The sequence below is a fragment of the Mya arenaria genome, chromosome 9, assembly GCF_026914265.1.
Source record: "Mya arenaria isolate MELC-2E11 chromosome 9, ASM2691426v1".
Lineage (NCBI taxonomy): Eukaryota > Metazoa > Mollusca > Bivalvia > Myida > Myidae > Mya > Mya arenaria.
Genome location: NC_069130.1, coordinates 40,717,313 through 40,979,270, shown reverse-complemented (window position 1 = coordinate 40,979,270; position 261,958 = coordinate 40,717,313). Strand labels below are relative to the sequence as shown.

Below are 261,958 nucleotides of genomic sequence, written 5' to 3'. Positions count from 1 at the left end.
ACTCGGCGGTAAGCCAGCCACTCGGAGGAACTCGGAGGGATTTTAGCGAGGGCAACAGTTTTACCCTCGGAGGAACCGCGATCATCGACTTTGTCCCTCGGAGTGAGCGAGGAAAGTGGGTCTAACTCGTTGAGTGTACTGTATGCATTATAGATGGTCTTGTCAAGGCTGACAAATTTGTCATACACAGTGGAATTTTAAAATAAATTGGCTCATGTGTTTGGTACATAAAGACACCCTGTTGTTTGCAAGACCCTTGACCCTACCTCCAAGTTCAAGGTCACATTTAATATGGAATGCTGTATATATGTACGACCCTATCTTAATCGTCATGGCCACTCTTACAGGTTTATTATCCCCGCCGAATCGATGATTTCGGGAGGGGGATATTGTTTTGGCGTTGTCCGTCCATCATTCCGTCCGTCCGGTACCATTTCTTGGTAGGCATTGATCAGAAAATGTTCAAACTTGGTCAGAATGTTCCCCTTGATCACATCTCGACCACTTTTAAAAGTGGGTCACATGGGGTCAAAAACAAGGTCACTAGATCAAATCTTAGAAAAATCTTTGGAACATACTAGAGGCATTATACATGGTCAAATATTCATGAAACTATGGCCGTAAATAGACTAGCTGGGTTCGACCGTTTCCGCCAATAAGTTTCAAACGGGAAAACCAATCGCTCCCAATCGGGAATGTTCGCGATCATCAAGACATTGCAGACGCTTTTTAAATTCCTAGGTAGCGGTGAATTACGATATAATACGACAATTCTGATTGGCTCGCTGTACGCTGTAGTCCAATAAAATAGCTGGTCTTTTGGCGGTTAGGTGATTCTTTCAAAAAACAACAACAATTTTCTTGTGATAAAAGATCGTTGCAAAAAATATTGAAAATGAAGTTTCTACCCTCAGCATACAACACTTAAGGACTTAGAAAGTAAACAAACTAACAAATGGAGATGGGCATGGCTATCTGAATGTGACACTAATGGTGAGAAATGGGGGATTTGGTTAAAAAAACAACAGACATGTGAATGTGTTCCAGTGTGTTTTTTTCTGAATGAAATTGTTGAACAATGTGCTAGACCTTGTGAAATTAAATTAAAATAGGTTACTAATCTTCCTACTCTTAACCTATGATCAATCGTGATATCATGCATTTTTTGCATGTGCATAATATATTATGTTGATATCAATTACATGGACACAAGAATAAAAATGTTGCTAATTTTGAAGGTTATGTTTCATTCTAAATCTACATCAAAGAGTAGGTTTAGGGTACATCTATGAGCAAGAGCTGTTTACAGAAAATCATGCATTTTCTGCATGATAATAAGTCAGTTTCTTTGGCAATCATATAATCCTGGAAAAGCGCTGTACAAGCACTCAAAACCACTAATTCCCAGGAGCTCCCAGGGGGCTTTGCCCCCCTGGGCCCCCTACCAGGGCTTTGCCCTGGACCCACCGGGGGCCCAGCCGGCCCCCAGGCCCCCAGCTAAATTTTAAGGATTCTCAAGATTTCCAACTTTCACCCATGAATCTCTACCACTTTTAAAAGTGGGTCACATGGGGTCAAAAACTGGATCACTAGATCAAATCTTAGAAAATTCTTTGGAACATGCTAGAGGCATTATAAATGGTCAAATATTCATCAAACTTGATCAGAATGTTTTCCTTGATGAACTCTTGGTCATAAATAAAACTGGGTAACATATGATCAAAAATTAGGTAACTAGGTCAAATCTTAGAAAAATCTTGTCCAGAACCATGTCATGGTAATTATTGGTCAAGTTATGTTCAAAATTGGTCATGTTGTACCCCTAGAAGAAATATTGTCATTTAAAAAGTGGGTCACATGGGGTCAAAAACTAGGTCACTTGGTCAAATCTTAGAAAAATCTTTCGAACATTCTAGAGGCATTATACATGGTAAAATATTCATGAAACTTAATCAGAATGTTTTCCTTGATGAACTCTTGGACATAAATAAAACTGGGTCACATACGACCAAAAATTAGGTAACTAGATCAGATCTTAGAAAAATCTTGTCCAGAACCATATCATGGTAATTATTGGTCAAGTTATGTTCAAAATTGGTCATGATGTACCCCTTGAAGAAATATGGATCACTTAAAAAGTGGGTCACATGGGGTCAAAAACTAGGTCACTTGGTCAAATCTTAGAAAAATCTTTTGGAACATACTAGAGGCATTATACATGGTCAAATATTCATCAAACTTGATCAGAATGTTTTCCTTGATGAAATCTTGGACTAGTTTGAAACTGGGTCACATATGATCGAAAATGAGGTCACTTGGTCAAATCTTTCAAAAATATTGTCCGAAACTATTTTATGGTGGTGATTGGTCTGATTAAGTTCAAACATGGTCAGAATGTTCTTTTGGGTTAAATTTCGACTGTGTTTTAAAAGTGTGTCATATGGGTAAAAAACTAGGTCACTAGGTCATATCTTACAGAAATCTTGGGATAACTCTAGAGGCAATACATCTGCTCTAATTTCCATGAACTTAAACAGAATGCCTCAATGAAATCTTGGAATAGTTTGAAACTAGTAGGTCATGTGGGGTCAAAGGGTTACTGAGTCAAATCATAAAAAAAAAACTTTTGGACACTCTAGAGGCTATATTTTTGCATATATCTGGACCAATCTTCATGAAACTTGATCAGAATGTTTGCCTTGATGAAATCTTAGATTAGTTTAGAACTGGGTAACATGGAGTCATAAACTAGGTTTCTTGGTCAATTCTAAATGTTACATTATATACAATATTTTTTTTATTTCAAACAGTTGCAAGCAAACTCAAACTCGTAAATATATATATATATATATATATATATATATATATATATATATATATATATATATTTCATCAACAATTGATTTCCATTCCTTGACTTAGCCCAATCAGGCGGGGGATATCAATTCAACGAATTTGCTTGTTGACTTGTTTTTTTGTATCTCATTTTCGGATATTGTTGCGAAACTTCCCACAGTTGTTTGATACCACAATATAAAGCGCCTAGACTAATGGTAAAAGGTTAACCCATATCGCATCGAACTATGGGCAACAGTGAAAATTGTTGTGCCCTAAAGCTAATATATATTGTATACTGAATATAAGGAGTGAGGTATAATATATATACTGTGAAATCATTAATGTTCGTGGGCATGAAATTTCGTGGTTTGCCGAAAAAAAACAATTTCGTGGGTACTTAAATTCGTGGATTTTCATTTTTGAAAAAAAAAATCGAAGATGCGATCGTCCTAGATCGTCTGCATAATATCCACGCGCTGGCCCGTGATTTCCGTCTTCTACGTCACTCGGTTTATGACACTTGCTAATGTGGTACGACATGCCAATTAGTGCATATACCCATGTCACTTATCGATTTAATTGGGAATAAAGTAATAAAAGAAGATGTACCCTGATCATAAATACAGATATGGGAAGCCATTGAATGCCAATTAAGAATTTTGCAAACTGTGAAAACACCGAAAAGGTGCGTATATTTTCACGTTCGGTGCTTAGTAACCTTCAATGTACTAGTAATCGATTAATTATTTCATTAAATAAAAAAATCGAGTATGGACACTCATCACTCATATCTTGTAAACTTGGAGATTTTCATTAACAGCACACGTTTAACCACGTGCTTATAACTGTCATTTGCTGCATAAAACACATTTAATTGATTTGGTTGATTATTTGTTAAAGGCAGTTATAATATATTAACAGAATAATGATCATAAGTTACACTGTATACTGCGACCTCTGTAAAGAATATACTAGAGTATGTACGTAACAAGGCAATTGAAAAGTGAATAAAGGGTTTATATTTCGTGGGATCTTGAATTCGTGGATCACCCAACCCACGAAAACCACGAACATTAATGCCACACGAACATTAATGATTTCACAGTATGTATTATATATGTATATTTTTATTTACTTGTTTACCTTGTATGTAAATAGATTGGACTGATGCATGATAATGACTGTTTAAACTATAAAACGATTTTGAGGCCACACCAAATTAATGTTAAGTTCCTCGGATTTTTGCCAAAAAAAATTGGAGCCAGCGAGCGAAAAAAAAAAAAAAAAAAAAAAAAAAATTGTCAGTTTTCATAAAAACCGAAGCGAGCGAAGAGCGAAAAATATATTTTTGCTTATATTCAATATAAATAAGAAAGATTATTAAAAATAATTGCCCTTAAACCCATTTTAATGCCATCTTGAACTGAACCTCTAATGGACATTGGGAAAATGTCGGAATACATACTATTTATTCATCCGTGTTTAGTACAAACACAAACGACTTATATAAATCTACCTGAATCAGTTTAACATCATATGCAACTGTATTTAGACATAACTTAGGATTGATTTTGGATTTGTAAAAAAAGATCACTTACACAGGCATCATCAAACATCAGACTCCATATAACATAGACTTAATTTTGTTTTTATTATCACAGGAAATGCAATGACATGTGCTTATTAAAACAAAAAGAACAACGGTATTTTTCAGAGTACTTTTTTTGGTTATTTAGATTTTTTATGCACCAGCCAATTATATATGCCCCTCCCCTCCAAGTCTGGAATAGCGGGAACTTTGACTTCCGGTCTCTCAAAACTCGGGTAAAATACCCGACCTGTAGGGACACACTGCTGGTAAAATCCCTGCCAAATGGCCCCGCAACCCCGAATACCTATGAGAGGCCCATTCCCGACTATTTTCAATATGAAGACAAAACCACATTCACTAGGCACTGCGGGGCCACCTGAAAGGTAAAAACACAGCCCATTGCCTCTGCTGTCCCCGGTATACCCCTGGAACAATGGCGACAAGTGCATTAAAATAAAAAAATATATAAGGTGATAAACTTAGGCTTACTTATGTTGAGGTATATCCAGATCAGTGTTTATATCGCTATTTGTGAAAAGATATTTGTTCAACACTGTTGTTTTGTCAGAATTTGATCAAAAATGAGCTTGATACATCAATTTGGACCAAACAATGACTCATGTTCCAGTTATGTTGACCTGTGACATCTTCAGCATCGTCGTAACGAGGTAAAATTTTGGTCCCTTGTATTATGACTTGAATAAAATAGTACTTAAAGTTGATCATTCCGATTTCCATTCAAAACGAGTCACTAATTACGCAAAATAATCGCTACCAGGTCTTAAGCCTCATAAGGGCCAGTGCGCAAAGGTGTTTCAATTTGCAACAACAAATTCTCATAATTGTTTGATGTTTCAGCCAATTGCAAAGGCGTTGATTAACTTACTTGTAGCTAGGAAAGCTTGAGCTATGCTTACATGTTTTAGGCTTATGTGATCCATGACGTTTTTGTGTAACTTGTTACCATGCTACATGTATGCACGTTTTGACTTTTGTAAATTAATGTTTGTTATGTACATAATAATTGTATATCTATGTTTTATATTATACTTGTAAATATGTTATGCTCTCCGTTACTGGAGGAATAAAACGTATCTATCTATGAGATGATCAACAATGACTTCAAGCATGCTCAAAACTTATTTATTGTCAAAAATAAGATTCAATTTCCAAACTTCGAGCCACATTGTTTATACCGGAAGTCGCCATTTTGATTGAATTTATTGAAACCCATGCTAAACCGATAGATATACAGTATAAAAACACTACGCATCGGTAACTTCCCTTCTACAAAAACACGAAAACTAGCGTAGAAAAATTATACTTGATTTTTAGCCTTTTAATAAATCATTAACTGAAAAAAATCTGTTTACGTTTTCAAAAAAATAGGAGCGGTAAATCCGCAGAACGAAATATCAATTTGGTGTGGCCTAAGGGGGAAAAAAAGGAATATTTACAAAAAAGAACAGTTAAAGCTATTTTCCCACAATTTTAAGAACATTTCGGTTCCATTTTCCGAAGTTGATAATTTCCTTGTAAAATTTTGTCTCATTTCCAACATTTGGGCCACAACAAATTGAACATTTGTTCTACGGATTTTGCCAAAAAAAAGTAGGAGCGAGTGAGCGAAAAAAATAAAAATACTTTTTTTTAATTTAAGGCAATTCAGAGGCAACGCAAAGCGAAAAAAAAAAAAAAAAAAAAAAAGTTTATTTCTTACCAAATTGATCATACAATTATGTCAAGAAATGCTTTTTAATTGCAAACATAGGTTCTCAGTCATAAATGAAAAGGTTTTGATTGTATCACATGAAAATCTGTCTCAATATTATACAAATAGCAATAAGATCCAGTCTTTACTATTAACTTCAATTTAAACGTGGCTATATTGTAAAGACAACATTCCTCATAGCAACGTACAATTATTCGAAGACCAAAAAGAAAACTATTGTATTCATTCAGTAACTTACTATCACAAAAAACATTTTGGACTAGTAAGAGTAGGTCATCATTTGAGCATTTCCAAATGTGGCACGGGTCATTATATTAGAGCAGGTGGTGGAATAAAGATGTTTCCCTTTCAAGACCTCGCCTTTACAACGAACCTATGGTTAATAGGTCTGTGCCTTGAAAAAGAATATCATGACGGCCTTCATAACTTATATTCCCGTAAGAAATAAGCCACTTTAATAACAGGCCACTTTACTACAAATCGATCAAAGAAAACAAGTGGACAAGAACATAGAATTGAGAAAATTAATACAGTCATTATACTTATAAAGGGTTTTATTTTCTGATGTTATTTTTATACTGTACATGTTTGTGTAATGCACTAGTCAATTGCAACCACAGCCCCCCAAGGTCCGGGGAATAGCTGGGACATTGACTTTTGGTCCAGCCAACCCCGGGTAAATCCACCGCATTCACCCGGCACTGGGGCCACCTGGAAGGTAAAAACACGGCCCATTTCCCCGGCTTTCCCCGATATAACCCGGACCGGGGGGGGTGGCGTGGTTACAATTGACTGGTGCAAATCTGACGAACAAATGATCAATTTGTTGTGGCCTGAGTGTGAATATATAATAAGTATCTTCCATGGCCAGGAGTGTAAGATAGGTTAATCCTATTACCCATGTGTAGGATAAACCTCATTTCCACAGGACATCCTGCTCAAGATTAATAATATCTGTCATGTGTTTCTGGTCCCGTTAGAAAAATCTGACCTGAGGGCATCTGCCTTGCCAGGTAATGAGGCTTGCAGAGTAACCGGTTACACAGCGGGCCCCAGGGTCGGATTTTTCTATCCAGACCAGACACACATGATTGATGTTTTTTCTAGCAAACCTTAAATTACTCTTTTGTAAAAAATACCCCCACTTTTTTGTACATATCACCTGAAAATGTGTGCGATGATGTTTACTGTACTAACTTCATGATGTGCAGTAATTTTCATTCACTACATACATCAAGAAGTTCCTTCAATATAACATCTTTTAAGAGTTACTTTGTTTTGTTTTGAAGCTTTATTTTTGTAAAGTAAATGTTTATGGAAATTATTGAAAGAAATATCACCCTAACTCATCTAGCAAGGGGGATGACAGATAGAGTTTTCCAGCACGGCTGAATTCACCAGAAATGCCTATCCAGTGTGCTAGACGGCTAAAACACGGTATTTGTCCATTTTATATTTTTGGGTTGTTATACATAGATTGAAGGAAAGTGTGTGATTTCAAACTTAATTCTTTGCAGCCAAAGCATGTAACCTAGTCCACTCCTGCTGGCCTCCAAATTTCAAGTGAAAATATCAATTTGTATTCGAGTAACGGCAAAAAACATATCACAAAAATGGCCATTTTCAAGCGTTATGCTGTCTCATTTGATTTTTTTATATATTCAAACTGTTATATATCTATTTTGCATGATGATTTGGAAAAAATGCATTACCTCAGCTTATAGAAAATTTCAAGTGCTAAATTTTGGTGGGTAAATCAAGAAAATAGACAAATTATTACAGAAAATATGACTTATTAACATAAAGTGGTGCTTTTGCCAATTTTTCAAAATCACAATAAGTATCCCTTGTTATATGCATGAAAAACATTGAAAATTCACCCATTTACAAGTGATAACTGTTTTGTAAGACTGATTATTAATCAAACTTCCAATTTTTTGTTGCTTTGGGCATTCATGATTCACATTCTTAAAAAGAAGGAGGTTCACCTGTAAGATTTTCAGGGTTAAAAAATCTGTAGAGTCTGTAACCATGGGTTTGTATCTACATATGTATTAATGACAGAAATGTGGCATTCCACAAATAAAAACCTCTGTATGAGTATGTTTAATGGCTGAAATATTTTTGGAATATTTTGATTTTAAGTTGCATTTTTTTACATATTTAATGTTACAGACACTACAAAATCTGCCTTCAAATTTTGATTTGAAATTTCCATTGTTTTCAATAGCATATTTCCTTATATTTTTTCATGGTAAAAGCAATTTTTTATTGTGCAATATTGCATCATCTTTTAACTATTGGAAAATACCAATAAAACGGCTGATGCAACAATATTTGTGATGAATTATTGCATCATCCAAAACAAACGCCTTTCTAAGAAATACAACAGTCCAGCTGTAATGATGGAATCAGCTAAGAAAATGGCTTATTTTGGGTAATAGTCGGTCAGATTCCAGCAAGAAGTCCTTTCAAATGGAAAACACTTAAGGTGTTGGTTCCAGTGATGCTCTAGGTATGTATTATCCTTATCTAAACATTCCATGCTATGTTACGTAGGGTCCGTAACCAAAACCATATGTCTGTACATGATGCCCTGAATTAATGCAATTGTCCACATGAAATGCACATGTTGTGATGCTTATTTGTTGAAATTGCCATGCCCAACATATAACAAACTAAAATGGTCTTAACAGGTTGTTTAATGGAAATCCTATGACAGTATGACACACAATTTCATTTTGTGTAGCCTATTACGGAGCCGAGATGAAATATTTTTACATAAAGATTGGCGTGTATGCCAATGAATACAATCAGTGTTATAATATACAGATCACAGACACAGTGGATACTTGTTAAATGTACAGAATTGAAGCTTAAGTAATATTTGATTTGTACTTGTACTCAGGTTACAGACTCTACAAAATACGGCCACTTGTTTCTAAGTCTACTGTAAGTATGTTCAAAAACATTTTTATGAACAGAAACAATACAATTGAACCATATAGGGACATTTATACCTTTTGAGGTTTTTCTTTTCACAAAACCTGTCTTTATATGAAGATTTATATACCATATATATTAATATTCTAAGGTATACATTGAACCCAACCGTTTAAGGTTAATTAATATTCAGAATGTCTTTTTACAGAAGAGAGCCGAAAATCATCACTGCGATCCCGGAAACTTGAAAAAAATGCTGAAATGAATGCTGAAAAGAATGAAGACATAGAAAAGAAGCAAAAGGAGAAAAACAGCCTGAAAGTCAAGGCATGGAGAATGCGTCAGAAAACAGAAAACTCCACAAAATATTCTGAAATCAAAAAGAAAGACACAGAAAGAAAGAAGGAAGCTCGAATGAAAGTGAAACGCATGGCCAATTCAGATCCTGAATTAAAAGCCTCCTTAAGAAAGAAAAAAGCTGAAGAAATGAAAAGATACAGACAGAGAAAAAAGATGAAAACAACATGTTCTTCTGAAGATCCTGGTGTTAAAAAGAGTAAGAAACCGGCTCTGGAAGAAAAAAAGAAAAAAGCTGTGAAGCGAACACAAGCCTGGAGAATGCGGATTAAACTTAAGTCTCCTACAATTCCAATTGTTAACACAGTTGATGAAAATGACAGTCATGGAGAAAGCAGACAGAACAAAAGTAACTTATCCCGTGCAACAGAATACAGACGAGCGCAAATGGTGAAAGGCATTCTGCCTAGGACACCAAAGAAGAAAGCCGCCATTTTAAAGAAGCTTATTGAGTCACCTTCAACATCCAAAGTACTTTCCGACCAAGGAGTAACAATGACACCAGCTTGTAAAAAGAAACTTGAAGTAGCAGATGCTATAGTGAATTCCTTGAAAGAAAGTATTTCCGAAGTAAACATTGGTGTTCGAAAAGACAGAGAAAAGAAACATGCATATGATGTAATACGTGAATCAGTACTAAGGAAATACAAAAAGATCACAGTTAGTAAATATTTCAATGTGTCTTACAAGACAAGGAAGATGAGAAATGAATGGTGGAAAAAGAAACAGAGAAAAACAAGATGTGATGTGATAAGTGATCATGTGAAACAATCAGTGAAAGAGTTCTACCTGAGTGCTGAAATTAGCAGAGAGGTGCCATCCAAACGTGATGTTGTTAGAATCAAAACTCAGACTGGTATGAAAGAAACACTACAGAAACATGTGATGACAATGACATTAGAAGAAGCACACAAGTTATACAAAACAAGAAACCCCAATCATAAAATAGGACTTACATCATTCAGCAAACTAAAACCAGTTAATGTAAAGAAAGTGTCCGAGACAAGCAGACGGTCATGCCTGTGCCAGACTTGTTGTAATGTAGCCCTGAAAGTAGAAGCACTTACAACATTGAAACGAGTTGTAAAAGAGACTGACATGACAGAAGACATTAAGATTGATAAGAAGAGTCTGAGTGATGCAACATTCTGCAGCTATGAACAAGAGCCATCTTTAAAATGTGTGTCAAGAAATTGTGAAAAATGTGGAGTACAAGGCCTTCAAAAGTATTTGGCGACTATGGAAGAAAAGAACAGAGATGGGATGGTGTCATGGTATCAATGGGAAAGCATTGAAATAAAGAAATATGACAAAGTAAAGCGCTGCGTTTCTTGTGTGCCCAAAGAAGCTGATTTCAAAGTGTTTTTGACAGCTTTAGAGAAAGACATGATGGTGTACCCAGAGCATGCATTTAGAGCATCCTGGCAACAGAAACAAATGGGTGTATGTGTAGAGATATTAACAAAGGGATCTGTAGCCATGGTAATGGATTTCAGTGAGAACTATGCATGTGTCTTCCAAAGTGAAGTGCAGTCAGGGTTCTTTGATAGAAACCAGGTAACTGTACATCCAATGATGTGCTACTATAAAGAAAGTCTTGATGACAAAGATGTTACAGTAAAACATGCCATCATTGGAATAAGTGAAGAAACCAAACATGATGCGGATTTAGCAATTGTCTTCGAGAATCAAGCCATTAAATTACTAGAAAGCAGAGGGGTGAAGATTGGTGAACTCCACGAGTGGACTGATGGGTGTGCAGCCCAGTACAAGGGGAAAAAGGCGTTTGCTGATATCAGTCTCAGAAAGCAGCCCAAAATGACTCGAAACTACTTTGAAACGTCTCATGGAAAGAATGTCTGTGATGGGTTGGGTGCAACTGTAAAGAATGCTTGTTATCGTGCTGTAATAAGTAACAGGAAAGTTCTTGGTAATGCTGAAGACGTTTACCAATTTTGTCAAGAAACTCTGAATATGGAAGTAGTGGACACTGTAAAAAGCACTCTGTCGAGAAGAGAATTTGTATTTGTTGAAAATGTGAATAGAAACCGACCAGAAACAAATGTACAAACATTAACTGGAACACGGAAGCTGCACTCTGTTAAGTCTGTTGGTAAAGACTATGAGCTGAACTCAAGGAAACTTAGTTGTTACTATGATGCTTGTGTGAATGGTGTAACATCAAAATGTGAGAATGTAGACATAGTTAATAAGTGGGAGAAAAGAAACCTTGATGTTATTAGTAAAGTCCAAGAAAAACTAAATGTAAAGAAGAAACAACCATCTAACAAGGAGCAGCCTAAAGCAACCTGCAAAGAACAAACAAAAGGACAGAAACAAATAACTTTGAAAAGAAAATCGGAGACCAAGCAACCAAAAGCCAAGAGGAGAAAAATAGAAGAGACAGCAGCAACAACATCCCAACAAGATACAGCTTTTCAACCTGGTGATTTTGTTACCGTTGGGCTCAAACCGAGAAAAGGACCCATAAGTGTTTACGTTGCTGAAATTACAAGTAAATCTGAAACAGAATATGGGCTTAAATATATGAAGAAAGCTGGAAACGCATATGTGTGGCCTAAGAAGTCAGACGTTTCTCAGGAGCCAACAGAACATATCATTTCAAAGCTAGAAGCTCCTGAACTTGTCAATGAAAGAGGTCATTTTAAATTCAATACACAGGAACTCAGCAAAGTTAAAGTTAATCTGTTGAAAATACACAAACATGTGTATTTCAAATAGAAAATGTTGAGCATTTGTTGGTTCTTACAATGTGTAGAGTCCGTAACCGTAGTGCAGTCTATTTCTATCTCATACAAAAAATATGTTCTATTGATATAAACAGCAGAAACTGACTATACTTGATAGGAAAAGTGTTTATTTTAGGAAAACAATGTGCTTGGGGCACTTGGTTCTACAAACTTTAAAAGTTACAGTTAAAGTTGTGTGATCATTTTTGTCAATTTTTAGAGTTCATCGCAACTGGGATGAAATATGGTTTTTTTTATGCTTATCTCAAGCAGAGATTTTATGCATTTGTTTGTTAACATTCTAATTGTTAGTTTTCTGTGTTAACCTGAATAATACAGACTTGTTTCCATTAAAATCTTTGTTGTTATATGCCTGTTGTAGTGTCTGTAACCTTACACTGACCTGTATGTAAAAGTCGCCAAAAAAATAAATTTATAAAAGCGACTGTAGGAAAACAAATATCATTTCCAATGACTGAAACTTTAAACTAAAAATGGACAAAATTTCATGGCCCTGCATGGAAGTTCATTTTTCCACCTTGGTGAGACACTTAGGTGGACAAATACCGTGTTTTAGCCGTAGAAGAAACTATCTTACACTAGCTGGATGCTTTTCCTCCCATCTTAGTTAAACAAAATAAAGTAAAAAATGTATTTTAATTTATTTTTTACATACATGAACTTTTTATGTTTGCCCATTGGCAACATTAGAATTCCATCATAGCCAAATATTTGGATCTACTTTATATATGGGGTGGGAGAATATAAGTATCTTCCATGGCCGAGAGTTCAAGATAGGTTCATTCAGACCTGAGTGAAGGGTGTATTGCGGAAACAAGGTTTACTGAGTTTTCACAAAACACCCTGTGCGAGGGTCAGGATGAACCTATCTTACACGAGCGGCTTAGTAGATGCTTTTTCTCCCACCTCAGTTGAACAAAATTAAGTAAAAATGTATTTTTTTGCTGGAACTCTTTTGTGCTTAGTGAAAATAATTGCGTATGGATATGCGATAATTCGTGGTTGCCATGGATATTCGCGCAGTGTATGTAAATTGTCTGATCTGTCTTTAAATAGTTTTAAGAAGAGTGAAGCATTATTTCTTGAATGGTGCGTGTAAACTGTTTTCTGGTGACATTTGAAGCGAGAAATACTGTGAAATCATTAATGTTCGTGGGCATGAAATTTCGTGGTTTGCCGAAAAAAAACAATTTCGTGGGTACTTAAATTCGTGGATTTTCATTTTTGAAAAAAAAAATCGAAGATGCGATCGTCCTAGATCGTCTGCATAATATCCACGCGCTGGCCCGTGATTTCCGTCTTCTACGTCACTCGGTTTATGACACTCGCTAATGTGGTACGACATGCCAATTAGTGCATATACCCATGTCACTTATCGATTTAATTGGGAATAAAGGTAATAAAAGAAGATGTACCCTGATCATAAATACAGTTAGGGGAAGCCATTTAATGCTAATTAAGAATTTTGCAAACTGTGAAAACACCGAAAAGGTGCGTATATTGTCACGTTCGGTGCTTAGTAACCTTCAATGTACTAGTAATCGATTAATTATTTCATTAAATAAAAAAATCGAGTACAGACACTCATCACGCACATCTTGTAAACTTGGAGATTTTCATTAACAGCACACGTGCTTATAACTGTCATTTGCTGCATAAAACACATTTAATTGATTTGGTTCATTATTTGTTAAAGGCAGTTATAATATATTAACAGAATAATGATCGTAAGTTATACAGTGAGACAGGTTTTAACACACTATACTGCGACCTCTGTAAATAATATACTAGAGTATGTACGTAACAAGGCAATTGAAAAAGTGAATAAAGGGTTTATATTTCGTGGGATCTTGAATTCGTGGATCACCTAACCCACGAAAACCACGAACATTAATGCCCCACGAACATTAATGATTTCACAGTAATTAACTAGCGTTCTAAATATTGCCACAAGACAAGGTTTCCATGATGCGCTTCAAACAGACGATACAGACAACAGTCTTCAACAATTATTACAATGTGGTGACCATTTAAAGGAGTTCCATACGGGCATTTTATCTAAGAATTTCTAGCATGGTTAAATTAATGGATCTATTTATCTAAGGTGGGAGAAAAGTCATTCCAGCATAGAAATTTATGGAGAGCAACTATTAACGGTTTAATATTATACAACTTGCACAAGTTGCATCCCTTTGTGTATGGATAAAAATCTAACACCATTGGAATGCCTAAGCCATCTCATTTATAAATATGATGAAATGCAATTAATTAAGAAACATGCAATTCTTTTGAGTCACTATGCAAAAAGTATGGTAAAACAACACAATTATTTGTAAAGTAAGTCATACTTCAGTGGTTTTTCTATCTTTCTATTTAAATCTACCTTGTAAGATGTAGAATTCTTTGAATGATTGAACCATATTTTACTTGAACCTCGTCTCGATTTTTGACTTCTCATTATTTGTAGAGCATGTAAAAATGTATGACTTATTTCATCCATGAAAACCCATTAAGATGCATTAGAAGATGAGACACTTTGTTTTATATCACAATTTGCATACCAAGTGTTTAAACACATGCAATTAAAAAACGGCACGTAGGCAAAATTGATACATTTTTTCAGTAGGGTTTTTATGCTTCTGAGTGGTGGCATACAGTAAATCTGACCGTCTGGCTGAGTCCCTGCAGTTTCCAATTAATAACTGAAAAAACTGAAAAAATGCTTAGGCCAAATGACCTCAAACTTGGCAGGTTAGTTGATCATGACCAGTAGACAAACCCTAAGGTCAATTGGTCAAAGGTCAAGTTCATAGAGACCTTCAGCTGAAAATAGGTTACCAATCAATAACTGAATAATGCTCAGGCCAACCTGGCCTCAATTTTGGACTTAACACCCTTTGTAGAGCAAGTATGTCTTGTTTCATCCATGAAAACTCATTTTGATGCATTAGAAGATGAGACACTTGGTTTTAATCACAATTTACATACACACATGCATATAAAAAAGGCACGTTTACAAGTCTTATTTGTTTTTTCACTAACCTATACTAGAGTTTTTATGCTCTAAAAAGGTCCAGACGTCCTGTATGTCCCTGCTTTTTCGGATCAATAACTGAAAAAGGCTTAGGCCCATTGACCTCAGACTTCGTAGGTTGTCTGATCACTACCAGCAGATGAACCTTATTGATTTTGAGGTCAGTTGGTCAAAGGTCAAGGTCATGATGACCTTAAGTTGAAAATATTTTTCTGATCAATATCTGTAGAACGCCCAGGCTAAGGGACCTCAAACTTGGTTGGCAGGTTGGTCATGACTCAGACCCTAACTATTTTCAGGTCAGTTGGTCAAGGTCATGGTGATCTTTATCTGAAAATATGTTTCTGATCAATATGTGAAGAACGCTCAGGCCCAGGGACTTCTTATTTGGTAATTGCTGGTTGGTCATAAACAGCTGTTGAACCATACTGATTTTGACATCAGTGGGGCTACAGGTATTCTTGAAAATATGTTAGATATTGAAGGTTATCTGTCCATACAGACCTTTTGTGGGCATTAGTAACATTCCTGTAACAGCTCTTGTTTTTTAATGTTGATGGTTGTCAACAATTTCATATAAAAAAATATGTAGACACTTTGAACACTATAAATACATAAAGCAGAATATTTCTGACATAAGCAGATTAAAAACATGGCATCCATTTACTTCACAGACACAATATAATGTAATAGTTATTGTTGATTGTTGCTTTACTGCACTGATAATTTGGCATAAGGCGGGCACAGCTTGGCTGCCGATTTAATGTATAGTACAGCATAAATAAATACTAACTTACCTAGGGTGACCATGAATGCTTTTTTACAAGCCAGCGAGCATGCACAAACTTCAAACAACCCACTTAATATCACCAATTAATAATTAAATGGATGTTAGGCAGTTGTTTTCTTCAGATGCTTTGTAAATGATTAAATGTGACTTGTTCTGGCAGAGGCATAAGTGTTAACACTAAGTTGATTGTCCTGGGCCTGTAGCCACTAATGTCCTGAATCTGAGACTCGGACTCAGAAAAGCAAAATTTATTTTTGTCGTCTTCAGTATCGTCTTCAGTGTCGTCTTCAGAGAAATCCTAAGTGTAGTCTTCAGTGTTGTCTTTAGTGTCGTCTTCAGTGTCATCTACAGAGTAATCCTCAGTGTAGTCTTCATTGTTGCCTTTAGTGTCATCTTCAGTGTCATCTTCAGAGTAATCCTAAGTGGGGTCTTCATGGTTGCCTTTAGTGTCGTCTTCAGTGTCATCTTCAGAGTAATCCTCAGTGTAGTCTTCAGTGCCGTCTTCAGTGTCATCTTCAGTGTTGTCTTCCATGTAGTTGTTGGCATTTAACATGTGGGAATTTAGACCATAACATAATTTTATCTCAAGGTATTCACATAAAATTTAGTTCATACATTGCCAGCAACAGTACTCAAATGTGTAACATAAAGGCCCTTTATTTATTGTAATGTTTGAGTTTTCCCCCCTTTCAGACAGAAAAAATAAAATAACAATGCAGTGGCATCTGGGCATGTTTGTTGTTGTTGAAGAGTTTATATTGGTGTGCCCACACATATTGACTGCAATGATAATGGAGTTGATTCAACTCAAAATGTGCTCCTTTCATAATTCACAGGTTTATAAAATTATGAAAGGGTCCATTTTCATACAGCAGCTTAGTCAAAAACAATAACTTAATCATTAGTCGGCGCCCAGAAGGGCGCCGACTATATTTGATATTACTTTAGAAATATTCCAACTTAGGGACTAGTTCATAAATTGCAGAACAATGCTTTCAATAGTTTCCACGTTGCATGATAACATATGAAGTTTAGTTTGTTTTATAAAACTTTACACTTTAATTGATAATGAAACCTTGAATTATAATAGCCCTGCTTATCGTTTTGATTTTAAATACCAACTCAGTCATAACAACTCGGCCATCTCCGAGATAGATACAAGCCGAGGTGTTCCGATTGATATAGATGAAGGTTATACGGTACTATTAAAACATCCTTTATGTCTGTAAACCTCCTACGTAGTAATCTCCCTTGGTGACAGCAAAAATGCCGAGTTTTGAAAAATTAACCTTGAGCTTATTTGTTTGTTTTGAAAATGTCATTCGAAAGAATGAACTCCAGATAATTCCCCTTTGATATATAGTATTTTTATCCCCATTCTATATACTCATATGAGTGAAATGTGTTACATAAACTTGTACAAAATATAAAGCAAGGAATTCACAGAACATGCCGGTACAAATAAAAGGTGATTTTCATGCTATTGAAATCTATGTATAAGACCATTGACTCTATTTCATCCGAAGAAACGTATGTATATTTTTGTTATAATTCAGTTTTAACCGGAGCTTGGGAAAAAATAACCATAATGTCCTTCGAGCATATGTACACCCAACATAAAACAAAATATTATCATTGAAATAATAACCATTTTTGGTTATCTGCATGCACGATTTTCTTCTAATTTCATTGCGCCGACTTGATGCTATGCATCAACTTTTTTCTTGTTCTTTTATTTGGTTCCCTTTTATATTATATTTTTTAATCATTTAAGTTCAGAGACTTAGAGACAAGAGAATGACTCATCAATTTTAATTATATCTTTTTAATGTGTAGAACATTTTTGATCTCCCTTCTACTTTCCATCAAATTTATTCATATCTGTTTATTATGTAAATAATTTTAAATTAGTTTTACTTTTCATCAAATTTATTCATCTTTTCAGTTTTAATATGTGAACCATTTTCTTGCTTATTTTTAGCTTGTCTGTATTTTAGCAAAAAAAGTTAGGTATTGTGACTGCTCTTATGTCATGTCTTCAGCTCTTTAACCATAAAAAAAACCCCATTCAAATGAAACTTGGTTTACATGTTGGCATTTAGGTATGAACATGTATAGCGAGGCATGTAATTCTGACTGAAATAATTGTTTAATGACGGCCCATTTTCGACCAAAACAATGCAAGCACTTCAACCATAAAAATAAAATAAAAATGAAACTTAGCCAGGCTCATGACCGACTTTCACCAAATGAACAACAAGACAAAAAAACGGGACTTATCAACCGTTCTTGTCTGATCAATATCTTGTGTCCAATCATCACCAAATTTGGTCAGAATGTGTATGGGAATAATTTCTTGGACATAACTAAATTGAAGCCATTTGTTTGAGCCACTCAAAAGGAATTGCCCTTTAATTTTATAAATCACCTTAAATCGGTCTTGTCCAATTAATTATACCCCCCAAAACAAAGTTTGGGGGGGTATACTGGAATCGGGTTGTCCGTCTGTCCGTCTGTCTGTCTGTCTGTCCGTCTGTCCGTCTGTCCGTCCGTTTTTTTGTCCGGGATTCATCTTTGTCATTATTGAACAAATCTTTTTCAAACTTTCAAATATTAATGACCATGATGTAAACCTGTGCCTCCGTGGATTTGGTCAGAGTCGCATGATCCTGAGTGGAGTTGTGGCCCCTTAATGAGTTAAATTGGGCAAAATTAGCTTTGTCCAGGATTCTTCTTTGAAGCTATTGAGCAAATCTTTTTCAAACTTTCAAATATTAATGGCCATGATGTAAACCTTTGCCTCCATGAATTTGGTGGGAGTCACATGATCCTGAGTGGAGTTGTGGCCCCTTAATGAGTTAAATTGGGTAAAATTAGTTTTGTTTGTCCTACTCCTTCGTCATTTTTGAATGAATCTTTTTCAAACTTTTAGCCATGGTGAGAACATTTGCCCCTGTGATTGTGGTTGGAATCACATGATCATGTCTCCAATTATGGCCCCTGAATAAGTTAAAATAGGCAAAAATTATACAGCTTTGTCTAGCCTAATCCTTGATCATTTTTTCTCATTTTTTCTATAAATCTTTTTCAAACTTTCAGATGTCAATGACCATGATATGAACTGTTGAATATGTGATTTGGTGCACCTGTATTAATCAGAATGTTTGCATGGCCTTAAAAAGACCTTTAATTGATTTTGTCCTTAAAAAGACCATCAAAAGTCCTGAAGTTAGGTGCATACAGGCCTTAAATTTGTTACAATATTCGCTTTGGTGGCCTACTCCTTTGTCATTTTTCAATATATTTTTCTCAAACTTTCAGCTATCCATGACCATGATGTGAACCTTTGTATATGTGATTTTGTGCACCTGTATTATTTCCTTGGTACTCATGTGTGGGGGGGAGGTGGTGGGGGTGGGTAAACAGAAATTGGGTTGGCAGACTGTCAAATTCACCCGTCCACCTTCATTTTGGAATATCCTGTCAGGAGTCATGACCCCTTTATGGTGAAAATGAGAGAAACAGGTTTGTTGTCTCCCCTGAGGTGGGTGGGAGTGGGGTAATATTCGCTTTGGTGGCCTACTCCTTTGTCATTTTTCATCATGACCCCTTTATGGTGAAAATGAGAGAAACAGGTTTGTTATCTCCCCTGAGGTGGGTGTGATCTCTGCTGCAGTGCCATGGCAGTCCCTGATTCAGTAATAGGTATTCTAAATAAACTAAATAAATGTATTGCCTTGTGCTTTCTAATGATACCATAACTAAGGCCAGGGCAAACAACCTAGACAGGGAAGGGTTGGGGGGTATTCGTTAGCCTTTGGCTTACAGTTCTAGTTAGTTCAGAAATCTTTTTTCCAATCATCACCAAATTTTCTCAGAATGTGTATGGGCAGAATATCTTGGTCAGGTTTGATAACCAGACATATGACCTCAATCACATTAGAGTTATGACCCTTATCTGTATTTACACTATCTGCTCTCTGAACTTGGCGTAACGTTCAACCACTTATCACCAAACTTGGTGTCCTAAAATAAGGAAGGGTGTTTTTAGTGACTTGATGATTTCTATGTATACAAACATAGGTAGTTTTCTTTAAACTTAAGTTTCATAAGGAATGCAGCCCCAGGTAAAAGATGTTTGAGTAGCCTTATTGTGTTGAAATATGTTATTAATAAGTTACCTTGCCTTTTTAACCATGCATGATACACATGCAGTCCTTACTCATACATCAAAATATTTACAATATTACATGGTTGCTATGGAAACAGTTCATGAATAATTGGATTTTTTTCCTCTTTTTCCTTGGCGAAACTTTTTCAATGGTTACTATGTCACAAGAACTGATGATGAATCATAATAGAACAAAACTAAGAAAAAAAAGTGAATTTAGATATATTTATAATTCATTTGAAATTGAAAGTATAAAACAACCTCATAAAATCGAAGGTTGAAATTTATAGGTTTCAAGTTATTGTCATGACTTGAACATTGATAATTCATGACAAATAATATACTGCATGCATTCTTATGAAATATGTATGAAGGAATTGAAACTTATAATGGCGTGTTTCGGTTGCAATTAGAGTTTCTGTGAAGTTTCATAATCGATGATAAGGTGTAACAAAACCGTGCTTGTTTCCGATTTCAAGGCCAAAACTTTCAGGTAGGTAAGTTGAGATATTTCAAGTAAAGTTGTGTCTTATATAAATTTTACACTAAAAACCAGTACTATTTGGTCTGAGTACAATGTCCAATCTTTCCTGTGTAAAAAAACTGAAATTTGTATCTCTAAAGGAGAAGAAAATAAACAAATATATTTTTTCTGTCTGCTGGAAAATAAAAGAACCATAGTCTGGTGTAAAAATAATATTAGATGTGAAACCTGAAACAAATATGATTCTGTTACACCTAATTAACTAAAACCGCATGATATCAAGACTAGTGGTATAGATGTCTACCCCTCACCAAAGAAGTTGTAGGTTCAATCTCCATTCGTTTGTGCCCTACCAGATTTGGACTAGTCTAGTAGTATAGATGTCAACATATAACCAATGAATGTCATAATTCATTCCAACAGGGCGTGAGTTGTCAAGCAATAAAGATGTAATAAGTCTGAGGTAGAGATGTCTGCCACACACTCGTAAGGTTTGTTTGAGTCCCACCAGGGCGAAACAAAGCTAGTGGTATGCATGTGTGCCTCTGACCCGTGAATGTCATGGTTTGATTCCAACGGGGCATGAGTTGTTCAGTGGTAAAGATGTAACAAGTTTTATGTACAGATGTCTGCCTCTCACCCATCAGTTTGTTTGAGCTCCACAATAGTGAGACTAGTCAAGTGGCTCTTGCTCAAGAAGTTTTTGGTTTGAGCCCAAACATGGTTATACATGTCTGGCTGACTTGATGTCCTCCTCTCACCAAGGCCTAAACAAAATACATTTGGTTCAGGTTACCCGACCCTACCTACAAAATAGGTGCCTTTTTTAAGTCTGTGTTTTAATATGCAGTTTAAAACCTTTAAAAGCTTTATTCCGAAAATTTATTTAACATTATTCTAAAAAGATGACAATTATGTTCTTATATAAAGCTTTATATTTTTTTTTTAAAAAGACTACGTACCCTGCCTGTTTTTTATTAAAAGGATGTAACCCTAACCAAACCATATGTTTTGGCCCAATGAGGTTGTTGGCTTGAGTCCCAGCTGGGTGAGACTGGTTAAGTTGTCTAGATATCTGCCTCTCACCCAAGGATTTGTTGGTTTGATCCTAACCACAGGAGACTGGTTTTTGTGGTCTAGCTGTCTGCCTCTCACCCAAGGATTTGTTGGTTTGATCCTAACCACAGGAGACTGGTTTTAGTGGTCTAGCTGTCTGCCTCTCACCCAAGGATTTGTTGGTTTGATCCTAACCACAGGAGACTGGTTTTAGTGGTCTAGCTGTCTGCCTCTCACCCAAGGATTTGTTGGTTTGATCCTAACCACAGGAGACTGGTTTTAGTGGTCTAGCTGTCTGCCTCTCACCCAAGGATTTGTTGGTTTGATCCTAACCACAGGAGACTGGTTTTAGTGGTCTAGCTGTCTGCCTCTCACCCAAGGATTTGTTGGTTTGATCCTAACCACCGGAGACTGGTTTAGTGGTCTAGATGTCTGCCTCTCACCCAATGATTTGTTGGTTTGATCCTAACCACAGGAGACTGGTTTTAGTGGTCTAGATGTCTGCCTCTCACCAATGAGGTTGTTGGTTTGTGCCCCACCAGGGTGAGACTGGTTAAGTGGTCTAGATGTCTGCCTCTCGTCCATGAGGTTGTTGGTTTGAGCCCCACCAGGGTGAGACTGGTTTAGTGGTCAAGATGTCTGCCTCTCACCCATGAGGTTGTTGGTTTGAGCCCCACCAGGGTGAGACTGGTTTAGTGGTCTAGATGTCTGCCTCTCACACATGAGGTTGTTGGTTTGAGCCCCACCAGGGTGAGACTGGTTTAGTGGTCTAGATATCTGCCTCTCACCCATGAGGTTGTTGGTTTGAGCCCCACCAGGGTGAGACTGGTTTAGTGGTCTAGATGTCTGCCTCTCACCCATGAGGTTGTTGGTTTGAGCCCCACCAGGGTGAGACTGGTTTAGTGGTCTAGATGTCTGCCTCTCACACATGAGGTTGTTGGTTTGAGCCCCACCAGGGTGAGACTGGTTTAGTGGTCAAGATGTCTGCCTCTCACCAATGAGGTTGTTGGCTTGAGCCCCACCAGGGTGAGACTGGTTTAGTGGTCAAGATGTCTGCCTCTCACCCATGAGGTTGTTGGTTTGATCACCACCAGGGTGAGACTGGTTTAGTGGTCTAGATGTCTGCCTCTCACCCATAAGGTTGTTGGTTTGAGCCCCACCAGGGTGAGACTGGTTTAGTGGTCTAGATGTCTGCCTCTCACACATGAGGTTGTTGGTTTGAGCCCCACCAGGGTGAGACTGGTTTAGTGGTCTAGATGTCTGCCTCTCGTCCATGAGGTTGTTGGTTTGTGCCCCACCAGGGTGAGACTGGTTTAGTGGTCTAGATGTCTGCCTCTCACCCATAAGGTTGTTGGTTTGAGCCCCACCAGGGTGAGACTGGTTTAGTGGTCAAGATGTCTGCCTCTCACCCAAGGATTTGTTGGTTTGATCCCCACCAGGGTGAGACTGGTTTAGTGGTCAAGATGTTTGCCTCTCACACATGAGGTTGTTGGTTTGAGCCCCACCAGGGTGAGACTGGTTTAGTGGTCAAGATGTCTGCCTCTCACCCATGAGGTTGTTGGTTTGTGCCCCACCAGGGTGAGACGGGTTTAGTGGTCAAGATGTTTGCCTCTCACACATGAGGTTGTTGGTTTGTGCCCCACCAGGGTGAGTCAGTGATTTAGTGGTATAGATGTCTGCCTCTCGTCCATGAGGTTGTTGGTTTGAGCCCCACCAGGGTGAGACTGGTTTAGTGGTCTAGATGTCTGCCTCTCGTCCATGAGGTTGTTGGTTTGAGCCCCACCAGGGTGAGACTGGTTTAGTGGTCTAGATGTCTCACCCATGAGGTTGTTGGTTTGATCCTCAAAAAGGTGAGACTGGTTTAGTGGTCTAGATATCTGCCTCTCACCCATGAGGTTGTTGGTTTGATCCTCAAAAGGGTGAGACTGGTTTAGTGGTCTAGATATCTGCCTCTCACCCATGAGGTTGTTGGTTTGATCCTCAAAAAGGTGGGACTGGTTTAATGGTCTCGATATCTGCCTCTCACCCATGAGGTTGTTGGTTTGATCCCAACCACAGGAGACTGGTTTAGTGGTCTAGATATCTGCCTCTCACCAATGAGGTTGTTGGTTTGAGCCCCACCAGGGTGAAACTGGTTTAGTGGTCTAGATATCTGTCTCTCACACATGAGGTTGTTGGTTTGAGCCCCACCAGGATGAGACTGGTTTAGTGGTCTAGCTGTCTGCCTCTCACCCAAGGATTTGTTGGTTTGATCCTAACCACAGGAGACTGGTTTTAGTGGTCTAGATGTCTGCCTCTCACCAATCAGGTTGTTGGTTTGATCCCCACCAGGGTGAGACTGGTTTAGTGGTCTAGATGTCTGCCTCTCACCAATGAGGTTGTTTGTTTGAGCCCCACCAGGATGAGACTGGTTTAGTGGTCAAGATGTCTGCCTCTCGTCCATAAGGTTGTTGGTTTGAGCCCCAACATGGTGAGACTGGTTTAGTGGTCAAGATGTCTGCCTCTCGTCCATGATGTTGTTGGTTTGTGCCCCACCAGGGTGAGACTGGTTTAGTGGTCAAGATGTCTGCCTCTCACCCATAAGGTTGTTGGTTTGAGCCCCACCAGGATGAGACTGGTTTAGTGGTCAAGATGTCTGCCTCTCACCAATGAGGTTGTTGGTTTGAGCCCCACCAAGGTGAGACTGGTTTAGTGGTCAAGATGTCTGCCTCTCACCAATGAGGTTGTTTGTTTGAGCCCCACCAGGATGAGACTGGTTTAGTGGTCTAGATGTCTGCCTCTCGTCCATGAGGTTGTTGGTTTGAGCCCCACCAGGGTGAGACTGGTTTAGTGGTCTAGATGTCTGCCTCTCACCAATGAGGTTGTTGGTTTGAGCCCCACCAGGATGAGACTGGTTTAGTGGTCAAGATGTCTGCCTCTCGTCCATGAGGTTGTTGGTTTGTGCCCCACCAGGGTGAGACTGGTTTAGTGGTCTAGATGTCTGCCTCTCGTCCATGAGGTTGTTGGTTTGTGCCCCACCAGGGTGAGACTGGTTTAGTGATCTAGATGTCTGCCTCTCACACATGAGGTTGTTGGTTTGATCCCCACCAGGGTGAGACTGGTTTAGTGGTCTAGATGTCTGCCTCTCACACATGAGGTTGTTGGTTTGAGCCCCACCAGGATGAGACTGGTTTAGTGGTCAAGATGTCTGCCTCTCGTCCATGAGGTTGTTGGTTTGAGCCCCACCAGGGTGAGACTGGTTTAGTGGTCTAGATGTCTGCCTCTCGTCCATGAGGTTGTTGGTTTGAGCCCCACCAGGGTGAGACTGGTTTAGTGGTCTAGATGTCTGCCTCTCGTCCATGAGGTTGTTGGTTTGAGCCCCACCAGGGTGAGACTGGTTTAGTGGTCAAGATGTCTGCCTCTCACACATGAGGTTGTTGGTTTGAGCCCCACCAGGGTGAGACTGGTTTAGTGGTCAAGATGTCTGCCTCTCACACATGAGGTTGTTGGTTTGAGCCCCACCAGGGTGAGACTGGTTTAGTGGTCAAGATGTCTGCCTCTCACACATGAGGTTGTTGGTTTGTGCCCCACCAGGGTGAGACTGGTTTAGTGGTCAAGATGTCTGCCTCTCACACATGAGGTTGTTGGTTTGAGCCCCACCAGGGTGAGACTGGTTTAGTGGTCTAGATGTCTGCCTCTCACCCATAAGGTTGTTGGTTTGAGTCCCACCAGGATGAGACTGGTTTAGTGGTCTAGATGTCTGCCTCTCACACATGAGGTTGTTGGTTTGATCCCCACCAGGGTGAGACTGGTTTAGTGGTCTAGATGTCTGCCTCTCACACATGAGGTTGTTGGTTTGAGCCCCACCAGGGTGAGACTGGTTGAGTGGTCTAGATGTCTGCCTCTCACACATGAGGTTGGTTTGAGCCCCACCAGGGTGAGACTGGTTTAGTGGTCTAGATATCTGCCTCTCACCCATGAAGTTGTTGGTTTGAGCCCCACCAGGGTGAGACTGGTTTAGTGGTCTAGATGTCTGCCTCTCACACATGAGGTTGTTGGTTTGAGCCCCACCAGGGTGAGACTGGTTTAGTGGTCTAGATGTCTGCCTCTCACCCATGAGGTTGTTGGTTTGATCCCCACCAGGGTGAGACTGGTTTAGTGGTCTAGATGTCTGCCTCTCACACATGAGGTTGTTGGTTTGAGCTCCACCAGGATGAGACTGGTTTAGTGGTCTAGATGTCTGCCTCTCACACATGAGGTTGTTGGTTTGAGCCCCACCAGGATGAGACTGGTTTAGTGGTCTAGAGGTCTGCCTCTCACACATGAGGTTGTTGGTTTGAGCCCCACCAGGGTGAGACTGGTTGAGTGGTCTAGATGTCTGCCTCTCACACATGAGGTTGGTTTGAGCCCCACCAGGGTGAGACTGGTTTAGTGGTCTAGATGTCTGCCTCTCACCCATGAGGTTGTTGGTTTGAGCCCCACCAGGGTGAGACTGGTTCAGTGGTCTAGATGTCTGCCTCTCACCCATAAGGTTGTTGGTTTGATCCTAACCACAGGAGACTGGTTTAGTGGTCTAGATGTCTGTCTCTAACCCAAGGATTTGTTGGTTTGATCCTAACCACAGGAGACTGGTTTTAGTGGTCTAGCTGTCTGCCTCTCACCCAAGGATTTGTTGGTTTGATCCTAACCACAGGAGACTGGTTTTAGTGGTCTAGCTGTCTGCCTCTCACCCAAGGATTTGTTGGTTTGATCCTAACCACAGGAGACTGGTTTTAGTGGTCTAGCTGTCTGCCTCTCACCCAAGGATTTGTTGGTTTGATCCTAACCACCGGAGACTGGTTTAGTGGTCTAGATGTCTGCCTCTCACCCAATGATTTGTTGGTTTGATCCTAACCACAGGAGACTGGTTTTAGTGGTCTAGATGTCTGCCTCTCACCAATGAGGTTGTTGGTTTGTGCCCCACCAGGGTGAGACTGGTTAAGTGGTCTAGATGTCTGCCTCTCGTCCATGAGGTTGTTGGTTTGAGCCCCACCAGGGTGAGACTGGTTTAGTGGTCAAGATGTCTGCCTCTCACCCATGAGGTTGTTGGTTTGAGCCCCACCAGGGTGAGACTGGTTTAGTGGTCTAGATGTCTGCCTCTCACCCATGAGGTTGTTGGTTTGAGCCCCACCAGGGTGAGACTGGTTTAGTGGTCTAGATATCTGCCTCTCACACATGAGGTTGTTGGTTTGAGCCCCACCAGGGTGAGACTGGTTTAGTGGTCTAGATATCTGCCTCTCACACATGAGGTTGTTGGTTTGAGCCCCACCAGGGTGAGACTGGTTTAGTGGTCTAGATGTCTGCCTCTCACACATGAGGTTGTTGGTTTGAGCCCCACCAGGGTGAGACTGGTTTAGTGGTCAAGATGTCTGCCTCTCACCAATGAGGTTGTTGGCTTGAGCCCCACCAGGGTGAGACTGGTTTAGTGGTCAAGATGTCTGCCTCTCACCCATGAGGTTGTTGGTTTGATCACCACCAGGGTGAGACTGGTTTAGTGGTCTAGATGTCTGCCTCTCACCCATAAGGTTGTTGGTTTGAGCCCCACCAGGGTGAGACTGGTTTAGTGGTCTAGATGTCTGCCTCTCACACATGAGGTTGTTGGTTTGAGCCCCACCAGGGTGAGACTGGTTTAGTGGTCTAGATGTCTGCCTCTCGTCCATGAGGTTGTTGGTTTGTGCCCCACCAGGGTGAGACTGGTTTAGTGGTCTAGATGTCTGCCTCTCACCCATAAGGTTGTTGGTTTGAGCCCCACCAGGGTGAGACTGGTTTAGTGGTCAAGATGTCTGCCTCTCACCCAAGGATTTGTTGGTTTGATCCCCACCAGGGTGAGACTGGTTTAGTGGTCAAGATGTTTGCCTCTCACACATGAGGTTGTTGGTTTGAGCCCCACCAGGGTGAGACTGGTTTAGTGGTCAAGATGTCTGCCTCTCACCCATGAGGTTGTTGGTTTGTGCCCCACCAGGGTGAGACGGGTTTAGTGGTCAAGATGTTTGCCTCTCACACATGAGGTTGTTGGTTTGTGCCCCACCAGGGTGAGTCAGTGATTTAGTGGTATAGATGTCTGCCTCTCGTCCATGAGGTTGTTGGTTTGAGCCCCACCAGGGTGAGACTGGTTTAGTGGTCTAGATGTCTGCCTCTCGTCCATGAGGTTGTTGGTTTGAGCCCCACCAGGGTGAGACTGGTTTAGTGGTCTAGATGTCTCACCCATGAGGTTGTTGGTTTGATCCTCAAAAAGGTGAGACTGGTTTAGTGGTCTAGATATCTGCCTCTCACCCATGAGGTTGTTGGTTTGATCCTCAAAAGGGTGAGACTGGTTTAGTGGTCTAGATATCTGCCTCTCACCCATGAGGTTGTTGGTTTGATCCTCAAAAAGGTGGGACTGGTTTAATGGTCTCGATATCTGCCTCTCACCCATGAGGTTGTTGGTTTGATCCCAACCACAGGAGACTGGTTTAGTGGTCTAGATATCTGCCTCTCACCAATGAGGTTGTTGGTTTGAGCCCCACCAGGGTGAAACTGGTTTAGTGGTCTAGATATCTGTCTCTCACACATGAGGTTGTTGGTTTGAGCCCCACCAGGATGAGACTGGTTTAGTGGTCTAGCTGTCTGCCTCTCACCCAAGGATTTGTTGGTTTGATCCTAACCACAGGAGACTGGTTTTAGTGGTCTAGATGTCTGCCTCTCACCAATCAGGTTGTTGGTTTGATCCCCACCAGGGTGAGACTGGTTTAGTGGTCTAGATGTCTGCCTCTCACCAATGAGGTTGTTTGTTTGAGCCCCACCAGGATGAGACTGGTTTAGTGGTCAAGATGTCTGCCTCTCGTCCATAAGGTTGTTGGTTTGAGCCCCAACATGGTGAGACTGGTTTAGTGGTCAAGATGTCTGCCTCTCGTCCATGAGGTTGTTGGTTTGTGCCCCACCAGGGTGAGACTGGTTTAGTGGTCAAGATGTCTGCCTCTCACCCATAAGGTTGTTGGTTTGAGCCCCACCAGGATGAGACTGGTTTAGTGGTCAAGATGTCTGCCTCTCACCAATGAGGTTGTTGGTTTGAGCCCCACCAAGGTGAGACTGGTTTAGTGGTCAAGATGTCTGCCTCTCACCAATGAGGTTGTTTGTTTGAGCCCCACCAGGATGAGACTGGTTTAGTGGTCAAGATGTCTGCCTCTCACCAATGAGGTTGTTTGTTTGAGCCCCACCAGGATGAGACTGGTTTAGTGGTCTAGATATCTGCCTCTCACCAATGAGGTTGTTTGTTTGAGCCCCACCAGGATGAGACTGGTTTAGTGGTCAAGATGTCTGCCTCTCACCAATGAGGTTGTTTGTTTGAGCCCCACCAGGATGAGACTGGTTTAGTGGTCTAGATGTCTGCCTCTCGTCCATGAGGTTGTTGGTTTGAGCCCCACCAGGGTGAGACTGGTTTAGTGGTCTAGATGTCTGCCTCTCACCAATGAGGTTGTTGGTTTGAGCCCCACCAGGATGAGACTGGTTTAGTGGTCAAGATGTCTGCCTCTCGTCCATGAGGTTGTTGGTTTGTGCCCCACCAGGGTGAGACTGGTTTAGTGGTCTAGATGTCTGCCTCTCGTCCATGAGGTTGTTGGTTTGTGCCCCACCAGGGTGAGACTGGTTTAGTGATCTAGATGTCTGCCTCTCACACATGAGGTTGTTGGTTTGATCCCCACCAGGGTGAGACTGGTTTAGTGGTCTAGATGTCTGCCTCTCACACATGAGGTTGTTGGTTTGAGCCCCACCAGGATGAGACTGGTTTAGTGGTCAAGATGTCTGCCTCTCGTCCATGAGGTTGTTGGTTTGAGCCCCACCAGGGTGAGACTGGTTTAGTGGTCTAGATGTCTGCCTCTCGTCCATGAGGTTGTTGGTTTGAGCCCCACCAGGGTGAGACTGGTTTAGTGGTCTAGATGTCTGCCTCTCGTCCATGAGGTTGTTGGTTTGAGCCCCACCAGGGTGAGACTGGTTTAGTGGTCAAGATGTCTGCCTCTCACACATGAGGTTGTTGGTTTGAGCCCCACCAGGGTGAGACTGGTTTAGTGGTCAAGATGTCTGCCTCTCACACATGAGGTTGTTGGTTTGAGCCCCACCAGGGTGAGACTGGTTTAGTGGTCAAGATGTCTGCCTCTCACACATGAGGTTGTTGGTTTGAGCCCCACCAGGGTGAGACTGGTTTAGTGGTCAAGATGTCTGCCTCTCACCCATGAGGTTGTTGGTTTGAGCCCCACCAGGGTGAGACTGGTTTAGTGGTCTAGATGTCTGCCTCTCACCCATAAGGTTGTTGGTTTGAGTCCCACCAGGATGAGACTGGTTTAGTGGTCTAGATGTCTGCCTCTCACACATGAGGTTGTTGGTTTGATCCCCACCAGGGTGAGACTGGTTTAGTGGTCTAGATGTCTGCCTCTCACACATGAGGTTGTTGGTTTGAGCCCCACCAGGGTGAGACTGGTTGAGTGGTCTAGATGTCTGCCTCTCACACATGAGGTTGGTTTGAGCCCCACCAGGGTGAGACTGGTTTAGTGGTCTAGATATCTGTCTCTCACACATGAGGTTGTTGGTTTGAGCCCCACCAGGGTGAGACTGGTTTAGTGGTCTAGATGTCTGCCTCTCACACATGAGGTTGTTGGTTTGAGCCCCACCAGGGTGAGACTGGTTTAGTGGTCTAGATGTCTGCCTCTCACCCATGAGGTTGTTGGTTTGAGCCCCACCAGGGTGAGACTGGTTTAGTGGTCTAGATGTCTGCCTCTCACCCATGAGGTTGTTGGTTTGAGCCCCACCAGGATGAGACTGGTTTAGTGGTCTAGATGTCTGCCTCTCACACATGAGGTTGTTGGTTTGAGCCCCACCAGGATGAGACTGGTTTAGTGGTCTAGATGTCTGCCTCTCACACATGAGGTTGTTGGTTTGAGCCCCACCAGGGTGAGACTGGTTGAGTGGTCTAGATGTCTGCCTCTCACACATGAGGTTGGTTTGAGCCCCACCAGGGTGAGACTGGTTTAGTGGTCTAGATGTCTGCCTCTCGTCCATGAGGTTGTTGGTTTGAGCCCCACCAGGGTGAGACTGGTTTAGTGGTCTAGATGTCTGCCTCTCACCCATGAGGTTGTTGGTTTGTGCCCCACCAGGGTGAGACTGGTTTAGTGGTCTAGATGTCTGCCTCTTGGCCATGAGGTTGTTGGTTTGAGCCCCACCAGGGTGAGACTGGTTTAGTGGTCAAGATGTCTGCCTCTCGTCCATGAGGTTGTTGGTTTGTGCCCCACCAGGGTGAGACTGGTTTAGTGGTCAAGATGTCTGCCTCCCACCCATGAGGTTGTTGGCTTGAGCCCCACCAGGGTGAGACTGGTTTAGTGGTCTAGATGTCTGCCTCTCACCCATGAGGTTGTTGGTTTGAGCCCCACCAGGGTGAGACTGGTTTAGTGGTCAAGATGTCTGCCTCTCACCCATGAGGTTGTTGGCTTGAGCCCCACCAGGGTGAGACTGGTTTAGTGGTCAAGATATCTGCCTCTCACCCATGAGGTTGTTGGCTTGAGCCCCACCAGGGTGAGACTGGTTAAGTGGTCTAGATATCTGCCTCTCACCAATGAGGTTGTTGGTTTGTGCCCCACCAGGGTGAGACTGGTTTAGTGGTCAAGATGTCTGCCTCTCACCAATGAGGTTGTTGGTTTGAGCCCCATCAGGATGAGACTGGTTTAGTGGTCAAGATATCTGCCTCTCACCCATAAGGTTGTTGGTTTGTGCCCCACCATGGTGAGACTGGTTTAGTGGTCAAGATGTCTGCCTCTCACCAATGAGGTTGTTGGTTTGAGCCCCACCAGGATGAGACTGGTTTAGTGGTCAAGATGTCTGCCTCTCATCAGTGAGGTTGTTGGTTTGAGCCCCACCAGGGTGAGACTGGTTTAGTGGTCTAGATGTCTGCCTCTCGTCCATGAGGTTGTTGGTTTGAGCCCCACCAGGGTGAGACTGGTTTAGTGGTCTAGATGTCTGCCTCTCGTTCAAGAGGTTGTTGGTTTGTGCCCCACCAGGGTGAGACTGGTTTAGTGGTCAAGATGTCTGCCTCTCGTCCATGAGGTTGTTGGTTTGAGCCCCACCAGGGTGAGACTGGTTTAGTGGTCTAGATGTCTGCCTCTCGTCCATGAGGTTGTTGGTTTGTGCCCCACCAGGGTGAGACTGGTTTAGTGGTCAAGATGTCTGCCTCTCACCCATGAGGTTGTTGGTTTGAGCCCCACCAGGATGAGACTGGTTTAGTGGTCAAGATGTCTGCCTCTCACCGATGAGTTTGTTGGTTTGAGCCCCACCAGGGTGAGACTGGTTTAGTGGTCAAGATATCTGCCTCTCACCCATGAGTTTGTTGGTTTGAGCCCCACCAGGGTGAGACTGGTTTAGTGGTCTAGATGTCTGCCTCTCACCCATGAGGTTGTTGGTTTGAGCCCCACCAGGGTGAGACTGGTTTAGTGGTCAAGATGTCTGCCTCTCACCAATGAGGTTGTTGGTTTGAGCCCCACCAGGATGAGACTGGTTTAGTGGTCAAGATGTCTGCCTCTCACCAATGAGGTTGTTGGTTTGAGCCCCACCAGGATGAGACTGGTTTAGTGGTCGAGATGTCTGCCTCTCACCAATGAGGTTGTTGGTTTTAGCCCCACCAGGATGAGACTGGTTTAGTGGTCAAGATGTCTGCCTCTCACCAATGAGGTTGTTGGTTTGAGCCCCACCAGGGTGAGACTGGTTTAGTGGTCTAGATGTCTGCCTCTCGTCCATGAGGTTGTTGGTTTGAGCCCCACCAGGGTGAGACTGGTTTAGTGGTCTAGATGTCTGCCTCTCACCCATGAGGTTGTTGGTTTGAGCCCCACCAGGGTGAGACTGGTTTAGTGGTCTAGATGTCTGCCTCTCGTCCATGAGGTTGTTGGTTTGAGCCCCACCAGGGTGAGACTGGTTTAGTGGTCTAGATGTCTGCCTCTCACCGATGAGGTTGTTGGTTTGAGCCCCACCAGGGTGAGACTGGTTTAGTGGTCTAGATGTCTGCCTCTCACCCATGAGGTTGTTGGTTTGAGCCCCACCAGGGTGAGACTGGTTTAGTGGTCAAGATGTCTGCCTCTCGTCCATGAGGTTGTTGGTTTGAGCCCCACCAGGATGAGACTGGTTTAGTGGTCTAGATGTCTGCCTCTCACCCATGAGGTTGTTGGTTTGAGCCCCACCAGGGTGAGACTGGTTTAGTGGTCTAGATGTCTGCCTCTCACCCATGAGGTTGTTGGTTTGAGCCCCACCAGGGTGAGACTGGTTTAGTGGTCTAGATGTCTGCCTCTCACCAAAGAAGTTGTTGGTTTGATCCCAAACAGGGTTGGTCTCAGGTCTTGTGATATAGATATCTATCCATCATGGCCCTCTTGTTTATATTCAGCTCCTTTTAAGGGGCTAGACACAAGGTGGTCCATAAATAGGCAAAAAACATTTTTTCTTCTAGAATTGTCAATATGAGCTTGTAGGAGGACTATAATACATCATTTTACATGATTAAAGTTATAAACACAAATATCATATTGCTGTCTCGTCTGTGTTTCCCTGCTTAAAAATAGGGAACAATGGTTTCCCAGTATAAATCATATCAGTTCATGTGTACAGATAAATATACCAACGCTATTTTTTAAGTTCCTGGAATTTATGTGGTAGACAACCCCAGTAAATTTTGAATCGGAAAAGCGCACAAAAAATGCAAAAGATGCATGTGTCGTAAGCAATGTGATACATCAGTAAGTAAGATTCAATTTGTTGTACGCAACAATGTCAATTTTATATAAGTTTTTGATAATTTTCTTTTTTTCTTGCATTTGTATCAACTGGTGTCTAGTCCCTTTAAGGAAAAAGGTTTAACGCATGATTGATTTTATATGAGCTACTAAATGATTATCTTGATTCGTAGACACAAGTTGTTTTATGATAACATAAAACTGTCTTTAATTAAAGGTGAAGTAAAAATATTTTGACATTTAGTTGCAAGATGTCAAGCAGGGTTAAATTCGGTTAAAGTCGGTTAATTCTACATTGACATTTTTTTCTTTGAAAGTTTTTTTGGAGCAGACATGGCTGTACAGTGCATCAATCACTTGCATTTAATTAAAGAATACCGTATATAACCATATAAACATGCCTTCCCTAATAGAATTGCATTTTGATCTTTTCAAGTCTTTTAATTACTATCATATTCCTGGACATTGCTTATCCTGGCTGATTTTTTTTTTATGTTAATGGTCAGGGTTTGGTTTTTGCGGATCTAATGGGTACAGGGATAAAAAATGTTTGTTATTTTATAGGATTTATTACACTATATGCTTTTGGTTGTTACTTCATTTATTTGTTGTAAGTATTAACACTTCAGTTTGCTTTAAATTTGGGGTAGGAGAGCCTTCAAAAGGGCTTCTAAAAAGCCAGTTTAACCCACATTGGGGGACTAAAGCGCCCCCAAAAACCCATTGCCAAAATGGTATCAGCCGTTCAGCTGCCAGGTCAATAACATCCCTGGAGGTGAATCCACTGCAGTTTTGAACACTGTGAGCTCACCTGCTGATGCCATAACCTGCTGATGTCATAGCCTGCTGACAGATTATTGGAAACCTGCTGACATCATAACATGCTGATGTCATAGCCTGCTGACAGATTATTGGAAACCTGCTGACATCATAACCTACAGATGTCATAAGCTACTGATGTCATAGCCTGCTGACAGATTATTGGCAACCTGCTGACATCATAACTTGCTGATGTCATAAGCTTCTGATGTCATAGCCTGCTGACAGGTTATTGGCAATCTGCAGACATCATAAGCTACTGATTTCATAGCCTGCTGACAGATTATTGGAAACCTGCTGACATCATAAGCTACAGATGTCATAGCCTGCTGACAGATTATTGGCAACCTGCTGACATCATAACTTGCTGATGTCATAAGCTACTGATGTCATAGCCTGCTGACAGGTTATTGGCAATCTGCTGACATCATAAGCTACTGATGTCATAAGCTAATGATGTCATAGCCTGCTGACAGATTATTGGCAACCTGCTGACATCATAACCTACAGATGTCATAAGCTACTGATGTCATAGCCTGCTGACAGGTTATTGGCAACCTGCTGACATCATAAGCTGCTGATGTCATAGCCTGCTGACAGGTTATTGGCAATCTGCTGACATCATAAGCTACTGATGTCATAGCCTGCTGACAGGTTATTGGCAACCTGCTGACGTTATAAGCTACTGATGTCATTGCCTGCAGACAGGTTATTGGCAACCTGCTGATATCATAAAATGCCAATGTCATATCCTGCTGATATCATAACCTGCTTATGTCATAATCTGCTGACATCCTAACCTGCTGATATCATTGCCTGCTGACAGGTTATTGGTAACCTGCTGACATCATAGCCTGCTTATGTCCTAACCTACTGATATCATATATAGCCTGTAATCATACTGGTAGGTCGCAGTAAACCAATATCATAAATAACAAGTTTTTGTTTCCTCTGTAAGGTTAGAATCCATCATCATTAATACCAGAAAAACTCAAATGGGTCAAATTTCATTAAGTTACAAAATATTTAGGTTTTAGTTATTTTGTTTGAATATTTGTTTACAGAGAGCTTTTTGATATAGGAATTATTTTATTTAAGTAACAAATTCATAAAAAAAATTTATCATAGTAAAATATTGTATTATAACCTCCCTTTAATATATCATATAATATAAGCGTCATAATCCTTATACAAGAAAATAAGATTAGCCCCCTGCAGTTTGATTTGTTAACTGAAAATGTATATAGGCTGTTCTGATTGTTTCAAATGCTTAGCTGTTGTTTGTTTCATTGTTTTAGATACTTTTTAGGAATAAAACAATGTGACAATAGAAAATCTCTGGACAAGAACATTTTCTCTAGGACACAAGCGAAAAAGAAAATCTTCTCTGGAGAAATAAATCTTAAGACTACTTCTCTGGACCCAAATCTACCTTTCTGGGCCCAAATTTACCTCTTTTGAGAAAAAAATCTGCCTCTCTGGAGAAACAAATCTACCTCTCTGGAGAAACAAGTCTTCCTCTCTGGAGAAACAAATCTACCTCTCCTTACCCAATTCTACCTCTCCTTACCCAATTCTACCTCTCTGGACCCAAATCTACCTCTCCCGAGAAACAAATCTACCTCTCTGAAGAAACAAATCTACCTCTCTGGACCCAAATCTACCTCTCTGGACCCAAATCTACCTCTCTGGAGAAACAAATCTACCTCTCTGAAGAAACAAATCTACCTCTCTGGACCCAAATCTACCTCTCTGGAGAAACAAATCTACCTCTCTGGACCCAAATCTACGCCTCTCGAAAAACAAATCTACCTCTCTGGACCCAAATCTACCTCTCTGGACCCTAATCTACGCCTCTCGAAAAACAAATCTACCTCTTTGGACCCAAATCTACCTCTCTGGACCCAAATCTACGCCTCTCAAAAAACAAATCTACCTCTTTGGACCCAAATCTACCACTCTGGAGAAACAAATCTACCTCTCTGGACCCAAATCTATCTCTCTGGAGGAAAAAATCTACCTCTCTTGACCCAAATCTACCTCTCTTGACTCAAATCTACCTCTCTGGACCAAAATCTACCTCTCTTGACCCAAATCTACCTCTCTGGTCCCAAATCTACCTTTCTGGTCCCAAATCTACCTTTCTGGACCCAAATCTACCTTTCTGGTCCCAAATCTACCTTTCTGGTCCCAAATCTACTTCACTGGAGAAACAAATCTACCTCTCTGGACCCAAATCTACCACTCTGGACCCAAATCTACCTCTCTGGACCCAAATTTACCTCTCTTGACTCAAATCTACCTCTCTGGACCCAAATCTACCTCTCTTGACTCAAATCTACCTCTCTGGACCCAAATCTACCTCTCTTGACTCAAATCTACCTCTCTGGACCCAAATCTACCTCTCTGGAGAAACAAATCTACCTCTCCTAACCCAAATCTACCTCTCTGGAGGAACAAATCTACCTCTCTGGACCCAAATCTACCTCTCTTGACTCAAATCTACCTCTCTGGACCCAAATCTACCTCTCTGGACCCAAATCTACCTCTCTTGACTCAAATCTACCTCTCTGGACCCAAATCTACCTCTCTGGAGAAACAAATCTACCTCACTTGACCCAAATCTACCTCTCAGGAGAAACAAATCTACCTATGTGGACCCAAATCTACCTCTCTGGAGAAACAAATCTACCTATGTGGACCCAAATCTACCTCTCTGGGGAAACAAATCTACCTCTCTGGCACAGTCAGAAGTTTACATGTCTGATTATGGTGTTAACCAAAAATGTATGGTAATCAATGCACAGATATATATTTTTTATCAATAAAGATTAAATTTAAAAAACAATCTAGATGTTATATTGTACAGTTATTAGTGTTCCGTGTGCGCTATTTTGGACAAACATGGTAGCACATCTTTATATGTAGGTCAATAACAATTGCCTTGTAAATTAAGTGAACTGCACTCCAACTTTTATATGACCTTTTTACTAATGTGCAAAAACATCTTAATGATATGTCTGCGCACGTTGTAAAACTAAATCATTTTTATGCAACTTTTGAGAAACTTTAGAATTTGATCCACAAATGCGTGAATTTTGGGTGATATGTGATCCCTCATTATTATGGATTCAATTGAAAGGATTTTGTGGGCAGAAAAAGAAAAAGTAAACATTTTACAGAAAATGAAATAATGAAATAAGTTTTTATGCCTTTAAAGAAGCAAATTCCTTACAAAGGATGCCAAATATGCATGTGTGTCACCTTGCGTAAAAAATCAGAATTAAGCTGTCAGATATTTTTATCTTTATTGAAAACATTGGTAACATCATGTGATAATGTAAATCAAACAATCATGTTACAGCCTTTTGTTGAATCACATAAGTAACACATTTCAAAATTTTTGACTTCAATGACAATATGTGAGTATATAATATCAATATTTGTTGAAGGGTAACGGTCATCAGTATCTTATTTTAAATCTCCTATAAAATTGCCAATTACTTTGTAATAAAAACCAGTAAAAAGTGTGTTTTCTAAAACATGAATGAGTCACATTAATTGTGGATCAGACTCCTTAAGAAACGGTTCAACATGTGATCAAAATGTAATTTATCCTGTAAAAAGTAATTGAACAATAAAATGTACAGAAAAATGTCCAGAGGGCAATTTAAAACTTAATGAAAGATCGGAGCTTTGGTAATATAAAATGAAAACTAGAAAATATGAGCTCTTAATATTGAAATGATAAGGTCACCAAACTTATTTTTTTGCTGTACACACATTTTTCTAAAACAAAATTATAAGTGAAATCATGTACTATTTACATCACGAAGGACAAATTTGTAGAATAATTTAATTAAAGATTCAAACTGGCCAATCAGGGCCAGGTATTTTATGCACTCCATTTTGGTTATTGGTGTATGTGACGGATAATTGGGCCATGGCATTATATTGAACTATCAACTTGTCTGAGTTTCAAACCATGAACAATAAAATTTAAGATTTGTGGGCGTGTGTAAATAACTTGTAAAATAGCAGGTGTTAAATCAGTGTTGCGCAAAAGTGACTATATATTAATTGCTTGAAGTTCATAAAGCAATTACATATATAAATTGCATGGTTACTTTTCATTGAAAAAAGTTAACATATCCACAAAGGTTTGAGAAAAGGTGAGCGATTAAGGCCTTTTTTTTTACTCTTGGGTATTTAAAATACAATTTTTCCAAGAGCACCATTAAGGCTCCAAAACGCTCACCTATCCACAAACAACTGTTGAAGCTTAGATGAAGACAGAATACTTTTAAGTAGGTACTATCCCTACTCCTAGCTTATATGACAAACAATTAACTTGAGTCCTTACAGGGCTTTTTCAGCAAAGATTTAGATCTTGGTCCCGTTGAAATAAAGATTGTGAAGGCTGAATTAAGTTAGTAAATTTCTAGGTGTAATGGCGATTTGGGCCTAAACTGACTGTTCCAATAAAAAAATGGTAAGAAAATTTATCTTGTAGACTCTGTCCGTAGCTTTGCCTTTGTCCTCGAACACTCTCATGCAGTGTAAGGTTTACAACTAAGATACAAAGTGAAACCTGGTTATTAGAATGATGAAAGTCGTTGTTTAGGCGGGCTGCCGGGCAGCGTCAAACTCACCTATGAAACTGAATCATTTCAGTAAGGGTTGACATATCTTGACCAAACTTGGTCTATAGGAAGAGTTTATGGATACCTTTCATGGAATTGCATTTGAGGTCCCTAGGGTTAAGGTCAAGGTCACTGTTGCTAAAAATATAAAAACAGTTGAAACTTAATAACTTCATATCTTGACCAAATGTGGTATAAAGGAAGAGTTTATGGAGACCTTTCATGGGATTGTGTTTGGGGTCCCTAGGGTCGAGGTCACTTTTACTAAAAATAGGAGAATGGTTGAAACTGAATAACTTGAGTCAAGGTTCACATATCTTGACCAAGCATGTAACATAGAAAGAGTTTATGGAGACCTTTCATGGGATTGCGATTAGGGCCCTAGGGTCAAGGTCACTGTTACTAAAAAGAGAAAAAAGGTTGAAACCGAATAACTTTAGTCACGGTTGACATATCTTGACAAATCAACTTAATTATAATTCTCACAAAACAGGCTGAAGTTCTAGTGTCAATCATTGAAAACCTGGTTTCATCGCATTGCTGCGTTTCTTGTTGATACATTACCTGGCCTCCTGCCTTTTTAATTTTTTGACATTTTTATATTTAAATGTTTTCTAATTGGAAAATTTCTTTGTAGAAGTTTCAAACTCATTTATTAAAAGTTGTGGAAGATTGCCATAAAATTAGAAACAAACACATCTTTTACAATTTTTGGAAAGAAACGTCTAAAAATTGGGGGAAAATATACGATGCCGAGAAGCCAAATTTCAGTCATAAAAGACGTAAAACAAAACAAAAAAATACATTCTTAAAGGTCAGTTGTTCTTCTGGTTTTAATGTCCATATCTCAATCAACCAGCTGATTGTCTTGCACATTTTTATAGTAAAAAACTGTTTAGCATGTAAATATTACAAAAAAAAATACCCAAACAAATAGTTTGATTAGCTTAATTCTGTTACAGGGGACTTAAGATGTTTTAAGAAATATTGGCCAGGTCTGCTGTCTACTATAATAAATTAATAAATGTAACTACCTATTGTCTGGAGACGATGCCACTTTCAATGAATCTCTGTGGGTAATATATATACTTAATGCCTTTACCAATATGGTACAGGTCTGCGTGCCCTAAGATCCAAGTTTACTTTTTATTTCAATATAAGAAATTACGACCAAAATACATCATTTTGAACTAGTAACTATAAACAAAAATATTTGTGGTGGGGGGAGGGGTGTGGGTCTCCCTAAGCTGCTTCCAATGATTGTCGGTGGGTAATTACTAGGCTTTGAACATATTGTACTGGTCTGAGATGAGGCTATTTTTACCGAGACAACTCAGGTATGCCCTGTCTGTGGTTAAGTACAATATATGAAACTTCCTGTCATCTGGAGACAGTACTGCTTTCAATGATTGTCTGTGGGTAGCACCAGGCTTTTGCAAAACCGTACAGGTCTGAGACAAGGCACTTTTTACTATGGAAATCTACTCATATTCCGATCTGTGGTCTAGTACAATATACGAAACCATCTCTTGTCTGGAGATGGTACTCCTCTCAAAATTCCTCTCTGGTTAATACCAGGCTATTAAAATATTATACCAGTCTGAGGCAAGGCACTTTTCACCAAGGCTACTCTGGTACCAGGTCTGCAATTTAGTACAGTCAGATTTACATCGTTCTTAATAAGCTTCCTTTTTGAAACAACAAGGGCATTGCCAATCGTCTGCTGCTAATACTTGGGCTTTACAATTGGAGAAAAGGCACTTTTTACTGTGCAAATCTACTAACATTCAAGATCTGTGATCTAGTACATCGTATGTTACTTTTGTCTGGGGACAATTCTGCTAACCATTATTACCAGCTCAGCTAATGCACCAGTCAATTGTAACCACGCCCCCCACCCCCTCACCCCAGGTCTGGGGAATAGCGGGGATTTTGGCTTACGGTCCAGCCAAGCCTGGGCAAAGTCCCCGCCCTGCAGGTATGAACTGTTCGTAACCCCCCCTCCAAATGCCCCCGCACCCAAGGGACTCTAGGTAAGGCTCATTCCCCACTATATTTGACTGGAAGACAAAACCACACAGCACTGCGGGGCCACCGGGAAGGTAAAAACAAGGCCCATTTCCCCTGCTATCCCCGGTTTACTCCCGGACCTGGTGGGTAAGGGCCGTGGTTACAATTGACTGGTGCATTATACTAGGGCTTTAACAATATTAAACAGGTCTGAGACAAGCCTTTTTTACCACAGCTACTCCTGTACCTCTGTGGTCTAGTACAATATATGTAACTACATGTAACTACCCATTGACTGGAGATGATTCTGCTATCCATTTATACCAGCTGCTATTATACTTAAGGGCTTGAAGAAAATTGTACTAGCCTGAGACAAGCCTTTTTTACCACAGCTACTCCTGTACCTACCTCTGTGGTCTAGTACAATATATGTAACTACCCATTGACTAGATATGATTCTGCTATCCATTAATACCAGCTGGTAATACTTAAGGGCTTTATTGTACTGGTCTGAGATATTTACCAAGGCTACTTGAGGACTGACAGGTCCTCGGTCCAGTACAATATAATAGGGTTATTAGTACAGCGTTTTGATCCGGGAGGTTGTATTCGACTGGAGTGGATTTTTGCAAATTTTGGTTTCACTCGGCTTGCGCCTCGTGAAATCCGAATCTGCAAACATCCACGAGAGTCGAATTCAACATTCCGGATCAAAAGGCAGTACTAATAACCCTTTATTATATATATTACTTATTAGATCACATGAAAGCCACATGCTTTCATCTTAAATATAATTTTAACGACGCACTATTTTGTTGGATGACGTCATTTTAACATCGCGCAACGATACTTGTTATGAAGTGACATCACAAGAGTGCAATACCCCAATTGGAATACAGACTACCGTATTTTGCGATATGTATTGCGTGTGGATTTATGATTGTTATATAATAAATGATACTTACTACCTTATGTCTTGAGATAAAGCCGCTTTCAATATTACTCTTTGGGTAATACTAAGGCTTATACAATATAGACCATGTCTGAGACATGACACGCCTTTTTACCAAGAAAACCTACTTCCATATAAAGTCTGTAGTCTAGTAACTACAGAAAAAACTTGCTATGTCAAACTCTGTTATCTCAATGTTCTGGTTATAATGTCCAACTTATCAAAAAAAAAGTTTAATTATACACTTTTTGGCATTTGGTTATATCGAATGTTCATTATTTTGATTTTCCCCCGAGGTCCCAGCGCCTTAGACATAGCAAGTTTTAACTGTACTTATATCACACCTCCAACATAAATGACGCAATGTCATATGTCCAGGACTGGTCACGAGATGACCCAATATATTTCCATATTGGGTCACCAAATTTTTTATACCCCCGACAATCAAAGTTTGAAGGGGGTATATTGGAGTCACCCTGTGGTCGGTCGGTCCTTCAGTCCGTTGGTTTGTCGGTCGGTCCGTTGCAATTTACAGAGTTATTGCCCTTTGTTACTTTTTTTGTCCGGAGTATAACTTGAAAAGTACTCGATGGAATTGATTGGAACTTCATACAATGGTAAAGAACAATGAGAGGAAGTGCAGTGTTCAAGAACCATAACTCTACTTTATCTAATTACTGAGTTATTGCCCTTTATTTGTTTTTTTTGCTGTCATTTTTTTTCCAGACATTAACTTGCAAACTACTTGATGGAATTTATTAAAACTTAATACAATGGTAAAGCACAATGAGTGGAAGTGCATTGCACAAGAACCATAACTCTATTTCAGCTAATTACAGAGTTACTGCCCTTTGTTACAATTTTCTTGTCCGAAGCATAACTTGAATACTATTGGATGGAATTTAATAAAACTTCATACAGTGATAGATCATAATGAGAGGGAGTGCAGTGTACAGGAACTGCAATTCTATTTCAGCTAATTACAGAGTTACTGCCCTTTGTTACTTTTTCTGGTCCGGAGCATAACTTGAAAACTATTGGATGGAATTTAATAAAACTTCATACAGTGATAGATCATAATGAGAGAAAGTGCAGTGTACAGGAACTGCAATTATATTTCAGCCAATTACAGAGTTACTGCCCTTTGTTACTTTTTCTTGTCCGGAGCATAACTTGAAAACTATTGGATGGAATTTAATAAAACTTCATACAGTGATAGATCATAATGAGAAGGAGTGCAGTGTACAGGAACTGCAATTCTATTTCAGCCAATTACAGAATTACTGCCCTTTGTTACTTTTCCTTGTCCTGAGCATAACTTGAAAATATTAGATGGAATTTAATAAAACGTCATACAGTGATAGATCATAATGAGAGGAAGTGCAGTGTACAGGAACTGCAATTTTATTTCAGCCAATTACAGAGTTACTGCCCTTTGTTACTTTTTCTTGTCCGGAGCATAACTTGAAAACTATTGGATGGAATTTAATAAAACTTCATACAGTGATAGATCATAATGAGAGAAAGTGCAGTGTACAGGAACTGCAATTCTTTTTCAGCCATTTACAGAGTTACTGCCCTTTGTTACTTTTTATTGTCTGGAGCATAACTTGAAAACTATTGGATGGAATTTAATAAAACTTCATACAGTGATAGATCATAATGAGAGGAGGTTTAATGTACAGGAACTGCAATTCTATTTCAGCTAATTACAGAGTTACTGCCCTTTGTTACTTATTTCTTGTCTGGAGCATAACTTGAAAACTATTGGATGGAATTTAATAAAACTTCATACAGTGATAGATCATAATGAGAGGAAGTTTAATGTACAGGAACTGCAATTCTATTTCAGCCAATTACAGAGTTACTGCCCTTTGTTACTTTTTATTGTCTGGAGCATAACTTGAAAACTATTGGATGGAATTTAATAAAACTTCATACAGTGATAGATCATAATGAGAGGGAGTGCAGTGTACAGGAACTGCAATTCTATTTCAGCTAATTACAGAGTTACTGCCCTTTGTTACTTTTTATTGTCTGGAGCATAACTTGAAAACTATTGGATGGAATTTAATAAAACTTCATACAGTGATAGATCATAATGAGAGGGAGTGCAGTGTACAGGAACTGCAATTCTATTTCAGCTAATTACAGAGTTACTGCCCTTTGTTACTTTTTCTGGTCCGGAGCATAACTTGAAAACTATTGGATGGAATTTAATAAAACTTCATACAGTGATAGATCATAATGAGAGAAAGTGCAGTGTACAGGAACTGCAATTCTATTTCAGCCAATTACAGAGTTACTGCCCTTTGTTACTTTTTCTTGTCCGGAGCATAACTTGAAAACTATTGGATGGAATTTAATAAAACTTCATACAGTGATAGATCATAATGAGAAGGAGTGCAGTGTACAGGAACTGCAATTCTATTTCAGCCAATTACAGAATTACTGCCCTTTGTTACTTTTCCTTGTCCTGAGCATAACTTGAAAATATTAGATGGAATTTAATAAAACGTCATACAGTGATAGATCATAATGAGAGGAAGTGCAGTGTACAGGAACTGCAATTTTATTTCAGCCAATTACAGAGTTACTGCCCTTTGTTACTTTTTCTTGTCCGGAGCATAACTTGAAAACTATTGGATGGAATTTAATAAAACTTCATACAGTGATAGATCATAATGAGAGAAAGTGCAGTGTACAGGAACTGCAATTCTATTTCAGCCAATTACAGAGTTACTGCCCTTTGTTACTTTTTCTTGTCTGGAGCATAACTTGAAAACTATTGGATGGAATTTAATAAAACTTCATACAGTGATAGATCATAATGAGAGGAAGTTTAATGTACAGGAACTGCAATTATATTTCAGCTAATTACAGAGTTACTGCCCTTTGTTACTTATTTCTTGTCCGGAGCATAACTTGAAAACTATTGGATGGAATGTAATAAAACTTTATACAATGGTACAGCACAATGAGAAGGAGTTCAGTGTACATGAATCATTACACTATTTTAGCAAATTACAGAGTTATTGCCTTTTTCTGTGTTTTTTTTGTCAAACTTTTGTCCGCACAGTAACTTGAAAACTACAAGATGGAATTTCATAAACTTTCATACAATGATAAATCATAATGAGAGGCGGCGTTCGGGGGTATTAATCACCTTCAGTGATAGCTCTAGTTTCATACTAAAATGGCGTCTATATTCCAATTCTGATGAATACTCCAATGAAAAAATGAAACATTTAAACATGTAAACAGGTTGACAACGTGATATATACGTTACTGGGTTAGTAGGTGACCTGATATGGGATAAATGGGGCGCAGGAAACCATATTCAGGTTCGCTCAAACCCGATATGGTTTCCTGCGCCCAGTATATCACATTTTGCGTCATCTACTAACCCCATATCTTTTAATATTGTCTGGAAAATATGCCACTTTCCATGAACGTCTGTGGTATATATGAGGCTTTTACAATATTGTACAGGTGTGAGACATGGCACTTTTTTACCATGAAAATCTACTCAGATACCAGGTGCGGTCTAGTAATATATACAAGTAACTTCCTGTTGTCTGAAGTTAATGTCAATTCAATGATTGTCTGCCGGAAAAACCACGCCTTAACAATATTGTACAGGTCTAGCTGAGACAAGCCACTTTTTTGGCCATGAAAATCTATTCAGGTACCAGATCTGTGGTCTAGTACAATAAATGTAATTTTTGTATTGTTTGGAGACAAAGTGACTTTCAATGATTGTCTGTGGGTAATCCATTATACAGGTCTGAGACAAGCGACTGCATCTGATGATGCTCTGTGGATACTACTAGGCTTTTACAATTTTGAACAAGTCTGAGGCAAGCCGCTTTTTACCATTTAGTTACTCTGGTACAGGCCTATATTTCCATACAATATATAAGCAACAACCTAGTGGTTAACTATTTTCTGATGTTCAACCATTGAATTGGGCGACAAAAATGATATATTGTGTGTTTGTAAGTTTATCTATACTCCCTGGCCCATTCAACGAGTGCTCCAATAAGATTGTTAGTCATTTTAGTTTTTATGGTTATATAGTGCACAGACAGAATGTAACCCTGGTTAGAGCTACCATGGTTCTTTAATATGCACTAACGTAAAGCACTGCCACACGGGATCCCGTTTAACATCCCTCCCAGAAGACGATTTTTTTTAGTTGTGCAGCAGGGAAACGAACCTGCGATCCCTGGATTGACAGTCAAGAAAATTACCACTAGACCACGGATTGGCCACATGCTCATAAAATTATAATGATCCAGGTCTGTGCGTTTTATACCTGGGGAATGGGTTTAACCATTTCAGAAACAGGTTTATTCCATTTCCATTACAAAGATTGACCATAGGGGTTACACCTTCATAAACTATTTCCTTTAAATACCATCTTTTCTTATTTAGATCAAATGTTATCTGTTTTACAAAAAATGTAAAGAAAGTGTTGATGTATTGTGGTGGAAATCGGAGAACTCAAAGAAAACCCACTTGTCTGGCTTGGTGACCACAAACCAAAGTCCTATTTCTTATTTGACTTCTATTAAATAAATATGTGCGAAAAGATTTCTATTACTCAACATTTTTTTTTTCATATTGTAATCCCTTAAAGGTGAAGAAGGCTACAGACAACTAAATTTTTGAAAAATCATTGTGGCAAACAATGTCGAAAAAAAAACCCACCTCAAATCTTGCATACTAAATACTTTCTATTTTTTACCTGAAACCTTTAATATTAATTTGCATTTATAATAATATTAAACTGTTGCAAGAGCCTCCGTACCAAAAAGTGCTTAATTTTAAATTTCTCCGTACCACAATATCCTTGGAGTATTTTTTTACCTTAAAGGGGCTTGACACCAGATGATCCATAAGGCCAGAGTTTTTTTATCTTTAGATTTACGGGAGATTTTTCAAAAAGTTGGGTAAGGAGGAGGAAATAAAAATAAAAATAAAATGCATAAAATGTCCCGAAGGAGAAATAAATAAAAATAAAACGGATTTTTCTCCGATTTTTTTTATTTTTTAAATCTTCTTATATCATGAAGACAAAACACACCATACTTGTGTCAGCTATTTCATAGGCTGAAAAAAGGGTGATAGATCACCATAAAGTTTCAAAAGCATAATTATAAGATCCTTTTAATGACTGAAAATATTGACCTCAACACTGTTGAGTTCAAGCGCTCATTAAAATTAATTGTATACATTTGTTCGAATGCATCTATGCATATGAGGTGCTTATATTATCAACCCATGGATTTTATGAAACATGTCAGTGTAATAAAGAAGTTTAAATGGCCATTTCTAACCTTTTGCCCACAGTATAAGCATAACCTTTCCATTGTGAAGTAATAAAACATTGAACCAAGTTTCAGACACGGTATAATAAGGAGGTCAAATGTGTTTTTAACGAAATAGTACCATGACAATTTACCGTGATGTGGTTTTGATATAGAAAAAATAACCAAAAAAAGTTGACGCCCTGATGGAAATTCCTCTTCACTTCAAAGTTTGACAGGGCTTACGGATACACAGACAGTCAAAATCTACATTTATGTACTTCACCAAAGAAAATTCGGGAGCATTATGATAAATTGACAAGTGTTATATGTTTCAAAAAACCAGGTCTAAGAACTGATTTTAGAAGCAGTCCTGATAAATATCCTAATTCCAGCTATGCCCGTTGGCAATAAGCAACGGATAAGTTTGACTTCTTGCACTGACTGCCAGATATCTTATGTTCAGATTTTTTCTGTTTTATCGGAAACACACACTATGTTATTATTACATCATTTTCAGTATTCTTTAGCGATTTAAATTCTAATTCATTATTAAACTAATTAACAACTACGAATATCACGATACCTTGTGTTTTTCTCTTCAAATATGTGATCGTGAAGTAGTGTGTTCAATGCTCCCCAGAGTCAAATTCAGAAAAAAATATCCATTTTGACTATGATGAACACGATATCATTTTGCAGTTTGTGTTTGTCAGAAGCTATACATTTTTGCACTGTAATCCAATTCATCCTTGTTAATATACGACGTGCGCCAACGACTTTTAATAGACAAAACAACCGAAGAATTTCTGTCTCCTTATTTTGACCGGAAGTTTCGCAATCATTTCACGAAACGCGAACAACATACTGAATCTATATAAAAAATTCACAATAAACACGCTTAAAGTTCTCCACGGTTTGATTTAAATAATGAAAAATAAACATCGGAACGTTTTTGTAGTAAAACATTTCTATATAGCTGCAGAAATTGCGAGAAATAAGGGGTATGACAAAAACTACTTTCACTTTTGACAGGACGTTGTTATGGTAACGGGTACCTGTTCTGTTTCCCCGCATATTTCCGACTGGTTTACGTGGTTTGTGCAGTAAAAAGACCTGTAATTAATGACAATTGGTACACCAGTTGGTTCTGGGATATGGGTTATAGAACACTAATTTTATTTTCTTCTTAACATTGGAGCAACGTTCGTCGGAAAAAATAAAAATAAAACTACGAAAATGAATTTTATTTTTATTTGGGTTTTGCAATATTTAGGTACGGCGCTCCCGTAAATCTAAAGATATAAAAACTCTGGCCTAAATTGGCAAAAACATTATTTCCTCAAAACAATTGTCAGAATTGTCATTGCAAGCTAGTAGGAGGCCTACAATACATTACATGGTTTAAGTAATGAATGCTCACCTGTGTTACCCTGATTAAAATAGCTCATAATGGATTCCCAGTTTAAATCATATCTGTTTTTGAGAACAGATAAATATACCGAACCTTTTTTTATACTTACTGGGGTTTACATATTAGACAACCCTATTCAATTTCGAATTGAAAAACATGCGTAAAAACTGTGAAAGATGCATGTGTTGTCAGTGATGTGATATATCAGTAAGTGATGTGATATATCAGTAAGTGATGTGATATATCAGTAAGTAAGATTCATTGCATTGTACACAATGATTTCAAATTTATGTAAGATTTTGACAAAAAACAACAACTTCCAATTGTATCATCTGGTGTCTAGCCCCTTTAAAAGAACCTGAATACCCCATACAAATGGGTGTGTGGGGGCAGGGGAGTTGTCACCCTTGTCATACCTCATTTTTAACAATAGTTTGTTCAAATGTCACTTTTCATTAGTGAGAACAAAATCATTAAACATTGCACTTGCATCGTAAAATGTAAATACTGCACATAATGGTAGATATTAATGAAGGATTTAATCACAATCTATAAAAAGCTTGTCAATAATTACTGAATGAATGATTATACTCCATTGTAAAGGTAATTCTGGTTGACGGAAATTTTTTATTGGTAATGATTATAAAGAATAGTTACATCTAAGGCCTAAAAGAAATAACCCTGACTGCCAAATTCGTTTTCAACTAGCACTTTTTATTCTCAAAATAAAAAAAATTAGTTTATTTCATGAGGAGAAAGTCAATTTATAAAAACATATTATGAGATAGTTCTCTCATGGAACTATTATTCCCATGATAAATACCCTTATAAATTTCATGCCATTTGATACAAATATAATCAGAGAACATGAATGATTATCGTTTGAAAAAAAAAAATGAAAACAAAGTACCCCGGTAATAAACGTTATATATATATATATATATATAAAATAAACGTTAGTTTATACAAATTCCTTTTAGCTCAATTAAGTGAAAAAGACGAAAAATCACGTGTTATAGAATCACCCTTGAGTCTGTTTTCTGGGTTACTAGACCCCAGTACTGGTGTCCATTTTGAGGGGCCATGAGAAAGTACCCCTGGTGGGGATCGAACCCACAACCTCTTGAGTGAGAGGCAGACACCTATACAACAAGACCACACTCACCCATAAAAATGAATAAAATAAAGATTCATGCTACAACCTCAGTGTTTAGAAAATGGGTCTAGAAACAGACCAAAAAATGTTCTTGGCCTTGGCAACAATTGTGTTTTTTAACTTAAGATAGATAATCCAACTGATCTCAATGATAATAAACAAAATGCGGAGATTTAATGATAGCTATCAATAACTGACTCTTAAATTATTCAATATATTCACATGAAACTTAATAAATATATTGCTACTGAGTTTCTCGATACAATGCCAACATATTAAATAAGGCCCATAACTCTGCCTTTAATATTATAATTATTCAATATATTCACATGAAACTTAGTAAATATGTTAATTGCTACTGATTGTCTGGAGAGAATGCCAACATATTAAATAAGGCCCACAACTCTGGCTTAAACAATATAACAATTTAATATATTCACATGAAACTTAGTAAGTATGTTGGTACTGATTGTCTGGAGAGAATGCCAACATATTAAATAAGGCCCACAACTCTGGCTTAAACAATATAACAATTTCATATATTCACATGAAACTTAGTAAATATGTTGCTACTGATTGTCTGGAGAGAATGCCAACATATTAAATAAGGCCCACAACTCTGGCTTAAACAATATAACAATTTAATATATTCACATGAAACTTAGTAAGTATGTTGCTACTGATTGTCTGGAGAGAATGCCAACATATTAAATAAGGCCCACAACTCTGGCTTAAACAATATAACAATTTCATATATTCACATGAAACTTAGTAAATATGTTGCTACTGATTGTCTGGAGAGAATGCCAACATATTAAATAAGGCCCACAACTCTGGCTTAAACAATATAACAATTTAATATATTCACATGAAACTTAGTAAGTATGTTGCTACTGATTGTCTGGAGAGAATGCCAACATATTAAATAAGGCCCATAACTCTGGCTAAAACAATATAACAATTTAATATATGCACATGAAACTTTGTAAATATGTTGCTACTGATTGTCTGGAGAGAATGCCAACATATTAAATAAGGCCCATAACTCTGGCTAAAACAATATAACAATTTAATATATGCACATGAAACTTTGTAAATATGTTGCTACTGATTGTCTGGAGAGAATGACAACATATTAAATAAGGCCCATAACTTTGGCTTAAACAATATAACAATTTAATATATTCACATGAAACTTAGTAAATATGTTGCTACCGATTGTCTGGAGAGAATGCCAACATATTAAATAAGGCCCATAACTCTGGCTTAAACAATATAACAATTTAATATATTCACACGAAACTTAGTAAATATGTTAATTGCTAGTGATTGTCTGGAGAGAATGCCAACATATTAAATAAGGCCCATAAATCTGGCTTAAATAATTTCATTGTTGACTTGTTGCCCATTTTCCACTGAAAAGCAGACATGTGGCAGTCTTCATGTTTGGTATGCAGTATTCAAGGGGTTTAAATTTTTATTTGGTACTCATGAGAGTCAGGTTACACGCTCATAGCAGTTAAAGAGTGATCCAAAACAGGTTATGGAAAAGCTCTGCTTTCACACTTAATGACCATTTTATAGAGACTAAAATGTAGAAATAGAGGCATAGTTTGGCTAAATATAATGTGAAGGCCCATTTTTGTCACAAACTTGTTTTGAGCTGGATTTTTAGAGTTGTATTTTGGTGAAGATTTCCTACTAGTAATTATATTTACAAGTACACAGATTTCCATACATTTTACTTTAGAACCTTAAAATGTATATGTCTGGCATTTTTTTATTTTCTCTTTTTGGAAAAGGAAGTGTAAGCCGCAGCCTACATGGCCTATAGGCCAGTTAATTATACTTGAAATTAGACAGTATATAAATATTTTTTTATAGCGATTACAAATAAATCAACCAATTAAATGTATGAAACATACAGAAATATGTTTAGAATAAATCATTTTGGCACGTTTTTGAATAAGCCGCAGGCGACAGGTTGTAACATTGAGTTTGGCGGTCTTTTCCTGTCTGCTTCGTTTATGCCACGCAGTGAATGTAACATGCCTTGACATGTGATTTTTGTGAAGATGCATACGGCCTAGTCAGTTGACATTTTGAAAGATGCACGGCTTTTTATTACATTTTTGTCTGTCTAAGTGAAGCATGTTTTTAAATCTGCATTAAGAATAACATTATTTATGCAAAAACCTGCCTTAAAAATTGCATGAGATGAGCACTTTCTTATAAATCAGTATTTTAATGCCAGACACATTTGCATAAAAATCCCACTAGGTGTGCATCTTAAACATTTTCACTTCTCAACTTCTTTTGTGCGAAAAATATCGTCTGTAAGTCGATATCGTTGCACAATGCATTTTATTATTCTCCATTGAAAAAACACATTTTGTCGTCTGCTGGAAAAATAGTCTGCCTCTCTTAGATGCTTGCACATGCAGGGTTTTGTTGGAGAAAAAAAAAAGTCGTCTGCTGCAACTAACTGTCGTCTGCTTATGCAGCAGATGCAGCTTTCTGCAGAAAAAAATAGAATTGGAACCACGCCAAATTATGTAATTTGTACAATGTAAAAAACCTTTCTTTTTCTGCAATATGCAATTTAACGCAGCCTGTGTTTTATTTGCGTTGTATTTACGACCAAGCTAAATTTATACCAAGCCATTTAGCTTGAAAGTAATGTGCATAAAAAACCTGATGCATAAAAAAAGTTATGCATGCATTAAAAATCGCATGCTATACCCTCCCTGTCTGCTTTTTAAATATTCAAGCCAGCTAGTATAGATGTTAAAAGCTGAAAATGCAGTCTCACAGATTACAGATCTATAAAAAAAATCGACATTATTTATTTATGCAGTGAATTTGCTGTGCACAAAAATGCTCAGGTGAAAGACAGTCAGAATTCATTTATAAAAAAACATTAAGTGGATTTATATGTGAAGACTTGATCCAGATTTTGTAAGTTTTAAACTATGATTTTTTTTAGGGGAGGAAGTTAATTTATCTTTTATAAAGGCATGTTCATTAAAAAATATATTAAAGTTCTTATGTTGATATATCTTATTTTAAAGCTGAGCTCAATCTATAGTCAGCATGGTGATATAAGTAATTATGTATGTACATATTATATTAATCTATAGATAATGTATAATTTAAGAGAAGATTATATTCTTTGTAATGTTTACATTTTCTTAAAACACTGATTGATTTAAAAGACACCTCAACACTAAGGTCAATAGAAAAAAGGTTCACATGAGTTTAGAATGTTTGATTTAAGTTTAAAGCTTAAATTTTGAACAGGGTTTAAATAACCCTGTGAAAAAAGCATTGAGCCATAATATGGCAAAGGGATTATTTAAAGATGATTTTAATGAGGTTTATTTGATGATGAGAGTGTAAATCATATTATACCCATCTTAAGTTTTTCAGATATTTAAGGAAATTGAAACACCGTAGCAGCCGCCCCCCCACACCCTCCCCCGCCCCCGCAGGACCCCTCTTCTCGACACCCCACCCGCCTGTCCCCTAAGACCCCCCTCCAGACACCCCACCCGCCTGCCCCCTAAGACACCCCTCCTGACACCCCACCCACCTGCCCCCTAAGACACCCCTCCTGACACCCCACCCACCACCCCACCCACCTTCCCCCAGGACCCCCCTCCAGACATCCCTGACTCCCACTCCAGACACCCCACCCACCTGCCTCCTAAGACCCCTCCTCCAGACACCCCCACCAATTAAGACCCCACCCACCTCGAGACACCCCGACCCCCACCCTTGCATATCTACTACTCCCTTCAATTTTTAAACAAATCCTACTTAATGAATAATATTTTTCTATTTTGAATAATGCCAAATTAAGTCTCTTCTACCACTCTCTTGAGTCTGTGGAAATTCTTCTTAAAAAGGCCCTGAATAACACATACCAGAAAGAGGCGGGGCGGAGTACGCCCCCAATTATAAACATTTTTATAATCTTCAAAGACAATTACCCCATATTCCTTGTTTAAATGAGTTTTGGGCAATGTCTAACAATTTTATAGATAAAACTTTTTTTCATTAAGCTTCACATCTAAAGAGTGAAATTAGTCCATGCAAATATACATGAGTTTGCAGCAGTAGTATAATTATAATCATCCATTATTTTCTTCTGGGTAAAAACATTTATAAAAAACCTAAATGAGAAAATCCACCTGTTTCATTTGTAATATCACATTCTTGAAAATGAAACTACAGCACAAGCAAAGCAAATACAGATCTATAATCAATAACCTAAAGTAAGGTTAACATTCAATATAGGTTTTGATACCTTATTGGCATGAACCCATTGCTATGATACAAGACTCAATTTTCTAAAGACCCTTGATTCCTTTACTCAATAACCTGTTAACCAATATTAAAACTGCACTCTCACAGATTGAACGTTTTGACAACTTTTTTACTTTTTGTCATGCTACGAGCCAATTTTTGCAAAAATCCATGAAAACCAGGTATATAAGACAGATGACAAAAACAGTTCAGATATGTATGTTTTAAGCATTTTTCTTAAACTGTTAGTTGCAGTTTAAGCCATAAAACATTAATTTTCGAATGTAAATATCAAAATCTACGATCTGATTTTTTGTCAGCAATCTTGTATCATTGGTTTGCAGATATTCATGCCACTTTCCCAGACAAAAAAATAAAGACGTTGTAAAAATGGTATATCTGTAAGAGTGCAGCTTTAAACAACTAATAACCCTATATACCTATACTCAATAACCTATCAACCCTAAATTCCTTCACTCTATTACCTATTAACCCTATATACATATATTAAATCACTTATATACCCTGTATACCTATACCCAACAACCTATTAACCTATACTAAATGACTTAAAAGCTTATCCAAAATAGCCGGTTAGCCTATACTACACTGTAAACCATTAGCCTATTCTAAATAACCTTTAGACCTAGATACTCTTCAACCTATTAGACTATATTCAATAGCCTATACCTAATGGCCTATTAGCATGAAATTATACGCAATGACCTACATGACTATTCTCAATGACCTATTCACCTATACCCAATGACCTATTAACCTATACTCAATGACCTATTGACCTATACTCAATGACCTATTAACCTATACTCAATGACCTATTCACCTGTACTCAATGACCTATTAACCTATACTCAATGACCTATTAACCTATACTCAATGACCTATTAGCCTATACTCCATTATCTATTAGCCTATACTCAATGACCTATTAACCTATCATCCATGACCTATTTATTTATATTCCATGACCTACTAGGCTATACTCGATTACCTATTGACCATACTCAATGAACTATTAGTCTAGACTCAATGATTTATTAGTCTATACTTATTGACCTATCAGCATTTACTTAATGACTTATTTAGCTACGCACAATGACCTTTAAGCCTATTCTCAATTACCTATTGACCTACACTCAATGACCTATTGGCCTATACTCAATAAACTATTAGCTTATACTCATTGACCTATTAGCCTATACTCAATGACCTATTAGCCTATACTCAATGACCTATTAGCCTATACTCAATGACCTATTAGCCTATTATCCATGGCCTATTAGCCTATACTCAATGACCCATTAGCCTTTACTCAATAACCTATTAGCCTTTACTCAATGACCTATTAGCCTATAATTAATGACCTTTTAGCCTATACTCAATGACCTATCAGCCTATACTCAATGACCTATTAGCCTATACTCAATGACCTATTAGCCTATACTCATTGACCTATTAGCCTATAATAAATGACCCATTAGCCTTTACTCAATAACCTAGTAACCTTTACTCAATGACCTATTAGCCTATAATTAATGACCTTTTAGCCTATACTCAATGACCTATCAGCCTATACTCAATGACCTATAAGCCTATACTCAATGACCTATTAGCCTATACTCATTGACCTATTAGCCTATAATAAATGACCTATTAGCCTATACTCAATGACCTATTAGCCTATACTCAATGACCTATTAGCCTATACTCAATGACATATCAACCTATACTCAATGACCTACTCATCTATACTCAATGACCTATTAGCCTATAATTAATGACCTATTAACCTTAACTCAATGACCTATCAGCCTTTACACAATGACCTATTAGCCTATACTCAATGATCTATTAACCTTTACTCAATGACCTATTAGCCTATACTCAATGACCTATTAACCTATACTCAATGACCTATTAGCCTATACTCAATGACCTATTAACCTATACTCAATGACCTATTAACATATACTCAATGACCTATAAATCTATACTCAATGACCTATTAGCCTTTACTCAAATACCTATTAGCCGATACTCAATGACCTATTAGCCTATACTCAATGACCTATTAACCTATACTCAATGACCTATTAGCCTATACTCAATGACCTATTAACCTATACTCAATGACCTATTAGCCTATTATCCATGGCCTATTAGCCTATACTCAATGACCTATAAATCTATACTCAATGACCTATAAGCCTATACTCAATGACCTATTAGCCTATACTCAATGACCTATTAGCCTATACTCAATGACATATCAACCTATACTCAATGACCTACTCATCTATACTCAATGACCTATTAGCCTATAATTAATGACCTATTAACCTTAACTCAATGACCTATCAGCCTTTACACAATGACCTATTAGCCTATACTCAATGATCTATTAACCTTTACTCAATGACCTATTAGCCTATACTCAATGACCTATTAACCTATACTCAATGACCTATTAGCCTATACTCAATGACCTATTAACCTATACTCAATGACCTATTAACATATACTCAATGACCTATAAATCTATACTCAATGACCTATTAGCCTTTACTCAAATACCTATTAGCCGATACTCAATGACCTATTAGCCTATACTCAATGACCTATTAGCCTATACTCAATGACCTATTAACCTATACTCAATGACCTATTAGCCTATTATCCATGGCCTATTAGCCTATACTCAATGACCTATAAATCTATACTCAATGACCTATTAGCCTTTACTCAAATACCTATTAACCTTTACTCAATGACCTATTAGCCTATACTCAATGACCTATTAACCTATACTCAATGACCTATTAGCCTATACTCAATGACCTATTAACCTATACTCAATGACCTATTAACATATACTCAATGACCTATAAATCTATACTCAATGACCTATTCACCTTAACTCAATGACCTATTAGCCTTAATACTCAAATACCTATTAGCCGATACTCAATGACCTATTAACCTATACTCAATGACCTATTAGCCTATACTCAATGACCTATTCACCTTAACTCAATGACCTATTAGCCTTAATACTCAAATACCTATTAGCCGATACTCAATGACCTATTAACCTATACTCAATGACCTATTAGCCTATACTTAATGACCTATTCACCTTAACTCAATGACCTATCAGCCTTTACACAATGACCTATTAGCCTATACTCAATGATCTATTAACCTTTACTCAATGACCTATTAGCCTATACTCAATGACCTATTAACCTATACTCAATGACCTATAAATCTATACTCAATGACCTATTAGCCTATACTCAATGACCTATAAATCTATACTCAATGACCTATTAACCTATACTCAATGACCTATTAGCCTATACTTAATGACCTATTCACCTTAACTCAATGACCTATCAGCCTTTACACAATGACCTATTAGCCTATACTCAATGATCTATTAACCTTTACTCAATGACCTATTAGCCTATACTCAATGACCTATTAACCTATACTCAATGACCTATTAGCCTATACTCAATGACCTATTAACCTATACTCAATGACCTATTAACATATACTCAATGACCTATTAATCTATACTCAATGACCTATTAGCCTTTACTCAATGACCTATTAGCCTTAATACTCAAATACCTATTAGCCGATACTCAATGACCTATTAGCCTATACTTAATGACCTATTCACCTTTACTCAATGACCTATTAGCCTTAATACTCAAATACCTATTAGCCTATACTCAATGACCTATTAGCCTATACTTAATGACCTATTCACCTTTACTCAATGACCTATTAGCCTTTACTCACTGACATATTAGCCTATACTCAATAACTTATTAGCCTTAATACTCAAATACCTATTAGCCTATACTCAATGACCTATTCACCTTTACTCAATGACCTATTAGCCTTTACTCACTGATCTAATGACCTAAACTCAATGACCTATTAGCCTTTACTCAATGACCTATTTACCTATACTCAATGACCTATTAGCCTTTACTCAATGACCTATAAGCATATACTCAATGACCTATTAACCTTAACTCAATAACCTATTGACCTACTCATCTAAACTGACAATGAACTACATTTTGGGGTCAAAAAATAAGACTACCCTTTTTGTGTTAAATTTGAGTGCTTAACCCACTACGTTGACTGAATTCCAGCTATTTTACTTTTGTTTTATTCAAAAGTGTGGTAAGGTCTGTTTAGTCTTGTTATCGCTTAGGGCTTTTCTGAGAAATATACTCCTGTTCTGTACAGTGTTAAAGCTCTTTTCATTAAATGTTCACACTGGGGATGTCAATAAATGGCAAAATATATTCATTATTTATTCCTTGAATATTCGATTACCAAAATGAATCTTTTAGAAGTTGTATTATTCGCGAAAGTAATAACCAGCGCCTTTTAACGCTTCTTTGTTGTGGCGGGTACCCAGCTACTTCTTCGAGCGACAAACGCTATTTCTTCCCCAAATTAGCCTCTGAAATTCCCCATTTTTAGAACAAATCCCATCAAAAAGCAAATACTTTAAAGAACCAACAAATATTCAATTTCACAGCATTCTTATTTGTAAACAAGGCGAAGATAGAGCGGATCGACATGGATTTGAATACCAATTTTGATATTCGAATACCAAATGTTCGATCGAATATTCTTATATCCGTTTGCATCTACACTTGTTCACACAACTTTAATTCTTAACTTCGAGGAAGCCAATACAGCCTATCAAAACATATTCCTGACCACTTCTCTTACACTCAGACATGCGAAAGGCTTTCAACTGTTTCCAGACAAAAACTTATTTTCCATATTTTTTGTTAAATATCTATTGTAAATTTGGCAATTTCCCAATTCAGTTTTACCAGACTTGTTTTGAGTTCTCTTGTAGCTCAGCTGGTTTTGAAAAAACATTTATTTATTTTTCACTCCCTAGTATCCAACACTATAAGTATCTATCATGTGTTTCCGGTACGGATAGAAAAATCCGACCCGAGAGCACGTGCGTAAGCTGGTAACGAGGCTTGCCGAGTTACCAGTCACGCAGCATGCCCGAGGGTCGGATTTTTCGATCCGGACTGGAAAAACATGATTGATATTTTATCTTGCATACCTAAAATTATGAATTTGTGGAAAAATTGACGTAGAAAACGCACTTTTGTACATTTCATAATTTGTACATTTTCAAAATGTGGGAGGACCCCCATGATTCCCGCCTACTTTTAACAATTATACAGCTACTTTCAAACCAATGGAAATCCCTGAACTTCAACTAAGGGAGACAGACACTAATTGAAAATTTAAACCTTTTGACTTACGTAGGTGATAGAATCCTGTAGGCAGAGTTACGGTTTGCAACATTATGCAATAGGCTCCTCAGAGGTGTATTTAACTATATGCTAAATGGTCTGTTGCCAAACCTTTTAAGCTCATCTGATAGTTGAGTATTGCCATAAAACTTTACTGCCAGCATTGTCAGCAAAAGCTATTTATACATTGCTGTTATCAAAAAATCACTTGAGATGTTCAAATGAAACTTGGTACACATGTTGCCAGAGACAATATACACATGTATAGCAAGGGCCATAACTCTGGCTTTAGAAATGAGTTAGGCCCCTTTTTAACTGTAAAACAATATAAGAGCATTATAAATTGTCTTCCCACTCGCCACTCTTGTTGTTTGTTTAAGGTGGTGTGTCAAGTATTTTAAAGTGAATGGATTGGATCATTCATCCATGTTCTATATTTTATTCATTAGTCACATACACAGCATTTATACACTACCAATCATGTGTTTTTGCAAAAAAAAAATGTTGCGGCTCGAGGGATTGCATCAGGGTGGTAAATCTTGCAGGGGAATTGTTCTGTGGTAGCCAACATAATGCTACCCCGTAAGGACATCCGATTTAATAATCCCACGGCGGAACGCCGCGACTAATGAGATAAGCAAGAAATAATTATTTCTTGTTTAGAAGTTATTCGTTTTAATGTTTATGTACGTTGTTAGTCACATTAAGTTTTTATGTGCGCTTAATTTGTATATGTGTGTGTAAACGCCAAATCAATATTGTCTTGACTTGTTAATAATAAACATTGAATCATTTTGATATATTGCCTCTGCATTTCATCATAACACAGCTGACATTTTACACCATTCTGAACCATGAACTCTGACGTCATGTGCATGATCAATATAATGAATTGTATTATTATATGTTATTTACTAAAGGTAGTTAAAAAATAGCTAATGATTTTTTGGGGAATTTTCCACAGAAAACGAGTCAAGAAAGCATTCAACCATGAGCTGTGAACGCATGTTTGACCCCAGTCACTTTCAGTCATGATTTTCCAAACATCTTTTAAAAGAGAAATAGCCTGTTTTGGGGTGTTAAGCATTTATCAATGTTTATGCTAAATCATTGTCAAGTATAAGTATATTGGGTAAGGGTATGCACATGTCAATTGTGACCATGCCCCCTCTCCCCAGGTCTGGGGGTATACCGGGGAAAATGGGGGGAAATGGGTCATGTTTTTCCTTCCAGGTGACCCCACAGTGCCAAGTGAATGTGGTGGTTTTGTTTTCGCACCAAAAAAAAAAGCGGGGAATGGGCGTTACCTTAGATGTCCTTGGGGAACTTGGCTTAATGGACTTTTCTTTTCCACCAGTTTGTCCCCGCAGGTCGGGGATTTTACCTGGGATTGGCTTGACCGTAAGTCAAAGTGCCCGCTATTCCCTGGACCTGGGGCGGGGCTCATGGTTACACTTGACTGGTGCATAAGTATATTGCAAAGAAAAAGCCTTCAGAAAATAGAAACAGGTACCTTAAATACCGTGAATTAACACTTCACAGAGCTGTGTGTAGCCTTGACTCAACGCGGGTGAATGTGGGCCAAATAATAGTAATGAACACGGCGTGCGATTTGCTTCTATCGCGGGGTATTGTGAAAATAGATTAAGCAGATAACATCCACCGTCAGGAAAAATGGCAGCGCATAGCAAAATCTGCAAAAATGACATGGTTGGAAGTGTATGCCGAACTCTTGCACTCTGGAATAATTTCGCTTAGAGTAATATTTGGGAGTTAAAAGTCATTTTTCAACGCATTTTTTGGGCAATCGAAAATGATAAATATTTTATGTAAAATACCTTGTTTGTGTTGCGTAATACGTTAAACATTATACTCATGACATAAACAAAGCCAAAATAGCTGATGTATAAAAGAAAGGTCTGTTAGGTAAATTAAAATGTTATTACAATTCGCTAAGTGGTATTGTGTTTTTAGTAATTTTAGGGCACTTGTGTGACACTCATGTAACCTCTTAAAATAAGTGTAAAACTGTCATAACTCGAAAACTGTATTTGTTCAAGTTTGTTTAACTGTTAAGAAAATGAAAAAACAAAATAAGAATCAAGTGTGATTTCAAGTGTGAAAGCTTTTTATTTTACTGTTTTTTGATAGTTTAAAAATTAGCACGTAATTTTTATAGTCATAGTTTCCGAGAAAGACTAAATTGCCAAAGGTTATTTCATTTTACATAAATCATATATAAACATGTTGTTGGAATCATTTCTGTCCTTTTTTAAAAACAACTCTCTGTCGAATTAAAAAAAAAAAATGTCAATGAAATAAATACTTATTTTTGTTTTATAATTTCTTTTCCATTTAAGAGGTGTTTTGTTGAATACCAACTAGAGGCAAATAATATTTTTCATTTATACGACATGAAGAAAAACCTATTAAATCAAATTTGCCCCACCTTCAGACATGAAACAAATCCCCCCCCCCCCAGGTATTTATGTCGATATGCACATATTTGCTTCTTGAGTAAGTTTGTCCCCGAAGGCAAATGTCCTCCATACAAACACAATTGTGGTTGATAACTGAGGCACCTGACTTTGAAGTCGAAATGATATTGAAAGTCGGATTCAACAATTATACAGCAATCAAAATTATCACCAAGGTGATATTTAATATATTTTAAAATGTAAAAACTAACATATAATTCAATACAACATGTAGATTTTAATTATATATGCTTTGACATTGAAAAGAGTACACCAAGGTGATATATAATATATTTCAAAATATAAAAACTTACATAAAATTCCAAAATAACATGCAGATTTTAATTATATATGCTTTGAAATTGAAAAGAGTACACCAAGGTGATATATAATATATTTCAAAATATAAAAACTTACATAAAATTCGAAAATAAGGAAGAAAATATATTTGTAATCATGCTAAGCAAAAAAAATAAAGCAACCGCTGATCATCAGTACAAAAAGTCCAAATGTACTTTCTGAAATTCTGATATAATGAAATCATACCTTAGCAGGATTCTCTTGACTGTCATACGCACATGCCTATATCTCAAAGTACAATCTTGCAAGATATCAGTACGCATGGGTCATACTTGTTGAGTGCTTCTGAGCGTAAATGTCATGTCTAAGTGGTGACAAAAAAGATTTAACACCCCTACCCCTGCCCAACTCCTCGACCTTCCAGGGATGGGGACTTTTAAATAGCCATTTTAAGACTGCTCACAGATGATGCTAAAACCTCTACCCCACTCCCCCCGCCCGCCCCCCCCCCCCCCCACACACACACCGAATTCCTCCGCATTCCAGGGATGGAGGCCATTTAAAGACTTCCTAGATGATGCTAAAAATAGAATAACTTTGTATACTAAAATGGGTCCTCTATTCCATAAAGCATATTAGTCATAGCTTCAATAACCTTAAATCTGTTTAGCTGCACAAATGTCAACAATAAACCATGATCACAATTTTAAACTAAGATCTCAATTTTTAACTACGATCTTAATTTTTAACTATGATCAACTATGATCTCCAGTTTCAACAAATATCACCAAAGTCCTCAATTCAAAGCTGAGATTAAATCTACTGTTTTACTCTGAAGCTTTATAAGTTTTTAATTGTTTTGATAATCTGTCTTAAGAAAAAGGTTAAGAATAGGGAACATTGACCATGTTTTTCTGGGTAGGTAGGTTAGCAATGGGAAACATTGAGCATATTATTCTGGGTTGGTAGATTAGGAATGGGGAAACATTAACCATGTTATTCTGGGTTGGTAGATTAGGAATGGGGAAACATTGACCATGTTATTCTGGGTTGGTAGATTAGGAATGGGGAAACATTGACCATGTTATTCTGGGTTGGTAGATTAGGAATGGGGAAACATTGAGCATGTTATTCTGGGTTGGTAGATTAGGAATGGGGAAACATTGACCATGTTATTCTGGGTTGGTAGATTAGGAATGGGGAAACATTAAGCATGTTATTCTGGGTTGGTAGGTTAGGAATGGGAAACATTGACCATGTTATTCTGGGTTGGTAGGTTAGCAATGGGAAACATTGACCATGTTATTTTGGGTTGGTAGATTAGGAATGGGAAACATTGACCATGTTATTCTGGGTTGGTAGATTAGGAATGGGGAAACATTGAGCATGTTATTCTGGGTTTGTGGGTTAGGAATGGGGAAACATTGAACATGTTATTCTGGGTTGGTAGATTAGGAATGGGGAAACTTTGACCATGTTATTCTGGGTTGGTAGATTAGGAATGGGGAAACATTGACCATGTTATTCTGGGTTTGTAGGTTAGGAATGGGAAACACTGACCATGTTATTCTTGGTTGGTAGGTTAGGAATGGGAAACACTGACCATGTTATTCTTGGTTGGTAGGTTAGGAATGGGGAAACATTGACCATGTTATTCTGGGTTGGTAGATTAGGAATGGGGAAACATTAAGCATGTTATTCTGGGTTGGTAGATTAGGAATGGGGAAACATTGACCATGTTATTCTGGGTTGGTAGGTTAGGAATGGGGAAACATTAAGCATGTTATTCAGGGTTGGTAGGTTAGGAATGGGAAACATTGACCATGGTATTCTTGGTTGGTAGATTAGGAATGGGAAACACTGACCATGTTATTCTTGGTTGGTAGATTAGGAATGGGAAACACTGACCATGTTATTCTTGGTTGGTAGGTTAGGAATGGGAAACACTGACCATGTTATTCTTGGTTGGTAGGTTAGGAATGGGAAACACTGACCATGTTATTCTTGGTTGGTAGATTAGGAATGGGAAACACTGACCATGTTATTCTGGGTTGGTAGGTTAAGAATGGGAAACACTGACCATGTTATTCTGGGTTGGTAGGTTAGGAATGGGAAACAGTGACCATGTTATTCTGGGTTGGTAGATTAGGAATGGGGAAACATTGACCATGTTATTCTGGGTTGGTAGGTTAGGAATGGGAAACAGTGACCATGTTATTCTGGGTTGGTAGGTTAGGAATGGGAAACATTGACCATGTTATTCTGGGTTGGTAGGTTAGGAATGGGAAACATTAACCATGTTATTTTGGGTTGGTAGGTTAGGAATGGGAAACATTGACCATGTTATTCTGGGTTGGTAGGTTAGGAATTTTCCATGTTATTCTGGGTTTGTAGGTTAGGAATGGGGAAACATTAAGCATGGTATTCTGGGTTGGTAGGTTAGGAATGGAGAACATGGACCATGTTATTCTGGGTTTAAAGGTAAGAAATGGGAAACATTGACCATGTTATTCTGGGTTGGTAGGTTAGCAATGGGAAACATTGACCATGTTATTCTGGGTTGGTATGTTAGGAATGGAGAACATGGACCATGTTATTCTGGGTTGGTAGGTTATGAATGAGGAAACATTGACCATGTTATTCTGGGTTGGTAGGTTAGGAATGGGGAAACATTGACCATGTTATTCAGGGTTGGTAGGTTAGAAATGGGAAACATTGACCATGTTATTCTGGGTTGGTATGTTAGGAATGGAGAACATGGACCATGATATTCTGGGTTTAAAGGTAAGAAATGGGAAACATTGACCACGTTATTCTAGGTTTGTAGGTTAGGAATGGGAAACATGGACCATGTTATTTTGGGTTGGTATGTAAGGAATGGGAAACACTGACCATGTTATTCTGGGTTGGTAGGTTAGGAATGGGGAAACTTTGACCATGTTATTCTGGGTTTGTAGGTTAGGAATGGGGAACAGTGACCATGTTATTCTTGGTTGGTAGGTTAGGAATGGGAAACATTTACCATGTTATTCTGGGTTGCTAGGTTAGAAAAAGGAAAACTTTGACCATGTTATTCTGAGTTTGTAGGTTAGGAATGTGGAACAGTGACCATGTTATTCTTGGTTGGTATGTAAGGAATGGGAAACACTGACCATGTTATTCTGGGTTGGTAGGTTAGGAATGGGGAAACTTTGACCATGTTATTCTGGGTTTGTAGGTTAGGAATGGGGAACAGTCACCATGTTATTCTGGGTTTGTAGGTTATGAATTGGAAACATGGACCATGTTATTTTTGGTTGGTATGTAAGGAATGGGAAACACTGACAATGTTATTCTGGGTTGGTAGGTTAGGAATGGGAAACATTGACCATGTTATTCTGGGTTTGTAGGTTAGGAATGGGAAACACTGACAATGTTATTCTGGGTTGGTAGGTTAGGAATGGGGAACAGTGACCATGTTATTCTGGGTTTGTAGGTTAGGAATGGGAAACATTGACCATGTTATTCTGGGTTGGTAGATTAGGAATGGGGAAACATTGACCATGTTATTCTGGGTTGGTAGGTTAGGAATGGGAAACAGTGACCATGTTATTCTTGGTTGGTAGATTAGGAATGGGAAACACTGACCATGTTATTCTGGGTTGGTAGGTTAGGAATGGGGAACAGTGACCATGTTATTCTGGGTTGGTAGGTTAGGAATGGGGAACAGTGACCATGTTATTCTTGGTTGGTAGGTTAGGAATGGGGAACCATTGACCATGTTATTCTGGGTTGGTAGGTTAGGAATGGGAAACACTGACCATGTTATTCTGGGTTGGTAGGTTAGGAATGGGGAACAGTGACCATGTTATTCTGGGTTGGTAGGTTAGGAATGGGGAACCATTGACCATGTTATTCTTGGTTGGTAGGCTAGGAATGGGAAACATTGACCATGCTATTCTTGGTTGGTAGATTAGGAATGGGAAACACTGACCATGTTATTCTGGGTTGGTAGGTTAGGAATGGGAAACACTGACCATGTTATTCTGGGTTGGTAGGTTAGGAATGGGAAACACTGACCATGTTATTCTGGGTTGGTAGGTTAGAAATGGGAAACACTGACCATGTTATTCTGGGTTGGTAGGTTAGGAATGGGGAACACTGACCATGTTATTCTGGGTTGGTAGGTTAGGAATTGGAAACACTGACCATGTTATTCTGGGTTGGTAGGTTAGGAATGGGGAACATTGACCATGTTATTCTGGGTTTGTAGGTTAGGAATAGGAAACACTGACCATGTTATTCTGGGTTTGTAGGTTAGGAATGGGAAACACTGACCATGTTATTCTGGGTTGGTAGGTTAGGAATGGGAAACACTGACCATGTTATTCTGGGTTGGTAGGTTAGGAATGGGAAACATTGACCATGTTATTCTGGGTTGGTAGGTTAGGAATGGGAAACACTGACCATGTTATTCTGGGTTGGTAGGTTAGAAATGGGGAACATTGACCATGTTATTCTGGGTTGGTAGGTTAGGAATGGGAAACATTGAGCATGTTATTCTGGGTTGGTAGGTTAGGAATTGGAAACACTGACCATGTTATTCTGGGTTGGTAGGTTAGGAATGGGAAACACTGACCATGTTATTCTGGGTTGGTAGGTTAGGAATGGGAAACACTGACCATGTTATTCTGGGTTGGTAGGTTAGGAATGGGAAACACTGACCATGTTATTCTGGGTTGGTAGGTTAGGAATGGGAAACATTGACCATGTTATTCTGGGTTGGTAGGTTAGGAATGGGAAACACTGACCATGTTATTCTGGGTTGGTAGGTTAGAAATGGGGAACAGTGACCATGTTATTCTGGGTTGGTAGGTTAGGAATGGGGAACCATTGACCATGTTATTCTGGGTTTGTAGGTTAGGAATGGGAAACATTGACCATGTTATTCTTGGTTGGTAGGTTAGAAATGGGGAACACTGACCATGTTATTCTGGGTTGGTAGGTTAGAAATGGGGAACAGTGACCATGTTATTCTGGGTTGGTAGGTTAGGAATGGGGAACCATTGACCATGTTATTCTTGGTTGGTAGGTTAGGAATGGGAAACATTGACCATGTTATTCTGGGTTGGTATGTTAGGAATGGGGAAACACTGACCATGTTATTCTGGGTTTGTAGGTTAGGAATGGGAAACACTGACCATGTTATTCTGGGTTGGTATGTTAGGAATGGGGAAACACTGACCATGTTATTCTGGGTTGGTAGGTTAGGAATGGGGAACAGTGACCATGTTATTCTTGGTTGGTAGGTTAGGAATGGGAAACATTAACCATGTTATTCTGGGTTGGTAGGTTAGAAATGGGAAACATTGACCATGTTATTCTGTGTTTGTAGGTTAGCAATGGGAAACATTGACCATGTTATTCTGGGTTGGTAGGTTAGGAATGGTGAAACATTGACCATGTTATTCTGGGTTGGTAGGTTAGGAATGGTGAAACACTGACCATGTTATTCTTGGTTGGTGGGTAAAGAATAGGAAAACATTGAGCATGTTATTCTGGGTTGGTAGGTTAGGAATGGGAAACATTGACCATGGTATTCGGGGTTGCTAGGTTAGAAAAAGGAAAACTTTGACAATGTTATTCTGGGTTGGTAGGTTAGGAATGGGAAACATTGACTCTATTATTCTGGGTTGGTAGGTTAGGGATGGGAAACATTGACAATGTTATTCTAGGTTGGTAGGTTAGAAAAAGGAAAACTTTGACAATGTTATTCTGGGTTGGTAGGTTAGGAATGGGAAACATTGACCATGTTATTCTGGGTTGGTAGGTTAGGAATGGGAAACATTGACCATGGTATTCTGGGTTGGTAGGTTAGGAATGGGAAACATTGACCATGCTATTCTGGGTTGGTAGGTTAGGAATGGGGACTTTGACCATGTTACTCTGGGTTGGTAGGTTAAGAATGGTAAAACATTGACCATGGTATTCAGGGTTGCTAGGTTAGGAATGGGAAACATTGACCATATTATTCTGGGTTGGTAGGTTAAGAATGGTAAAACATTGACCATGTTATTCTGGGTTGGTAGGTTAAGAATGGTAAAACATTGACCATGGTATTCGGGGTTTCTAGGTTAGGAATGGGAAACATCGACCATGTTATTCTGGGTTAGTAGGTTAGAAATGGGAAACATTGACCATATTATTCTGGGTTGGCAGGTTAGGAATGGGGCTATGCTATTCTAGGTTGGTAGGTTAGGAAAGGGAAAACATTGACCATGTTATTCCGGGTTAAGAATGGGAAACATTGACAATGTTAATCTAGGTTGGTAGGAGAGGAATGGGAAACATTGACAATGTTATTCTGGGTTAAGAATGGGAAACATTGACCATGTTATTCTGGGTTTGTAAGTTAGGAATGGGAAACATTGACAATGTTATTCTAGGTTGGTTGGTAGGTTAGGAAAAGGAAAACATTGACAATGTTATTCTTGGTTGGTTGGTAGGTTAGGAAAAGGAAAACATTGACAATGTTATTCTTGGTTGGTAGGTTAGGAAAAGGAAAACATTGACAATGTTATTCTGGGTAAGTAGGTTAGGAATGGGAAACAGTGACCATGTTATTCTTGGTTGGTAGGTTAGGAATGGGGAACATTGACAATGTTATTCTGGGTTGGTAGGTTATGAATGGGAAACATTGACCATGTTATTCTGGGTTGGTAGGTTAGGAATTGGGAAACATTGACCATGTTATTCTGGGTTAGTAGATTAGGAAAGGGGAACATTGACCATGTTACTCTTGGTTGGTAGGTAAAGAATGGTAAAACATTGACCATGGTATTCGGGGTTGCTAGGTTAGGAATGGGAAACATTGACCATGTTATTCTGGGTTTGTAAGTTAGGAATGGTAAAACATTGACCATGGTATTCGGGGTTGCTAGGTTAGGAATGGGAAACATTGACCGTGTTATTCTGGGTTGGTAGGTTAGGAATGGGACACATTGACCATGTTATTCTGGGTTAGTAGGTTAAGAATGGTAAAACATTGACCATGGTATTCGGGGTTGCTAGGTTAGGAATGGGAAACATTGACCATGTTATTCTTGGTTGGTAGATTAGGAATGGGAAACATTGACCATGTTATTCTGGGTTGGTAGATTAGGAATGGGAAACATTGACCATATTATTCTGGGTTGGTAGATTAAGAATGGGGAAACATTAAGCATGTTATTCTTGGTTGGTAGATTAGGAATGGGACACATTGACCATGTTATTCTGGGTTGGTAGATTAGGAATGGGGAAACATTAAGCATGTTATTCTTGGTTGGTAGATTAGGAATGGGACACATTGACCATGTTATTCTGGGTTAGTAGGTTAAGAATGGTAAAACATTGACCATGGTATTCGGGGTTGGTAGGTTAGGAATGGGAAACATTGACCATGTTATTCTGGGTTGGTAGGTTAGGAATGGGACACATTGACCATGTTATTCTGGGTTAGTAGGTTAAGAATGGTAAAACATTGACCATGGTATTCGGGGTTGCTAGGTTAGGAATGGGAAACATTGACCATGTTATTCTGGGTTGGTAGGTTAGGAATGGGACACATTGACCATGTTATTCTGGGTTAGTAGGTTAAGAATGGTAAAACATTGACCATGGTATTCGGGGTTGGTAGGTTAGGAATGGGGAAACATTGACCATGTTATTCTGGGTTGGTAGATTAGGAATGGGAAACATTGACCATGTTATTCTGGGTTGGTAGATTAGGAATGGGAAACATTGACCATATTATTCTGGGTTGGTAGATTAAGAATGGTAAAACATTGACCATGGTATTCGGGGTTGCTAGGTTAGGAATGGGAAACATTGACCATGTTATTCTGGGTTGGTAGATTAGGAATGGGAAACATTGACCATATTATTCTGGGTTGGTAGATTAAGAATGGTAAAACATTGACCATGGTATTCGGGGTTGCTAGGTTAGGAATGGGAAACATTGACCATGTTATTCTGGGTTGGTAGGTTAGGAATGGGGAAACATTGACCATGTTATTCTGGGTTAGTAGGTTAAGAATGGTAAAACATTGACCATGGTATTCGGGGTTGCTAGGTTAGGAATGGGAAACATTGACCATGTTATTCTGGGTTGGTAGGTTAGGAATGGGAAACATTGACCATATTATTCTGGGTTGGTAGATTAAGAATGGTAAAACATTGACCATGGTATTCGGGGTTGCTAGGTTAGGAATGGGAAACATTGACCATGTTATTCTGGGTTGGTAGGTTAGGAATGGGGAAACACTGACCATGTTATTCTGGGTTGGTAGGTTAGGAATGGGAAACATTGACCATGTTATTCTGGGTTGGTAGATTAGGAATGGGAAACATTGAGCATGTTATTCTGGGTTGGTAGGTTAGAAACCCTCAGAACATATGTACATGTACCCAAAGGATAATGATGTCCATATGAACTATGTAGACCAACAGGGGTAAATTTATGCTTGGTGTCAAATTTGCCCCATGGTTGGAGGTGTGGTCAACATTGGTCAAGCATGGTACAATACTTTGTTTTAAAATATCTTAAAAGTTTAACCAACATAGAACAGGTACAATTACAGTCTAGCAATAAATGTTTGACATAAATTATGACCTTTATATTAGTTTCCAGAATTTTCTACAACATGATATCTGCGCTAATTTAGCAAAAAAAAAGAATTAGTATCGAATATAGAAATAACTATCACACTTATAGTTTATGCATTTTTGCAATTCAAACTATTGGCTTTTTATTAAAATTTAATCGCCATATAAATGTGTCCAAAAATACCCCAGGGGCAGCATTCAGTATAATTTTCTAATGTTTTTCCTTAGATATGCCTCAGTTATTTAATTTCATCTATTGGCCAGTTATTTTTACAGTCCAATCAAAACACTCAGATTCTACTCTTAAACTTAAGTTTATCTAAGTTTGTATTGGATATGTCCACAGGGGCCAATTTTCTTTTTTGGATACATTTGCCCCAGGGGCAGTTGTTGGTCATGTTAATGCAGCAATAGCTAATGTGTTCAATCTTGTTGTCTGGATAAAATACACGTACCTCTATCATCTTGTTTCTTACAAATAGTACCCAGTCAATACTCGGTCCTAATAGTTCTGTTCAGGACAGTCGTCTTTGCCAAACAGTTATGGAACTTGGCAGGAATCGTTGCATTGATGTTTACATTCATGAAAAGTTTTCACATCATTCAATAGATTCTGCTAACTATCAATTTCTTCAACACCACGCTCTATCATAGCTGTTCAAATGTCTACATTACCACTTGTTCAGTATTGTTATTATACACCAATATGCGTGGATTTCCATTAAACTTGGCTACAAATGTTGAGTCAGAACATATTAGCTTGAAGGTTGACTGTAATTAATTCCCACTTTCTATGAACTCTGTTGTATATTGTTTTTTAGGATGTCTGCGAGAAATAGTATTATGCCCGTCACTTCATTTCAATGCGGCATTTCCTAATACGTGCATATTGAGACTTGGATTGTAAAGACACATGCAATATATTTCTGAGACAGTTCTCTTCTTTTACCTAAACATTAACATTCTCTTATATGCTATGGCATTTCATTAAGTGAATGGCAAAACGGGAACTGAATCCCCCCAACACCCTCATTATGATAGGTATTAATAATGTAAGGAACTTTTAAAGCTGCACTCTCACAGATTGACTGTTTTGTCATTTTTTTTTATTTTTTGTTTTGAAAGAAGCCAAATTTAGCGGAAGTGTCTGGGAACCGGTGATATAAAATCGCTGACAAATGATCCAATAGCACTTTTCACATTTTATATTCCAAAATTAATGTTTTATGGCTACAAGTGTTACTTAAACGCTTAAAAGAATTATTATTTTTCGGCATAAAACATCAGTTTTTGAACGTTAATATGAAAACTACAATCTGATCTTTTGTCAGTTGTCTTTTATTACCGGTGTTCAGACATTCACGCAAAAATTGGTTTGATCCCTGGTGATGATACAAGGTCCAAAAGGTCTATCTCTGAAAGTGCAGCTTTATGGGAGTAGCCTGTGTGTATCATCTATCGGTGTACTAAGACTTCCGTTGCTTACTGTTAAATCGAAGTTCATATAAATGTATAATTTTTAATACATATATTTTGAGGATTTAATTATCTTGCAAATTATGTGGCCATAAAAAGTATTTCTATAGTATATGTCTGACACCTGACCTATTTGTTGACGTAGGTGTTGGCCATTTTGTTTTTGTGACGTATGTACAATCAATCGGTGTATATGACATTTTCAGTAGATAACAATACCAAACATGGTACTCTGGGGCCGTATTCAATAAGCATCTTAGTGAATATTTTCAACTTAGTTAGAATTTCGTCATTTTTGACAATAATTATTTTAAATACCCGCTACTTTTCATCAGATTTATTCATATGCATATATTGTTTAGACCATTTTCTTGCTTATTGTCATATTTTTGGTGTTCAAACATTGTTTGTTTTCTTAAAATTCAAATTAGAAAAATGGCATTTTTTCACTTAGTTGAAAATTATTACTAAGATGCTTATTGAATACGGCCCCTGGACTCAAAGTATGGTACCTGTTACATAAGTAAGAAACTCATAATTTGGAATTATTTGACATGCAGACTTGCAAGATAGGAGGGGAAGAGGAGTGGGGGTGGGGGATTCTAAAAAAAGAGAGGAAAAAGCTGATATTTGGAGATGAAGAAAATAAAAGTTTCTTTCTCAAGCATGTTTTTTTCTCAAACCTGACCTTATACACTGCTTGATCAAGTCAGTATTTATGACAAAGCTATAATGTTAAATATTATTTATGGCTTATTATTTCTTCTTCTGGATGCATTTTAGGACACAAAACTCCAGAAAATGTAACAGTCATAATATTGTCATCTTTATTGGAACAGAATTCTTGTAATCAGTTCATGTACATTTGTGTATGTACTTAACAAAATTAGCTGTAATAAGCTATTGTGATGGTTTTGTGCATAAAAATAAAACAGGTTCCATTAATTTGCTCAGCTTATTATATGACATGTTGGATCTCACTATACAATCCTCATCCCATATTCAAAGAAGACTTAAATGACAATAAAACCAGAGCAGTATGTATTGCTGCAGGATTGTCAATATTTTCTTAGTTTGTTTTTTGTGCATTAAATTTCCATGTCTAGAAAATGAAACTTTTTTTCCTGCAATGGCTTCTGCATTCACGCACATTTATTTAGGCCATACCAAATTTAATATGAGTTAAGATTTATGTTCAAATTTAAAAAATTAACGTATACGTCACCCAGCAGGAAAAAAACAACAACATTAAGGCCTGATATATTGTATCTAAGAACGATGTAGCTAATCGGATTGCTTGTTATTTATAACTGACCAATAGAGTGAACAAAGTCAATGATGCATGACAATAAGATTAACATAAGTTAAATATTGAATACCACCCAAGAACTTTGTCTATCTGCTGTTGATAGTCGTCTATCAGCTGTCGATATGTGTATCAGCTGTTGATAGTCGTCTATCAGCTGTCGATATGTGTATCAGCTGTCGATACCAACACCCCTTCACAGTCAGAGCTGGATCCCCAACATGCTTAAATTGGTTCGACAATCCAAATCCAGGCATGCGACAATGTCATAAAAGATATGCAATAAACTGTTGGACTGATCAGGAAGGCTGTAAAGTCTGTACTTCAGTGTTTGGGATGTTTACCGAATTATTTAGCGGTGCTCCATTCAGTTGGGGTGTTAATCGATTAATAAGTGTGAACTGTTAAATATCTGAAAACTGGGATAACAATTCATTTGAAAATGTTGTAATAATTTAAATAATATAAAATAATGTAAATTTAATGAGTTTGACTATGACATGGCCGTGATGCGCTGAACACGAAGGGCGAATCAGTGACTTCCTGTGTAATTTGTGAAATTTAAAATGACGTGGTCACTTGTTTACTGATGTGATGGGGACTCATTGTGATTACTTGTTTAGATTTTGTTTCATCTGTATATCCATATCATGTAAGAATGAATTATTTATAAAAGTATTATCAGAAGTCATTAATATTTATTAACTTTGTACTTTTTTAAGATGGCTAAGATACTGATGGCTGGAACCTTCAATAAATGTTGATATATGCTCAAATATTGTCTTTTAAGTACACAATTTTGAATAGCATTAGTAACATGATTCAACAAGATTAAATGTCCTTTTTGATGTTTGTGTATGAGTCCTAAATGTGGGTGTGAGGTTTTGTTGTCAGCTTTCTAATTTTTCCTTGACTGTACCAGCATGGGTTCTCATCCAACTAAAAGCAGGATATCTTTTTTATTCTTTAGAAGAACTTTTTTCTTCAATTTTGGTATCAAAGTAAAAAAGTTATCAGTGTTATCAGGATCTTTACCGGGGGAAAAAAATTTGGCGCCAAATCTGATGAGCGAATCTCTTTAAAAAATAAGAACTAAATTGTGGGTTTTACCAAGAAGTTGACTGTTAAGAAATAATTACTGCATCCGTAACAAGAATTATTGAAATTATTGAGTCAATTTGAATCTGGAAGGGATTGGGTAATGAAAATGTTTTGTCAAGGACAACATTCATAACAATTGCGTAGTATTAGTGAATAGTTTTGTAATTTATCCCCACGATGGTAATTAAAGTTTTAAGCCTCATTTTAATTGTTCCCATTATGATATAAGAGTTAATAATACTAGACAAAAAACAAAGAAACCATACTCAAACATGGTACAACTTCATATACATTTGTAATATGACATTTGTATATTGTTTTTACTTTTGACAGTAAACAATAAAACTCTATTTTGATATTTGTAATTGTTGTTTTGAATACCATTTGAAATATGAAAACCTACCTGCTCAAGGACACTCAACATAGCATCGATTTGACATTGCCTATCTTGAAAAGTAAAGTTCTTTAAAACAACAAGATTTAATATGGACTCAATAGACGTCCTAAAAGGGCTGTAAGTAAATTGCAAAGAGGACTTAAAAGAAATGGAGAGAAAAAAATGAGGGAAATAGATGCAACACCAAGGCTTTCTTTTATTATACTCCTGAAGAGAGCACTTTTATTATCTAGCCATAAAGTTTGGAGGAGAAATGTCTAGTGCAGAAGAGATCTGTTTCAAAAATGTTGTCGTTGACTCCTTCCACAATTTCGAAGGGTTTTGAAACTGTTTAACAAATGTTGTGGTCAACTCCTTCCACAGTTAAGAAGGTGTTACTATGAAACTGTTTCAAAAATGTTGTGGTCGACTCCTTCCACAGTTAAGAAGGTATTACTTTGAAACTGTTTCTAAAATGTTGTGGTCAACTCCTTCCACAGTTAAAAAGGTATTGCTTTGAAACTGTTTCAAAAATATTGTGGTCAACTACTTCCACAGTTAAAAAGGTATTGCTTTGAAACTGTTTCAAAAATGTTGTGGTCAACTCCTTCCATGGTTAAGAAGGTATTACTTTGAAACTACAGTTTCAAAAATGTTGCGGTTTGTCTCCTTCCACAGTTTAGAAGGTATTGCTTTGAAACTGTTTCAAAAATGTTGTGGTCAACTCCTTCCACAGTTAAAAAGGTATTGCTTTGAAACTGTTTCTAAAATGTTGTGGTCAACTCCTTCCACAGTTAAGAAGGTATTGCTTTGAAACTGTTTCAAAAATGTTGTGGTCGACTCCTTCCACAGTTAAGAAGGTATTACTTTGAAACTGTTTCAAAAATGTTGTGGTCGACTCCTTCCACAGTTAAGATTATATTACTTTGAAACTGTTTCAAAAATGTTGTGGTCGACTCCTTCCACAGTTAAGAAGGTGTTACTTTGAAACTGTTTCTAAAATGTTGTGGTCGACTCCTTCCACAGTTAAGAAGGTATTACTTTGAAACTGTTTCAAAAATGTTGTGGTTGACTCCTTCCACAGTTAAGATTATATTACTTTGAAACTGTTTCAAAAATGTTGTGGTCGACTCCTTCCACAGTTAAGAAGGTGTTACTTTGAAACTGTTTCAGAAATGTTGCGGTCGACTCCTTCCACAGTTAAGAAGATATTACTTTGAAACTGTTTCAAAAATGTTGTGGTCAACTCCCTCCACAATTGCGTATTATTGCTAATTTGAAACTAGATACACATTTGATTATAATCTTCTAATGAAGCATAACTTTAGCAGGGGTGTAGAAATGGGCCGGAAGCCGGTAAAATAAACCGGTTACTTTAGCATCTTCACCCGGCTATTTTCCCCGCATCAACAAAAATAAAATCTGTTATATTTGTCATCTTTTAATATTTACATCCGTTTAAAACCCCGATTGTTGGTATGGTTTATTTTGGTTTCCGTGCGTCGGGCTACAATACAGCATAAGCTCGATACGTGACGTCATTAGTCACATCCCCTCCGGGATGTTTTCAAGTACTAGGTTTGGGTTTCCCAGCATTCCGAATACAATAACATTAACTCGATACATGACCTCATTAGTCGCATCCCCCTCTGGGGATGTTTTGAAATTAAATATTTGCGAAGCAATATAGGGTGAAAAAAGAATATACATTTTTTTCAAACACCAAAAAGCGTAGTAAGTTTGCAATATGAGCGTGTCTGGCCTTCTGTTAGTCCTATTACCATTTACGTAACAGTCATCAGTCCTTTTTGTGTATACGTGTGTAACACGGGTGTAAACAAATGAAACAAGCTTGCGGTGATGTCACTGCTAAATAATGAATTATATTTTGATGAATTTTACGGTTTGATGAATTTGTACGCTTTAAACGTCACAAAGTGTCCAGATATTTCTTTTGGTTGTTAAGACGGAATAAGTTAGCTGCAGGTGAAATATCTAGAACCACAGAAAATGAAGTTAGATGTTTAATTTTCAGAGGATCAGAGTGATTCAGTGGATGAAAGTGTATACTTGGTAGAGAAGAAATTACATATACTATTAGGAGGGAATTGCTAGCAAATGGCAATGCACGTGGTCTGGAATATTATAATATTATCCTGAATCTGAATTTGACAGTAAATTGGTTTAGTTAGCCCTCACTGGTGGGGGGATTGGGGTAGTACTCAGATTCAGTACCATGTCCAAGTACATTTATGTTAAGATTCCCTGTTACAAAATGAACTTGCACCAGAAGACAAGAAATTGTGGTTAAAAAAGGCTTAAATTCATCCTACATGGGGCGTTGCCCCCTTGACCCGTACTGGGGGGGGGGGGGGCACCCGGACCCCCCCCCCCCCCGCCTACTTTTGGGATATTCCCTGCTACTTAAATTAATTTCTACACCCCTGCTTTAGAGCTTGATGCATTTATGTTCCCCAAAGGGAGATCATATAGTAATGCTGCTTCTTCCGTTTCCACTGTCTGAATGGTCTTGCTTTGAAACTTGGTACACTGAGTTATCTCAGCCCTTGAACTTTAGGGCTTAATATATTTATAATGCCCTCAAAAGAAGCTGCTTTGTCGGTGTTAAACCCTTGTCCAGAGAATAGCTTTAAACTACTGATTTCAATGAAACTTGAAACATAGACAGAGGGCATTATACACAAGCGCAGTGCATAAGAATCATTATACATGCAAATCACCCATAGCAGTTACCTCCCACTTTTTACAGTATACTTTTTAAGGAAGTTGCTTGTCCAAATAAACCACTGTTGAACTAAAAAAGTACTGAAGGGATTTCAATGAAACTTAGAACATAGATAGATAGCAATAAGAGGAAGTGTGAAAATGCTTTAATACTGCCTTACTGAATTATTTCCCCTTTATGATACTTTTTCTTTGTCCACAGCATATCAGTAACTCCAAAAGCCTTCAAGGTATTGACTTTAAACTTAATACACTGATGTATCTAATTGAGGAAAAGTGTAGTGCATGGAAACCATAACTCTGTCTCGTAGTAGTTTTAGAGTTATTGCTTTAATAAATGCCTTATTTCTATGCTTATTTTTTGTCCAGAGCATACATCCAAAAGTGTTTAAGGTATTTAATTCAAGCTTCATATAGATATATTGAGAAAAAATGCATTGCACAAGAACCATAAATCTGTCTTCGATGTTTTAAGAATGATTGCCCGTTGTTTTGTTTTTTATTTTTAAATTTTATCCCAAGCAAAACTTCAAAATTCTGCGTTTGTCTAACATGCAATCCCTTCATCAATAACACATTATGTGCCATATCTCACTTATGGTAAAATAATTTGCCAAGTGTCCACATATACAACATTCAAGAAAGAATCCATCTGTTTACAAACAGCCTTTTAGGAAAATTTACTTTCATTTTCAACCTTCCCTTTTTTCCATTAATATAATAGACTGCCACACGATAGTAATTATTTACATTGATTCTATTTTTGAACTATTGACAACCAGTCCATTTTGTTTTCTACACACTTTGTCACATCTATTTGTACTCATTTTCATCTATTCAATTTCCATTAGACTGGATAACCTGTCTTGTTTTAGACACATGCTTTGTCCCGCCTCTCGACGACCTCATAATATCCTTGCATTACCAATTTGCGACACAATCTGATTAGATGACTGATTTTTTGCACTACCTATTATGCTTGTGACGCAATGTGTCAAAGTTTGTCAAGTAATATATAGTCATTATAAGTGGCCTGTCCCAGATCAAGGGGCAATAAATAAGATTAAAACAGCCTGTAAAGTTATGGGATTAGTGTGTGACAGTGTGTCATCGATTTAAATATGCCTCCAGTTAGACGACTGCAGTCACACTTTTACAAAATTATGGCCCCTTTTGGAATTTCAAGGTCAATTGTTTTTTGTTTTGTTTTTAAAGCAGTAAATTTTGTGGGAAAATCAGTCAAACAGAGTGGTATTTCTGTTCTACCATGGGTAGGGTTTACATGTCTACTTCAAATTTCATATAAAGGTAGATCATATTGAGGATAGATAAGTGCACAGAAACAATTAATCCAATGGTCTTCGAGGTATACAAAGACTTGGACCTTGGCCATTGGCCAGTTCTCGAAACGACCGCCTGTTTCCGTATGCTCACAGTTTTGCTGTAACTTTAATTAAAAATTCCTGATGTTTTTGCTTATTGAAATTTTCCTTTTTTAGGCCAAATTCCTCTTTGGAAGAACCATCATCCCATTCCTCTAAAGCTCAGTAAAACGCCCCATATAAAATACAATGACTTCGCTTTGGTCACATAAATTTTTAATTAGCAAAACATTTATCAGGGCAAAACTAAATTTTTCAATTAAATAAAAATCAATCAACTATGTTTTGTGTTTTAATTGTCTTCAAAACATGCCTCAAAAGTGACACCATTCATGTTAAACATTGGTTTTAATTAACCTTGCATCTCATTTTTTAGTGTTTGAAATTGTTTGCTTCATGTCCATTTGAAACTGTTGTTGCAATCATAATTATTTGCTCTTGTTGCGATCGTAAATGTTGGCTCTTGTTGTAATGTAACAATGATCAGCTCTTATATTGCAATTGTAAAGATTGGCTCTTGTTGCAATTGTAATGATCAGCTCTTGTTGCAATTGTAAATATTGGCTCTTGTTGCAATTGTAAAGATTGGCTCTTGTTGCAATTGTAATGATCAGCTCTTGTTGCAATTGTAAAGATTGGCTCTTGTTGCAATTGTAAAGATTGGCTCTTGTTGCAATTGTAATGATCAGCTCTTGTTGCAATTGTAAAGATTGGCTCTTGTTGCAATTTTAAAGATCAGCTCTTGTTGCAATTGTAAAGATTGGCTCTTGTTGCAATTGTAATGATCAGCTCTTGTTGCAATTGTAAAGATTGGCTCTTGTTGCAATTGTAAAGATTGGCTCTTGTTGCAATTGTAAAGATTGGCTCTTGTTGCAATTGTAAAGATTGGCTCTTGTTGCAATTGTAATGATTAGCTCTTGTTGCAATTGTAAAGATTGGCTCTTGTTGCAATTGTAAAGATTTGCTCTTGTTGCAATTGTAATGATCCGCTCTTGTTGCAATTGTAAAGATTGGCTCTTGTTGCAATTTTAAAGATCAGCTCTTGTTGCAATTGTAATGATCAGCTCTTGTTGCAATTGTAAAGATTGGCTCTTGTTGCAATTGTAAAGATTGGCTCTTGTTGCAATTTTAAAGATCAGCTCTTGTTGCAATTGTAATGATCAGCTCTTGTTGCAATTGTAAAGATTGGCTCTTGTTGCAATTGTAAAGATTGGCTCTTGTTGCAATTGTAAAGATTGGCTCTTGTTGCAATTGTAAAGATTGGCTCTTGTTGCAGTTGTAAAGATTGGCTCTTGTTGCAATTGTAAAGATTGGCTCTTGTTGCAATTGTAAAGATTGGCTCTTGTTGCAATTGATAACATTGGCTCTTGTTGCAATTGTAAAGATTGGCTTTTGTTGCAGTTGTAAAGATTGGCTCTTGTTGCAGTTGTAAAGATCAGCTCTTGTTGCAATTGTAAAGATTGGCTCTTGTTGCAGTTGTAAAGATTGGCTCTTGTTGCAATTGTAAAGATTGGCTCTTGTTGCAGTTGTAAAGATTGGCTCTTGTTGCAATTGATAACATTGGCTCTTGTTGCAATTGTAAAGATTGGCTCTTGTTGCAATTGTAAAGATTGGCTCTTGTTGCAGTTGTAAAGATTGGCTCTTGTTGCAGTTGTAAAGATTGGCTCTTGTTGCAATTGTAAAGATTGGCTCTTGTTGCAGTTGTAAAGATTGGCTCTTGTTGCAATTGTAAAGATTGGCTCTTGTTGCAATTGTAAAGATTGGCTCTTGTTGCAATTGTAAAGATTGGCTCTTGTTGCAGTTGTAAAGATTGGCTCTTGTTGCAGTTGTAAAGATTGGCTCTTGTTGCAGTTGTAAAGATTGGCTCTTGTTGCAGTTGTAAAGATTGGCTCTTGTTGCAATTGTAAAGATTGGCTCTTGTTGCAATTGTAAAGATTGGCTCTTGTTGCAATTGTAAAGATTGGCTCTTGTTGCAATTGTAAAGATTGGCTCTTGTTGCAATTGTAAAGATTGGCTCTTGTTGCAATTGATAACATTGGCTCTTGTTGCAATTGTAAAGATTGGCTCTTGTTGCAGTTGTAAAGATTGGCTCTTGTTGCAATTGTAAAGATTGGCTATTGTTGCAGTTGTAAAGATTGGCTCTTGTTGCAATTGTAAAGATTGGCTCTTGTTGCAGATGTAAAGATTGGCTTTTGTAATGCAAGCATAACGATTGGTTCTTGTTACAATCAAAACAGTTGGCATTACAATCACAACTCTTGTTACAACAACAATCATAACAGTTGGCTCTTGTTACAATCATAATGATTGGCTCTTGTTACAATCATAATGATTGGCTCTTGTTACAATCATAATGATTGGCTCTTGTTACAATCATAATGATGGGCTCTTGTTACAATCATAATGATGGGCTCTTGTTACAATCATATTGATTGGCTGTTGTTACAATCATAACGATTGGCTCTTGTTACAATCATATTGATTGGCTCTTGTTACAATCATAACAATTGGCTCTTGTTACAATCATAACGATGGGCTCTTGTTACAATCATAACAATGAGCTCTTGTTACAATCATAACAATGAGCTCTTGTTACAGTCATAACGATGGGCTCTTGTTACAGTCATAACGATGGGCTCTTGTAACAATCATAACGATGGGCTCTTGTTACAATCATAACAATGAGCTCTTGTTACAATCATAACAATGGGCTCTTGTAACAATCATAACGATGGGCTCTTGTTACAATCATAACAATGAGCTCTTGTTACAGTCATAACAATGGGCTCTTGTTACAATCATATCAATGGGCTCTTGTTACAGTCATAACAATGAGCTCTTGTTACAGTCATAACGTTGGGCTCTTGTAACAATCATAACAATGGGCTCTTGTTACAATCATAACAATGGGCTCTTGTTACAATCATAACAATGAGCTCTTGTTACAATCATAACGATGGGCTCTTGTAACAATCATAACAATGAGCTCTTGTTACAATCATAACAATGAGCTCTTGTTACAATCATAACGATGGGCTCTTGTAACAATCATAACAATGGGCTCTTGTTACAATCATAACAATGGGCTCTTGTTACAATCATAACAATGAGCTCTTGTTACAGTCATAACGATGGGCTCTTGTTACAGTCATAACTATGGGCTCTTGTAACAATCATAACGATGGGCTCTTGTTACAGTCATAACCATGAGCTCTTGTAACAATCATAATGATGGGCTCTTGTTACAGTCATAACCATGGGCTCTTGTTACAATCATAACAATGGGCTCTTGTTACAGTCATAACAATGGGCTCTTGTTACAATCATAACGATGGGCTCTTGTTACAATCATAACAATGGGCTCTTGTTACAATCATAACAATGAGCTCTTGTTACAGTCATAACGATGGGCTCTTGTAACAATCATAATGATGGGCTCTTGTTACAATCATAACAATGGGCTCTTGTTACAATCATAACAATGGGCTCTTGTAACAATCATAACGATGGGCTCTTGTAACAATCATAACGATGGGCTCTTGTAACAATCATAACGATGGGCTCTTGTAACAATCATAACGATGGGCTCTTGTTACAATCATAACGATGGGCTCTTGTAACAATCATAACAATGAGCTCTTGTTACAATCATAACGATGAGCTCTTGTTACAATCATAACGATGGGCTCTTGTAACAATCATAACAATGGGCTCTTGTTACAATCATAACAATGGGCTCTTGTTACAATCATAACAATGAGCTCTTGTTACAGTCATAACGATGGGCTCTTGTTACAGTCATAACGATGGGCTCTTGTAACAATCATAACGATGGGCTCTTGTTACAGTCATAACCATGAGCTCTTGTAACAATCATAATGATGGGCTCTTGTTACAGTCATAACAATGGGCTCTTGTTACAATCATAACAATGGGCTCTTGTTACAATCATAACGATGGGCTCTTGTTACAATCATAACAATGGGCTCTTGTTACAATCATAACAATGAGCTCTTGTTGCTACAACAAATCACTTTGGAGTTTCCATCTTTCTCACAATTCTTCTAATATTTGCACCTTATTGATGTATTATACAATTGAAACCAAGGGAAGTAAATCATAAGAAAGTATGATGACGAAGCCCAATAGATATTATCGGCTCACAAACTAATAACCGAAATAGAGTGCATAAAAAAAACATAACTTTGATTGGCCTTTTTGAAGTATCAAACTATTATATATTTTAAATCCCACAAAAACATACTTCCAGTAGTAATATGTTTGTTTCTCAATAATAATTATAAATACTGTTGTTTCCCTATAAGTAGTTTTGGGTCGAAAGGACAGAATTTGCTGCCACAAGCTCTTGTGCATCTAGATTTTGATGTTTTACTGCACATTTTATGTTGCCTCCAGAGATTAAGTATGCTTTATGATGTCTGATTTGCTGTTGAATCTGATTTAGAATGAGATTAAGAACAAATGTGAGGATTTCTTTTCTTGTTTAAAAATCGTGTGTCTGCTAAAAATCTGGTAACTGGAGCATTTTATGTATAAGAAAATATTAAAGGGACTCATGTTTTGACAATATTTTTTTCCCGGTAATGCATCTGATCATACTTATATTATGACTATTATACTCTTTGATACAAAAATTGCAGAAAAAAATACATTTATGAGAAAAATAAAATTATTCTGGTTTCAGTAAGGTGCCATCCCACATCAATCAGTACAGTTGAAGAAAAATTAGTAAACTGATAACTAAACCTCACGCCCACAAGGACTCATACACAAACTTAAGGATAACTTTACCTTTTAATGCCTTTTGTTGAATCACATTATTAATGGTAGGTAGGCATTTTATTTATTCATTTTTTTTGTTTGAGAACCAGGATTATGTACCTAACCTGACTATAAATATGGTTTATCCTGTTTTATAGATGGTTTTAAAGATAAAATGGTCAAATTTGAATTTTGGGGATTTTTATCTGCCACGTAAAAAAGGGACAAATTTCAGCTTTTGAACACTTTTGTACATATCCGGTAAAACATTTGAAATATTTGCCTAATAATATGCTTCAAGTGTTATTTTAATTAATATTAAAAAAAAATTAGGAGAAAGGCAATAGAAGCAATTTTTCAGGATATGAAGACTTGTTGAACATCTTTTTTTTGTTGAGTTTTTAAACATATCTGATAAGAACATCTTTTGTCAGTGTTTCTATTATATTAACATCCGAAATAACTTTAACATCACCAACATCTACCAACTTGGCTTGGTAACAATGTAAGCATCCCCGATATGGTGTGTTTCGTATATGTATATATATATAACCTTCAATATCTGTGGTGGTCTTATAATAAACAAGGTTTTCACATTTTTAAAACTTTTTTTTTTAAATATTCCTCTTATTTAGTATAACCACAGGTGGATAAATTACCTACTGAGGTGAACCACAAATGGATATATAGCCTCTTGAGTTTAACCACAGGTGTATTAATTACATGTGTGTATATATTATCTGCTGAGTTTAGCCAAATCTGTATTAATTACCTCCTGAGTTTAAACACTGATGGATAAATCTTCAATGAGTTCAATCACAAACTACTTCCTCCATTTAACAAAAATTGGATAAATTACCTCTTGAGATTAAACACATTTGGACAAACCACCTACTGAGTTCAATCTCTGTTGGACAAATCACCTACTGAGTTCAATCTCAATTGGAAGAATCGTCTCCTGAGTTCAATCTCAGTTGGACAAATCACCTACTGAGTTCAATCTCAGTTGGACAAACCACCTACTGAGTTCAATCTCAGTTGGACAAATCACCTACTGAGTTCAATCTCAGTTGGACAAATCACCTACTGAGTTCAATCTAAGTTGGACAAACCACCTACTGAGTTCAATCTCAGTTGGACAAATTACCTACTGAGTTCAATCTCAATTGGAAGAATCACCTCCTGAGTTCAATCTCAGTTGGACAAATCACCTCCTGAGTTCAATCTCAGTTGGACAAACCACCTACTGACTTCAATCTCTGTTGGACAAATCACCTCCTGAGTTCAATCTCAATTGGAAGAATCGTCTCCAGAGTTCAATCTCAGTTGGACAAACCACCTACTGAGTTCAACCTCAGTTGAACAAATCACCTACTGAGTTCAATCTCAATTGGAAGAATCGTCTCCTGAGTTCAATCTCAGTTGGACAAACCACCTACTGAGTTCAACCTCAGTTGGACAAATCACCTACTGAGTTCAATCTCAGTTGGACAAATCACCTCCTGAGTTCAATCTCAGTTGGACGAACCACCTACTGAGTTCAATCTCAGTTGGACGAACCACCTACTGAGTTCAATCTCAGTTGGACGAACCACCTACTGAGTTCAATCTCAGTTGGACAAACCACCTACTGAGTTCAGCCTCAGTTGGACAAATCACCTCCTGAGTTCAATCTCAGTTGGACGAACCACCTACTGAGTTCAATCTCAGTTGGACAAACCACCTACTGAGTTCAGCCTCAGTTGGACAAATCACCTACTGAATTCAATCTCAGTTGGAAGAATCAGACGAACCACCTACTGAGTTCAATCTCAGTTGGACAAACCACCTCCTGAGTTCAATCTCAGTTGGATGAACCACCTCCTGAGGTCAATCTCAGTTGGAGGAATCACCTCCTGAGTTCAATCTCAGTTGGACAAATCACCTCCTGAGTTCAATCTCAGTTGGACAAATCACCTCCTGAGTTCAATCTCAGTTGGATGAATCACCTAGTGAGTTCAATCTCAGTTGGACAAATCACCTCCTGAGTTCAATCTCAGTTGGACAAATCACCTACTGAGTTCAATCTCAGTTGGACGAACCACCTACTGAGTTCAATCTCAGTTGGACAAATCACCTCCTGAGTTCAATCTCAGTTGGACAAATCACCTCCTGAGTTCAATCTCAGTTGGATGAATCACCTAGTGAGTCCAATCTCAGTTGGACAAATCACCTCCTGAGTTCAATCTCAGTTGGACAAATCACCTAGTGAGTTCAATCTCAGTTGGACAAATCACCTCCTGAGTTCAATCTCAGTTGGAGGAATCACCTCCTGAGTTCAATCTCAGTTGGACGAATCACCTCCTGAGTTCAATCTCAGTTGGACGAACCACCTACTGAGTTCAATCTCAGTTGGACAAATCACCTACTGAGTTCAATCTCAATTGGAAGAATCACCTACTGAGTTCAATCTCAGTTGGACGAATTACCTCTTCAGTTCAATCTCAGTTGGACAAATACCCTCCTGAGTTTAAGCTCAGTTGGACGAATCACCTGAGTTTAATCTCAGTTGGACAAATCACCTTTTAAAATATATCTCAGTTTGACGAATCACCTACTGGATCAAACCACAGATGGACAAATTACCACCTGAGTTTAACAACAGGTGCATAAATATGAATAACCTCCTGAATGTCACCATTTCCTCAACTTATCTGCAGGTGGATGAATTACCTCCTGGGTTTGACTGCAGGTGGGAAAATTACCTTGCAAGTTTTACCACATGTGTACAAAACCGTTTCAATTGAAGCTCATATGGGCAAACACCAGAATAAATTATTGTGCAGTGACTGGGCTCAGCAAATGTCATTCAATATATGGAACAAAATTTGGTATATATTGACAAAAAAGTTGTAAATAATTGGGATGGCATACAGGTGTAATGTATAAGTCATCAAAGACTTCCATTTTGATAACTTCAAAGACGGGCATATGAAAAAGTACTGTCCGTCTTTCCATCTATTTGCTTTTGTCTTTGGGCTGTTTTTTAATATTCTGTATTTGCAATTATGAAATAACCTTGCTCATACATTAGACACATAAAGGCACCTTGTTGACAGCAAGACCCAAGTGCCTACTCCAACGGTCAAGGTCACACAGGAGGTTAAAATTATGGTAATCTGCACATGCACATTGAGAAAAGGCAGTTGTGTCCTTTTACATGAACTGTGCAATTTTGAAATAACCTGGCACAGTTGCATGACACACTTGAGCCCCATGTTGTATGCAACACTCATGTCCTTATTCCAAAGGTCAAGGTCAAACTTAGAGGTTGATAATTATGGAATTCTGCATATATATATACAAACAGAATATTGAGGGTGATTTTGAAATAACCCGGCACAGTTGCATGACACACAAAAACGCCATTTTGCATGCAAGACCCATGTCCTTATTTCAAAGGTCAAGGTGAAAATAAGGGGTTAATTATTATGGAATTCTGCATATATCCATATAGAGGATATTCAGCTTTGTTTAGGCTGTAACTTTTTCATGCACAGGGGGATTTTGAAATAACCTGGCACAGTTGCATGACACACAAAGGTTCCATGTGGCATGCAAGACCCATGTCCTTACCCCATAGGTCAAGGTCAAACTTTGAGGTTGATAATTATGGAATTCTGCATATAATTTGTACACAAACAGAATATTCAGGGGTGATTTTGAAATAACCCGGCACAAATTTATGGCACTTATTTAGACAACAAGCCAGGATGTGGTGTGTGTAAGTGTCGGGACCCTTCACCTTAGTTCGTTGCTCTCTGACACTTGAGTTAACAATGATGCAGCTCTTCCTGAATGTATAGGCATATCCCATTGGTTGGTCAAGCACTTCAGAAGCCGTTCTTCAGTTTTAGTGACAAAAACATTTTAAGGAAAAAGAGTGCCAAATATAAACATCACTTAGATAAATAGGACATTCTTTGTGATAGGTTAGATTGTCAAATGCACTTATAATTTTGATACTTTTTCCTTATTTTAAAGCAATCAGAAACAGCCTTTTGTATTTCTTTGTAAGCACCAAAACCAGGGAAAAAACAATAACAAACAAATAAGAACTTAACAGTAGGTATTTCTGCTAGTTCCTGCTACCATTTAAGATAACATAATTGAATTTGAAAGATATTCAGGAAATACTTACAACAGTTGAGTTTTTAAGATGCAGTATTTAAGTGTATTAGCAAAAAACCTCTTCTATTTAATTGGACTGTTATTAATATAGTATCTTTAATTACCCTGTTTCCTACTTCCTGGTTTTAGAAATACATCCTACTGTAAATGTCTTATTAGACGTGCCGGACGTGTGTCTTTTTAAGAACTCTGCTTGCTAAATACCGTAAGAACGATTTCCCCTCATACTTTATAAAATCTGCTAAATTTGATCATGGTTAGTTATAGATTCCAAATACTGACTTTACTTGCCACAATTATCATTTATCTAAATCATAAGGGGAATTGAAATTCTGCAATGGACCAATCAGCAACCAGTATCTGCTTTTCCCTATCAAATAGTCCTCTGAACATGTGGCTTCAATATATCCATAACTTTCAGCAAGAATGAGAAAAGTTTCACTCTTTTATTGACTTTGATAGATTGTAACCCTAACTATTAAACAGGTTATTAGTTTATATGCATAATGTAAAAAAAAACTGACCAAGTGAGTTATACACAAATGGCGCCAATGTTATGATTTTCATTGTAACAAATTGCATTATTTTAAGAGTTAAGTATAAAGCATTATTCAAGTCGCAGAATCTATAAATTAACCAATGAAAAGGCTCCTTGCACATCTAATTGAGCATGTGTGTCTTATGGGACATTTATGGTATATTATAATTGATTAAGACGTATTTCCAACCCTCATTAATCGCTGATTGACTTTGTGAAGGGTTAAAAATAAGCTATTTCTCAAGTTGAGTTGAGAAGAATTCATTTGTTTTACTATAAACCATTAGTATGAGTGTAAAAACATTAAAAAACTGTTCTATCAAAAGATTTTCAAGCATCAAACAAAGAAGGGGTTGATGACAGTTGAATAAATAAGAAGCTGTTGAAGAATTTTTGATGATTTTGAAGAGTTGTCGCTTGCACTTCTGGATGTCAAATAAGAGTGGCTTCCCTTCCCCACAATTCAATACAATGGGTCATGGCTTCAAACATCTGATGAAGATTTTTTTTTGCTAATTTAAACCAAAACTGGTGTAATATCTGGTGTTAATAATGCCTATTTCTCCTACCAAATTCTTAAAGTTCACTTACTTTCACCCACCCCCTCCTGTCCCATCCCCTTAGTGATTTTGACCAAAGTTTTTGAATATATATTTCCTTTGCAGCTAAAGGGAACATATTCAATTTTTGTACACTCACTCATACAACAGGATGTATTATGGTTTTACCTGTGTCATAGGGGCGGGCGGGAATCGGGTGTGTCACAGGGCGGCGGACAGTATGATGTTCAATGAATAATGTTTGAAGCATTTTTTCAATCATCACCGAATTTGGTCAGAATGTGTATTCCATTCATTTAAGAGTTATTACTTGAATCACTTGAAAGTTATAGCCCTTTGATTTTAAAGATGTCCTAAAGTTGGTTTTGTCCAATCAATAACTTTCGAAAACTTATATGGGGAATAATATCTTGGACAAGTTTGATAACCAGCCCTATCACTGGATTTACTTAAAAGTTATCACCCTTGAATTATAGAAATAATCAAAAATCAATCTTCTGTAATCAATAACATTAAAAGCATTTGTCAAATCATCACCAAATTTGGTAAGAAATGCTTACACCTGGAAAATTTTGGTCATGTTCGATAACCAGCCATGTCATTCCAGAGTTATGAGCCTTAAATTGACAAAAATTACAGGGACTGGTCCACTTTCTCAATTTGACTAACATACAACCAGTAATCAACAGACTTGGTGTCCTCAAAATAAGACGGCAAATTTTGCAGCCATTGGCACTCTTGTTCTTTGTATGAAACCTGTGAACATGCAGGAAAATGTGATCCTTATGTTAGCGGAAAAGTCAAAAGAACTGTTGAGATTTTCTAAGTCTGCATACCAAATTTTGAGTCCCTGCTTGTAGCATACACTGTTTTAAGTCCCGAATACTCCGTAAAAAAGCCCCTGAATTACTGTGTTACAAAAAGATTGATTTCAGACTCTTTTTTCTTGATGATAACAGATAACCGAAAAAAAAACAGACAAAAAAATAAATCGTTGCCTCAGGGCAAGAAATTGAAAGAGTCTTGGGCAAGAATAAAAGTAGTTAAAAGACAATAATAAATATGGACTATAATCCTTGTAAAGATCTCATAATACCCTTTAAACACTTCAAGAGTTGTATTTCTTTTTCTGTATAGCATTATAATAATCCTTCAGTGACATTCTAAAACCCCATGATCGAACAAGGGAAGCTGCGTTAAAAGTCTACTGCATCAAATTGTGCTAATCTCCCTTGCTTTAGTACGGTATTAAAGTGTCATGCGTTGTTTTAATTTCGTCAGAAATGTAAAAATGATTAATGTTTTATAAAAAGTCATTAGAAGTGGCTTTATTTAAGCTAGAAATATATGTTAGCACGTGAGGGTTTGCTGTGACATGTCAAATTCAAATATGAAATGTATGAATATTGTTTATGAATAGGATCTTGTGGTTAAAGTATAGAATTTAAGTTTTATACATAGAGCTAAAGATTAACTCGGCGGATTAGCTTGGGGGAACTAGTCCCAAGCCCCCTATATTTGGAAGGGAGGGGCACGAGAATAACATGACTGCAACTTCTTTCTCCCAGGGGTTTATTACCTGGTACTTTGAAGTGTTGGGAAAATTTTATGTTTTCAAACAAGTTTTCAGAGGGGAAGTTATATGTGTCAGATTCCAGTTTCAAAGCCTTCCTAAGGGTACCTGGCAGGCAAAAATTAACAAATGTTGATAGGAAAAAACAAACACAAGCAAAATATCATCTTTGAGAAGTATTATAAATTATGCAGACAGTGGGAAAAGCATTATGTGGTAATGTTTAAGCTTAAGTGAAGAACAAAACTATTGTTAAAAATTGCCGGTATTTACAATACTGAATGTAGAACTTCTTATTGGCTGCATTTATTTCATTATATTATTTAATAGCTTTAAAAAGCAGTTTTCTTTTTGATTTTTGGGTACTGTTGTTTTCTTGGTTTTAAGGAGCCTAAATTTACTCCACAAATGCCTCTAAACCTAAAATGAATTTTTCATTGCCTTATATGGAGTGAAAAGAGACACTGTCTATTATTGTATCAGATGCACAGATCAGACATAGTGAAAAGTCTATTATGTAAGACTATACAACTCATTACACATGTATTACTGAGGGGGATCTTTAGACTAAGATTTTTAAAACAAGAAACCACTTTCCAAGAAGTCTTACAGTGATATTTGTTTGTTGAACTACGAGGTATTTTGATCTACTTTTTATTTGCACTTTATAATGCATCCATTCTTAATCAATTATATTTTTTGTATCGTTATAAATTATGCAGTTTTATACAAATGCAATATCTCAGTTGATTTTGATTTTTTTCTCTCTCTACCTTTATAAATTAGAAGCTATAACCTCGTATTACCTCATACTTTTTATTCATTAACATACTTTAAACTACAGACACTACTGCACAACGAAAAGGATATAATTTCTATGTTATTGGAAAAGTTGTGCATCTGAGTTTGTGCATTTTTTCATCGCTGTCGAGTTGTGAGACAAATTCTCATCCTAGATGAACGAGATGCATAATGCATGCACAGTATATATATATAAAACATTTTTCTGCCGACTGACAAGTCGGAAAGTGTTTTTTTCACGATGCATTGCAGTTGAAATAAATTTCTTGTACGTGCTGCGCGCGTTCATTTTTCAACGCAATTTCTGCATTCTGGAGTCGGGATTATTTTTTGATTACCATTCGGATGGTATCAATTTAGTCGAGTGATATTAATTGGTATACATGAACATTGTGATAATTATTACAAACTGTGGATTCGTATTAACTGTGAGAAAATATTTATTTTAGTGTTTTGTATACATGTATCAAGAAAATTTAAGTTTATTTTTTTACATAGGAGATTAAAGAATTTAATAGGTGAGTACATTTTTTAAATGACTTAAAATTGTCATTTTTAACGGAATGTTGAGTAGATCGTTGATCAACTTGTTTAAGTAGGTTTTACTATGACTTACTATTAGTTGATCATTTATATTTCTGAATAGTATAACAATATATTGATATTTAACCTTTTATTGAAAACTTAGGGCTATGTTTCTTAAAGCCACACTCTCTGCAATGTTTAACACATCAAACTGGAGAAATTAAGTGGTTTGATAATTTTTTAAATATATATATATGTAAGTTGGAAAGGAAAAAAAGAACCACTATGGAATTTTTTTTTTATCAAAAAAAATTAGGAACTGCGAAAAACCTGATGTTGATAATGAATCATATTGGATGACATTGTCGGCAACCATGGTACATTTTTCGTCACACTTCATAATGATAGCCTAGTAGTGGATCCGGGGAATCAGACCATGATTGGATGACTGTAAGGTCACATTATCTCGTACCACAAAACCCAAGTGGTCGTGGGTTTGATCCCTCAGGTGACCAGCGTAACTTTCTCATGGCCTTTCAAAATGGACACCAGTACTGGTGTTTCTACGAAGGAAACAGATTCCCGCTTGATATTATCTACCGTCTGCTTTTGTTACATTACAAAGCCAAAATAAATTATGTAGTATAAACTATTAACTTATCATTTGCTTAAATATTTTTAATTCAGTTTGTTTTTTGCCAATTCAAATTGAGTTAATACGAGTTCTACATTGTATAAATGTTTTTATGAAAAATAACACAACGCTAGCTGTTTGTAAATCATCCATTCAAATGATGCATTTAAAGAGAGTATCAATTATAATTGTCAATAATTAATATCACTTTGTTTTAATGTCAATTGGATTGCTTTGACCACATCTGACAAACATCCTCAGACAAGCGATCAGGAGGAGTTAAGCTCTTTCACGTTTTTATAATTTATTAATTTAATTTAAATGTGTTTGTAAATGTCTAATAGCTTCAAATGTTGTAGGGATATATTACTGTGTTCAGAGCCAGATTCACAGTGATTTGATGGGAATGAACTCCTGCTTTGGTGTCATTTGACCTGTACAAAATTTGGTGACATTTAACCTAAAAAAAAAAAAATTTCTTCAGATTTATCAAAGGGGTCACTCCTACCAACTATCTAGCATAAAATAACCATGAATTACTGCAGTTTAACAATGTCAGAAAATCTCGAAATTAAGAGCGTTTGTTTTGTTTTTAATTTTGAAGTATTTACGATTCTATCCAAGCTTGTAGCTATGCTGGTCCTTTAATGAATATGTTTAATAAATACTGATGTACAGTATTTCAGGAGAACTAGGTTTCTAGTACAAGTTAAAGTTTCATTATTTAGTCTCATATTGCAGGCTTGATTTATAAAGCCTGTCCGGTATTCATTAAACATTAAGGCGTTTTCAAACATAAGTCATTTTCTTAAGTTAAGTGTCTGTCTTATCATATGATATAATAATTTCCAAATATCTTAAATACTTCATTTTCATTGATTTTATTCAAGGTACATATTTATTTGCTAAAAATACTTTTTCTTTTAGTTTGACTATGAAAAGTAAAGGAATTTGATTAAAGTTAAGAAGTGACTTAAGATGTTTTATGAATACTGCCCCAGAGCTCAGGGGCCACTATATATATATATAGATTGTTTGAATTGGACAGGCCTTGCCTCAGATGTGATTGCGAAACATTTTTTTAACCAATCCGATGGTCATAATTTAAAAAAACAACAACACGGAATTACACTCATTATAAAATTAATAGGTTAGGACTTCAACAAAAACACATTTCTGTAAGGCCAATCAAAGTATTTTTTATTTAAGTGATCTATTTATGGAAATTTTATAATTTATAACATGTCAAAATGCGTTAAAAAGGGTGTAAACGAAGGAATCTAGAATATATATTTTTTATGATGTCAGCGGTCCATATTATATTTTTAGCGAGATCCGGACCGGCCAATAACATGATATGGACTGCTGACGTCATAAAAACTGGATTTTTATTAAAATACATTCATATACGGACCGATCAACTTTATATACACAAAGAAGGGACACATTAATGTAAGGTATAATATATAAAAATATTAGCATTTGGTAAAAGGTTCCAAGATTTTATAAATGTATTTCTCAACATTATCGCCTGAGATTATAATAATTAAAACTCCATCTTCATAGACTTTTCACACAAAAAAATGATAGACCTGAACTTTGAATTCAATTATTTGTATGGCATCTATTTTTATATGAATATATTTTTTATATGAATATATATGAATAATAATTAAAGGTAAACCATCATATTGAAAATGACAATTTATTAAGTTTGACATAATAATACAAACTTTTCTTGGTTGAACCTTGTTTGACAGTATTATTTGTTTTTGTTTACACATTAACTCCCATATAGGCACGGTGACTTGGAGGCGGAGCCTAATCGTTCAGTAGCTACCTTGCGGATAAATAAAAGCAATATTCACTTTTAAAATAATTACCACATGCTTAATTTATTGAAAATTGACATTGAAAGCAAGCTACAAAACAGTATTGACACCCTTAGCTGTGCAGTAGTTAACTTGCGGATGAATTAAAGCAATATTCACTTTTACTGCATGCTTAATTTATTGAAAATTGACATTGACAACAAGCTACTAAACAGTATCGTCACCCACTAACCTCGTTATTCAAGTTATGCAATGACGTGACAAAGTGCTCGTTTATCATTACTATAACTCAGACTCTAAGTGTTGGTACATTAGTTACTATATCAAATTATACCTGGCAGCCACATCTTAAGAAATATTGAATGCAAGAACAGATAGTTTGTATGCAGGAGACAACAGCATTATTAAATTTCTTTGTACATTTACCAGAAGGGGAATAGATCTCGGACATCTTGGAAATTTTTTCCCTGATATTTGTTTCTGAACTGTGAAATTCAGCTCTTTTTCTGTTGGAAGCATAAAAAAATAGCAGAACTTAAAATACCTTTTAATGTTTTCTCTAGTTCTAGAATAGGTGTGCAAAGGAGTCAATTGATTTTTAAAAAGATAACTGGATAAATCAGCTTTGAGGGCCTCAAATATTGTTGTAGATGATGGTCGAAAATACAGCTTATCCTGGGCTGGTATTCAATATTGGTTTTAATTGGATTTAAGAACGATGTAGCTAATTGGATTTCTTGTTATTAATAACTGACCAATAGAATGAATGGAGTCAATGATGTATGACCATGAGATTGACTTAAGATGAATATTGAATACCAACCCAGGCCACGTTTCTCGACTGAACTCCTTAAGCTTAACAGGCTTAAGTAGCTTTTTTCAATTAGCCAAAATACATACTTAAAATCGATTTTGATAAAATGAAAAAAAAAAGTTTTTTTGTGATAATCATACAGATAACCTCTATATAACATTTAAAAGTTCTTAAAGAAATAAATTTAGCGTATACATATTATAAAAAAACAAAAATAGTCAGCTTAGCTTAATCCTGTTATAAGGAACTAATAAGAAGTTTGGAGTATTTGGGGCCTGGAGACTGTTTTTATTCCTTCAACAATATCCTTTAAGATAATTGATAGACTGTAACTTAAGTATTTGAGCGTAGGACATGGATGCATATAAATAATTAATAAATGTACATTTTTGTGCTGTATATGGCAGAAATGTACATCTTTGTACAAAAATGGCAGAAATGTACATTTGTGTACTGTAAATGGCAGAATTGGACATTTTTGTACTGTAAATGGCAGAAATGTACCTTTTTGTACTGTAAATGGCAGTAATGTACATTTTTGTACTGTAAATGGCTGAAATGTACATTTTTGTACTGTAAATGGCTGAAATGTACATTTTTGTACTGTAAATGGCAGTAATGTACATTTTTGTACTGTAAATGGCTGAAATGTACATTTTTGTACTGTAAATGGCTGAAATGTACATTTTTGTACTGTAAATGGCAGACTCTTCAGTTTGACTTACTTTTACATGTATTTCTCCCTAATCAATTTACTTGAATGTGTGCCTATCAACTGCTGCAGAATCTTTAGAAATATTGGATGCACATAACATAAAAAATGCTTCTCCAGACAGTTCGTCAGTTCCCTGGGGGAAAAAAGCTTTATCGATAAAGACTTTTCTTTGGACAGTTAAAGGGGCTCTTTCATATGGTATAGTCAGTTAGCAATCTAAAAAAACATTTTTTTGTGAAACGATGGGAATAAAATGATTGTTTTAGAGATAAAACATCACAAAAGCTCAAATACTAGCACTAATGTTATTTAGTGGTCAACATATTTGTTTGTCCAAAGAGATACTTAAATAATTGCTGATACAATTATTTTAGTAAATCCGCAGTAATCAGTTGTTGGTTTTAATCAGGTGAACTGTTAGATAGAAAAAGTGGCTGGCCCACTTAGTGGGTAGTTTACGCAATAGAATGTAAACCACTAAAAAGTTTAAAGATTGTTCGTAAGTACCTTTCACAAAATCACATCAAACCATTTATTTTTTTAAGCATACTAGGACAAAAATTACCTTCAACCATTACTTAAAGTACTTTATAATGTGACAGAAAAGCTTAAAATTGTAATGCTTTTGAAAATTACGCATTTTGGTGCATTCTATTATAAAACTTCTGCCATGAGTCATAAATGTTATCACCTAGGTCACTGTGTCAAGTTGAAATAGATTGGTTCAAATTTAATGAAATATATGGCTCAATAAGATAAAAAAAACAACACAACATTATTAAAAATATTTTATAGATTGGGAGGGGAGGGGGGTGAACACACACACTCTTAATAACAAAATAAATAAATTCACAATAGCTGTTATGTTATATTTCTCTAGCAGTCATAAAACGGAGAAAAGTTATTTCTTCAGATCAATTTAGATAAAAAAGGAAGAATTATTAATATTAAAATTGCTCTCATATAAGGCAAAAATAAAAAATATACTTTGCTTGTCTTTACTTGACCCACATTTTGAGGTTGGGTATACTAAGAAAGTACAGGGTGTTTTATGTTTTTTATTTGCCTACTGCTTAATTCCTTAATTCAAATATAAATCTACTCGAAAGGTCGCAGTAATTTATTTTTTAGTTGGTCAGTTATAAAGGCAAAACTTTTTATAAGTTGAGGCATAATATTATTTTTTATTTTGAAACTTTATTCAGTAATCCTGTCTGATATGTTTTGAGCTTACTGATTTTACTGTTATTTTTCATTTTAAATTATTTCACCCAAGTACTTTTATTTTGTATGTTGCAATTCTTCTTTATTTTTTTCTTCTTGTCTGATATGTTTTAATCTGATTGTTTTTTTTTGTTTTATTCATTTTAAATATATGCACCACATTATGAAGATAACAAATATAACATTAAAACACATATTTTCTGTTCTATAATCCATCTTAAAGACATCCGCCCTCAGAGGGTCCGTTTGCATTAAAGCTAAGCATTTCCTAACCTAATTTAATTTCCTAAAAAAATTATTAACAAATCTAAGAAATAATTATAAGAATTTTTCACACAAAATTATTTCCTTTTTTAATAAAAGTCAATTAGAATGTTGTATTTCAGAAATTATGACGTTTTTTTATATTATTTGACCAATGAAATATTGAGATGATATAAGAAAAGTGACTTATATATAGTCAGGAAATGATTTAAGATGCTTTATGAATACCATTAAAGACCTGAATATATGTTAATTCTTCTGTTTAAATACATATATAACACTTACCTTAACTATTGATATATATATGAAATGTAAAATACTAAATTTAACATGATGTTGGTGTTGTTTTTATAAGGATCAAAGACTGATTCATTTGAATTAAAAAATAATTCACTATTTTGACCTGAAAGATGTAACAAAAAGAGTTGTTTGTTAACAGTTTCATTTAAAATATAGACAGACAACATATCAAAAAACTGAATTTGTGATCACATAGATAAATTCACATGTCACAAAAAAGCATAATATAATATGTAAATGATGCTGATAAATCTCAACTGAACATTGACTTATATATAAAATGTAAAATTTTGCTGTATCTTAACTGACAATCAAATACTGTCAATTTTGTTTTATTGCAACAAAGTTGTCATGTAACATGTTTCAAAAGCACAGATACATTGAGAATATGATACATTAAGGGGATTTGCTTGTTTTAATGGAACGTCAAATTTATCACATACATATTGAAAACAGTTTATTCATATTTTTCACTTTTAGAGGCCCCGATAAAATTTCTGTATTTATTGCATTGATCCATTGACAAATAAAATAAATCTGAATAGGTTTCATGAATGTAATTGTGGCATACTTAAATGTGAGGCCCTAATGAATTTCTTTTATTTATTACATTGTACATTGATCCATTGACAAATTAAAGTAATCCACATAGGTTCAATGATTATAATTGTGTAGTTATCTTAAATTTGAGGCCCTAATGAAATGTCTGGATTTATTACATTGATTTAATAAATCCGCATAGGTTTCATGATAATAATTGTGGCATACTTAAATGTGAGGCCCTAATAAAAATTCTGGATTTATTACTTTGATAGATCAAATCTGCATAGATTTCATGGTTATAATTGTGGCATACGTAATTGTGAGGCCCTAATGAAATTTCTGGATTTATTTCATTGACAAAGAAGAGATAAAATATATTTGGACAAAACAATTCATCATAAAGGGCCTTAAATATGAAAGACTGTGAATTGGGAAATGCAGCTATGGTTTTGTGTATCATGTTCACTGCTGTTTGTTTAACCCTTTGCATGCTGGGTAAATTGTCGTCTGCTCAAAAATGTCGTCTGGTTTATTCTAAATTTCTTTCAATTTACTTAAAACTTTGGGGATATATTGACAGAGTGGCAAACAGCTTGGAACCTGACCAGGCGCCGAGTTACTCGGCGTCTGGTCTGGTTCCAAGCTGTTTGCAAAGCCTTTAAAATCGCCATCAGCAGCTTAAGGGTTAAATCACAAAGTAAAAAATGCTGGAATTCACATCCTACATCCTTAATTTGTATTTCATAACAAGGTTACCCCTGTTTTTAAATAGATTGGTCAGTGAAATAAAATTGATATTTTTCACTGTTATGAAATTTTAGCCACTCGATCTCTGTTCCAAGTTAAATACCAGCATGCACAGGGCTGGGACTCAATTTTAACAACCTAATTTCCAAAATGACTTTACATTTGCATACAAATTTGCGTGTTTTTCTAAAAAAGTATAATAAAATGACTTGAACTCCAATTTTTTGGCATATATATTAAAAAGATATATTGTTTGTTTCAGTGTAAGATTGCAATTTATTTCACCGCGTGAACACGAAAAGTGAATATTTCACTTGTAGCTACACTACTCAAGAAATATATAATTTGGTGCTCACTCGGTGAAATATATGATGATCTTACACTGTAACAAAAATCATCCTCTAATTTTTTTTTCAGTTTAAGTCCCATTTTCATTCTTTATTTTTACTATTTGTTTTTGTTTGCAAATTCTCTAATTAGGAGCTTGGGATGATTGCCAATAAACTCATAACAAAGCCTTCAAGTACCCCCACCCCGAATCCTATCTATATGTTTATTTATTTTTTAATTTATTTGATTTATTTTCTGTTTTTCATTTAATCATATTTTTTTTATTTAATTTTAGTTTATTTTTTTATTTTTTTGTCATAAATATTAACTGAAATCATTTCATGTCTTTTTTTGATACTAATGATCCTTTTCATGAATATTCATAAGTCCACACACTTTATTAACTCACAAAAAAATAAATCGTAATTTTGATCTTCAGACAGAGTCGTTAAATTCAAGTAATGCATCAATGAGTTTTTAATTTATTTTTCTCATGCTCAAATTCAAAGGCAGATCAATACACCCTGTTTCGTGTGAAATGAGGCCCATGTCTACAATCAGGGGCGTATCTTAAGAATTTTTAGCTGTACATCACCGTACACTTGAGCGGGTCTCGTCAAGTGAAGGTCTTTCATTAGTTTGGTCCCGAAATGTTATTTGGGGTGGGAATGGGAGGGTTATCCCCTCCCATAGGAAATTTGAATAATAAAGTGAGGCCAATATGAATTAATTTTTAGATTTTCATCCGAACTTATTTTGAAATGGGGGCAGAGGGTAACATTTTCTTTATTTTATTTTCTTAGCTGACTTTCACCATTAAATATGTGTTCATGCTCTTTTTTATTGCATAAGAGCCCAAGTTGATGAGTACGCCCAGGCGTACTGGAGTATGCCAAGGTATGCCCCTGCCCAGATAATTGATAATGACTCATGTCTGCTACCATAGTTATTGTTATACAATTTTACTTTCCCTTTGTCTAGCAAGGCCCATAAATCGGACTTAAATAATTATTGAGTTATGCCCTTTTTTGACTGAAAAAACAACAGCTAGACTCTTGTTAATAATTTATTGTTGTGTTTGTCTTTGGACTTGTGTGCCACTTGAGGTAAAGTGTAGAAAACATGGAAAATGAGAAAAAAAGGAGAAAACGTTATGTAACCGGAGTAGAGATAAGCAGAATATTAACTGATTTGTTTTTCCTATTATATCTAATAAAGGAACTCACTCATGGTTTGTAAAAGGCACTTTTTTTTAAAAATAATTAGGAGTGTTAAAACTAAAATAACTGACAGCTGGAACCCTTCAGCAAATGTTGATATTTGCTCAAACATCATCTTTGAAGTTCACAAATTTCAAAAGCATTACTAATGGCTTTGAGAGATTTGTTGTTGCGTGATTGGTTGATTGACATTATCACATGATGCTATCAATGTATTGTTAAAAGGTCAAAGTATCCAACACTGTTGTATATATAAAGTCTGTATGGCCTAGCGGTCACAGTGTCAGTATTTATAATTTTTTCTTGACTTAATATGGTTTCGCACCTCATTTAAACGAAATATTTTGTAAAACTTTAATTGTATTTTATTCTGCAATTTTAATATCATAGATTAAAATAAAGGTTAAAGAAGTGTTTTCAGCTGCAGTACTGGGGGGGCTTTAAAGGGCTTTATCTCTGAGATTGGAATGTACTTCAAATGATATTACTAGTGTATATAATAAAACATTCTTTGAAAATCTCAAAACAATTAATGTGCTGACTTGTGGCACACTGTGTGAGGCCCTTAATAAAATTCCTTCTATATTTAATTGATATAATGTTTTCTTTGCCATTGACCAATAACAGGAAAATGGATAAAACAACTCACAGGGTCTCAATTGGAAAAATTGAATTGCAAAAAAATACAGCTAATCCAGGTTGCCCTTGTCTCTTGCAACAGCAGGGATATTTCCTTGTAAAAACACTGCATCATAGTTTTTACTATGAGATGTTCTGATGGTAACTAGATGCAAAAGTTCAATGAAATTAAATTGTTGTGCATTTTCTGTCCCCCCCCCCCCCTCTCCCCCAGTGGAATGTAAGACTCTGTATAGGAACACTAGCTGTTATTGGCAGGCCCTGTAGTTATTGGCAATGTTGCAATGAGATAATGACAGAATGTAAGACACAGGAAATCCTTTGTTATTGGCAGGCCCTGTAGTTATTGGCAATGTTGCAATGTGATAATGACAGAATGTTAGACACAGAAAATCCTTTGTTATTGGCAGGCCCTGTAGTTATTGGCAATGTTGCAATGTGATAATGACAGAATGAAAGACTCAGGAAATCCTTTGTTATTGGCAGGCCCTGTAGTTATTGGCAATGTTGCAATGTGATAATGACAGAATGTTAGACTCAGGAAATCCTTTGTTATTGGCAGGCCCTGTAGTTATTGGCAATGTTGCAATGTGATAATGACAGAATGAAAGACTCAGGAAATCCTTTGTTATTGGCAGGCCCTGTAGTTATTGGCAATGTTGCAATGTGATAATGACAGAATGAAAGACTGTAGGAACACAGTTACTGGCAGGCCCTGTAGTTATTGGCAATGTTGCAATGTGATAATGACAGAATGTAAGACTGTAGGAACACAGTAACTGGCAGGCCCTGTAGTTATTGGCAATGTTGCAATGTGATAATGACAGAATGTTAGACTCAGGAAATCCTTTGTTATTGGCAGGCCCTGCAGTTATTGGCAATGTTGCAATGTGATAATGACAGAATGTAGGACACAGGAAATCCTTTGTTATTGGCAGGCCCTGTAGTTATTGGCAATGTTGCAATGAGATAATGACAGAATGTAAGACACAGGAAATCCTTTGTTATTGGCAGGCCCTGTAGTTATTGGCAATGTTGCAATGTGATAATGACAGAATGTTAGACTCAGGAAATCCTTTGTTATTGGCAGGCCCTGTAGTTATTGGCAATGTTGCAATGTGATAATGACAGAATGTAGGACACAGGAAATCCTTTGTTATTGGCAGGCCCTGTAGTTATTGGCAATGTTGCAATGTGATAATGACAGAATGTAAGACTGTAGGAACACAGTTACTGGCAGGCCCTGTAGTTATTGGCAATGTTGCAATGAGATAATGACAGAATGTTAGACTCAGGAAATCCTTTGTTATTGGCAGGCCCTGCAGTTATTGGCAATGTTGCAATGAGATAATGACAGAATGTTAGACTCAGGAAATCCTTTGTTATTGGCAGGCCCTGCAGTTATTGGCAATGTTGCAATGTGATAATGACAGAATGTTAGACACAGGAAATCCTTTGTTATTGGCAGGCCCTGTAGTTATTGGCAATGTTGCAATGTGATAATGACAGAATGTAAAACTGTAGGAACACAGTTACTGGCAGGCCCTGTAGTTATTGGCAATGTTGCAATGTGATAATGACAGAATGTAAGACTGTAGGAACACAGTTACTGGCAGGCCCTGTAGTTATTGGCAATGTTGCAATGAGATAATGACAGAATGTTAGACTCAGGAAATCCTTTGTTATTGGCAGGCCCTGTAGTTATTGGCAATGTTGCAATGTGATAATGACAGAATGTAAGACACAGGAAATCCTTTGTTATTGGCAGGCCCTGTAGTTATTGGCAATGTTGCAATGAGATAATGACAGAATGTAGGACACAGGAAATCCTTTGTTATTGGCAGGCCCTGTAGTTATTGGCAATGTTGCAATGTGATAATGACAGAATGTTAGACTCAGGAAATCCTTTGTTATTGGCAGGCCCTGTAGTTATTGGCAATGTTGCAATGTGATAATGACAGAATGTAGGACACAGGAAATCCTTTGTTATTGGCAGGCCCTGTAGTTATTGGCAATGTTGCAATGAGATAATGACAGAATGTAGGACACAGGAAATCCTTTGTTATTGGCAGGCCCTGTAGTTATTGGCAATGTTGCAATGTGATAATGACAGAATGTTAGACTCAGGAAATCCTTTGTTATTGGCAGGCCCTGTAGTTATTGGCAATGTTGCAATGTGATAATGACAGAATGTTAGACACAGGAAATCCTTTGTTATTGGCAGGCCCTGTAGTTATTGGCAATGTTGCAATGTGATAATGACAGAATGAAAGACTGTAGGAACACAGTTACTGGCAGGCCCTGTAGTTATTGGCAATGTTGCAATGAGATAATGACAGAATGTAAGACACAGGAAATCCTTTGTTATTGGCAGGCCCTGTAGTTATTGGCAATGTTGCAATGTGATAATGACAGAATGAAAGACACAGGAAATCCTTTGTTATTGGCAGGCCCTGTAGTTATTGGCAATGTTGCAATGTGATAATGACAGAATGTAAGACTGTAGGAACATAGTTACTGGTAGGCCCTGTAGTTATTGGCAATGTTGCAATGTGATAATGACAGAATGTAAGACTGTAGGAACACAGTTACTGGCAGGCCCTGTAGTCATTGGCAATGTTGCAATGTGATAATGACAGAATGTTAGACTCAGGAAATCCTTTGTTATTGGCAGGCCCTGTAGTTATTGGCAATGTTGCAATGTGATAATGACAGAATGTAGGACACAGGAAATCCTTTGTTATTGGCAGGCCCTGTAGTTATTGGCAATGTTGCAATGTGATAATGACAGAATGTAAGACTGTAGAACACAGTTACTGGCAGGCCCTGTAGTTATTGGCAATGTTGCAATGTGATAATGACAGAATGTAAGACTGTAGGAACACAGTAACTGGCAGGCCCTGTAGTTATTGGCAATGTTGCAATGTGATAATGACAGAATGTAAGACTGTAGGAACACAGTTACTGGCAGGCCCTGTAGTTATTGGCAATGTTGCAATGTGATAATGACAGAATGTAGGACACAGGAAATCCTTTGTTATTGGCAGGCCCTGTAGTTATTGGCAATGTTGCAATGTGATAATGACAGAATGTAAGACTGTAGGAACACAGTTACTGGCAGGCCCTGTAGTTATTGGCAATGTTGCAATGTGATAATGACAGAATGTTAGACACAGGAAATCCTTTGTTATTGGCAGGCCCTGTAGTTATTGGCAATGTTGCAATGTGATAATGACAGAATGTTAGACTCAGGAAATCCTTTGTTATTGGCAGGCCCTGTAGTTATTGGCAATGTTGCAATAAAATAATGACAGATTGAAGGACACTAAATGTATTTCATTTTCAAATATTTCAATAGAAATGGTTTGAAACCAATTTAATCATTCATTTCTGAAATTATTGGTTAAAACTATGGGAATTTAATCAGATTCTTTTTTTTATTAATCTTGTAGTTTAATGTTTTTCTTTTTCTTTTTACCACTTGTTTATAAATAGTGCATCTCCCAGACAGACGTGAGAAACTATATATAATAAGAATATAGCACTTTCAATATATAATTTCATTTGACAGACTCAAAAACATCATTAAGAACTAATAATCTGAAAAATCACCACCTGGTCTCAGATATTAAAAATTATATAACAAAACACTAAACACTTAACATTTGCAGTAGCAGACAGTTTCTACTGTAGTTTGATATAAATAAATATTGCCTCCTGGGCTTTATGAAAAGGAGACAGATTCTGCTGTAAAAGTATATTCCCTTTGTGAGGAAGAGACAGTGTCTGTTGTAAATGTGTATCCGCGTTCATGAGTAGGAGACAATTTATGTTGTAAATGTGTATCCCCCTTCATGAGTAGGAGACAGTGTTTGGTGTAAATGTGTATCCCCCTTCATGAGTAGGAGACAGTGTTTGGTGTAAATGTGTATCCCCCTTCATGAGTAGTAGACAGTGTTTGGTGTAAATGTGTATCCCCCTTCATGAGTAGGAGACAGTGTTTGGTGTAAATGTGTATCCCCCTTCATGAGTAGTAGACAGTGTTTGGTGTAAATGTGTATCCCCCTTCATGAGTAGTAGACAGTGTTTGGTGTAAATGTGTATCCCCCTTCATGAGTAGTAGACAGTGTTTGGTGTAAATGTGTATCCCCCTTCATGAGTAGGAGACAGTGTTTGGTGTAAATGTGTATCCCCCTTCATGAGTAGTAGACAGTGTTTGGTGTAAATGTGTATCCCCCTTCATGAGTAGTAGACAGTGTTTGGTGTAAATGTGTATCCCCCTTCATGAGTAGTAGACAGTGTTTGGTGTAAATGTGTATCATGAGTAGGGGGCAGATTCTGCTGTAAATGTGTATCCCCCTCTATGAGTAGGAGCCAGATTTTGTTGTAAATGTATATCCCCCTTCATGAGTAGGAGACAATTTCTGTTGTAAATGTGTATCCCCCTCAAATAAGTAGGTGGCAGTTTCTGCAATTAATGTGTATCCCCCTTCATGAGTAGGAGACAGATTCTGTTGTAAATGTATATCCCCCTTCATGAGTAGGAGACAGTTTCTGCAATTAATGTGTATCCCCCTTCAGCAGTAGGAGACAGATTCTGTTGTAAATGTGTATCCCCCTTCATGAGTAGTTGCCAGTGTGTGCTGTAAATGTGTATCCCCCTTTTATGAGTAGGAGACAGTTTCTGCTGGAAATGTGTACCCCCCTTTATGAGTAGGAGACAGTTTCTGCTGTAAATGTATATCCCCCCTTTATGAGTAGGAGACAGTTTCTGCTGTAAATGTGTATCCCCCGTTTATGAGTAGGAGACAGTTTCTGCTGTAAATGGGTATCCCCCCTTTATGAGTAGGAGACAGTGTCTGCTGTAAATGTGTATCCCCCCTTTATGAGTAGGAGACAGTTTCTGCTGTAAATGTGTATCCCCTCTTTATGAGTAGGAGACAGTGTCTGCTGTAAATGTGTATCCCCCTTCGTGAGTAGGAGACAGTGTTTGCTGTAAATGTGTATCCCCCTTTATGAGTAGTAGACAGTGTTTGCTGTAAATGTGTATCCCCCTTTATGAGTAGGGGGCAGATTCTGTTGTAAATGTGTATCCTCCTTTCATGAGTAGGAGACAGATTATGTTGTAAATGTGCATCCCCTTTCATGAGTAGGAGCCAGTTTCTGCTGTAAATGTGTATCCCACTTCATGAGTAGGAGAGAGTTTCTGGTGTAAATGTGTTTCCCACTTCATGAGTAGGAGAGAGTTTCTGCTGTAAATGTGTTTCCCACTTCATGAGTAGGAGAGAGTTTCTGTTGTAAATGTGTATCCCCCTTCATGAGTAGGAGACACTTTCTGTTGTAAATGTGCATCCCCCTTTATGAGTAGGAGCCAGTTTCTGCTGTAAATGTGTATCCCCCTTCATGAGTAGGAGAGAGTTTCTGTTGTAAATGTGCATCCCCCTTTATGAGTAGGAGCCAGTTTCTGCTGTAAATGTGTATCTCCCTTCATGAGTAGGAGAGAGTTTCTGGTGTAAATGTGTATCCCCCTTCATGACTAGAAGAGTTTCTGTTGTTAATGTGTATCCCCCTTAATGAGTAGGAGCCAGTTTCTGCTGTAAATGTGTATCCCCCTTCATGAGTAGGAGAGAGTTTCTGGTGTAAATGTGCATCCCCCTTTATGAGAAAAAGACATATTCTGTTGTTAATTTGTATCCCCCTTTAAGAGTAGGAGACAGTTTCTGTTGTAAATGTGTATCCCCCTTTATGAGTAGGAGCCAGTTTCTTCTGTAAATGTGTATCCCCCTTCATGAGTAGGAGAGCGTTTCTGTTGTAAATGTGCATCCCCCTTTATGAGTAGGATCCCCCTTCATAAGTAGGAGACAGTTTCTGTTTTAAATGTGTATCCCGCTTCATGAGTAGGAGGCAGTTTCTGTTGTAAATGTGCATTCCCCTTTATGAGAAGGAGCCAGTTTCTGCTGTAAATGAGTATCCCCCTTCATAAGTAGGAGAGCGTTTCTGTTGTAAATGTGCATCCTCCTTTATGAGTAGGAGCCTGTTTCTGTTGTAAATGTGTATCCCCCTTCATGAGTAGGAGACAGTTTCTGCTGTAAATGTGTATCCCCCTTCATGAGTAGGAGACAGTTTCTGCTGTAAATGAGTATCCCCCTTCATAAGTAGGAGAGCGTTTCTGTTGTAAATGTGCATCCTCCTTTATGAGTAGGAGCCTGTTTCTGCTGTAACTGTGTATCCCCCTTCATGAGTAGGAGAGAGTTTCTGTTGTAAATGTGTATCCCCCATTCATGAGTAGGAGACAGTTTCTGTTGTAAATGTGTATCCCCCTTCATGAGTAGGAGACAGTTTCTGTTGTAAATGTGTATCCCCCTTCATGAGTAGGAGACAGTTTCTGTTGTAAATGTGTATCCCCCTTCATGAGAAGGAGAGAGTTTCTGTTGTAAAGTGTATCCCGCTTCATGAGTAGGAGCCAGTTTCTGTTATTAATGTGTATCCCCCTTCATGAGTAGGAGACAGTTTCTGTTGTAAATGTGTATCCTCCTTCATAAGTAGGAGACAGTTTCTGTTGTAAATGTGTATCCCCCTTCATGAGCAGGAGACAGTTTCTGTTGTAAATGTGCATCCCCCTTCATGAGAAGGAGCCAGTTTCCGCTGTAAATGTGTATCCCCCTTCATGAGTAGGAGAGTGTTTCTGTTGTAAATGTGCATCCCCCTTTATGAGAAGGAGCCAGTTTCTGCTGTAAATGTGTATCCCCCTTCATGAGTAGGAGAGTGTTTCTGTTGTAAATGTGCTTCCCCTTTTATGAGTAGGAGCCAGTTTCTGCTGTAATTGTGTATCCCCCTTCTTGAGTAGGAGAGAGTTTCTGATGTAAATGTGTATCCCATTTCATGAGTAGGAGACAGTTTCTGTTGTAAATGTCCATCCCCCTTTATGAGTAGGAGCCAGTTTCTGCTGTAAATGTGTATCCCACTTCATAAGTAGGAGAGCGTTTCTGTTGTAAATGTGCATCCCCCTCTATGAGTAGGAGCCAGTTTCTGTTGTAAATGTGTATCCCCCTTCATGAGTAGGAGAGAGTTTCTGCTGTAAATGTGTATCCCCCTTCATGATTAGGAGACAGCTTCTGCTGTTAATGTGTATCCCCCTTCATGAGTAGGAGACAGTTTCTGCTATCAATGTGTATCCCCCTTCATGAGTAGGAGACAGTTTCTGCTGTTAATGTGTATCCCCCTTCATGAGTAGGAGACAGTTTCTGCTATCAATGTGTATCCCCCTTCATGAGTAGGAGACAGTTTCTGCTATCAATGTGTATCCCCCTTCATAATTAGGAGACAGCTTCTGCTGTTAATGTGTATCCCCCTTCATAATTAGGAGACAGCTTCTGCTGTTAATGTGTATCCCCCTTTGTGAGTAGGAGACAGTTTCTGCTGTAAATGTGTATCCACCTGTAGGATTATGATATAGATGCTATAAATGTGTATCCCCCTTCATGATTAGGAGACAGCTTCTGCTGTTAAGGTGTATCCCCCTTCATGAGTAGGAGACAGTTTCTGCTATCAATGTGTATCCCCCTTCATGAGTAGGAGACAGTTTCTGCTATCAATGTGTATCCCCCTTCATAATTAGGAGACAGCTTCTGCTGTTAATGTGTATCCCCCTTCATGAGTAGGAGACAGTTTCTGCTGTAAACATGAATCCCCCTTTGTGAGTAGGAGACAGTTTCTGCTGTAAATGTGTATCCACCTGTAGGATTATGATATAGATGCTATAAATGTGTATCCCCCTTCATGAGTAGGAGACAGTTTCTGCTATAAATGTATATCCCCCTTTATGAGTAGGAGCCAGTTTCTGCTGTTAATGTATATCCCCCTTTATGAGTAGGAGACAGCTTCTGCTGTTAATGTGTATCCCCCTTTATGAGTAGGAGACAGTTTCTGCTATCAATGTGTATCCCCCTTCATAATTAGGAGACAGCTTCTGTTGTTAATTTGTATCCCCCTTCATGAGTAGGAGACAGCTTCTGCTGTTAATGTGTATCCCCCTTCATAATTAGGAGACAGCTTCTGCTGTTAATGTGTATCCCCCTTCATGAGTAGGAGACAGTTTCTGCTATCAATGTGTATCCCCCTTCATAATTAGGAGACAGCTTCTGCTGTTAATGTGTATCCCCCTTCATGAGTAGGAGACAGCTTCTGCTTTTAATGTGTATCCCCCTTCATAATTAGGAGACAGTTTCTGCTATCAATGTGTATCCCCCTTCATAATTAGGAGACAGCTTCTGTTGTTAATGTGTATCCCCCTTCATGAGTAGGAGACAGTTTCTGCTATCAATGTGTATCCCCCTTCATGAGTAGGAGACAGTTTCTGCTATCAATGTGTATCCCCCTTCATGAGTAGGAGACAGCTCTGTTGTTAATGTGTACCCCCCTTCATGAGTAGGAGACAGTTTCTGCTATCAATGTGTATCCCCCTTCATAATTAGGAGACAGCTTCTGCTGTTAATGTGTATCCCCCTTCATAATTAGGAGACAGCTTCTGCTGTTAATGTGTATCCCCCTTCATGAGTAGGAGACAGTTTCTGCTATCAATGTGTATCCCCCTTCATAATTAGGAGACAGCTTCTGCTGTTAATGTGTATCCCCCTTCATGAGTAGGAGACAGCTTCTGCTTTTAATGTGTATCCCCCTTCATAATTAGGAGACAGTTTCTGCTATCAATGTGTATCCCCCTTCATAATTAGGAGACAGCTTCTGTTGTTAATGTGTATCCCCCTTCATGAGTAGGAGACAGTTTCTGCTATCAATGTGTATCCCCCTTCATGAGTAGGAGACAGCTTCTGTTGTTAATGTGTATCCCCCTTCATGAGTAGGAGACAGTTTCTGCTATCAATGTGTATCCCCCTTCATAATTAGGAGACAGTTTCTGCTGTTAATGTGTATCCCCCTTCATAATTAGGAGACAGCTTCTGCTGTTAATGTGTATCCCCCTTCATAATTAGGAGACAGTTTCTGCTATCAATGTGTATCCCCCTTCATAATTAGGAGACAGCTTCTGCTGTTAATGTGTATCCCCCTTCATGAGTAGGAGACAGTTTCTGCTATCAATGTGTATCCCCCTTCATAATTAGGAGACAGCTTCTGCTGTTAATGTGTATCCCCCTTCATGAGTAGGAGACAGTTTCTGCTGTAAATGTATATCCCCCTTTATGAGTAGGAGACAGCTTCTGCTGTTAATGTGTATCCCCCTTCATGAGTAGGAGACAGTTTCTGCTGTAAATGTGTATCCCCCTTCATAAGTAGGAGACAGTTTCTGCTGTTAATGTGTATCCCCCTTCATGAGTAGGAGACAGTTTCTGCTGTAAACATGAATCCCCCTTTGTGAGTAGGAGACAGTTTCTGCTGTAAATGTGTATCCACCTGTAGGATTATGATATAGATGCTATAAGTGTGTATCCCCCTTCATGAGTAGGAGACAGTTTCTGCTATTAATGTATATCCCCCTTTAAGAGTAGGAGCCAGTTTCTGCTGTTAATATGTATCCCCCCTTGATGAGGAGACTGCCTCAAGGACAGTTTCTATTGTAAATTTGTGGAGGGGAAAGCTAGAGTCTACTGTCGTTCTGTTTTTCAGGCTTTCAGAGTAGGAGACAGATTCTACTGTGAATATTGTCTCCCCCTAAAGAAATAGGGGACAGTTTCTATACTGTAATTATGTCTCCCCCTACAGAAATAGGGGACAGTTTTACTGTAATTATGTCTCCCCCTTAAGAAATAGGGGACAGGTTCTACTGTAATTATGACTTTTCCTCCCTAACCAGGCCATCCACACGTAGTAATGAGTATTATCAGCACATTCACTTTTCCTTCCATTCTGGTGCTCTATTTTATGTACAGATTTGATCTTGTATGGTTGGCATATGGGGGAGGGGGAGGCACATGTTTTCATTAGAAAACAATCTCTATTACGATTTCTTGAGGTCCTTTTTTCACAAAGTTCTGCTTCAGGCCACTTTTGCGAGGCTTATTTTTTGCGCTGCAAGAATATTATCATCAGCAAACACGAGTTAGTAAATAGTAAATTTGTAGGGTATTTAGTTGGCAACCTGATTAATTCATGAGAACATACGATATTTAAACCAAAATATCCACAAACTAGAATATATACATGCATTTTATGAATGCACTTTCATTGTAATCTCCCTTTAGACTTCAGATTCCTACTTTTGGAGGCCATTTCATTAAGTTTATTGGAGAAGTGGTTTTTAAACCAAGCGGAGATTTTGTACCATGCAAAAACCCAAAATTTGAAAATTGCTCATTGGGTTCTTGGTATATCTTGGCAGACATCTGTCCCCCTGGGCAAATAATTCAAAATGTCTCGAGTCTGAGTTGAGACTCAAGTAGCATTCTTTCAGTGTAATTTTCTTTTCAGTTGAAAATCCAGGGGTGTAGCTTCCCCTTAATTCATTTGAATTCATAATTGTGCTAGGGGTGTTCGGAGGCATTGAAAACCATGGTACAATATGGGCGTTCTGAGTTGCTTTATTTAGTTTTGGAAAATAGACAGCTTTAAAAAAATCTCAAATCTTAAATCTGAGAAAATCAAACGTCTTAAACAGCTCAGAGATGGTTAATATAATCATTTTTATTCCCAAGGAAAAGGCGGGCAAAAAATGAACATTTTTCTCCTGTGTCTGGCGCAGGCTTAAGTCAAAAACACTCTTTTATTTAATATGGATTAATGATGTCTGCTGCAATGCATTATTGTGCAGCAGTCTGGCTTTTTCATTAATATTAAAAAATGGATTTAAAATATTGATCCCCCAGAGGTGATAATTCAAAAGGATAGGAGAAGTATTATGTTGTCTGCATTTTAATGAGATAGGCACTTTGAAAGGACTTTTTTATAGTCATTTGTTTCAGTATTTTATATTGATTAGATTTAAACTGAACAGTTAAATGCAATCTTAATTGAGAAAAACTTTGTTTATTTTTTGTTGCCGTAGGCAAGTGTTATTATGTACATTACAGTTTCAATAATTTGAGTGTTCTTAGTTTTTAAACAAAATTTAACTTATACATGAGTATACTTAATTTGTTATTTTCATGAAAAATCTGTCATCATCAGAAATATAAAAGAGATTTTTGTGAAATGCTAGCATTACAAGAAAAGTCCAACTTAAAAATTGTATGTTTTCCCTTAACTTACTTTAACTGTCTTAAAAATATCACAGTTTTGGCCTTAATAGCGACCTTTAAACTCTTCATTAAGCTTTCTTCTTCTCCTGACTTGTCCCCTTGAAAGGCTCTCATAACTCTTTGCTTTTACTCCTATTTCCCTGACAACTCCAACCTACAGTATATTCCCTCTCCCCTTCTACTGCAGACTCCAACCTACAGTATATTCCCTCTCCCCTTTTACTGCAGACTCCAACCTACAGTATATTCCCTCTCCCCTTCTTTTTTAGACTCCAACCAACATTACATTCCCTCTCTCCTTCTACTGCAGGCTCCAACCTTCAGTATATTCCCTCTCCCCGCTTCTACTGCAGACTCCAACCTACAGTATATTCCCTCTCCCCTTTTACTGCAGACTCCAACCTACAGTATATTCCCTCTCCCCTTCTTTTTTAGACTCCAACCAACATTACATTCCCTCTCTCCTTCTACTGCAGACTCCAACCTTCAGTATATTCCCTCTCCCCTTCTACTGCAGACTCCAACTTACAGTATATTCTCTCTCCCCTTCTACTGCAGACTCCAACCTACAGTATATTCCCTCTCCCCTTTTACTGCAGACTCCAACCTACATTATATTCCCTCTCCCCTTCTTTTTTAGACTCCAACCAACATTACATTCCCTTTCTCCTTCTACTGCAGACTCCAACCTACAGTATAATTCCCTCATCCCTTCTAATGCAGACTCCAACCTACAGTATATTCCCTCTCCCCTTCTACTGCAGACTCCAACCTACAGTATATTCCCTCTGTCCTTCTATTGCAGACTCCAACCTACAGTATATCCCCTCTCCCCTTCTATTGCAGACTCCAACCTACAGTATATCCCCTCTCCCTTTACTCCAGACTCCAACCTACAGTATATTCCCTCTCCCCTTCTAATGCATACTTCAACCTACAGTATAATTCCCTCATCCCTTCTAATGCAGACTCCAACCTACAGTATATTCCCTCTCCCCTTCTACTGCAGACTCCAACCTACAGTATATTCCCTCTGTCCTTCTATTGCAGACTCCAACCTACAGTATATCCCCTCTCCCCTTCTATTGCAGACTCCAACCTACAGTATATCCCCTCTCCCTTTACTCCAGACTCCAACCTACAGTATATCCCCTCTCCCCTTCTATTGCAGACTCCAACCTACAGTATATCCCCTCTCCCTTCTATTGCAGACTCCAACCCACAGTATATTCCCTCTCTTTTACTCCAGACTTCAACCTACAGTATATTCCCTCTCCCCTTCTAATGCATACTTCAACCTACAGTATAATTCCCTCATCCCTTCTAATGCAGACTCCAACCTACAGTATATTCCCTCTCCCCTTCTACTGCAGACTCCAACCTACAGTATATTCCCTCTGTCCTTCTACTGCAGACTCCAACCTACAGTATATTCCCTCATCCCTTCTAACGCAGACTCCAACATATAGTATATTCCCTCTCCCCTTCTACTGCAGACTCCAACATACAGTATATTCCCTCTCCCCTTCTACTGCAGACTCCAACCTACAGTATATTCCCTCTCTCCTTCTACTGCAGACTCCAACCTACAGTATATTCCCTCACCCCTTCTAATGCAGACTCCAACCTACAGTATATTCCCTCAAATCTTCTAATGCAGACTCCAACATACAGTATATTCCCTCTCCCCTTCTACTGCAGACTCCAACCTACAGTATATTCCCTCTCTCCTTCTACTGCAGACTCCAACCTACAGTATATTCCCTCACCCCTTCTATTGCAGACTCCAACCTACAGTATATTCCCTCTCCCCTGCTACTGCAGACTTGATCCAACCTACAGTATATTCCCTCACCCCTTCTATTGCAGACTCCAACCTACATTATATTCCCTTTCCCTTTTCCAAGACGCAAAACCTACAGTATATTCCCTCTCCCCCTGCTACTGCAGACTTGATCCAGCCTACTGTATTTTCCCTCTGCTCTTTTTCTGCAGACTCAAACCTACATTATATTCCCTCTCCCCTATTACTGCAGCCTCCAACCCACAGTATATTCCCTCTCCACTTTTACTCCAGACTCCGACCTACAGTATATTCCCTCTCCCCTTCTACTGCAGACTCAAACCCACAGTATATTCGTTCCCTCTCCCCTTCTACTGCAGACTCCAACCTACAGTATATCCCCTCTCCCCTTTTTCTCCCATATTAAGCCATTTACTGCCACTATTAATTTTCTCTGTACTTGATAACACTGTAAAAACACCATTCTGAATTGTCATCTCCATCAATTAAAACAATCATTTACATAAGTGAAAAACATGGTTCTTTTATATTTATTTGCTTCTTTCATAGTTTTGTAAAATAACTGTTTGTAGGATGTGAAGCATTTACTGAATCTCAAAATCTTAAGAAAAGAACCTGCATCTATTTAAAAACATGCATGTATCGAGATAAGGTGTGTCTTTCCAAAATGTCATCAAAGTGATAAATTAGGTGTTACAGGTTATACGCATGAAGATTTCACTGTCAGATGCATTATACCCCCCCCCCCCCCCCCCAAAAAAAAAAAAAAGAAAGAAAGAAAATAAATAAATCTCTTCGTTCCCACTATCATCCTAAAAAAATAAATAAATTGATAGGTAGGTAGGTTTTTTGGAGGGGTGGTTTTTTTTTTTGGGGGGGGGGGGGGGGTTCAGGGAAGTGACCAGTACTAAACCAACCTTTATCTGAGTGTAATTACCACTATGGTAGAAAGTTTGAAACATAAAAGGTCAAATTTAAACATGTTCACTCAAACAAATTACTTCGCTTATTTAGGAAATTAATTTAAAAGATCCGCATATCGATCAAAATAAAAAATAAGTGAATTAAACAATAGGGTTGGTCGGTTAAGTGGAAACAAAGAATTATGTTTTTACGCTTAATTGTGGCACACTTCTTAAGACCCAAATGAAATACAAAAATGTATCTTTATTGCTTAATTTATTTTTTTAGATCAAACTATTTGTTAATTAATCTTTTGACAAATAAAAGGCATCTGGACAAAGCAACTCTTAGGGCCTCTCACAGATATATCATTTTTACAATTGGAAAGAGCAAATTTTTGCATAAATATCTGCAAAACAATGATAAAAGATTGCTGACAAAAGATCTAGGGCCATGATTTACGAACCGTCTCAAGTCCAAGTCTAGACTCAGACTCAGACGAGCATTTTTATAAAGGAACAAAATATCCTATTTATTCCATTTCTTTTACAAAGTTTTTATTGATAATAGTAAAACATTCAAACAGTAATATTATTTCAGCAAATTCTGCCATCAATGCTCTGATAGAAGGAAAATTACAATGAAATGAAGTTGTGCCATATTGAGTCTTGAGTCTGAACTCAGACTTGAGACTATTAGTTATCACTGCCCCTGATCGCAGATTTTCATATTTCCATCTGAAAATTAATGTTTTATGGTCAAACCGTTACTAAAGGTTTATAAAAACATCAATTTTTTAACTTAAATATAAAAATCTGCGATCTGATTTTTTGTCAGTAGTCATATATATCTGGTTTCCAGGGATTTTCACCAAAATTGGCTCTTTCCAAGACAAAAATTCAAAAAAAGTTGTCAAAACATTTAATCTCTGAGAGTGCAGCTTTTACTCCTTTTTTGAACCATACATGTTTTAAAGATGTGTTTTTCCCAAATGACAGCATTATTAGACATTCATAAGTTGCTCAATAATTTAAATTTATGTGATATTACATGAATAATGTTGATGAATCAATGTTAAGCTTTACATAAAATCATGTGACCTTTGCTAATAGCAATTAGCATTTTAATTGAAAAGATTCATTTTCAATTTGAAATTATAAAATATAAAAATTACATAATATTCCCAGTGTAAAATTTCATACCGGTACATTTTCTGATGGGTCGAAATACTTGACAGAATTGATTATCATCTTTAATTGATAGGATTCATGTTCATTTATAATTTTCAATTAAATAATTATGTTTAAAAAAACACAACTTATATAAACAAATTTATATGGATAAAATGGAGACAAATTGTTTCAATTGCCAAAAATTGATCATTTACATGGCAAAAATCAACAATGAGTTTCAAAAATCACTTGCAAAAAATAATGAATTATAAATATTTAAAAAAAAAAATACATGAAATTCATTTGAAAGTTTACAAGTATTTTATGAGTTTGTGTACTTTTAAAGTATTTATTAAAGGGACTCGCTCAAGTTTTTGAACCAAATATTTATGTTCACTATAAGGCCTAAAAAAAAATATGTCTGTTTCGGGTAACCCGACCCTACCTATAAAAATGCGCCGACCTTAACTATTTTTTTTCCGTTTCTGAGCAAAAAAAATATTTGTTAGCGAATAGAGGGTTACGAATGGCAGATAAATGCAGATTTTAATCAGAATTATTGTTTATATGATAAAACAAAGTCAGGCAATGACAGTAATGTAGGAAAGACTGCCATGAGCAAGAAAACACTCTGAACTTACGACAGATTTTGAAAATAAATAAATAAAAAAAATCTCTACCTACCCTACCTAGAAATGTTGGGAAGGTTACCCTAAACAAACAATTAATTTTTTTTGGCCTAATGCATCTGAAAACACTAAAATTATAATTATTTTACTCTTTGATGCCGAAAAAAATTACAATTAAAGTATGAAACCAGTGTAATGTGCGACGCCAAATAAACACGAGATAGCCGAGCTTTCTGGCGTAATGAAACAAACACCAACAGATCCCTTCAGGGAAAAGCATGCTCGACCCTGAAGGGGTCCACTGGTCTTTATATACACTAACTTCTCTATTCTTACAGATCCCGGGCTTTGCTAATTTGCATATTACCAAGTTAACATACATACTACGAACATACTTCCGTTTTATACGGAATATTATGAACGCACATCCGCCTACAGCGGACCGTTAAACCAGATTTTAGTGGGTAGAAACCCACGCTAGTACAGTCAATAAAAAAAATAGACAACAAAACTGCTCTTACAATTGTACTGAGGGATATAATTTAACCTTTAAGCCTTTCGTTACTAATGCTATTCAACATCGTGGACTTCAAAAACAATATTTAATCATATATCAACGTTTGTTTAAGAGTTCCTGCCATCAGTTTCTTAGTTTTAACACTTTTAATCAGGTTTGCCACACTTTATTTTATACAAAAAAAGAGTGCATTTTACCAAACATGAGCGAGTCCCTTTGAGAAAATAGATGACATTGATTTATGTCATAGGCACATAAGGTCATAATGTCAATAAAATTAATATCAATCAGCTATAAATTTTGATAATTAATTCATTTACCAATCTATATCTTCAGTTTGAAGGTGATTCTCCGAAATAATTAACCACTCTAAATATTTCCGACTATTGATGTGATTTTTTGTTTTTCAATGACAATTAGGTTTTCTTAAAAATTACTGTTGACTTTATTAAGTTGTTTATATAACATAATTAATATATGAATCAATCAGTTATATATGTAGACTTATACTTTTTATTATTATATTATGGGTTTAAGCAATAGCCATGTTTTTATGACAAAAATTGATAAACATAAGATGTAACCTTAAAGAACATTAGAAATTTAAAATACAACCTACATTTACAGCCAATGAAATTGCAGATAGGCAATCATGAAGTACTAGACTTATTCATTAAGAATATCAACTTTCGCGGGTGTTTTATACGTCCGCCCATGCAGCCACTCATCCGAAAAAAAATTCCTACGTCAGATTTTGCGTTGACAATTTGTCACTCCACCCATTCTTAATCATTAAGATTTTAATTCGGGTCATTTAACTGTTACATAGTGCAGTTTTCACCTTGAACTTTTGATATTTCATTACATTCTGAAAAGAAACATATCCAAATATTGTTTATGGTGTCCAAGGACTGTTGTTGCCAGAAATGAGGTTATCCTCATACTTTTCACCTTTATGATTTTTTCAGTTAATTGTCTTGATTATCATTTGAGGTCCTTTTTGTTGTTAAAATGTTCAGATTTCTTTTATTATATAGTCAGCTAACAAAACAGGGGTGAATGCAAAAAGGTTCTAATTGACATTAGATAAAGAAGCAGATAGAACCTTTTCGCTTTCACCCCTCAAATTTATAATTCAATGTAAGTAATAGTTTTATTTTACCCCTGCTTCACAAAGCGAGAAATGTCACGCATCCTCCAGTCCATCCGTCAGTCTGTCTGCCCCATTTTTGTCCGGTCCATTTCCTTTCTCATTCACTGTCAGATTTTTAATTTATTTAACAGAACTCACAAGACCAGTGTCCCTACCATCAAGGTCAAGGTCACAGGAACCAGCGAACTTAGTATGTGTCTGTTGGTCCATCCCGTTTTTTTTCCCATATCTTTTTCATTCATGGTTGGACTTTAAAACTATTTGGCAGAAGGTTACAGCAACCTTCTGAATTAAGTCTTTTTGGCTATATAAGCCTAGCTTATAACTGATAATAAGATCGTGTCTGGTCCATATCTTTCTCATTCATGGTCGGAATTCATAATTATGTCTCCCCCTCTCTGGGGGAGACATATTGTTTTTGCCCTGTCCGTCAGTCCGGTAGTCCGTCAGTCCGTCCGTACGTCACACTTCGTTTCCGATCGATAACTGGAAAACCGCATGACCTAGGATCACCAAACTTGGTAGGGAGGTTGGTCATGAGGTGTAGAAGATCCCTATTGTTTTTGGGGTCACTAGGTCAAAGGTCAAGGTCGCGGCGACCCCCAATATAAAAAACATTTCTGCTCAAAATCTTGAGAACGGTTTGACCTAGGTTCACCAAACTTGGTAGGGAGGTTGGTCATGAGGTGTAGAAGATCCCTATTGTTTTTGGGGTCACTAGGTCAAAGGTCAAGGTCGCGGCGACCCCCAATGTAAAAAACATTTCCGCTCAATATCTTGAGAATGGTTTGACCTAGGTTCACCAAACTTGGTAGGGAGGTTGATCATGAGGTTTAGAAAACTCCTATATTTTGGGGGGTCACAAGGTCAAAGGTCAACGTCGCTGTGACCTCTAATGTAAAAAAATATTTCTGTGCAATATCAGGAGAATGCTTTGATCTAGGTTCACCAAACTTTGAAGTGAGGTTGGTCATGATGTCTAGATGATCCCAATTGTTTTGGGGGTAACAAGGTCAATAGTCAAGGTCGTGGTGACCTTCCATGTAAAAATCATTTGCGTGTAATATCTTTATGTCTCCCCCATTCATGGGGAGACATATTGTTTTTGCCCTGTCCGTCAGTCAGTCCATCAGTCTGTCAGTCAGTCAGTCAGTACGTCACACTTCGTTTCCGCCTAATAACTATAGAACTCTTAGACCCAGGAACTTCATACTTGGTATGCTAGTTGGTCATGACTAGTAGATGACCCCTATTGAATTTGGGGTCACTAGGTCAAAGATCAGGGTCAACGTGACCTTGAGGTGAAGAAACGGTTTCCACTCAATAACTAAAGATCCTTTGGGTCCAGGAACTTCATACTTGGTATGCTAGTTGTTCATGACTATTAGATGACTCCTATTGATTTTGAGATCAAAAGGTCAAAGGTCAAGGTTACCTTCAGGTAAAAAATGTTATGTTGGCAGTGACCTTAAGCTTAAAAATGGTTTCTGCTCAATAACTAAAGAAAGCTTGTACCCAGGAACTTCATAGATGTTCATGACTAGTAGATGACTCCTATTGATTTTGAGATCAGTAGGTCAATGGTCAAGGTCACCGTGACCTTGAGGTGAAGAAACTGTTTCCGCTCAATAACTAGAGAACGCTTGCAACCAGGAATTTCATACTTGGTATGCTAGTTGGTCATGACTAGAAGATGACCCATATTGATTTTGAGATCACTAGGTCAAAGGTCAAGGTTGCCATGACCTTGAAGTGAAGAAAAAGTTTCCGCTCAATAACTAAAGATCCTTTGGTTTCAGGAACTTCATACTTGGTAAGCTAGTTGTTCATGACTAGAAGATGACCCCTATTGATTTTCAGATCAAAAGGTCAAAGGTCAAGGTTACCTTCAGGTAAAAAATGATATGTTGGCGGTGACCTTAAGCTTAAAAATGGTTTCTGCTCAATAACTTAAGAACGCTTGTACCCAGGAACTTCATTCTTGGTACGCTAGTCGGTCATGACTAGTAGATGACCCCTATTGATTTTGAGATCAGTAGGTCAAAGGTCAAGGTTGCCATGACCTTGAGTTGAAGAAATGGTTACCGCTCAGTAACTAAAGAACACTTGCACCCAAGAACTTAATACTTGGTATGCAAGTTGGTTATGTAGATGATCCCTATTGATGTTGTGATCAGTAGGTAAAAGGTCATGGTCACGATGACTGTGAGCTGAAAAATGGTTTCCGATCAATAATTGAATAACGCTTGCGCCCAGGAACTTCATACAATGCAAACTTCGTTTACATTTTCCATGATTAATCAACAACACTTTCTTCTCTTCACTATTTAATATAATCGAATAAACCAAACTTCACTGTTGGTTTGTCTCCAGTCCAAAGTTACAAATTTCATGTCCATCATTTATTTTTTCTCAGCTACGACCACACAATAGGGGAGACAAGCGCTCTTTCAAAAAAGCAATCTCTAGTCATTTGGCAGAAGTTACCATCATAGCCTAAGGAAGTGTTTCCCTAATGACTGGTGTTTCTACCTTCAAGGTCAAGGTCACAGCAACCTTCTGAACTTAGTATTTTTTGTTATATAAGCCTTACTTATAATAGTTTGTGTCTATCTCATAGTCCCTTAGAATAAGTTTATCAATTTGGGACTGACATGAAATGTGTCGCAATTATGGTCATGAAACTTGTGCATCTGAAAGTGAAAGTTATATATTCATTGTCATTAGATATACAAGAAAAGGCAATTTCAGTTATATATCTCTTTAAATTGAGCTTATTCATGGCCAGGTCTTAATTTCTTAACTTCTTAAGCTTAACTTTAAGTAGCTTATTTCAATAAGATAAAATACATATTTAAAGATGATAGATTATAAATAAAAATTGGTTTATTGTGCTTTATTATCACCAAGATTATTCCTATTTAAAGTCTTAAAACTCCGAAAAAAAGTAAATATTACGCTAATTATTATTATTATAAGAAACAACAAAAAATTGTGAACTTAATCATGTTAAAAGGAACTGAAGATTAAGTTTCAAGAAATTGATGCCATTTGCTTAACTGTTTCTCATCAAATCTAGTTTTTTATTATAATAGTTAACTTAAAAATGGAGAAAGTCCCTTTTAATCCTATATACTTGTTAATCCGCAATTAATTGGTTATAAGACATACTAAATATCAGTTATTTTTAAACCAGTCAGTATAAAACATACAAAAAGAATACAAAAAGAATATCCATTTTTCTTTAATTACTTTCTAAACAAAAGAGCCTTATACCTAGAGAGCCAGAGGTACCACCTCTGAATTTTCACTATTTTAAGCGTATATTGATCTGTATGACCATGCTGTTTTTAGACGAGAGAAGAGTTTTGTTTTAATGAATTAAAACATCATATAATCTAACTTTTAAACGCAACAGGACATGTACACATTGATAAAAAAACAACCTGTGCATCAGGTGTAGTAAAAACTGCAGAAAACCACAAAACAATGTTATACTTTCTGATACAGACTAGTGGGTCACGAAAACTATGCTTTTTTACATCACCTTGCGTTGTTAATGCACTGACTGGTATAAAATGCATCAACTGTGCAACATTTCAGTGTCGTCTGCTCTCAGGGGCAGAACAACTTTTTTACCTCCATTCAGGATGTAAATGAAGAGTATCTGTGATAATGATAATTAATGCCTTATAAAGAGAGGGTAAGAAAGATACATTTATTTGGGTGAAACTGTGTTGTATTATATAGTGTGTGGTATATAAATGATAAATATATTGATATACAGCTGCATAAATGCAGAAAATCAAAATAACAGTGCACACATGCATTTCAGCATAAAGTGGGTTAATACTGCAGACTTGTTGTGACTTACATGAAAGGGCGTAACAAAAATTATATCCACTCTTACTTATTGTTTTTCTGCAAAAAATAATGTTTTGAGCTTAAATATATGGATATAATTTTAATAAATCTGATCTACATTAATATTATATTTATTTTATAAAACGTTTTTTTTTATTTTCATTTTCTCAAATGTTTATTGCAAAAGCAGACATTTGAACAATATGAACAGTCTGTAGGACAAAAGTTCCACTTTGGAGATTCCTGTGCAAGATGGCCGCGCTCCATTCTGCTGACCTCTGTGATGTCATAAGAAGTATCATTGCATGATGTTGAAATGATGTCATAAATCAAGTATGTCTGCACTATGAAGACATTTATGATGTCTTTAAAGTTATTTAGACAGGAAATGTATGTAATAAATGCAGTACTAGTTTTTCTTCAAAAGTGTCCTCTTACAGACGTAAAAAACTCTTTTGCTTGGACAAACACCAATTTTGTCCGAGGTGAAACCGAGTTATACGACGATAAGTGTATTGCATATATAAGTAAGCAAATAAATGCATTAATAAATAAATAAATACAGATTTATTAATAGATATATTTTTCTGAAAGATAAACATAAGATTTTTATTATGGCCTTTCTAAATACAATGTATCGGCTAGTGGGATTATTCAAAATTCTCGTGCATGGTCCGCTTAAAACTGTAAGAAGACAATTTTTCAAAAGCTAACAACGGCCTTATGATATTCGAATAGAAAAAAACAACAACATTTGAATCGAATATAACCTCGCAGATCAAAACACAATACAAATAATCCTATGTTATACATAAAAAAATTTGTCTAAAAGTATTATGAATTGCGTAATGATTAAAAACAAGAAGTTTTTTTCTTAAAAAAAATAAAATTAGTCCTTTCAAGGAATGATAGAAATAAAAAAATAACGAAATTGAAATAAACATTTGTCTGGAAGCGCGCAATTATACTTGGTTATATTTGGAAACCCATTATGTAAAAAGATGTAATATGGATAGATGTCTCGTATATAATGTGATAATGTGCACATTTAAGATTTTAATTTTTTTTGTCTGTAAAGGTCAGGAATCTGTCAGTTATGGGTGCAAAAAAGTTGGCAGACATTCACGGTAGCCTGAAAATGTTAATAAGTCACACATGGATTATTTTGTGTGTGAGAAAATGTTTGTCAAGTTATTGAGGCATTGTACGAGAAAACCGCACGTATGCATTCACCTGTTTTCAGGGTCACCCCTCCGATTCCCTTCCTTATTTTCTTTCCTAATCTGTTTGTCCTTCCTTCTGCTCTTACTTCCTGCTATTTATATCACTCCTTTCCTTCATTTCCTTTAACAATCCCTTTTTTCTATCCATTTGCTTCCTTTCACCTTTTCTTTCTTTCCACCCGTTACTTTCCTTTAATATTTTTCCTTTTACCCACTCTTTCTTGCTAGCCCTTTCCTCCCTTCCATTTGCAACCTTTCATCTACATGTATCCTTCCCAGTCCCACCTTTGCTTCTGGTATTTTTTTTGCTATTATAAACTTTTCTTTCACCTGCGGTATCCAGTACAACTAATACACCAGTTCACTCCTTTGCGTCATTTATGTTCATACTAATACACCAGTATATACTCTAGTATTATCCCTTCTTTCCACCCCATACATTTCTTTCAACTATCCTTTCTATCCTAATCCATTGAACTTTCAACCCTTTCCTTTCTTTCCACCCTTTATTTTCTTTCCACTCTTTCCACCCTTTCCATTTTTCAACCCTTTCTTACCGCCCTTTCCTATCTTTCTACCGTTTCCTTTCTTTCCACCTTTTCCTTTTTTTTCACCCTTTCTTTTATTACCACCTTTTCCTTTCTTTCCACTTTTTCATTTCTTTCCACCCTTTATTTTCTTTCCACCCTTTTCATTTCTTTCCACCCTTTCCTTTCTTTCAACCCTTTATTTTCTTTCCACCGTTTCCTTTCTTTCCTCCCTTTATTTTCTTTCCACCTCTCTTTCTTTCCACATTTTCATTTCTTTCCACTCTTTCCTTTCTTACCAACCTTTCCTATCTTTCTACCATTTCCTCTCTTTCCACCCTTCATTTTCTTTCCACCTAATCAATCCTTTCTTTCCACCCTTTCCTTTCCTCCAACCTTTCATTTTTTTCCGCCCTTTCCTTTCTTTCCACCCTTTATTTTCTTTCCACCTTTCATTCCACCTTTTTAATCCTTTCTTTCAACCCTTTCCTTCCCTCCACCCATTCATTTCTTTTCACTCTTCTTTTTTTCACACTTTTCTTTCTCTCCGCCTTTTCCTTTAGTTCCATGCTCTCCTTTCTCTTTCAACCCTTTCCTTTCTCTTTCCACCCTTTTCCTTTCCTTTCAGCCCCTTTCCTTCCATTTACTTCCATTCACCTATCCTTTATGCCTTCCTTTGAAAGTAAGCATTCTTTCAACCTTTCCTGTATTTAAACACTATCCTCCTCCCTTCCACTCATCATTTTGTACCTCCATTTGTTTCACCCTTTTCAATCCCTTCACTTTTCATTTATATCTTTCTCCTGCTCACCATTCATGTATTATTTCCACCTCATCCCTTTCTTATCAACTGCTGTTTTATCCACCAAATCTTCCTATTTTTTCCATTCTTTCTCCATCATCTATATGTTCTTTTCTGTTTTGTTCCCCTTCTCAATAGTTTCACCAATCAAGCCATGGTTATTGTTTCTGTTTTCAGATGATTGCAGAGGGCGAAAATAATTTGGACATCCTTGGGTTTACGAGAAGTGCATTTACAGAATCTCACGCTTGGGTCATTCCATGTTTCGGCAAGGTCAAACTACTATACAGAATGTAAGGAAACAGGAATGAAATGAGTGAGGTTGTTAAAAGCCACTTTCCCCCTTCTAAATAATGTATCGCCCAGGTATGGGTGTCGATCCATGGTACGAGAATTTCAAATTCTTTCTCACCTACTGGCTACTCTCAAATAACAATCGAGATCGTATGGGCGATGCTGATCAGCTGCCGCCCATTCCCCCAGGGGGTCATCCACAGGGCCCACATCCTTACCTGTCCCCACCTCAACACAAGCCCAATGGTGGGGACCAGTCCACACACAACCAGTCTGGAGGGGGTCAGACGTCATCAGCAAAATCCCCCTCAGGTGCTCCCCCTAGCTCAAATGGGAACAACCCACCACAGATTAACTGGGACAGCATTGACAAGCCGCCCCCACATTCAGCAATGGACTCTCCAAGGCAGACACAGAATGGTCCGCCATCTTTGTCGGAGAGCTTTAATGGTAACCTCGGAGGTTTCAAACATCCAATGTCTCATGGAGGCCACCACAACAATTTGCCGCACCCTGGCAACCATATTGGTCACCATGGCAATGGACATGGCAACGGAGTTTTGCCAGAACACATCATTGTTGACAAAGACAGACGGCACGTTTGCCCACATTGCTACAAAGGGTTTCGCAGTCGACAACAGTTGAACCAACACAACCTTGTACATTCGGGACTTCGAAAATACCACTGTCTGTACTGTGAGCGAGCCTTCAAGCAACTCTCACATCTCCAACAACACCATCGAATACACACAGGTAAGTTTTACTCTTTATGTTGTTGAAATATAAAAACATACAATTTTTATACCCCCAAAAGGTAGGCATCGCTGGAGTATTTGAACTGTCTGTCCTTCCGTTAATGTGCCCGTCCATTACAAAAGTTTGTCTACACAATAAGTCAAGAAGGTTTCACCTCAGACCATCAAACTACAGTGGTAGGTTACCCTTGTCTAGTAGATGGCTGGCTCTAATTTTTCTCGGCAAAAATCCAATGAACAAAACATTAAATTTGTGTGGGCATGTAGACATCTGGAGTACCAATCAGTTCATGAATAATAAAGAAATCAACCTCAATTATGACCATCCTGAATATTTCATATACTAATAACTTCATACCTTATTATAATTAAAGGTAAATTGTGTGTTTTCATGTTTAATGCATTTTACAAAAACACTGAACTAAACATTCATGGACAAGATCAGTTTTGGGGATTTCGAAGTAATTATGGTTTTAATGGGTACCTTGTGTGAAAAAAATTATCATAGCTAAACTCAATTTATCTTAAAAACTCATACTAAATTTCATTAAAATTTAATATGGTTTTCCAAGAACAATACATTGTACTTGGAGACCTGTTAACCGGAAAAGTAGCTAAAAATAAATTATCTAGAAAAACTCTCAAAGAGTAATTGAAACTGTCTCTATAAATTTCTTGGCAAGTTTTCCCGCAAGAATAATTTGGCTTGCTGCAAAAAAAAATGTGCAGCAATGCATTGTGTTTATGAAAAGTAAGTCTGAGCAGAGACATATTTTTTAATGGACTGTCTCACACTTCTGTGTATTTTAATTAAAATGTCACAGAAAATATACTACTAGCTGTTTGCAAATAACTTAGCAAAATTTTCTTGTCAATCAGCAAATGAAAAAAGGATCATAATCAGGGACGGATCCAGGAATTGATATTATGGGGGGAGGGGCATAACTTAGGGGTGTAACCTTTAGTTTAGTTTAAACTTTATTTAATTTTACAATGAATGTGAAACAAGCTATTACAACTTATATTAATCACTCTCTAGACTTGGGCCTTCCTTCAGAACTGAACTTTTTGTATTTAACTGAACTTTATTTGTTTAAAAATGTTGGCAGAGGGGTTTGTGGGTATTCCACCAAGAAAATTTTAACCATTTTTTGTCTGAAATTTTACCCCCCCCCCCCCCCCCCCCGGAAAAAAAATGGTCATAAGCTGCTACAGATGTGTTTGTTTAATGGTGACCAGTGTTGTTGTTTTTTCCACATAATGGGAACAATAGTGTTGTTTTGGAAAAACAAGGTAAAGTACTAACATGATTCATGTAATGTTCAATTTGTTTTTAAACCTTTTATTCAACAAACGGACTTATTCATGATTGGCTCTATATTGCTACATTTGTTTAATATTTAGAGGTCAAAGCTTCTCCTAAAAAAGATAAAAACAAAAATCAAAGGAGATTAGGGGAAAATATATACTTTTCCAGGAGGGGAACAGAGCTGTATAGAAAAATTTTGGCCCTTATATAAAAGGGCCAATACAACACTGGTGACCTACATGATCCATTCACCCTGATCTAAATTTACATAACTAGTAATGCCCCCCCACACACCCCCAGGTCGGGGAATGGCGGGGACTTTGACTTTCAGTTCAGCCAAGCCCGGGTAAAATTCGCGCACCCCAGGGACCCTAGGTATGGCATATTCCCCGCTACTTTTGCAAATACAAAACCGCCACATTCACCCAGCAAAAAAACGGCCCATTTCCATGGCTATCTGGCCCGGACCTGGGGTGCCGTGGTTACAATTGACTGGTGCATAAACCAATGAGGAGTTTGTCTAGTCACATGATTACCGTAGACAAACAAATGTGTATTGACTGGATTCATTATCTTATTTGGTTAAAAGAAGCAAGGATGTCACATACATGGCCATGTATCAATATTGGAAACAGTAGACAAGGGGGAATATAATCCAATTTAGGAGGCATCATTTGTGGAAATGATTTATTTTCTATCTGTCAGAACTGATATACATATCACAGAAGTTAATACAATCTGTGACAAATGAAAGTGACATTACGGTAAAATATAAGTAGGTTATTTAGCAGTCATAGCATCTGCGCTGGCTAGTATCGAGATCTGCCAACTGCATCTAGCTAATGCCAACATAATGGATTAGTTAGGCAAAATATATAATATCTATTATGTAACGGAGGTTATGACCATGTAGATATTTTGTTCAGATTATAATATGTATTTGTTTTTATAATACCCTTCATAAATCTTCATGCAAAACACATTATAACATACATTAGTCTGTATTCCACTCCAGTGCAATATGGCTGTTTCCACTCTGCTGACGTCACCTCATTAGTGTATAATTTATGTGATGTTGATATGAGGTCGTAAATCAAAAGAGTGCGTCATTCAAATGACCTTTATTATGATAACATGCATCTTTTAACTGCTTTTACCAGCATTGTATATAATAAAAGGGTTATTAGTACTTTGTTTTGATCGGGAACATCGCATTTAACTTTCGTGGATTTTTGCAGAAATTAATTTCACTCAGCTTGGCCTCATGAAATCCGAATCTGCGAAAAATTTACTTGAATCTAATACAACCTCACAGATCATGGTGTAATGGATATGGCCCCAGACTGCACACCCAGAGTAACAGTCTATTTTGTTGTAATGGATATGGCCCCAGACTGCACACTCAGAGTAACTGTCTCTTGTGTTGTAATGGATATGGCCCCAGACTGCACACTCAGAGTTACTGTCTTTTGTGTTGTAATGGATATGGCCCCAGACTGCACACCCAGAGTAACAGTCTTTTGTGTTGTAATGGATATGGCCCCAGACTGCACACCCAGAGTAACAGTCTCTTGTGTTGTAATGGATATGGCCCCAGACTGCACACCCAGAGTAACAGTCTATCGTGTTGTAATGGATATGGCCCCAGACTGCACACTCAGAGTAACAGTCTCTTGTGTTGTAATGGATATGGCCCCAGACTGCACACTCAGAGTTACTGTCTTTTGTGTTGTAATGGATATGGCCCCAGACTGCACACCCAGAGTAACAGTCTTTTGTGTTGTAATGGATATGGCCCCAGACTGCACTCTCAGAGTAACAGTCTCTTGTGTTGTAATGGATATGGCCCCAGACTGCACACTCAGAGTTACTGTCTTTTGTGTTGTAATGGATATGGCCCCAGACTGCACACTCAGAGTAACAGTCTCTTGTGTTGTAATGGATATGGCCCCAGACTGCACTCTCAGAGTAACAGTCTCTTGTGTTGTAATGGATATGGCCCCAGACTGCACACCCAGAGTAACAGTCTATCGTGTTGTAATGGATACGGCCCCAGACTGCACTCTCAGAGTAACAGTCTCTTGTGTTGTAATGGATATGGTTCCAGATTGCACACTCAGAGTAATAGTCTTTTGTGTTGTAATGGATATGGCCCCAGATTGTACACCCAGAGTAACAGTCTCTTGTGTTGTAATGGATCTGGCTCCAGACTGCACACCCAGAGTAACTGTCTTTTGTGTTGTAATGGATATGGCTCCAGACTGCACACTCAGAGTAACAGTCTCTTGTGTTGTAATGGATATGGCCCCAGAGTGTACACTCAGAGTAACAGTCTTTTGTGTTGTAATGGATATAGTTCCAGATTGCACACTCAGAGTAACAGTCTCTTGTGTTGTAATGGATATGGCCCCAGACTGCACACCCAGAGTAACTGTCTATTGTGGTGTAATGGATATGGCCCCAGACTGCACACCCAGAGTAACTGTCTATTGTGGTGTAATGGATATGGCCCCACACTGCTCACCCAGATTAACTGTCTATTGTGATGTAATGGATATGGCCCCAGACTCACACCCAGAGTAGCTGTCTATTGTGGTTTAATGTATATGGCCCCACACTGCTCACCCGGATTAACTGGCTATTGTGATGTAATGGATATGGCCCCAGACGGCTCATCCAGAGCAACTGTCTATTGTGGAGTAATGGATATGGCCCCAGACTGCTCACCCAGATTAACTGTCTATTGTGATGTAATGGATATGGCCCCAGACAGCTCATCCAGAGCAACTGTCTATTGTGGAGTAATGGATATGGCCCCAGACTGCTCACCCAGATTAACTGTCTATTGTGATGTAATGGATATGGCCCCAGACGGCTCATCCAGAGCAACTGTCTATTGTGGAGTAATGGATATGGCCCCAGACTGCTCACCCAGATTAACTGTCTATTGTGGAGTAATGGATATGGCCCCAGACTGCTCACCCAGAGCAACTGTCTATTGTGGAGTAATGGATATGGCCCCAGACTGCTCACCCAGATTAACTGTCTATTGTGGAGTAATGGATATGGCCCCAGACGGCTCATCCAGAGCAACTGTCTATTGTGGAGTAATGGATATGGTCCCAGACTGCTCACTAAGAGTTCCTGCTGTGGAATCTCAATTTTTCTGTTGTTTTTTATTCTTATCATTAGGTCATGCTTTCTTTTTAATCATTATATTAATAAATCTTACGGTAGTTCATGTCTAAAAAAACAACCTGACCTCATTGATCGATATTGAATTCAGCTTTAACTGAACTTGATGTGTATTTCATGTTTCAAGTGGCATTCAGTGAGTAGGAGACAAACAATACTCCTAGCAGTTACAAAATACATAGCATATTTTATTTATTATTGAATCTACCTGGCATTTTCCCTGCACCAAAAAAACATGTGATTTCCCTGGGGTATAATAAACATGTAAATTTTGAAGATGTTTTCCGAGGATTAGAAACTAAGCCTGGCTGTCTAGATATTCCTTTGAAGTTAATGAACATCATGCATTTTTAATTGACTTTGTGTTCACTACATAGTATTTAGTGCATCCCTGAGGATTAAACATAGTCAATTTTTGCGCAATGACTACAACGTTACAGACATTGCCAATAGATAAAATTCATTTTTAGCATTCCAACAGATTTTTTCCCCGAGGCTTGTCATTGTTCATGTGCAGCGCTGCACATGATGGCATTGGCGGATCAAGACATCTATATAAGAGTGGGGGTGGGGGAGCAGTATTTTTTTTATGGTACCAGGGGCTGATCCAGGATTTCATGTTAGGGGGGGCATGAGAACAGAATTGATATGATTAAAATGTTGGCAGGGGGGTTTGGGGGACTACTCCCGTATAACATTTTAACTATTTCTAGTCCAAAATGGTTCATGTTGAGTGTATATTATTCCTTTTTTCCTCCTATATTGAAATTAAAAGTGAACTTCAGCGAGTTTAGGGTGGGGGGGGATGCACTTTCCCACTGGATCCACTAGTGGCTACCTCTGACTTATTATGCTACTTAATGCTACAATGTACTCTTTTTCGTCCTTCTGTTATTTGGGCTACTTCATTTATCAATATACTTTATTACTTCTGAACTCTTTGTGCTTCCTATGCTCTCTTTATGCTAATTTTGTATTGTACTAAATTTTATGCTTCCTATGTATTGTACTTAATTTTATGCTTCCTATGTATTGTACTTAATTTTATGCTTCCTATGTATTGTACTTAATTTTATGCTTCCTATGTATTGTACTTAATTTTATGCTTCCTATGTATTGTACTAAATTTTATGCTTCCTATTATTGTACTTAATTTTATGCTTCCTATGTATTGTACTTAATTTTATGCTTCCTATGTATTGTACTAAATTTTATGCTTCCTATTATTGTACTTAATTTTATGCTTCCTATTATTGTACTTAATTTTATGCTTCCTATTATTGTACTTAATTTTATGCTTCCTATGTATTGTACTTAATTTTATGCTTCCTATTATTGTACTTAATTTTATGCTTCCTATTATTGTACTTAATTTTATGCTTCCTATGTATTGTACTTAATTTTATGCTTCCTATGTATTGTACTTAATTTTATGCTTCCTATTATTGTACTTAATTTTATGCTTCCTATGTATTGTACTTAATTTTATGCTTCCTATGTATTGTACTAAATTTTATGCTTCCTATGTATTGTACTAAATTTTATGCTTCCTATGTATTGTACTAAATTTTATGCTTCCTATGTATTGTACTAAATTTTATGCTTCCTATTATTGTACTTAATTTTATGCTTCCTATGTATTGTACTTAATTTTATGCTTCCTATGTATTGTACTTAATTTTATGCTTCCTATGTATTGTACTAAATTTTATGCTTCCTATTATTGTACTTAATTTTATGCTTCCTATGTATTGTACTAAATTTTATGCTTCCTATGTATTGTACTAAATTTTATGCTTCCTATGTATTCTACTATTTATGTTTCTTCTGTTGTGTACTATTTATGCTACTTCTGTAGTGTACTATTTATTCTTCTATGTAGTGTACTATTTATGCTTCTTATGTAGTGTACTATTTATGCTTCTATGTAGTGTACTATTTATGCTTCTATGTAGTGTACTATTTATGCTTCTATGTAGTGTACTATTTATGCTTCTATGTAGTGTACTATTTATGCTTCTATGTAGTGTACTATTTATGCTTCTATGTAGTGTACTATTTATGCTTCTATGTAGTGTACTATTTATGCTTCTATGTAGTGTACTATTTATGCTGCTATGTAGTGTACTATTTATGCTACTTCTGTAGTGTACTATTTATGCTTCTATGTAGTGTACTATTTATGCTTCTTATGTAGTGTACTATTTATGCTACTTATGTAGTGTACTATTTATGCTTCTTATGTATTATACATGTACTATATATGCTACTTCTGCCTTTTAATTTTATGCTACCTTAAATTTGATGGTACCTTGTAATACTGTTATGCTACCTTGTACTTTTTGTGCTCTATTGAACTATTTATGCTACCTGATAGTCTTTATGCTACTTTTTGTACTCTTTATGTTGCTAATTCTGCATTGTACTCTTAATGCTTACTTTTACTCTATATATTCTCATTCTGTACTTTTAAAGCTACTTTGTACTTCTTTTGCCTTTTTGTTCGCTATCAGTGAAGGTCGTAGCATATATATTACAAATTAAACAAATTTATTCATACTGGGAGCTAAATTAATCCCAGAAATAAGCTGGCTTATTTGTAGTACATGTACTTTAACTGACTGAGTATAGTTTATTCTTGAAACTTGTGTGAGTTTTCATTCATCATGAGGTCAATTTGCCCAATATATGAATTTATTTAGTCAGGTAGGCTTATAAACAAAATACAGGGCAAACAATACAAGGCTGTGATTGGCTGGTTTGAAACAATGAACTTTAGGCTGTAATCAGGGAACGTACCATAAATTATTTCAAAGTCTGATGGAATAATTAACACAGTTGTTCTTTTCCCTGAGCAGTCAAGTTGAGTTTTTGTCTAAAAACTGGTGCATGGATGTTGTATAAAAAATGAAAAAACAGGCATGTGTGCATTTTGCATCAGTGTAATTTGCTGCAGCGCTTCAAATAAACCTCCCGGATTTTTCCAATAAAAAATGCAGCAGTGTCTAGTTTTTCCTGCAGCCAAACGAAAAATAGAAACGAAGATAAGAAAGACTGCATTCCTCTCTTGTTGTTATGTGATTTTTTTTTTGTCATGTGATTGCTAGAATGTAACTAGCAGATTTAGGGGGAAGGGCGCATCCGGCGCGTTGCCACCCACCACCCTCTGGCCCTTCCTTAAATTGTCTTAGTTTGTTTTTGTTTTCCCAACTTTTTTATGTCAATATCAGAGATAGATGGAAATAAATGTATAAAATGCATAATTTCCTAGCCAATACAGCCAAGAAGTTTTTTCCCAAACCACTATTTCCACATTTGAACCATAACTTATTTTGGTTCTGGTGAAGTGATGTACGTCCATAACTGGGCCTTCTAAGTTATGCCTCCCTTTAAATACAAATCATTGTTAGTATAATAATAACAGTAAGCAATAGATGAATAGATCAGAAATTATGACCTTTTCTACAAGTATTAACATTCAAATAGATGCAGAGCATTTGACTTGAATCTTGATACATGAATCTAGACACTTGAATCTTGATACTTGAATTTTGACACTTGAATCTTGATACTTGAATTTTGACACTTGAATCTTGATACTCAAATCTAGAGACTCGAGTCTTGACACTTGAATCTTGACACTTGAATCTTGATACTTGAATTTTGACACTCAAATCTTGATACTTAAATCTAGAGATACTAATCTTGACCCTTGAATCTTGATATGCAAATCTTGATACTCTAATCTTGAATCTAAAATCTTGATACTTGAATCTTGACTCTTGAGTCGTGCATGATATGCGAATCTTGATACTCAAATCTTGATACTAAAATCTTGATACTTGAATCTTGATACTCAAATCTTGATACTTGGGTCTTGATATGCAACTCTTGATTCTCTAGTCTTGATACTTGAGTCTTGATACTCAAATCTTGATACTCAAATCTTGATACTCATGCATTACACTGTTATCAACCAACACATTGTATTACAATTTTAACCTTTTCATTAAAAATGGGCGTTTGGGGAGCATCCATTGCATCCAGCAATACTCTTTTTTTATATTGGTTGTGTTTTATGACACAAATGGCGCCGTAGACAATATGCGTTGCTCCGCCTCTTGGCATTCTTGTCTCATTTCCAGCATACGATAAATCTCTTATTTTTGCAGATTTTCTTAGAAAGGTCTTAAGGACTTATGGATTATACATTTTACAAATTCTGTTGCAATGCTTGAAAATATGGTATTACATAACACAATGCTATTTGTGATGTGTGCAACAGCTTGTTATATGTTTTAAAGAAATAACTCCAGGTTTTTATTGCTTTCCTTTTGGAAAACGGCTTTAATATTGGAGAAAAAAGGGCAATTTTATTATCTTAAATTTTATTGCATGATACTGATTATGTAAAAGCCCCATTAAATGACTATACAGTATTTGACACCAACTGTTCAAGTCATCAATTACATTCCCTCCAGCCGAAATTAGTCAGTAGAAATTAGTGGTATGTAACCTAAACACTCTAGGGTACAGGTTTATTGGCAACAAAATGGCCAATTGTAAGATCATTTTATAATGAAACATACAGTATAATACAAAAGAAATTATAATAGTGCATCACCAGTAGCTGGTCTGAGAGTTGTGTATGTGAGTGACCTTTCCCAAATTTGCCAACCATATTTATGATATTACATTTTCAACATTAAAGTGACCTTACGCCTTTCATACTTTCTTATAAATATATATATATGTATTATGTTTATGGAAGATAGCTTCATATTCCTTGAATGTCAAAGTGAAGAAATTCAACCAAGCGCGTTTAAATGGCGGAAGTAACTATGACTCTCTTAACCCTTTCCCGCATGACTGTGCCAAATTGCCCGTTTATCTATTATTTGGTTGAATATTTATAGAGAAACACAACTCCTGTGAAAAATTTAAGATGTTTCAATTGATTTCATATTATACTATATTTCCATTGACACCTATGCATAACAACTTTACTATTTTGTAGTATTTCTTTTGATTAAAATAATGTTAGAAATTCAAATAATGAATATATTATTTGTGGAGTATTAAATTTCTAATCTAGTGATCATAGTTTAATCTAAAAAGGTTTTGACAATAAACAAATATTCAAATCACATAATGATAAATCATGCATTGTTAAAAAATAAACACAATTTAATTGGGCAAACAACAAATGCCTCGTCATCTAATTAGTGACACGCATGAATGGATTAACGAGATTCCCACTGTCTAATCTACTACCATAGCCAAACCATAAGGGGAATGGGCCTGGGGCCGTATTCAATAAGCATCTTAGTGAATATTTTCAACTTACATGTAGTTAGAATTTCGTAATTTTTGACAACGATTATTTTAAATACCCGCTACTTTTCATCAGATTTATTCATATGCATATATTGTTTAGACCATTTTCTTGCTTATTGTCATATTTTTGGTGTTCAAACATTGTTCCTTTTTTTTAAAATTCAAATTAGAAAAATGGCATTTTTTCACTTAGTTGAAAATTATTACTAAGATGCTTATTGAATACGACCCCTGCATGCACAAGCGGGGAAAGTAGACCCTGTTGAGCTTGACTTCCTTAAAAATTAAGAAGTGTATGGGCACAGGGTTATCTGCCCAAGTAGGGGCCTTATCTAGCTCCTTATCATTTTTTTGGCGCATTCATGCAGCATGAATGCACAACTGCAAGCTGGTTAAAAAAAACACTTACGTTTACAGTTTCCCTTGTAATAACTTTATTTTTTGTGGTTATAATGATTTTGTTTGTAAAATTGTTCGTGTTTAATTAATTATTAAGAAAATTATTGCAACTTTTTAATTTGTGTTTTGCATATGCATGACCCAGGTCTTTCTTGAAAAACTCACAGGTCACAAAAGGTTGACTGGTTCATGCACAATGAATGCAAAGTTAATCTACAGAAAATCAGTCAATGTAGATCTTTGATGTTGACACACATCTTGCAACAGCTAAGAAGGTTCTTATTTTCTTTTCTCCCCGCTTCTTGTGCGAGCTTCACTTTCCCATGCTGATACATGTGTTTGTCTATTTGATTGCTAGCTTCACCTCTGCCCAGTTGACCCTTGCTTTAGTTTAGTTTGAATTTATTTATAATACAATGATTGTGAAACAAGTTATTACAGTATTATATTAATCACTCTTGTTGGAACGATATTTCCCGAGATTCCAGCCTTGCTTTATGGTTGGGCAAAATCTCGGGCATGTGAAAACTTGCGTTTTTTTGTCTTTTCTCGAATTGAGACCCTAAGTGCATTATAAACGGCATGGATGCAGAAGAACACATTAAATTAAAAAAAATATTGTATTATAGGGATAAATTTTCAAAAAATAAAGAACACATTAAATTAAAAAAAATATTGTATAATAGAGATAAATTTTCAAAAAATTCAACAACCCATTCAAAAACTTTTTTTTTGTCTTTCTGGAATTGAGACCCTAAGTGCATTATAAATAGCATGGATGCAGAAAAACACATTAAATTAAAAAAAAAAAAATGTAAAATAGAAAGAAATGTTTGAAAAATTCAACAACCCATTCAAAAACTTGTTTTTTTTTGTCTTTCTCAATTTCTCGATTTGAGACCCTTAATGCATTTATAAACGGCATAGACAAAGGAGAATGCATAAATTAATTTTTTTTTTGGAAAACTAAAATAATTTAAAAAAAAAATCACACAACCCATTTTAAAACTTGATTTTTTTTTGTCTTGCTCGTATTGAGACTCTATGTGCATTATAAAGGGAATGGATGCAGAAGAACAAGTTACATTTGAAATTTTTTTGTAAAACTGAAAGAAACTTTTATAAAAATCCAACGACCCATTCAAAAACTTGTTTTTTTTTGTTTTTCACGAATTGAGACCCTTAGAGCATTATTATGCAGAAGAACGGCGGCGTTAACAATTGAATTAAAAATAAACTAAAGTTGAATGAAATTTAAAAAAATCCATCAACCCCATGACCAAAAAATTTTGGACATTGAACCCATAACAATTTTATTTTTTACCCCTGATGTATTTAGGAGAAAATTCTCCAAGATGACAGTTCCCGATTTTAGACATGGAATCCCAGTTTTAGAACCAGACAAATGTAAAAGCATCCTGCAAATTGTATTTATTTCTTGTTTGGATGCATCCATGTATTTAAATGTCTGCCACAGATTCTGATACTTTTTTTTTTAAATCTCTGCATTTCTCTTGCAGTTTTGTCTGCAATTTCATATTGATTCTAATATTTGGAGATGTTGTTATATGCAGTATTTGTGCATTTTACGATTCCTGTCTGCAATTTGTACCCATTCTACCATCTTAAAGGGTGACATTTCGTCCTTCTAATTTTGCATCATTTTAAATATGGCAACGATCAGGTTAAAAATACGCTGTGCAAAAACTGAAAAGTCTGCAATTTAATATTAATAACTAGCCTAAAACAGTTAGTGCATTAAAATTTGCAGGGAGAAATCTTTTGAGATAATAAAGTTAACAATTCAAAAATTGCTTATTCTTTTTGACCGATATTATTAACATGTATGCAGGGAATGCTTGGAAGTAGGTGGTTTTTTTGTGAATATATTGTCTTAATTTGTTATCTGAGCAGACAGTAAGGTTGTCATGGTCAACCTGAATATGAACAGTGCATAACTTCAGACTTTAAATAAACAAAAAAGGTGGCTAGTAATAATATCTCTGTAAAACACTAGATCATTTGTCATTTTTACTGATGCTCCTGTTGATATAACATCCAACAAACAGCTACCCTAGTTGCATAACTGGAAGGTTACATACCACCAATATTGTCAAGATTATTTCTGTGATCTTTAGCCATGTTGAAGAGTGCTTTACTTTAGTCTTTTGTTCATCTATACATTATAACTTATTGGAACGCTAAAAAGTAGGTGTAGCATATTAAACTCTCCAATAAATATTGTGTAACGTGTGAGGCCAAACATTAAGCCAGCAGATCCCTTCAGAGAAAAGCATGCTCAACCCTGAAGGGGTCCACTGGTCTTTATATACTGTAAATTCTCAATCCACATGGAGCCCTGAGGCTTTGCTAATTTGCATATTAACAAACATGTACATCAATGTATTATGAATATACTTTCGTCTATAATGGAATGTTATACTATGAGCGCACATCTGCGTACTATAGCGGACCATTACAATTGTGTGATAATTTACATCGCTATTCACTTATACTACACTTTAGTTATTGAACATCAAACAGTCAAATCACCAAATACCCTTGGGAATAAAAATTATGAACTTGCACTGAAGCACTCGTTGTTAATTTTAATATTTATGGCTGCTGTACCTAGCACCTTTTAAACATGCATGGGTCTTTTGTGCTAGTGCTTAAAAAACGATATTTGTGTGAACAGAAAATGCTGCAGCAACTATTGAACTGCTTGTATGCAGTAACTAAAAATATTTTTTTGAAAATTATGGAATTGTTTACACATGTAAGGTTCGATTGTCGTGGCATTTCCTTTGCAACAAAAGAAGCACTTTAAAAAAATAATAATTTGAACACACATCAATTTTATATTGTGAATCAAAATCATTTTTGATGTTTGTCATTGCTTTTAAATGTTAAATTAAAGATTCGTAGGAAGTGCAAGAAATTGACAACTGCCAGTTGCATTACTTTATAAAGCACAATTGTTCATACATAGCGGCATTATAACTTTCAATGTTCTAAATATAACTGATGATAAGAATGATAAAAATAGCATACAAAGTACCATACAAAATACCATACAAGAAACCATGAAAAATACCATACAAGATATCATAAATAATTCCTCACAAAGTACTACTATACTAAGTACCATACAAAATACCATCATCATACAAAGTTAACCATACAAAATACCATACAAAAGATAAAAAAAAAAATTAAAAGTACTGTAAGTTAAGATAAAATAAAAATAAAGAAGTACCAGTTGTTGAGATAAAAAAATGTACTGATAAAAAATACCCGGTACTGTATGATGAGATAAAAAAAATACTGTGCAAATAGAAAGTATAGATCACCTTTTGATGTTAAAGGGGCTGTCTCACGTATTGGCACCAAAAAAAGTTGTTTTCTGTAAAGAATCTCAGGACAATATTCAAATAGAATGTGTTACGCTTTGATATCATAATTGTAAAAAAAAGTACCAAAATGTAAAAAAAAAAATTGTGTTGGAGACCGGGTTCAAACCCGTGTCGTCAAAATTGTAGTCCAGCGCCGTACTCACTGAGCTACAAAGGCTTACTCTAACCGGGTGACATAGCTAAGCTATACACCTACCTCGGTAATAACATGTGATAACACCGACTAGCCAATCACACATAAGGAATTAATTCTACCTGGTAGACATACCCAGTAGTCTTTTTTAATAGAAAAATACAAAATAACTGCTAAACTTAAATAAATTGTTAACTATATGGTACTTCAGTTAGTAAGTTTCAATGCATTGTACACATCGATGCCAAGTTTATGTCAGTTTTCGACAATTTTCTTTTTTTTTTCGCTATTTTATCATACGGAGTACAGCCCCTTTAACAACAATGCTGTTAGCAACATTGTTAACTTTAACAGAGTTCTGAAAAATGGGCCTGATGTATGATAGACAGATACCAAAAGGAAAAAGGCTTACGCCAAAAAAAAAATCTTTGTTTCCAGAATCATCTCCAAAAAAGGGGTAGATAACGAAAGTATTTTTAAAATCTTTTTCAGGGTGAATCACTGTAGTAGAAAATCTTGGATATAAAATGTTCAAATTTTAACATGTTCTCTCATTTCTAAGGAAAATCCACACTACGGAATATATTAGAATAAGATAAAAGGTGGCATTAGAATATAAATCAGATGAAATATTTATATGGTAACTTTTCTTAGTATGTTTTGCCATATTTCTTGCACCTAGTCATTTGACATTCTGGTAGCTCTTGCCTTCAATTGGGATATTTTACTATATGCTTTTTGGTAGTATAATAGCAATTTATCAATGAAATAAAAATGATATTTCACAGTTTCAAATCAAACATAAGCAGGGCTGAGAGGTCATTTCCAAAATGCTGTTACATTTGCATACAGTTTGGCACACTAAAAAAACAAACATTTAAATATCATGTTAACTTTAAGGCATATTAATAAATAGGAAAAAAAAATGTTCTAGTGTGGTATTGCATATTTCACAGAGTGAGAACCAAATGTTATATTTCACAAGTGGCTTTAAATTTGCCGGAGTTAAAATATTTCATACATGACATTTCCATATCCCCTTGAATTAAAAAAACAACAGCAAAAAAAATAGCTCAAGGTTAACAGTGGAAAGCATCCATAATATTATGAGTGCGAAATTCCATGAAGTACCATGATGACTAAGTTCAAAAATGATTGTCATTAGAGTGTGTTTCTGTATTGATTCTTATTTAGTAAAATATTGGGCAAAATTTCACTGCGTATAAATCCCCTGGTGTTATATCAAAATCCCCTGGAATTCAGACCAAATTCCCTGGGAAGCCTCTCAGAAATATCATGTATTTATGAGAATTACTTCTGGACTAAGAATAAAGCCACTCTTGTAATTTCACGTTTGGTGCCGACTTAGGTGAAATATATTTTCATCTTACACTGAAACAAAAAATTACCCTAATTATTACCAATTGGCTCTTGAAAAAAACACAAAAAAACATCACCTTTCCCATATTTCTAACAAGGGAAGAATTTCAGATTTTATATGTTTCTCAATTATTCCCTTGTTATGAATATACAATGAAGCACAGTTAAAATGAACCTGCTGATCAAGTCATTAAGGCCAGATGAAATCATGTTTAATAGGCTCTCGTTTACAATGGAGTGGGCCGGCGGTTAATTTTTATATTAATAAAATAAGATAGAGTACAGAATGTTTCATTTTCGTTGTGTTATTTTTTCAACAATTTCTTATGAAAGCTGATTTTATGTTCTTAATGGAGCACAAGGACATTAATATATATTTTTCTTTGGCAATATTTATATGTGCCATTTATAATTTGGCATAATACTACTAATAATAAAATTTTAACTTTGATGGAACCCCAAAATACCTTGGAACAAATATATCTTCCATTCGGAACTCCTTGGCAGTTTTCCATAGAAAACAACCTTGGATGCATGCTGTGACAGTACGTCAGAAGAAGTAGTTTGTAAAATTTTAAATAATAGTATTAATTAATTATAGTGTTTTAACAATTATTTTTCATATCTAATCTATCTTATGATTGCCAGTGAAGTGTATTATTGCATAAATAATTAAGATTCTCTAGAGTAAAGTCATTAAGTTTAACTGCTAAATTGAAATTACTACGCGATCTATTTGCAGTGTTACAAGTTGAATGAAAAGATTTTGGACATTGAAAACCGTCCATATACATCTAAGGTTGTTTTCAGTGGAAAAACAGTCCAAATGACATATTTTCACCATTTTGAGATGCCAATTTAGCACTGACACATGTGAGGTGTGAAAACTATGTCAAGGTCACATTAAGAGGTCAATTATCTGGAAACATTTATTTTCTTATCATAGTTTGTGGGCTTACTATTTAAAATATTGCTATTTAACGTAGCCTGACATATTTGAAACTAGGTCATGGTCACATTAAAAGGTCAATTTTCTGGAAACATACATTTTCTCCCACCTCAGATAAGTAGATCCAATAATTTAACCATGCGAGAAATTCTTATCTTGCCCACGGGCGAAGATAAAATGCCCGTATGTAACTCCTTTTTAATAGTCACCACATTGTAATTACCTCCCTTGTTGAAGACTGTCGTCTGTAGCATCATGGAAACCTTGTCTTGTGGCAATATTTAGAATGCTAATTAATTATTTTTCACTTCCAATGTCCCCATAAAACAGTTTTCATGCACCTTTTAAGAAATAATGCTTCACTCTCCTTAGAACTATTTAAAGACCAATTTGACTTTTTACATAATCTGAATCACTGCGCGCATATCCATGACAACCACGAATTATCGTATATCCATACGCAGTTATTTTCACTAAGCACAAAAGAGTTCCAGCAAAAAAAATCATTATTTTACTTAATCACTTAATTTTGTTTAACAGAGATGGGAGAAAAAGCATCTACCATAGCCGCTCGGGTATGATAGGTTCATCCCGACCCTCGCGCAGGGTGTTTTGCGGAAACTTGGTAAACCGCGTTTCCGCAATACAAGTTTTTGGTAGACTTTGTATAATTCGTATAAAACTCTTGTGCTTGGTTATTACTGAAATAAACATATAGAATGAATAATATGAGACAAACATGTACCGGGGCCAATTCAGAATGTGATGTTTGATGGGTCACACATAATGGTGCACATAAGCACGATGGAGAACATAGGTGACTTACTGGTCAAGTTTACCGCAATAATTGTAAATAATAGGTCTTGATTCTGGTAGGTTTTTTAACCATTTTATCAAACAGGGAAAATGTTTGTGATATAAAGACCATTAATGGGTTGTCCGGTTAGCGCAACCTGGGTTCGATTGCCGGTTTGGGCGCATGTGAGTTTGGTTAGTGTCACCAAGCCAGACAAGTGGGTTTCTCCGGGTATCCCCCACAACACAAGACCACACTCTTGCGCAATATCGTGCCAACGAGAGTGACTTAGTATAAGCTATCATAGATTCCGTCACAATTGTTGTAAAATATATAATGGTTAAAGTAAAGACCACAAACCCCACAATAAAGAGCTCTTTACACAGTTATATAGAACTTTCTCTAAAATCTTAAACATTTTCTGAAAATCTTGATCAACTGATCTCTCAGACACTGAACATTTGGCCAATAAGTCACATGGGTTCTCCACCATGATAATGCATGTACCCTTTCACCAGGAACAAAAAAAAATGGCTGAAAACTTGGTGTTGTGGGGGGTTTAGTAACCCACAATAATACATTTTTGGCTAATTTAATTCTTTAGTGGTGTGTTCTGGTGTTATTTATACTTTTTTATTCTACCATACTGAAATGACAATTTACTTGGACAATTAAAGGGGTAGGGGGTCACACATCTCTTCATCATTAAAACTGCTAGAGATGTTAAAAAATTCAGTAACAATTATCGAAACAAATGCCTTGATTTTGTTAAAAACAACAAAAAGCAAAAAAAGGAAACTCTTTTTTGTGTTATAAAAAATATACTTGGTCGTAGCCAAGGGTGCATATGATGCAGAAAAATGCAGCGTCCTGGCATTGATTCCCAAAGGCGAGGTTTTTATGATGCATTAAGACGTATATCAGCCAGGATCAGAGTATTGGAAAAACCAGCCCACTTTTTCATTTCCAAGGACGTAATTTTTTGTGCAGCCGTATATTTTTCCCCAGACACTAGGGCAGACAAAATGATTAATAAAAAATGCGCTGCAGCATCGAGGAGAAAAATAGATTTTAAATCAATAGCTGCATTACTGCTGCGGCATTGCAAAAATGTATTAGTATGTCTGCTAGGAGTACTGAAGGGGGATAAATCTTTCTGGTGTTTGGACTGATGCACTGGAAGAGCACACCTTATGTGGCCCTACACTTGCTGGCCACGCCCCATTTATTCACAAAACGTTTTTTTTATGTAAAAAAGATAGCAGAAAAGATATATACCAAAAGGTGTCATTTCAGACAATAAATACCTAAAATCAGAAATTGAGGGAGGATCCCCCAATGCCCCTACTCATAGTGAACAAATTACAATGAAAATTATGGGTGCAAGCCCAGTATTCCAAAATTCAAATAGAAACTCTGTTTAAGGGACAAGGTATTATATAAAGTACCCAAATGACACTCAGCTAATTACAAAAATGTACCAAACAGACCACACTCACATCAAATTAGGCCTAAAAAAATTTGTTTGGTTAGGGTTACAACCTTTTCAAAAATAGGTAGGGTTACAAAGGTAGGCTTTTTTTTGTTTTGTTAGTAGGCTTGATATAAGAATGTAATTGTCATCCTTGGATAATGGTGTTAACGTGATCTTCTGTATAAGCATTTAAGGTTTTCAACTACAAAGTGAAAAGCAATTAAAAAAAAAAAGGTTTTTTTTTTTAGTTTTTTAATTTTTTTTCAAACTGACTATAAAAACGGTATGGTTGGCGCCTATTCCATAGGTAGGGTCGGGTAACCCGAACCAAATGTATTTCTCTTTTAGGGCTTACCTAGCTATCTAGCTATGCCAATAAATGATAGGATTATCACATTGGAATTGTCATTGAATGTTGTGAGCACAGGAACAAGAGTCCACTAAATTTGTGGCTTAAACTTTTCTTTTTAGTCCATAACCATATTATTTAATAAGGTTCTAGTCGGGGTGGGTGGGGGGGATGTAACAGATATAACAGATGTTTATGGCCAAAAAGGATTTGCGTTTTTTCAGAAAAGTCTGCGACAGAATAACTATGTTTTGGGGTTAAAATGCCCCAGACTATCTAATCACCAATGTCTTGAAAGATATTCAATAAAATAATGTACTATAGTGGATTAAATTCAATTCCTGATTACAAAAATGCAAATGTCTTTTTGAAAATAGCTTAAATCACCAAAAAGCCTCATGACATTGTTGATTGGGGAGAACTGACTATTTTGACATAAAAACATATTCGTTTCGTATCACTCAGACATTTCCGGAAAATGTAAATGTTTTTTATTAGATATCTGTTAAAATCTTCCTTGGTAAAATTTGTTAAACCCCTAATTACAGCTACAAATGTTGCAATAAATGTATGTTTTATGCTTGCTAAATATTAATATTGAGCCTCAGACTAAATAAATAAAAAATAAAAAATTTATAAACATTTTATATTTTGGTCCAAATCAAACAACTTTTGAACTATGGAAGGCCCTTAAATGCATCATAAAAACAGCACAAACATGTTTTTGTTGCAAAGTCTACACAAGATATTAGTTTATTTTAGCATTATTTTACCTTAAGGAATGCTGTAAAGTTCCGCTGTAGATGGAAATGTGTTCGTAGTACGTTGATGTACTTGATTCTATGCAAATTTGCATAACCAGATCTCCATGTGGATGGAGAATATATCTATATAAAAGACCAGTCAACCCCTTCAGGGTCGAGCATGCTTTTCTCTGAAGGGATCTGGTGACCGCGCACATAACAATACAAATCAAGGGCTTAGCTTGTAAGGCCCTCTATTTCTCAATTGAGTGAAAACAGTCTTGCACGAAGCCTGCAATAATTGTATGAGTCTATGATTATATTGTGTCTGTATATAGTCAAAAGCTTTCAGAAATCTTCATCTTTGACGCCATCCACCACCCTTAAAAAAACACTCCACGTCAAAACTTAAAACCTACCCTCCTCCACCCCCACAGTTAAAACTATTTCTGCAGACTTAATATGATACTATTTCTGCAGACTTATAACAGTGCATGATAAGAAGGTATTTAAAATGGATAAAAACTTTAAGTGACACATGATAATTTCTGGAAGATATATATTTCAATGACATATTGGAAGGGCAGGATTTATAGCTTCAGACTTATGCACAAGTCAATTGTAACCACGGCCCCTCCAAGTCCGGGGAATAGCGGGGACTTTTGGTTCAGTCAAGCTCGGGTAAAATCCCCGCCCTGCTGGGATGAACTGCTGGTAAAATCCCCGCAAAACCACCGCATTCACCCGGCACTGCGGGGCCACCTGGAAGGTAAAAACAAGGCCCATTTCCCCGGCTATAACCTGTTTACCCCGGATCTGGGGAGCCGTGGTTACAATTGACTGGTGCATTATTGTACAGCCCAAAAATGCTTTTGCTTTGACATTTACATCACAACAGTAGGAAGGTGTACCTTGAAATGCATATAAAAGACTTTGGAAACAATTTCCAAAGGGGTATAAGCCCCTTTACCTGGAGTTGGAAATGAGTCCTTTTATTCTCACACTATCAGCTGTAAGTACCCCTGGACTGGTGTGGGAGAGGGGGTGCAATTTAGTAAATAGCAGACAGGTCAATCTTCTTGGTTCCATCTGAAACTATGATCACAGTTTTTAGTCAAAGCATGGGAATGGCCTTTTGGTCACATAATAACAGAGGTCCTGATCAGTTTTGAGCACATTCCCTTGGACTTTTAAAGGACACTTTTAAAGAGCATTTTTTTTATGGTAGAATATCTTAGTCGTTATGTTCTCTACCGACTTATAGCAAAGCTATAGTCATTGCCATCTTGATCAATGTAATTTTTGTTTTATCAGTATTTTCACCATAAGTTGTCAAAAGCTCTACTTTTTTTTACCTACAGGAGAGAAGCCTCTCTCGATGGGTATAATATTAGTTTTATCTGTATTTTCACCATAAATTGTGTAAAACTCTACCTACAAGACAAAAGCCATACCTTGCATCATGATGGATGTTATATAAGTTTTATCTGTATTTTTACCATGAAATGTCCAAAGCTCTACTTTTCTCTACCAAAAGGAGAGAAGCCATACCCTTGCACCTTAATGGATGCAATATTAGTTTTATCAGTATTTTCACCATGAATTGTTCTAAGCTCTACTTTTCTCTACCAACAGGAGAGAAGCCGTACCGTTGCCCTCTGGATGGGTGTGATAAAGCGTTTGCTCAGATGTCCAATCTTCAGCACCATATGCGACAACATGACAAAACCACATTCGGACAGAAACAGTGCATGTGTCCGTTCTGCGACCGGGGTTATGCGAGCGAAAAGAGCCTCAAATCCCATCTCAGCAAGGTCTGGATTGTTGGTTATTTGAAATTAGTTTAGCTTCTTTTTAGCAATGTTGTCTTGACATTTCCAACATATCTTGTTGTGTTTTTTTAAAGGGACTAGACACCAGATGATACAATATGCAAGAAAAAAAAAGAAAATTGTCAAAAACTTACATTAAATTGACATAAGTTGTGTAAAACGCATAAAATCTCACTTTCAGATGAATCACATTGCTTACGACGTATGCTTCTTTTGCAGTTTTTGCGCATTATTTCAACTCGAAATTTACTGGGGTTGTCTACCATGTAAATCCAAAAAAATTCAAAAAAGCGTTGGTATATTAATCTGTAATCATAAAGAGATATGATTTAAACAGGGAAACCATTATGCACTATATCTATATGGGGAAACTCAGATGAGACAGCAACATGATTGTTGCATTTTTTCTTCGAATCATGTAAATGATGTATTTTCAGCCTCCTACTAGCTCGCCTTGACAATTTTAGTCTTGTTTTGAAAAATATTTTATTTGCCGATTTTTTTACCATCTGGTGTCGATTTTTTTACCATCTGGTGCCTTGTCCCTTTAAAAACAAAAGTCAGGTATTGTCATACTCGTAGCCTTAGTGTTTATGATGATCATTGTTGCACAAAAGCATCAACCTTTTTTGGCATAACTCAAATACTACTTACATGTATTTCAATGACATTAAACACAGCATAGGTTCGTGTATACCAAGTAAAAAAATGCGTCCTATATGCAACATCGGAAGGCAATCTTTTGATTTGAATGAATCCTTTAAACAAAGATAACTTTTTCTTTTTTTTCACCATTTTAAAGGATACATAGCACAGTCCATGCTGCTAACAGAGCCCCGCCTTTGGTCTTTTCCCAGAGTTTGATTGAGAGTTAAGTTTCGGAAAACACTTTGACAAACTTATTTACAAACCCCCCACCTGATTGAGCACTGTCAAAAGGTTATTTTGGAAACCGGTTTGTCAAAGTGTTCGAGGAAACTAATCACCTAATCAAACTCCGGTAATAAAATGATGGCGGGGCTCTTTAAGCAGCATAGACTGCCCCTTTTCTCATCTAAAATGGTGATGAAAAGGAAAAGTTATCTTTGTTTAAAGTCCGCATTCAAAGCAAAATATCGCCTTCTAACGTAGCATTATTGATGTAGCATTTTTGACGTAATTTATCATGTGGTTTACACACACTGAGTTTGTGTAGCTCACGGTCTTTCTTTCTGGTAAACAATTTAAGAGTAACGTTCCTGGTTTGAGTGCTAAAAAAAAGGGAAGTGTTGCGTTACTATGGTTTTTAGAAGGCAAAAACAGCAGACTGAGTAAATTTTCATAAGCCTTGGTTTTGACCACAGTGATCATGAGAGAAAAAAGAGAGAAGAAAATGAACTAAAATACTAATATTTGTTGTTGCATATTACAGTTCGAGGGGTGAAAGCGAAAAGGTTCTAAGTGACATTAAATAAAGAAGCAGATAGAACCTTTTCGCTTTCACCCCAACTGTTGACAATTATACAACTAATCTTAAAATTGTGTGGTTATATGGAGAAAATGACAAAGAATTTGTATGGATTTAATTTCTGTAATAATTTGAAAAAGAATGTTTTGTGAACTAAATACTGGTAATACCCCTGAATACAAAATTTGAAGGGTACGTAGTATACTGGAGTCAATGTACAGTTGGTTAGTCGGATGGCCTATTAAATCTGTTGCAAAAAGATTGTGGACCAAACTCCTTAGAAGGATTGTTCTGAAACTTGGTACACATGGTCACTATAAGGTGTTATAATGCATGATTTTCGTGAGTTGCAGTAAAGTTATTCGAGAGTTATTTGCCCTTAACATTAATTTTTACACTTTGGGCTATAGGTAAGTTTGTGGAGCGTATTTCTCCCACAGGTTCAATTCTGAAATCAAATGATATTACACATGATAATCATTAAGTCTACAAGTGCCAAAATTTTGTTCATTAGTCACAACCGAAAAAAAAAGCCTAAAAAATCTTACAGAGTTACATACCCTTATATTTAAACTTTACCCTTTTTATAGGTTTGTAACTTTTTCAAAAGTCATACAGGAAGAACAATTTTCATACTTGGTATTTATTGTCATGGCAAAATTGTTTTTATATAATTATTAATTAATGTTTTTCTTGGAACTATTTTTTTAATATCTTGCATCAAGGCTGGGTTAGAGGGAAGTCATTATGTACTCCTGCGATGGATCTAGTTTCCATAAGCGTATTGAATTCTTTTATAATATTCAGAGAATCTTAACTTTCTTTATAATATATCAAGTATTATTGAAAGTTAGAAATATGATTTGATTTGAAAAAATTCTCATATCAGATAATCATAAGCAAAATGGAAATATAGTTGTAGGAAAGTTTTTTGCATGATAAAACTTGGCTAATATGATTAGAATATGTGTCACAGTACAGATGGTAATGTATAATGCCTCAGTAATGCATGATTAGTTTAAAAACGGCAGCTGTGCCCAATGCAGATTGCAACAGCCATGAATAATATCGACAAAGAAGTAGGAACTTCTTTATTTTGTTAAAGATGCATGTTTAAGTTTCAAATTATAGCCAGGCATATTCATTATAGTTGCTTTTTTCTCCTTTTTTAAAATGCCTATGACATTATAAAAGTGTTTGCCCACAAATATCAGGTTTCTTTCTTCATGCAGGAACATTGTTAAAGATATTTATGTAGAAAACTGGCAATTTTATGCGATGTGAATTTGTAGGGACTATCTTTTCAGAAAATGCTAATTTATGTTTGCAGTATTCTTGTGATTTTTCAGCTATTAAGTTTCAAGCATGCATTTCCAGTGCTCGGCACAAGACTGGCCTAACTCCATATGAGAAAAATAGGAGTAAACGCCGGTCTCACGCTATTAAAGCCCCACAACTTTTCATTTTCTGTTGCTCTTATGACAAGAAATTCCGCATTTCTTAGAAATGGCATTGCTATATGAGTTGAATACCATAAACTAGCAACCATGTGCTTAGTTGAGATGCTAAGGGCTGTTTCCGAGGTGATATTCATAAATATTAACTTCATGTGTTTGATTAATCTGATAAAAGTTATTATTCTTTTGCATTCATATTATTAATTTGAGTGTTCAGTGATAAAATACAATTTTGAAAAGATCATCTGCAAATATTATTTTGAAAGCCCCTGAAATATGGTTGTTTTTTGTTCTTCTCAGCTTTTTTTGCAATAAAATATGTCTGACTTTCAAACCCTCCATTAGGATTATATTTCAGTTGCTTCTCGCGTACTCTTTCTATCTCATTTTAACTAAATGAGCTTTTTCAACTGTAAAGGCATGATATATTAAACGTTTTACATTTATGCATGTTAATAGCAAACTTAATGAAGCATATAAATTTCAACCATAATTCACTCATTCTTTGCTTTTTTAAATTTGTGCGGTGAGATATGTGCAGTAAAAAATGTAGGAGACTGTAATGTGATTTCCAATCCCTTTATTTTTTTAAAATGTAGATTTTTATACTGCAAGCCTTTACAAAAAGTATGAAAAAACAACTGGCCTCCTGGGATATGTTGCGTAATATCAAAACCTTCTTTTGTGAATTTTCTTTTATTCACCAAATCAAGGGATGCAACTCAATAATTATTATTGAAAGTAATCAGATAAAGATTACTCCCCTTTATATATCAGAGTCCTTAATTAACATGGTCAAGATAGAAATGACCTGAATCATTCGAAATATCTCGGCAATTTTTCCATCGTATACAACCTCAGATGTATATGGACGGTTTACAATGTCAGAAATCCTTACAGTTTAACTAGGCTGCAAGTAGATGGCGTAGTAATTTCAATAGAGCAGTTAAACTTTAAACTTTAAACTTTACTCTTGGGAATCTTAAGTATTTATGCAATAATACACTTTACTGGCAATCAACATTGACTTAGTAATAAAAATACACAAATTAAAACACTACAATTAATTTTAACAATTATTTAAAATTTTACGAAGTGCTTCTACTGATGTACCAGCATACATCTGGGGTTGGTTTCCATGGGAAACTGGCCAAGGTGTTCCGAATGGCCCTAAATCTATTCCTTAATGGGAAATCTTTCCCTAACAAAGGGTCCATTAGTCTGAGACGTCTTGGAAGAAGATTATACTAGGGCTATTAAAAAAATATGTAGACGCTGCACATAAAACATATAAGCCTGCACTCTCTCAGATTGACAGGTTTGACCTCTTTTTTTTAATTTTTGTCTCAGAATCAGCCGATTTTGGCATCAATGCCTTCAATTCAGTCATTTGAGATCATTCATTTTGGAACAGATCTCAAAACTGCCGAAAAATTCATTTTTTTCTAAAGCGTTGGTAACAATTTTAGCCATAAAACATCAATTTTCGATGTAAAGATGAAAATCTGTGATCTGATCTTTTGTCAGCAGTCATATATCACTGGTTTCAAGATATTTACACAACAATTTGCTCATTCAAAATGTGAGAGTGCAGCTTTAATAGAGGAAGTATTTATTTTTATATTATCATTTTTTTCTGATAAATAATACCTAATTATTTCTAAAAATGTTTTTACACAGAAATTGGCCCAATCAAAAGAAAAGTCATGGCTCTGATTTACATTGTCTTGTGTTTACAAATGAATAACATCAAAACAATATTTTGTTTGTCACCCATTAAAGTAAATCCTTTTTTTCTATTTGACTTTTATTAAGATAGAGATAGGAAACATTCAAAAATGAACCAATTCGTAAAAGATCATTCAAAAGACAAAACCATCTCTATTAATGAATCTTTATAAAAGCTATAATTTACAAAAAAAAATCTTGTTTATTTCTCCCTTAACAGTTGATCGGTTTTAAATGAAATAATTTGATTAGTCTGTTAATTTAAAAAAGATGTGCAACATTTCAGAATTACGGATTTATCTTGATTGTGTTTCAGGAAAATGTTAAAATCTCATATACTGTAGTAGTGTAATTAATATTTCTAGCAAATAAAGAAATTGCCATGACATCAATCAACAAAATTAAAAATAAAACTGTGTATTGACATTGATGAACATTCATTCACTATAAAGAGATCAGGCTGTTCATAATGTAACGGTCCACTAGAGCGGACATGCATTCATAGTATAACATTCCGTTATAGACAGAAGTACGTTCATAGTACGTTGATTTATTTGTTTGGTAAGATGCAAATAAGCAAACCCCGGGCTCTGTGTGGATTGAGAATTTACTGTATATAAAGACCAGTGGACCCCTTCAGGGTCGAGCATGCTTTTCTCTGAAGGGGTCTGTTTGACTTGTTAGGCTCCCATGGTACAAATGGTGGCAGTTGTGGGATGTTGACAACTGCCGACTCGGAGTTGCCTTACCCACGAGTTTCCAAGGGCAAGACTTGGGATAAGTCTTCTCGGAGGGGAAAGAAATTCAACGGTCCGCTGTAGCGGTGGGAGCCTACATGCATTCATAGTATAACATTCGGTTATAGACAGAAGTATGTCCATAGTATGTTGATGTACTTGTTTGGTAGTAAGAAAATAAGCAAACCCTTAGCTATGTGTGGATTGAGAATTTACTGTATATAAAGACCAGTGGACCCTTCAGGGTCGAGCATGCTTTTATCTGAAGGGATTTGTTGGCCTTGTTAGGCTTGCTAGATACAATAATATAAACCCCCTCCCCCTTGCATACTGAAAGCTCCTTCATATTTTTTCCCAATCCTGCCTGACTAATAATATATAACTGTTTTGAGAGTCTGCTAAGCAGACGCCATAAAACCCCCTGAATACTGTGTAACATTTTAGTGGCATATCAATGGTCTACACTTGACTGTCAATCCAGGGGTCACAGGTTTGATTCTGCATCGCACCACAAAGAAGATTATAAGTATCTTCCATGGCCGAGAGTGTAAGATAGGTTCATTCCGACCCGAGCAAAGGTGTTTTGCGAAAACGAGGTTTACCGAGTTTCCGCAAAACACCCTGCGCGAGGGTCGGGATGAACCTATCTTACACGAGCGGCTATGGTTAATGCTTTTTCTCCCACCTCATTTAAGCAAAATTAAGTAAAAATGTATTTTTTGCTGGAACTCTTTTGTGCTTAGTGAATATAATTGCGTATAGATATGCGATAATTCGAGGTTGTCATGGTTATGCGCGCAGTGATTTCGATTATGTGAATAGTCAAACTTGACATCAAATAGTTCTAAGGAGAGTGAAGCATTATTTCTTGAAAGGTGCGTGAAAACTGTTTTATGGTGACATTTGAAGCGAGAAATAATTATTTGGCGTTCTAAATTTGCCACAAGACAAGGTTTCCATGATGCTACAGACGACAGTTTTTAACAAGGGAGGTAATTACAATGTGACGACCATAAAAAAGGAGTTCCATACGGGCATTTTATCTTCGCCCGTGGGCAAGATAAGAATTTCTAACATGGTTTAATTATTGGATCTACTTAGCTGAGGTGGGAGAAACTAATCGTCTTCTGGGAGGGACGATAAATAAGGCCCTATGTGACAGTGCTATACACTGGTGCACATTAAAGAACCAGGGTAGCCCTAACTAGGTTTACATTCTGTCTGTGCACTATGCTCCCAAAAAATCCATCTTATTGGAGCACTTGTTGAATTGGCCTTGCCCGTGTGCAAGTATATATAAGCTTACACACCATAACACCAAACAACCAATTTTGTAATCCCGGTGCATTAATTTTTTTAACATTTCATGTCAAAAAGTAGATCTGACGATACCAGGTTTGGATTTGTGATACTAAAGTCTGTAGGCCCGCATGCGGCCTACAGCCTAAAAAGCATGGAGTTGTTGAGCTGTGTATTATATATGTTATAGGGTAAGTAAGTAAAACCCAATATGGGATATACTGGGCAAAGGAAACCATATTGGATGAGAGCGAAGCTTCCTGCACGCCATATATCCAATATTAGGGTCACCTACTAACCCTGTAACATATACATCATGTCGTTACCCTAATTACATTGATCAAGATATGGACACTGTCTGGAAAATGTTTCATTTATTCATTGGAATCAGAAAACAGACTGATTTGGGTTCAATATAGAGATTAGTGACCCAATATGGATCACATGACCTGTCCTGGACCAATGGGGTTGCAAATGGTTCATGTTTGAGGCGGGATATTTTTTTTTAATGCATATGACATTGTGTATCTGGGCTATAGGCCTGCATACAATGTGTTTTAATTCGAGTATGTTTTTAATAATATTCATGTACATTTAGCTTGTGTTGTGTTTTAGTTTTAGTTCAGTTTCCCTAAAAAAAATTACCAATGTGTTGAGACCATATCTTTGTCAAATTATATCGAAATAACGTTTGAGGGGTGGGATTTGGATAGGGGGTGGGGGTGGATTGAATGAGAAGTGAAGAAAACAATCTAGCAAACTTTGGCTTGTCTGATTTGCATTTTACAGAACCTTAATGGACATGCATTTAAGTATACATAAAGTTAAATTCTGATTTTAATTCAAAAGAGGAAGTCATTTAAAAAAATTCAGCCAATCAAGCAACAATAAATTAGTATCAATTAAATTGAATAGTGTTTGATGTATAATTTATGTAAAATAAATTTCAATTTAACAAACTTGTTTTTAATCAATAAATCGTTTTCCCATACTACAATTAAAATCGGTCATTTTGAGTCACTGTTTACTTCCATCTTCTCTGATTTATATTAAAGTGACACTCTTTTTCGATATCAATACATACACATGTATAACAAATATAAATTTTGAGTGATACACCTTTAACTACTTATTAAATAATGCATTTATGGAAAATATTAATAACTGATAACAAGATTGACACTATGTATTTAATAGCTGAAAACTCAAAAGTATTAAATGATTGGTGAATGCTAAAAGATTTACTGTGATCTACTAAAGTCTCATAAGGTAGATATACCGTGTTTTCTGCACCTTTCTTTCAAACTAAACTCAGTATCCTTCATAAGAATCATTGTTTTCGACATTTATTCATCCTTTTTGGTATACTAAAAAATGTATAAATCATATTTTGGAGTAAGAGTGCATCTTTCAATTCTTTCTTATCGATCAATTGCTATCATTATGGTATGACCACAGAAATAATTCAAGGACATTTATGTAAACTTTCATTTTAAGCTGGTCCAGCTAGGTATTGTGGTCGCCTCATTGTCTGCCACCACAGAACATAATTCTGTTATAATGACTTCATAAATAATGTGGAACAATTGGCTGAAAAGATCTCATTTATGCATGAGGCAGGGGAGACAACTCTATTTGCAATCAATTCACATGCTTCAATTAAATATTCTTTAATAACCCTGAAATGTCAGTAACTTCCAAACTGGAGTGTACTTGAAAGCGCGGCCCCAGTTCCATATCAGCTAGCGCCGAATATTTTTCAACAGTAAATCATCTGCTACCTTATGGAACCAATGTAACCGCTTTATTAATTATTCATGATTAGCCAATTGCAAAGGTACATAATGAAGCAGCGCTTAGTAGCGGTTGTATCTGACGATTTTGTCACCTTGATGTTTTTGTTTGATTCAGTGCAAAACCTTTAAAGTTACACTCGTATTTAAAATTAATACATGCACATGTTTTACAAACATAAATTTTGAGTGATAAACCTTTAACTACTTACTAAATAAGGCATTTATGGAAAATATTTAATTTATATGGATAACAGGATTGTAACTGTGTATTTAATAGCTGAAAACGCACAAATATTAAATGATTGGTGAGTCCTAAAAGATTTACAATGATCAACTTACGTTTCATAAGGAAGAAATATCAAGTTTTTATGCACCTTTCTTTCAAACTAAACAAGTATCCTTCATAAGAACCAATATTTTCGCTATTTACTCATCCTTTTCAGTAAATTAAAAAAATATTGTGGTACATCTTATTTGGGAGTAAGAATGCATCTTCAACCTCAGCCTAACTCATTGAGTGTTCAAGATATTTTAATGAAACTTGGTAGGCATGTTGCCAGAGACAATATGCACATGTATAGCAAGACCAATAACTCTGGTTGTTATGTCCCTTGTTTGACGAAGAAAAATAAACAGACAAGCAACAATGTTTGCTCCACAACACTTTTGTTAAACAATGATATTTGTTCACACCAATTTCTCGAAACTTACAACATGCCTCTTACAACAGGATTAAGCTATTAGCTCACTTTTTTGTATTTCTATAATTTGTGACATATTTAATTCTATAATTTAGACGTTAAATAATAATAATCTAAATGATATTTACAATAAACCATTTTTCATTGATCCAAGTTCATTGTGAGTAAACCATGCATGGCAGATAATTTATGTAAAATCAAGGGTTTTAGATGAATGTTCCTCATGCTCCAATTTCCCTAAACTTCTTAAGGTTTACAGGCTTAAATAGCTTACTTTGATAAGCAATTAAGTACATATTTAAATTGAACTTGGATTAATGAAAAATGGTTTATTGTAAATATCATTTAGATTATTATTATTTAAAGTCTAAATTATAGAATTAAATATGTCACAAATTATAGAAATACAAAAAAGTGAGCTTAGCTTAATCCTGTTGTAAGAGACATGTTGTATGTTTCGAGAAATTGGGGTCAGCTGGCGTGTAAACGTATATAAATAACATTGTTGACGTTGATGACGGGAAACCTGTGTCTGGCTACAGTTACGACACTCAATACCATTGCTTAATGGCAGTTGAATGCTAAGCATTTTTTCAAGTACAAAATTGCAAATGTAAAAAAAAGTTGCTGTTGCTAGGCAAAAATTTGGGCCGCAACTACATATCGATTTCGTATTTTGTCAGGCTTGAAATTTAAGCCCCCTCTCACATCCAAATCAAGTGTCACGTTCACCATCATTTCCAATATGATGTGGCACAAAGCTATGATATTTCCTAAAAAAATACAATCACTGTCATTTGTTACTCTTTTAAGCCATATAATAAAAAGAAAAACTGTTTGTTTCAGTGTAAGATCACGATAAATTTCACATTGTTAACAGGAAAAGAAAATGTTTCACTTTTGGCTATACCCGTCGTGTAATAAAGCTTTTTGGTGCTCATGCACGTATAAGTGAATTAAATTTTGATCTTATTCTGAAACAAGGTTATTTTCTATATCATCAGTTACTGAAACAAGATTATATTCTATATCATCAGTTACTGATACAAGGTTATATTCTGTATCATCAGTTTCTGAATTAAGGTTATATTAACCAGGTTATATTCTATATCATCAGTTACTGAAACAAGGTTATATTCTATATCATCAGTTACTAAATCACGGTTACATTCTATATCATAAGTTTCTGAATCAAGGTTATATTCTATAACATCAGTTTCTGAATCAAATTATATATTCTATATCATCAGTTTCTGAATCAAGGTTATATTCTATATCATCAGTTTCTGAATCAAGGTTATATTCTATATCATCAGTTTCTGAATCAAGGTTATATTCTATATCATCGGTTACTGAAACAAACTTATATTCTATATCATCATTTACTGAATCAAGGTTATATTCTGTATCATCATTTACTGAATCAAGGTTATATTCTGTATCATCATTTACTGAAAGCAGGTTATATTCTATATCATCAGTTACTGAAACCAGGTTACATTCTTTATCATCAGTTACTGAAACAAGGTTACATTCTATATCATCAGTTACTGAAACCAGGTTACATTCTATATCATCAGTTACTGAAACCAGGTTACATTCTATATCATCAGTTACTGAAACCAGGTTATATTCTATATCATCAGTTACTGAAACCAGGTTACATTCTATATCATCAGTTACTGAAACCAGGTTACATTCTATATCATCAGTTACTGAAACCAGGTTATATTCTATATCATTAGTTACTGAAACCAAGTTATATTCTATATCGTCAGTTACTGAAACAAGGTTACATTCTATATCATCAGTTACTGAAACAAGCAGCGCGTTCAGTAAAGATGTTTGCGGCGAACGTTCGCTGTTTGGTTTCCCGCTTAACGTGTATGCGCTGCGTTGCAACAGGGATACAAAACAAAACGTTTGCGAGCGTTTTGTAAACGCTCGCCTGACTGAACGCACTGAAGGTTACATTCTATATCATCAGTTACTGAAACAAGGTTACATTCTATATCATCAGTTACTGAAACAAGGTTACATTCTATATCATCATGAATTAAGGTTATATTCTATATCATCAGTTACTGAAACAAGGTTACATTCTATATCATCATGAATTAAGGTTATATTCTATATCATCAGTTACTGAAACAAGGTTATATTCTATATCGTCAGTTACTGAAACAAGGTTACATTCTATATCATCAGTTACTGAAATAAGGTTACATTCTATATCATCATGAATTAAGGTTATATTCTATATCATCAGTTACTGAAACAAGGTTACATTCTATATCATCATGAATTAAGGTTATATTCTATATCATCAGTTACTGAAACAAGGTTATATTCTATATCGTCAGTTACTGAAACAAGGTTACATTCTATATCATCAGTTACTGAAACAAGGTTACATTCTATATCATCATGAATTAAGGTTATATTCTATATCATCAGTGAGGTAACAGAAAAAATATAGACATTTGGTGATTTGTTGGCCTAAAATAAGTTTTCTTTGTGGCACAGGCAACAGAAATCAGAAATGAAAAGACAAAACTTAAAGAAACTAAAATGATACTTTTTCCTTCTGAGGACCTGAAAATTGCAAAAAGACAGAATTTGACAAAAATCCTTCACCATAGACATTTGACAAGACTTAGGCCTTGTTTATGAATGTCTGGCTTGCTGACTCCCAGCTGACCAGCCCCTGTTTAATAGTCTTTATGCCACAGCAGGGAGCCAAATTTTCTGCATATTGGTGGTTAGGGCGGTGTTCAAAGATAATTGGCTGCAGGAGTATTGCTAATTGACTGATCAAAATTCATTAATCTGAGTGATGACAATGATGATGATGATGTAGATGACAATGATGGTGATGGTGATGATGATGATGATGTTAACAAAGACAATGTTTATGATGATGATGATGATGATGATGATGATGATGATGATGATGATGATGATGATGAGTAATAGTATAAAAAACTATTTAGATAGGTTACTTGGTGTTACTCTGTCACCTAGAACATATGCGACTTTACATTTTTTTAATGGTTGGAAACAAAAATCGAGGGGATTTTAACAATCCTTGTAAGATATTTGCAACCTTATTAGAAATTAAACAGGCATTTAACAATGCAATTTGTCTACCATTTAAAAAAAATAGACAACTTAAAACAACATTTTATAGCACTAACAGATGATAAAAAAACCATAATAAGATACTGATGTCATTTAATTATATATGTATGATGATATGCACTAAAAACGAGACAGTAATTAACTTCACTGTCTGCATACCTACCGGAAAGAACTGATTTATTACACCACAATTTATGTCTGCACCATTTTTAATAGTCATTTAAAAAAGATGAATACTAATTGTGAAAAATAATATTCGCTGCATATTTTTCTCGAAAATTGCACTTCATAGAGATAGACGCACTGTTATTAATTAGTTGGACCTTCCTGTTTTGTTTGAGCTTTTTTGTATTTCCAGGAATAAACTTCGAGGTATAATCATTGCCTTGATGAGGGTGTGGTCCCCCTCCCCCTTATGTACCAAATACTCTTTCATGTTTTACCTGAAAGTGTTACAAATGATACTAAATAAATGTGAAAGTTTGGGTATCCACAGGCATATAAACCAAAGCCAATTATCCCCCTTTTAAAATCCAAAGGGTGTGTTTTTTTCTGCCTTGTACAATCCTAAGGGTGTGTTTTTTCTGCCTTGTAAAATCCTTAGTGTGTGTTTTTTCTGCCTTGTAAAATCCTTAGTGTGTGTTTTTTCTGCCTTGTAAAATCCTTAGTGTGTGTTTTTTCTGCCTTGTAAAATCCTTAGTGTGTGTTTTTTCTGCCTTGTAAAATCCTAAGGGTGTGTTTTTTCTGCTTCTGCCTTGTAAAATCCTTAATGTGTGTTTTTTCTGCATTGCAAAAACCTTAGTGTGTGTTTTTTCTGCCTTGTAAAATCCTAAGGGTGTGTTTTTTCTGCCTTGTAAAATCCTAAGGGTGTGTTTTTTCTGCCTTGTAAAATCCTAAGGGTGTGTTTTTTCTGCCTTGTAAAATCCTAAGGGTGTGTTTTTTTCTGACTTGTAAAATCCTTAGTGTGTTTTTTCTGCCTTGTAAAATCCTTAGTGTGTTTTTTTTCCGCCTTGTACAATCCTAAGGGTGTGTTTTTTCTGCCTTGTAAAAACCTTAGTGTGTGTTTTTTCTGCCTTGTAAAATCCTTAGTGTGTGTTTTTTCTGCCTTGTAAAATCCTTAGTGTGTGTTTTTTCTGCCTTGTAAAAACCTTAGTGTGTGTTTTTTCTGCCTTGTAAAATCCTTAGTGTGTGTTTTTTCTGCCTTGTAAAATCCTTAGTGTGTGTTTTTTCTGCCTTGTAAAAACCTTAGTGTGTGTTTTTTCTGCCTTGTAAAAACCTTAGTGGGTGTTTTTTCTGCCTTAATTGTAAAAACCTTAGAGGGTATTTTTTTCTGCATTGTGAAACACTTTTGGGGGTGTTTTTTCTGCCTTGTAAATATCTTACGGTGTGTTTTTTCTGCCTTGTAAAACACTTTTGGGGGTGTTTTTCTGCCTTGTAAAAATCTTAGGGTGTGCTTTTTCTGCCTTGTAAAACACTTTTGGGGGTGTTTTTCTGCCATGTAAAAATCTTAGGGGGGTGTGTTTTCTGCCTTGTAAAACACTTTTGGGGGTGTTTTTCTGCATTGTAAAAGTCTTAAAGGGGTGTTTTTTCTGCCTTGTAAAAATCAGGTGTTTTATTTCCGCCTTGTAAAAATAATAGGGGGTGTTTTTTCTGCCATGTAAAAACCTGAGGTGTTTTATTTCCGCCTTGTCAAAACTGTAGGGGGTGATTTTCCGCCTTTTTAAAACCTAACAGGTTTTTTTCCGCCTTGTAAAAATGATGAGGGGGATTTTGTCCACCCAAACAAAAAATTAGCATGAAGTGTTTTGTCTGCGGAGATTTTCCTCCTTCATATAAACCATATGACCATGGTTTACATATCTAAATTACATGTCTGTGGTATGTACCGGAAGTATTCATAAAACTTCTTAAATCATTTCTTAACTTAAGTCACTTTCCTTATTTAAGTATTTCTAAAGATGAGAAATGACAGTAGATCAGAGTAATTCTTTAATCATTCGCCAAGCATTTAATATTTTTGTGTGTTCATCTATCAAATTCATGTAATAAGTATTTTCCATAAATGCATTATTTAGTAAGTAGTTAAAGGTTTATCACTCAAAAATTTTGTTTGTTATACATGGGTATGTATTAGTGATGAAACGAAAATCGAGTTCAATCGTTTAATCGTCGCTGACAATGCTATGTCAACGACGAGCGATAGTGGTTGTCCAAAATCAATGTCACTTATGCTACTTCCGGTAACTACGTATTTTTTTGTCGTGGTAAATGTCGAGTAAATGTAAATTCTTGTTGAAGTCATTTTAACATCGGAGGTCACTCTCTTACACAAATGCGATACATGTAAACACTTTTGCGTAAAACTCTCCCAAAATTACAAATTGTTTTTAATTGTTTATATATTTCATAAAATCTTCTTCAATAACCTGTCCTTATGGTGTAGTGCGTCTGGTCTTATCGGTGATCCCGGCTCGATGCAATCTGTTTTTAAAACCTTTTTTAGTATCGTTTGTAATTCATTGATTTATTTTTTGTGAACCTTTTATGAAATTAAGATTTTCTAATGAAATGTTCAATATAACAGTTTATTGAATGTTAAGCTGGTTCACAAATATTTCATATGCTTTTACATGGATAATACGCTAAGACAACTTTAATTGATGCGGTGTGCATCATTTTGCAATTAATGTGCAATTATTAGTATTTGTTGTCGTATGTTTTTTCGTCGAGTTATAAAAGAAAGAAAAAGGTTATAGAAATTTACTTACTGTTGCAAATGGCTTGACTATAGCATCACACATACTGATTTCAGGTTTAACCATTTAAATGATCATGATGATACTTTATAATGTATGAAAAATGTATTGTTTACTGATATTGTGAACTTTCGATTTTAGGCGGATAGTAAATCGAAAAGCTTGGTCCGAAACGATTTTATTATCGATAGCAAATGGAGTCCGATTTTCAAACACTAGTATGTATTCAATGCATTGATTTTGAATAAGAGTATCACTTTGAATAATGCATACCAAAGTTGCAGTTTGGCGTTGGAATATGTGTCATCCCATTAATAACATTTTGCAAATTCTCATGCATGATAAAAGAAAATTTTTTTGCTCATAATATAATTCGAATTGTGTTTTGAGTATTTTCTTGAATGATAACATTAAAATTAAATGATGAATAAATACCGTTTTGTTAATTATATTGGTATTCGCAGTCACATTTCTTTTATTAGGTGGTTAAATCATCATAAAACAATAAAGCTATCAATTTAAAGAAGCAATTATTATTTTTTTTACAACTTTTTAAAGTTTCAATGGTTTTGATTGATTAATTTCATACTTAGACTATTCAAACTCTGTATTTGAAAGAATAATAGTTGTTGGTAAACTTCAAAATATACGTTTGTTCACTTTGATTAAGGAAAACAAAGTGGTCTTTATGTTGCTAGAAAAAGCAAGGTGCCAGTAGGACCTTCAGCATCAGTGTTATATGGCATAGGCAGCATTTATTATCCATTTACAATGAAACTTGATGACAGTGTTTGTGGGCATACTGAGTAAGGTATCAGAGGGAGGTACCAGTACTACTTTTAGCATCAGTGTCAACTGGCATAGGCAGCATTTATTATCCATTCATGATGAAACTTGGTGACAGTGTTTGTGGGCATAATAAGCAAGGTATCAGAGGGAGGTACCAGTACTACTTTTAGCATCAGTGTCAACTGGCATAGGCAGCATTTATTATCCATTCATGATGAAACTTGATGACAGTGTTTGTGGGCATACTGAGCAAGGTATCAGAGGGAGGTACCAGTACTACTTTTAGCATCAGTGTCAACTGGCATAGGCAGCATTTATTATCCATTCATGATGAAACTTGGTGACAGTGTTTGTGGGCATAATAAGCAAGGTATCAGAGGGAGGTACCAGTACTACTTTTAGCATCAGTGTCAACTGGCATAGGCAGCATTTATTATCCATTCATGATGAAACTTGGTGACAGTGTTTGTGGGCATAATGAGCAAGGTATCAGAGGGAGGTACCAGTACTACTTTTAGCATCAGTGTCAACTAAAAGTGGCGGCATTTATTGTCCAATTATAATGAAACTTGGTGATAGTGTTTGTGGGCATAATAGCAAGGTATCAGAGGGAGGTACCAGTACTTCTTTTACTATCAGTGTCAGCTGAAAGTGGCGGCATTTATTGTCCAATTATAATGAAACTTGGTGATAGTGTTTGTGGGCATACTGAGCAAGGTATCAGAGGGAGGTACCAATACTTCTTTTAGCTTCAGTGTCAACTGAAATAGGCTGCATTTATTATCCATTTATGATGAAACTTGGTGACAGTGTTTGTGAGCATAATGACATGGTAAAGTTTGATAGTGGGATAAATTTTCTCAGTAAATCCAGAGTTATGCCCCTTTTTAAAAAGGTTTTTTTTATTTCTTGTGCAGAGAATCATACATTTGAAACACTGTGGCCATTTTCCGTCAAAACCTTGCTGGTACATCAGTAGATTGGTAGTTCTTAAAATTTCAAATAATTGTATGAAGAAATTGCAGTTTTTTATGGTCGGTTTTGTATATCTAAGTTTAAAATGATTGCATGTGAAGTGTATTATTGCATCAACTATTAGGGTTCCAAAGAGTAAATTCAATATGTTTTACTGCTAAATTGAGATTACTACATGATCTACTTTCAGCGTAGTTAAATGTAAAGATTTCTGATATGTAAATTGTCCTTATACAATTCTGAGGTTATGTTTTCCAGGGAAAATGGCCAAGGAGTTCCAAATGACAATCATTGACTATTAGATTATTTATTGTTCCGTCATCATAACACTTAATGACGGTTTCTGTTGTTATAATTACTAGGCCGTGAAGTTTGATTGCAAGATGATTCGCCAAAAACACCAGACTAATGGCCATTTAACATTAAGATTTAGTATGTTTATTTCTTATGTGCAGACAATAACTTAAGTATTTACCATCAATTCATCGTTCTGCACCTTTTTTTGTGCTATGACATCATTCATTTTTAATGACAAAGATAAAAAAGGAGCAATTCCGGTAATAAAATGACATTGGATAAAATGTTTCCATTATTATAATACAAAAACTGTAGTTTAAAATGGTTATTTGAGGAGACAAATCATGACAAAATTTTACGAACTGATTTAAAATTGCAATCATTTATGTTTTGATGCATTTAAAACGAACAGTAATTTATTTAAGAGCAATCAAATTTCAAATTTGCATCATTTTAAACATTTTTGTGCATTTTTAATACACTTTCGGAAGTGGTTGACAGATTTTGCAAACTTATAAATTATGAATTGAAGTAGCATTTTATGCCTTCCTCTTAGGTCATGAGAAACAATATTTTGCGCCGCCTTTATTTTAGGACTGAAGTTCATTATCAGTAAAAGGCATCCTTAAATATTTTTGTGAATGACTAAATCTGACTTTTTTTAATAAATTGCTAAAAACATATTAAAGAGGATAATTGGTCGTGTCAGCGTAAGGTCCCTTGGTGAACATCAAAAGATATATTTCACGAGTGAAATAATCACTTTCGGGGCTTATGAGGTGAAATGTACTGTGATCTTACATGAAAACAAATAAAAAGAGTTCAATATATGCCTAAAAGTGATTTTTTTTTTAAAGCATGCCTAATTACATTTGAATGTAACCTCGTTATGGAAATGATGTCTTTGCCCTGTGCGCACTGACGTTTGATTTGGATGTCAGAGCAGGCCAAAATTTCAAAACAGATTTTTATATTGTTTCAAACAACTTAATATCATTTGAATTTCACTGATTAATCTCAATAAACTACTGGAAAGCAAGTTAGAGAATTATTACTTTATTTTGAATAATCTCCCTTGAACTTCAAAAAGGCAAATAATAATTGTGATGTCCTCTTTTTTTTACGATATTTTTATTTTGTTTTTTTTCTTATATACTTCAACAATTTAAACATCATTTTAGGTGAATTTGGAATAGATATTGTCAAGCTGAATTGGCGGGGGTTTTGAAATTCGCATCTTCATGCAAAAGCTTTAACATTGGAAATAACTCAAAAAACTGTTAAAAGATATTCAAATTAAAACAAGGCCCACAACTCTTGGTTTAATAACTGTTGAGTTAGGCCCTTTGTTTTCATGAGAAGAAAACAACAATATACAACGTTGGTGTTCACTCCACAGTACTCTTGTTCAACTTCCTAAATTAAGCGTATAAATTTTACTAAATAGTAAATCTTTTGTAATTATTTTAATTTAATTTTACAATTTTGTCATTAAAGTGGCTTTCCTTGGAGAAAATATCAAGGTAAATTGATCAAAACTTTAACCCACAGAATTTGGCAATATTTATTGACGGTATTTCAGATGCATCCAAATTGCAACGTCCTTGGCTAAGGGAGCGAGTGAAGTGGTCTTCCATCGATGAAAGGTCAAGGTCACTAATTACTTTGGTATCAAAATTCAGCAACAGTTGCGAATACTTTTTTATTTATTTTCAGATGCATCCAGATTCCAAATTTCTAGGCTTGGGGGGCCAAAGAAGTGGTCTGCCGTTGATGGAGGGTCAAGGTCATCCAATGTTGGGCGGACCCCAGGCCCCAATGTCACACCACAACTCACTACCCATGATGCATCCGGGCATGAAATCACCCCTTACACCCCCTGGGGGTCCCCTCGAGTTGACAGTCAATGCTCACCAGAGAAACAACCTTGGACCTGAGGGACGGAAATATAGTCTCGGTAAATCATTTTTTTGGTTCATAACTTAAAATGAAACCAATTTATTTTACCAAGGGTGAAACTGGTCTTCTTTATATATTTAGACTAAGGCTGCCCCTCTCTTGAGAGATCATGGGTTCAAGGTCCACCAGGGGAATTTTCTCTTGGTCTCTCTTGAATAACATTAGAACCCTACCCAGTTTCTACCCTAAAAATGGATTCAGAAGTTTTCAATTCATACTTTTTAGAGCTCTAGTTAACAAATTTAGAAAACCTTCTACGAGAGGGCCTTTTGGGGCCTGACACTTCGACCTCTTGGTTAAATGACATTACAATTCCTATTGCTTCTCTTACCAGAAAGTGGTGGATGGCATGAAAATATCAAACTGGTAATTTACGAATTAAATTGTTGAATAAATTGATATTATTTAAATTGGAATAAAGTAAGCATTTTTTTACCTTGTCTGTGTTTCGAAGGAAAAAATTGAGATTATAATTGTCTGTGTTCAGCATCAGCATCCGTGTTTTGTCATATACGAACTTTAACTATAACCATAACTTAAAACATATTCAGCCGATTCACATGAAATTTGGTTAATATGGTGCAGGAGACATTGGGCCAATTGCTCAACTGTTTGAAGGATTGGATGTTAGAGGAGGCATAACTAAGGGGCGCAACCTCTTGACTTGTGCCCCTCCCTCAAATTTGTAGGGCGAAATGGTGCATTTTGGGAGTATTTTATTTCTATTTTCTCCTACAGTGAAATAAAAAGTAACATTGGATAAAAAAAAATTGGGTGGGAGGGGGGCACAGCTACGAAAGGCTCATTTGCTATGCTCGCTCTGCTCATTCTTAATCATTAAGATATTACTTCATGTCATCTAACTATTACATTACACTTTCTACGAAGGAAATATAGCAGTTATTGAAATAATTGACTCTAAAGGAATTGTACAATTTTTACTAAGATTTACCGTTTTTTCAACTTTTTTATTTTTTGTTTTGGAAAGAGAAATTTTTTGTATATATATCTGCAAACCAATGATAAAAGATTGATGTCAAAAGATCAGATTACAGATTTGCATATTTCCATTCGAAAGTCAATGTTTTATGGCTTAAATCGTTATTAACGGTTTAAGAAAAATGCATAAAACATTAAAATTTTTAACTTAAATATAAAAATCTGCAATCTAATTTTTTGTCAGCAGTCATATATCACTGGTTTTCATGTTTTTTCGCAAAAATTGGCTTGTTCTGTGAAAGTGTAGCTTTAAAGAAATTGTACAATTTTAACTTAACCGTAGTTTCTGTAATACTGCTCTTGGTATTTCTAAACATTAGGAAATGGAAATTATAAGTTATTAAGCTTTTAAATCCTGATTCAAACTTTCATTTGTTTAGTCACTCCAGTTCCATGTTGTTATTATTATTATTATTATATCAAAAAAATCGATATGTGGTATAAAATTTGTTTTTCCATATCCGATTATCTTAATATTTGCATTCAAATTTGTTTGATAATTTATGCACAGACAAATAGATTATCCACAATATTAATTCATATTCGGGTTTTTTCCTTAATAACAATGGCATAAAGTCTGCATCAATTATGTATTGCACAAAAACAAAATTATTATTAAATTCTAATTTTAGGTTTCAGTAAGATTCACTTTTTTACATTGTATAAAATGCAGTTCATTAAGCTATTTAAGTTTAATAGCTAATATAAACTTTATATAGGCAGTCTATTTCATTTTTTTCTATATTATTAATTAAGAAAGAAATTTGACGCATACAATATCATAAGTTACAGGTACATGTGTACTTAGTTGACCCGATAGGATATAAAGGGGGCAAAGGAAACCATATCCATGAACAGAATATGGTTTCCTGCGCCCCTTATATCCCATATCGGGTCAACTACTTACCCTGTAAGGGTAAATATCATGTTGACAACCTGTTTCAATTCGTGAATATTTCATTAATTCATCGGATTTAAAAAAAAAAACATACCATTTTTTGGCACTTCGTCATTCATGGTGGAGGGTGATATCATAAGTTATGGGTAAGTAGGTGACCCGATACTGTGAAATCATTTATATTCGTTGGCATGAAATTTCGTGGTTTCTCCAAAAATTACAATTTTGTGGGTACTTGAATTCGTGATTTTTCGTTTTTGAAAAAAATAAAAATAATCAAAACTGCTATAGTTCTAGATCGTCTGCATTACCTCCACGCGCTGGCCCGTGATTTCCGTCTTCTAAATCACTTGGTTTATGACACTCCTTAAAGTGGTACAGCATGCCAATTAGTGCATATACCCATGTCAATTATCAATTTAATTGTAAATTTAGGTCATAAAAGAAGATGTACCCTGATAATAAAAACAGAAAGGCGAAGCCATTGAATGCCAATTAAGAATTTTGCAAACTGTGAAAACACCGAGAAGGTCCAAATATTTGAGTAAACAATCCCTAAATTCACTCACTTTTGAATATCATCTCATTTCAATATTTATTCACACGTTTAAAATTGTTAAATAAGTATATTTAGCGCGTTGTTTTGTACATTGTCACGTTGGAAGCTCAGTTACCTCCAATGTAATCGATTAATTATTTCATTAAAGAAAAAAATCGAGAGCCGACACTCATCACTCACATCTTATAAACTTGGAGACTTTCATGAACAGACATGTTAAGGCACGTGCTTCAGTTATTCGGTTCATAAAAACACATTAAAATGATTTGGTTTATTATTTGTTAAAGGCTGATATAATATATTAATAAAACAATGATAGTAAGCTATACAGTGAGACGGATATTTACGCTGTATACTGTGGCCTCTGTAACAAAGAAACTAGACTTTGTACATAACATGGCAATTGAAAAAGTGAATAAAGGGTTTATATTTATATTTCGTGGGATCTTGAATTCGTGGATCACCCAACCCTTGAAAACCACGAACATTAATGCCCCACGAACATTAATGATTTCACAGTATATGGGGAAAAGGAAACCATATTGGATGAGAGTGAAGCTCGAACCTGAATATGGTTTTCTGGGCCCCTAATATCCCATATCGGGTCAACTACTAACCATGTAGGGGTATATATCATGTCGAAAACCTGTTTAAATTGATAAATATTTCATTAATTCAGCGGAATCGATATAGACGCCATTTTAGTACAATTTAAAAATAAGTGACCAAACATGGAAATATGGGGTCACATTGACCAATGGTATTGTGTCATTCACGGTGGAGGGCGATACATATTGACCAATGGTATTGTGTCATTCACAGTGGAGGGCGATACATATTGACCAATGGTATTGTGTCATTCACGGTGGAGGGCGATACAGATTAATGCAATTAGCGGTGTTATGTTTTTTAATTATAGTTCATAATCATGTTTAACTCATTTGACCTTTATAGATATAAAAACATAAAAAGTATTTGATTAAGGTACAGATTAAAGAGTGTAAAAAAAATCTAATAATAAAAGATATTTTAACGTAGCTATTAATTTTTTTTTTATAAAGACTAATATTTTATTTTATATGTACCTTGAACATATGTTGTTGTATTTTCTTGTTTTTTATCATTAAAATCCAAATGAGTTAAACATGAAATGCATTAAAATTAAAAAAGAACTAAACATTTTTTTTGCATCAGCCTTAATTGTGCGCCTTTAAAATCCCGTGGAAACACTATGTTTTGATTGGAAATTATCAAACTAATGATGTTAGAAAATATACTCTTACAATACTTGTTTTAATTGAAATTAAAGCTTCATTATTTTCGGAGAAAAGTTAAATCCCCTGAAAGTCCAAGCTTTGTTGAAATGTTTCCATATAAAAACATTTCATTCAATTAATAAGCATTTTATTATTGTGCGTCAAAATGTAGTCTTATTATTTAACTGACCAATTAACATTTGTGAATGACATTATTTTGTTAATATAGTTTCGTCTCTCCTTCTTGGTATAGGATATATATATTTTATGTAATTTTTGTACATGATTTGGTCCTTCGTTGTAACCAAATATGATTTTATTTATTTTTCTTGTTTCAGATTCAAATAAGTTCCCTATGAACAGCGATTTGCCACATGACAGTAAAATATTCCAACGAAGTTTATCGGAACGTATACCAGAACGAAGTCACGATAAACTGGACAGTATGCTTGATCAGAGATTTGGGTTCCAAAACCATTTCCGGGATGTAAACCGGTTTGGTGATAGATCGTTTGAACCATTTTCCCCCAGTCGATTACACGAGGCCGTGAGATCATTCGATTTTAAAGACATCGAGGCGAAGCTGTTTGACCCCAGCATGAGTGGGGAAAAATTCCAAAGAATGGCTGAAAATTTTAACGAGTTTCGATCACGATTTCAAGATCAGATGTTTCGAAGGGATGGAAGTAGACAGGGTGGGTTTTTGCCAGACGGAAGAAACATGATTCAAGAAATGAATGATAGGAATGCCTTCTTCAACTCGAGAAACGAAAACATTGATTTGAGTCATAGGGACAGATATGAAATTACTCGGAATTTCAACAGCATGAACATGAACGATGTTGATGGTTTCGGGGCAAATCGGCATGACCCGCTTAGAATGCGGAGCCGAAATGAAATGGATAGTAGGAATAACATGAGCAGCCCTGATTATAACAGGGGTCGTGAAAGTGTCAGTGATAATGTTAACATGAGTACTGGGATGGAACGGCAGATTGACATTCAACGTAACGGTCTGAATCTTGATCAGAACAACATGTCAGTACGAAATAATTCTGCTCAACCTGAAGTTATGATACCGAGATCTAGTGATATGTCATCACATGATAATGTATCAATGTCAAATTCGCAACGAGGGAATGTGTTATCTGGGAGTGAGCGTGATTTAATGGCAATGAGGGCGGGAAGGATGGAAACATCTGCGGAAAATGAAATGATGGGAATGCGTTCTGGACATCGGAGCAGCATCGATGCAGCTGAAAATGACATGATGGCTCTACGACAACAACAGAGCAACGGTATCGAAGTTTCTGGTGAGTCTGATTTGATGGGTTTAAGGCAAGGGGGATCAAGAAGTGGCTTAGACTCGAGAAATGGCTCAGAATTAATGAACATGAGGTCAGCTCATGGAAATGGCATGGACACGTCTAATGAAACGGAAATGATGGCTTTACGTGCTCCACGTACAAGTATGGACATGAATGTGTCAAACCTACGAATGATGTCTAGTCAGATAGATAGAAATGATGTTCGAAATAACTGTAATAGCATGATGAGTCCAAACGGGAATATCATACTCGGAGGAAATGCTCGTAACAACGGCAATGTACCTATGGATATGGTCGATAGAAATGGGGATAGGCCTGATCATGGGTATGAAAACCGAATGCAGAGTTCGGAAATGCAGAAATCATCGTCTGATTTTAGTATGATGGATCGAGGAAGCCTGACTATAAACCACGACAAAGACAAAATTCAAAGATCGGAAGATGTTGTAATGGACAGTAATATAAACATTGGGAATATAGAAAACGATGGAAATAATATACAACGGAGAATTGCAATGGGAAATCTCTGCAATGACATAGATATGGCACCAGGAAACCAGAACTATACCGAGAAAGGGGACGTTCACAGCCAAAGTCGGGAAATGATTATACATGAAAATATGAATATGCCGAGATCTAGTAGTAGTATGTCTCAACAAATTGGTCATCATGGAAGCGGGAAAGAAAATCAGCAAGATCGTGTAATGAGCGACGCAGATATTGACTTTGAAAGTCGTAACGAAGATAAAAACTCATCATCACCGACAAATCTGTCTGATCCAAACATGATCCGACAACGAAAGCAAAGAAAGCCAACCAATCCCCAGCATGTTTTTATGCCGACGATCGACCACTACACAAGTTTTGCAGTAGATGAAGTAGAAGAGTGCTCAGCCCTGATTTAGGCATAGGCAAAACACTTCTTTGTAGTTTGTTATTTGCATAGGTAAAACCTGTCTTAGCAGGTTGTTATAGCTAGGCATAAGTAAAACATGTCTCAATGGCTAAGTTTTGTTTAGACATAGGAAAAACATTTATCACTGTGAATTGAAACCTGACTTTAGTGCTCAGCTTTTGTTAATGATAATTTTGTTTATATATTGTGAATGAGATGTAATATGAGTGAGGCTTCTGTACATTTTGAGTGCTTAAAAGCATATAAAATGGTGTACATTGTAACATGACTGAATTATTTAATTGTAAATGAAAGGTAATATTCATAGAATATTACGACTTAATTGTCATTCATTTATAAAGAATGAAAAAAACAAGGATGTTTATTTTTTCATGTGTAAATGTCTGGCAATATAATTGCCATGAGTATGATTTGAAATTTATTTAGTTGTTATCAAGGAAGTTTTTCATCTCTTTTACAATTAAGATTTCCATTTCATGGTGCCATTAGGGGTAATGTTAAATTGTTGATGCTTTGTGACCCCATATAATTTAGTTATAATTTTAATGGGTATTCCTTACTGATAACTTGTATGTAAAATAATGACTGAAACATACATGCCACATCCCCCAGTGGGGGGGGGGGGGGGGAATCCCCCAGAATTTCGATCCTCCCCTCTGTCTCTCTGCATGACCGTTTCATAAGAATATGATGATACATAAAATACTTCTGTATGCCCATAACAGGTTAAGGTTTTCATAGCTATAATTATATGTGAATACATTTTTTCGTACTTGCATCTAAAATTATTTTGATATTTCGCCAATTTAGACCTGCTAAAAAATCCCCTGAATACTACCAAAATCACCCTGAATAATAAGCCAAAAAATCCCCTAGAATGGTCTGCAGAAATATGGCATGTATGGACCTAAATGACTTGATACATAAAATAATGCAGTTTGTACTTATATGTTATATTAACTGGCATTGGACATGCAGAATTGACTATTTTGCAATTTTTCAAGGCCAAAACATCTTGTTTGTAATATTGTTTTCAGTGTATTATTTTAATTTTTTTTTAATCATGAAACCATTCCAACAGATACAAAAATAATATGAGGTCACCTTGGCCGTTATTAATAAAACATCTTAAGTTATTTCTTAACTTAAGTCATTTTTATTTTATTTTTTCTAAAATTCAAATTTAAAGAAATATGTAAGTGTATATTTCTTAACTTAAGTCATTTTTTTATTTTTTTATAAAATTCAAATTTAAAGAAATATGTAAGTGTATATAACATAAAAGTATGTATTTTCAAGAAAGGCATTGACATTAAAAGAATTCAGAAAATGTTAAGCCGTTATCTCATATGATTAGAGAGATACTAGTCTTAAAAGAAATGACTTAAGTTATGAAATGACTTAATATGTTTTATAAGTACTACCCCTGCTGGCATCCAAAAAATCACATAATTGTACATTAGTTACGCGAATAAGTTCATTGGCTACTTTCATGTCACTATAATATGGCTTTAAAGGAACTCGCTCATGTTTTTTCCCGGCAATGCATCTGAAAACACTTATATTATCATTAATCTACCCTCTGATATCGAATTTGCATAAAAATTTCAATTATAGTATAAAAAAAGTGTTTTGGTTTTGGTGGGGTGCAAATAATGAAAATTTTGGTCTTCAAAGATGATATTTGATCAAATATCAACATATTGCTGAAGGGTTCTTGCTTTCGATTTCTTTAAGTTTTAACACTCCTTATGATTTGCCACACTTAAATTCATCTTACAAAAAAGTGCATTTTACAAAAACATGAGCGAATACTTTTAAAGCAAGATTGTTGTGCTTTAGATATTGTTATTGTTATTGTTTTTTTCTTAATTCAGAAGTAAAAAAATAAGAAAAAATAAGACTAAATATTGTCAGAACTTTTGGCTTTCCTTATTTCTTCCAGAAACATCCAGAAAATTAAAGCAGACATATATTTTTATGCTAACATTTAAATGTTTAAACTCTTTTATAATCTATGGTTTTAACTTTTTTTTTGTTTATTTTGTTTAGTTCTATAAAGATAAAAAAATGTAGTCTATAGCGCAATTCAGTAGTTTGAAAGGAAACATTTTACCTTGCAATTCCATTTTGTTTATAATGATTAAATATTTACAGTGTCTGAAAGTATTTGTTCAGTAAATGTACTTAAATGCTTCTATTACAATAAAACATTTGTTGAAAAGGAAACGCTTGCTATTTTCTGCATTATTGAAAATAAAAGCATTTACATAAAAATAATGCATTCTAGTCTCCATTTGGAAACGCTGTATTTAGAAACGTACCATTAACATGAAATAAAATCTCTATACCTTTTAGTCTGTTGCACGATATGTTTTTATATAATTTTGTTTCTCATTTTCTGCTACGGTTTCAAATAATGAACAATGTTTCCATGGAAACGGATTGAAAAACATTTTATACATGTTATTAAGGTGCAGCTTGACAAAAAATCTACTTTTTCCGCGTTTTATTAATTAAATTATATTTCCGCATTTTTTAAAGAAATCATAATTTTATGATGTGACATTTATAAGTGTTCATGTCTATGTGCTAACTTCATTGATCTTCTATTGATGACACAGTTTTCTGTATTTTTAGATATTTTGATATAAATAAGTTATCATATATTTTCACAACATCTAAATGTCCGTACTTGTTGAACTTTTAAACCTTAATGAATATTTTTATGTATGTAAATAGATATTTAAAATATAAGAATTATGTTTCATTATATTTTTAATGTATTATAATTAACCAAACATTTTTGTACTTGTCTCATTTAAACTGTTGCCTAGCAACAATGAAATGTTGCATAGCAACCAAATGTTAACTCATACTCATTACATTTTACCTGATAGTTGCATAGCAACGGTAGACATTTTATGTTGCCAAGCAAATTAAATATTTAAACAGTTGCATAGCAACCATGTTTTAGGTAAATATGAATGCTTTCAATTGATACTCTGTATTAAACATTAACTTTTTTATACAAAAAGATAATTTTTGAGAAAAAATGCAGTTTTTACATCATTTTAAATGATGAATAAGCATATTGTGATTCTAGTGCCATAGAGGATGAATTGCATTTTTAGCTTTTAATGGCTTAAAGCCGAATATCATCTTCATGTTTAATGTTTGTGCAGTGAAAATGTTTCTATATTATCGCCATGGAGCAATATTTGCTTCTCATTATATTTCATAACAATCATCAAATTAGCATATACTTTTCATCGCTTTTAAATGGTTCTGATATTGGCATATATTTAGTGCTCCATAATTTTATGATATAATAAACATAATATTTACTTCTTTCTGTATTTTTATGTTTCATTTTTCATTATTTATTTTTTTCATATAAAAGTCTCCTGTTTTTTTGTTAATTAATAAATTTTAATAATAATTTTCACTGAGGTGCATAACTTTCAAGATTTCTCTCCGATAAATGTCTGTGAAGCTCTGAAATTTAAGTAACCAATTTCTAATTTAGAACATTTATAATATGTATTATACAATATTAATGTTTTCCTCATATACATGTTAATGTATTCTGCATTTTGCTGCTCTTATTTCAACAAAATTATCTGAATGTAGTACCAAAAATATATTTATGAGTGAATTTGCAGAAAAAAATTGCCACACACTGAATTGGGTCTTATAGAAACTATGGAAAAAAATAATATCAGTTTTTTGGCATCACATCAAATTAGTTGTTTACAAGAAGAAGCGTAAACTACCAGACATGTAGCTAGACTGTAAAAATAAGTCTCTGAAGTGGCGTGCACCATATGAGCCTCTGTTCTATATTTAGTCACTGGAAACTATGAAGTTATTTTACCCAATTACAAATAAACTACAAGACATTTTTCTGCTTCTAGCAGTACGTATATTACATAATGAAGTAACGTATATTACATAATGAAGTAACGTATATTACATAATGAAGTAACGTATATTACATAATGAAGTATACAACAACAAATATACAACAAATCTGGAATTCTTTTTATTACCAAGAAAGCAATTAATTTTGTAGCACTTTATTCAATTCTTAGGATTTTTATGCAGGTATTTAGTCTGTATCAGGACATGAACTAATGACTCTAAACTTATTAAAAATGCAGCCTTTTTTTAAACATATATCAACCACCATTTTGTTTATAAGGCACTGGCTGACATCATTTTTATAAACCCTAACCCTACTATACTATTTAAATAGGTTACACAACACTGATATAAAACACAACATTTTTTTTGCTTTATTATTGAAGCCAAGGGCTTATTGTGCATCCAAGAACACATGTATATGGTATTGCACTTCTTCAAAAATCATTTACACTCCATAAAATGATACATATTGATTTTATGTTATTATTATTTTCCATTTCTTATGTTCTGAATTTGTTGTTGTTGATTTTTTTCCATACAAGTACACAAAATGTCTTACATTTTACATCATACAACATTGCCAGTAGTAATTTATGTATATATTTTAAATGATTATTACATATGTGTATTAATTTGATAGTGCTTATTTAGTTCCTATATTACCATGTAATATGTAAATGTTGTACTTTTATGTACTGCTATTTAATGTATCATTTAATGTATCGTTCAATAATGATCACTTTAAGAATGTGTTTTTTTATTGCAACTGCTTTTTATTTAGTCCATGCTTTTGAGGACTCTAAAACGATTGTTTTTATTTATATATGTTGTGTTTGTTGGCTAAAAAATGGTGAAGAATGTTGCGTTTAATTGTCATGTACCATTCCTTGAATTTCTGTTGAAAATCACACTAATTGTATGTTGTTATAGTTTCAAAACTGTTTATCATAGGTCTTGTGTTCAATTTTTGTAAAAAAAAAACATTCAAATGCTTAATATGCTTTTTTTCATTTTGAAGTATTTTTTTTCCTTCAAGAACAAGCCTAGCTTACATATACTGAGGCATGAAAATATAGGTTTAATTTCAATATTCTAATTTAAAAGTAGATTTTCCATTGTCATAGAAAAATAAATATATGGTCAAACTTTCTTTGTAATACTTTTTGATGTTTTGCCTTCATATAACAATAAACAGAGGATAGTTGTTTCAGTGTAAGATCGTGATATATTTTAATGAGGTAGCGCCCAAACGCTATATTTCGAGAGCGGCATAGCAACGAGTGAAATATTTACTTTTGGTGTTCAAAAGGTGAAACATATTGCAATTTTACACTGAAACAAACATTATGCCTAAAAAGGATATAAAATTATAGTAATTTTTTTTTCCTCAGAAAACCGAACCAAAATTTATGTGAATTTAATATCATTTCAGAAATTTGTGTCCCAGCCCATAATGCATGCTGATGTTTGATTTGGAATTGAGAGTGGGCTCAATTTTCAAAACAGTGAGCAATAACAAAAAAATTATAATATACTGATAAATATTTATAAAACATCGCAAAAAACATATAATAAATGAATTCAAACAGACAGAAAGTCATAAAAATAATATCATGAAACATTTTTCTTAGTTGTAACTACACAAAGAAAACTCCTTGGATGGCCTTGTTATTATAATGATAATAAATTGTAATAGATTAGAAAAACATCTCTACATATTTGCGCTGCTGGTCGAAAACCAAATTTTAATGCATAGCTGGTCGAAAACCAAATCAACATGCGCGGCTGGTTGAAATTGAAATTCACATGTGCCGCTGGTCGAAAAACCAAATTCACATGCATGGCTGGTTGAAAACCAAATTCACATGCGTGGCTGGTCAGCACTCAAACCGCATACTTGATACGCAATTCCATGAAATCTTCTTTTGCATTTGTTATTTAGGCAAAACATCTTTTTGTAGTTTTTTTGCGGATATCCGACAAGGCCTTCATTTAGCCATTAATCTCGTTAATGAGATTTCTAAACCATTATCAATATCTTTCTTTCATGGAAGTAACTTTGTTTGATGTTGGTGCTTTTGCTAGTTATAATGTTTACTTTTTCCAAAGTCTGGTATTATAGTACAAAAAAAAATGTCTCGAGTTGTTACAAATGCCTGTTTTAAATTCAAAACTAAAAAAGTAAGTTAAATCGAATCAAACTGATTAATTGCAGGTGCTTTTTACCAGACTTGGGGAAAAAAACGTATTTATTAAAATGCCTGATTGTGTTCTTGAGATAAAAAGATTTGGATTATTATTACTCTCTGTGATTTTGCCGACACCTAACTGAATAGACTTTAGGGGACTCTAAACAACGCACTTATCTTACGTTCACTTTTTTGTATCAAAATTTCTGAGTAGTAACGTCTTTATTTGTTAGTTTAGGCAAAGATTGTAACCATTTTTTTTATTTGTGTCATCCACTCAATATTGAACTAAAATTCGTGATTATACATTTTTTTATATGTTCCTTGATTATTAAAGATGACCCTTTTTTTCAGAACTAAAATGTTTACTAGGTTTCGAATATAGTTGGCATGTTCCAAGCTGTACAAATAATGAAAATAGACTATGTATTCAATGTAAATTTATTTTGCATCAAAAGCGTATATTAAATAGTTTAAAAAAAATCTTTAGTGTGAGTCCATAACATCAGATAGTTTCAAAACACCACCCTTAAATTCAGTAGTTAATTAAAGTGATACACAAGTAAAAGTTGTTGCACACCACACACAATCCAAATTATTGAATTTGTACACTCAAGTTCTTCAATCGGACATTTGATCAACCACAAGGGTAGTAGGTGACATAACTGTTCTGTACCATGTTTTCAAGCGAAATGTTCAATAACTAGTGTGCGGTATAGTGAATAGCATTGTGATTTATCTGCATGCTAGTTACTGAATGGTTAAGGCTATTCATTACCTTTCCGATACAGGAGTTAATGTATAAACGAAAACGAAAGTAAACACTCTCAACCAATATTCATTCTGAGCCATTTATAGACAAAGAAGGTACCTAATTAATAAATAGAATGGGTTGTTTGTACTGGTGGCAGGTGCTTGGAATTATCGAAAAACTGTCAAAGATTGAATTCCTAAAGATCAACATTATTACCCTAATTTTCTACAATGTTCCTTATAATAAAATAAACCTTACTTTTCCAAGTTTTTTTATTGAGTTGTGCCTGTTGTCATAGCTTTAGTGTAACGTATGCAAATACATGAGTGATAATATTCCATTAAGAATAAGTCTTATTTTTGCACAATATACGTAAAATAACTTTCAGTTAATTAAATGATGACCTTGACCTAAATAATGTTCATATTATTATCACCTTGACCTAAATAACAGTCATTTTATTACGACCTTGACCTAATTATGGTAATTTTATTATGACCTTGACCTAAATAATGGTAAATTAATTTGTTCATGTCCGACAAAAATATGCCACACTGTGTTTATTGTCTTATCAGATATATGGCCTTGACATGCTGATTTCTAAAAATAAAACATCTTAGGTAATTTTCTGTTTTTTTAATGCAATTGAATAACTGGAAAATATTATTAAACTTAGGATTTTCATTTTTTGCCAATATATAATCTTTAATAAAAGACTCCATTAGGTAAAGATGAAAATTAATTTAACATTCATGTTGAAAATTATTTCTCTTGAGCTGCTAAATGTTCTAAATAAATAATTTTCATGCAGAAATGCTTAAATGTTTTGAAATTCAAGTATAATTACAAATATTAAATCCATCAAAGCAATGAATTCTTTTGTAACAATATCTAAGTTATTATTATGTTTCTTTGTGGAAAATAATATAATAAAACATAATTTAAACCAAAATCATGATATATTTTTTACATTCTTAATGTGATGTTCCATTTGTGCTAAGTAATATACAAAATGTAGAATTTGAAGAGGGTTTGTTTTTTCACTATATCAAATGAGTACATTTGTTCTGCTGGTGTATTAGTCCATAGACTTAAGTGTCAAATATCAAATTAAATCAGAGAAACCAATGAGACATCAAATACTACTGTTTGCAAATAAATTTCTCAAAAAAACAGTGTGTGTGTGTATACCACGTGAATAAATTACGTCATAATGCTACGTCGGAAGGCAACATTTTGATTAAAATGAATACTTAAATCAAAGATAACTTTTCTTTTACTACACCATTTTTAATAAAACAAAGGGCAGTCTATGCCGCTTAAAGAGCCCCGCCTTTGTTTCATTATCGAAGTTTGATAAGGTGATTAGTTTCATCAAACACTCCGACAAACCTGTTTCCAAAATAATGTTTTGACAGTGCTCTGTCTGAGTGCTCTGTCAGACAGCAGTATTGTGAAAAAGGTTTGTCAAAGTGTTTTAAGTAACTAAACTTTCAATCAAACTCTGTTAAAAGACCAAAGGCGGGGCCCAGTTAGCGGCATAGACTGTGCTATCTTTCATTTTAAATGGTGAAGCAAACTGTACATGTATGGATCCCTAAAATGTGGTTGTTTAAGTCCAACTCTTTAGTTGTAAGTTCTAAACAATAAGTAAGAGTATAATATGTCGAATTGCAAGTGATGGCAGTCAGTTTGTTTGATGAGTGAATCAGATCAGCAGGCTCTAGATTTTGCATTTCATCTAAAACTCACTTAATGGATTTAGGCAAAGTTAACGCCTCGATCGTTCATTGCCTTAAAAAGCATTGAAAGCTTAAGCTAATTTGCAAACTGTAGTATTTCTTTAAGAATTAATGAAACATTTTTATTACAGGGACTCTTTCATAGATTTTGTGGGCAAGGTTTATTTTTTAAAAACTCTGTTAAAATTCAGTGAAATAGCACAAGACAGAATCTTGCAGACACACCTTTGAATAAAATTTTGGAAATATAAGCCTAAAACCTTTCTACTTGAAAAAAGTTACTAATGATTTTCAGCAAAATAGAGCATTTTCGGACACATTTTTAAATACTTATTAACAATATAGTACTAATTTTGTCTTTTGGCGATGTTATATCATTGAAGCAAGCATTTTGTTTACATTTCACACAAATTCGTTTTGATGTCATGTGGCGCCTACAAAATCTGAATGAGTTCCTTTAAATTAAATAATTATATTGAAAAATGGTTGGCTGCCTTTAATATTTTAGTCAAGCCTAAAATCGTTATTTAAATTTGTGTGCGGTTGATAGTCTTAATTTTGTATAGGCTTATTTATTTTGGTTCAAATACAGTTTTATAATCAATAAATGCTTAAAGCTTAACAGATTAGACATTTTTCATTTTGAAAAATAACTGTTACATATTTGTTTTTTGACCATCGTTGTTTATCGATATTGTTTGTTTCCGGTTAAAATTGAAAAATGGCAGATTTAATGTTGAAGAGTTATATTTTTGAAAGCTAATAATTGATATATAGTTGAAATATCCTTTTTAAATCAGTTCATCTTATGCTCATTTTTGAGAAAGATGTCAATCTAAGGGTTGATTGTTATTTTCATGCATTCACGCAGTAATAATGTATGAGTCTGGTTTTGGGAATCCATGGAGCGCTTTTTGGGACATCCAAAAAATTGCCTGAGCATTCATACTGTATGAACGCATGAAAAGTATGAATCAATTGTTATATTTTGATCTTTTTGTTTAAATTGATTTGATGTAAGAAAGAAACTATTTCAGGTAAAATAAAGGATAGAAATATATATATATGTGACCAGTAATTAATGTTTGTTAAAAGAAATGGAGGATATTCAAACGCCGTTTACCATTGGTCAATTGACATCAACTGATGTCCAATCAGAGTGCAGCATTGAAATAAACAATGACATCGCTAAGAAAAGTGCTTTTTGCAAAATGAATTGTCAATTTTTCTGTTAAGGTAAGCCATCCATCATTAGGATGCAAAGATGTGTTAGTGCATTTTAGGTATTAACATCCAGATTATTTCTATGTTTAATCCATTTTTATTTTTTTTGCATTGATTACATTTTTAAATTACACCTTAATGACGCTATTATAACTGTGATATATATAAAAGGGAGGTAATAAAAATAACTTAACTATGATAATAAAAGAAATTTTATTAAATTTGTTTCTTTAAAGTATAATGCCTATATATGAAAACTCTAGGTGAAAACTTAAAAAATATTCAAACTTAACAAGATGTGACTTTAAAACGAAACTTTACCAGTAGCATTTTCTATATATTGATGGATGGATTTCCTTAATAACATGTCTCTATAACCGATTGTTTTTTTTAAAATTACTTTTCATTTTTTGAAGTAAGGTCATTATTACAAACAATTTAAACTCTCTTTTGAACTATTCATGTTATGTTGTAACCTGTTAAGACTTTTTCCTGATATTTGTAGTCAAACAAACGAATCTCAATTTGTTATTATTGTATCCAAGACCTGTTTAGGCTGATGAGGAGAATAAATGTTTGTGGGCATTTCTCGGCTTGATCATTTCTAAATCCCTGTCTATTGACGTGAATGAGAGTGCCGGTCGGTCTGGCCTCTTGTTGGAGTTGTGTGTCAGAGGTGGTGGTTTATTTAACCACGTGGACAGGTACTTTCTATGGTCAAAATACTGTCGCACTCCCGTCGGCTCGAACTCGCTTGGCTCGAGTTCCTCGTTGGCTCAAACTTGGTGTAAAGGATCACTTTCTTTATACTGAAGGAAGGCATTTCCGCTTGGCTTGATTTTTCCGAGGCTCAAGGTATTTTCGCTGGTTCCTGGGAGTTCGAGCCAACAAAGTTTGACTGTAAATATAATAAACAGGATGGGTGGCACTATCATTGTCTTATATAAAGCATTGTTATACTTCGCGTGACTTTGCCGTTGTGAATTTACATAAAAAAAAAATAAAGTGTGACTACATATTTTATTATGTGTTGTGTAACTATTTCTTATGGCACATTCACATGCATTTGCAAAATATATTTCTTGGTTTATAAAACATCAAAGTCGAAAAGGGCTTATTAAATAAGGTTGAAAATCTTTGCTAATGGATGCTAGAAATCATATAGATACAAAATGTTCCCTAATGAAGTTTCATTGAATATTTGAAGCAAAACTTAGAATTTATCTGAAAGATTTTACTTATGGACTACTTAAGTTGCATGAGTGGTAAGAGAAAGTTCAAGCATTTCTTTTTTAAACATTTATTGTCAAGAATTTAACCTTTTTTAGTAATTTGTTTCAGTTTTGAACACTGTCGTTTAAGAAACTCAATCCACACCTGTCAAAACAAAAATGAACTGAAATTTTAGCAATACAATCTACCATAAATGTCCTATGAAATGCTCTTGACTTAAAAGCTGCATGCTCCGGGGATCTTTTTGTGGGTATATGTTCCAATTCTGTGACATGAACAAAGCAAACCAATGGCCATCATTTTAGGGCACCTTTCAAAGACATGCATATACGGGAAAAAACCTAACTTATTGTACACAATGACAGTTGTGATAACATTGCCGAAGCTGTGTTTTGAGTGAAACTATGTATTCGGTTGACCATTTTTAGTACTACAATATGGTGAAAAATCATGCAGAAACTGGGAAAAGCATTAAACTTTCAAAAAGTATGTGACCCAGGAAGTATTGGAAAATATGGTCACCATGGCGGCCATTTTAAAATTAACAAAAGCAAGGGAGGTAACCAAACCAAACGGAGTACAGATTGTTTCTCTTTAACAGTTCCTTTGACAAAAGCAAGAGAGATAACCAACTTGCAAGGGAGATAACCAACAGCACAGAGTACAGGTTGTCTCTCTTTATTGCTATCTTTAACAAATGTAAGGGAGATAGCCAACTTGCAAGGGAGATAACCAACAGCATATAGTACAGATTGTCTCTCTTTATTACTATCTTTAACAAAGGTAAGGGAGATAACCAACTGGCAAGGGAGATAAACAACAACACAGAGTACACATTGTCTCTCTTTATCACTATATTTATCAAAGGCAAGGGAGATAACCAACAGGCAAGGGAGATAACCAACAGCACATGTTGTTTCTCTTTTTCACTATCTTTAACAAAGGCAAGGGAGATAACCAACAGCACAGAGTACAGGTTGTCTCTCTTTATCACTTTATCACTATCTTTAATAAAGGCAAGGGAGATAACCAAGAGCACAGAGTACAGGTTGTCTCTATTTTTCACTTTATCACTATCTTTAACAAAGGCAAGGGAGATAGCCAACAGCACAGAGTACAGGTTGTCTCTCTTTATCACTTTATCACTATCTTTAACAAAGGCAAGGGAGATAGCCAACTGGCAAGGGAGATAACCAACTGACAAGGGATGTTACCAACTGGCAAAGGAGAAACCAACTGGCAAGTGAGGTAACCAACTGGCAAAGGAGAAACCAACTGGCAAGGGAGGTAACCAACTTGCAAAGGAGAAACCAACTGACAAGGGAGGTAACCAACTGGCAAAGAAGATAACAAACTGACAAGGGAGGTAACCAACTGACAAAGGAAAAACCAACAGGCAAGTGAGGTAACCAACTGGCAAAGGAGGCAACAAACTGACAATGGTGGTAACCAACTGGCAAAGGAGAAACCAACTGACAAGGGAGGTAACCAACTGGCAAAGGAGAAACCAACTGACAAGGGAGGTAACCAACTGGCAAAGGAGAAACCAACTGACAAGGGAGGTAACCAACTTGCAAAGGAGAAACTAACTGGCAAGTGAGGTAACCAACTGGCAAAGGAGATAACAAACTGACAAGGGAGGTAACCAACTGGCAAAGGAAAAACCAACAGGCAAGTGAGGTAACCAACTGGCAAAGGAGGCAACAAACTGACAAGAGAGGTAACCAACTGGCAAAGGAGAAACCAACTGACAAGAGAAGTAACCAACTGGCAAAGGAGAAACCAACTGACAAGGGAGGTAACCAACTGGCAAAGGAGAAACCAACTGCCAAGTTAGGTAACCAACTGGCAAAGGAGATAACAAACTAACAAGGGAGGTAACCAACTGGCAAAGGAGATAACAAACTAACAAGGGAGGTAACCAACTGCCAAAGGAGATAACAAACTAACAAGAGAGAAACCAACTGGCAAAGGAGATAACAAACTAACAAGGGAGGTAACCAACTGCCAAAGGAGATAACTAACTGGCAAGGGTGGTAACCAACTGGCAAAGGAGGTCACCAACTCACAAGGGAGGTAACCAACTAACAAGGCAAGGCAGAGAAAAACAATAACCAAACTGCATTCTATAGAAACACAGGTTGTCTCACTTTAACTATAATTTTTCACTTGGCTACATAAGCTCAAGGGCCATAATCAAGTCAAGCATGGGTGAATCTAGCTGGGTTAAGAAAAGAACTAAGCTTTCATGGATATCCAACTACGGTATAAGTTTGATTAAGATACAACCAAAACTGTTAATTGACAGACAGATGCATGGACTAGGGACACCGCGCCATCGCATAAGCTCTTTCAGCCTTTGGCCAGAAGAGCTAAAAATAACACTAAAATTGAGGAGTTTACAGAGGAATATTTATTGATATTTAAATCAATCATCAGCTCAACTGAAGAATTTATTTTACAAGAGCACAAAGTAGATGTACCACTTGTCTGTTTTTCTTCAGTCAAACAAGCAGCCTACCCCAGTAACACAATCAGTGCTCCAACTAGGTCTATATAGCCTATGCCCTGCTGTGCCTTTTTGTTTGACAGAACCCTCTTTGATGGGTTTGAACTATATTTGATATTTATTTGACATATTGGACATATGTTCATTTTTCAAGTATAAAAATGTTAAATATACATAATTTTGACACTTGCAAGTAAAGATAAAAACTAAAGTTTAAATAATAAAATATTAGTACTGAAAGTAGTTGCAACACTGGAATATGAACTGAACATTGGCCCTTGCATGTGCCCCATTAAGGCTCATTCAATGTTATCAAAAATGAACTGACCTACATGTAGGACCTAGCACCTTGACCTTTTCATATCCTGGCTGGAGCACTGACAACTATAATTTGTCACCCTAGTGCAAGTACTAAATCAGTGTGTGTACAACATGCTAAAATTGGTCATAAATGCTATGTCGGCAACATTTTGCTTCGAATAAAGACTTTAAACAAAGAAAACTTCACTATGTCTACACCATTTCAAATGAAACATAGTGGAGTCAACGCCTTTTACGGAGCCCTGTCTTTGGTCTTTTAATACTGAAGTTGATTGAGAGTCTAGTTTCTTAAAACACTCAGACAAATCTTTTCACAAATCAACCGTCCAATGGAGCACTGTCAAAACATTATTTTGGAAACAGATTTGTCGAAGTGTTTGATAAAACTAATCACCTTATCAAACTCCCGTAATAAAACGAAAGCTGTGCTCTTTAAGCAGTAAAGACTGCCCTTTATTTCATTTAAAATAGTGCAGAAATAGAAAAGTTATCTTTGTTATTAGTCTTTATTTTAAGCTAAATGTTGCCTTCCGATGTAGTATTATATGACATAATTTATCACGTGGAATACACACACTGTAAGTAACTGCTTAATTATAGAAATAGAATCAATTATTGATTTCTTGCATGAAGATGACTTGTTATTAAGCAACAGGCCTTGCTTTAAATGTGTGTATTGTCGCTGGCAACATTTGTACTACATATTATGTGAAAACCTTGAGCAACTACTGGCCTTGGAAGTGTAAAGGATTTGCAAATTGATGACAACAACATTGGCCTTGCCATATACAGTTAAACCGTGTTGGCTCAAACTTGCTTGGCTCGAATTCCTCGGGCTCTAATTTGATGAAAAGGACCGATTTCTTTCTTCTGAAGGTAAGCATTCATGCTTGACTTGAATTTCCCAAGACTCGATGTATTATCGCCATTCCATGGGAGTTCGAGCCAACCAGTTCGACTGTATGTGTGCGTTGTCACTGGCAACATGTGTACTAAGTTCCATGTGAACATCTTGAGCAATTGCTTGCCTAAGTAGGCTAAAAGTTTTGCACATTGATACAATAACATCAAGGCTATGTATACATCAATACCTCAACCTTTGATTTGAGTATCACATGTTAAACATGTTAAAGTACTGTCGAACCCCATTGGCTCGAACTTGCTTGGATGATTTCCTTCTTGGCTCGAACTGGATGTGAATGACTGATTTATTTGAACTGAAGGTAAGCATTCCTGCTTGGCTCAAATTTCCTAAGGCTTGAGTATTTTCGCCTGTTGCTGGGAGTCTGAGCCAACAGGGTTGGACTGTATTGAAATATGCTAAATATATTCATCCGACGCAAAAGTTCTTATCACTTTTTCCGGTTCCTGGGTTGTGGACGGCTTTGGTATTTTCCCTGCAAGTATTAAGTCCCTTTGCCACAGATGTTCACATATAGAGTTCAAAGTGTGGATCGTATCATTGATATCTGACTGGTTTATGTCGGGAATGTTTTTCACTTTGAGAACAGGTATTTGCCACGCCTTCTCGAAATCACGGATATCTCGTTGTGTTACTTCACTGTGTGCGTGTTGGTCACATCTATGGTGAGTTAAGGACAAACTTAAGTATCCTAGTAACTAATGCAAAGATAATTAAAGATGCACATTCAAAGATTGACTGTTTCAACATTTTGTTTTAGTTTTTCTCTCAGAACCAGATAAATTTGGTTGCAATTCAGTCTTAAAAGATAACTTACAATAAAAAAAGATGTCAATTATATAGATAACTGCCGTAAATTTAATTTTTCTTAAAGTGTTTGTAACATAAATTCATTTTTGAACATAAATAAGAAAAACTGTGATCTGATCTTCTGATCGTCAGCAGTCTTGTTCCACTAGTTTGCAGACATAAACACTAACAAGAGCTGTCACAGAGACAGCGCGCTCGCCTATTCAGCCGCTTTTCAGTGTAAGGATTGAAAAGTTTTGGCAAAACATGCATGGATCACTGTAAGATTAGATTTCAATGCAATTTACATGATGTGCTGAGATATTAACATAAATGTGGTTACATGCTAAATTTTAACCAGAATTTTTAAGTGTAATAATAAAGGGCCATTATTTGCAAAATACAGTTATCTATCTTGGTTATTCAATTAGGTTGGGTGGTTGAATACCATTGTATAAAGTCTCAATGCAATACATCAAGTAGTTGCTGAGATATTATCCTATGTGTGCTAACATGCAAGACCTTAACCAGAATTACTAAGTCGCATTATAAAGGGGCAAAAATAATATAATATGAAAGATAGAGTTATCTTACTTGATTAAATAAGAAGATTAAATGGTTGGGAGCCTGTGTGTAAAGTTTCAATGCAATACATAATGTATTTGCTAAAGTATTGACTTAAAAGTGGTAACATGCAAAACTTAACCAGAATTTCTATGTCGAATAATAAAGGGCAATTATTTGAATTTAATGCAAACTAGAGTTATCTTACTTGGTTAATTAAGTCGATTGGATGGTTGAGTACCATTGTATAAAGTCTCAATGCAATACCTCAAGTAGTTGCTGAGATATTAACCTATGTGTGCTTGCACGCAAAACCTTAACCAGAATTTCTAAGTCAAATAATAAAGGCCAATTATTTGCATTAAATGCAAACTAGAGTTATCTTACTTGGTTTATTAAGTAGGTTGGATGGTTGAGTACCATTGTATAAAGTCTCAATGCAAAACCTCAAGTAGTTGCTAAGATATTAACCTATGTGTGCTTGCACGCAAAACCTTAACCAAGGTGTGACGCCAACGCCAACACCAACACCGACGCTTGGGTGAGTAGTAAAGCTCTCCTTATTCTTCGAATAGTCGAGCTAAAATTTGCTCATTCCAAAGCAGAAAATAAAAAAGTTGTCAAAACGATCAATCTGTGAGGGCGGGCTTTAAGGACATTTTAATAAACCTGAGTTGTTTAGGTATTTTGTTTCAGACTGAAACAACATATTACAAAATATTTTCTTTTGCCTACTGTATACATCATAAAATAATTTGACCTTGAGGCTTTTTCAGTGAGTTCGTTCACAGCTATCACTATATCTGTTATGTATTTTCGATCATTTTTTTTTAAAGTGACACTCTTATTCAAAATCATTTCATACACATTTGTAACAAACATAAAACGTGAATGCTTAAAGATTTACTGTGATCTACTATAGTCTCATAAGGTATAAATACCATGTTTTATGCACATTTCTCCCAAATTAAACTCGGTATCCTTCATAAAAAGCATTGTTTTCGACATTTATTCATTCTTATTGGAATATTAAAACAATAGTATTAATTGTGGTAAATCTTATGTAAAAGTGCATCTTGAAGTATTAGTATGAACCATACAAAAAGCTGAGTCGCACATGAGATACTAAAAAAAAAAAGATTTAAATTTTCCTATCTTGAGGGGCATAAAAGTTAATTTTTCACAAGGATGTGTCGGGAAGGAAGTACTACCGGTAATTTTATTATTGTGACTAAACTGCAAAATGTTAATTAATTAAACATGTATGTATTGCAATTTTAATTACATGGATATATGGTTTAAACAAGATGTTTAGCCATTGTACAAACCATATGCATTATAAACTCTTAGTCAAATATAAAATATGTTTTTTGATGATGTTTGATAAAATAGAAAATAGAACACTGAGCAATTGCCCAAATGAAAGGTAACGTTTGTGATCTGCTGTGTTCTTAACCCTTTGCATGCTGGGTAAATTGTTGTCTGCTCAAAAATGTTGTCTGGTTTATTCTAAATTTCTTTCAATTTACTTAAAACTTTGGGGATATATTGACTGAGTGGCAAACAGCTTGGAACCTGACCAGGCGCCGAGTTACTCGGCGTCTGGTCTGGTTCCAAGCTGTTTGCAAAGCCTTTAAAATCGCCATCAGCAGCTTAAGGGTTAACCAGAGTTGAGACCACTGTTTCAGATGTACTTATTTTTATGAAAAAATATGATCACATCATAAAATGTTTCAGTTCTTGAAGTTCACAACGATGACATTATTAACTTTAACTAAGTTCTGAACAATCGGCTCATTGTTGGATAGAATACCTACATGTTAACATCAACAAAATTGTAAAATAGCATTAACTCAACGATCTTGTAAAGAAATTTAAGCCAGTATTTATCATTAGACGTAATGCAATACCGGTACTTTTTGCCCCAAAAAGGATACTTTGTTGCGATGACAAGTTTGGCAACGTTGCTATTTGGTGTGGACAGTCGACTAATAAGGGCGTGCAGCTCGTCAAAACTGGACTTGTCTACCAGCGAAAAGAGAAACAGTATACAGTCTACCCTCTCTGTACACGCCTGAAACATACTGGTACATTTATAGTATTCCATATGCTTGCTGAAACATACTGGTACATTTATAGTATTCCATATGCTTGCTGAAACATACTGGTACATTTATAGTATTCCATATGCTTGCTGAAACATACTGGCACATTTATAGTATTCCATATGCTTGCTGAAACATACTGGTACATTTATATTATTCCATGGGCTTGCTGAAACATACTGGTACATTTATAGTATTCCATATGCTTGCTGAAACATACTGGTACATTTATAGTATTCCATATGCTTGCTGAAACATACTGGTACATTTATAGTATTCCATGGGCTTGCTGAAACATACTGGTACATTTATAGTATTCCATGGGCTTGCTGAAACATACTGGTACATTTATAGTATTCCATATGCTTGCTGAAACATACTGGTACATTTATAGTATTCCATATGCGTGCTGAAACAGACTGGTACATTTATAGTATTCCATATGCTTGCAAAAACATACTGGTACAATTATAGTATTCCATGTGCTTGCCAAAACACACTGTTACAAGTATAGTATTCTATGTGCTTGCCAAAGCATACTGGTACGATAAAGGGGCATAATTCTGTCAAAATGCTTGATACAGTGACCTCCTCCTGTGTACAGGTTGGGGCATGATGGTGAACAAACGTACAAAGTTTCAAAGCCAGATGTCAATGGACTTTGAAAATATTTGAGGTGGTACGCAAACTTTAACGTAAATTCTAAGTCGAAAAAGGGGCATTATTCTGTCAAAATGCTTGATACAGTGACCTCCTCCTGTGTACAGATTGGGGGGGGGGGGGGGGGCATGATGTTGAACAAGCGTGCAAAGTTTCAAAGCCAGATGTCAATGGACTTTGAAAATATTTGAGGTTGTACGCAAACTTTAACATGAATTTTAAGTCGAAAAAGGGGCATAACTTTGTCAAAATGCTAGATAGAGTTACCTCCTCCTGTGTTCAGGTTGGGGGGGCATGATGGTGAACAAGTGTGCAAAGTTTCAAAGCCATATGATAATGGATTTTGAAAATATTTGAGGTGGTACGCAAACTTTAACATAAGTGGTTACGCCGACGCAGAGGCTCGGGTGACTAGGATAACTCTCCTTATTCTTCGAATAGTCTAGCTAAAAACCAATCCAAGATATCCAGAAACCCGACCCATATATGAATTTTGGTGAAGATATGGTGCCCTAACTAAAATTATTCAGTTTTAACCGTTTTTCTATTTCTTGTTTCAATGACCTTGACCATGACTTCAGGGGCCCCAAATGCAGTGAATCCCATGAGAGGTCTCCACAATTTCTTCCTTAATGCTGAATTAAGTAAAGATGTGTCAGCCCAAACTAAAGCTATTTAGTTTCAAACTTTTTTTAATTTTTAGTATTAAACAGTGACCTTGACGTAGACCCCCTGTCTTTCTCAACCAGGTTCGAACCGGCCAAATATATGACATGGACCACGGACATCATATCGTATGGACCACTGGCATTATAAAATTGGTGATTGAGGCAACAGTGAAAAAAATTGTTGCAAAAGAACATTATTTGTTTTGTTAAATAAAACACATTTAAAGCGCTTTAAAAATATTGAAAAAAAAAGTTCAGTATAATATAAGAAATATTACTTAGAGCCGACCTACCTATGGTTTGTATTTTACCTATTTCTACTGACTTAGCCATTTTGGACAGATATTAAAAACACAAAAAAATATTTTTGTGGGGTCCTTACACTGCTTAGCTGACAAATCGTCCACATTGATCATTACCATAAAAGAAACAAGGCCTTTCTTATCTTTTCATATATGGACCGACTTATGGTTCATGGGAAACACTGTTTTATGTTTGACTTAACAGGAACATGCAGGTCTTTGATTGTTTATTATAATTTGTATACATTTTCTACAAATCATTATTGTCAATTAAAAATATGATTGACCCTTTATTTTATCAATTTTCTGCGACTGTAAAGGTCTACATGACATGTGGTAGATAGTAGATTTGAGGCTGGTATCTCCAAGAACGGGCATACCAGAGAGCATGCCCTGCTTGCCTTCACCCTTGGTGTGAAACAGCTCAGCGTTGGTGTAAACAAGATGGACAGCACTGAACCAGCATTCTCTCACAGACGTTTCGAAGAAATTAGTAATGAGGTCAGCACGTTAATCAAGAAGATAGGTTATAACTCGACGGGTGTTCCATTTGTGCCAATCTCTGGTTGGCATAGTGACCACATGCTTGAATCTAGACTTGAAACGTGTTCTTCTTAAGGGCGTACCTGAAGCTTTTTTAATTTGTATGCCCGTTCACTTAAGTAACCCGTCAACACCGGAAAACATTGCATGTATATACACCCTTTAGGGTCAATTTTTATTCCTGATTTCAAGATTTAAGAACTTGCCATTTCAGGGAACCCAAATTGACTTGTATGCCAAGGCGTGCTGGAGTACGCTTAGGTACAATGTATGCCCCTGTGTTGTGTCCCTGTGTTGTGTAACAGTTTAGGGCACATCCTCATTGTTCCCAGCTGATGGATTGGTGTACATGTTTAATTACAACAGCATTAGACTCTCATGGCAGTCAGCCCCATAAAAGAGTAACAGTCTTGTTAGGGTCCTGGGAGTGGTGCACAGATAGAATGTAACGCTTGTTAAAGCTAACCACCCTGCCCCCTAAACAGACGACGGGAACGCAGATGCATGGTCCTATAACAATATGGTGAGAATGGAATTGTTCACACTCCACTTTCCTACACAATACATTGGTTTAGGGAAATAACTGGCACAAGTCAGTGTTAAAAATACAGACTTTTAATCGTTAACCAAATGTCCACACTAAGTCTCCTAAGAAGACCCGTGCCAAAAAAGGTTCGCTAAAGCTAAGCTAAAAGCTGAGCTAAAAGCACAGCTAAAAGCATAGCTAAAAGCATAGCTAAAAGCTTAGCGGTATTGGCCCGAAAAAGCGCAGCTTTTTTTTATAAAAAACGCAGCTTTTTGGGAAAAAAAACAACACAGCTGCTGCGCTAAAGCTATGCTTTTTGCCAAAATAGCTTAGCTAATTTCTTAAAAAAGCTCAGCTCTTGGTGATATTGGGCAAAATAGCTAAGCTATTTTTATGAAAAGCGCAGCTTTATGGCGGTATTGGTCCAAAAGCTTAGCTTTTTCTAAAATAGCTTAGCTAATTATGAAAAGCGCAGCTTTATGGCGGTATTGGCCCAAAAGCTTAGCTTTTTCTAAAATAGCTTAGCTAATTATGAAAAGCGCAGCTTTATGGCGGTATTGGCCCAAAAGTTTAGCTTTTAAAATAGCTTAGCTAATTATGAAAAGCGCAGCTTTTTGGCGGTATTGGCCCAAAAGCTTAGCTTTTTCTAAAATAGCTTAGCTAATTATGAAAAGCGCAGCTTTATGGCGGTATTGGCCCAAAAGCTTAGCTTTTTCTAAAATAGCTTAGCTAATTATGAAAAGCGCAGCTTTATGGCGGTATTGGCCCAAAAGCTTAGCTTTTTCTAAAATAGCTTAGCTAATTATGAAAAGCGCAGCTTTATGGCGGTATTGGCCCAAAAGCTTAGCTTTTTCTAAAATAGCTTAGCTAATTATGAAAAGCGCAGCTTTATGGCGGTATTGGCCCAAAAGCTTAGCTTTATGATGAAGCTTTTCAAATAGCTTAGCTAATTTAGCGCAGCTTTTTAAAAAAAACAACATAGCTCCTATTTTCATAAAAAATACCACAGGTGAAGAAAAGATTTTACAAAAAAACGCACTAAATACACATTTGAGTGTATCTAAAGTGCATTTTTTAACAAAAATATACGCTTTAAACAAAATTAAACAAAAAAAAATGCACCAAGTGTGTTTAAATCGCGTTATATAAATATATTGAACCATCAAAAATAGAACACATTTGAATAAATACATAGACATTTTGCTTTATTTAAATTTCCTAAACATGAGTTTGTGTTACATATATTTTTATTATTTCATATCTCATTTTACATGACACCTTGTAACTGGACATAATGTATTTACAGACAGACAAACAAGTACATATTTGTCAAATTTAGCAATAATAAAATAACCTTTTACTCAGTGGCAAAAATAATTGATAGAAAATCATGAAACTGTTAAAGCTACAAATTGGAAAATGACAAGTCTCAAGGATCTTTTGTTATATTTTTGTCAAATCTAGAGATTCCTGACAGCTCTGGAATAAAACAGGGTATCATATTTTAATTATGTAATGACTTTATTTGTACTTAACTTAAATTGATTGACCCAATTTGGCAAGTTTCCAATAACTGGTAAGCCATGTGGCAGATGGCAGTTTTATGAACCCTCCAAAAACCAACACTGTAATCATTTGTATAGCATTAAAGGTGCTAGTGTGCATTTGTATGGAAACATGGCAATTTCAGCTTAATATGTTAATATGATATTAACATATATATAAGGATGAAAACAAGTGCATCTTCATAGAGTTTTAAAACTACGTAAATCTACTATCTGGGGCCAATAATCCTACATCCAGCTACTATCTACAACAGCATTGTTATTTATTAAAATATGTGCACTAGATTGAAAGTTGACAAATAAAAGTCCCACAAGTAGTCAAGTGTCATAACAGTGAAATTAACAACTGAAATAAAGAATACATACCATGACCTGAGTGCTTTCACATGTCAGTTTATCACAAATCATCCAATAGTGGTATGTCATGTTTTTTAATAATAGTTCATATTTATCTGATCTAATGATCATTATTTTACTTCACTAATCCCTTTACTATTAATTTGTTTTAATTGGTGTGAATTCATTTATTAATTAAAACATCATCAATATTATTTTAATGAAATCCCAACAAAATGGCTACCAGTAGCTTTGATTTGAAATTGGCTCCCTAAATGCTGAGATTTAATTGGTCCTTGGTACAATCAGATAAGATCAGGCTTATCATGCATGTTGTAAAATTGGAAAGGAAATGACAAAGAATTTGGTAGTGGCATTACAAGAAATTTAAGGAATAATAATTCTATAAATGTTGTTATTACATGCAATTGATTATTGCCTATAAGTAAAATGTGTTCTTTTGATTTAAATAAAAAAAATATAATATATTTTTGATTTTTAAAATAATCTTTCTTTTTATTTCATTATTTTGTTTTAGTTTAGTTTAGTAAATTGATCAATAATAAAATGTTTATTTACTGGTTGATTGATTGATTGATTGATTGATTGATTGATTGATTCATTCATTCATTCATTCATTCATTCATTCATTCATTCATTCATTCATTCATTCATTCATTCATTCATATTCTTGTATTTATGTGTATATTTCATAAATGTTTACTTTATTACACAAAGATACTACTATTACACAAAGATACTACTTTTTTTACCTAAACTAAAAGATGCACTTCTTAGTAAAAAGATACACTTAAAATGCACTCTTTAATGACAGTAGATTATCAATAAAACTAAAGATACTTTTAAAAGGGATACCAATAAAAAAAAAGATGTATCTTCTGTTCCTGCCAAAATATTTATGCCAAAAACTACAGAAACTAGCTCTGAGTAGCAAAAAGTTTAAACATAAACCCAGTTTAATGGCACTGGTTAAATGCCAAAGACAGCCCAAAATTGTCTTATTTTAAATCGAATCAGCATGTACAGAGACAAAGAATAACTTGACCAACACGGATTCAATTTTAGTTTAAAATAAAAAATCCAAAATAGAATAATCAGGACCTGATGAGATGGGACACATTTTCAAAACAATTTAAAGGTATTTAGGAAAATGATATATTTTCAGACACCTGCGTTTTGAATAAAAAAAAAACACAAAAAAATATTTGGAATTTCTATTTTAATAACTGTGTTATAAATAAATAATAAAATTTTGAAAATGAATTTCACAATATAAACCTTTGTTTTTCTCCAAAAGCTTAGTCTTTTCTTTGAAAAGCTTAGTCTTTTAAAGAAATACTAACCCAATTTTAATTTTGGAAAAGACGCAGCTAATATGAAAAAGACGCAGCTTTTCTAAGAGGCAATCTTTTACCTAGTCAAAAGACGCAGCTTTAGCTAAGCTTTGATTTAAAAAACGCATCTTCATAAACAAAAAGCGCAGCTTAGTAGAAAAAACTCAGCTTTTAGAGAAAAGAACATAGCTTTTGTGCAGCTCTTTTTTAAAAAGCGCAGCTTTGAAGAAAAAGCGCAGCTTTTTAGAGAAAAAAACATAGCTTTAGCTAAGCTATTATTAAAAAGCACAGCTTTTGCTAACCTTTCTATAAAAAACACAGCTTTTGCTAAGCTTTTTCAAAATAGCTTAGCTAAAAAAACGCAGCTTTTTGAAAAGCATAGCTTTAGCTAAGCTAAAGCTGCGCTTTTTAGAAAGCTGAGCTTTTTTTTGGCACGGGGAAGACGCAAAAAATATTTACAACTCAAACTTTATTATTAGAGGTTTACCTGTAAAAATGTTTATATAACTTGCTTATATAACTTGCTTAAATTTGACCTTCGGGATAGCCAAATTTAATTTTTAACATTCCTGTCATGACTAGTTTCCACCATAAACAAGCTCATTCAACTGTATGTTAAGGCAACAAATCATCACTATAAATCAAATCCTTACATCGAATGTTTTCTAAAGAAATTATAAAGTTATCTAACACTTTCAAAATATTATTATTAAGTTATTTGCCACTTTAAATTGTGAAGGTGTTTTTTTTTATGAAATTGTTAAAAATTATATTTTGGAATGACGCAGTTCAGGATCCATCTTGGGATGAAGCTGAGGCTTTACCAATAAACTATCAGAGCGGTTTTCCATAGACGGTTCTGATACATATTCCATTCATACTACACAAGAACTATGGCAATATTGACTGACAAAGCTTTGTTTTGAAAAATATAAAGTAAACAAAATAGAATTGACAAACATTTGTTAAATTGGTAAAACTCAAACCTACATACACTAAGAACGTGGTCAAACTTTTTGGTTGCCATTTCCCCTGCATCCCAAAACTGCAGGTGAAAGAGTGTGACCTTGTTCACATCAATAATCTTCCCAGGCCAAAAACAGGTGCTTGTCTGTAAACCTAAAAATGTATGTGTTATAAACAATTGATTGTAATAAATAAATAAATAAATAATATGCAGTGTTATTTCTTCTGTTTCATTTGAGCCCTTATAAAAAAATGATATTGGAAAACAAACAAAACATTTAATGAAAATTATTAGTTTTAAAAGCAATTAATTTAAAACCTGTATCATACAGAAATCTTAAAGGGACTATACACCAGATTGGCACCAAAAAAAGTTTTTTTCTGTTACGAATCTCAGGACAATTATTTAATAAAATGTTTTACACTTTGATATCATAATTGTAAAAAAAATACCAAAACGTAAAAAAAAAAATCCAGTCACAGACCGGATTCGAACCGGTGTCGCCAAAATTACAGTCCAGTGTTGTATCCACTGGGCTACGAAGGCTAACCCTAAACGATTGGAATATTTAAGCTATATACCTAACTTGGTAATATCACGTGATAACATCGACTAGCCAATCACGCATAAGGAATGAATTCTACTAGGTAGACATACCTAGTAATCTTTTTTAATGGAAAAATACGAAAAAACTGCTAAAAATAAATTAATTGTAAACTATGTGGTACTTCAGTTAGTAAGTTTCAATGCATTGTACACATTGATACCAAGTTTATGTCAGTTTTCGACAATTTTCTTTTTTTTTCGCTATTTTATCATACGGAGTACAGCCCCTTTAAAGGGGCACAATATAAAATATTAGTGATATTTAAGGCTTTATTAACTAAGGAATTTGTGGCCACATAGCTATTAATTAAAAAACACAACATTTATACTATTACAAAAGCTAATTTTATTTCAACTGTACACATATCATATGTTTTTTTTCTTTTGATCATTAAAGGCAAACGAATTAAAATAATAATGCCTGAAAAAAAGCAGAAAAATAGCACCAACCTTTATTGATATAATGCCCCTTTAAAATAAATGTATGGAAACTATAAGTGCATCATTACATAGAGAGTACTAGTGCTATATCAAAATTCAGACCTGGTGTCTCCATGTGTGTTTTTGGTATATCATGGCCTGTGAGTTTCGCCACTGTGGCACTCTTGCCCACGCCCGACTTTCCCGCCACAAAGATCTTGTATCTTGCTTCCTCAAGGTGCGCAGCCAAAGGGGGCCGCTCTAACAGTCCTGGTTGTGAGGAAAATGGTGCTTGGTTATTGTTAGGAAGTGTCTTATTATTAATAATGGATATATTGGGATACAAAGCTGAAGACATAAGTATAAATATTAGCAGAATATAAATGTGTTCTTCTTTCATATATACCATCATAACTGTAAATGCATTTCAATTGTTCTTATCTTTAAGACTCATCAAAGTGTTTTGAAATGTAGAACAAATAATCATTTTAGACTAGTAAATAATAAAGCTGATGATTTAGTTGTTTGTTTTTGGTTGTGGAAATCATGAAGGCATATTCTACACCAAACTTGTCACAATACATACAATGATACTTTGTGCAGGGATGAAGTGAACTTAATGACAATTTGGCCTGTGGTCAAGTCACTTATTTTTACTTTGAAAACCAACTACACCTGACCTAAACTGAACTTTACCAAAATGTAAAACACATTATACATGTCCCATACAAATAGAGGTTAAATAACATACTTTACAGTAACAGTACCATTACTTGTACTACTTCCAAAATACAGTACCGGTAAGCATGTGCTTAAAATAATTTGCCAATGATTATAAACAGTTTGCAATAACATACTGATAAAATTAAGTCAATACCTATATGATATAATGTCATACATATTCCTGAAGTACAGTCAAAATTAATACTATAAAACAATCATTCTAAACAAATTGCTAATTAATCATTTGTCCCACAAACCAGAAAGTGGTCTGATGTTGTAACTTGGGATCCCAACGTGTATGCTTTGTAAAGATAGTATTCAGGTCAAGGGGTGAACGCAAAAAGGTTGTATCTTCTTCTTTATTTAACCCTTAAGCTGCTGATGGCGATTTTAAAGGCTTTGCAAACAGCTCGGAACCAGACCAGACGCCGAGTAACTCGACGCCTGGTCAGGTTCCAAGCTGTTTGCCACTCAGTCAATATATCCCCAAAGTTTTAAGTAAATTGAAAGAAATTTAGAATAAACCAGACGACATTTTTGAGCAGACGACAGTTTACCCAGCATGCAAAGGGTTAATGTCACTGTGAACCTGTTCAGAGTTCATACAGCCAGACTCGTGACAAAATCAAGGAGTTTTCAAGGAGATTTCAATGTCCAGTACCTAATTTCTATTTCTTTAATTACCCCTACAAACTATGAGATAACACTTATTTTCAAAGACAATAATTAATAACACATATTTGTGACATAGTTACTTGTTAAAAATTGAATTGTCTTTTAAGTTTTTTAATGTATTGCAGATTCTCTTGTGTTTTTCCAACTTTGCGTGGGATTTCAGTGTAGACTCACCCACTCAACTGATGTCATTTACTTAAATGCAATGTTTTCACATTGCTTTAATGTGTATATTTTTGTGGTCAACCAGTCTAGTATAAGCTTTGTTAAAAACAACAAGAAACTACAGCAAAAACGAAACCAGAAATTGAAATTTACTGAATCGGTGTAAACTTAAAATGTACTGATTGGGACTAAAGCCCTTACCATACCTGTACCATCACACGCACGCCAACAGATTAGAAAGGTAAAAAGATACTAATGAAGCATCCACTAAGATCAAAGTTTTTTTGTAAAGATGAACCTTTTTTAATACTAACACTTCATTTCAGACAGAAAAAGAAAATTTAAGCCCTTTTTTGTAAATACAAACACTTTCCATGCAATTTTCAAGGCAAAATAAAAATAAAAGAAGTTTTAAAGAGATTTTTCAAATATAAGGACTTTACATCCATTAGCCTAAACTTAACTATATTATATGATCGTTTAAGAAACATTAACAAAATAACTGTTGAAATGAAGCAATAAAATAATGCTGATCATGCTTTACTATGTATGTATTTCAACATTGTTAATTTGCATCTGCGCCCAAAAGCTATGATCTGAATACACAAGCCAATCATAAGCCAAAAGGTTGTCCAGTTAGCACAGTGGTTAAGGCACTCGCTTATCACCAAGGCGGCCAGGGTTCGAATCCCAGCCTGAGTGCATGTGAGTTTGGGTAGTGGTCACGAAGCTGGACCAGTTGGTATTCTCTAGTTTCCACCACAACACAAGTCACACTCTCCCACAACATCGTGCCAACGAGAGTGACTTTGTATAAGTTAATGTAACCTTCTTTACAATTGTAAACCTATCAGTGAACTCATGTCAAAGTTTGTTTTAAATATAGAACATATGGCTTTCTGTTGTCCTCTTTGATAAAATGTAAATATTTTAATGTTATTTCATGCTTTTGATTCCTTTGAAGACATTATATTGGCAAACTTATAAATGACTGATTCATAACATGACCAGTCAGTCATAGCTATTGATGAACTAGTGAATGTTGTTCGGTTATGAGTTCATGCCTAACCCTGGTGTGTCCAAGTATCATAATTTCTGGTGATTTGGGACTTAATAAAATCTCATGTAATGTTTATGGCTATGGATTTCTAGATTTGGTTTATTCGTCAGTGTATATCAAATATGGTTTAAGATGCATTTCAGACTACCCTTATGGCCTTCCCTCAAACCACTGTGGTCGGACTGAAAACAAGAAAGGTGTATATGTTGCAACAACTAGTTGTGCCACTACAAAGGTGGTACTTGCTGAAAGTCAACACAATTTATTACCTTGGTATTAGCCACAATAAAGCTTGTTAATTGTAACTCAACAATATAAATTAACACTGCATTGTTAAATAAAAACACAAAAGTTACAAATAAAATATTTTTAGCCAATACCTTTCTCTTAATACACTTAGTGTTTCATGAAACAAAAATTCAGATCCATCTGTCAACAAAGTGTTGCCATTTTTTAACTACCTAGCGAGTGCCTTTTATCTTTCCGCTCAACATACTTAGCGCAGGGATCGGTCATTCTTGGCTAGGAAAACAACAAGTGGTATATGGACGCACAGAGTTGCCAAAACAAAAATTGTCAAAGACTCTGAAGCGGTTTTTTATATGGACTACCCTGGTATATATTTGATACATAGAAAAACATTACTAAAAAAGGATAACATATCTTGACTAGGCATGGACTAATAAAGATAACAACATTAAGCGTAATATAGTTAAATAACCATAAAAAAATACGACAATAGGTCTATGACCCCACAATTTTTAGCTAACATTAACAATTCAAAGCAATGGGAAGACTTCCCTTTGTTTGTGCACCCTTTGTATTGGTACATTTAATTTGTGATTATACCTTTAAAATACCTGTGCAATCATGTAATAACCTGATTTTTTATGTATAAATATTTAAATACAAAATTCATTACCAAATGTCCGTAACCTTTGTTTATTTCTTATGAACAGACAAGACAGCATGTCATGTCCTTCACCGGTTGTCTGCCAGTCGTGTTGTAAATAAGTTCCTGGACTAAACATGATTTGTTTGTGTTACAACAAAAGACAGTTTTAGAAATAAGGGAAGGAACTCTTCTTGCAACTTTATCGCTACCGTCTTATGGTTACAATACACTATTAATATACATTTCCTACATGGACAGAAAGGGGCATTATAATCGATGAGGATAATCAAAACGCTTAAAGCTTTGAAAGACTGTCGGTGACATATCTGAAGCAACACAAGTCCTTTTAAATGAAAAGCGATACATTGATTTCATTCATTTGATCAGGGACTTATAAAATGATTTAAAGGCCTGTGGTTTGATAAACTCGCTTTTAATAAAAAATTAGGTGAAATACATGCGGTAGCCTAGGATCAATGCCATTATGATAAGCACAAAGGCATCGATCGTCCCTATCTACTCAAGTATCCAATACTTGAGATCTCAATACAGGGTTCTTAGTTGGAACTTCTTTAAAGGGACTCGTTTATGGTTTGTAAAATGCACTTCAAACCGTAAACAAATGTTTATACAGAATGTATGTTCAAATATTTCTTTTCAGTTCTCAATTTTGAGATGCGTTACTAACGCGATTCAACATGTGCGACTGGAGAAAGTATTGCTATTCTATATTTTCTTGACTGTGTATGTGCTGTTCTGAATCCATTATTGAAGTCAATAGATGAACAATTTAAGAAGTTCACGTATTCTTCAAATGTTCTTAAACCATTATTGAAGTTATTTGATGAACAATTTATCGTTCTTTATTCATTCATGAGGCATTTTATAAACAATTTAAAAACTTTACGTATTCTTCAACTGTTCATAAACCATTATTGAAACTTGATTTTATTAATATTTTTTTAAGAACTTCATATATTCTTCACATATAGGTTTTTATCAGATTCGGGGTGGGGGAGTACATGTTGTATTATAATTCATTGATTCGAAGGCTTCATGATGGTAACCAAAGCATACCAGTTTCTCAGGTTTTCCCAGAAAATGTCTTCGAAATGCAATCAATATGGATCGACTATTAATCTCTGCAGAATTTATCCTGTTAGAACGAAATAATTGACTAGCAATTTTAGTTCGTCCAAGATGACTGCCTAATCCACAAACATGTTAAGTTTCTAATACACTTCTTCTATTGTATTTTGGTGTTATCAATACTTTAATGATATTGTTTTGGATAATAGATATACTTTTTCGTATTAAAATAGCGTTTTAGACAAAATAACATGGCGACCAAGATAGCAGCCAAAATATCCCATGATGATGGATTCATCAAACTATAAGTATTGGCGGTGATATCCTTTCAGAAAGCAATAAAATTGTATATTGTATTGTTTGCATCTAACAAATGCTCTTTTATACAACTATAAAACATGTTGCATCATTCCATAACATGGCGTCAAAGATGGCAACCAAGGTAATTGTCGTTGTAGATAGAAGTTTTGGAGTTGCAACTAAACTGTAGCCAATGTGTTGGTCATAGTATGAAACCATGTTTGGAGCGTTGGAATAAGTGCCAAAACGTTGTTTATTAGTGATCATTCATGCTATATTGTGACAAAGAATAAGGCAAGATGTTTAGTTCCTACTGAAGACAACGCACTTGCATACGATAGCTGTACACATGTTCCATATCATGTACCTTTCTTGACCCGTGTTTCATACCATGACCGTTCTTGTCTCTGCCTCTCAGGGCCAGTCATAGTTTCACGTTTTGGCCGCGACGCAGTGCCCCGTTTCTGATACCCACAATTTTGACATTTCAGCCGGGTTTACTGATGTGCCATGTTGTCTCAACGTGTTAACCATGTTCTCGCTGTCGCCTGGTTGTAATCCCGTTATGGCATGATTAACGAATGGCAATGAATAAATATGAAAACGAATCATGTTACATCCAAAATTCAACAGATTATGCCCTTTCCAAAATAAATAATGACTATGCAAGAATGCAGACAAATATGTACAAAGGGGTTGATCTGAACGTTGCAGTACACAAAATCCGTATACAATTTGATTTGGTTCTGTGGAGAGGAGGCTCACGTTTAAAGTTGCGCCCAAAGTTGCGTCTCCCTGCACCCGACACTCATCTCAACAGTTCTGAGAATCTCAAATGAGCGATATATGAGGCCCTGTAGTTATATTTGCATTTTCATATGACACTTGTTAACTACTGTACACTGTTAATATTTTTGACGGTAAAGTTGCTATACAGTCTGTAGTTGCTAGTTTTGGATTTCTTGACATTTGTACATTTCAACCACAAGACAAGACAACACCTGAATCCCCAACTACCAACTGGTTGGTAGTTTGATATTTGCGAATAAGTTAACCAACTGGAAATGGTCGAATAGCTAAATATCAACATCAACATCTGATTACTATGTAGTTGATTATTAGAATCCCAAACAGACAATAAGCAGGTAGTTGAATATTCAAATCCCCAACTGGCAACTAGCAGGCAATGCAATGTTACCCGGAGTTCACATTACTTGGGTTTTCCATGGCAGTACAAATAAAAAAAAGTGAAATTCAAGTTATTGAATTTAATGTAGCGGATCAATGATTCTTTTGTTTGCAAAGTAATTTTTGCATCTTAAGAAAGGTACAATTTTGTTTGTAACGGGGGGTTATCTTGGGAAAATCAAAATATTTATAATTCCGGGCTTCAACTATTGAATATTCGATTGCCCAACGACCAAGCACCAACTTTCAGCTATCTCCAAACTTTGCTGTCATTTAATATATATTTAATTTTATCTTTTAAACACTGTGTCTCAATATAATACCATGTATATTCAAGAAAAACATAAAGTAAAGAAAAGGCCTTAGGCCTAAGGCTAGTCATAAGCACATTAATAATAAACTGTATAAACGTCACAAACGGATTTTTATTTTTCCTAAACTTTGTACTCATTTGTAATATTGGCTTAAAGTTCATTCACCCAAATATGTAGCAATATAACGAAATATGAGCCTAAGTCATTTCTATTTAAGACTTAAATCGAATAAAATCTTTTTTGAAGCAGCGAATCCGGGGTCATTGTTAGAAATGGGTAATATGCACTAGGGGTCATTGTCAGAAATGGGTAATATACATATGCGTAAATGAACAGTCTCGATCAAACCAAGAGCCATATGTTTGGGTTTTTTATCACACCATTTGAGATAAGACAGCATTTAATATTGATTCCACGGCTAGGGCTAAGAATCACGTGACTTCACAGGGGTTCTCATATGGGTCATCACGGGTCACAAGCGATGTAAACAAATAAGTTTCGTTCATTTTTAAATAACATTTTGGACACAAAAATATGAAAACATTTCTAAACCTATAAAAAACATGCTATATTCTGCCTCTACACGTGAAATTTGTTTTTAGATTTGCTTGTATTTTAAAATATGCAATCCTTGGCCAAAAATTCAGCGTTGCATTGAACCCCGTTGAAGTCACGTGATTCCTCACCCTGACGACAATGTTTCAACAGCACACATATGTGGCTCTGCATCATTTGTTTTGGTGTTCATGAAAGGTACATGCTTCAAATGCGTTGCTTAGTTTTTCAATAGTTTGCCGCATTATTATGCTGCACGGAATAACAGCGCAATTGGAACACTATGGGGTGCGGGAGGGCTTGACGACTTTTCAAGGGGAGGCATTCCAAGTGATCATAATCCCAGGGCCGTCAAACTTCATAGACATTGGTTCATTTTTCTTTAAGCAATGTACTAGAAGCAGAGGCGATGGTATTATTCAATCACGCATAACAAAATATATACGTTTGTATGTTTAATTTAAGTTATTTAAGGTAACGAAATCTCAATCGTCTTCTTCTTTCAATAAATTAATTAATTGTACGCCTCCAGCACGTTTTAGTTATTAATTTACCAGAGGCCGACTACTTGTTGTATGGAGTTTGTCGGAAATAGTGGTACAAGTATTTATTTCAAACAGTACAGAAGCGTGTCCTCGTATAAAACATAGATACGAGTTGTGCTGTGTCCCTGTTACTTGGAAATATTACTTAAACATTTCATTTAAAAAAAAACGAAATTAAAGCGGGTAAGACGTATTTTGCTTCTTAAGTGAGGTTTTTATTATTCTTTTTTTCTCGAAAATTAACAAAAACAGCGTCCATAGGATTAGGGACTTTAAAAAAAAATCAAAAAAAAATCTTTAATTTTCAATTTCTGCCAGTTTCTTTTCGATTCGATGTAGTTAAAAACCAACGTTCTTTATTAATGATATCAATAGGAAAACGACCATTATTCTGTATTTTGCGTTCATCAAACCAATAATGACCATTTTATACAATCGCTGCACTCTCACAGATTTACCGTTTTGACAACTTTTTAATTTGTTGTCTTGGAATGATCAAATTTCTGCAAAATACTGCTATAAGACTGCTGACAAAAGATCAGATCGCAGATTTTCATATTTCTGTTCGAAAATTAATGATTTATGTATTAACGGTTTAAAAAAATGCATAAAACATCAGTTTTTGAACTTAAACAAAAAAATCTGCAATCTTATTTTTGTCAGCAGTCTTATATAACTCGTTCCCATGGATTTTCGCAAAAATTGGCTCGTTCCCAGACAAAAATTAAAAAAGGTTGTCAAAACGTTCAATCTGTGAGAGTGCAGCTTTACATAATATTATTTACAATGTACCAAGACGCGTTTAGCGAATAACGGACATGGAATAAAACAAATCGTTATAAGGCTAAGGTTTGTCGAACTCAAAGAGTCAAGTACAGCAACAACACGTCTGTGGGTTCGATTAACGTTCCCTTTTAATATGATATCGGCTTTCTAAATTATTACTTCATACTGTGCTCTGTCATAACCGATGTAAACAAACCAGAAAGTGACGTTAATTCCTAAAAGACTATTTTGAGAGAAAAAATATGAACATAGTTCTTAACCTGTAAAAGACTATGCTATTTTATGCAATCCTTGACCAAAATTTCAACTCGACGGAATTTTATAGAACGATGCAACGATTTGTGTCTCATTTTTCTTTGTAAAAATTTCTCAGTAAGAAGTAATATTTAAGAAGTCAAACATGCGTTAGAAAGTTATCAAATCTAAAATAATTCACACGTGTAGAAGCAGAAAATAGCATGATCTTTTATAGGCTTTAAGAAATATTTCCATATCATTTCTCTCAGAAAAGTTATTTAGAAATGAATGCCACTTTCTTGCTTGTTGACATCGGTTTTGAACCGTGGTGACCCATGTGAGAACCCCGTTAAAGTCACGTGACTCCACACCCTGTCTGTACTCAAGGTGAATTTTTCTAATCGATCGTTATATGTCTGCAATCGTCAACATTTGCCACTGGGAACTCCACGACCACTTTCTATCGAAAACAACCTCGGGTGTATGCCACGTTACATCAGTAGAAGTAGTTCGTAAAACGTTATTATTAATTAAATGTAATGTTTTTTCACGTGTAATTGTAAATCTAAGTTTAAATTTATTCCAAGTGAAGTGTATTATTGCAAACAAACTATTACAAACTATTTCTGTTTTCGCTCTTAGCAATTTGGTCACTTTGAGTCTTGAATAAAGTGCTTACCTTTTAATGTTTTAAAGCATTTGGTTAAAAGCCATCGCACTCCATTCATCATATCACAACAATAAAAGTATCTTATGATAGCATTTTAAATAATTTATATATACCTTTCCAACACAAACTATCCGCAACTTTCACATACTGAATTCTTATTCCGTTTTAAAATCAAAGAGTTTAACAAATATGAACAGCTTAAACTGGATGATAACTGTTTTAAACGAAAACTAATAGAAGTAAATATAAATGTTTACATCATTATACATGTAATATAAGTCACTCACGACAGCTTTATCAATATCATTATTAAAATATAGATATTTCTATCACAATAAAACAAATAATTTATGATAGCATTATCAACATATGTTATATACTTTTGCTGTGGGCAAATTAACCCATTGGGCAAATGTTGATCAATTAAACTGGGTATCAGTCACACATCTTGAGTGAACGCTACCATTTGGTAATTTAAAAGTTTAAATTTATTTTAGAGAGGTTGAAGTTCTTTAAGTGTTCCAGAATATGTCGAGTTATACTATGTTTCAGGGCAAAATGAACGTTGCGTATGTTCTTCTCTTGGCCCTCCCGGCCCTGACTATTACTCATCATGACCCATCACCACCTAGACAGTACCACCGACCACCAATGAAAACCCCAATAATGTACCCATATTTCTTCAATCCATACCTTCATATGAAGGGCCAGGTCACCAAAAAGCCGCCTTCGAATGTAGGCACAATGAACTCGTATACGTTTCAATGTTATATTCAAAACATCATTATATGTATGCGATTGATTTTTTAATGTTAACAACATTGTTTATGGGATTGTTGTTAATTTCTAAGAGTCATATAGTTTATTATGTGCCCATATGTATAAAAGTAAAACTAACATAGCTGAATCTGTTGTCACAATATCGCAGATCACATGTGTGTCCATAAATCCTATTAACGTATCTAAGATTTGAAAGTTAAAATATGAACAATATAAAAAATCTTTGCGTTTAGATTTGGTGACAATGCTTAATTACAGAACCAAACAGTTTGCATCTTTGTGTAACTACATATGTAATGTTTTGACAAAATGTTGATCACATTCCATAACGCTACACAGAAATGTTGTTTTTTTTTATGTTTGAATTACTGCTAATTATTGACGTCATTGAATAACTAACTGTTTACCAATTATTGACGTCTTTGAGTTACTGTTCACCAACCATTTACGTAATTAAAATACTGTTCACCAACTATCAGGCGTCTTTGAATTTCTGTTCGTCAATTATTGACGACTTTGAATTGTTAATAAACGTGATATTACACATTCTATTTTATGATGCCATTGAAAACTACACACAATGCTGACGTCATTACAGCTTCTCGTTGCGATGGGAAGTTCCAATGCGAAGGTGGTGGAAAACACGGCCACGCCGAATGTATCCACATTTCAAGGGTATGCGATTGATTGAAAGACTGCAGTAACGGCAAAGATGAGGTGGATTGTGGTAAGAGACAACGTTTTTTTATTCAAAGTATGTCATTTATTCGTAGTCTCTTTTATTCCGATTCTCAGTGATTTAACAAATTATAAGTGACATGACATGAAAAATAATGAATTATATCTATAGCACAGACTGAAAAATGTTCCAAATGTTACAAATAGTATAAGTGTATGATTATAGAAGAAAAGAATACAAATAATTCATAATGAACCAACCAATCGATGAAATTGTTGCTAACAATAATTCAGAAGCATGCATACGCTCTGTTTACCCGTAGCATATCTAAGAGCTTATCGAACGACGAAAAATAAGCGTTTAGATACATTTGCGACAAAATGCAAACACTAATTTTATCATACTTCTACATTTGTATTGGTATTGTAAAGTCTAACAATATCGTGACATAATATGCATATAAAACATAATTGTTTAATATAATCACTAATGATCAACTCTGATTCATGTGATTGCCGTGTGATACTTACATAAAACTTCAGATTTTAATAGCCAATTGGCAAAAATGTCATCTTTGCATCGTTCTACAAAATTCCGTCAAGTTGAAATTTTGGCCAAGGATTGCATCATTAAAATACAAGCAAATTTAAATATTTCACACGTGTTAAAACAAAAAATATTAGAAAATAGTTTTTTGTAAGCTTAGCAATATTTTCATATCTTTTCTGTCAAAAAAGTTATTAAGAAATTAACTTTACTTACTTGTTTGTTTACATCGCTTGTGATCCGTGGTGACCAAATGTGAGAACCCCTATAGGTCACGTGACTCCTCACCCTTGTATGTCGATCGACCTCCATCATCAAATGAAAGCGACTGCAGTATCATATTCTTGAATGCTTCCCTACATGTAATGTTTGCATTGGTTATACACTAACTGACATTTGTTTGTTGTTGTTTTTAGTTTATTAGGGTCTGCCCGTGCCCATCGGCTGCATTTTGCCTCTATACGTGTGAAATATTTTAGATTGACTTGTATTTTAATGATGCAATTCTTGGCCAAAATTTTAGCATTGCATCGATCGTTTTACAAGATGTCATCAAGTTGAAATTTTGGCATCATTAAAATACAATATTCGATAGAACGTTTAGTATTCGAATGTCAAAATCGGTTTTCGAATATTCTTTGTTTTGTTTGTTGAATAAATGAAATAGTAAACATTTTGCATGCAGTCACGTGATTCCTCACTCTGAGAAATCAAAAATCTGTTATCAGTTTTATTGTTTGGACATTCTAAGGAGTGTCATTAAAAGTGCAATACACTAAAATATGATGAGGTTCTCTTTATTGAAATCAGGCGATGACTGTGCCGCGAAAAAGATGATGACCTGCAACGACAGGCGATCATGTGCTAACCCATGTAATGGATTTCCTGACTGCCTGACAGCGGAGGATGAAAAATTCTGTCGTATGTTGAAAATAACTTGTATTCTTAACATATCTTTTTGGCTCAATCAAAGGATGCGAAACAGTGGCTTCAGCTCTTTATTAGCTGTATATTAGATGCCAATGACATTCGACCTACAAGCAAAAGAGTGGACATTTTTATAAATAGTAAGTACGACTCGTTATTTTTCATACTATCACGAACATAAGGGCTTATATGAGAAATCGGGAGATGCAGTGCCATATATATATTTTTAATCGTCACACGGTATTAAAAGAAATACAACTACAAAATTACCGAAATGTGTAATTCCTTGACTTTTTTTCACATACAGCTCCTGAAAGAGCTTGAGCCACTGCTTTGCACCCGTGCAATCGCAATTGACGTATTGTGTCTCGTGTCATCTTATATTTCAAACCAGGATATACTAATTTAAAATGGAGACGCGTTTGTATGCATTTGCACTTCTACGAAACCACAATTTCATTCAGCGGCAAAACGATATCAGCATGAAGTCATACAGCTGAATTCTTCTTGGCATCGTCTGGATCAACATCTTATTGTTCTCTTTCATATAGCGCCTGGGTCACTGTGTGGCGTGAACAGGTACGCCTGCGCTGACGGTAAAACCTGCATCCGCAGGAATCAGATATGTGATGGGATGAACGACTGTCCAGACTTTGACGATGAGAAAGACTGTTGTATGCTATCACTTTTGTATTATTAATATTAGTTTACAATTCACTGTACATAGCTTGTCCTTGGCTAGTTTCATATGATTATATAACCTTCCATTCGTGATAATGTTTTTTAGGATTCATCTTCACTACGACATAGATTAACACGTCACAGACAAAAAAACATACCCGTGCTTTGTCATTGATTGTAACTCAATATTTACATATTGCCAATTTGAAAAATATAAGAATATACAAATATGATTATTCTAGCCTCATATTTCTTCAGCCTGTGATGGTCCCGGGCAATACAGATGTCTCGGTAAGGAGGAGAAGTGTATTCCTGTCGGTCTGGTATGCGACAACATGGAAGACTGTCCCGACGGCGACGACGAAAACTCTTGCCGTGAGTTTGTCATTATATAAATGATATATTGATCTTTGTTTAAATTAAATAACTCTTGAGACGGGTGCTATGCTACCTACTAGGACCGTTAGCAATGATGCAATTATCCATGCTGTCAACGTGCAGCCCAAGCTGCGTTTGTGTGCCTGTGTGAGAGTGTCTAGAGCATGGCGGAAATAGGTATTGTTAAACTTCGCTAGTCTGGTTCCCTGCTTACTGATATTTCATACAGTACCGATAACGATAGTGTTAGGGGAAGGAACTCCAGACTAAAACTTCGCTCGTTAACTCGAGTCGACTGTATGTATTGCACCTTTTATTATCGCATGCTATGTTACGGGTATGTTACAGCTGCCAGTATATAGTGTATGCATCCATTGAAGACTATTAGTGCCATTTATGAATGTCTTTTTTTCCTTGAGAGCTTCTATGTCGTGGCCCAAATTTGGCGAGAATTCTCAAGTCCTTATAACAGGATTAGTCTCAGCTCACTTTTTTTTTGTTAATCAATCCTTTGTGTATTAATTACCTCTTTCAGAGTTGTTATACTTTAGACAGCAATTATCGTTTTGATAATCACAATATTGTTTCGCATTTTTCAAAATTCAATTCAAACATGTTTTGTGGCTAATTGAAATAAGCTTCTTAAGCCTGTTAAGCTTAAGAAGTTGAGAAATTGGAGCGTGCGGAACAGGGTTTTGTCTTGGGCTAAACATGTTTTTATTTTTTTTGAAGGAATTAAACATTGCACATGAAGAAACTGTTTATTTAAAAACGTGTAAAGAGGCTCTTTCCAGCGCCCGATTCCAAGTATGAGGATATGCAGTGACGATCCATGTGACCACAAAAATTGTGTGAGCCCATGTTTTATTTTCAGCGTTTTATTCCAAGTGTAAAAATACCCAGAGCACATGCCTGTGTCCGATAACTATGTGTGAACCAGTGTTTTGTTTTCAGCGCCCGGCTGCAAGTGTAATGAAGGCCAGTACATTTGCCTGAGAGGGAATACGTGTGTGAACCCCGAAGACCTGTGAGGAACGCGGGGGTCCCGAGGATAACACCTGCGAACTTGGAGATGACGAGAATCCACTGTTCTGTAATTACCCAACTACTGCAGCCTGTACCTGATTGCGAGTTACATCGGAATTGCATGTCAGAAAAGCAGACAATAAAAATATCAATTAAAAATTAACTTTCTTATTATTTTTTTACAAAGCCCACGGACCATGAAATAATTCACTACTCACATTATTTGACTGTCAGTCATATATTCGTTCCCTTTGTCTGCATGTAGACAAATTGCAGGGTGAATTTCAATTCTGCCACATCGCGAGTAAATGCAAATGAAAGTGAATTCCTTACAAGTGGAAATTACAAATCATGTTTGAATTCACGTGTTTGGCTTTGGTTAATCCTCACTGACATAGATTATCCAGTTTAAGACATTAAGTCGATGGTTGCCTCGTTAACTCGCAATGAAAGAACACGTACTGGCTCACCTTTGAAATGTTTAAGTTATGTTGTGGGACAATGTTAAAAGTAGAAGTTAAAGCGAAAGCTATCACTCTGTGATTTCTGTGCATATGTGTTCTACTGTTTGCAAATGCACTGAGCAAAGCGTTCTTGACAATCAGTTGATAAAATCGAGTTCACAATAATAATATTTTTCATGTATTTTTGTATCGCCCCTAAAGCGGTACCGAGCAGTTAGTTGAGATCTCGTGGAGATTTGTTTGTAGCCATGCTGTGGGCATAACTTAAAGTTTCGGCTCAATCTGTCAGGCCATTATGCAGCCAATGGGCGCGGGCAGACCTTGATAAACTCAAATAAACAAACAAGACCACTTTTGAGGCAAAGAATCAAAGACGCTGCGAATGTTTATGAAACATGATTAAAAGGAAGCATATGCAGTTCACCAGCATACCAAGTTTGAGGTTCCCTTGATACAAGCATTCTTCATTAATTGAACGAAATTGGATTTTCATTTTAATGTCATCACTTCCTTGACTTTTGACTAACTGTCGCAAAATAGTTAGGGTGCTGGTCATGTTTGAGGGACCTCTACCAAGTTCGAGGTCAATAGGCCTTAGCGTATTTCAATTTTTGATAGGAAACTGTATTTTTAGGTTACGGTCACAACGACCTTGACCTTTGACCAACTGACCTCAAAAGCAATAGGGTTCATCTGTTGGTCATTACCAACCTGCCTACAATGTTTAAGATCCTCGGGCCATAGCATTCTTCAGTTATTGATTGGAATCCGATTTCCAGCTTTCACCACTTTATCCTTTGATCCACTGAGTTCAAAATCAGTAGAGTTCATATCATGGTAATGACCTACCTACCTACCTACCTACCTACCTACCTACCTACCTACTACCTACCTACCTACCTACCTACCTACCTACCTACATGTACCTACCTAGAGGTTTAAGATCCCCAGGCCTTATTTTCTTCATATATTGATCGGAAACCAGGACCTTTGACCAACTGTACTGTATTGAGAGGAATGACAGAAGTACAACAAGGCCCGTATTACAGAAGCACCTTTAATAAGTAAGTTTTAAATATTTTCAATTAATTAAAAAAAGATATATTTACAAAATCATATTAGAACATCAATATGATTTAACTGCTTTAGCATAAACATACTAATAGTAATATTCATTTGTTCATATAAAGTTAACCACACATATCAATCATGTATGTTTGTAGTCCCAATATCTTTTAGTAATGTAAACTTATCGAAATGTATGTACATGTATATCGAAATGACTTCCCTTCGCCTTTTTGACAATTTTTAACCCCCAGTTTGAAAAAGTCATTCCTTTAAATATTTGTTTGAAAATAATAATCATACTTGCAGTTATTTTCACAAAATAGCTCAATTGAAAGCTAAATTATAATAATTCTAAAGAAGAAAGGGATGAAATAAGACAATATACGGCCATGGTTATTGCATAATCGGGTTACGTACATTTCCTACATTATATCATTCACACTGTTATATCTGGGACTAGGCTTATTGGTCCCAAGTCATATGTTATGAATTGTCATTGAATTTTCAAATTTATCCTTTTATTAAAAGTAAAAAAAAAGATTATTTTAAATAAGCAAAACATCATTCGAAACTTTTTTGAGGTTTGATGAATCTGGTCCTAAGCTTGTAAACCAAGCTATGAAAAACCGTAACTTACGAGGTTTGGACAAGTTATTAAATACCTATTAAATATGTCCATAAGTTTGTTATAACGGTATAAGTCATACTTTTTTTGTATATTGGTATTTCACTTTTCTTTTATCAGTTTATACAATTGTTTGTTTATTCAAAAATGTTATTTTATCAAACCTATTTTATAGTTTTATTTCACAATTATAATAATGATGACTGGTCCACTTTGATCACGTGACCCCTCATGGTACAACACTATTATACATGAAAACTATTGATCTTGTTATTGTTTGTATTGTGTCAGCAGGTCCCGTAAAATATAAATCAACATTTTAGAAAGTGTTTATTTATTATATTTTAAATGTATTGTTGCCATAAGTGTTTAAATTTTACGTTTAAAAGTCATTTCAAGTGGTTGATCTTTTCCCGCGTTATTGTGACTGGGAATACTGGGAAATGACTTACTCAGTAATAGTTCAACCCAGGAAAGTTGTATCCCGTTGTACGTGCTTTTTAAAGAGCACGGGTATTAAAGACCCTCCGTTTGCTCATAACGTGGGAATTATATTTCTTTAGAGTATTGATAAAACATGATTATTAATTTATGCGAGTAACATTTAAAAAAAAACAACGATAAACAAGGGAATGTCATGTTCTGTTTTTACGTGGTTATACTGGGGTCAGAAGAATGTTGGAATTGAAGCCCCCCCCCCCTCCCGCCCTCTTATACACAGTGATCTCACTTGGAAAATACCAGACCAAAGTCAAAGGAACTCATGCAGTCTCTTATTTATTATTTTCCAAAATTCAGATGAAATGACATCAACATTATTCTGTACTTTCAATACCATTATACAAACCATGCATATACTTTGCGATGTACATCGCCTATGTACCGCATGGAATGTACGTATGGATGCTTTATAGTCAAAATAGGCCACACTTCCAAGAGCACGAGGTTTCCCCTACCAACACCATGCACGTCCAAATCCCGCCATAGTCTTGTGCAGAGCATTCAGTTTATTATTCCAGAAAGGCTCAAGATATTCAACAAACGTTTTCTCCAGCAGAAAAGCATTAACCATAACTTTAATAAGAGCATGAGCATCGTCCAGTATATAAATATTCAGGTCGCATTAAGTCAAAGTATATAATTCAGTATCAGATTATTGTAACTATTGAAAATGTTTTCATGATATTTTTTCATGTAGTTTATTCAGCCTTTGTGAAGTGTACCATTAATGCACCAGTCAATTGTAACCACGCCCCCCCCCCAGGTGCGGGGAAAAGCGGGGAAAAGCGGGGACTTTGACTTTCGGTCCAGCCAACCTGGCTAAAATCCCCGCCATGCGGGGACGAACAGATGGTAAAGTCCCCGCCAAATACCCCCGCACCCCAGGGACCTTAGGTAAGGCCTATTCCGCGCTATATTTAAAGCGAAGACAAAACCACGCATTCATCCGGCACTGCGGGGCCACCTGAAAGGTAAAAACACGGCCCATTTCCCCGGCTATCCCCGGTATACCCCCGAACCTGGGGGGCCGTGGTTACAATTGACTGGTGCATAACATCATCAAAGATGCCTTGACTTATAGGAAACATGAATGCACATATAACGCAATGTGTACATAAATCTACAAATTCAGCAGAGGCCAATGCAAAGACTATCAAAGTGTGACATGCTATATCACATGACACAAATATATGATCGGCCTCTTCAAAGAGCGGTAGCATATAGAGTCCTATTAAGTTAGTACCATTTTATATAAAAAAAATGTCTCTTCTTGCATGACATTTCGTTTTGCATTAAAATCCTCAATTACAAAAACTAGTCCCAATTGACAATATGAGAACCATTCATCGTATAATTGGACTATTATCATCTCTAAAACATCTAGCTGGATACTTGGGAAAAGGCAGGTACACTTGAATACAATCTGTTACTGCATCCCTATAATTATGTCATGTTCATCTATAGGAATTGGTGTGAACTTATATCTAAACGATTGTGTCACATTAACGCAACGTAGACTAGTACCCTCATCCCCCTTTCTTCAAAAATAGATTTTTACCAATTAGTAACGTAGGGTTCCAGTCTAAACGCAACGCCACCTCGTACCTTCTTATTTTGGACGTTAGTGCAGACAAGTTATTGGCGCATTTAGCTTACACGATTTGTTTATATGATGACTGTTCGGAATCTCCACATATGTCCATATGATATTATATATAATAATAATACTTTTGCGCATGCTTATGAAATCAATTGTAGTGGAGCCGTTTTGACTATTTACTTGTTACCGGAAGTCTGCGTCACGTCACTGCGCAGTTTAATGCGGAAGCAAACTGACGTCTGACTAAAAACTTTCCAAAATGTCAAAGAATGACGATTCTATTGAGGAAGTCTCAAAAACAAGTTTACCAAACAATACAGGTAAATCTATTTTACATATTAAAGTGGAAACGAAGTGTTGTCATCGTTCAACTTAGACTAAAGTATCTTTTCTGGTTGTTTACACCTCAGGACATTTCAACAGGTCCTGAAAAGGGTTGATTTTAAGTTAACTGATTAATGAAGTGTCTGTCTTATAAAAGTTGTTCTGTCAAGGACGCCAACATGTGTGCAGGATCACCTACCACATTTAAAATTACAGGGTAATTTGCCAGAATGATATAAGTTATACTGTGCAAGATAAGTGAGGGTTACTTATAGACTATTATAGTGGAATTGCCTGGTGATTTTCATTTTTGTGTACATTGTATGTCACCCAAAAGAATGTTTTCAGAAATTGTTGGCCAGGGACAAATTCATGCAACATGTTTATAAACACATATACCTTTTATTAACTTGTAAAACTGTCAACTATTGCAACTCCTCTTTTGAGGAATAAAATCATTAAATGATAAATAATTGATCATAATAATTTCTGAATGGAATTGGTTCAAAGATTAGGATTTAGCTAAATAGTTAAGGAAGGGTGTTGCACATAAATATTTGGCAGTTGAAACCTAATGCTACTTCAATTACACACTAAACTTTAACATTTCTGTCAAATTCATAATGTTAGAGTTTTTTCACAACCTGATTTATTATGCCTGTTCTTCTCTTCTAATAACCCTTGCCCTCTTGTGCGCTACACCGTTCTTTATAACCTGGCCATGAGTAAATGAACCATGAGCATGAGAGCAGAATATATGTTCAATGATTTAACACTTCAAGCTTGTTAAGTTTTGTTTCAAAGTCTAATTTAGATGACTGCCTATTTTGCAGAGCGTTTCCACAAGAAATTGACTGATGTTAGTCTGTACTCAGTGGCCGGGCTGTGTGCAGTGTCCTTGGTACAACTGTTTGATGAAGATTGCCACAGGTTAGAAAAAGTTACAAAAAGTCTGGCAATGGTAATGGAAAATAATTTGTTTTTAACTTCAAGATTAGAACTACATGGCGTCAGTTAAATAAAGTTTGGAAGTACATGTACATAATTATTATATTTGACTCGCTATAAATGAGCAAAAGCTATCAATGCAAGCTGTATACAGTAGTGTATTTTAACTTAACCTGTCCCTTTGACCTGCAGTTACATGTACTTCATTCTGCTGGTATGTATTTCTATAAATGTATTTCTCAAATCACTTTTTTTATAAACAAGCAAAAGGTCACATGGTCAAAACGTACCTGTTCTTATTTTCTATAATTGTATCAATTTTTAATTTCAGTGCTTTCAAAAAGAGTGCGTTGGAAAAGATTTTGAAAGACCTTGGTCAACCTGAACAGGTAATAAAAGGTTGCAAAGAAAGCTACTTTTATTTTGATTTTATTTTAAAGGGACTCATTCATGTTTCATAGGGTCAGACATAAAAGTAATAAACACATTTGAAAAATTTCTTGCAAAAATAATAGATATCTACAACTTTCAAATAAGCTCCATTGTGCTCAGCTGATTGTGCAATATTATAATTATAGTATTGTTTTATCTAATAACCAAATTGAAAGGTGATATTGAAAAGATCTGCCTCTTCATTTAGTGAGTTTGAAAAAACAGGTCAAATAAGTGTCATAGTCTTCGTGTTGTCGGTGTCATTGTACAAAATCTTTAACCTTTGCCATAAACCAAAAACTATTCAAGATATTGTAATGAAACTTTGTACATGTGTTGCCAGATACAATGTGCACATGTAGAGAATGTCCCAGAACTGCAGCTTTGGTAATTGTTAAGTTGTACTCCTTAATTTAAACTTTAAAAATATTCAAAATATTAACATGAAACTTTCTACAAATGCTAAAAACAAAACACACAAAATATAGTTTTAATGGTTTGAATAATTGTTGAGTTATGCCCCTTGCCATTTTGAAAAAGTGATGTAAAGATTTTAACTTGGCCATAATTTAATAACCATTCAAGATGTACACATGTATTTACTATTAATGAAAAAATGCACATGCTGTAGCAAGGCCTTGGTTAAATATATATATATATCACAAGTTATGCCCCTGGATAGTTTGAAAAACCTTATTTTGGTCATAGCTTCATAACTGTTTTAGATATTCGCATGAAATGGTATATACTTACTATGAATTGAGAATGTGCAAATACATAGCAAGGCCCATAACTCTTGAGTTGCTGTAACAAGTGCCCTTTATTGACTTACCGGTAAAGAGAATAGTTGGCATTTGTACATAAGGCCATAAAAAATAATATTGATTTCATTAGGTTACATCCTTTTCAAAAACAGCTAAGGTATGTTGGCTATTTATTTATTTATTTTTATAAGGCTTTATGGAAGACAGATATTGTCATTACTGGGGAATGTGGTAAATGAAATGTTCTGTATGAATCTTTTAACCTTTTATACTGAATATTAAAACACACACTACAAAAAACCAAACCAATGGGCTATAAAAACAGTAGAGTTGGTGCCTATTTCAAAAGTAAGGTCGGGTTAACCTATGAGAAAGTGTGTTTTTCTAGGTCTAATTATTTAACATTGGATAATGGCCTAAAAGTGAACTAAATTCATTGTTATTTTCATTGACACTTCAGACAAATGAGTCCATGTTTTCCCTACTGGATGGGGAAATAATAACAGATAGTGATGTTTTCGTTGACAACCTACTTGAAGACCCTGTGCTCTCTGAGACCCGACAACCACTCATACAAGATTTCATCTTGCTAGCTATCCAAGAAGGTGAGGTAATACATAACAGCAAAGTATTCAGGAGAGATCCATTGTACAAGTCAAGTTTAGTTATTAAGGCGAGATACATAACCAGTCAAGCTTAGTTATTAAGGCGAGATACATAACCAGTCAAGTTTAGTTATTAAGATGAGATCCATTGTACCATTCAAGTTTAGTTATTAAGGCGAGATACATAACCAGTCAAGTTTAGTTATTAAGATGAGATCCATTGTACCAGTCAAGTTTAGTTATTAAGATGAGATCCATTGTACCAGTCAAGTTAAGTTCTTAAGATGAGATCCATTGTACCAGTCAAGTTTAGTTATTAAGATGAGATCCATTGTACCAGTCAAGTTAAGTTCTTAAGATGAGATCCATTGTACCAGTCAAGTTTAGTTATTAAGATGAGATCCATTGTACCAGTCAAGTTTAGTTATTAAGGCGAGATACATAACAAGTCAAGTTTAGTTATTAAGGCGAGATACATAACCAGTCAAGTTCAGTTATTAAGATGAGATCCATTGTACCAGTCAAGTTTAGTTATTAAGATGAGATCCATTGTACCAGTCAAGTTTAGTTATTAAGATGAGATCCATTGTACCAGTCAAGTTTAGTTATTAAGATGAGATCCATTGTACCAGTCAAGTTTAGTTATTAAGGCGAGATACATAACAAGTCAAGTTCAGTTATTAAGATGAGATCCATTGTACCAGTCAAGTTTAGTTATTGAGATGAGATCCATTGTACCAGTCAAGTTAAGTTCTTAAGATGAGATCCATTGTACCAGTCAAGTTTAGTTATTAAGATGAGATCCATTGTACCAGTCAAGTTTAGTTATTAAGGCGAGATACATAACAAGTCAAGTTCAGTTATTAAGATGAGATCCATTGTACCAGTCAAGTTTAGTTATTAAGATGAGATCCATTGTACCAGTCAAGTTTAGTTATTAAGGCGAGATACATAACCAGTCAAGTTTAGTTATTAAGGCGAGATGCATAACCAGTCAAGTTCAGTTATTAAGATGAGATCCATTGTACCAGTCAAGTTTAGTTATTAAGATGAGATCCATTGTACCAGTCAAGTTTAGTTATTAAGGCGAGATACATAACCAGTCAAGTTTAGTTATTACGGCGAGATACAATGTTACAAACAGTGGAAATATATCCTGTACAAGATCTTACACGTTACAAATCCAATGTCAGCTTGCACACGGCTGGGACACAATTTCAATGACATCATGATATTACATCCCCATATAATTAACATGCATTTTCCAAATTGTTTAAATCAATTAATTTTATATCCTTTTTATGCATGTATAAAAAAGATTTTTTTGTTTCAGTGTATATACTGCAAAGCTCATGAAATATCGCTTTTTGTGCTCACTCTGTTACATAAAAGTATTGTGATGATGAAACAATAATTAGTATCCTGTTGTTTTTTTACACTAGGGTGTTACGATGCAAGGATGCGTGTCCTCATCAAGCATATGGCCTGGCAGCTGAGGGTATCATGGGAAGACGTGGAGGAACTGGAGGGAGATCTCTCCGAGACTCTGGAGTATCAGACTTACATCATGAGCGAGTATGTATCAGGAGGTTCCGGGGGGGAGGGTGTTGGAGGAGGGACCCGTTGATATATGACATAATATGAGCGAGTATATATTAGGAGGTTCCGGGGGGGGGGGGGAGGGTGTGGGAGGAGGGACCTGTTGATATATGACATAATATGAGCAAGTATGTATCAGGAGGTTCCGGGGGGGAGGGTGTGGGAGGAGGGACCCGTTGATATATGACATAATATGAGCGAGTATGTATTAGGAGGTTCCGGGGGGGGAGGGTGTGGGAGGAGGGACCCGTTGATATATGACATAATATGAGCAAGTATGTATCAGGAGGTTCCGGGAGGGGGAAGGGTGTGGGAGGAGGGAATATGACATAATATGAGCAAGTATGTATCAGGAGGTTCCCGGGGGGGGGGGGGAGGGGGACCCGTTGATATATGACATAATATGAGCGAGTATTATCAGGAGGTCCCGGGGGGGAGGGGGGGAGGAGGGACCCGTTGAATATATGACATAATATGAGCGAGTATTACCAGCTTTGGTAATGGTGTTCATTTAAATATTGATGTTTGATAATTGTGATTGAGATACTGGTAGTGTTGGTGATGTTGTTGTTTGTTGTTGAAGATGATGTTGAAAAAAGTGGTGACTATTTGCCCTGATATTGTTTAAAACGCAGTGTTGTTTGAATTAATTTGACTATCATATAAATAACATGTTTACATGTAAAATTAATTTTTAAGTCCAGAACAAAGGAAAAGGTAAAGGTCCATATTGTTTGTGAATTTGTTGTATTTTACCATTTTTATCTCATCTGCTTTTCAAAGAAGACAATTGAGGTATGATCATATCCTTGGTGGTGTTGTAAGTCAGCAACCTTGCTATGTACAAAAATTTAACCTTTAATAGCCATTAAAGATATTTCTAGGCATTAAAGATAAAGATATTTCAAAGAGATTTGGCCACTTGCTGAAAGAGACATGTATAGTAAGGCGGATAACTCTTGCTTTAATATATATATATATACTGATTACTGAGTCGTGCCCCTTGTTTGCCTGAAAATACAGAAACAAGCATTTGCATTTGCCCTGTGGTGCTCTCATAACTTGATATGCATCTTGGTTTATCATCACTTGTTTTGTGATTTGATGTCAATAGTTATTTTGCATTACATGTTACTGATTGTATAGCTAGTTTATTGGATGATGCTTAAATGTTGAAAATATGTATTAGAAATTTAGACAGTTGCTGTATCATTTGTAGATTTTATTGACCATATTTTATTTTGCTTGGGTATTTGTAATGTTGTTTCATGCATAAAATTAAACAAGAAACAGTTTTGTTATAAACTTGTTTATGTTAGATTTAACTTCGGAATGCATCTGCATTTGCTAGCTGCGCTTATGCATCTTATTTTTGAAAAAATACTGAAGAACTTGGCCGATTATTTTCAAATAAGATTTAAAACACTTAGTGACTGGCAACTTGTTTCTAAAGAAGGTCTAATACACTTAGTGCTTCAAGATTTATTTGAATCAGACAAAACTTAACATAACTAAACAAACTAAACAAACTTTATTCAATTTTAAATGTGACTAGAAATGAAGTTAAATCAATGTAGTGGATGGGAAAACTTTTGATTCAAACGTTTATTTGACTTTCATTGTAGGGAGGAGGAAAAAGAAAAAGCTCGCAAGAGCCGAAGCAGAAAGATTAAACGCTATGCTCTGATTGGTTTAGCCACTGTCGGGGGCGGAGCTCTAATTGGTAGGTGGAGCCTTGTTGTTTCATTGGTCGAGTCATGTAGAGCTGTGAATTGTGGGGAAAATGAAGGGCATTGTTGATATGGCATGATGATTGGTTAATTTAAAATCTTACTGGTACATTTGACTTAGGAGAATTTATTGTCTGTCAATACTGCTTGAGCATTGGTCGATTAACAGGTAATGTTGTTTTTTTTCAAATTCAAATGTTTGAGTGGTGCATGAAAATATAAGGACAAATATTGAACAGTGATTTGAGGTGGTCATTATATGCACGTAGTTCCAAAAGATCATAAATTTTGAGCTGCATTGCATATTTTTTTGTGCCTTGCGATATAGTGGTTACACATAAAATAATCATTCATAAAAAAATGCCATTACTAAATTTTTCAATACAATGTGTTTTAATCTCTTCCAACCTCCTTTCTTGAAAAGTATTGTAATAGTTGCATCATTTTCATGTTGAAATATAACAATCATTAATTTCATGTTTCCATAGCAACCACAGATTTGGTTCTGACTTATTTGGACTGTATTCAAAGTGTTCTTCAAACGATCTGATTTTTTTTCATTAGTACTTCCTGCCATAAAATGAATCATCAAACTATTCTTTATTCATGTTTTGTAAAGATTCCATTCATGAAATACTTTTTGTATAAGCTACTTGGAAAACTGATATGTTAAAAATGTGTGTCATTACAATAATGTACATTTGTTATGATGTTAAATGTGTGAAGTCAAATTAAGTATTCAAAATACGCAATTTGTGGTCTAACTTGTAAGCCTTTATCTTCCACAGTTTTAGAAATGTCATTGTGAATTTTTCAATTTTCCTTGTAATAATTTCAATATCCAATAAAACAATAGAGTAAATGAGTGTCATTGCCCAGTAAGCCCTTGTTGATTAGGGGTTGTCATTCACAAAGCATCTCAAATATAAAAAAAATAAAATAGTAGAAACATATTGTTTTTCCAAAAGTAAAAAGAGTAAATAGTTGACGTGAAGTGACTGAAAACTACAGTTGTACCTTCATTTAGTACTATCAATATATTTTCAGCAGTACAAATTCTAGACAAGGAATAAGAGAAGAACATTAAACTTTTAGATGCTTTATGAATATGACCCGAGATAGTTGTATTCTATCTTCACCTTTATCATGGATTAACTGAAAATAACTTTTGACATAGGTTGTCCGGTTAGCGCACTCGTTTCTCACCTAGGCGACCCGGGTTCAATTCCCGGCCTGGGCGCATGTGGGTTTGGTTTTTGGTCACCAAGCCGGACAAGTGGGTTTTCTCCAGGTTCTCCGGTTTCCGCCACAACACAAGACCACACTCTCGCGTAAAATCGTGCCAACGAGAGTGATTAATATAATGTTGTAATAACTTGTTTCACAATCGTTGTAAAATAAATATGTTTAAACTAACTTTTGACATAATGACCCGTAATTGTATTTTGCATTTTCCAGGCCTGACAGGTGGTCTAGCGGCACCCTTTGTGGCTGCAGGGGCTGGTGCCATCATTGGTGGGGCAGGGGCGGCCGCCCTAGGGTCAGTAGCTGGGGTCGCTATCATAGGGTCCCTGTTTGGAGTGGCAGGAGCCGGTCTCACAGGTTGGTGTTTGATGGTTTGGGTTTGAAAGTGAAAAATAAGGTCTCTTAAAAAATCTTGCTTGTGTTTATTAGTGGTAAAGAAGGACTACATGTATCTAATTAAATTTGTGTTTGGATTTTGTAAAGAAATATTTTAAAGAGTGTGCTTTTTTATGTAAATTTTTAGATATAAAATTATTTGTTAAAGGTAAAATAATACTTGTATTAATTTTGCCTGAAAATAAGTTAATTTATTGCATCATGCTACACAATAAATATTTATTACTTTCTTGAATTTTAGACATACTAACCTTAATGAGTTGGGGAGGGTTCTTGTATACCAATTCATTGTTTTCATATGGATTTGTTTGGTCTTATGAATGATAGCTTTTAATTGATGAATTAATATTTTTCAAACATTTCACCGACGAATGAGCATGAAGGTAAGTTCAAAGAAAGTGACAAAATGAAAAAAATAGATTAAAACCCGAAAAACATCCCATATTCCATTCTAAATTTCAAAGTCGATACGTCATTATACTTTAAACAACTTATGCGTCCGTAAGGAATTTTAGTGTTTTGAACTTTTTTCCGAACTATCATTGTGTATTTTTATGCCAAAATAAAACTGACGATATGGAGTTTACAGGTGGTTATATAGAGTGCTTTAATCACGTGACCATGGTAAGTCACGTGATCGCTTTATACAGCCGATTGTTGACACGTCTCTATCAAAATTATATGCATCTCCAAACGGAAAAAAGCTCATCGACTGGAAAATCTTCTTGATCGTCTGGAAAATATTGTGTGTCATAAATTGCAAACGTTTTAAATGTGATGAAAAAATAAATATTTTGTAACGCATGTTCTCAAAAGCGCGGGAAAACAGGTGCCTGTATAGTTGTTTATTTCCTGTTTTGATGAAACCGAAAGTAGGCTGCATATCATCCTGGTTAGCACTTCATTTAAAGCCTGGGAAAATATCTGGTGGTTTTATTTTTTCAAGAAAATGCAGAAAAAAACAAACCATGTGAAGTCAAAAATAGTCTTGGCAGTCAAAATAGGTACATTTTCCCGACGTTAAAAACGACTAAAATAGCCCCAGATATGCGCTAGAATGCACCACAGACGTTCACAGAAATTCCGGGGGGGGGGGGGGGGGGATGGCATGCCCGGACACCCCTAGTGTGCGTTGATATTACGACGAGTGTCCCAGAATCGACCCAAGAAATTATCACATATATGCTTAATAAATTTTTATTTAATTCAACTTTTAACTATCAAAAAGTATTTGCCTGTTTTCAGGGTATAAAATGAAACGAAGAGTAGGCGCAATTGAGGAATTCTCGTTTCAACCCCTGACCCTAATTGGGAGCAAGTTTGACTCTCAGCGTACTGTCAAGCAGCTGCATATCACCATAGCAGTTACAGGATGGCTGAGCGAGAAAGTCCAGGGTAAATTTTGCTTCTAACCGTTTGAATGAAAACGAGTACATGTATCATATTACCGTAAATGACTGGGTATAAGACGATAGGGGGTATTAGACGCAGGGAAAAAAATATGTGAAAAATCCGAGAAAAAAACTTTTAATCTATGTTTTTGGTTAAAAGACGCATAGAAAAAATGTCAAAATCGTCCGGCATTTTCAGCCACCATGTTTGTTGACAGTGACAAAAAAATTTTTTTTTCGTGAAAATGGCGATGGTTATCTTTAAAACCTACTGTCGAGAATGAAAAGTTATGTTAAGCAAATATTTTTTTGCATCAAAAACTGAGGGAAAAAAGTGCGTCTAATACCCAGTCATTTACGGTATATCCTTATAGTATAGTATATTATGCACGCAAGAATGTCCACAAGCTTTGGTGTTAATTATAAATATAAAAATTCTTGCTTCCAAAATTTGTTGTGTGCGACCTACTGTTGTACACTGTGGTGGCGGGTTACATAAATGGCATAAGAAGGTGCCCTACAAAAAAAGTGCCATAAAATGTTATCAGAGAGGAAAGCTGCATTTCATATTATTAAAAAAGAAAAGTTACTAGATTGGTTTATCTATCTTTCACCAATCTTCAATCAATTTCAATCCAGATTTATCAACTACAGGTAGTTGCTTGTTAGAATAATGAGAAGTGTACAGTCTTTGGTTTGAAAGCAAAAATACATGATAAATAGAAATGTGCATTTGTAGCTTGCTTAAAACTACTTAAAATATAATTACATATATATCTATCTAAGGAAGCTTTATTCCAGATTTCCGTATTCCGTGGAGTTGCCTGGCCGAGTCCAGAGAGCAATACAGCCTGTGTTGGGAAAGCAAGTATATTAGGGAGATGGGACGTGCTATTGACTACCTCGTACAAACAGGCATGTCAGTCGCTACCACAGAGGCTCTCAAGTATACAGTTCTCTCGGGTAAAATATCGCATTACCATTTATTGACTTGTGACCTGCCTTAATAATTATGTAATAACAGTTGTATTGCCTCTCAATGGTTTTGAAAAAAGTCATGCAAACTTGACCATAACTTTATAACCATTAAAGATATCCACATGAAGGACTCTGTCTTAATAACACTTATATTAACGCACGGAAAACCTCCAATTTTGACAAGTTAAGTAATTGCTTTGATAACTGGTCAATTGACAATCTTTAGCATAGAAAATATCATTACTATATGTATATACATTGTGTAACTATTTATTGTAGGCATAATAGCAGCCATCGCCTGGCCATCAGCCTTAATATCGGCAGCGGGAGTGATTGACAATCCCTGGCATGTTTGTACCCAGCGTGCAACAGAAACCGGCAAACAACTTGCGGAAGTTTTGCTTGGACGTGAACAGGGGAACCGGCCAGTCACTCTAATTGGCTTCAGTCTCGGGGCTAGAGTTATTTTCTCCTGTCTCGAGGAGATGTCCAAGAGGAAAGGTGAGGTTTGAATACTTAACGACTCATACGACTTAACTTAGAATGAGATATTTTAAGCTCATGTTTTTCTCTGTACAGTTGTTCCCCGTTGGCTTGAGCTCGCAGTTATTGGCAAAAGTACCTAGAGCTTCAGGAATTGAAGCATAGGCCTAAAAAAAAAATGTTTGGTAAGGGTTACATCCTTTTCAAATATAGGTAGGGTAGGTAGGCTTTTTATTTTTTTATTAGACTTTATATAAGAATGTCATTTTCATCATTGGAGAATGTTGTTAAAGTTGTCTCCTGTATAACCATTTAAGGTTTTAAACTACATAATTAAAAAAGTTTTTCAAAAAAAAATTCAAACTGACTATAAAAACGGGTAGGGTCGGCGCCTATTCCGTAGATAGGGTCAGGTAACCCGAACCAAATGTATTTTTTTTTTAGGCCATATCAGGAATGCTTACATTCAGTAGAAAAAAAATCAGTCCTTAACATCCAGTTGGAGCCAACGAGGAAATTAAGCCAAGCAATTTCGAGCGAACGTGGTTTGACTGTTTATATAAACGTTAGTACATGTAAAAACTTTCATAGGGGCCATAAATGAAAAATCATTGTAAAGTTCTAGGTGGAAAAACATGTAAAAATTTGTCCAAGTTGAATAAGATACAAATTTTGGTCTGACATAATGCCCTGGCCCCAATTTCTCGAAACTTCTTAAGTCCCTTATAACAGGATTAAGCTAATCTCACTATTTTTGTTGTTCTATAAAATGTGTTATATTTACTTCTTCAAGAAATTTTAGAAATTATGTAGGAATAATCTGTATGATTATCAGAATAAACCATTTTTCATTTATCAAAATCCATTTTCAGTATGTAATTTGGCTAATTGAAATAAGCGACTTAAGCCTGTTAAGCTTAAGACCCTTCGAGAAATTGGGGCGTGACTATTAACAACGGCTTGAAAAGGTAAGGTATAAGAATGTTCTGGTTACATTATTTTTCAGAGTTGTTGCCCTTAAGTTTCTATAAAATATGGGCCTGTGTTCATAAAACATCTGTAGTCATTTCTAAAATTGATTCAATTTCCTTAAATGTAAAATAAGTAAAATAACAATTTTTTTTTTAAACACAATTTTTTTTTTAAACAAATGAGTATGTATATTACATGAAATTAACAGAAATAAAGTAGTTCAGAAATTAAAAATTTATGATATCATTTGACTAGTGATATATTTGATTTAAGGAAAACGACTTACATGTAAGTAAGGAAATGATTTTAGATGTTTTATCATGAATAGAGGCCAAGATCAATTTCAGTCCAGGCTATTTCTCAGCAACTACCAGCTTGAATTCAATGAAACTTTGTTAGGGCTGCCACGATATACCTGTTCCGGTATATCGCGGTATGAAGCAAAAAAAAATTGTATCGCGGTACAACATTAGCGTACCATTTTTTTCCATTAAAATACAATTTTCAAAACTTATCGGTCTTTTAATAATTTGGATAATGAAAAAATTGACGTGTGCAGATTCAATAATCGATTACTGTTAAATAGTGTTCCAGTCATGTAAGCGCTTGCAATATCCCTAAAACCCGGGTCTCCGGATAGCCGTTCACCGTACCGATCAATTTGTTACCTATCGATTTGGTTTTTTCTTACAGTTTATAGTATAGTTATTAAATGTTGCAGTTAATAATTTTGTTTCATTATAGCAATGTAATGATAAACAATAAGCCGAATATAGATAATAACAGATGTTTCATTTCTTTCACAGTGAATTTACCACATATTTTAATACGTTATAGATCTATCGTGCACGCTGTGTTTGAGCACATAAAAAAATGACACTGTTTCACTATTAAAACCGCAGTACTGTGAAAAAATATTCAGTTTACAAAATAAAACATAACATTTTCTGTTTGATATGGCATTCCTCTTTTTTGCAAAAACTGTACAGTAGGCCGGGTTTTGGACTTTTATCAAGGGAGATCAGTGCGTTTGTGATTAAATTTTAGCACAGTGGGAGATATAGTTACTGCCCAGAGATCTTGCATAGCTTCAGATCTTGTAGACATGTTACTCTTTTGTAAGAAAAGCTGTCAGAAATGTGACTAAGTAACGAAGTCTAATTACTATATGTGGTCTTAGTGTTAATTGTTTACATATTTCTAGTCCAAAGTTAAAGACTGAAATGATATAGAAGTTTTGAACTCCGTGATGGTTTTATTGTTGTGTTTGGTTCATTTGTTTTTAGTTAGATATGTTCTAGTCAACATATGATATCATCATATCTATGAATTGTTTAAGCAGTTTGCTGTTTTGAATAAAAATGTTCCAATTCGAAACAATATTATTAATACACAAAAATATCGCGGTACGTATCGCGATACGCTGCTCTTTTTTGCGATTTACCGCGATACGGTCTTGGCGTATCGTGGCAGCCCTACTTTATGTAAAGCTTTACTTAAAAGGGGAAATGCACACTGCATGCAAAGATATTGAATGTTTGAATCATGATGTGATTTTACTGGGAACACCTGAATATGACTTCTTCAAAAAAACTAGCATGGGAAGTTGCTGGGAAATTAAGTAAAATACTCACAGAAAAAAATCATACACTGTTATTTCAGGCAGTGAAGGCTTGATTGAAGATGTTATTCTGCTCGGAGCTCCGGTGTCAGGTGACGCCAAATACTGGAAACCTATATCCAAGGTCGTTGCCGGGAAGATTGTGAATGGATATGCCAGGTAGGGAGATGGTTTTGTTTGACATTAATTGCAGCAGCTGTTTAGACTTATAAGGCCAAAAAAAAATAATTCTGGGTCAGGTTTCCCGACCCAATCTAAGAAACAGGTACCGACCCTACTGTTCTGATTATTTTAACTGCATAACCAAATAATGACAATTTCAATTCTAGATAAAGCCTAATGATTAGAATAAAAAAGAGTCTACCTACCCTTCCTGTTTTGACAAGATGTAACCATAAAGACACAATTATATCTTACGACTAATTTAAAAACAATAAAAGGCATTCCTGTTTTTCATGAGAAAGAAAATCAAGGTATTGTTTGTCTTTGCCTTGTATGGCTTTTGAATGAATTTATTATGTGTGTCATTATCAAATTTCTTTTTAAGGTAGGCTAGTTGTTGACATTTCTGTAAATTGCTGATTCTTTGACGTTGAATTTGGTTAACCAGCCAAGGAAAAATATTCAATGATTGCATTAATTTAACTTATAGCAGACTGGTTGTTAAAGTATCTCATAAAGACATTTTCTAGTTCACTCGAGTATTTGAACCAGTCCAGGAAATGAAAAAAACAAAGCAAGATATCAAGAATAAAACTCCATTGAGCGGTAACTTCTATTTGCTGTACAGTATCACATGATGGATGATTATGACCAAAATCACGTTAAATTTTTATTTCATTTCATTTTTTTTTTCTTTTTGATGTTTTTTTAAAAGAATTTTAATATAAATATATTGAATAAATATATGTATTATAAATATTTATATAAAAAAAACAACAGTTGAAATCCAACTATTTTCCTCCATGGTGTAAGAGATCACTGTTTAGAAGATTGATTTAAAATATTTTTACTTTTTCAGGCAGACTGGTTGTTGATGTTTCAGAAAAGGTTGTGTTCTCTGAAAGTCAATGTAACCAACCATTCAGAAAAATATAAGTAAAATAAGGTATCAAATGATTTTTTTCTGTTTTAGGGGTGACTGGTTATTGAAGTTTCTGTACAGGACAGCTTCTGTAACATTCAATGTTGCCGGCCTGGCTCCTGTGAAGTGGGAGAACAGACGAATGCACAACATTGATCTCAGTAATGTGGTAAGTTTATGGACGTTAAATCATTAATCATAGATCTTAGTCTTAATTTGTATACAACTACAGTTTTACAGTCTGGTATGGATGAAAAAAATGGTCCGAAATTATAAAAAAAAATGGAAAAAAATCTAACTGATATGTAAGCCAATTTCTGAAACCGAATTATTGTCAGCCTGGTCAAAATCCATCAGAACTGGCAAATTGTCAGATTTAAGAAGCCCTCCTTTAAACAACAGTTCAAATCGCAAGCTTCTCACAAAGGTTTCCATGGTTCAAATCCTGACAATGGCCTATGTTAGTTTGGTTGATGGTCACCAAGCATGTTAAGTAGGTTTCATCAGGGTTCTCATGTTTCTGTCACAGCATAAGACCACACCCTTGTGTAAACATGCAAACAAGAGTGATTACTAGTAATAACTTGTTTGCTGATGGTAATACGATATTTATATAAGATTAAAGTAAAGAAATAACTGTTTTAAAGGGGCATAGCGTAGTTTTATACTTGATGGATGCACAAAAGAAACACATTGACTTTAATGCATTATTTTGTTTAACCCATTTGACCTTAATGATCAAAAAAAAAAAAAGCACATGATCTGTGTACAGATAAAAATATATTAGCCTTTATTAACAGGGTTTTCAATTAATAGCAACATGGCCACAACTTCCCCAGTTTAAAAAAAGCCAAAATACCTGTAATGCATTACAATTAATGTGTTTGTTTTGTGCATTGGTCAAGTGTAAGACTATATCGTGCCCCTTCTACCAAAGTGTTGTTGGTGTAAATTTAAGGTCATGGGATAAGACACCACTTCATCATTGAATAATACCAATCAGATTGTCTAAAACAGGAAGAAAACGAGTTTTGTTGTTATCAGACTGTTGTTTTTATAACAAATTTAAGTACTACAGTAAAACTGCGATCGCTCGAGGTCGCCGGGGACCGAGCCTAAACCTCAGGGGAACCGATGTTTCGAACGACCCGATTTTCATTTCTCCAGTCTGTTATGAAATATATTTCAGTGTATTTCAAGTATGAAGTAATCTGTTTACTTAGACACCGATTATGTGTTGCGTGGAAATCACTCATATGTTCAAAGGCTGTCGTTTACTATATGTATACTAAATATAAAATGTAAAAGAAATATCAATATATCGATTTTTTTTTTTAAATGGCCATATTGCAAAGTAAAGTGACAAAAAGGAATTATTTTCAGAGATTCCAATGTTGGATCAATATGGTAGTGTTTATTCATATTTTTATTACTCATTTACATTTCTCACAATTAACTTTTCGTCATTAACTGCTCATAATTATCTTCTAAAATGCCCATATCAACTAATATCGGTCATGCGTTAACAGTGTAAAACGGTTTTTCACACCTTATCAATTGCCTTTCAACTATCATTGCAATTTTTACAACTTGTGAAAATTTTAATACCTAGCAATTGTTTGTTTATTTTGGAAGATGCGTTCGGGAAAAAGTGTGAAATTATGACCTCGAGGGAGCCATAAGGTTTTGTGCATGATTTGTGTACTTGGGACTGAGAATATTGCTCGACTCCTCGACATAATTAGGTTTCGATGCAGCGTAGGTATATTTTATATGAAAATAGAAGGAAAAAAGTTTGAGACCAAGCTCCGACCTCTCGGGGACGCAGGTTCTCGAACGACCGCTTGTTCGAATGACTGCAGTTTTACTGTACATAACTCCTTTCTTTCAGATTGATGGGCACAGCGATTACATCAAAAATCTTGACACTATCATGAAAGCAGTTGGTGTTAGGACCAAAGATGAGCTTCAACCTCCTTGCTTTTCTAGTTCTTCAAGTAAATCAAGCTTGAAATCAAGTAAATCTACTTCTTCTGACCTTCAAAAGGGAAAGTCTTCAGAAGGAGTTTCCAATCTCCTAAAAGGAGAGTCTCAAGAAAGACTTTCTGACCTCCCAAAAGGAGAATCACTTCCTGAAAAGACTGATGGTGATCTGAATAAAGAAGAGACTACAAATGGTGATACAAAGGCGGAAACAAGTCATGAAGCAGATATTGCTAATAGCAGTGAAGAAAGAGGACAGAGTGGTAAAAATGAAAATGATTTAAAGGACACTGATGAAAATATTGATTCACTTGTAGATCATATAAATGACAAAGAGAAGGAAAAAAATAGTGAAACTGAGAAAGTACCTCTGAAAAATGAAAAGCAAGACGGTGGTTGTAGAAGTACAGAGACAAGACATGAAGCAGAAGGTGAAAAGCTGGCTGGACTTGTATCAGCCAAAATCAGTGTGCCCCTAAAAAAAGATACTGATAAAGAGATTGATTCACATACAGAAATATCACATGAGAATAGTGTAATACCTACCCAGGAATCTGCTACAGGTTCAGGAAACTCTGTTAATGACAAAACGGAAAAGGATAAGGTAAAGGGCAGGGCTGTTAACAAAACTCAAGTTGAAGGTGGTTCAAATTCGCCAAAAACCAAAGGCAAATTATCAAAACTAAATAAAAAAGTTCAGAAGAAAATGAAAGTAGTAAAAGAGTCGTATGATAGAAACTTCTGCCCTGAAAAACCTAATCCATTGACTGTAAGCTACAAGAACAGCGATGACGAAGGGAGCAATGTGGAGTTTAGTAAAGGTGAAAAGGCAAGTCGTGGGAAAGCAAAAGCAGAGAAGGAGGCTGATGAAGAAGATTGTTTCTTTACAGATTCAGATCCACCAAGTGAAAATGAACAGTAGTGGAACTCATTCTTCTTGAATAGCCGTGACTTGGAAATCAATCTTTGAAATTTTTTTATGAGGATTTAATCATGGTCATGCTCAATAAAAACAAACCAACGATCTAGAATTAGATTCCACTGTTTTACTTTATATCATCGTCGAATACCCCCGATACACACTAAGCTATGCTTCGTTGTGTACCGTGGGCAATTTGGCGAGAGGAATATGAATAATTAATGAGGCAGTTTCATTAGTTCCACAAAGTACCACATGCTTTATGGTTGAAAAATATTCTGGCAAATGCCAGAGTTGAACCGGGTCCGCTTTCTCAGTACAATAATATTTGGCAATAGTCAAGACCACACTGCCACAGAGGCTACTGACACTGTAAAGTTATTGAACAATATTTGAGTGTAATATGCAAATTCATTGGAAGAAGAGTTGTCTCTCCTGCCTCATGCATCTTCATTAAAACAAGATTTTGTCCGTCAATTGTCCCACGGTATGTATGAAATGAAACGGAAGAAAGTACTGTGGTTGCCGACCATGCTTTATATATGCATGATTTAAACCTTGTAAATGATCTTAAAAATGTAATGATAATTTGAATTTTACGGGTGGTATTTCGAAATTGATATTGATATTTTGGCAATTTAAATAAATCTAATTATTATTATCCCTTAAGTTAACTTACATTAATCATTTTTAAAGAAGTCGTAATGCATGATGCCTTCTGAATTTTGTCCGGAAATCGGGAATGAATGAGTTCCAAAATGCAGTCTATTTGGCAAATTAACTTTCAGTAGGATAAGATCCTTAAAGAGAAACAGATTGTAAATTATCATCTAGAAAGTAAAAATAACATAAATAATATTAATATTGCAAATTAGAATGGCAAAATAAACAAATTATTAAATATTGCAAATTAAAGAAAGTGAAAATTAAGAGATTCTTAAATATTACAAATTAGAGGGAGTGTAAATAAGCAGGTTGTTTGGATATTTCTGTGGAAAAAAATACAATGTTTTAAGTATTGAATGCAATGAACTGCTATTGCAAAAGAGTCTTCTAATATGAATGTTGTGAAATGGAATGTAGGGAAATACTAGTATTGAAATGTATATTAATGCTTTAATGCATATATGTATTAACTATCTACTGATTTATAAATTGATTTATATTGTGCTCAATATTGTGCTAAATCATGTATAATACTGAATTGTCATAAATTTGGTAATTTGCTGTATAAATATGTGTGTGGATTTATAATGATTTGATCCAATCTCTTGCTACTAACAATCTACAAAATATTGTTCATATCATTTCAAAATGCCTTCTTTGACTGCAGAAGATACTATACATTTGCCATATTACAATATAAAAGGGTATGTGTACAATGGCTCATTCTTAGCACCTCGAATTCTCCAAAAATAAGAAAAAGTCTTTGGTGGTTGAAATATATGTAATGATAATATATGAACCTTATATACAGCAAATATATACACTATGTGATAAATTTTACATTTGTTTTGGTCTGAACCTTGCCGAACCTTGCCGGACTGACTTTATTCATAGAAATTTGCTTTAAAATCTGTCCGAAATTAATGAAAATAGGTTTAGATGGTAAAAAAAATGTTGTTGTTTTTTGTGTGAATTCGATAGAAAAATGATCTTACCATTTTAATTTTTGTAAATCACATACATGGTATGTAAAACTCTCAACAAAGGCGAAATTGAAACGCTGTTAAAGGTTTGTATTCTTGAAAACTAAACAGATGCGAAATTCATCAAAAATGGCTATTTGTTAAAATGTTTCTTAATAATAATTATTTGATGAATGAGAAAAAATTAGTATTCATATTGGTATCATTTTTTTAAGGTTTATAGTTTATTTTAAAATTCGTTTCATATACCATAATTTTTTATATATTTTTTTAAGAATTTGAGGGGTGAAAAATGAGCCATCGTGAGCTAACCCCTTAAGTCTTTTTGTTTCACTGTCATTTATTGTAGCTTTTGTTGGCTGTGCCTAAAATTGTATAGTTTTGGCGATACTCAGAGCTATTGTTTAATCAAGGTGCTACTTACATTTCACTAAATTTTATTCATGAAATATCTTGTTTAATTATATTTGTTATTGTATGCTTGATTATGTACATGATTCATAATGTGATTATGTCTTTCTGCCCACCAATTACGAAATGTGTAAGTAAATAACATTGGTAGCTGTTGTTGTTTTTAGGGCATTTGTTTTGTTATAAAACATTGATAGGGGTATTGTCAAAGATTTTGTTTCGTTGTTGGCATCCAAAAAAGCGCTAATATAAAAGAAGTTAAGAATATTCTTATGACTTGGTACACATGTGGCTATAGACAATGCACACAAGTGTAGCAAGGCCAGTTCTCTGGCTGTAATCATGGTTGGGTTCAGGTCCTTTTTCAAAAATAATGAACAACAGACAAAGAATTTCCTCCATGATTCTCTTGTTTGTACTTTTTTGTCCTATAAAATAAAGTACTATTAACCCTTACCATGCTGCAATGTTTTATGTGTAGTTCAGTGCTCACTGCTGAGTTGTTTTGAGTGAATGTTAAATATATATCACCCATTGAATTTAAAAGAATACAATTTAAATACTACTTGTTCTACAGGATTCAAACTTTCAGACAGTGATATTGAAATGTTAAAAATTTAAATTAAGCTATCAGTAATTGAAATTGATTCCACGGTAACCATGGAGACACATTCTTGTCTAAAAATTATACTTTTATTTTGCATATGTTATTGTTTTTCATAAAAAACACTTTTGTGACCATCGATAAAATCCATCAATTGAAGAATTTTTGGGTAAAATGAAGATTCACATTGATATTGAACGCAAATAAATGAAAACTTATGTTATTGTTTATTTTGGACAACATTTGTTATATGACGTGTGCTACAATATAATTGAAATACAGCTGTTTATTGGAGAGAAACAAGCAAATATGTCAATGGTCATTCATTTGCTTTTTTCTAGCTTTAGTGTTCAGATCAAGAATGAAATACTATGAAGCAACAAAAACTTTTGTGAGAAAGTTATTCTGCATGTTCCCATGGCAACCAATCTTCTTTATTTGATATTCATACCAATGTTAAAGAATTTGACCAATGTTCAGGTTTTTTATTGACTACATTACCATTATTTTATGAATATTTAATTTAATGTCATAATAAATAATTTTCAGCAAATAAAAATTCACATTACGTTATTTTAGTGATACTTAGCTATAGAAAGAAGAACAGTTAACAATTACTAATGGCACAGACCTGATACCCTGTTTAAAGGATCACAAAACAATAGTCCAGTATGAAATTGATATTACAATATTACTGTATGGGAGCATGATTGATAAATAAACATTCCACAATTATGTATCTTTCAGTCATTTCATTTCAATTTTAAAAGGTTGCTATGGAAACATATCAACTATGTTTTTTTTTAAAAAGTACAATATACCAATAAGATTATCTTATTGGTATATTGTACTTTTTAAAAAACAACATAGTATCTTAGGTACGTTTCTAAAGTTGTTGTCATTTGAGACTGCATAAACACAACATGAGACAATGAATCAAAAATATGCTTTTGACCAGTATTAATTAAATATTATAAGTACAATCATGTTTCTTAAAAGAAACAAATGTTTATATTTGTTATTTCCAACCAGCGACTGAACTAGTCTTTTTTAGTAGCAGTACTCAAGACTTGGTTATAAGGACAGTATCAAAAGTGCATATGGTATATAAATAAATGAGCTTTAAAATAGTGAAAAAGAAGTTTATCGCATCTTCTAATGTACATGTACTGAATAAACAATAACAAGCAGTTACCTTAGATTGACAGGATAGAACCAATACGCCCCTCACATCGTTCAAATTTACTTCTTCTATATCAGAGAAATAAGATAAAAAGTAATTTTATACATTCAATATGCAACATCTCATACTGCAAATTGCTTACATTTTTTGGGGGGAGTGGGGGGGGGGGGGGGGGAGAACCCATTTTATGCCATCCGCCCTGGTACCATTGTAAGTAGTTAATTTTGTAACTTTATGAATTCATAAAGGGAGCATTAGTTAAAACTTAATAATTTTCACAACATTTGTGAAACAAGTTTTTGCAACTCTCATTGGCACAATAATACCAGAGAGTGTGGTCTTGTGTAGAAGGGGAAACGGGAAAACCCGGAAAAGAAACCCACTCGTCAAACTTGGTGACCACTAACCTAACTCACACTCGCCTAGGCTGGGAATTGAACGCAGGTTCTCTAGGAGAGAGGCGAATAGGAAATTCCTATCAAGCCCATCGGTATAGTTCTATACACAACATATGATATAGCTTTCCTATTATTTAACATGCAAGCGTTACTTTATTTACTGCTTAGAAAATACTTGCTCTGCCTTAACAAATCAAATAGTTTTAGTTCTTGGATGGCTGTGCATAAATAATTTCATTGTAGGACTGTATATTCTAATACATTTGATATTATTTCATCTTATGATAACATTAAAACAGAGAGAGATATACATAGAGAGATATACATGTTGTAAGCAAACTATCATAATTTTTATACTTTAACTATTTAGTTATCAGGTGGTTTAATGTTACCGAAGGGCCAACAAAATAAAGAACACATTAACATGTCTGTATACTCATGTTTCAACACCATACTGTTTGTACATATTTATAAAATGCAATGTAAAGTTTTGTAAAAATAACTGCAACTTTGAAGAAATAAAATGTTGTCCTCACAGAATTAGAAGATTTTGATGATGATAGTGTTTAATACTATATATATATTGATTTTTGGATGAATGTTTTTTTTTTTGTCATATTTTATATAAGTCACAAGCTGCAATTTTAATGTAATCAGATATTTAATGTATATGTTAATTGAACATTTTGATAAACATATGATATCTTTGTGGTCCATGTACTATGAAGTTAATTTCATAAAAAAAATACTCACAAAAATATTACAAAAAAAGAGAAAAAGTTTTACGCATAAATCAGAGATCAAACCACGAACCTTTAAATCAGCAGGCGAGGCTTATAACCACTACATTACAGTGACAGATAACTGCATATCGATGGCCTCACTTCAAAATGCTGAAGCTGCATTTTTTTCTGTTTCAAAATTTTTACATCATTAAAATCATAAGGATGAGTGGCATCTGACTGCAAAATGCCGAGTAAATAGTCCAATGAGAAAATGGTGTTGTATCATGTGATCAAAATGTCAAGCAACGATTGGACATTTCACAGAGAAGCAAAAATGCAGAATGTTCAGAAATTGTAACTACAAAAATTGTAACTTCGGCATTTTGTAAAAAAATGTGTGATCAAATTACCAAGATTAAATGCTAAAAACGTTGCTACTAAAAACATGGGATTTTGTAGCTTCGACATTTGGAAGCGAGGCCATCAATATGGTGTTATAAAACATATAAACACCATTTCTTATTTTGGGATATGTGCAAACATTGGGGTGAAAGTTGTTTACTTTTAACTATTTATGTTTATTATCTGTTGGTTACTTGAACATACTTTTGAACAAGGTTCTAATTTTTGTTGATTTGTTTTGATACCAGTTATAAGGTAAATTAGAAGTGTTCCTACCTAATGCATCCAATTATTCATTCGTAAATATAAACAAATACACAGGTCAAAAAAGAGTTCATGCCTTTAAAGTTCTTTTTTTGATTTGCTTTGATTTTAGTTTAAACTTTATGCATTTTACCATGGTTGTGAAGAAAGTTATATCCTCCTGTTGAGTCACTGATTGGCACAATGCTGTGCAACCACTTTTACCACGTTGTGACCACTAGACTATTTTGTCCAAATTATTTTACTTATTATAATGATTAAAAGATGATTATATATGTTTATAAATTTAATTAATCTGTACTTTCATTTGTTTTGAAATTATATAGAAGTTTAAGTTAGTTCTTAAAGTGACACTCTTAATGAAAATCAATACATACACATGTATAACAAACATAAATTTTGGGTAATAAACCTTTAACTACTACTTACTAAATATTGCATTTATGGAAACTATAAATCACTGATGACAAGATTGTAACCATATATTTAATAACTGTAAACACAAACATATTAAATGATTGGTGAGTGCTAAAAGATTTACTGGGATCTTTATCGTTCCATTAAGTAGAAATACCTCGTTTTCTGCTCCTTTCTTTTAAATTAAACTTGGTATTCTTCATCAAAACCACTGTTTTCGACATTTATTCAGACTTTTTGATATATTATAACAATTGTATTAATTGTGGTAAATCTTATTTGGGAGTAAGAGAGCATCTTTAGTCTTAAAATTAAGATAGGAAATATACTTAGTACAGTTATTTAACCATTAATAGTTTCAATCAAACCAGGATTTTTCTTCTTTTGCTTTGGATGTATTTTGTCAATATGAATCTGCCATAATTAAATATACTTTTTGTTCAGTATTTTTCAAGTGAAGAAAGGATCAAAATTTCAAGACTGTTAAGGAGAAATTATAATGTGCAAAATAACGTATTCTTATGGCCATGTTGATGATGTTTTGTTTTCACTTTTAGCGTTGTTGTTGTTTTTGATGGCATTTCATGTGCAATTGAGTTTGTGTCTTACTTCAAAGGGAAATCACCCTTGTCTATATCGTTAATAAACATATTTGTTAAGCCTTCTTTTGCACTTGACTTAAGTAATGTTTCAACATTGACGCCACCGATCTTATCCGGAAAAAGCTCTTCACCATAAACCGAGACCTCCTAAAGTCTGTTTAACGCTTAAGGGCCGTATTCATAAATCATTTTAGTGAAACATAACACCTTAGTGAAAAAATGCCACTACAGAAGCAAGTCCTGTAGTCGAACATTTTAGTATAAACCCCGGTTTAGTGGCACAGGGTCATTAACATATAACCCCCTTGAATGGCACAGGGTCATTAACATAAACCCCGTTGAATGGCACAGGGTCATTAACATAAACCCCGTTTAATGGCACAGGGTCATTTACATAAACCCCGTTGAATGGCACAGGGTCATTAACATAAACCCCGTTGAATGACACAGGGTCATTAACATATAACCCCCTTGAATGGCACAGGGTCATTAACATAAACCCCGTTGAATGGCACAGGGTCATTAACATAAACCCCGTTGAATGGCACAGGGTCATTAACATAAACCCCGTTGAATGCCACAGGGTCATTAACATAAACCCCGTTGAATGGCACAAGGTCATTAACATAAACTCCGTTGAATGGCACAGGGTCATTAACCAAAAGACGATAAAAGTTATTCAAGTAGCTCCCTTGCCTGGCGCTCGGCATTTAAAGGGTTGGGCTTGGAAAAGTGGTGTTCTCAGTACTGGTTTAACCAAGGAAAGTTGTACCCCGTGTATCGGTGCTTTACATCGAGCACGTAAAAGAACCAATGGGTCTCTTCGAAAAAGAGCTAGAGTATCGCACCCGGACTTCCTTGTATCCCACCACTGTCTCTTCAGAGTGCTGTCACTTCAACAAAAAAACAAAGGACCCCGTTGGAAATAAGTGCTTGAACTTTCACGGGTTATCCTTGACCGCAATGTCTAAAGAAATACATACATATAATTTAAGGACGGCGGAAAAAGAGGTGGGGATGAAAATCTAGCAAATAATTTTTAGTCGCCTAACATATCAACTTTCTGCTCTGGCTTTAAATTTAAAGGTTAAATGTTGAAATAAACGCGGGTTTTCGCAAATTTAATTAATACACAATGTACAGTAAAACAAATAGTTCAACTTCTTTAAATAAATAGTTCTATTGATTTCTTCACTTTGCCTAAAAACAATGAATTATTGAACATTATAGAGAAAGCAAGAAAGTAAACAAACTGACCAAAGGAAGAAGTGGACATTTAGACAGTGTCCAGGACTAATCAATTACTTTTATCGATAATCATAATAAATTTCACAATTGACTAGTAGAATTGTGAAGCGTTTAATGCCGTACTTGTAGAAGTTAAGTGTATAACTAGAAGACTTACGAATAGTTTAAACCTAGGACAAATAATAAATCCTACTCCCAGTTTGAACCAAGATGTTGTTTGAAACTTCGGAGTTGTTTAAAATTATCAAAGACAAGACTATAGAAACGCCCGTGAAGACGAATGCCATTATCGCTTCGGGCAAAGAGGACGTGAACGCGAAGAGCCCGAAAGAAGAAACGTACCTTCATTACATTGCGCATGCGTACAGAGATGATGATGACGAAGCCATTTTGAATCCAGTAGTGTTTCAGCTGAGTAACGCTGGAATCGACGTTAATGCCGTTGACGCTGACGGAAATACCGCTCTTCACATTGCGGCTAAAAATCCGGGTTGTAGAAAGCTTATACGGTTGCTGATGATGATCGGCGCTGATCCGTTGTTGAAGAATGCTGATGGACAGACAGCGAACCAGTTAGCAAAGAGCAGTCCAGAAAACGTCAAAATCTTAAAGTTCTTGTCCCCTGGAATGTTTCATGCGGTTGAAAAAAACGACACAGAAATTATTGACAGGTTGATTGCCAACTGGTGTAAGATCACCGGGGAAATGATTCAAATTGCCCAGAACAATGGTAACGAGGCGATGGTCAAAGTGTTGAACCTTCAAGAAAACACTGTGAACTGCGTGCATGCAGCTTTATCTGGAGACCGGCAAAAGCTTCGTCCGTTCCTAAAAATGGGGAACATAAAAATCCATACATCAACAACGAGCTACATCGACAAAACCACGGGGGAATTTTTAACAATTCCCCTTGTTTGTGAAGCCGCTTTATACGGATTGGCACCAATTGTCCGAAAACTAATGCGGAAGAAAGCAAAACCGAACACAACCGTTGAAACGAAACCATTTTATCTTTACTTCATGGAAAACATGCCCGCGGAGAAGCCTTTTTACGAAGTCCTTAAAATCATCATTGACAAAGTTGACTTCAAAAATACGTCGCATGATGTACACACGATTCTTGATACGGCGTACGTGAAGAAAGTGCCGATTGACGTACTTCAGATCATGTCGGCTAACGGCTTGGACATCTTCGCCATTGACGACAACGGCCATTTTCTGCGCGACCGGATAGTTATCAAGAACGTTTGCGAGGCACCGCTTAAACTTTCAACGGAGACGGATTATGTCGACAGCGTTGTGGTGGATATGGCGAACAATGGCTGCATAGATCTACTCCAAGAGTGAGTGGTTTATGACGTTCTTCTATTTTATAAATGATATGATATATCAAGATTAAATGCGTATTACTGCTCATCTATAAACCGTCTTAGTGCTCATCTATATATAGCGGGGTTATTCTTTCATCTCTTGGTCACGACTTAGTTATCCCATGGTCACGACTAATTTATCCCATGGTCATGACTAAGTTATCCCATGGTCATGACTTAGTTATCCCATGGCCACGACTTAGTTATCCCATGGTCACGACTAATTTATCCCATGGTCACGACTAAGTTATGTCGTGGCCACGACTTACCAACTCGTTCCCATGACTTAGTTTGTCAGCCTTGGCCACAACTAAGAGATAACTAAGATGTGAGCAGAATTCAGTTAGTCGTGGCCACTACATTACATAGTCGTGGCCGTTAAATGATAAAATCCTGTTAATCGTGGGGCGAGATGAAATAAAGTTCACTAATGTCTCCTCTATGCCACTACACGACCATTCTGTATGTGACCATAAGACTACTTGTCAACACTGATCGACTGATCATCTATTTTACCCCGAAATCTGTCTCATGGTTTTAGTCTGAAAGGATGTGGTCTTTTTTCCACATGATACCATTTCAGATCAATGTGACGAATAAGGGTCCTATTAAAGGGTTACATACTGTAAAGTTCGTAACTTAAATAACGCCGATACAAATTAAATTAAAATGACTTTACTCAAAGATAACACAGTATTAAAACAGCAACAGTCTTATTTCTATATTTCTTTATTTTTTCTTATGCAGAAATAACGAAATCTAAGTCCCCTGGTTTCTTTTCTTCATGCGCAAACATTCTTCATGCGCAAACATTCTACATTCTTCATGCGCAAACATTCTACAGTCTTCATGCGCAAACAAACATTCTACATTCATCATGCGCAAACATTCTACATTCTTCATGCGCATGCGCAAACATTCTACATTCTTCATGCGCAAACATTCTACATTCTTCATGCGCAAACATTCTCCATGCGCAAACATTCTACATTCTTCATGCGCAAACATTCTACATTCTTCATGCGCAAACATTCTACATTCTTCATGCGCAAACATTCTACATTCTTCATGCGCAAACATTCTCCATGCGCAAACATTCTACATTCTTCATGCGCATGCGCAAACATTCTACATTCTTCATGCGCAAACATTCTACATTCTTCATGCGCAAACATTCTTCATGCGCAAACATTCTACATTCTTCATGCGCAAACATTCTACATTCTTCATGCGCAAACATTCTTCATACGCAACATTCTACAGTCTTCATGCGCAAACATTCTTCATGCGCAAACATTCTACATTCTTCATGCGCAAACATTCTCCATGCGCAAACATTCTACATTCTTCATGCGCAAACATTCTACATTCTTCATGCGCAAACATTCTCCATGCGCAATCATACTTTGGTGATATTTTTAACCGACGGACTATGGAAGGGTCGGCTCCTATTTCGTAGGTGGGGTCGGGTCACCAGTACCAGAGGTATTATTTTTAAGCAAAAAAGACCAACATTTGAATTCCTACTAAGGTAAATAACGAAAGATCTGTTTGTGTACAATATTGTAAGATAGATAGGAATAAATGACAACAACAACAAGATGTTTGTTTTTACACGGGTAAGGGCCAAAACAACACTGAACTAGAGTCACAAACTTATAAACAACACACACAGGCTAACCACAAACGCATCGAAATAACTTTATACCTACGTAAAATAAGTTTGCTTTTCTTATACATCATGTATGATATACGTCATGACGTATGTCTGCTTCATTTTCTATATCCACAGGCTCGTGGAACGCGGGTACGAGCACGTGAACGTTTCGGTGGATGGCATGGGTTCCGTTCAAATGGGACTGGCAAAGTCTGTTGGCGATAACAGGGCACATAGTTTCATTGAAGACGTCGACAGACTACAGGTTTGTAATTAGCCCAGTTGTCTGAACGAGAGACACGGAAGGTAAAAACGCCACAGACAGACCTACAGCAGTGGCCTGCCTGCCAGGCAGGCAGGCAGGCAGGCAGGCAGACAGACAGACACAGACACACGGGCTTTTTGATCTTGTCAGTTAGGCGAGCATCATATACATATAGTCGTTTCTGAAATTTTAAATTGGAACTTTTAAATACCACACAGCGGTATCTTCCCTTTGTCGTAAAAATCAGGTAACGCCATTCAAAAAAATCTAATTTACTTAAAGTTAAAATTATCGCATGAATGTAAAAAGCTATTTTTTCGAACAAACATTAATATATAGATAATATCCACATCATTAAGTACGTGTTGACAGTGATCATTTCTGATCGACAAAGGTGGTCACATCATGCGTAGGAGATTGGCGAATATGCTGGTTGAAATCGGAACTTCTCGGCCATAATCCAACATATATTCCAAAGTTTGCCGGAGACGGATGATTTGTTACGATTGCGCTGGTTGTTGGCAACAAACAGGTCGTACAAATAGCCATCTTTCCTCTCATTTCAGCTTCTACACCGCGAAATCGGACACGTAATTCACGTTGGCCACCTGGCGCAGGTTAAAGCCATGGTCACGTCCAAGGTGTTGAAGGTCAAGGACAAATATGGGCGAAGCCTTCTCTACAGGGCGGTACTGTTTGAGAGACGTCACGTCCTAAGCCATCTTATCAAGTTGGCACCAAAGTTGGTTACTTTACCCGATATGGTAGGTTTAGACATTTGGAAACATTTATTTCACACTCGCATACATACTTAACTTTTGTACATTAGTTGAGAGCAATACCTTTAATTAGCGGTTATAGAGCATGTTGGGGGGGGGGGGGGCACGCGGCCCCATGAAATCGTCCAACAAAAACTAATAAAATACGTCCAAAATGCACCTTTCCGGACTAGAAGTTCTTACAATTACCTTGGGGTAGTACCCACAATCTTTAAACCAAAGAAATTCCGTTTCTGACGGAGGGGTCAAAAGTCAAAAGGTTATGCTTCTATGATACGCGCTCTCTAACGTCAAGTCCTGCATCCGCCCTTCCTTTGTTGATTTACATTCAGAGCAGTAGCAAGAAGTCAGAGCTTTAACTGACATTTTTACCATGTTCGGTAGTGCTTTCTCGTGTTTAAGTCTGCACATTATTTTCCACATCTGGACGGTAACAAGTAGAATGGGCGTAACCGTTTTATAAAGTCCTTGGGGATATATAGCACGCTGTTTATTGAACGTTGTCATTGGTAACAGGGTAAAACAATAGCGTCACCCGCTTCTCTCGTGATTGAAAACATACACTTGCGCTTAAGCCCTCGTGTAGTATCTCAATGACTCTGGGTGTGGGTATAGTAACTATTACTAAGTAAACTCGACAATATGGCACAACATAGATAATGCACCCAATCCCTACAATGAATATAAAATTCTTAGTACCGTTGTTTTGCAGATGGGACGAACACCTTTATTCTGCGCATGTGCGTTGGAAGAAGGCCAGGACCTGGTTGCAGCCCTAACGAAACTCGGGTGTAAAATGGACGATAAAGATAAGGTTATAATTTAGGTCAATAAGATATTTGCCATTAAGGATATCATTTATTAAATATGATCAAATATCACTTATAATGAAAAGTTTTAATGTATGTTTAACTCCTGTATGTCTTCTGAACACGTCATCCAACAGTTTTCGCGTCATACAAAACGTAAGACCTTTAACCTATTCAAAGTTAATAACATACCGTCCTTTAGCCGTAATTAAACTGAATGGGGTCATAATAGCGCATCCTATTAGAGCATTGTGGGCGAAGCATGACGTCAGAAATAAATATAGGATTCATTCTAAATACATGTACTGTCGAACCCCGTTCGCTCGAACTCGCAGGGACCGGCGAAAATACCTCGAGCCTCGGCAAATTCGAGCCAACCTTTAAGTATATAGAAATCGATCCTGTACATCAAGTTCGAGCCAACAAATAAATCGAGCCAAGCGAGTTCGAGCCAACGGGGTTGGACTGTAACAACATTACCGGTGTTATTATACTTATTGGACAGAACGGCCAATCGCCAGAGGACATCAGCGACATGAGTTCAAAGGAGAAAAGGGCTTTTATTGAACGCGAACGGGCACGAGATTTCGGGCTAGACGTCCATCTACTCGTGAAATACTTGGAATTCAAGGAATCCATTCGCAAAGGACACTTGCCCACTACGGAAGAAATCCGGTATGATCTACTTTAAAATAAGTCCGAAAAAACAACAACAACGATGGCTAAAAATAGCACATGTCATGTAAAGAACGATCAACGAGGGCTGGTCCGAAGGCAGTAGCCTAACAAACAATGACTATCAGATGTTGCACATTCGTAGGAAATAGAATTTTTCTCATAAAACCTAGCTACTACTTGATTTTTACATATCAACAAATCACAGATTCTCTTTCTACAAATCAACAGCTCAGAGGTTCGAGTGTACCTGGACATACATAATTATAAAAGACGTAAAATAACTCGGACACACGTACCAACGACAAGCCACGCCCGCATTGAAGAGAATTTTACGTTGACGTCGTGTTTTTTCTCCCGATCAAAGACGAACTGGGTACCAAGCTATTTTCTCGCAGACGTGTTTTTTTATGTTGACGTCACGTTTATTTCCGCCCGATACATTCGTCCATTACATCAGAACAACAACAGTTATAAAATATACCAGGACATATCTCTAATAAAACGGGCAATGAGACGAATGTACCAATCAACTTCACTGGCAATCAATTAAAATTTAGATATACAAAATACACGTTAAAAACTACAATAAATTAAGGCTATTATTTACAATTTTACGAAATACTTCTACTGATGTAATGGCATACATCCGAGGTTGTTTTCGATGGAAAATGTCCGAGGCGTTCCGAATGCGCGGGCCTGTATATTAATATGACGTCACGTTTGTTTTCTTCCGATCATCAACGTTAACCTTTATATTACTGATTCAAAATTCACCAGGACATATCTATAAAAGACGTACAACGAGACGAACGAACCAAGATACGCCCCCGCAGGCCTGTTTATTCCGATGACGTCACTTTTACTTTCTCGCGATACAAATAGTCTCCCTTTCTGATATTACAACAGATCTAAAATATACCGAGATATTCCGATGACGTCACTTTTACTTTCTCACGATACAAATAGTCTCCCTTTCTGATATTACAACAGATCTAAAATATACCGAGATATTCCGATGACGTCACTTTTACTTTCTCACGATACAAATAGTCTACCTTTCTGATATTACAACATATCTAAAATATACCGAGATATTCCGATGACGTCACTTTTACTTTCTCACGATACAAATAGTCTCCCTTTCTGATATTACAACATATCTAAAATATACCGAGATATTCCGATGACGTCACTTTTACTTTCTCACGATACAAATAGTCTCCCTTTCTGATATTACAACATATCTAAAATATACCGAGATATTCCGATGACGTCACTTTTACTTTCTCACGATACAAATAGTCTACCTTTCTGATATTACAACATATCTAAAATATACCGAGATATTCCGATGACGTCACTTTTACTTTCTCACGATACAAATAGTCTACCTTTCTGATATTACAACAGATCTAAAATATACCGAGATATTCCGATGACGTCACTTTTACTTTCTCACGATACAAATAGTCTACCTTTCTGATATTACAACATATCTAAAATATACCGAGATATTCCGATGACGTCACTTTTACTTTCTCACGATACAAATAGTCTACCTTTCTGATATTACAACAGATCTAAAATATACCGAGATATTCCGATGAAGGACGTAATGAGACGAATGTACAAGACCAATCCCCCGCAGAAGTGCATTCTGCTGTTTGCATTGGAAGCCAAGAGGGACGACATTGCCAAATACTTCCTTACTCTGGACATGGAATGGGATGTTAAGGTAATTGTTTTTAGACTTAATGCAGAAAATGAATTATTTCTATGTGTTTGAGGTATTCAATAAATGCCATAGCGAATGGCGATGACGGAATGGTGAACGTAGAAGAGTTTGTATCTTGGGGGTCCCAGGTTCGACCCCCGTTCGGATGGATCTTCGCCGATGATCAGAGCTGGAATTGTAAAACACGCTGATTATCACATTTATATATAAAAAATAAAAAAATAAACCGTTTCATAGCTTATGTTACATGCTCATGATCATACGACGTAAATATTACTGAAACAAGCTCAGTAGCCAAAAGTTTAAACACAAACCCCATTTAATGGCCAAAGACATAGAAAACAAAAACAAACACATCACAAACTAGAAACATGGAACAACAGCACACAACTTCACAAACAGTACAGTGCATATGGATTGTTAGGTACCGCCTTGGAACGGTCAGTAAAATGTAAATTTACTGGGGGTTTAAACCAGTTTGTGTGCACAACCTCACTCTTTTTTAGTGTTATAGACACATAATCGAAGAACGCGTGTCTGTCGAAAAATGGCGACTATTTCGCAATATGACAGGGTTGTTCTTTGTGAGTTTAATAAGCGTTACTTTTTGTGGACTTTTTTCTGATCTATTAATATTCACGGCGGGGAATCCACGTGACCAAATGGTAGGTTTCAGTGCAAGATGGCGTCACCAAAACGCTCGACTCGAGCCGAAAATCAAGGCAATACATATAATTATAAAACTTTCTTTATTTTTTAACATAGCTTATCATATGCCCACCTACCTAGTGTGTATTAGCATATCCATGTTTTCCTTGAAACTTTAACCGTTCTCGAGAACACTTTTGCAATGATTCCAAAATGTACGAAATCCGACTGGTAGGTTACAGTTCCATTTATCATTTTGGCTCGGATTTAGCAAACAATGAGGTTGTAATTTGGGAAAATCGCATAAAACACTTAAGTTTTGTTTAAACATAACAAGCATATGCATTTGGCAACGAATATTTTAATGATTTTAAAAGATATGAGCACGAAAAGAAAATGATAGGTTGCAGCTCCGATTTTTGAAGAGATAGGTTGCAGTTCCATATAAAGGTTGTCGTCTGGACTGCAAATTATGTAATGTGATTGTATCACTGATATTGTATACAAGCATGGAGGAATTGAAATGTGACAAACTGTTTTTATTTTTATGAATCATATATATATATAGGATTATTGAATAATATCACGTTTAATATATAAATAAATGTTAAACATCCTGATATTATATACACGTCGTGTATATAATATCAGGATGTTTAACATTTTTATTTATTTACTGCCGATATATTATTATGTGAAGTATTATGGATACAACTTTTCTACCACCTCAGATAAGTACATCCAATAATTTAACCATGCTAGATATTCTTATCTTGCCCACGGGCAAAGATAAAATGCCCGTATGGAACTCCTTTTTAATGGTCACCACATTGTAATTACCTCCCTTGTTGAAGACTGTCGTCTGTAGCATCATGGAAACCTTGTCTTGTGGCAATATTTAGAATGCTAGTTAATTATTTCTCGCTTCGAATGTCACAGTTTTCACGCACCATTCAAGAAGTAATGGTTCACTCTCCTTAGAACTATTTAAAGACCGATTTTACTATTGATTTAATCTGAATCACTGCGCGCATATCCATGGCAACCACGAATTATCTCATATTCATACGCAATTATTTTTACTATGCACAAAAGAGTTCCAGCAAAAAACTCATTTTTACTTAATTATTTTTAACTGAGGTGGGAGAAAAAGCATCTACCATAGCCACTCGCGGATGAAAGGGTAAACCTCGTTTCCACAAAACACCCTACGCTCGGGTCGGAATGAACCTATCTTACACTCTCGGCCATGGAAGAAACTTATAATCTTTATCCTGATCAAGTGTTAAAGATTTCTTTAGTAGAAGTTACCTTTAGGTTAACACAAGGTTTAATAAATAACAAATACCAATCACTTGGTTGGTATTTGTTCATTTAAACAAAGGTGGTCTCAATTGGTCCGAAGTTGTTCAACACGGCGCATTAATCGAAAGCGAACTCTTCAATATCTTACATCATATTTTTCTAGTACTGATATTAAGTCAGGTAATGCATGTTCATGACACGGAAGGATTATAACAGCGACGAATGTAGTTTTATAATTAAACAATGGAGGAATAAGCTAGGTTTGAACCACATCATCCTGCGATTAAACAATATTTTTACATATAAAATGCATGTTGCCATTGAAAACCAGTCGAGTTTAATTCGTTGATCTTGTTCAAACGCAAGCAACAAAGTTAAACGTTATACTTAACTAAAATGACAAACATTGCCTTTCATGAGTTCTGCTTACATGAACTGGTGACCAAATATGTATTACATGTAATATGTAAGGAGCTCTCATCTAAATGCGTCTTAGTTTAACACATCATTGTATAATTTAGCACAGTTCATAAGGAAGTCCGGGTTTAATTGTACATCGAGTACCTTTATCAAATGTTCGTCGATTTTGCCAAGTGTGTATATAATGAAGGACTGTCTCGATATCGTACTAAGTAAGTCATACATCGGTCCACTCAAAATTTTAATCGCCACCAGGAATAAAAGTCGCAAATAGCTATTGTTATTTGAGCAACACTCGAACATCAAGTGCTCGAGCTCATGGCTGCATTGTCGATGGCATAAACGGCAATCGGCTGGTCTGGGGGACGCTGGCAACAAAGACATGCTAGCAGCTTCATGAGGGAGAGGTTCTCGGGACAAGCTCTCGCGACGGACCACACACTTGATAGGCACATATGCGGATGGATCTGTTTAAAAAGATCAAAGTCAGAGCTTGTGTCCATTCTCGCTTTCCATGCATTCACTTCGTGGTTGTAGACAGCTGTTTTGCAGACACCTTTCCAGATGTTCTTGTTTGGGAATGACACTTTGACTAGGTTCAATATATAATATTATAACACACACACACATATATATATTAAAGCTAAAATATCAAATGTAAGAACGGCATCAGCATAACATGAACTTCTTATTATGATATTTACAGTGAAAATGGATATATTTGTCGTGTTTTTTTTGGTAATGAGAATGGCACATGAGTCTTTTCCGATGATCTTTGTTGGAAGCTGTTTCGACAAATTTCATCTAGCCTTTCCCAACGTACACCTAAAGTTTCCCTTTGTATTGCATTTCTGTCTGTTGGTGCTGTCGCTTTCTTTCTGCGTGAGGCCAGTCTTGACCTCACCTTGTGATCAAACGAATGCTCACTGAACACTTCTTTTGTTTTGTTGTATCGCTGCCATTTTTTTGGTTGGCTGTTTAGATATCCTGCATTAATTTCGTTTAAGTTGATCAAGGAAAAGACTCCTCTCTTATTCGTGTCATTGGTCTAAAAGATAAAAATGCATTCCATATGATATATCGAAAATTGCAAAACATCGATTGACACGTCATACAATAAAAGTATACTGGTGTGCAGATTTTATCACAGATAATGGTTTAACAATTCAACTCTAAACGTGTAATATATCAATTTGTCACAGAAAACAAATCATTAATGATGGTAACCTTATAAATTTGTAAGCAGAAAAATCAAAAGTATAAAAACAGCAGTCTCGATGTGATCTTCAATGATTTTATAATTTTAGATGATGTTATAACTATGTAAAAAGAACATGGTATAGAAAAATATTAGTTGAGTTTTATGGGAACCTATATGTTTGGCTTGAACACTAAAACTAAGTCAAAGAATCTGCAGTCCAGACAGCAACCTAAATATGGAACTGCAACCTATCTCTTCAAAATTCGGAGCTGCAACCTATCATTTTCTTTTCGTTCTCATATCTTTTAAAATCATTAAAATATTCGTTCCCAAATGCATGTTTAAACAAAACTTAAGTGTTTTATGCGATTTTCCCAAATTATAACCTCATTTTCTGCTAAATCCGAGCCAAAATGATAAATGGAACTGTAACCTACCAGTCGGATTTCGTACATTTTGGAATCATTGCAGAAGTGTTCTCGAGAACGGCTAAAGTTTCAAGGAAAACATTGATATGCTAATATAAACTAGGTAGGTGGGCATATGATAGGCTATGTTAAAAATTAAAGAAACTATAATAATTATATGTATTACCTTGATTTTCGGCTCGAGTCGAGCGTTTTGGTGACGCCATCTTGCACTGAAACCTACCATTTGGTCACGTGGATTCCCCGCCGTGAATATTACTCCGTTCGCGTTCTCCTTACCATACGTTCTTTTCTCAGTTTTCAAAATCGAGTGGCGGGAAACCGCAACGATATATGGCAGTTAAAACGATGTATACTGCATTAAAACACATATTTAAAATGTTATTAACACTCTAATGCCTCTTTCTTGGATTCGGTGGTGATGTTGGTGTTAGTAGTTTATACTCCGGGTCCCGGCGTGAGCACATTGAAGGGTCCAAGAGTGACAGTTCAACCACCGCACACCTATCCTGGACAGACTATAAGGCGGTTAACCAGTACTAGGTGCCTTCACCTCTGCAAGGAACTGACAACTTCTGTACATACCAGGGGCAGTGGTACAGTGCGAATAGTCGTAGAAAGGATTTCATAACTAATCACAACAGAAGTAACATGGTCCGCCCGGGAATCGGACCCGGGTTGTCTGATTCACAGTCCAACGCTTGGATTCGTTTTCAAGCGTTCACTATTAAATGAATCTCTCATGATTTGAAAAATGCTTTTTTTAAGGCGAAATAAATGTGCGTTAAATCATAAGAAGTGTTCAAACTAAGATACTGACGACTGAAATCCTTAAAAAAAATGTTAATATAAGCTCTTTGAAGTCCACGATTTTAAAAAGCGTTAGTAACGCTTTTTAATAAAAAAGGATTAAACATATGTACGAATCCTTGTGGGCCACACATCTAGTTGTCAGTTATCTATTTTTCTTGACGCTCCCCACTTGAACCAGTTTTTGTTTATACTTTAAATGCTTTATTTCTGCAATTTCGGTATCAAAGAGTAATAATATTACACTATAACATAAGTGTTTTCTGATGCATTACCGCGATAAAATGGTCCAAAAACATGGGTAAACGATTCTAAAATATGTTATTTTTTGGATTCTTGATGACATTGTATCATTTTGATATTAACTTTGTCAACAAAAATACAAATTATAGTTTGACAAACAAGCTTTATTGGCCACAAAAGAGGTCATTTCGTGTCCGAATACAGTTAAGGTACGGAACAAAAATAGAAACTGCAATATCTTCACTTTCGGTTAATTATAAACATATCAGTTTTAAGCAAGCATTGCCTTCTTAACAAATTGATAACGAAAAATATGGGGTCACCTTAAATCAAAATTCGTCATTACAGTTATTTAAAACGTCGGCTAATTGTCTTATGTGTATGTCATATACCTTAATACGTTTATATATATATTCTATGTTTAGTACCGTATCGAGAAAGAGGAGGTCAGCCTGCTGGAGCTGGCAAAGAGAAACGAGCTGACTGGAGTTGTCGCCTACATAAAGTACCAGGTGGGTGAGGCGTAGGTCGCCTACATAAAGTAGCAGGTGGGTGGGGCGTAGGTCGCCTACATAAAGTACCAGGTGGGTAAAGTACCAGGTGGGTGGGGCGTAGGTCGCCTACATAAAGTAGCAGGTGGGTGAGGCGTAGGTCGCCTACATAAAGTAGCAGGTGGGTGGGGCGTAGGTCGCCTACATAAAGTACCAGGTGGGTAAAGTACCAGGTGGGTGGGGCGTAGGTCGCCTACATAAAGTAGCAGGTCGGTGAGGCGTAGGTCGCCTACATAAAGTACCAGGTGGGTGGGGCGTAGTTCGCCTACATAAAGTAACAGGTGGGTGGGGTGTAGGTCGCCTACATAAAGTACCAGGTGGGTAAAGTACCAGGTGGCTTGGGCGTAGGTCGCCTACATAAAGTAGCAGGTCGGTGAGGCGTAGGTCGCCTACATAAAGTACCAGGTGGGTGGGGCATAGGTCGCCTACATAAAGTACCAGGTGGGTGGGCCATAGGCCGCCTACATAAAATACCAGGTGGGTGGGGCGTAGGTCGCCTACATAAAGTAGCAGGTCGGTGAGGCGTAGGTCGCCTACATAAAGTACCAGGTGGGTGGGGCGTAGGTCGCCTAAATAAAGTAACAGGTGGGTGGGGCATAGGTCGCCTACATAAAGTACCAGATGGGAGGGGCATAGGTCGTCTACATAAAGTAACAGGTGGTGGGGCATAGGTCGCCTACATAAAATACCAGGTGGGAGGGGCATAGGTCGCCTACATAAAGTACAAGGTCACTGGTGACCAAGATAAGTTTTATTTTTATTTCTTTTTTAAATTAAAAAATAATTTAGTTAATAAAATAAAGGGCAGTCTATACCGCTTCAATAGCCCCGCCTTCGTTTCATTACCGGAGTTGGATCAGGTGATTAGGTTCCATAGACACTTCGACAAACCTGTTTCCAAAATAAAGTTTTGAAAGTGCTACATCAGGCGGCTGTTTTGTTAAAATGTTTGTCGAAGTGTATTCAGAAACTAAACTCTCATTCAAACTCTGTTATAAGACTGAAGGCGGTGCTCTGTGAGAGGCGTAGACTGCGCTATAACTACCAACTACCTTCCAACTTTACTGTCATCTCATAAATGATCTTATTTGTTTATGATTTTAATTGTGTTTCATTCAGTACAAGAAGATTGAAGACCACAACGTATTGATAAAGAAACTTCGGAATAAGGGAGTGGTGAAGAAACAAAAATCTAAAAACAAGAGTTACGACAACAATTCAAAAACTGGTGGAAACGAGGCGAACGACTTTGATGATATGCGAGGAGATTCTCCTGCTGAGGATGGCAGTAAATCGTGTAGTGTTCAATAGCCCGAAGAAGCAATCGTCGAATATTTCCGGTACAACTTTACGCTCTGCTTCATGTACCTTAGGACATTTCGTTCGGATGGTTTTTGTTGTAATCGTGAATAATAGTAAATGAGACAGTTTCATTGGTGCCGATTGTGATTGCATCGGAAACAAAGCCAATGAAATTACGCGTTGTGTTTTCTAAGTTCTATATTTAGTAACAAAACCCCTGTATGACGTCATAGATAATCTTCTTAAATGAAGAGTATAAGCTTGTAACATGCGTTTCATTGGAAGAAAAGTGTCCATTCTTCATTATTTTGTATGAAAACAAAAATTTTACCAGTCAATTTTCGCACGGTACTTATCCACGGAAAAAAGCATTAGGTTTGCCGACAGAAAGCCAGGCCATAATCATTTGAACTCATGTGTTTGGATTCATGAAAGATAATGCTGCTATTCGTGCTCTCTTTGATAGCATAAAGAAATCCGGGCCAAATATAAAGAGTATATAGAGTCCTAAAATATATGTGCTGTTAATCGTGTACTTTTCAAAGACGCCAAGAAATCGGGATGATAAATGAACTGCGTCAATCGGAATCGGAGATAAATTGCAAAGAAACTTTCAACACAAAGTATATAAATTGTAAACAGAGGATGTTTGGGCAAAATCACTAAATTAAGGGTCGATCACAATGCAAAAGTGGGCGGGGAAGGTTAAAAACTAAAACGTTTCAAAAGTTCGTGTTTTATTTAGTTTTGAGGAACGATCTTTTTGGGGAGTGAAACATACATTCTTGGTGCAGTAAGTTAAACACATTTTACAAAAGAATATTTTATCAGATTTTAGATAAAAAATCATTCGCATTATTTCGGAAAACGGTCTGTCGACATAATTACTTTGTTTTTGTTTCACAATGTCTTGAGAGTTCTTGATGATATCTTGTCAAATAAGAAAGTCTGATAAAATCTTCTTTCGTAAAAATTGCTCAACTCCGTATTACAGTTTTACATCTTGCAACGGATATATGAATTATGCTTGCTAAAAATTGAAATTAAAAACTAAATATACTTTTTTTTTTTAAATTTTGGTCCTTCAATCGACGTTTGCATCGCGGCCGGCCCTGAATTTCATTCCTTCCTTATACTTGACACGCGTGCCGTAATGTCTCATATATCTTATTTCATTTAGCCGAATTTAGTTGCTTGAACAGGATTTTTCAAAACAAATTAGAAGTCATTATAATCTTAAAACTATTTCCCTTTAAATCTCAAAATTATTACAAAGGATAATTTTTCAAAATTTATACAAAAATAAATAAAAATTTGGCTTGACTTCATCCTGTTATAGGGGTTCGATATGTTTTAGGAAATTTGGGCCTGCTACGCATCATGTTAATGACGATTATAAAGTTGTTTTAAATTAATAAATTTCCCAACACACACTTATGATTGGTTGCTAAATATATATACTGAATATAATTCAGGCTCCATTTTCTTAAAACACCTTGGGTCTACTTATAACAAGATCAAGCCAAGCTCAATACATGTATATATTTATTTTTGTATAAATTGTGACAATATCTCCTTTGAAAGAGTTCAATGTTTTGGTGGTTTATAGTGGATGCTACAAAAATGTTAAGATTTCTGTTCCCAGTATCAGTTAATATATCAAGTTCGTTCCTAAAGCAAGCAATGAGATGATTGAGAATGTACAGTTTATTAATATACAAACTATATTCCATTGAAACTGTGGTGTTTTTTATTGTTACCCTTGGAGTAATTAAAACATTAAACATGGTATGTGTTCTATTTCGTCACGATATTTTCTTTTGTTTGCTTTCTTTCGTCTGTTTAAACTCGACCATTTAAGAATCATTCGGAACTCCTCGGCTATTTTTAACGTAAACAACCTCGGATGTATGCCGGCACATCAGTAAAAGTAGTTCGTTTTTTTTTCCTTAATTAAATGTAGCGTTTTAGCTTGTATTTATTGATCTAAGTTTAAATTTAGTGCCAGTAAAGTGTTTTATTGCAAACATAACTAAGATTTGCAATAGTTAAGTCTCATTAAGTTTAACTGCTAAATTAAATTACTACGTGATCTACTTGCATTGGACTTAAACGTACCGATTTCTGAGTATGTAAACCGTCCATATACATCCGACGTTGTTTCGATAAAAATGGCCGAGGAGCTGACGTTGTTTTCGAAAACAAATGGCCGAGGAGCTCCGAATGTTCCAGAATGAATGTTACGACAACTCTTTGTAAACTTATACACAAGTTAATCGGAACACCTCGGACATTTTCCATAGAAAGTAACATGTATGACGGGGCATTAGCAAAAGTTCTTCGTAAATTAATAATGATATTAATGGGTTGTAGTGTAATTCGTTTAACGACGTTCAAACTGATTTCCAGTAAAGTATATCATTGCATAAATAATTCAGATTCCTAAGAGTAAAGTCATAAAGCTTAACTGCTAAATTGAATCACTACGCGATCTACTCTCAGCGTTAGTTCAATGTAAAGATTTTTGACATTGTAAAAAAGCATCCATATACATCCAACTTTGTTTTCGAGCTGTTCCGATTTGATAAAAAAAAATGAATGCAACCTTTATATACGAGCGGAATTTAAAAGCTGAATTTGCCCTAAACACAGTTTCTGTAAAATCTTACGAAATAACAAATAATTGAATTTGGTTCTGATTGGTACAGATTTGGAACTAATAATGCTCTGATTAAAACTGGCATCGATATATTTAAAAAAAAATGGGTAACCAGCGTAAAAGCATGAAATATTGTCGAACTATTTTTGGATATATTTATTATTGTTTACTGTTTTCCTTCTTCGTTGGTAATACATGCATATCAAGAACAGAACACCTGAATTCAAGTCTACATAATGACAGAGAACCACGTGAACGTAGGCGAATCTTTTATTGTCACACTTACATTTGTATTCTTTTGTTTAAGAATTTCAATTTACCATTCAGCCGTTTGTTTTCGTTTTCTATGTGCTTGTTAAGTTCGCCATTGATAGTTTTTTGTCTCCAATTCATGCTACAAATAAAACATAAATATATCCATTGTTTCTATGCAAATCACAGCTATTGCCATTTTCTGCCTTTCCAGCGCCTTTGAACTTTGTTCCTTTTCTTTTCTTTCTTGTCTTTCTTTCTATCGAATTTGTTCTTCCAATAACCATTTCTGTCTTTACTGTAATTTCGGTCGTCCGTTTCTTGGCTCTCTAGATTTTCGGGAACTTCCGGTTGATCCATTCTCGACCAGAATCCGTTCTCGTGCCCAAAATGATCTCCCCAATACGCATTCCGTTCCTCTTGTGACATTGATAGAAGTCTAGCAATCCTTTCTTCCCTCTTTTCCCATAATTCGTTGACTTTGTGTTTTGGATTACCTCTATCTTTGTTCTGCTTGCCTTTCGCCTTTTCATACTTCTTTTCAGCCTTTTTCTCCAACTTGGTTCTCCATTTAATCAATTTATCCTCTCTTCCTGTTGCCAGCCACTTGTCCAGTTTTTCTGCAAACTTTTCTGCCTTCCGTTGAACCTTCATCGTATTTTTCTGATATTTTAGTTCCTGCTTGACTTTCTGTTTCTCCTCCTTTCCAGCGTTCTTCTTGTCCTTTCGCTCCTTCTTTTGCTGCTTGTGCCATTTCTTACGTTCCCATTTACTGTATGGCCTATAAATCGAGTAAAATTTTCTTTAAAAATCTTCAACTGAACAAGACGTTTATTTGATCTAATTAACTTAGTCATTGTAATAGGGTTTGACTTTATACAACACAGGTTTTGGTTCTGTTTTGAGGAATTGCATCAGACAATACTTGGTCAAACACTGTTTAACAGACAAAGTTGATCTATATTTACATATAATCTTTATTAACATTTTGTAAAAGGCAATATAAGTTAGTGGGGTTTTAGTTATTACGTTGTTTACTTATGCATACATATTGGCGAAGCAAACACATTTCTATGCAGAACATGCTATTATACTTAGTATTTACTTGTAACAACCATTCCCATTCATTAGAGGTTTGATAATGATAAAGCTGTGGTACGCATAGCATCATCACTCTGGTGTAGGAGAATGGTAAAAACGTGAATAACGGAATCACATTGAACTTACCTCATGTCATTTTCCTCGTCATCATCGCCACTATCGTCAAAGTTTTCTTCGCCTGTTTCTGCTTTCTTATAATTTTCTTCACTATCGGTGTCGTCACTATCATTGCGTGTGTTGACGTCAACTTGTGTGTCGTTCACTTCTTTTTCATCATTATCAACAGTCTCTTCTTCATCTGAGCTGTCATCAACATCAATCTGGGCGTAATATACCTCATATTCCTCACTGTCGGAGTCGGAGTCTTCATCACCGTCCTCAGATGAATCGCTGACGTCATCATCATCGCTCTCATGTGATTCGCTGACGTTATCATCATCACTCTCAGATGATTCGCTGACGTCATCATCATCGTCACCAAGGAAACACTCGACAGTGACGTCTTCCGTTGGGGTCAACCAGACTGGCTCACAGGTGAAGTTACACGGATCTGAACTAAACCAGAAAATGAACATACTTACAGTTTTTTTTTATATTTCATTATAAATATCACATTTATGTTATCAATGTTAATATGCTCTGCAAAAACATTTTAAGGGGTAGAAGGGTGAGGCCGCAGCCCCCTCCCTCCGTTAGTTACAAATATTGCTTCATTTTCTACCTGAATCCTTTTAGACGATTTTAAGACTGCATACCGAATAATGCCATTTTTATGTTTACTTTCCATGGCTTTTTTCTGCGCATTTTACGGAAAAAGACCCTAAACATTTTGGGAAAACTTGTTTCGCGAAATTGGGAAAATTTACAGTTAAAAGAATATACATATGTAAGTATCTTCCATGGCCGACCCTCGCGTAGGGTGTTTTGCGGAAACGAGGTTTACCGAGTTTCCGCAAAAACACCCTGCGCGAGGGTCGGGATAAACCTATTTAACACGAGCGGCTATG

General features: G+C 35.7%; 5 protein-coding genes across 12 annotated transcripts in view; 3 read left to right on the top strand and 2 right to left on the bottom strand.

Moving 5' to 3' along the window:
* The first annotated feature begins 52,625 nt into the window (after positions 1-52,625).
* Positions 52,626-183,078, top strand: LOC128245671 (uncharacterized). Of its 7 annotated transcripts, none has more exons than XM_052963886.1 (6): positions 52,626-52,790; positions 94,177-94,299; positions 125,436-126,305; positions 147,423-147,601; positions 166,459-166,699; positions 170,752-183,078. In XM_052963886.1, the coding sequence occupies exons 3-6, from the start codon at positions 125,612-125,614 to the stop codon at positions 172,644-172,646; spliced, it is 3,009 nt and encodes a 1,002-aa protein (XP_052819846.1). In that variant the 5' UTR covers positions 52,626-52,790; positions 94,177-94,299; positions 125,436-125,611; the 3' UTR covers positions 172,647-183,078. The 7 variants fall into 7 exon arrangements, with proteins under 7 accessions (XP_052819846.1, XP_052819843.1, XP_052819847.1 ...); XM_052963884.1 differs by lacking the exon at positions 52,626-52,790 and adding an exon at positions 91,829-92,206; XM_052963885.1 differs by lacking the exon at positions 52,626-52,790 and adding an exon at positions 91,829-92,206 and having other exon boundaries at positions 94,177-94,304.
* A 3,046-nt stretch (positions 183,079-186,124) lies between these two features.
* Positions 186,125-202,561, bottom strand: LOC128245367 (ciliogenesis and planar polarity effector 2-like). Its single transcript, XM_052963501.1, has 5 exons — positions 202,430-202,561; positions 199,008-199,154; positions 197,886-198,010; positions 190,769-190,905; positions 186,125-188,138 (listed from the first exon to the last, which is right to left on the bottom strand). The coding sequence occupies exons 1-5, from the start codon at positions 202,536-202,538 to the stop codon at positions 187,877-187,879; spliced, it is 780 nt and encodes a 259-aa protein (XP_052819461.1). The 5' UTR covers positions 202,539-202,561; the 3' UTR covers positions 186,125-187,876.
* An 8,312-nt stretch (positions 202,562-210,873) lies between these two features.
* LOC128246007 (LDL receptor repeat-containing protein egg-1-like) lies at positions 210,874-213,108 on the top strand. The gene is made up of 4 exons (XM_052964217.1): positions 210,874-211,012; positions 211,570-211,692; positions 211,958-212,074; positions 213,032-213,108. The coding sequence occupies exons 1-4, from the start codon at positions 210,874-210,876 to the stop codon at positions 213,106-213,108; spliced, it is 456 nt and encodes a 151-aa protein (XP_052820177.1).
* Positions 213,109-217,563: 4,455 nt separating this feature from the next.
* Positions 217,564-241,552, top strand: LOC128246746 (transmembrane and coiled-coil domain-containing protein 4-like). 2 transcript variants are annotated; one of them, XM_052965146.1, is made up of 14 exons: positions 217,564-217,681; positions 218,519-218,615; positions 218,965-219,022; positions 220,290-220,434; positions 221,877-222,009; positions 222,733-222,750; positions 223,659-223,756; positions 225,222-225,365; positions 226,650-226,799; positions 227,597-227,758; positions 228,053-228,274; positions 230,891-231,008; positions 231,985-232,102; positions 233,825-241,552. In XM_052965146.1, exons 1-14 carry the CDS (start codon positions 217,621-217,623, stop codon positions 234,836-234,838), a joined length of 2,538 nt encoding a protein of 845 aa, XP_052821106.1. In that variant the 5' UTR covers positions 217,564-217,620; the 3' UTR covers positions 234,839-241,552. The 2 variants fall into 2 exon arrangements, with proteins under 2 accessions (XP_052821106.1, XP_052821109.1); XM_052965149.1 differs by lacking the exon at positions 222,733-222,750.
* An 18,229-nt stretch (positions 241,553-259,781) lies between these two features.
* Positions 259,782-261,958, bottom strand: part of LOC128246006 (uncharacterized) — a 5,073-nt gene continuing 2,896 nt past the window's right edge. Inside the window, exons 4-5 of the mRNA XM_052964216.1 lie at positions 261,078-261,506; positions 259,782-260,631 (exon numbers count right to left, since the gene is read on the bottom strand). Of these exons, the coding sequence (XP_052820176.1) occupies positions 260,040-260,631; positions 261,078-261,506 (1,021 nt within the window). The 3' untranslated portion in view covers positions 259,782-260,039. The remainder of the gene's footprint in view (positions 260,632-261,077; positions 261,507-261,958) is intronic.

Coding starts and splice junctions, on each gene's coding strand:
- LOC128245671 (XM_052963883.1), top strand. CDS start 125,612: ATGTATCGCCCAGGTATGGGTGTCGATCCATGGTACGAGAATTTCAAA. Junction 126,306..147,422: donor ACACCATCGAATACACACAG/GTAAGTTTTACT, acceptor CTCTACCAACAG/GAGAGAAGCCGTACCGTTGC. Junction 147,602..166,458: donor TCAAATCCCATCTCAGCAAG/GTCTGGATTGTT, acceptor ATTTATTTTCAG/ATGCATCCAGATTCCAAATT.
- LOC128245367 (XM_052963501.1), bottom strand. CDS start 202,538: ATGTTTAGTCCAGGAACTTATTTACAACACGACTGGCAGACAACCGGT. Junction 198,011..199,007: donor AACACACATGGAGACACCAG/GTCTGAATTTTG, acceptor ATACATTTTTAG/GTTTACAGACAAGCACCTGT. Junction 190,906..197,885: donor AGTTTGACCACGTTCTTAGT/GTATGTAGGTTT, acceptor AGTATGTTTCAG/GCGTGTACAGAGAGGGTAGA.
- LOC128246007 (XM_052964217.1), top strand. CDS start 210,874: ATGATGAGGTTCTCTTTATTGAAATCAGGCGATGACTGTGCCGCGAAA. Junction 211,693..211,957: donor TGACGATGAGAAAGACTGTT/GTATGCTATCAC, acceptor ATATTTCTTCAG/CCTGTGATGGTCCCGGGCAA. Junction 212,075..213,031: donor CGACGACGAAAACTCTTGCC/GTGAGTTTGTCA, acceptor TTTTGTTTTCAG/CGCCCGGCTGCAAGTGTAAT.
- LOC128246746 (XM_052965146.1), top strand. CDS start 217,621: ATGTCAAAGAATGACGATTCTATTGAGGAAGTCTCAAAAACAAGTTTA. Junction 217,682..218,518: donor AAGTTTACCAAACAATACAG/GTAAATCTATTT, acceptor CCTATTTTGCAG/AGCGTTTCCACAAGAAATTG. Junction 219,023..220,289: donor ACCTTGGTCAACCTGAACAG/GTAATAAAAGGT, acceptor TTGACACTTCAG/ACAAATGAGTCCATGTTTTC.